At 39.7% G+C, this 288,358-nt stretch overlaps 1 protein-coding gene and 2 long non-coding RNA genes across 12 annotated transcripts; 1 reads left to right on the forward strand and 2 right to left on the reverse strand.

The window, feature by feature from the left end:
* Window positions 1-8,387: 8,387 nt before the first annotated feature.
* Window positions 8,388-14,950, reverse strand: LOC311092776. 4 transcript variants are annotated; one of them, XR_014608285.1, is made up of 8 exons: window positions 14,896-14,950; window positions 13,817-13,953; window positions 11,049-11,192; window positions 10,902-10,965; window positions 9,682-9,758; window positions 9,408-9,469; window positions 8,902-9,065; window positions 8,388-8,778 (listed from the first exon to the last, which is right to left on the reverse strand). It is a non-coding gene; the product is annotated as an uncharacterized lncRNA (long non-coding RNA). The 4 variants fall into 4 exon arrangements; XR_014608286.1 differs by having other exon boundaries at window positions 13,817-13,972; window positions 14,896-14,946; XR_014608287.1 differs by having other exon boundaries at window positions 13,817-13,994; window positions 14,896-14,944.
* Window positions 14,951-15,346: 396 nt separating this feature from the next.
* On the forward strand, window positions 15,347-234,856 carry LOC311091920 (SEC14-like protein 1). Of its 7 annotated transcripts, XM_084128084.1 has the most exons (18): window positions 15,347-15,676; window positions 16,825-16,914; window positions 68,652-68,801; window positions 68,967-69,098; window positions 80,836-80,964; window positions 81,240-81,486; window positions 81,739-81,848; window positions 167,818-168,007; window positions 206,686-206,774; window positions 207,705-207,775; window positions 208,195-208,366; window positions 208,579-208,713; window positions 209,387-209,521; window positions 209,733-209,984; window positions 210,309-210,487; window positions 220,918-220,944; window positions 230,787-230,824; window positions 232,125-234,856. In XM_084128084.1, exons 2-17 carry the CDS (start codon window positions 16,852-16,854, stop codon window positions 230,803-230,805), a joined length of 2,100 nt encoding a protein of 699 aa, XP_083984210.1. In that variant the 5' UTR covers window positions 15,347-15,676; window positions 16,825-16,851; the 3' UTR covers window positions 230,806-230,824; window positions 232,125-234,856. The 7 variants fall into 7 exon arrangements, with proteins under 7 accessions (XP_083984210.1, XP_083984206.1, XP_083984208.1 ...); XM_084128080.1 differs by lacking the exon at window positions 230,787-230,824; XM_084128081.1 differs by lacking the exon at window positions 230,787-230,824 and having other exon boundaries at window positions 15,395-15,480.
* Window positions 234,857-262,227: 27,371 nt separating this feature from the next.
* Window positions 262,228-262,968, reverse strand: LOC311092552. The gene is made up of 2 exons (XR_014608258.1): window positions 262,825-262,968; window positions 262,228-262,728 (listed from the first exon to the last, which is right to left on the reverse strand). It is a non-coding gene; the product is annotated as an uncharacterized lncRNA (long non-coding RNA).
* Between the last annotated feature and the right edge of the window lie 25,390 nt (window positions 262,969-288,358).

Genomic DNA, 288,358 nt, shown 5'->3' on the forward strand with positions numbered 1-288,358 from the left:
ATATCAGGTTATGCCCTTCGGGCTGTCCAACGCTCCAGCGGTCTTCCAAGGGTACATGAACGAAGTGTTCTGTGAGTACCTCAACCACTTTGTGATTGTCTACATTGACGATATCCTCATCTATTCATCTTCAATTGCTGAACACCATCGTCATGTCATTCAAGTACTAGAGAAACTGAGAGAACACAAGCTTTACCTGAAATTGGAGAAGTGTGAGTTCCATATCACCTCTGTTCAGTTCCTGGGTTACATCATAGATCAGCATGGTATCCAGATGGACCAGAGGAAGGTGGAAACAATCCAAGACTGGCCATTACCCACATCTGTCAAAGAACTTCAAAGATTCCTCGGTTTTGCAAATTTCTACAGAAGATTCATCAAGAACTACAGTCTCATCAGTGCTCCTCTCACATCTTCATTAAAGAATCGACCCAAGTCTCTGTCCTTGAATCCCACAGCTATCCAAGCCTTCCATTGCCTCAAAGAAGTCATCACGACAGCACCAATCCTCATCCATCCCAATCCTGAACTTCCTTTCATCGTTGAGGTCGATGCATCTTCCACTGGGGTTGGAGTGGTGCTGTCACAGCGGCAGGGTGAGCCTCCCAGACTCCATCCATGTGCCTTCTTTTCCAAAAAGCTGTCCCCGGCGGAGCAAAACTACGACATCGGCAACCGGGAACTGCTAGCCATAAAACTGGCTTTAGAAGAATGGAGACATTGGCTGGAGGGAGCAAATCACCAGTTTGAAGTAATTACAGATCATCGCAACTTGGAATATCTTCGTGAGGCAAGAAGATTGAATCCTCGCCAGGCCCGCTGGGCACTCTTCTTCACTCGATTCAACTTCGTTGTTACTTACCGTCCAGGAAGTAAGAATTGCAAGGCAGACGCTCTTTCCAGACTCCATCATTCATCTTCAGAGGACCTCAGTACTGAAACCATCCTCCCTCCAGCCTTAATCCTCAGTCCCATTCTCTGGGACATCGACCAGCAAATCTCTCAGGAAAATTCTCGCCATCCTGCTCCGCCGGGAGGTCCAGAAGGGCGTACTTTAGCACCTCAACATCTTCGTACTCCCCTTCTGGACTCTGCTCCAGGGTTATTATAGTTTTGCATTTTTCATTAGTTTTTATTTTTATTTCGTTTTGACTTTTTGTTTTCAAATTCAGTTTAGTTTTAATTAGTTTTTAAAGTGGGTTTGCTAGTTTAGTTTAGTTTTTATTTTTTGAAAATGCTTAGTTTTAGTTTAGTTTTTATTAGTTTTAGTGTTAGTTTTAGTCTTTTTTTGTAATTTGGGTTATTTGTCAGGGGCAAGATTCAAAAAGGTCAGAAAAAGTATTGTGTAATAATAACTCAACAAAAACATCATACATTTTTAGAAAAAAAATTCACACCCCATTGAAATTCCTTTACCTATTAGAAAATCCACACGCCGTACCAAAAATCTACACATCTTCTATACAGAATTCACACCCTATACAAATACCACAGCTGTACAATTTTCACACCCTGGCCTATACTAAATTTACCCTATACAGTCAATAGCCTACTCATCTGGATTGAAGCAGCAAACATTCAGTGTAAAAGTAAAAAAATGACATAACATTATTTAATATTTGAATCACAGCTTATATAGTGTTTTGACATCGACAACCACAACCAAAAAGTGCATTTTACCTCAAACTTGCGACTAGTTAACTTTCTAAAGAAGGCCCAATCGCTTCTCGGGTCGACATTAACACACTGACAAAATTATATTCAGAATTTAAAATATTTTTATACCACTTTTTAATGTGTGATTGTGTAAAGGTGTTCACGAGATAGAGATACCAACCTTTCGCGAACTTGCTTTCAACGTCGAACAACACTCGTTCTCATGGAGACGCGGTGTGCACGGAGGGGAGGGGCTGTGTGTGTGTGTGTGTGTGTGTGCGTGTGTGCGCGCGCGCATGTGAGAGACGCATGAGTGACAGAGAGACGGAGGGAGAGCAGGGAAAGGAAATGCAGCTGAACGAAAACGCTGCGTTAAAAAATGAAAGACCTTGACAAAGACGAAAACTAAGGACATTTAGTCTATAATTTTATTTTATTTTAGTTAGTTTTGCCAAACACACATTATAGTTTTAGTTAGTTATCGTTTTTTTGTAATGCCTCGTTTTTATTTTTATTTCAGTTAACGACAATGTTTTTTCCCATCTAGTTTTCGTTTTTTCGTTCGTTTTCGTTAACGATTATAACCTTGCTCTGCTCACACGGTTCCGGGCTCTGGACATCCAGGTAGCAAGCGTACCCTCTCGCTCCTCAGTCAGCGGTACTGGTGGCCGTCCATCTCCGAAGATGTCTCCAGGTTCGTCCGCGGCTGCTCAGTCTGCGCCATCACCAACACTCCCAGGAAACTACCTGAGGGTAAACTTGTGCCACTACCTATACCCAGACGCCCTTGGTCACACATCGGAGTGGACTTCATGACTGACCTTCCTAGATCCGGTGGATTTACCTGTGTGCTCGTCGTTGTGGATAGATTTTCCAAAGGCTGCAAGCTGATACCTTTACCTGGTATACCCACGGCTTTAGAAACAGCTGAAGCATTGTTTCATCATGTATTCAGAAATTTCGGCATTCCAGAAGACATCGTTTCGGACAGGGGACCCCAATTCATCTCCCGGGTGTGGCACGCCTTCTTCAAGCTCCTCGGGGTCACTGTCAGCCTCTCTTCAGGATATCATCCGCAGACCAATGGCCAGACTGAGCGGAAGATTCAGGAGATAGGAAGTTATCTGCGAACTTATTGCCACCAGTACCAAGACAGCTGGAACCGATACCTCCCCTGGGCGGAATACGCCCAGAATTCCCTCACTCAGCGTACCACCGGGCTCACCCACTTTCAGTGCTTCCTCGGATATCAGCCACCTCTCTTCCCTTGGTCGGGTGAGCCCTCGGAGGTTCCAGCTGTCGACTTTTGGTTCCATCAGAGCGAGGGGGTATGGGACTCAGCTCATGTGCATCTACAACAGGCAGTGCGGAGGCACAAGGATCAAGCAGATCGTCTACGAGCCGATACACCCCAATACCAACCTGGTCAGAAGATGTGGTTATCGACGAGGGACATTCGCCTCCGCCTGCCTTGCCGTAAGCTGAGTCCTCGATTCATTGGACCTTTCACCATCCAGAGACAGTTGAACGAAGTAACCTACAGACTCAACCTTCCACCTCAGTACAAGATCTCTCCTTCCTTCCATGTCTCTCTCCTCAAACCCTTCACTGACCCAGTCTCTTCTGTTCCCTCAGATTCCACCTCGGATGACGTGCCTCCTCCTCCCGTTCCTGTGGAAGAAGAGGCCATCTACAGAGTTCGATCCATCATGGACTCCCGACGGCGAGGTCCCCGTCTGGAGTATCTGGTGGACTGGGAGGACTACGGTCCAGAGGAGCGTTCCTGGGTGCTCCGTGATGATATCCTAGATCCAGCCTTACTCTCCCAGTTCCATTCTGACCATCCTGACCGCCCAGCTCCCAGGGGTCGTGGTCGACCTCGCCGCCGGCAACATCTCTCTTCTTCCCAGCCGTCAAGAGCCGCCTCGGGAGGGGGGGGGGTACTGTCAGGATTCCATCACCATCTCCTTCCACTCATTCCCTCACTCCGCCCACTCAGTCATTCACACGCTCATTGTCACCTGATTACTAATCACCGTCACCTGGACCTCATCATCAGTTCACCCATATATACCTGCTACGAACATTCAGTCATTGTCTGATCTCGTCTACACATGACACAGACTCTCTGCCATACTTTACCTGTATTCCTACCTTCGATCCCGATCTTCTCAGCCAGTCATCATTCCATCTTCTAAGGAACTCCTTCATCATCATCTACAAGAGAAAGAGAGAGAGAGACTTGGTTACACTTCAGTTAAGCTATCATCTGAAATTCAACTTACTGTTTACTCACCAGTTTCGCTGTACCGATCCATTCTGCAAATTAAAGCATTTAACTTACCATTCTGTCTGCTTCGTCTATGCCAAACCTGACACCCAGGGGGCCATTCTTCGTACATCAGTTATTACAGATCAAATGACACGGCCAAGATGATATCATCGGGCTAATCATGATCTGGCTAATTAGGTTCTTCGAACACACCTGGGGTCCATTCTTCGTACGTCGCTAACTCACTTAGCTGGATTTGATTGTTGGCGATTTGTTTGGTTCTTTGACGCTCATCCTGGACTTGCTGTCATAGCAACAGGTGCGTAAGCTTAAATGAGCAGGCTTATTTCATGTTAACTGGATTAGATTGCGGCTTTATAAGCGGAAGTGATATGGGAAGTCTGTAGTGGATATTAAAATCACCAACAATTAAGACTTTATCTGCAGCCAGTACTAACTCTGATAGAAAATCAACAAATTCTTTGATAAAGTCTGTATGGTGCCCTGGTGGCCTGTATACAGTAGCCAGCACAAATGTCAAACAGGATTGATCATTTACACTAGATTTAGTGTTACATTAAGCACTAACACTTCAAAAGAATTATATTTGAAACTAGACTTCTCTGTAATACTGAAGATATTACAGTAAATTACAGCAACACCTCTCCCTTTGCCTTTCAGACGAGGCTCATGTTTATTACAATCTTGGTTGGTGGACTCATTTAAAGTAATGTAATTGTCTGGTTTTAGCCAGGTTTCTGTCAAACACAGCACATCTAGGTTATGATCTGTAATCATATAATTAAAAATAAGTGCTTTTGAAGAAAGGGATTGAATATTCAGCAACCCAAGCTTTATCATTTGTTCATCTGTATTATATCTGTTTTTTATATGTTGAACATAAATTCAATTTTACCCTAAATATGGCTTTGGGAGTTTTTTGTATTTCCTACAAAAAAATTATTGTACAAAGTGGAAAATAAATATAATAAAATGAATGAACGAGGCATTTATATAGCGCTTTCATATGTACTACTGTACACCCAAAGTGCTTTACAATCATATCAGAGAATCTCTCCTCAACCACCACCAGTGTGCAGCATCCACTTGGATGATGCAACGGCAGCCACAGTACAACGGCGCCAGTGCGCTCACCACACACCAGCTACAGGTGGAGAGGAGAAAGAGTGATAGAGCCAATTCAGTGGATGGGGATTATGGGCCAATGGGTGGAATGTGGCCAGGCCACCGGGGTTACACCCCTACTCTTTCACGAGTTCACACTTACAAATAAGTCAGATAGAATAAATGCGTATTTGGCGTGCTGTCCGAGGAGAGGGCTCCGGGCTCGGTATTCGGCCCGAACCCAGAGTACTCCCCCCATATTCCTGGCTGTGAAAGAACAAGCCAAGAGTGAGGAGTCAGGGTGGTGGAGGGATGCTGAAAACTGTCAAAGAATGTTAGATGAGTTGACAGAGTGAATATATATATGCTTCCTCTCATGGGTAATTGTTTGATGACAAGTTGATTGGATTGATTATTTGAACATGCTCCTCCCGAACTTTGTTTATGAAACATAATTTTATGAGAAGTGCCATGGGACCCCCTGCTGGCCTCACTTACACCTCTTCCAGCAGCAACCTGGTTTTCTCGGGTGGTCTCCCATCCAGGTACTAACCAGGCTCAGCCCTGCTTAGCTTCAGTGGGCAACCAGTCTTGAGCTACAGGGTGATATGGCTGCTGGCCATATCTGAAATACATTTATTTTATGCTATGTATACTACCAATTTATGTACTAAATACCCTGCAATTGTACTGTTGGTATACTAAATTGGTATACTTAAAGTCTGCTAAATTGGAACAAGTAATTTTATGCTTAAAGCACTTTAGTTATCAGAAATAGTGCTGAGGTCCAACTAAAGATATACTTAGAGATATACTGAGAGAACTGATGAGCACGAGCAGCTGATACTGAGCATGCGTGTACTTCCGAACATACAGGCCGCAGTCGCTTTGGCCAGGTGGTATTTATAGCATAGGGGGTGGGACGCTTTACATTCTAGAGAGCATTTGATTGGACAGAAGATGTGATGAGAAGCTGAAGTCCGCAATCAATGATGTCATAAAAATCTGTGATCCATTTTAGCGGAGGTGAGTGTTGGAAAGTTTTCTTTCATCGACGCAAGACCAGGAGACGTTGGGATAAGCAGAAGTGATTTATTGGGATCTTCGCTGTGTGTTGTCTGTAGTGTTCTTCCAAGTCTGTAGTTTTCTTCCAAGTCTAACTAAGGGAACTTTACATGGTATTTTTATATACATTCCCAGGGGGAGGGATTACATAGAGGTGGAGACAAATCAAGACAAAGCATAGGCATGATTTGATTCAATCAAGTCAAAACCAGTTTGGCAGGTTATCCGGCTTGCTCAAGAGAGACAGAACTAATCAGCATAACACTATCATTCAAATGATCCAATCAGCCTGACGGTATCACCCATACCTTCACATGATCACAGAGACAAAAGCACAGCTGTACATTGAGCTTACTGGTCAGGAAATGCATAAGGACAAAGGGTGAGGGTGAGAGTCTCAGGAACTGACTCATTTAGAGAAACAGGACTGGCCGGAATCTCTTGATATAATCACCATAACCGCTGCTAAACTTTCTCAGTCTATATTGGAATCTAAATTAAAACCTCAAATGCTAAAATCAGTATTCTTCACCGTGATGTTATGTAAGGAAGCATATCTGAAATAGATTCTTAAAATTTGTAACCCTTCAGTGAGACTGTAAGTTTTGAATGCTTATATCTCCTAAATGCAAATTTTGTCATTGTTTTGGAACACACCAGCTTATTCATAACCTTAAGGCTAACATATTCATACTAAGAGCTAAAAAACTTTAGGGGCCTTTAAGTCTGTGCTCTGAAGTATTCAAGATTTTTAACAATTTATGTTTGAAAAGGCATTTTCAAGTCTATGCACAATAAATGGGATAGACAATTAACAGGTAAAACAGCTTTTTATTTCCACAAACTTTGAAAATAAGAAGTTGTTAAACTCAGCAAGACACTGGTACCTCAGGACTAGTTGGAGAGCTCTGACATTCAACAAAGAAGTGTTTCGTATTTTTGGGTCTGTACAGTTGCTTTTTTTAAAAATTTACCCACAAACAATAAAATCATATAAAATTTCTGTATGCGCATTTCACAACACATCAGCGTGTTGAAACTTTGCAAGCATGTTCATGACCCTAAATGAGAAAAAGTCACCAAATTTCAATGAAAACAACATAGGTTTAATTGTATTTCAGATAGATTGAAAAAAATAAACTATATCCATTTTTTTACCATATGTGGCTGACAAAATATTTTGTGCATTGAAATGTGGGGAAAAGCTGCTTTCATGACTCTAAATGAGAAAAAGTCACAAAATTTCAAAATTTCGAAAAAACAACAACAAAAACAAAACAAAAACATAGGTTAACTGATATTTAAAAAATCAAAACGGGTCAAACTGACCCGCAACAGTACATAAGGGCTAAGCAATATAAGCGGCAAGAAAAACAGAAAATAGAGTTTAAAAACAAAGCTATACGGAGCTACAAGTGGAGCGGGGTTACGTCCTGCGTCACATCTCTCATGCGGGTTCTCGTCAAGTATAGGTCTCTGCGGAACAACAAGAAGGCGTTTCCCAATTATTGGGCATTTTCAAACCGGTCTAGGCATTTTCCAACCATCCAATCAAAACCGTACGGAAGCCCTATCAGAAGCGGAAATGCGTTATTATTATTTCTCGTACGGAAGCCCTTTCAGAAACGTATATGCGTTATTATTTCTCGTTTTTTTTCTCGTCTTATGTCGATATCGCGACAACATGTATGTCAAAATAAAATATGTGTATAAAATACAGGCTACAGTACCTTCTTAAAAATAAAATTTTAAAAAAGTGTTACATTAAACTACGGAGAGATCTTTAATATGGAATTCTTTCATAAACCAAATTTCCCGTTCTTATGTTATAAGATACAGATCTTGTATAATAGCCTGTGAGTGTGTATTATATTTTATAATCTCTCCTACCTGCATGCAATTTTTCTCTAAATGTAAACCTTAAAAGCTAAAAGTATTAAAAATTACTTTATTACTCAACTATAATTACATTAGTTTTATTTTCGTTTTGTGTGTGTGTTAACAACACAACATAAATCAAGTTGTAACGGTGAATAACAAGGAAAATTAATAGCAATTTCCAATAAAGTTACCAAATCCTACAGTAAAGCAATGGTGAAAATGATTGTATTGGTCTTTCTCACCTGTATTTTTCAAAATATGATATTTATATGTAATGACTGATATTTAAGTGATATTTGTAGCTTAGATTAAATGATATATAATGTAAAACGTATTGACCTTTAAATTAAGGTAAAATGTGTTAACTTAGAATAATGACTCTGAAAACTTAAAACATTAGCATCACTTTATTGACCGTATAGATACTGTAACCAATATGATGAAAAACTATATTGATAAATGCAGCATTCTCTACTTAATGTAATAGTAAAAAAGAGAGAATCCAATAAAATAAAATAAGCAAGCAATAAATGTGGCAAGTTCAAACATGAGGAACACATTGCATGAAACATTAGATGCTTCCTTCAGCCTCATAGAAACAGTCGTCTCCGCAGTATCCTTGGAAGTCATCAGAGCCAAAGAACCCCAGCATCACACCTCTTTGCCCTCTTCCTCTGTAGCCTTCACCACAGTCTTTGTATGTAGTCTCACAATGGAGACATCTGGATAGACTGTATGGAACCCTGTACAGGTTTCTGAAATTTTCCAGTTCACGACACCTGAAAAAAAAAAAAAAAGTTGTCAGCTGACATCATCATTGTCTTAATATTCAACCATACATAACTGAGAAAAAACAGAGAGAGAGCTGTGATTAACTAAACAGTGACATTAATAAAACTTACTGTCCAACCACCGAAAGTGAGCCTCTCGGCGGAAACTATCCATGCTCACAATGCTGTTGAAGCACCTGCAGGTGAGGGCAAGGGAGCCAATTGCAACGTCACCATCTTGAAGTAACAACAAATACATGCCTCCTGTATGTTCAGGGGTTGGTCAACGGTTGCCACTATGAAGGGACAAATGAAGAACATCAGTAAATGACAGTCAACATTTACTATAAATAATAGAGCACCTCAAACAAAATAAATCATAGCAGTTTTGTGTGGCTTGTCAATCCGCCTTTTCTTTCTTTGCTGGATTTCCATGACCGATTTTGACAAATTTATGACATAAAAACACATTAATACAGTATATCAAGTTTCATTGCATGAAGATATGAAAACTAAAAGTCACACTAACTGTAAAGGCATTTTGCAATCCTTGTCATTATTTTTTAGAAAAGGACTAATAACAATAAAAAAGAAAGAAAGAAAGAAAGAAAGAAAGAAAGAAAGAAAGAGTCAAACACCTTGGTGGGAATTTCTCCAGCAAAAGGACAGACCACCATCTTCTTATACTTGGTATGTCTGACTATAGTTGGAAAAAGCACAAGTTTATCAAAACAATTCTTAAACTTACAGAATGTTTTTTAATGAGCTTGGAAAACACACCTGTGAAAAGTCAAATGTTCCCCCCAAGATGACATAGAGAGCATACAGCAACATGAATTATGTATTAATAACTGCACATGGGTTTAATTCTGACATGGCACCTGCAGAACCAATAGTAGCCATTGATCCTACCATTAGAATGAAGACTCCACAGCAGCAAGGTAGCGCTGTGGTTGAGGCTCTTGTCCTCTCCGCTGAATTGTGATGTGCTGAATAGACAACAAATTCATCCATTTTAATTTAAAAAAAAGTTTCCTCCTCTGTACATAATCATTTTACATTTTAACATTCATCCATTATGTTAGTCTATAGGATTGACTACACATGTGAGGTATTAATGCCTGCACTGATATAATGAAGAGTGTTGAACATTGACTAGTGAGCTGATCTCACTGCTAAAAAAGGTCAAATCATGTTTCTATTTAAATCTAGTGGTCTGCAGAGGTTTTTGTTAGGGTTATGTTTAGGGGTACATAATGGGTTATGAGATATAATATAAAACAGAAAAATTATAAATATTACATTAAAATTGATATTAAAAATAATAAACTTAACAAGCAATGCTTTTTCAGCTTTTCTGTGGAGCTTTTCTTGTTTTCTTACAGCGCACCTCACACTCAAACACCATTTCATATATAAAGGGAGTGTGTTCTGGACTTAATGAAAACGTTATTTATCCAAAATTATTATAGTTTTTAATAATTTTTTAATTAGATAAAATTTTCAGTTAGATTAATGTGCACAACACTTTCCTTAAAATGTATTTATAGTTATTTTTTGTACATATTAGTACCTATATACCCCCCGGTTTCACAAACAATTTTAAAGCCTAGTCCTAGACTAAAATGTAAGTCTGAGCTGTTCCAACTGAAATAAACTTGCACTGACTGATCTTAAAATATATCAGTGCCTTTGTTTTGTCTCTTTTTTTTCTAAGCATGTTTATGAAAATTATTTAAATGTCCTAATTGAACTATGGACTAATCCTGGTTTAGGCTAAACCCTGTCTGTGAAACCGGGCCATAATGTCCTGGGGACATAAATGGCACCTATTTGGTGGAATAGTCCATTAACATTTGTTTACAACTATTGTTTTCTAGTCTGACAAGCTAACTATTTTTTTTATATTAGAATACTCCGACAGGAAAAAAATAAGCAAACTACCACTATCAACACTAAAGTAACAAACTTATGCACCAAAAAGTTAGCGAATGTTTGCTAATGGTTAGCGATAGATTGTAAGTGGCAGACCTCTTGGAGCTTTTTCTGTCTAATCATGTTGCAAGCAAATTTACACAAACTAATTAAAACGTTAACTTAGACAAAATGAGAATTTACAAAAATCCACTTACATCCATATGCAGGACAGGTGATCTCTCTCCTCATTTCACCGCTTTCTCGCTTTATCGCTCATATCTGATGGGAAAAGCATATTCAAGTATTAGGAATCGCCCACTCAAGTTTTAGCAAACCAGGCACAGAGGTTGTAAAACACCTACCCAGTTGGAAAACGCCCCAAAATTGAGGAACGCCCTTTGTTGCTCTGCAGAGACCTCATTCTCGTTCTCGTCGACCAGGGTCAGCGCGCACCAGCGGGGACCAGTCAAAAATTCTATAGTTTTTCCAACCGTCTCTGGACTCGTCTGTTGAGTGGGAAGTTAACGTTACCATGTGTACATCTTTTTGCACGATGGAGGGTAAGTTTTTAATCATGTTAGATTGTTTTCCTGTTTAGTTAAGATTTCGACTGTTAGATAGAGTTAGATAGATTAGCTAGATAGAGTAATCTTGACCAACTTCAAATTACGTGGTGCAAACCTGTCCTCTTTTGGTGAAAATAGTTATAAGACTTTTCTAAACGTAATTATTACAGTATAATTTACTGCTAGCTAACTTGGTTTAAAATGCTAACGTTAGGTAATCTTGGCCAACTTCAAATTACGTCGTGGTGCAAACCTGTCCTCTTTTGGTGAAAATATTTATTGTAAGACTTTTGTAAAACTTTTTTTTTAAACTTTTTTTTAGCACTGCTTCACCTGTAGTCTTACAGAAGCCTCATCTGGTTTGCACCCCTGGTTTGTGTTAACGAAATATTAATGTTTTATAGATCTGCCTTGGATGCCTCCACATTCCGAAGTTGTCAAGAGAGATGGGGGATACATTTCCGTAATTGTAAAGTCGGAGGAGGATCTGACAACTCTGTTGGAAAACCATAAAAGAGCAACGCTCACGTCTTTCAACAAATGGTATTAAGTTACTATGAAACACAGTTAACTAACTATCCATGATGGAAATAAGTGCTTGCCCTTCCTCATGTTATCCTTGGACATGTGTATGTGTTTTTGTAATCCAAAAATGAATCAGTCATTCAACATAACTGACATTGCGTTACACCGTTATCTAGTTCCCCTCCCCCTTCCACATTCTTTGGTTTTGCAAAATATCTCTTTCTTAAGGTCTGTCAAGGTAAAGGATGATGAGACGGCGAGGCTAGTGTGGCAAGTGGAGGACTACTGTGAAGATACCCCACTGTGTGTAACCAAGAAGCTGTGAGGGTAGTGAGTCAGAGGATGATTTGAAGTGTGTTTTCACAAGAAGGGTCAAAGGGATGAGAGTCATTAACATAGTTTTTTATATTCTATTTTAGATATGACACATACAGTGTAAAAGGCGATGCCTCCAGAACTACAAAAGAAGAGGCTATGAAAAGGCTAAAAGAGGATTTGGCTCAGGGGAGTCCACCAACATCTTCCTTCATACATGTCCGGATTCCGCTGGTAGAAGCTCATTTGAATCACATTATCGACAAAGGGTGTTGCTTTGGGAGGCAAATTCATCCCAAAGTGCGGGATAAAATACATGAGATGGTGGGATTGGGTATTACATCTGTCGCATTTGTTAAAAGAGCCCTAAAACAGTATGTATTGAAGGACCTGTGTCCCAATGACCAGCAGAGACCTTTTGAGGAAGACCAGGCCTACGTTCCTTCAAACACTACCATACAGAGCCACATACACATAGCCTTAGTGGCAGAGAGCCTGGTGCACGATGAAGGGGCAGAGAGCCTGGAAGATGGAGTAGGCTGCCGGGTGCACGATGAAGGAGCAGTGAGCCTAAAAGACATTATGCCACAGCGGATCAAATCTGCACAACTTAAATTGAGAGAAGAACTAAAGATGTTTAGTGATGACACATATTTATGCAACGACCTGGAAACTCTCACAAGGTCAACAGAAGTACTGATCAATCTAAGAAAATCATTTGTAACCCAGTGCAGAAGAGAAAATGGACTCATGTTAAATAACCAAAAGGAAATAGTTATGGTTAGAAAGGACTCTGAAGTTCTTCGGGCTCTTCCAGCTAATAAACGAAGGGTAGCAAAAACCAAGAAAAGGAAATGGAACCAGGGTATGTTATTTTTCTGCTGGTTATATTTTGTTAAAATGTTAACATTAAGCCATTGGTCCAGTTGTCCATTGCTCCCATTGCTATCTGTAACAGGTAGGACTTAATTATATTTGCACACTTTAAGTCCTAACCCTAACCTCTTCTTCACATGTTGTAGGACTCGGTCCTCTTCCGGCTTCGAGCAACACAGAAGGCGCACCAGGTCTCCTGACAGACAGACAAGTCTCTCATGCTTCCCTCATGGGCAACAAAACAAGCTTATAGAATGCAAGAAGACGTGTGTGTGTGCGTGTGTGTATGCGCCAGGGTTATTATAGTTTTGCATTTTTCATTAGTTTTATTTTTATTTCGTTTTGACTTTTTGTTTTCAAATTCAGTTTAGTTTTAATTAGTTTTTAAAGTGGGTTTGCTAGTTTAGTTTAGTTTTTAGTTTTTGAAAATGCTTAGTTTTAGTTTAGTTTTTATTAGTTTTAGTTTTTTTTTTTGTAATTTGGGTTATTTGTTAGGGGCAAGATTCAAAAAGGTCAGAATAAGTATTGTGTAATAATAACTCAACAAAATCATCATACAATTTTTTTTTTTAATTCACACCCCCTTGAAATTCCGTTACCTCTTACAAAATCCAACCGCCGTACCAAAAATCTATACAGAATTCACACCCTATACAAATACCACAGCTGTACAATTTTCACACCCTATTTACTCTATACAGTCAATAGCATACTCATCTGGATTGAAGCAGCAAACATTCAGTGAAAAAGTAAAAAAATTACATAACATTATTTAATATAACGATTATAACCTTGGTATGCGCGTGTGTGCACAAGACAAAGTTGTATTCGCACACTGTAACCCTAACCTTTTCTTCACATGTTGTAGGACTCCATCTTCCCCTGGCTTCGAGCAACACAGAAGGCGCACCAGGTCTCCTGACAGACAGACAAGTCCCTCATGCTTCCCTCATGGGCAACACAAGCAACGCCTGGGTCAAGAAGCCTGGTGAATAGGACCTGTACTGAAGGATCAGCACAGCCACACTGCTTCACTATGTCTTGTGACATAGTGTGGGGGGGGGGGGGGGGGGGGGGTTAAGGGAAAATTTGACAAATGCTGTATATATTTCCCTATGTTGAAAACATTGCATTACAAAAAAAAAAAAAAAAACACTTAACACACCATGCACACCATGAAATATATTTTTTAATTGACTTGATAACGGGTTAAGGTTAACAACCCTTTTTTTTTTTTACTGTGTATTTGTATTTGATTTAACTATTTCACTACCTGCATGAATGGGCTGTCCTGACTTATTGATTAATTTATTAATTAAATGTTCTATTTATTGTGTATTGACATGATTAAAATCTTGCATTAAGGCCTGTTTCTATTTCATAATTCCACCTGTAATAGCAGTATTGAGTCTAATTAGTCGTTACTGCTTGAATCACCTAAAGAAGAAACATGAACTGGTTAACTGGAGTTTACTTTTCTTTTCTGCAATACAATAAGTAGGCCTAACTTTATCGAGGTAAAAGTTTCCCCGCTGTCACCAGACGTAGGTCTAGAGGTGGAGAGAAGAGTGACAAAATCACGGTAGGACTGTGCAAACAAAGTAGGCTATCTGTCTAGCATTGCCATGTCAGTGTATTGATTCATTGTCCCTTCATAGTTTGTAAGAGACATTTCAGGTTGGATGTATTTAATAAACTGAGCGAAGCCTATTCATCTGTTAATATGAAACGCGAAACTTGGCCATTGTAATTAAGGCTACAGCACATCTTGTACAACTTAAACCCTTGGTAGCTAGGTGACGATAAACAAACTGAAAGACCGCAATTCCTGATTTCGCTTTCGTTCACTAAACAAAGACTGGAAATTAAACATCACTTTTCCATCAAAAAACGTGCTGTAAAAAACATAACTTATTAGATTTAAGACCTAGGTTCGCTAGCTAGTTCTGTGCCTGCCTGTGTGCGCGCTGACCCTGGTCGACGAGAGAACCCGCATGAGAGATGTGACGCAGGACGTACCCCGCCCCCCGGGCGAGATGCCCCAAAATTTACCGCCTGTGAGTGTGCAGTGCAACAGTGAAAACGGGCCTTCCGGAAACACACGGAGAACATATACATCAACATATTTATCTGAATAAGTAGGCAATTACAGACACAGAAAATATATAGTACAAAGCAATTTTTGACACAAGTGGAATCTCATACACCCCTGTACATTTTTTTTTTTACCCCACAATCAGTCAAGGATTCCTCTTTTTACTCAAAAGTCAAATTTAAAATGTCCTCAATAATTGATATTTCTTTCAATGAATGTGGAAGGGTGAGCGCATAAATGTACATTTTAAAAGGTTTTCAGGGGTGAATATTGTTGTGGTGTCAGTCGCATGGTGGCGATGAAAACAACACCATACATAGCCTACTGTTCGGAAAAATACTGAGATAAAGAGGAGGCGCAGACTGTTCTTCTGTCCTCTGAAGTTTGTGATGGACAAGATTCGGCAGCAGCGGAGCTGTGAGTCCGGACCGCGTTTGATCGGAGTAGCAACGTTAGTCACTGTTCGGCATTGATTCAGAGAGAGAGATCATATCATGGAGATCCAGAACCAACCAATTCCAACATTTAGAACCTGAAGAACAACCTTTACAGTCTTAACTATACTGCTTTATCTGCTGCTACGAATCTGTTTGCAGTTATTCAGTTTGTTTTAGTAAGTACATTTACAAAACACACTTACTAAAATGCGCTACAGAATGTGTCTGAAATTAGAATTAGATAATGATAGAACAATGTTAATAACGTAATTTTGTCATTAGCGCTAAACTCGCTAATACTGTTTGCTAACAGTGTACGTCGGCCGTCTCCTATAATAACCGTTTATACATGTACATTCTTTGTTTTGGTAATAATAGATTCAATTATAGAGTCATTTGGATTAAAGGAGTATTATGTTTTAGTTTAATGTGAGGGTATTGGCGTGTTTGAGTTTAATGTGAGTCGTTAATGGTTGTGCTAACATGCTAATTACGTTAGCTGCAGAGATCAGACACGTCATTCGTAATACAAAACATTTAAATGCGAAGAAATAAGCAAACGTTACATTTATTCAGGGACACTATTTTACCCGATAAGCAAGTGTTTTGGATAGTTTGTTTATAGATGTTTCTCACCTCTGGGTTAGAGAAGGCACGTTTTAATTATGATTTAATGTAATTGTCATTTTGTTTTGTGTTGTGTATTAACTGTTATACACAGCACACCCATTAACATGCTGGTAAATACAGTTTAATCTAGTTTAATGTCAGTGCATATCACAGGAATGGGTTTTATTTATTACAGAATGATACGTGTTGGTAATGTATTCGGCAGGTAGGATTGCTGTTATAACATTTACCTTGGTTTGTTATTTAATGGGACAGACGTAAAAAATAAAACAGTTTAAAACTTGAACAGCATTTACTTGTAAATTAGTAAAGGACACGTTAGAGGATACTCACATTCTCTGTGTCTAAATACATTGGGAAACAACACCCCCCTAAAGATGTTTTCAACATTTTCTTATTCTGAATGTTTGTGTATTCAGGCTGCGGAATCAACATAAAATTGACTGCATGAACTGGACATGCCTGGAATTCCTACCCACATGCCTCTACACTATTCTTTACATATTGAAGTTTAAGACTTTTGTAATGTGTAGTCAGATTTGTTTATAGAAAGTGATGCGTGTCTGTCCACTTTGTGCTGATTTGCATGTGTGATGTAATATTACTAATTTTGAGAAATCTGCCAAAATCTGTTGGGTTCATTACATAAGATGGAATGTTTGACTGCTTTCCTGGCTTTGTCTTTTGTTTTTAGATTGTCAGCACCGCCGTAGTCTTCGCCATGGTGCAGAAGTATCAGTCCCCAGTGAGGGTGTACAAACATCCTTTTGAACTGGTCATGGCAGTAAGTGTAAAACACAGTCTTAACACTCAACAGTTAATTTTATTGTTGAAAAACTTTATTATCTAGTTTTATTGTGGCCACAACAATGATAATTATATATTTTATAGCTACCAAGCTACAGGCAAAACATCAATCTGTTTTCCTTGAATTTAAAGCTTCCCTAAAGCTGGATCACTAGCTGCGTTTACATGGACCCTAATAATCTGTTTGTAATCAGACTAGTAGCACAGTCTGAATAAAAAAAAAAAGTCACATGTAACCATGTCAATCGTAATGATTTGGCCAAATCCGATTGAAATCTCATTCGGATTGTAAGGGCTGGTTTAAACCTTTCTAATCCATTCGATAGTACTTGTAAACACTTGATTGGACTGAAAACTGAAATAGCTTAATGACGTATGACACACAGAACAAGCTGTTGTTGTTGAATACAGTGTAATAAATGTCGTTTCATTCTAAAATTCTCATTCCACTCATCGTCTGTGGAGTGCTGCAGGACAGTGTCTTCCCAGCAGTCCTCTGCTTTGGATTCTCATCCACAGATGCCTTGTTTTGAGTGAGGGAAGGGTGTTTTTACTGCTTGATAAATATAAGCAGCATGGCACAAAGCTTCATTTGCTTGTCGTCTCATAATCAGGACCCGAAGTAGATAAATATTAAGTCTGCTTTTTAAAACAAAGAAAAGAAGCGATGACAGGATGATGGTTAGTATGTGCCAACAGCAGGACAGTCTATATTCGTGCTTTCCCTTTATTTCAAAATCCGATTTGAAGCTTGTCTCATAAATGCGCACATCAACCCGATCACTTTATTTAGCCTTCATGTAAAGGCTATGTTCGGGTTCATCAATCAAAATTATTTTATTCCAATTGAAACAAAAAGTGTCCATATAAATGTAGTGTTGGAAAGTTTTCTTTCATCGAAGCAGAGACCAGGAGACAGTTGGGAACGGAAGTTATTCTTTATTGAGAACTCCGCTGTACGTTGCTGTAGTACTTCCAACATGATCTAACTCTAATACAGTATGCATTGTAGTTATATACATTCCAAGGGGGAGGGATTACGTAGAGGCGGAGATTCTGAACAAAGCATGCAAATTAAGTATACAGGTTAAGGTAACACCCTAGACTGAGGGTCTGGCCCATCCTCAATCAGCATAAGGCTCCAAGAGCCATTTGGGTCCGAAAGCCATTTGCAGAACAAAAGGTGAGATTCTCAGTGAATCATTCGTGTGCTAATCCCATCAGTCTGACAATAAGGAGAGAACAGAAATTGCAACTTTGCTGAGATCTTAACCTTAAAAGATTCTTTACCATGATGTTATGTACAGAAGCATATTTGAAATAGATTCTTAAATTTGTAACCCTTCAGTAGCTTCTGTCTTGTTTTGTCAGTCTATGCGCATGAATGTGAAGTGTGGAAGAAGAAGGTGCTCTGTTTTGCAGAGGTTACTATGCAGTTGGGTATCGTTTCGTTTTTTACCGATTCCGCTTATCGAATCCGGTTCTTAATGAGAGAAAAAAAAAAAGAGCAAATAGTTGTAAAAATTCTACCTTTTATTCTTGTCACATTTAGGCTATTACCAGTAAAACTGTGACAATGCATCTTAATTTACAAAAAAATATATAACACTTTAAGGAATTATCAATAAAAACAATTACAAAACTATTTAATTTTAACACAAAAAATAGAACATAACAAAATATGTAACAGACATGCAAAGTCAGCAATCTTTTGAAGAAAAATCAGCATGTCTGCTATGGGCAAGTATACGTGATCTGTCTTGGCTAATTGTATCCCCAGCAGTAGAAAAAACCTAGCCTAGAAATCTAGACGCACCCTAGCGGCAGCAAAATTTATTTTGCAGCCAGGGTAGTCTAGCAACTCTCCGTTGACTTTCGGAGCTGTAAAAACCAAAATTTGGTCAGGCCAATCACATCGTGTATAGAGTAGGCGGGGCGGGCTTAACATAATGACGGCAGAGTTGTGACGGTTCCCTGCTACTTGAAAACAAAGAATGGCTGCTGTTGCTGGAGAACAGTCTTTCGAATCGGCTTTGGCCGCGACTCTGGAGGACTTGGAGTTAAGTTTTTCTTTGAGAAAAGAGCAAAGAACGGCACTTAAGTCATTCTTAAAAAAGGAAGATGTGTTCGTAGTTTTGCCGGCCAGATTCAAAAGTTGAATCTATCAACTAACGTTAGCTCCGCTGTTGGGTAAACGCTCTGGTTGGTTGAAGCGCTGTCCTATTGCGTGCAGAGTGAATTTGAAAGACAGCCGTTTATCCCGCCCCTCGGATTGAGCCGTGTCTATGGTGAGTTGCCAGACCTAACATCTTGATGTAAGTCTGGCTTGCCAGGCTAGAAACTGGGTAGAGGAGGCCTGTACACAAAGGTATGAGTGGGCTAGGTCAGACAGGAAAGGATATGTGTCTCTCCTGTTCCACCACCAGAGTGCAGGGTCTTCAGAGGTCATTAGAGGCAGCATGTCCCTATACATCTCCAGTTCTTTGGAAGTTTTTTCCTGGATGGGCAAGGTGCTCTGAATTAGGTTCTCCTTAAGGTCATCATCTTCAGCAAAAAGCTCCTCCAAGGGAGTCATCTTGGTCTTCTTGCACTTTTGAATCTACAATGAACAAAAGAAAACAGGGTTTCCGCGGGGTACATTTTTTAGACGCTAATTTTTTTACCAGGCGCAACGAGATGAAAAAAATCTAAACTTTTCAGAATGCTGCAAACGCACCGCAGGTCATGTGACAGGAACCAACCAATCACCCCTTTCCATAACAACATTGAAAGCTCAGTCAACATGAAGGATGGGGGTGCACCCAAACACTACTAATAAATATAAGCTAATGTGTAAATGTCAGTAATTTATCTTTTTTGACTCATTCTTTTTATAAAACAAATATTTAAAGGCTGAAATATGAGGTTTATCTTTGTATAAAACGTTTTTTGTCAACTTTATTTGAACTTGTACATGTTAGTAGATAACATGTTGCAAGACACTCTTTTAAAATCTGGCCATCATTTCTAATGGTATTTTAATGTTTACGTAAACAAAAAGTGCATATTGATGCTAATCAATTTGTTATTTACTGTTTTTCGACATAAAACTTGTTGAATTGACTTCATTCTGTAGTATTAGTACTTTTTGAACAGGATTCTGTGAACAATAATTGTGTTTTATAGTATAATATGCAAAAGTACAATTTTCTATTAAAAAATATCTACCTCTCCCTCTCTCTCACACACACATCAGATAATCCTAGATAAATAGAAAGATAAATAGATACTCTAATGATACCGAGGTAACTATCTATCTAACTTGGATAATGCGTCGTGTAGGTCTTAGGGTGTATTCACACCAGGAAAGTCCGATAGTTCACTTGCTTTGGTCCGGACCAAATAGAATGTTGATTTTTTTTGTTTGGTACGGTTCGCTTTCACACTGCTCTTTTTGCAAGTGAACCAAAATGTGTAAACAAAACCACACGTGTGCTAAGGTCGTCCATTCATTGGACAGGAATTCTCAAGCAGGGAAAAGCAGGAAGTGCACAAACAGGCTCAGCATGGAGATATTTCGTAATGTAATATTTGTTATTTTACTGATTTGGTGTTATTCTCTACAAACGCAATATGAAGAAACTAATGGTAGTATAGATACAAGCCCGCCCGCACTGACAATTGATTGCTTGGGTCCTTACATGCGCTTCGTGAGGCACACTGGCACACACACGCAAGGTCTCTCGCTCCCTCTCTCTGCCGTGCGCGCGCTCTTGCTCGCTCGCTCTAGATTCCGGGAGATTTTCCGGGAGATTTCCGGCATCAGGGAGCCGCTATCGACATGCGGGAGACTCCCGGAACTTCCGGGAGACTTGGGATGTCTGTATAATAATTATTATGCCAAAATGTCCGTTTTGTTAAGTATCCTCATAAGAGCAGTCAAATAAAAAGGCGCAGTTTTCTGCAATTGGGTCGGTTCATGTTCACACCGTAAACGAACCGTACCAGAGTTCTTTTGGAACCGTACCGAGACCACCTCTTCAGCTGGGTCTCGGTTCGATCGTTTGGTCCGCACCCGAGTTCGATTGCCGTATTCACACCTGCCCAAAAGGTCCGCACCAAGGGGGGAAACGAACTAGAGTTCGATTCAATCGAACCGAACAAGGCAGGTGTGAATACACCCTTAAATTTCAATCTTTATGGTCTTAAAATGTCTTAAAAAGATCTTAAATTTGACTTACTGAAACCTGCAGAAACCCTGGAATTTTTTTTAAAAACTTTATCCATTTGCATAGTTTATCCCTGCAATTTTATACCGTGCTGTGCTCACCACCAGTAGAGTCTCCTCTTTATCCTGCTGGACTGTCTCCATGTCCCTCTCTCCATCGCCATGCTCTGTCAGCTGAAAGTGTAATAAGCAATTTGAAGAAACAAAGGACTAACATACATAGGACATGATGCAGGAAATTAGTATTTGATAACTTAAGGTCTAAATTAATTTCACACTACATTCATGTTCATAATGAATACCTGCTCGGTTTCCATAGGATGTGCTGCTGCCAGTACTTTGTCCTTTATTCGGTGCCAGACTGTCTCATTCTCCACTTTATGCTTAAAGGATCCAATGCAGTTGCTTCTTCAAGGAAGGCTCTGACATTGACACTCTATGAAATGTAGATATATAATTAGAATAACAAAACATAACACAATTCTTGTTATAAGTGATATTCATTTTAATTATTCTTTTACCTGATAACGCTGGGACAGATCAGACCAGACTGTTGTCTTAAGAGTGGACACAAACACTGTATCTCCTTCATGCACAGTGAAATGTTCTCTTAACGTTTGCAGTATGGGCTAGGATCTGGCTGCAGTTTGGACTCTTTTCAGTTGAGACACAGAGTGTGGATGTGTACATAACTCGCATGAGTTGGACAAAGTCCTCTGCTTTTCTTAAGTCCTCATCTGTTACTCTTGCAAGTCTGTTTAGGACAAAAAAAGTTCAGAAAATTATGAATTATTCTTCAATCAGCATTCCAAAAGCTGTCATATACCTGTCCCCCTCCATTGTTTTTCTTTAGCCGTAGATCCAAAGAGGCTGCCTGAATTGCTGGATACTGCTCAAGGAACCTTTCAAATATGAGGTAAAGAGAGTTCCAGTGAGTTCTGACATCGAGAAGGAGAGAGTGCTGGGGCAGATCTACAACAAAAACAGTTCTTATAACTCTATCTTACTAACACATACACAATAATATCTAATATTAATTAACTAAATTATGATGATGAGTAATGATTCTTACTCAGAATGTGTTGCTTCTCCTGGAGCACAGTTTTGGCCATGGTTGACCACTTCATCCACACAATCACGTCCCGAACCTTTGCTGTACATTTTGCCACTGAGGTAATTTTGTACACACTTTGGGCCCCAAGATTAAGTGTGTGTGCAAAACAGCCTATTTTAATGAGGTGAAGCTTTTGTACTGCCACATTCATGTTGGATGCATTATCCACTGTGATAGCTGCAACTCTGCTCCTTATCCCAAACTCATCTAAAATATCCCCAATTTCTTCTGATACCACTGCCCCTGTTTGTGCTTTGTACACAGCTTTTGTTTTAAGGACTTTCTGATTCATCTTTCCCTCAGTGATATAATGTGATGTAACCGTAATGTAATGGTTCTGGCAAATGCTTGTCCAGCAATCACTGGTAACTGCGATTCTGCTGACCTTTTCCAGATCTGATTTTATTTTTTATTTTTCTATGTTGTACGAGGCTGGTATCAAATGATTGGACAGAGTATCCCTGGAGGACGGGTTGTATTTGTGATTTAGGGCCTTTTTCATCTCCCTGCAGAGAAAATGTACACTTATAATTCTTCACTTACCTAATCATAGTTTACTGTAGAATATAATGTTCTGTTAGCTCTGTTTCTGATGTGCTTTGAGTCACAGGAGAATATCAAAGAAGGCTCAAATCCATTGATACTGCTGTGAAAAACTGAGAACCTAATCAAGAAAGTATTTTGCATACCTAAATGAAGGCGTCTCAACCATAGCAAAAGGATGTAACCCCTTCACCACAAATCTTGTTACCGCCCTGTGACATTCATCCAATTTCTCCTTGCTCATCTTCCCCTTCATGGCTAAATTGTCTTTTCAAATAAAGATTGTGTTGATTACATTACACCAGTAGGTGGCAGCAAGTGAGTGTTAAACGGACAGTATGGAATTTTTCGCCACTAGGGGTCGCTAACCATAACAAAGGCGTAGATTGATGACGCAACATTTGCTAAGAATTATGGATCTTGTCGTCAACGTCAAGCCGACCGATCTAATGATGTTTATGGATGAGTGAATACATCGATGTTTTTATCATGACTGTGATATAAAGCAGTTCGGGATTGCTAAGAGACAGCTATCAGCTCCACACGTGACGCGAGTCCCGCGGATATAAAAGGAATATGGACATTTCATTCTACCAAACTACACGCAAGTGCAGAATTACAACTCACAGGTCAGTTTATTAGACAAATTAAACTTGTGAGGTAACGCAGCGCTGTTTCACTTGGTCTAACATTACACTATCACACTAAACTGCATTTGAATGTGTTTAAATGTATGTGTTAGTTTGTCTGTATGAGACTAGAAGTAAGCTAGATCAACATTAGAATAACATACAGATCATATTCTGACATTTTATCATTGTTGAACTATATAACATTGATTAGTTTTATGTAAATGTGCTCACCTGTTTAATAAAGTACATGTAGGAGCGGTCGAAGTCTCGGACGTGGAGCTCTCGTTTATATACTGTCTATGGGAGCTCTCGGCATCTCGAAAACCCCGCGCTGATATTGATTCTCGTTTTAGTTCTCCTTTTTTATCCAAAGTCTGCTTGCCATGGTCCATAATGTTTGAACGAAACAACAACAGCGTGCAAATAGACATTGCGAACTACACATTTGTCCACGTCTGTCGCTTTGGTTACTATCAGACGGCTCTGGTTCATAGCTCTGGTTGCTATGGCAGCACGAGCGGAAACCAAGGGACAACGCGGATATGACGCCATTGACGGCGACAAAATGGAAATAAAGAAACGGGACAAATTTCTCCTGGTTTGAAAGTTGTTGGAAACAGTCGGGATAATGTAAGTACACACAAAAAATATATATATAACATAGATATAGTGATTTTTGCTATTTTTAAAGCAAAAAAGTTACATATTGTGCCTTTAAATGTATTTTTTTCATTGAATCATTCATTCAAAAGATTTGTTCAGAAATGGTGAATCATCCATTAACTAAGCAAGTATTTATAAAGACTCTGAATAAATACATTTTGAATGAATGATTCAATTGAATATATTTTTTAATAGACTCGAACATGTTATATGTTATTCTGTGTAGTTGCCTGATGTATTTAATCATGATCTCTATTTTAAACAAAACAAATCAACAAACAATTTTAAACAATGTGAGAGACTGCTATTGCTGCTAATAGCTGTATGGTGTTGTTGCTGCTGAGAGATTGCACGGAATCAAATGTGGTGCATTACTTCAAATTAACCCTGTGTTGAAGCAAATGTTTCATCATATTGGAGGTGCTTCCTCTCTTGCACGAAATTTCTTTGTTGCATATGATGCAATTTGCTGTATTGTCATCTTTTTTTGAAAAGCTTAACCAAACTTTCGAATGTTTGCTGCGCTCCGCCATGGTAAATGTAACGTACAGCGCATGTGCGGCAGCCAGGTCCCAGCAGATCAATACAACTGTAAAAAAAAAAAAAAAAAAAAGAAACGCTCATTGCCATTCACCGTGCGAGCATCACTGAAAAAGTCAGGAATCGATAAGCGGAATTGAAATGCGCGCGTCTTATCGAATCCCCGGTTTTTGGCATTTTGGAACCGTTTCTAAAATGGAACCGCTTCTCGATACCCAACCCTACTATGCAGTGCAATCACATTCTCCGAAAATTCGTGCTGTGCGAACTGAACCGGACTGGAGAACTAGATGTCTGTCATGTCATGATGTCTGTCATGTCATACAGTGCGAGAAAGGCGCTCTGCCAAGGGGTATATTTGTGGTTTTACTTTCGGTAAATTACAGCGAGGGAACATCTTTTCATTTAACAATTTTTTATTGAATTTCTATTAAACCATGTAGCATTTTCTACAGCACATATTGGACTAAATGTATACAAACATATTATGGCTGTGTTATACAGATATTAAAGGGATACTCCACCTCTGGAAAGATGAATGTGTATTTAAAATAGGTCATTTATGTAGAAGAAATGTGAAATTATTTTTGAATTTGGAGCTTTCTAGACTAAGAAAAGCCAGAAAATGTATTTTTGGCTTACAGTGAGGAAAATAAGTATTTGAACACCCTGCTATTTTGCAAGTTCTCCCACTTAGAAATCATGGAGGGGTCTGAAATTGTCATCGTAGGTGCATGTCCACTGTGAGAGACATAATCTAAAAAAAAAAATCCAGAAATCACAATGTATGATTTTTTAACTATTTATTTGTATGATACAGCTGCAAATAAGTATTTGAACACCTGAGAAAATCAATGTTAATATTTGGTACAGTAGCCTTTGTTTGCAATTACAGAGGTCAAACGTTTCCTGTAGTTTTTCACCAGGTTTGCACACACTGCAGGAGGGATTTTGGCCCACTCCTCCACACAGATCTTCTCTAGATCAGTCAGGTTTCTGGGCTGTCGCTAAGAAACACAGAGTTTGAGCTCCCTCCAAAGATTCTCTATTGGGTTTAGGTCTGGAGACTGGCTAGGCCACGCCAGAACCTTGATATGCTTCTTACAGAGCCACTCCTTGGTTATCCTGGCTGTGTGCTTCGGGTCATTGTCATGTTGGAAGACCCAGCCTCGACCCATCTTCAATGCTCTAACTGAGGGAAGGAGGTTGTTCCCCAAAATCTCGCAATACATGGCCCCGGTCATCCTCTCCTTAATACAGTGCAGTCGCCCTGTCCCATGTGCAGAAAAACACCCCCAAAGCATGATGCTACCACCCCCATGCTTCACAGTAGGGATGGTGTTCTTGGGATGGTACTCATCATTCTTCTTCCTCCAAACACGTTTAGTGGAATTATGACCAAAAAGTTCTATTTTGGTCTCATCTGACCACATGACTTTCTCCCATGACTCCTCTGGATCATCCAAATGGTCATTGGCAAACTTAAGACAGGCCTTGACATGTGCTGGTTTAAGCAGGGGAACCTTCCGTGCCATGCATGATTTCAAACCATGACGTCTTAGTGTATTACCAACAGTAACCTTGGAAACGGTGGTCTCAGCTCTTTTCAGGTCATTGACCAGCTCCTCCCGTGTAGTTCTGGGCTGATTTCTCACCTTTCTTAGGATCATTGAGACCCCACGAGGTGAGATCTTGCATGGAGCCCCAGTCCGAGGGAGATTGACAGTCATGTTTAGCTTCTTCCATTTTCTAATGATTGCTCCAACAGTGGACCTTTTTTCACCAAGCTGCTTGGCAATTTCCCCGTAGCCCTTTCCAGCCTTGTGGAGGTGTACAATTTTGTCTCTAGTGTCTTTGGACAGCTCTTTGGTCTTGGCCATGTTAGTAGTTGGATTCTTACTGATTGTATGGGGTGGACAGGTGTCTTTATGCAGCTAACAACCTCAAACAGGTGCATCTAATTTAGGATAATAAATGGAGTGGAGGTGGACATTTTAAAGGCAGACTAACAGGTCTTTGAGGGTCAGAATTCTAGCTGATAGACAGGTGTTCAAATACTTATTTGCAGCTGTATCATACAAATAAATAGTTAAATCATATATTGTGATTTCTGGATTTTTTTTTTTTAGATTATGACAATTTCAGACCCCTCCATGATTTCCAAGTGGGAGAACTTGCAAAATAGCAGGGTGTTCAAACATAGTTCGAATTACCCCCAAAGGGACAGAAATATCAGTTTTGGGGGGGTCAGATAATTTTTCTGATATTGTGAAAAAATATAATTACAGTTACAATACAAGTCAACTCCTATTTTCACTGTAGGAACATTTTAATGTAAAGCGATTTCAGACACCCCTATTGTGGACCGTACCATTTTTAACCACCGTGGCTAGAAGCAACGGAGATAGAGAATGACTTCAACTTCTCAAGCAAGTGTCAACGCTGAATGACAAAATGCTAGTTTCATAAAGTATCATTCTTTTCAACATTTAAAATAATCTAATTTAATACAGTTATAATTTTTCAATGTAAATTATTTAATTTTATTGGTAACAGCCTAGTGTCTAATTATTTTAATTGAATATATTTATCAAATTTAAGAATTTGAAATGAAAGATGGAGCATACATTTAATAAAATTAGGGGAAAATGCCCTTTATAAAGGTACAAAAAATTATTCTGAGTGTTTTCAAACAGTGATGTAATGAAACATTGACAATTTAAGCTTGAAGGGAGTAAAGCCTCTGTTTAGGCTATGTAGTACGGAGCCCGGGAAGTCACCTGTGGGAGAAAAAAAAACAATCCGTGGCGACGGTTTGGCAATCCGTCCGCTCAGTTTATAAACCGTACTCACGAATTCTCAAACTGTTCCCTCGGTTTAACAAATCGTGCCCACGGATTAATAAACCGTACCCACGAGTATCTAATCCGTGCTCTCAGATTTGTAAACCGTGCCTTCAGTTTTTGTAATCTGTACCCACAAATTCATAAACCGTGCCTTCAGTTTTTGTAATCTGTACCCACAAATTCATAAACCGTGCCCACGCTTTCGTAATCCGTTCCCACGGGTTTGTAAACTGTACTCACGGATTTGTGACTCGCCCTCATTTTAGAAGAACACGTTGTTAACGAATCTTATTGTATAGTGTTTTATTGAATATTAAGTGGAATACATCAAATTGACATACGTCTGCATGCTTAAAGTGATTGTCAATTGTAGCGGGTATGGGTGGAATATACGATTTAATATGAATGACGTGCATCAAAATCTTTTGTTTATTTGTGATATAATCTTAGCACTTTATTATTATTTTCTAACCTGTATTATGACTGATATTTGACGAATTGCTTTGTTCATTTTTTTGTAAGTTTTGGACAAAATATGTAGCCTAAAATGTAATAATATGAATAATTATAATAATAATAATAATAATAATTATTATTATTATTATTATTTGAGTTAATAACTATAAATGATTTCACTAGACAGTAATATGTTTATCATAAAATAATTTATGAATGCTTTATTTTTAAGCAAAAATTATGCAAAAAATGTAGGCCTATTTTATCCAAAACTGTAAAAGGTTAGGTTATAGCCTATAATAATAAAACATTGATAAATTATTTGATGACAAACATATTACTGTATTACTAAGTTAACTCGTTTATAGTTCATTTATAACTTAAAAAAAATATATAATAATAATAATAATAATTATTATTATTATTATTATTATTATTATTATTATTATTATTACATTTTAGGCTATATATTTAAAAGACGCTTTTGTCCAAAACTTACAAAAAGTAAATTAAAAAGTAAAGTAAGTAAAAAATTTTGTATGTCAGGTAAATGTATCATGCCAATTTCATAATCAGTTCAAAGATAATCAATGCAATAACATCAAATGCTCAGAGATAAAGAGTAAAAGATGTACCCGACTCAAGAAACACATGAGTCTTTCAGACACTCAGCATAATGGGCCGATCTCATTACAAATCGCCCTGTGCCTCTTGTTGCATTTCTTTATATAGATAGAAACTTCTTTCACATGGAAATTTGCTAACAATGGGAATTTGCATTTCCACATTTGTATGTGAAGTTTTAGCTCAAAATTCCCCAGAGATATATATTACAGCATGATAAAATTGCCGGTGTTGGCGGGTGAGCAAAAACCTATTGTTTTTGTGTGTCCCTTTAAATGCAAATGAACTGGTGCCTCTGGCCCACTTTCAAGAAGAGGGTGGAGCTTCAAGGGCTCACACTGTCAGGACAATCTCATCTCATTGAATGAAAATATCAGAACAGAAACTCTCAGTAGCGGTGTTCAGTTCGAACCATGAGTCAGAGTCGAACAATGATGCCTAAAGAGCCAGAGAATATATGCTGGAGATAGAACAGGTGTAGTTTAGTTTAATTACAGTTATAACTTTATTTGTTATACGAACACAACAGTTGGTACAGATCCATCCTCGAGTAACAACTTTTTAGCAAAGGCTGCTTTGTACTGACACTCGTTCACAAAGCAGTCTGGTGTACAATGATTTGCGCAAACATAAACGCATTTAGGTAGATTGGGGGGCACATTCCCTTCAAAAACAAAAGTAATCCACCGCGTCTTCAGCAGCTGAGATGTCAGGAGTAAATGATGAATGTTATGTTCATTCTTACATCCAACAACAAAACGCCTCAATTGCTTAGGAGACATTCTTGTCTACAGCTTCTCTGGCATCAAAACAATGGCGGACTGTGTACAGCTCACTCAGGGTGGGTCTATGCTAAAACGGCAGTGTCAGTCAACAGTCGTGGGAGGGCTTTTGCAAAAGGACGCCGCATTGCCCAGAATCTGAAAACGGCTTATTCTGAGACACTGCTAATGATTTATGGGGATTTAAAAAATAGCCCTGGGTGGATTATCATTATACGGTGGTTGTGTACACATACTGCCAACACACATTTATGTTCAAGCACCATGTAAAAGTGAATTTTGCATAATAGGTGCCCTTTAAGCTATGTGTTGCTTATTTTGTGTAACGCACTTTGAGAATCTGCTTTTAAAGGCGCTTTATAAAATAAAGATTATTATTATTATTATTATTATTATTATTATTATTATTATTATTATTATTAATTGAATTGAAACACATTTTTGTTTTGGAACAAAACCCAATTTGCTCTGTGTCAGTCTTCCCACCTGTGTATTTTTAGATCACAACTGTATTTTGAGCATGGCTTTCAGTTGGAATCCCAGCATCTTGTGGATCATGGTGTCCAGACACAGGCCCCTATCCTGTGTTTTTCATCATCCCACAATCCCAAGCATTACCTCCCTAAGCCTTCCTCACCCATCCATATGAGACTGCACTAATCTTCAGAGAGACCACACCATTGGCTCCAAAATTAATACCCTTAGTACAGCATGTGCACCAGGAAAAACCTGATCTGTGCCATTTTTTTTGTCAAATCCCCCAGTGCAGACAGAGCCCTACTAGCAGCAATGGCAATAGCAGCACAATTAAAGATTGTTTCCAAACCATACGAAGGTAGAGGATATACGAAGCTAGAGGACATACAATAAATTGTGAACCTTGGCAATCAAGTCAATAAAATGTTTTATGTTTTCTGTATAGTTGTAAAAGATTATTATTTTTTTCTGATCGCATTTGATACTGCTAGCAACACATAAATAATACATTGCACCTTTAATGTTAATGTTTTGTTATTATGTATGTATAGTATGTGTAGTTTGTTGGAAAGTTTTCTTTCATCGACGCAAAACCAGGAGACAGTTGGGATCACGTTCAAACAAAGTTATTCTTTATTGAGGACTTCGCGTTGACGTGGCTGCAGGAATCCAACATTATCTAACTAAGGGAACTTTACATAGTATCTTATAGGCATTTTAGGAGGAGGGACTTTTGAAGGTGGAGACAAATTCAAACAAAGCATGTAACAGAGTGCCTTGGAGTTTTTCTTTGGTTTAAAATCTACTCTACCCTTTCCAAAGAGCACCTCTACTAGGATAAGTGAATCCGGGAAGCGCTCCTGCTCTACATGTTTTAAAGCATGTAACAGGTTTAGGTAACCCCTAGACTGAGGGTCTGGCCAATCCTAATTCAATCAGCATAACCATTCAAACGCATATGTGCTAATCCAATCAGCCCAATGATTCAATGTCTGGGCTGTGGCTCTGAGTGAAACTGGGACTCCAGAGCCATTAAAGACAATAAGGAGAAAACAGGAATTGCAAGTTGCTGAGCAGAATCATTATCTCAACCTTAACATCACGATAAAGAATATTGTATTTAGCGTTTATGTATGGAAGCATATTTGAAATAATTTAAAATTTGTAACCCTTCAAGTTTTTATGCATATCAGAAAGGGCTGTCAGTCAACTATTTTTTAAAACTGTGATCAATTGTAAAATTGTTCAATGAACACATTAACCCTTTCAAACGTAAGTTTAAAATATTCAGTCTGTCCCCCCAGCGTGAGTTTTTCAAGGCGACCGTTATTTGGAACGTGTCACTTTATGGTTGCCATGGTGACGCGTCATTGCTTGTCACGTGACACACCGCAGCAACAACAGAGCTGAATGAATGAATTCTCTTGGTCTGCGTTACGTCACAAATCATGTGACCTGCGTAGCAACAAGCCGCCGCCATGTTTGAAGGGTAAAACAAACCGAAGGCAAAGCCCGAGGCAAATCAAAAAGGTATCTATTCACAGAAGTTTTGCTGTGGATTATGTCAGATATGGATACTAACGGACTACTTTGTATTAATGATGAATGATATCTGTGTATACGAATGTATGTCGGTGGTGAGAAGTAATAAAACACTCATGTAAAGCGCTTTGTGACTAGCTACATGTCTGTGAAAGGCGCTATATGAATAACGTTACAGATCTTCTTCTATTACAGAATGTCTTATCAGTAGACAGTCTCCTAGCGTCTGTAAAAAAAAATTATTGCATCACATTAAGTGTATTGTGACTGTCAAAACATTTTAGTAACTAAACTGAATTTTATTAGGTTTAGTGACAGCATGTTACAATGTTTACATGGTACAATTTCTGGTAAGCTAACGTTACGCTTTTTTATTATTTCAATTCAATTATTGGGATTTGATTTAATATTGACTCATTTGGATAAATATTAGGTAGGCTACGCAAGATAGGCATTAATTTTTCTCAAGAAAAAAACAACTCACCTAATGCTGTAAACATACAGAGAGCCCTATCAGCTGGCAGTATTATTTATATTTAGCAAAATACTCCCTATAGCTCTTTTTTCTAGCCAACTACGTGCTTTAGCCTATATTATGGTCATCAAATGGATTTCCTGAGGTAAATGTAATGTGACATAATTGTTCTCCAGCTGTTTTATTGACCCCTTTGTTTGATTGATTGGTCGATATTATGTATGAGGAATATACATTTCGGTAAGTTGTACTGTTTCTTTCAACATTGTTCATTCGTGTTTATTTACTGTTAGCTAGTAGAGAAGATCGGTTCACGTGCCGCTAGGGATCTGTCGCGTCACATTTACAAGCGCCAAAACGCTATTTATTGTCTGAATTTCGTAATAAAAGTGACAGAATCTGAGAGCTGAGATTTTTATGTATCATAAGTAACCTGCTCTGTCTAGTCTGTCGGTCTCCGTGTCCTCTTTGCTTCGCGATTTTTCTGTGCGTGAGAAAATGGATGTGTGGCGTGAGAGCGTGTGAAAAGTTGCGTGAGAGTTGGCAGCTCTGGACTGAGTCCTACACTTGCAGTCATGTTTAAATACCCATCAAGCATCGATTACATTAACTATGTTCATTCAAACGCATTGTGTTACACAGTGGCTGTAATGAACTCAGTCTGTCAGTGGCACAGCTTGTAACTTGCAGTGTCAGTGAGGGACACAGTTTTTTCTAAAGCCAAAAAAGGCTAACTGCAGAAATTGATCAGTTGCCTCGCTAGGAATCAAATAAAAGGAGAGGTCACTCATTTTTACGCTGTTGTTGGTGCAACCAACAGTTTTTCGGCATGATTTGCAACCAAAGGAAAAGAGTTAGGCGCTCGTTTGTCTTCCGCTTCGTGTGTTGCAGTTGGCGGGCGCTTGTTTGTTTTACCCTTCGCCGCGGTTGCTATGCGCGCGCAGTGCATTATGGGAGCACAAGTCCCGGATGTCCGACCTCAAGAATGATCTGCTTTTATGTCATTTTTCCTTTTTTATTCAAAATATTCACACATTTGTTAGATATGGCATGAAATATCTGATATTCCGATTGTCAAATATATGCAAGTGGAAGTGTTTTGTTGTTTAAACACCTTTATAACGATCGCGTTAGTTTAGCTGTATGCGCGATGGGCGCCGCCATTTTAGTTTGTGCCGTAGACGCAGAGAATCGGATCTGTTGGATTTACAACACGTGAATTCATCCACTTCTCCCGAAATACATTAAAGTAAGTGGCTTGTGAACTGGGAGAAGAATAGAGTAAACTTTAAAGTTACTTTCACAATGTGTAACTGAATAAAACGTGTGTAATTATAATGGAAAGGATTATTATTACCTCTTCCGTTGACATCAGTGTGTATTTTACAAACTCTAAATGTACTGTTTTTTTAGTACTTATATGTCTGAAATCTAAAATAAACATTATGTGGTTGACAACACTGAAAAGTTGTGATTTATGACAGCTCTGAGCGCCTGTCTCTGGCTCAGTGCCAGCCAACGCGGGAAAGCACATTTGAATTTAGCAGTTGATCACGTGATGCACTGACCGTTCTAATCACACCGGTGTGATCGTACGCTCCAGGGACCAGCCTAGACTGATCACACCGGTGTGATCGTACGTGTGAAAGGGTTAATTACATTTTAATGAAAAAAATTTAATAAACAGCCTGTGTAATAGTTAGTTTCATCAGCTATTATGCATTTATTTATGAATAATATTGAAACTAATTTCATCCCATATTGGTTCATCCCATTTCATTGTTTAATGAATATTTCAATGAATTCTTTCATAAATTCTTTCACAGTACCCATTTCAAATGCATGCATTTTTTATTTTTTAATGCTGTTTGCTTTTAAGAAGGAATGGAATGGACAAATGGTGTCATTTCATCCTGTTTGGTATTTTGTTTTGTTTTTTCTGTTGTGGAATGGTTTGTGTGAGATTGTCCTCAGATTGAGCCAGAGATGTCCAGCATGTGTTGAAGCCCATATAAGGCTGAAACAATGGTCATTATTGTTAACCTGATATAAACAGCCCTATTATTTACATTTTGTCATGGCTGTTCCAAAATGCTGATGTCAGTGAGAATGCTGTCTGATGTGTACACTCCATTCAGATTTCTCTTCCTGAATCCTCTCTCTGTCTCAGCAAAAACATAAACTTGTTTTTGTGGATGCCTATATGTGGAATTGTGGATGTTGATTAAGTTAAAGCTACAATATGTAATTTTTTTCACCGCTATGGGTTGCTAACCTCTTACAATAACAAAGGCGTAGGTTGATGACGCATAAGCGGAATTATGGAACTTGTTGTCATGCTGATGGATCTAATAATTTTTATGGATGAGTGAGTACATTGATGTTTTTAACATGACTGTGGTATGAAGCATGGCATGATTGCTAATGAGAGTCAGATATCAGCGCCACACGCAAGTCCCTAGTCCGCAAGAAAAAGGAATTTTCCTATAGAGCGATTCCTATAAAGGAATAAGGACATTTCATTCTTCTGAACTACCCGCAAGTCCAGAATTACTACTCACACAGGTCAGTTTATTTGACGAATTAAACTTGTGAGGTAATGCAGCGCTGTTTCACTTGGTCTACACTATCACACTAAGGGCCCTTTCACACCTATCTTGTTTGGTCCGGATTTTCTGACTTTTCAGTTTGGTCCAAATCAAAATTACAGGTGTGAAACCTCCCCCGGACCACGGTCTGGACCAAACAGACGAAATTTGGTCCGACGAAAAGAGGTAGTCTCGGTCCGGATCAAACTGAACAAAGGTTTGGTTCGTTTCTAGTGTGAAAGCATTTTCTGTATGGTTCGGACTTTCAGACTATTTACAGGAAGTTCCGGTTCCCGCGTAGCCTAAACAACTGAAGAAGAATATTTATGTGCAGATCTGTCAGTCCTGCCCACCGCGTTTCTTCCAGCTGATTGTTGACACACACACACACTCACACACACACACACTGCACACACACACATTTGTCCTGCCGGCGACGATAAAATGTTCGCACAACGAGGACGTTCATTTGGCGAATTTGAACTAGCCTGGAGTATAGTTGGTGCTGCAGGGAGTAATGCCATAATAATAAAAGTATAGTGGCAACGATATGCGTCTGTTCATTCATTCTTGTCAGAGTTTTTTTTTTTCATTTTTTTTTTTCATTCTTGTCAAAGTTACACGCCGAATTGACAACATGCTGACGTCAGACGCACGTCCGTTTACAAACCAATCAATGTCAAGATGCATAGATGATGACGACAGGACGCAAGTACGTCATGTAAAGTTCTTTAGTGCGCTCGCATAATTGCAATGTGAAACCAAACCAAAACTAACCAAATGTATACAATGTATCAAAACATGACCTTTGGTTTGGACCTTGGTGCGGACTTTCAGGTGTGAAAACGCCCTAAGCTGCATTTGAATGTGTTGAAAGTTATAATGTTATTCTATGTGTTAGTTTAAGCTGTTAGCTGTATGAGACTAGCTTACTGCTAGATCAACATTAGAATAACATGCTGATCGTATTCTAACATTTAATCATGTTGAGCTATTTAACACTGATTAGTTTTATGTACATTTGCTCACCTGTCTAATAAAGTACATGCAAGAGCAGCATCTCTGTCATGTCAAAGTGTCGGCAACTCGAAAATGCCACGCCGATATTGATCCTCGTTTTAGTTCTCCTTTTGTCCCAAAGTCTGCTTGCCATGGTCCATAATGTTTGAAAGAAACAACAACAGCGTGAGTGTTCCGCTAGATGTAACGCAGTTGTCCACATCTGTCGACCATGGTTACTTTGGCAGTACGAGCAGAAACCAGGGGTAACGCGGATATTACGTCATTGACAGGCGACAATGACCAGGGACGAACCATTATTTAAAATAGGAATTTCTCTGAAATTAAAAATCTTTTGGGATATTGTAAGTACACAACTGCAGGAAATATATCACACTGTGCAAGTGATTTTTGGATATTCTATTACAAAAATCTTACATATTGTACCTTTAACCAGGTTGTTTTGTTGTCGATGCATTTTAAAATGTGCATTTCTGCTCAAGTGTTCAGGTATTTTACAGTCTTCTGTACCATATTACTAGTTACTCTCTACAACTATGATTGAATGGTTTGAATGTTTTGTAAGCAGATGTTTAAGGGGCTTTGTGTTATGACCTATTCTTTCTGTGCTGTGTTCTGTGCTTTCTTGTTTAATCCCACAGACGCAAGCACAAGAGATTCACTTTTAATCTAATGCAATTGAAAACATTTTAACCCTTCTGTCTCTAGGGCTGGGCGATATGGCCAAAACAATTATCATGATAAATTTTTTCACATCAGTTGATATCAATAATTATCACGATAAAACTTTTCTTCTTTTTTTAAGTTTTAAGTAGGGATGTGCGTGACTATTCGACTAGTCGATTAAATGATACTGCAATGTCTTGCTTTACATTTTTTACGTATGTTCTATGTTTAAATTACCGTCATGTTAAAGGAAAAGTTCACTTAAAAATGTAAATTCTGTCATCATTTACTCACCCTCAAGTTGTTTCAAACCTGTATGAATTTCTTTCTTCTGCTGAACACAAAGGAAGATATAGGCCTCTCAAGACAGGCAAGAGTGACATATGGGGATATTACCCCCCCCACCCGTCAGGGGGTCAAGGGGGGAGGGGAGGGTTGGGTTGGGTTGGACGGGTCGCAGGAATGGGGGTGTTTCATTAAAGGTCCCGTATTATGCCCCTTTTCACAAGATGTAAAATAAGTCTCTGATGTCCCCAGAGTGTGTATGTGAAGTTTTAGCTCAAAATACCCAACAGATCATTTTTTACAGCATGTTTAAATTGTCATTTTTTGGGGCTTAGAAAAACGTGCTGTTTTAGTGTGTGCCCTTCAAATGCAAATAAGCTGCTGCTGCACGGCACAGGGGGCGGAGCGCTCAGTATCTCAGGACAATTTCATCTCACGGAATGATGATAATATCAGAAACTCTCAGTAACGGTGTTCATTTCGAGTCAGACAATGATGCCTACAGAGTCAGAGTGCTGTATAGAGATGGAACAGGTATAGTTTAGTAGTTTAATTACGATTATAACGTATTTGTCATCACCGTAAGACAGGGGTCGGCAAGTAACTTTGGCCGCGGGCCAATATTTTTTTTAGCCAGTAGATGGCAGGCCAGCTACACAGAGTAGGCCTATGGATACAAATGAAATACTCTTATATAGGCCTATAATCGCGGAATATGATGGGTCCGTCACGTCCGTGGATCATTCGTTCAATCGTTTTTTTTCAAATTAAAGCCAAAAATAAAAAGATGAAAAACGACTTGTTTTTCCATTATTTATTTCCTGAACTAAAATGAAAAAAACGAATAACAATGGGTTTTCTGATTTTCTGATTGTGCTCAGATCAAAAATAGAAAAAATTAATTACTGGATTAGACAAATTTTAATTTTGATTTTTAATTTTTAATTTAACACCTTAGGCATATATCAAGGAAATCATTTTAAACAGATCAAGTACTATTGTGGTAACAGATTACAGCCATTTTAATAAAGGTGTGAATAGCAATCATACCTCATTCACTTACAGTCCGACTTTTGAACTTTATTCCTTTTTTTTATTATTATTTATTCGGGACACACACATACACACCTAAGGTTTAAGGAGGTCTGCGCGGGACTGTTTTTTTCCGTCCCGCTCCCACAATCTATTCTAGCTATTCTAGTTCTATTCAGCAACCGCTTAAAATACACTCGGTGTTCACGCGCTTTATTTCCCGACCTGACGGGTCCGCAAAATTTAGATCTCTTTTCCATAATCTCACATTCAAATGTCTCTAACGGAAAGAATGAGATTAAGTAGCCTATAATAAATGATATACAAAAATTGTGTTTGTGTCAATATAAATATTAGGCTATTTTAACATTGTACTGTCAGCAGAGGAAAAAAAATGCCACAGAAAAAAAAAATGAAATATAAATAACCTAACATAAATTAAATAGGACAAAGCCTATCACTCAAATTTCTAAGCAACATAAATGAAAATCATATTGCCCTACTGACAAATGAAGTAGGCTATTTTCTGCCGAACTATTTAAAAAAAAAAGAATGTTGTTGACTGACAATAGTTTCAGTACCAAACAGCTCCTCAGAGCTAGGTGTACAGGTGGTCAGAATTAAGTGCGGATACGCTGTCAAAAGATGTCGGGAGTGGGCCTATTGTCAGTCAGACCGCCCGCTCCGTCCAAAGTAGCCTACACCAGAGTTCTGACCGCTACCGTCTTTTGATGCGCGAATGGACACAAAGTGGTCAAGCGTATAACTAGACGCGGCAGGCGCGAATTTGACGCGCTATTTGCGTCCGGTGTGAACGCACAGTTATACTTTAAAATGTAATCCCGCGCCGCATGATTCCCTATGGGTGTTTCACACAGTATGCAGCGGTGAAATCGTCACGCGACTACGGCTTTTCTCAAGTAGTGGAAGAGTTTTGTGCAGCATTTAGGACTTCCAAAATAATCCGGCGGGCCATAAAATATTGCTGGCCAGTTTTGGCCCGCGGGCCGCCAGTTGTCGTTCCCTGCCGTAAGAGCTGAGTAAACACACACAGTAAGTTATAAGAAGTGTGCAAGTACATAAATTAATTTCGGTAGAGTTGAGGGAGCATTTTCTTTAAAAACAAAATAATTCCACCTCGTCTTCAGCGGCTGCCTCAGATTTCGGGAGTAAATAGAGAGAGCTATGTGGATTAATACATCCAGCCACACAACACCTACAATGCTTGGGAGACATTCTCATCTATGGCTGTGAACTCGATCAGGGCGGGTCTATGTTGAAACGGCAGTGTCTGTCAACACTCGTGGGCGGGGCCTGTGCTTAGTGATGTCACTAAAACAGCATTCTGAAAACAGGTCGTTGGGAGACACTGCTGATGATTTATGGGGATTAATAAAAAAAGGAGTGAGTGGATTTTTATCACTATTGGCTGGTTGTGTACACACACTGCCAACACACATTTATGTCCAAACAGCATGCAAAAGTGAATTTTGCATAATAGGGGACCTTTAAAAATAATATTATTAGTGTTTTTGTTGTTTATAATTGCTCAAATACCTAATACAAAGTATTTATTCAATTTCCGCATGTTCGTGTGTGTGTGTGAGAGAGAGAGAGAGATTATGACTGGTGGTGTTTATTGTAAGTGTCTCTTCCTCGGTCTCCTCCTCTAATGGGCCTACCCTTTTCGCCACCTTCTCTGGGCCAGCATCCTCTAACCTGGCCTTTTAGAACGAAACTTTCAGAAGACTGTAGCAAAATCACGTGAACAATTCCAGGATATGCTTTTTTTTTCATTGGTTGTTGTGTTAAATCTTACCCAGATACAATAGTGCTATTTTCTGATTGGCTATTGTGTAGTCCCTTTCTTTTTTTTGATGGGCTGATAAGTGGCAGGGTCGACTAGGAATTCCAGGGGAGACGCGCTTTGTTTCCTGCCGGTTCCATAGTGAGAGTGGCGCGGCCAGAGAAATTTTGGGCGCTGCGGCATATTAAATATATAGTTTTTCCGTGTGAGAAATACAATGTGTGGCGGGAGTGCGTGACAAAAGCATACATGTAAGTGCACGTGCTGTAAAATAAAAGGACAACCCAGAAGCTTTCAACGCACAGTAAAATAATATATTTTACAATATTTACAGTATCACTGTTATTATTATTTTTTTTTAATGTTGTCACTCTATAAAACAATATTGCACAACAAGGTGGATTTTCAAATTATAAAGTCAAATTAAATAGGCTTATAACACACCCTGGACTATGGCATTTTAGGTCCTGCTAAGGCCTTGAGGAAAACAAGCTCCAAGACTCGGGAGGTCAACTATAATCATTTAATTTTCTTTATACAACTGTCACATGCCAAAATAGTGTTCGATTATTACACGTCTAAAGGAGTCAAGCGGGAATGACATTTTACTTGTAAATAACAATAAACAAAGACAATTTTAATGGTGAGTAAATAGTGACTTTTTTTTGTGTGGACAATTCTTTTAGTCAAGAACTAAACCTGTTAGCCAGCACCCCCCCACTTTTGAAAAATCCCCAGAAATGGCATACCCAAACTAAAACAGATAGAGTTCATGAACCCTTTGCACTAAAAGGACAAGTAAGATCTCATTTGAAAGCTGACACTTGGCAGTTTATTGTACATTTAGAATTAATTATTGTCATGATGAAAAAAAGTTATAAATAGCTTCAAAGTTGGGTAAAGTTATTAGAAATTAATTTTTTTGAAATATCTTCATGAAAATAAAATTGAAATTGGCATTGTATCAATAACAATCATTTTGATCTTCAAAGTACCAATTTATAGAGACCAAACGTGGTATAGGTGAGGTTACATTGACCATTGGTTCTATCGTAAAATACACAGTATGAAAAATACTAATAGTATTAAAAGACACTACACAAGACAGTAAATCATTCACACAATCTTCTGGGATGCATGTTTATTTATAGATCAGTTTGTCTATAAATGAATGCAGGAAAGTCTGTTTTAAGGTCTGTTTCTGTCTTTCTTATGCCCTCTGTCTTATCCCATGACCACATTTTTCAGAGCAATAAAACCATCTTAGGCTATCTGATGGTCGCCCTGGCCCTTTTCTGCTCTCTTGCCTCTTTTGGGGGGATATTTCATTCCTAAGAGTGGGCTTTAAAGCTTATTTATTAAATGTAAAAAATAGTTGTGTGTCTGATTGTCTCAGTCGTTACACTCTTCTGCCACTCAGTCCGTCTGAGGGAGTGTTCCGGTGGGAAAGCGACGTCAATTCATTCCCTCTATAGTGAGTGTGTTGTGTATATATGCGTGTGTGTATATGTATATATACACACACACACACACACACACACACACACAAATATATATACAGTGAGGAAAATAAGTATTTGAACACCCTGCTATTTTGCAAGTTCTCCCACTTGGAAATCATGGAGGGGTCTGAAATTGTCATCGTAGGTGCATGTCCACTGTGAGAGACATAATCTAAAAAAAAAAATCCAGAAATCACAATATATGATTTTTTAACTATTTATTTGTATGATACAGCTGCAAATAAGTATTTAAACACCTGTCTATCAGCTAGAATTCTGACCCTCAAAGACCTGTTAGTCTGCCTTTAAAATGTCCACCTCCACTCCATTTATTATCCTAAATTAGATGCACCTGTTTGAGGTCGTTAGCTGCATAAAGACACCTGTCCACCCCATACAATCAGTAAGAATCCAACTACTAACATGGCCAAGACCAAAGAGCTGTCCAAAGACACTAGAGACAAAATGGTACACCTCCACAAGGCTGGAAAGGGCTACGGGGAAATTGCCAAGCAGCTTGGTGAAAAAAGGTCCACTGTTGGAGCAATCATTAGAAAATGGAAGAAGCTAAACATGACTGTCAATCTCCCTCGGACTGGGGCTCCATGCAAGATCTCACCTCGTGGGGTCTCAATGATCCTAAGAAAGGTGAGAAATCAGCCCAGAACTACACGGGAGGAGCTGGTCAATGACCTGAAAAGAGCTGGGACCACCGTTTCCAAGGTTACTGTTGGTAATACACTAAGACGTCATGGTTTGAAATCATGCATGGCACGGAAGGTTCCCCTGCTTAAACCAGCACATGTCAAGGCCTGTCTTAAGTTGTGCCAAAAGTGCCAATGACCATTTGGATGATCCAGAGGAGTCATGGGAGAAAGTCATGTGGTCAGATGAGACCAAAATAGAACTTTTTGGTCATAATTCCACTAAACGTGTTTGGAGGAAGAAGAATGATGAGTACCATCCCAAGAACACCATCCCTACTGTGAAGCATGGGGGTGGTAGCATCATGCTTTGGGGGTGTTTTTCTGCACATGGGACAGGGCGACTGCACTGTATTAAGGAGAGGATGACCGGGGCCATGTATTGCAAGATTTTGGGGAACAACCTCCTTCCCTCAGTTAGAGCATTGAAGATGGGTCGAGGCTGGGTCTTCCAACATGACAATGACCCGAAGCACACAGCCAGGATAACCAAGGAGTGGCTCTGTAAGAAGCATATCAAGGTTCTGGCGTGGCCTAGCCAGTCTCCAGACCTAAACCCAATAGAGAATCTTTGGAGGGAGCTCAAACTCCGTGTTTCTCAGCGACAGCCCAGAAACCTGACTGATCTAGAGAAGATCTGTGTGGAGGAGTGGGCCAAAATCCCTCCTGCAGTGTGTGCAAACCTGGTGAAAAACTACAGGAAACGTTTGACCTCTGTAATTGCAAACAAAGGCTACTGTACCAAATATTAACATTGATTTTCTCAGGTGTTCAAATACTTATTTGCAGCTGTATCATACAAATAAATAGTTAAAAAATCATACATTGTGATTTCTGTTTTGTTTTTTTTTAGATTATGTCTCTCACAGTGGACATGCACCTACGATGACAATTTCAGACCCCTCCATGATTTCTAAGTGGGAGAACTTGCAAAATAGCAGGGTGTTCAAATACTTATTTTCCTCACTGTATATACACGGCTCTGAAAAAAAAAAAAGAGATCAGTGCAAAATTATCAGTTTCTCTGGTTTTACTATTTGTGTTTGGGTAAAATTAACATTTTTGTTTTATTCTATAAACTACTGACAACATTTCTCCCAAATTCCAAATAAAAACATTGTCATTTAGAGCATTTATTTGCAGAAAACGACAACTGGTCAAAACAACAAAAAAGGTGCAGTGTTGTCAGACCTCGAGTAATGGAAAGAAAATAAGTTCATATTCATTTTTAAACAACACAATACTAATGTTTTAACTTAGTTAGAGAATAACCCTGATTTTCAATCACAGCTTTCATGCGTCTTGGCATGCTCTCCACCAGTCTTTCACATTGATGTTGGGTGACTTTATGCCACTCCTGGTGCAAAAATTCAAGCCCATCCATCTTCCTCTTGATCACATTCCAGAGGTTTTCAATGGGGTTCAGGTCTGGAGATTGGGCTGGCCATGACAGGGTCTTGATCTGGTGGTCCTCCATCCACACCTTGATTGACCTGGCTGTGTGGCATGGAGCATTGTCCTACTGGAAAAACCAATCCTCAGAGTTGGGGAACATTGTCAGAGCAGAAGGAATTAAGTTTTCTTCCAGGACAACCTTGTTGTTCCAAGGACGCATGAATCAAGCCACGTACAAAGACAAATCTGCCTGATTCCAGTCTTGCTGAAGCACGCCCAGATCATCACCGATCCTCCACCAATTTTCACAGTGGGTGTGAGACTGTGGCTAGTAGGCCTCTCCAGGTCTCTGTCTAACCATTAGACGACCAGGTGTTGGACAAAGCTGAAAATTGGACTCATCAGAGAAGATGACCTCTACAGTCCAATCCTTATGCAAACCAGTGTTAATTTTGGCAGCCATTTTTGATTTAGTCTTAGTTTTCATCTTGAGACGAAAATACTTATTGGTCTTAGTCACATTTTAGTCATTTTTTCTTTCATAGTTTTAGTCTAGTTTTAGTTGACGAAAAGTCATTGCATTTTTTGTCAACTTTTAGTCAAACTGCAATTACCGACATTAATTTTGGTAGCTATTTATATGTAGTCTTTAGACAAAAAATGTCCTACATTTTTTATCTCTAAGCCAATTCAGTTAAGCTTATGAGAAATGTAAATTAAGGTAACAGGCTGTATTGACATTGCACTCTTTAGCAGTAGCACTTGTGCAATTCTACATACCTCTTTTCCTTAGTTCAGCAGTTCAGTGGTTTTTAGAGTGCCGTACCCCCTGGTACCCCCTCTCTTCCACTTAGACTGCAGTCACACTTTTTCCATTAAGGGACAATATTTTTTACATATTTTTTTTTTATTAAACAATGTTCAATAAATATGCAATGGTGGTAAAAACGAAGTGATACTTTTAAAATATTAAATTAAAGCCAGTAGTAAGTCAATGTCTTTATGAGTGAGTCATGGAGTCATTCATACATTAATTCAGTAAGAAAGCAAGCTGCTATTTTTATGAACGGGTCATTGAATCTCACGATTCGTTCAAGCCACAGATTCGTTCACGAATCACCGCTGTGTGCTGCAGTTCTGCTGTGGCTTTCGTTGCAAAATAGAGCAATAAGCCTACTGAAAATACTGTTTTAAATGTAGTACATAATGTTACCCTTCTGTTTGTTAAACTGTTGTATAAAATCAATGTCACATTTTAAATCGTGTGGATATTCAGGAAACATTGCATTCTTGCTCGTATAATATGATCAACATTAAAAACACTGCTGGATATCAGCCTGCAGTTTGATCGCAGATTTAGTAGCACAGATAGCACAAACGGCTCGTGGCAGAACACAGACCGGCTGAACAACACTTTAATTTAAATAGAAAATCTCAAATGAAGATCGCTAAACTCCAGCTTACTTTGTTTTCAGATCATCCGCGCTTCTTCAGCAGTGTAGAGAGCGCGCGCGCATGGTTGCCAGATACTATTGAAAAGACCGTGTAGAAAACGTGTTCTTTTAACAGAAAAGCTCTGACTGGGGGTTTAATTATTAAAATCTGGCAACCGTAAGCATGAACGCTCGTAAAAAACAGTCAATGTGTTGTCTCCTTTATTTGACACAAACAAGTGGTTTTGGTTAAGTTTAAAAAAAAATTAAACACATTTCAGTCTCGTCTTTTTTCGTCAACGATATTGCATGTGTTGATATAGTCACAGTTATCGTTTAGTGACGTGGGTGTCGTCTCTCATCGTCTCGTCTTAGTCAGGGGAAAAAAGGTCGTCAACGAACATTTTTCGTCATAGTTTTCGTTAACGAAATTAACACTGATGCAAACCTCAGCTTGGCTCTTCTTTGCTTCTCATTGATGAACGACTTCTTTGCACGACTTCAGCCCTGCCCCTAGGAGCCTGTTTCGAACCATCCTCGCCGTGCACTTCACCCCAGCTGCCATTTGCCATTCTTTTTGTAGGTCATTTGATGTCATCCTATGGTTGTTGAGTGACATTCGAGTGAGTTGGAGGTAGGGATGGGGCCGATCCGATCCAGTATCGGTATTTTCCCGATTCAACCTGCGGATATATCCAATATCCATGATGTCTGTGCTTTAACGTTGTCTGCTGAAATGACAACAAAAGTGATTCCCGCCGGCTAGTCTGCTAGCTGGCTGCAAACTGCGGAATGAATTTCCTGAATGGAGGCGCGGCTCAATGAGACACAGAGTTATGAGACACGCCCCCGAAAATCCATTCCGCAGTTTGCAGGATAGCACTGAGCAGCATTGTGGCTAGCCAACATGTCCACTGTGTGGAAATACTTCACACTGGAAACACCACAGAGCAAGACAGCAAAATGCAATGTTTGCAAAGCCGTAATTCAGAGAGGTGGAAGCTCCCTCGCATCGTACAACACAACGAACGCAATCAAACATTTAAAAAAGCACCATGTTGCTGTGCGTTCACACCAAGCGCGAATAGCGCGTCAAATTCGCGTCTACCGCGTCTAGTTGGACGCTGGAATATTTTGAATCCATTCACGCGTCCAGAGCGAAATTGACGCACGTAAAAAACAAAAGTTTGAAGCGAAATTGACGCGCGTCTGAGGCGAAATCCACTTGTCTGTTTGCAAGATGGCTGATGTTGATCGAGCATTCATTGAGAGAGTTACCGCATCGGAGCGAGGATCACCCTTCAGATAGTGTGTGTGTGTGTGTAAGATGTTTACACTTGCACTTTTCTTATGTTTCAAGAGTCAAGTATTTGACATTTTGGGAATGTAATACATATTGACATGACAATCAATTTGAAACCCTTACAGTTGCATATTTGTTTTCAGAATGGGAATTTTCGTGTTTAAAAGGATTTCCTGTTTTTCTGACTTCCTTTTCTGACCTTATACTTACCTCAAGTTGCCTTTTGGGACATACATGCGTACATACGTACATATTAGACATGCACCGATTGATCGGCTGGTGACCGGAATTGGCCGATTTTCACGTGATCGGCCATGACCGGCGACCGGCTGGTCAGTCTGACATATGCCGATTTTATGCCGGTCAAATGCACTCGGGCGCCACATGATTAACCTTTTGAGCGGTACGGTCTCATATATGGGATTTTTATTTCTGTGCCCCTGAGAGTACGGTGCCACATTTAGAATGTTCAGTGACGTCGCATAACTGCCAGATTCAAACTGTGCTTTCGCACGTTGGCTGGCGCTGAGCCAGAGTCGGATGCGTTCAGCGCTGTCATATATCACAACTAAGCAGTGTTTTCAACCTCATAATGTTTATTTTAGGTTTCAGATATTTAAATACACATAAGCACGAGTAAAACAATACATTTGGAGTTTGTAAAATACACACTGATGTCTGTGGAAGCAGCAATAACAATCTATTCAAATATAATTTGCTGACATGTGTTATTCATATCAGACAAACATAGTGGAAGTAACTATAAAGTTTACTCTATTCTTATCAGTTCACCGGCCACTTTCTTGCATTTATTTCGGGAGAAACTGATGAATTCACGTGCTGTAAATCCGACTGACAGGACAACATTGCAGCGCCCATCTCATGTTATAGATCAAGATTATTTATAAAAGTTTTTAAAACGACCAAACACACTCACTCACACGTATTTGAGAATCGGAATATCAGATAGGCTGGTTGATGACAGGGTAAGCAAGTTGTGAATATTTTGAATAAAAAAGGAAAAGCGAAATAAAAGCGGCACATCTGTCATACAGTATTATTGTGGCTGCGGTGTATCGCGTGACGCGTCGCCATGGAAACATTAAAGGGAACGTTCGCTTTGAAAAAACTCACTCTGGGGGTGGGGGGTGGGGGTGTCAGAATATTTTAAACTTGCGCTTGAAAGGGTTAAATAAATATTTGTGTGTGCTGTAAAGTGGTTAGAAAAAAATTTAATCGGAATCGGTATCGGCAGGTCAAACTCAATGAAAAATCGGAAATCGGAATCGGCCTAGAAAATTGTAATCGGTGCATCTCTAGTACATATATCATACTTGCCTGTTGAGAGGAGTTTATTTCAGCATCATATAAAATAAACAATAATGATAATAAATATAGCTGCGAGCAGCGATTGCGGGCCCAAGCCGGTGGCACCGCCACCCTGGTGCCTTTAGTTACACTAAAGCAGGGGTGGGCAAACTTTTTGGCTCAAGGGCCACACTGGGTTTTAAAATTTGACAGAGGGCCGGCCCAGTAGCAGATTATGAAACACGATGTCATGAAAGTGCGTATCTATACCACAAATTTTATTTCTCGTGCCATTTATACGGCAAAATTTTTTTTTTTTGCGTGCATATGCTGCGCACTGTAAACCCTTTGGTTAGGATTAGGGGTGCGGAGTGCGTGCCTATTACACGCCATTAAAGGGATAGTTCGCCCAAAAATGACAATTCTGTCATCATTTACTCACCCTCAAGTTGTTTCAAATCTGTATGAATTTCTTTTTTTCTGCTGAACACAAAAGATATTTTGAAAAATGTCGGTAACCAAACAGTTGATGGACCCCATTGACTTCCATAGTAGGAAAAAAAATACTATGGAAGTCAATGGAGTCCATCAACTGTTTGGTTTACCCGAGATTTTTCAAAATATCTTCTTTTGTGTTCAGCAGAAAAAAGAAATTCATACAGGTTTGAAAGAACTTGAGGGTGAGTAAATGATGACCGAATTTTCATTTTTGGGCGAACTATCCCTTTAAGTGCGTATCATATGCACGCGAAAACTGCGTTTCATAAGAACTACAAATACAATTCGTGGTATTCGCACTTTCATGAGATCGGGCTGGGCAAACACATTTACGTTGTGGCAACGTCTGCGCGAAATTCAACAACTGAGAGACGACATTCTGACAATACATTTTTTTATGCTAGATATCCCCCATTTAGCATGTTATGTTTTGAGGTTAATTTTTAATTAGTCAGATGTTCGATAATTATAGCCTATACTTTTAAAATATTGTTTATCCTTATTATTATTTAATGGGCCTAACCGTAAATTAGAAACAAAACACCTAAGTGTACACTTAGAAGAGTAAAAATGACAGAAGGTTAACGTTACGTTAATTCAACTTTATTAAAACTGCATGGCAATCAATTTGCACTTCCAAAAGTCATACATTTGTGGAAAAAAACGAAATAAACGAATATACAAATTTATTTTAAGTATAATAAAATAAAACATAAAAAGCAAATGCAGATCAGAACATTTAATGAACAAAACCGGGTTCTGTACATGGCAGACGTCAGGGGAGCGTAGTCGAAAGCCGGGCGATAAAGGTTTTGTAAACGGAATCAGTCAGGAGGATACATCCACAAATCCAGAGTAGCAAAACTAAATGGCAGAAAAATCAAAGGAAAAACTAAACATGTGTGCAAGCGGTTACCAAACATTTTTTTCTCTGTGAGTTTTCAAAAAAAGGAAAAAACATTAACGTGCACCAAGTCTATGCGCTTAAGTTGCTGTCTGTTTGGTTTCCATGGTGACGCGTCTAGCTTGTTACGTGACACACCGCAGCCACAACAGCGCTGAATGAATGATGATCTGCTTTTATGTCATTTTTCCTTTTTTACATTTGTTAGCTATGGCATGAAATATCTGATATTCCGATATATGCAAATCATATATGCAGTCAAATATATGCAACGCAATTTATATATAACGCAAAGTATTGCAAGAAAAAGGCAAAATTAATGCGATCTTAAGACAATTTTTTAAATACTCGACGGGCCGGATTAAACAGCCTAACGGGCCGTATGTGGCCCGCGGGCCGTAGTTTGCCCACCCCTGCACTAAAGCCACCGGGGTGGCGGTGTCACCGGCTTGGGCCCTCCATCGCTGCTCGCAGCTATATTTATATATATATATGTAAATATGCCAGTTGGTGGCGCTATAACTTTGAATAGTTACATCCATCTGATCGGCCTCTTACCACGAACACACTGCTGAAGTTTCATCAAGATCAGTTAACGTATGCAGAAGTTATATTACTTCGTGTTTCTCTTTTCTCGCCATTGTTTCCTCGCCACGGCCAAACCGTTCGAGATATCAAAAATCCGTCCGGAATTTATCATCCTCAATGTCTTGACTTCATGCTGACCGAGTTTGGAGGCGATTGGATGAATTCTCTAGGATGAGTACATCAAATTCCACAGCATGCGTTTTTCAAACAACCCATAATAGCCAACTTCCTGTTGGGCGGAGCTAATAACTTAGAGTGCGGAAGTTGTTCGGCCCGATGAGATCTATATGTGTACCGAGTTTCATATTAATTCATGCAAGCGTGTTTGATATATGGACCAAGTTTTTAGACCGTGTCCAAGGGGGCGCTGTTGAGCCCCCCTGCCACGCCCGGTACCAGCTTCAGCCCGGCTCTGATGACTGTGGGTTCTGACCTGTGTGGAAAGTTTCAAGAGTTTTTGAGCACGTTAAGGGCCCCAAAAGCCCCTGAAACCTTGAAGAACAAAGATTAAATGGAATAGACAAATCCCCCCCCCCCCACACACACACACAGACACACAGAGAGAGAGAGAAAATTCTCCAGAAAATCCACATTCAAACCAAAATATCTGACTTCCTGTGGGTCTGAGGTAATGACTGTAAATTAGAAAGGTGTCCTGCTTGATGAGAACAATACACCTACCAAGTTTTGTGATTCTAGGAAAAACTAAGCCCCCATTTTTGACTAAAGGTGGCGCTACTGAGCCATTCCACCACGCCCATTTCTGAAACTTTGCACATGTCTACTGTATAATAAATGTGATGTGTCTGTCGAGTTTCATTTTCATGCATTTTCAAGCATGTGAAGAGTTTCAAAAGCATCCGAAAAGAATATTAAAGTTTGATGCGTTGCCACGGCAACAGTATCTAAGATATCAATAATCCTTTCACAGGTCTACATCTGCCGTGTGTCTACATTATACACAAAGTTTTAAGCAAATCGGGTAAAAATAAGAAAGTGATTTCAAAGCATTTTGAAAGTGACACACTTCCTGTTGCCAGTTGGTGGCGCTATAACTTTGACTCACAAAGGTCATATCCATGTGATCGGCCTCTTACAACGAACACACTGCTGAAGTTTCAGCAAGATCAGATAATGTATGCAGAAGTTATAACACACTTCCTGTGTCCCATTATTCGCCATAAATTCGTTTCCTCGCCACGGCCAAACCGTTCGAGATATCAAAAATCTGTTCGCAAGAATTCATCCTCAATGTCTTGACTTCATTCACACCGAGTTTGGCGGCGATCGGATGAATTCCCTAGGAGGAGTATTTCACATTCCATTGTATGCGTTTTCCAAACAACGTATAATAACCGACTTCCTGTTGGGCTTTTGTAAAACTTAGAGCACGAAAGTTGTGCGGCCCGATGAGATCTATATGTGTACTGAGTTTCATATTATTACATGCAAGCGTGTTTGATATATGGACCAAGATTTCGGACCCCATTCCCCCCTGCCACGCCCGGGTACCAGCTTCAGTCCGGCCCTGATGGCCGCGGGTTCTGACCTGTGTGCAAAGTTTCAAGAGTTTTTGAGCATGTTAAGGGCCCCAAAAGTGGCAAAAAGGCACACAAAAAAAAAAGAAAAAAAAAAAAAAAATCATTACGAAAACAATAGGGCCTCCGCCCTTTCAGGGCTTGGGCCCTAATAATCCTTACGGAAACAATAGGGCCTTCGCCCTTTCAGGGCTTGGGCCCTAATAATTAATAATAACACTGAAATATCTCCTTGAAGGCAGATTATATCTGGGATCTAAAGTCTGTAACATTTCTTGAAACCCATCCTTCTCGACTGATTGAATTGGCAACATAGACCTTGCAATAAAACTTGTTACAGAGTTTGTAATCGTTTTCCACTTTTCGCTTTTTTTGTCATATGGTGTTTTCTTTGTGAATGTTTCTGCCAAGGTCTGTTGTGTCTGTTTTTTTTTGTTTTTTTTTCTGTTTGTAGCAGCAGTGCTGTTTTGTTCAGAACAAAGCCTTTCATACTCTTCAAACTGTTTTGTGCGTGGTACGGAGATGATGGAAGAGGCTGGTTGTGGCGCTCTTCTTTACGGAGATCTGCTTGCGACAAATTCTACAGATGGGCGACGTTTGTTGCTTGTCTTTTTTGTCAAAACCAAACCATCTCCAGGCTAAAAAAGCTGACCCACGTCTCGCTGTTAGCTCTTCTGGCACTGGTTCTGAGACGTCAGGGGCACTGAGGCATTATGGGCAGTTCCCCTTATTAATAAAAATGTTTTAGTTTGTACTAAAAAAAAAGTTTTTTCTAGAAGTTAAAAGAAGCCCTGTTCGGAGGTTATTCCGGTGGATCTCTTGGGAAAATGTATTCCATCTTTTGGACTCATCATTATACAACGCAATTTTCTAATGATGCAATCACGAAGCTCGCCACTTGAGGACGCCACAGACATTTAAGAAAAACTTTTTAACTTCAGACTTCAGTTTTCCACAAACAACGCATATTTTGCCTTTTCTAGCAGCTATTTTATTAATCGTACATCGGCTTTACTCTACGTTTTTGGATTGTTGCTTCAACCTAAGAAACGTCATAACACACAGGTAAGAACTCCATAGTTGTATTGCAAATTAGTAGCAGCTTACTCTTGTGCAATTGAGGAACGATCGTGATTTTGTACCAAAAAAAATCAAAATACAGTCAAACAAACCCCTACAGTATTAAAATCGCTACATATAATTGTTTAGAAGGTTATAGTGTGCGTTATTTGTTTTCTCTTTAACTTCCTTCAGCTCTTTTCATGTTTGGGGGGTCGGATTGTACAAATTATGAAATATTCGATATCCCAATTTTGCATATCGTCCAGACAACAATTTGGATATTATCGTCTAAATGATATATCGCCCACCTCTAGTCCGACATTGTTTTTCTTGTTTTTTCTTCTCTCATCTAAGTGGTTCCACCATGGATAAGTTGACTTAATGGTTATGTTTTATCTGGTTTAATTGTTTATTTTTGTGTTTATTATGTCCTACTTTGTTGTGCTTGTGCTGTAGCCAAAAGTTAATTAGCAAAGTTAATACACTTATAAGTCCAGTTAGACAAGGATAAAAGATTTGTACTAGCTGGGCAGATACGTGTTTGCGAAGGATGCATAACATCTCGGTTACGCATGTAACCCTTGTTCCCTGAAGGAGGGAACGGAGACGTTGTCGGCGTGTCGACTGATTGGGATCACGCTAGGGAGCCTGTCATCTTCGAGTATTGTAAAAACGAGATTTGCATCTCACACTCGGCCCCGCAGCGCGGGTATAAATACGAAAGCGGATGCACGCACCACTTGTTTTTCGCTGAGGAGCCGAGCGGAACCCGGTCAGCGGTGGTACAGCAATAGTGGCTAGGGGACTACGTCTCCGTTCCCTCCTTCAGGGAACGAGGGTTACATACGTAACCGAGATGTTCCCTTTCAGTCAGGCACGTTCTACGTAGTCAACGTGTCGACTGATTGGGATCCTACTAAGTCGCCACTATTGCTGCCACCTTCCAGTGCCTAGAAAAAAGCCACCTAATCCTTCCGCAGCTTTTTGGGGCAGAAAGGACAGGGCATTAGACCAAGAAGTCACTGCTGTTCCAAAAAACCCATTCAGTAGACTTGGATAACACTGGGAAAGCGTGCCCTATTGAAGGAAGGAGGGACGCTACAGAACCCACTACCAGCCCAAGAAGGGGGGGGGGAAGTGGAGAATACACATATGGACTGAGCGAATTGTTGGGCAGTATAACAAATGGAAAGTCACTGAGGTGGCTCCAGCCATAACGGGGGAGACCGAACCATCAGGAAATGGCAGGGCAAACACTGCTGAGGGACAGACACAGGCTTGAATTTTAGGGAGCTGTACCGTAGAAACACACATATGGATCCCCGTAGCGATACAACATATGGACCCAGCCTAGCACAAGTTCCACTAGCTTACAAGTGGTAGGCCTAGCATCGGACACTCCACCACGTCTAATGCCGAAGGGGTTTTGGAGGAACTCCCAGGTTTCTAATAAGAATTCAACTGGAGCAAGAATGGCGCACGTATCCGGTCCAAGGAGGGGAATGGCGCAGCGACACATCGAGCGTGCTTACTGTGTTAACTGGCTTCTATGTGAAGAGAGCACACGGGAAGCAATTGGTTCGACACGTAGGCTATAGAATCTAGCGAACACGTTAGCTCTACATACATCTGTCAGCAAGGCACCCTGGGCCAACGCCCAGGAAGCAGCTACACCTCTTGGGATTCAGTCCCCTGGGCTTTGCGTTCTGTCCAAATATATCCGCAAGGAACGGACGCGACAGAGGAAAGCCAGGGCGGGGTCTGCCTCCTCCAGGGGCAGCGCTTGCAGGTTCACCACCTGGTCCCGAAAGGGAGTGGTAGGAACCTTGGGCACATATCCAGGCCGGGGTCTCAGGATAACGTGAGTTAGCCGGCCCAAATTCCAGGCACGATTCGCTGACCGAAAATGCATGCAGGTCCCCTACCCTCTTGACGGAGGCCAATGCAAGCAGGAGAACTGTCTTTAATGACAGTTTTCAACTCAACTGACTGCAGAGGCTCAAAGGGAGGTCTCTGAAGTGCGGTCAGCACCAGAAATGAGTCCCAAGAGGGTATGGAGGGGATGCGAGGTGGATTCAATCTCCTCGCTCCTCTAAGGAACCTGACGACCAGGTCGTCCCTTCCCACGAATTTCCCATCCACTGCATCGTGATGTGCGGCAATAGAGGCAACATACACTTTGAGGGTGGAGGGAGACAGTCTTTGCTCCAACCCCTCTTGCAGGAAAGAAAGCACGGTCCCGATCGAGCATCTTCAGGGGTCTTTCCTGTGAGAAGAACACCAATCAATGAACAGGTTCCACCTCAATGCGTAAGCCTGCCTCGTAGAGGGGGCTCTCGCAGAAGCGATGGTGTCTACGACGATTGTGGTAGATCACCTAGAACCTCTGCATCCCGTCCAGGGACCAGACATGAAGTTTCCAGAGGTCTGGGTGTGGGTGCCATATGGTGCCCCGTCCCTGAGAGAGAAGGTCCTCCCTCAGATGAATGGGCCAGGGAAGGGCTGACGAAAGGAGCACAAGTTTGGGGAACCAGGTCCGTTTGACCCAATAAGGGGCAACTAGCAAGACCTGCTCCTCTTTCTCCCTGACCTTGCACAGTGTCTGTGCAAGAAGGTTCACTGGGGGAAATGCATATTTGCGAAAGCCCCGGGGCCAGCTGTGTACCATTGCATCCGTGCCGAGAGTGCCCTCGGTCAGGGAATAAAACAACTGGCAATGGAACGAGTCCGGAGAGGCAAATAGATCAATCTGTGTGGCTCCGAAGTCGTCCCAGATCAGCTGAACCACCTGGGGATGAAGTCTCCACTCTCCGGTGGCCACATGCTGTCGTGAGAGCTCGTCGGTGGCACGATTGAGTAGGCCGGGGATGTGAGTGGCACGAAGCGACCTCAGACGCTTCTGACTCCATAAAAGGAGGTGGCGGGCGAGTTATGACATGCGACGGGAGCGTAGACCACCTTGATGGTTGATGTACGTAACGGTCGCAGTGTTGTCCATACAGACCAGTACATGCTTACCGAGCAGCGGCGTTTTGAAGCGTCTCAAAGCAAGGTGTACTGCCAACAACTCGAGGCAATTGATATGCCAATGCAGATGGAGGTCTGTCCAGAACCCCGCTACTGCATGCCCGTTGTACATGGCGCCCCAGCCGGTGTTGGAGGCATCTGTGAAGACCACAGCGTGCCTGGACACTTGTTCTAGGGGCACTCCGGCCCGGAGAAACGAAGGGTCTAACCACGGGCTGAAGGATCCGTGGCAGGCTCGAGTGATTGTCACCCATAGCGTGCCGCTCTGCCATGCCCACCTCGGGACTCGGCCATGAAGCCAGTGCTGAAGTGGTCTCATATGAAGCAATCCGAGTGGTGGTAGTGCGGCTGCGGCTGCCATATGCCCCAGGAGCCTCCGAAAAAATTTCATTGGGACCATCGTCCTGCCCTTGAACGTGTTCAGGCAGTTCTGCACCGACTGGGCACGTTCCTCTGTGAGGCATGCCGTCTGTTTGACCGAGTCCAGCTCCATACTTAGAAAAGAGATCCTCTGCCCTGGGTTGAGTTTGCTCTTTTCCCAGTTGACCCGAAGACCCAACTGGTTGATATGTTGGAGCAACAAGTCCCTGTGTTCGCACAACTTTTCCTGAGACTGAGCTAGTATCAGCCAATCGTCGAGGTAGTTGAGGACATGAACACCTTGCTCTCTCATGGGAGCAATGGCCGCCTCTGCAATCTTCGTAAAGACGCGGGGCGACAGGGATAGCCTGAAGGGTAGGTTACTGATACGCTAGACCGTCGAACGCGAAACGCAGGAATGACCTGGCAGGATGGAGACATGAAAGTACGCGTCCTTCAGGTCGATCGCTGCAAACCAATCTCCGGGACGAATGTGTTCGAAAATGCATTTCTGCCTTAGCATCTTGAACGAAATCTTGTAAAGGGCCCGATTCAAGACACGCAGGTCCAAGATTGGTCTTAACCCACCACCTTTCTTGGGTACAATGACGTAGGGGCTGTAGAAGCCGTACCTCATTTCGGCTAGTTGAACCGGCTCTATTGCATCCTTCGCCAGTAGGACTGCAATTTCCGCATGCATGACAGGGGTTCTTTCAATCGACACCGAAGTGAAACAAATGTCTCTGAACATGGGCAGACGCCGGCTGAACTGAATCGTGTAGCCGAGTCTGATGGTGCAAAGAATCCAGCTGGACGGATTGGAAAGCACTTTCCAGGCTTCCAAAAACCGCTCAAGGGTATCCAGAGGCACCACAGACGGGGTGGGCCAGCGAAGTGGACAGCAGGGGCGGGCTCAGAGGGCCCGGGGGTGGTCCAGAGCGGGGTCTGAGTGCGCAATGCAGCACTGACCTGTTTCCACTGATCAGCTTTGGTATGGAAGAAGGCGTAATCGGGTCCTCGGACCGTACCCGTCTGTTGGCTGGCGACACAAGAGAGGATCGATGGTTGCAAGGCTTTACAGGGTAGCACACCTGTACCCCCCCCCCCATACCTGGGTGGCCTGTATCAGGGACGCTTAGTCTTGCTCTTGTCACCTGGTTTGGCAGTGTCTGATACAGGCTGGGCGGCCTGCGTGCGGCTAGCTCTCCGCTGAGGCCTAAGTGAAGGCTGCTGCGGTGGCCCAACGGGAGCTTGAGTGGCGGCAGGGGGGCGCCCTCGGCGACGTGCAGGTGGAGGAACTACCACTAGCGGTGGGGTGATGGCAGCAGCGGGCCGCTGGGGCAGGATGTGTCGGACCTCCTCCATCTGCTCCTGAGCAGCAGAGAACTCCACCACGTCGCTGAACAACCCAACCTGGGAAATTGGGGAGTCCAGGAACCGAACCTTGTCCGCATCCGCCATATCAACCAGGCTGAGCCAACTATGATGCTTTTGAACCACCAGGGTGGACATCGCTAGACCAATCGCGCAGGCCGCAACGCTTGTGCTCTGGAGAGCCAAGTCAGTTGCAGTGCAGAGCTCACTAATGAGCACACGATCTAGACTACCCTAGTTGCATATCCATGAGTGTTTTGGCGACCACATCCAGAAATGCATGGGCGGAATGACATCTTGAAAAAGACGTAAACGCATCCGTGGTTGCTCTTTCAGGAAATAAACGCTCTCACCAGTGCCGGAGCACACAGGGGAATAATTGCGGCAACACTGACTGGGATGGTGCAGCCTGTACCAGTGAAGCACTCACTCTATTCGCCCTCAACTGGCTGTCAGACAGAGATTTGCTTTGCTGTTAAAACAGCAGTTGAGAGCTTAGAAAGCTCGCAATCACCGCTGTCACGCCCTGTAAACACCAGCACCGGGAAAGACTTCCTGAAGAAGCACCGACACACTCACTCGTTGTAATACAACACACTCTTCAGATACATCGACATGAAGACCGATCGGCTCCGAAGCGAAAGACAAGTGGCGCGTACATCCGCTTCTGTATTTATACCTGCGCTGCGGAGCATGAGATGCAAATCTCGCAAGCCAATGTGCATTGGCTCATTTTTACAATACTCGAAGATGACAGGCTCCCTAGCGTGATCCCAATCAGTCGACACGTCGACTATGTCGAACATGCCTGATTGAAAGGGAACTCAAGCCACGTACAATATTATCCTGAAAGAAAAATTGCTTCCTTCTGCTCTGACAATGTTCCACAACTCGAAGGTTTGGGTAGTTTTGTGCAGGGCAATGCTCCAATCCACAAAGCCTGCCAATCAAGGTGTGGATGGAGAACCACCAGATCAAGACCCTGTCATGGCCACCACAATCTCCTGACCTAAACCCCACTGAAAACCTCTGTAATGTAAGCAAGAGGGTCACCGGCCAGTAAATAAAGCCAAGCTGCTTGAATTTTTTCACCAGGAGTGGCATAAAGTCGCCCAACAGCAATGTGACTGACTGATAGGGAGCATGGCAAGACATATGAAAGGTGTGAAAACATTAGTGTGTTGTTTAAAATGAATATAAACTTGTTTTCTTTGCATTATTTAAGGTCTGAAAACATGGCATCTTTTTTCGGTATTTTGACCCCCTGTCATTTTTGGCAAATTAAAAGAAAATTAAAAAATTCCTTTGAATAGCCCTCTGAAATACAGTGAGGAAAATAAGTATTTGAACACCCTGCTATTTTGCAAGTTCTCCCACTTGGAAATCATGGAGGGGTCTGAAATTGTCATCGTAGGTGCATGTCCACTGTGAGAGACATAATCTAAAAAAATAAAAAATCCAGAAATCACAATGTATGATTTTTTAACTATTTATTTGTATGATACAGCTGCAAATAAGTATTTGAACACCTGTCTATCAGCTAGAATTCTGACCCTCAAAGACCTGTTAGTCTGCCTTTAAAATGTCCACCTCCACTCCATTTATTATCCTAAATTAGATGCACCTGTTTGAGGTCGTTAGCTGCATAAAGACACCTGTCCACCCCATACAATCAGTAAGAATCCAACTACTAACATGGCCAAGACCAAAGAGCTGTCCAAAGACACTAGAGACAAAATTGTACACCTCCACAAGGCTGGAAAGGGCTACGGGGAAATTGCCAAGCAGCTTGGTGAAAAAAGGTCCACTGTTGGAGCAATCATTAGAAAATGGAAGAAGCTAAACATGACTGTCAATCTCCCTCGGACTGGGGCTCCATGCAAGATCTCACCTCGTGGGGTCTCAATGATCCTAAGAAAGGTGAGAAATCAGCCCAGAACTACACGGGAGGAGCTGGTCAATGACCTGAAAAGAGCTGGGACCACCGTTTCCAAGGTTACTGTTGATAATACACTAAGACATCATGGTTTGAAATCATGCATGGCACGGAAGGTTCCCCTGCTTAAACCATCACATGTCAAGGCCCGTCTTAAGTTTGCCAATGACCATTTGGATGATCCAGAGGAGTCATGGGAGAAAGTCATGTGGTCAGATGAGACCAAAATAGAACTTTTTGGTCATAATTCCACTAAACGTGTTTGGAGGAAGAAGAATGATGAGTACCATCCCAAGAACACCATCCCTACTGTGAAGCATGGGGGTGGTAGCATCATGCTTTGGGGGGGTTTTTCTGCACATGGGACAGGGCGACTGCACTGTATTAAGGAGAGGATGACCGGGGCCATGTATTGCGAGATTTTGGGGAACAACCTCCTTCCCTCAGTTAGAGCATTGAAGATGGGTCTAGGCTGGGTCTTCCAACATGACAATGACCCGAAGCACACAGCCAGGATAACCAAAGAGTGGCTCTGTAAGAAGCATATCAAGGTTCTGGCGTGGCCTAGCCAGTCTCCAGACCTAAACCCAATAGAGAATCTTTGGAGGGAGCTCAAACTCCGTGTTTCTCAGCGACAGCCCAGAAACCTGACTGATCTAGAGAAGATCTGTGTGGAGGAGTGGGCCAAAATCCCTCCTGCAGTGTGTGCAAACCTGGTGAAAAACTACAGGAAACGTTTGACCTCTAATTCCTCTGTAAGACCTCTGAAGAAGATCAAGCATATTTGAAGAAATCAGACAAATCATAAAGGCTATCACAATCATGTTTTTATTTTATCTGTCAGTTGCCTATACTGTAAAAGAAATTCTGTCGTTTTTACAAAAAGAATTTGCCAGCTGGGTTGCCAGAATAATTTTGTAAAAATTAGTCACTGTAAAAAAAAAATTCTGTAAGGGATTTACTGTAAGAAATAGACATTTTAAGTGCATTTATACAAAAAAATCCTGTTGTTTTTTACAAAAATAATTTGGCAGCTGTGGTTGCCAGAATAATTTTGTAAAAATTAGAGTCACTGTAAACAACTTTTATAATTAATTGTTGAATTCAACTTAAACTGATTTAAACTCTTTAATTTAAACTGAATTTAAACTGAATTAAACTGCTGAATTAAAAATAAACCCAATAAAACTTGCCTTTTGAATAATTTATTAATATTAAAGCAGCACAACATACACATTTGTAATATGTAGTGTACAGATTAATATCTTATTGGAACTGATAGAGGAGAGATGGAGGGAAAGAGATGGAAGGAAACAAAGATGAGAAAAAGAGTAAAAATGGAAAAATAGAGAAAGAGAGGGCAAGAAAGAGAATACTTTTTAAACAAATAAGCTCTGCAAACTGATGTACAGGAATCAATATCACAACAGTTGTATACAAACTCGCCTGGAAAAATAGGAGCTGAAACAAACCTTATTCAGAGAAAAGTCCAAACAAATTTCCATATTCAGAGTTTGACATCACGCCACTCATGATCTGAAAGTTCCTGAATTTAAGTAAGGACTTTTGGGTTCACTTTGAGACGTGAAGTTTGTGTCTTCTCCACTTTGGTGCCCTTCTCTGGGTTGATGGAGAAAAAAACACCTTGGGAAAGAAGAAAAACAGGCAACTGTATCAATTATTAAATAGCTTTATTAACAGAAACAATAACTTCACAATTTTCTTTATTCAAGCTATAAATAATCAAATATTTTAAGTATTAAAGGGTTAGTTCACCCAAAAATGAAAATTCTGTCATTGATTACTCACCCTCATGTTGTTCCAAACCTGTAAGACTTTTGTTCATCTTTTCATATTTTTCATATTTTAATGAAATCTGAGATTCCTGTTCCTACATTGTCCGCTACGCAACTGAAACTTTGCTTCAAAAAGTTGATAAAGAGATCGAAAAAACTAATCTGAATTGAGCGGTTTAGTCAAATTTTGCAGAGACACAATCGTTTATATGAGGAACAAAGTTAATTTAGTCTTTTATTCACATAAACATTCGTCAACTCACACCATCAGTTGTGGTAAACAGAAGCTCAGGCATGTTCGCTTGACATGCGAGAACCACACAGCCTGTTTGAGCTTTCTCAAGAACCAATGAGGTTTGTTCTCGTGCGTCAAGCAGGCTCGGTTGAGCTTGTTTGTGTTCGCTGACCAATGTTTATATGTGAATAAAAACCTAAATAAATCTGTTCATCAAATAAAGTGATGTGAAAATTAAATTTTGGTCTCTTCATGAACTTTTTGATGCGTCAAAGTGGTAGTTGCGTAGCTGTTAATGGAGGGACAGAAATCTCTCAGATTTTATTAAAAAGATCTTCAATTGCGTTTCAAAGATGAACGAACGTCTTTGGGTTTGGAACAACATTAGGTTAAGGAACCCTTGGGTGAACTAACCCTTTAAAGGTTAATTCTGGTATTTAGCACTTTGAGTCTCTTTTCTGGTTTGTTTTGGATGAACTAGAGTGGTGGACACAGAAATTTTGACGATGGGTCCTGTCTCGACTTTTTGACTCGTTTAGAATCGCCTTTGACTGCTTCAGAGTGGCTGGCTACGGGCATACACAAACATGTTCTTAAAACAACCCTTAATGTTCGTTCTCAAAACTGTGCAACTCACCGAGTGGTTAGTGATGTTAGTTGATGTTCCAAAACAAGCAGCGTAGCGAAATACAGTTTGTCTTGTTTTATTTGGCATTTTGTAAAATCCCATTGATTTCTTTTGGAGGACTCATTGCTCGTTGATATTACTGCGCTACCGGAAACGGAAAAGACGCTAGTTCCAAAAAAATAGTTCCACTATAGCAAATAATACGGATTGAAATCATACATTGCGCCGATATATATTTTTAATCATCAACGAACACCACTAACCACTCGGTGAGTTGCACAGTTTTGAAAACCAACGTTAAGGGTTGTTTTAAGGACATGTTTGTGCATGTCAACAAAAGCCTGCAGCTCAACCGAGCCTGCTTGACGCACGAGAACAAACCTCATTGGTTAACACAAGTGCTTGATAGTGGCGGGAAATATCGGCCCTACCCGGCCCGAGGGTACCAACGTTACACTTTAAAAAGTTGATTTAAGACACATCTATTTAAGGCTGTTTTTCTTTAATTAATTGTTGTATTGCCCTTGTTGTTTCTGTTTACTTTACTGTAGCGCTTTGGGTTTAAGAAAAGCGCATTACAAATAAAATGTATTATTATTATTATTATTATTATTATTATTTGAAATTTATTGGAGCATATTATATAAAAAATTACGATTTAAACTCCATTGACTTTAATGAAAATGCATTTTTTTTTCATACAAATTATATTAAATTTACTAGCATAAACTTTTACTTTCAGATGAAAAAAAAAAAGATAAACAGCCTGAATATCCTTTTCATGCAGCAATGGTTCATCAATAGGTGGCGGTAGAGTGAAATGTGGACTTTTTCGAACCCTCTTTCCTTTTCAAATGTAGACTAATTGGTCTATGAACTTTTGATCTTTAAATTACGTCTCTTTCATTGTTTTTATAAATATAAAAAAAGAATAAGAAATGTTAATTTTGACAGCTTTATCACATATCCAAAGTTTTATTTTCTTACTAAAAAAACTGACTCTAATGTATTAGTAGGGTTAAATGTAAAATGAATTGAAAGAGGATCAGACCACAACACCACAACAAACTTGTCAATCAGTAGTAGGCGGCATGTCCACTCATGATTGGAGAGGAGTGAGAGTGGGAGATCTCAATAAAGACTTTAGAAAGAGATGGCTGAGAGACATTACAAAAGAGAAAGTTGAGAGGAATATCACTGGGAAAAGAAGGGCTATGATCATGCAAGAGCTTTAATATTAGAAAAGCTTTCCAGTGCTGGAGAGACACAAGCAGGAAGGCCTGGAAACTGCTCCATACGTGAGTAACATTGGTTTTGAGTGTCAAGTCTGGAGCTGGTGTGCTGCTGGCGACTGGCAATGAGCTTTTGCTTGTATATGCTCTTGTGTACTGTATGTTAAAAAAAAAATTTGTGCTTCCTTGTTGTTCGTTATCTTCACTTTATTTTTCGCAAATATTTTTGCTTCGGTTCTATGATAAAGGGACACTCTTGCATTGCATTTTGAGGGCAGAGCAATGAAGGGAGGGGTGTGTTTGTTTGGTTTGATTTCAAATATCAACAGTGTTCACCCAACTTCACCTTGAACAATCACAAATCGAGCACAAACGAACGGAACCGGTTTGGAGCATTTTGGACAGCATAGGATGGAGACTGACTTAACTTCCAAATTATTAGTTATTTCTGAGGGGAAAAGGGTACAGATTTTGATTTAAAACTACATAGGCCGCTGTACGTGAGCTGTATCGTTCAGTTTCGTTCCGACAAACGGGGCACTACTTTTTCTTTTGCTCAATATGTTCAGCGTTAATGAAAGGTATCCAAGCAAAAAGTTCTCCACGCATTATCCTGCAGTTAATGAGAAAAGTGTAATTTATTGGCGCACTATATTGACTGCGTATAGAGACATAAAACTGTTGAGCTAGATTTTCAACCAATCAGCATCGAAAATGTAAGTAGGTCAGAGCCAAAATCAAGCCAATATCACTACGCACATGTAAACATGGAGGAGGACGTAAGCAGCGCACCTTCATCTGATAGCGGCGTTCAAGCTCGATTAACACCTGTAAAGTGTATTCTTCATGTCGGAAAGATGGTGGGAAAGGTCCGCAGCCCTTTACTGAAGTCCGATGGGAAAAATTCAAGCAATGTGCTAAGGAATGGCTCAAAACGTCGGACACTACGGAGCTAGCTAGCTATTGCTAATAAACATGTTGCCCTCCTGGACAAACCGGTCTCTGATGTCTCTGATGTCCCAACAAACTACGGGTTTCACCCGGCCTGCTATCGGCTATCAGCGTTTTTCAGAGCTGCCAACTCTCACACATTCACCGACACTTTTCACACGCGCTCACGCCACACATCCATTTTCTCACGCACAAAAAAATCGCGAAGCAAAGAGGACACGGACACCGACAGACTAGACAGAGCAGGTTACTTATGATATTAAAAACCTCAGCTCTCAGATTCTGTCACTTTTATTACGAAATTCAAACAATAAATACCGTTTTGGCGCTTGTAAATGTGACGCGACAGATCCCAGCGGCACGTGAACCGATCATCTCTACTAGCTAATAGTACACGAATGAACAGTGTTGAAAGATACAGCACAACTTGCTGAAATGTATATTCCTCGTACATAATATCGACCAATCAATCAAACAAAGGGGTCAATAAAACAGCTGGAGAACAATTATATCACATAGCATTTTACCTCAGGAAAGCCATTGATGACCATAATATAGGCTATAGCACGTTATTGGCTAAGTTAGAAAAAAAGAGCTATAGAGTATTTTGCTAAATGTGTACTATATTACATATCTATTATATTTTTACTTATTTTAAATAAAGTTATTATAATAAAAAAACGCATTATATTTATTTGAGTTATTTTTAACCTTAAATAATACTGCCAGCTGATAGGGCTCTTTGTATGTTTACAGCATTAGGTTAGTTGTTTTTTTCTTGAGAAAAATGAATGCCTATCTTGTGTAGCCTACCTAATATTTATCCAAACGAGTCAATATTAAATCAAATCACAATAATTGAATTGAATTGAAATAATAAAAAAGCGTAGCTTACCAGAAATTGTACCATGTGAACATTGTAACATGTTGTCACTAAACCTAATAAAATTCAGCTTAGTTACTAAAATGTTACACTTATTGTGATGCAAATTTTTTTTTATACCCCCCCCCCCCCCACACACACACACCTGTGTTCATTGTGACAATGTGAGATTAACTGAGGATAGTGTTTCATGTGAATCTGATAGTGAGGACAGTGATCTTGATATTTAGTGATGTGTATATGATAATAAAATTAATATAGGACATATATATTTAATATAAATAAATCAAAATTAAATCACAATAATAATGATGTTTACAATAATAATTCCTGTGAATATGTACATGTATAGTGCAGTTACTGCTCGTGTATGCGAATTGACAATTCACCATTAAATGTGTTATTTTGAAAAGTGTTTTTTTTAATATATTATATATTTTTTTAATTCTATTTGTTATTTAGATTTTACCTCAAATATTACCTTTGAATTGGAACATAATGCAAGCATACATGCAAGAGTGGCGTCTGTCAAGTCGAATTTAGTCTCAGCATCTCGAAAACGCCACGCCGATATTGATCCTTGTTTTAGTTCTCCTTTTGTCCCAAAGTCTGCTTGCCATGGTCCATAATGTTTGAATGAAACAACAACAGTGTGAGCGTGCCGCTAGACGTAATGCAGTTGTCCATGTCTGTCGCCATGGTTACTATGGCAGTACGAGCGGAAACCATGGATAACACGGATATTACGTCATTGACAGGCGACAATGACCAGGGACGAGCCATTAGTGTTGGGCGATATGCTCCATTTTCATATCGTCCTATCGTCAGCCTGTGAGATCAGCGATACACGATATTATTGTGAGAGGGGCGGGGCTTACTTTGATTTATTAACTTGCTTAATTACTCATTAATTTGCTTGTTTTATTACTTTGTTTTATATATGAGAAACTTTTTCTATTTTGCTAGCAGAGGTGGAGTATTTATTAATAGGCTAAATCAGGTTATTTCCCAGTATAGTGAGGTAAAAAAAGATCAACAAGAGTATTTCAACATGTCAGCGGGAAATGTACGGACACACATTATCCTCTCATGCCGTTACAGATGCAGCATTTTGACTGTACTTCTGCACGAGATGAGAACACGTTTTAATAACTTATTGGGTCAAGAAAGAGTCGGAGTTTGTGATATATGTCCTCCTACCAGTGCTCTCTCTGTCTGGATGCACTTCACATATGCGAACTTCAATAAGCCCAAAGCACGCGGGTTAATGTGTTTTAAATGCCGGGAGAAATCAGAGTAAGGGGCAAAAATCTAGCTTAGTCAATCGGTTTATACTTAAACTTATGTCTTCACTCCGATAAAGGAAAATGGGTTAATGCGTTTACATGACCAACATACATTGTCAGTTTATTCAGCATAATCGGGTTAAGAACGTGCATGTAAACGTGCTCATTCCCTGAAAGTGAAAGCAGAAACGGACTGAGCTTTCGGCATCTGTCGCTGCATTAACGCCGTATTCACTCACAGACAACGATGGATATAACGGTATAGCAACTATCTTAATTTACTGGCTTAATATTTCTCTTGTGGACCTACATTAATGACAGTGAAAAAATTAGAAGAATATTTCTTGTTAAACAAGTGTTTGAAGTTGCTTTTGATTTTCACAGATGGCAGAGTTGTGCTGCGTTCGTGAACTAAAGACTGTTATTAGGCCTATATCATTTTAGTAATATTATTATTATTATTATTATTATTATTATTATTAATATTTTGTAATTGTATTGTTTTTAGTGTTATTAGTTATTATATATATGTTTTGTTAATCTGCTATGGAAACAACATACTGACGAACAACGATGCCGTTTTTGTCGTTATGAATTTAGGCAAGGCAAATTAATTGTAGTTCCTAATATTAATTTAATAACAATACTAGCTTTATAATAATAATAATTTAATACATTAATGGTAAAACGAGCCAATTATCGTACTGATATCGTCAAAGCCATCTGCCATCAGCGATATCTCTGACTATCGTCGATACTGTCGTCTATCGGCACAACCCTACGAGCCATTATTAGGGCCTTATGCACACAGACTTTGCACACAGGTCAGAACCTGCGGCCATCAGGGCCGGGCTGAAGCTGGTACCCGGGCGTGGCAGGGGGGCTCGACAGCGCCCCCTTGAACGGGGTCTGAAAACTTGGTCCATATATCAAACACGCTTGCATGAATTAATATAAAACTCGGTACACATATAGATCTCATCAGGCTGAACAACTCCCGCACTCTAAGTTATTAGCTCCGCCCAACAGGAAGTCGGCTATTATGGGTTGTTTGAAAAACGCATGCTGTGGAATTTGATGTACTCCTCCTAGAGAATTCATCCAATCACCTCCAAACTCGGTCAGCATGAAATCAAGACATTGAGGATGCTAAATTGCGGACGAATTTTTGATATCTCGAACGGTTTGGCCGTGGCGAGGAAACGAATTTATGGCGAGAAAAGAGAAACACGAAGTGGTATAACTTCTGCACACATTAACTGATCTTGATGAAACTTCAGCAGTGTGTTGGTGGTAAGAGGCTGATCAGATGGATGTAACTATTGTGAGTCAAAGTTATAGCGCCACCAACTGGCAGAAGGAAGTGTGTCACTTTCAAAATGTTTTTGACAAAAGTGGGGGGGGTTAGTTTTACCAACAGTTACAAAAATCAGTACGTATATTGGTCTCATTGAGCCGGACAACTTTCTAATTTACAGTCATTAGCTCTGACCAACAGGAAGTCAGATATTTTGGTTTGAATGTGGATTTCTTTGCAAAATCAGCCTCTGAATTTTTACCCACTCCTCTTAAGTGGTTTATTTTATTCCCACCAAACTTTTTCAACATGATAAAAATACATTAAAGATGCTAAATTGTGAACGGATAATACATATCTCAAACGGTTTTGCTATGGCGAGGGATTAAAGTAATGTCAAAAATGGAAACACTTTTTTTTTCAATTTAATAATTGTTTAAGTTTAAAAACAGCCAGAATGTTTTTTTTAGTCCAAAAAATAAATAAATCATGTCATTCATAGTGCTATACTGCCCTCTTGTGTTCAAAATCAGGTAGGACTATTGTATCTATATAAAAATATACTAGGTATGTGACGGTGAGAATATTTTACCACCGGTTAATCAACGGGTTAATAACGTTAAAAGGTAAGACAAGTAATATTTTCTGTCTTTTTTATATTTATATATATATATATATATATATATATATATATATATATATATATATATATATATATAAATATAAATATAAATATAAATATAAATATAAATATAGCTGCGAGCAGCGATGAAGGGCCCAAGCCGGCGGCACCGCCACCCCGGTGCCTTTAGGTAACTAAAGGCACCGGGGTTGCGGTGCCACCGGCTTGGGCCCGTAATCGCTGCTCGCAGCTATATTTTAAAATTGGAATTTCTCTGAAATTAAAAATCTTTGGGAACTTTTGGGATATTGTAAGTACACAACTGCAGGAAATATATCACACTGTACAAGTGATTTTTGGAGATTTTATTACAAAAATTTTACATATTGTACCTTTAATGGCGTAAATCTAGCACAAACGAACTGCGCCAGTAACTATTTAGACCACATGGGGTGACGTAACTGTTTAAAATAAATATTTAAGAATCATTTATTTTAGTTACAGCTAGATTTTCTTTGAACCATCACAAATCTTGCACAAATGAACTGCACTGATTTGGAGCAATTTGGATGGCATAGGGTGGAGACTGCCCCGAATTAGCCATTTGTTTTTTTCTAAGAAGGGGGAATGCAATGTTCATTTGAATGGCACAAATCAAACACAAACAAATGGCTTCCGTTTTGGAATGTATTAGATGACATGGAGTGGAGAGTGAGGTTTTTCATTATATTTAAGAAAGGGGTCATAGTTACAGGGTTTTTTTAACAGCACAAACCAAGCAGCAGTTTGGATGGCCACAGTAATGACTGTGACGTTACTGCCCCAAAATATATTTGTTAATTTTAACAGCACAAATGAACGGCACTGTTTGATGTCAATGCTTTAGTTTAAACTAACGTTTTGCTTTATACTTTAAACTTAAAGGGATAGTTCACCCAAAAATGATTGTCATTCAATTCAGTCATCTTTTACTCACAACTGGAGCAGGGTGAGTAAATGATGACAACATTTTAATTTTTGCATGAACTATCCCTTTAAAACTGCTTCAAACTTTTAAAACTACTTCAAACCCTCAAGCTGCACGGGACAGCCTAGAGCTTTTCATAATTCATGTGCAGCAGAGAGGAATGATTTTTCCAAAAACTTCTCAGCAGTTCTGCTTACAAGAGTGTGAGTGTTTGTGTTGGCTTGAGACAAGGCCTCACACTTAGAAAATATATGGCTGATCTATGTCTTTAAATAAAACTGCTTCAAACTTCAATCTTTTTAAACTACTTAAAAATGTAGGCTCTCTCAAGTCTGACTTGATGAACTTTTTCATGTAGTTCTAAAGTTACAATTTGGAAAGAATGTGCAATTTCAAATTTAATCTCCATTTATTGTAAATATCATGCCATTGTGCACACTAGCGATACCACATATCTGATGAATATGTCTTTCTCCACAACATGTGGCCCTCAGTGACTCAGTCATACACATATACTGTATCTATTTTCTTCAATGCAGAAAATCTAGTGGGTTTTCATCAACTCTTCTTCTTGTCTCTTCCTCAGGCATATGAGAGGAGGTTTCCCACCTGTCATCTGATTCCCATGTTTGTGGACAGTGATGTGATCAATGAGGAAAACAGTGAGGATGGATCCATTCATAAGATTGAAAGAAGGTGTAAACTGGACGTGGATGCACCACGACTCCTAAAACGGGTAAAATGAAAACCCCGGGAAAAAAAAAAAGAAAAAAAATTCCTGGATCCTGGACTTTGCTTTGTCTGTAAAGGTTATGAACTCAGGTAATGAACTGATAAATCTCTCTCTCTCTCTCTCTCTCTCTCTCTCTCTCTCTCTCTCTCTCTCTCTCTCTCTCTGTAGATTGCAGGTGTGGACTATGTCTACTTCATTCAGAAGAACTCCCTGAACCACAGAGAAAGAACTCTTCATATTGAATCCCACAATGAAACCTTCTCCAGCAGAGTCATAATCCATGAACTTTGCTGTTACTCGGTGAGAAAAATCACCCTCACATCTCAGATGTGCTGTTAAGCATGCCATTAGCAACTTTAATTTGGTTGTATAATATAATTGGACACCCACACTTGGTACCTTGGTATCACTAAATTTATATGTATATATGTATATATACACTCACCTAAAGGATTATTAGGAACACCATACTAATACTGTGTTTGACCCCCTTTCGCCTTCAGAACTGCCTTAATTCTACGTGGCATTGATTCAACAAGGTGCTGAAAGCATTCTTTAGAAATGTTGGCCCATATTGATAGGATAGCATCTTGCAGTTGATGGAGATTTGTGGGATGCACATCCAGGGCACGAAGCTCCTGTTCCACCACATCCCAAAGATGCTCTATTGGGTTGAGATCTGGTGACTGTGGGGGCCATTTTAGTACAGTGAACTCATTGTCATGTTCAAGAAACCAATTTGAAATGATTCGAGCTTTGTGACATGGTACATTATCCTGCTGGAAGTAGCCATCAGAGGATGGGTACATGGTGGTCATAAAGGGATGGACATGGTCAGAAACAATGCTCAGGTAGGCCGTGGCATTTAAACGATGCCCAATTGGCACTAAGGGGCCTAAAGTGTGCCAAGAAAACATCCCCCACACCATTAACCCACCACTACCAGTCTGCACAGTGGTAACAAGGCATGATGGATCCATGTTCTCATTCTATTTACGCCAAATTCTGACTCTACCATCTGAATGTCTCAACAGAAATCGAGACTCATCAGACCAGGCAACATTTTTCCAGTCTTCAACTGTCCAATTTTGGTGAGCTCGTGCAAATTGTAGCCTCTTTTTCCTATTTGTAGTGGAGATGAGTGGTACCCGGTGAGGTCTTCTGCTGTTGTAGCCCATCCGCCTCAAGGTTGTGCGTGTTGTGGCTTCACAAATGCTTTGCTGCATACCTCGGTTGTAACGAGTGGTTATTTCAGTCAAAGTTGCTCTTCTATCAGCTTGAATCAGTCGGCCCATTCTCCTCTGACCTCTAGCATCAACAAGGCATTTTCGCCCACAGGACTGCCGCATACTGGATGTTTTTCCCTTTTCACACCATTCTTTGTAAACCCTAGAAATGGTTGTGCGTGAAAATCCCAGTAACTGAGCAGATTGTGAAATACTCAGACCGGCCCGTCTGGCACCAACAACCATGCCACGCTCAAAATTGCTTAAATCACCTTTCTTTCCCATTCTGACATTCAGTTTGGAGTTCAGGAGATTGTCTTGACCAGGACCACACCCCTAAATGCATTGAAGCAACTGCCATGTGATTGGTTGATTAGATAATTGCATTAATGAGAAATTGAACAGGTGTTCCTAATAATCCTTTAGGTGAGTGTGTGTATATATGTGTATATATGTGTGTGTATGTGTGTGTGTGTATATATATATATATATATATATATATATATATATATATATATATATATATATATATATATATATATATAATATACATACAGACACACACACACACACACACATACATATAACATAACATAGACTCAGCTCATCCAATATGAAATAAATAATAATAATAAAAATAATAAATAATTATAATATATATATAGGAAAGAAACGTACGCCGTTGAAATCTAATCATTTACGTGAGGAAATTAAGAAGATGAGGCACGCGGGAGGAGGAAAAATGCAGACTGTTGCTTGTTCTCACACGACAGCATCAAACTTCTGTCACGCTGACACGTTGACCCCAGGGGATCTTTTAAAAAAACTTTCAAATCTTTTACTCAAAGTCAACGAAAACCGAGCAGAACCAAGCCATTTTACAGCTGATCGCCATCAAAAAAGTTCAGGAGGTATTTCTTAGCGATGGCTGATTGAATGTATTTTAGTCTAGTGCCTGTATAGCCTATAAGATTAGTATTGACCGAGTTCAGAGGCTGTCATATGTGGATCAACTTACTTTGTTGTGTATTTTCAACAGTTTCAATATGAAAAATAACTTTTATATTGATTCAATGGATTAACTGCATTTTGGAGAAAAAAAAGTGTCATGAATTTATTGCATTTTTGGGAAAAAATAATCAGTTTTTATAATAAATCTTTGAAAATCAAAATCTGGATTTGAATTTTTTATGTTATTATAACCTAAAGATGCTATGTGAAAGTTTGAAACAGAAAATAGTGGTTTTCATCTTGCCACTTTCTTGGTAAAGAAAACACATTTTTACTCAAATTAATCAAAATGGATTCATCGCGTTTTAGTCCAGTCATTTTAAGCCAAAATGGGGGTCAACCTTGAACAAATTGCAACAGAAGGAAACTCAGCTGATTTTGTATCCTCAATATGTCCTGAGTAAGGAAAAAAAAGTCCCGAAGAATCCCATTAGGGGAAAGTTTATGAAAAAGACCCAAATATAGCCTATTCATACACCTATTCATTCTTTTTCTTACGTGAATAGGGTAAAAATTTTAACCTTTAGATATCACCATGAAAATTACTGAGTTGATTACTTGCATCAAGACAAACAAAAAATGTATTACAAGTTTTTTTAAATTGTTTGTTAACATGGACAAACGGTGCATAATCTAATTACGTATGTGCTAATTTGCATAAATACCACAACAGATCTAAACATTGGGTATAGAGCTCCGGACGTCGTGTGACCTATTCTGTTTACACCGCCATTTTGGCAGTAAAGAGGCCGTACGAGACGAGCGTGAACGGATGACGGCAGCATGAGTTTTAAGGCAACAGAGTTCACTGCGCACTTTAATTAAAAAGATATAGACCTGTACATAGCAAAACTTAATAGATTAAACATAACAGATCCCTGTAATGCCCCCGGGGTGCTTTTTATATGTATTAATAAAGGAAGTAACTTATAACGTTAGCTTTCCTGAACTGCAGTATCCTGATATAACGTTATATAACTAACGTTACTTCATTAACTTTCCCTCGTCCTATTCCGGAGACTCTTTAAAGGCCTACAAAAGCCTGGAGGGTACAAATGGATGCAGTCGAACTTTGTTATCAATATTCAATTTTGGAGTATACCAGCTTAAACCTGCTCTGTCGTCATTGGAAAGGCAAGTCAACTGTGTTGTTATCGACGTTAGCTGTCCTTGTTTGTTGGTAGCAAGGATAGCAATATCACTGTGAGAACAGTAGACTCAGTATGAAATCTTAATCCTTTAATCCCAATTTTTTCCCAGACATGAAAATATCAGAATGATGTGTCATTAGTTGCCCATTGAAATATATATTTTTTTTTAAATGTTTATGGACAGTGTGTGAAAATTTGTGTTTATGTCCAATCATAAACCGGTGTGATAATGTATCTGGTATATATATATATACATATATATATACATATATATATATATATATATATATATATATATATATATATATATATATATATATATATATATATACATATACATATATATATATATATATATATATATATATATACATATATATATATATATATATATATACATATACATATATATATATATATATATATATATATATATATATATATATATATATACACAGTGAGGAAAATAAGTATTTGAACACCCTGCTATTTTGCAAGCACTTAGAAATCATGGAAGGGTCTGAAATTGTCATCGTAGGTGCATGTCCACTGTGAGAGACATAATCAAAAAAAAAATATCCAGAAATCACAATGTATGATTTTTTTAACTATTTATTTGTATGATACAGCTGCAAATAAGTATTTGAACACCTGAGAAAATCAATGTTAATATTTGGTACAGTAGCCTTTGTTTGCAATTACAGAGGTCAAACGTTTCCTGTAGTTTTTCACCAGGTTTGCACACACTGCAGGAGGGATTTTGGCACACTCCTCCACACAGATCTTCTCTAGATCAGTCAGGTTTCTGGGCTGTTGCTGAGAAACACAGAGTTTGAGCTCCCTCCAAAGATTCTCTATTGGGTTTAGGTCTGGAGACTGGCTAGGCCACGCCAGAACCTTGATATGCTTCTTACAGAGCCACTCCTTGGTTATCCTGGCTGTGTGCTTCGGGTCATTGTCATGTTGGAAGACCCAGCCTCGACCCATCTTCAATGCTCTAACTGAGGGAAGGAGGTTGTTCCCCAAAATCTCGCAATACATGGCCCCGGTCATCCTCTCCTTAATACAGTGCAGTCGCCCTGTCCCATGTGCAGAAAAACACCCCCAAAGCATGATGCTACCACCCCCATGCTTCACAGTAGGGATGGTGTTCTTGGGATGGTACTCATCATTCTTCTTCCTCCAAACACGTTTAGTGGAATTATGACCAAAAAGTTCTATTTTGGTCTCATCTGACCACATGACTTTCTCCCATGACTCCTCTGGATCATCCAAATGGTCATTGGCAAACTTAAGATGGGCCTTGACATGTGCTGGTTTAAGCAGGGGAACCTTCCGTGCCATGCATGATTTCAAACCATGACGTCTTAGTGTATTACCAACAGTAACCTTGGAAACGGTGGTCCCAGCTCTTTTCAGGTCATTGACCAGCTCCTCCCGTGTAGTTCTGGGCTGATTTCTCACCTTTCTTAGGATCATTGAGACCCCACGAGGTGAGATCTTGCATGGAGCCCCAGTCCGAGGGAGATTGACAGTCATGTTTAGCTTCTTCCATTTTCTAATGATTGCTCCAACAGTGGACCTTTTTTCACCAAGCTGCTTGGCAATTTCCCCGTAGCCCTTTCCAGCCTTGTGGAGGTGTACCATTTTGTCTCTAGTGTCTTTGGACAGCTCTTTGGTCTTGGCCATGTTAGTAGTTGGATTCTTACTGATTGTATGGGGTGGACAGGTGTCTTTATGCAGCTAACGACCTCAGACAGGTGCATCTAATTTAGGATAATAAATTGGAGTGGAGGTGGACATTTTAAAGGCAGACTAACAGGTCTTTGAGGGTCAGAATTCTAGCTGATAGACAGGTGTTCAAATACTTATTTGCAGCTGTATCATACAAATAAATAGTTAAAAAATCATATATTGTGATTTCTGGATTTTTTTTTTAAGATTATGTCTCTCACAGTGGACATGCACCTACGATGACAATTTCAGACCCCTCCATGATTTCCAAGTGGGAGAACTTGCAAAATAGCAGGGTGTTCAAATACTTATTTTCCTCACTGTATATATATATATATATATATATATATATATATATATATATTAGAGATGTGACGGTGATAATATTCTCCCACCGTTAATTGACTTGTGACAACACCGGTATTACCGGTTTCATCGTGGGGGTGGGGGGTGTTAGAGTGATGCATTTTTTTTTTTTTTTTACATGGCGTCAATTCATCATTCGTATTGAGTTTGATTGACATGCGATCTGACCAATCAAATTCCACTATTTTTGTGCGATAAAGCAGTCAGAAGAGTTATTGATAAACTTCGGTGGATTTGAACTTGGCTTTAACTGAGGCAATCTGTCACGACACATTAAAGAGCCAAAAAACGGTAGGCCTATTTTATTTTTGTTTGACTGACCAAATTTGAAAGTTGAGACTTTGTTTCATATTAAATATTACTTGCTTGGTCCTGTCTTTCAGCGCGTTGTCCGTGTCCTCTATTTTTCACTGCTTGAGATTATGTTGAGAACAATAACGCCCTATTTGAGTGTATAGGGCGCGATTTCGGATTCAACCATAGTGTTTGAATGGTGGGTTCGTTATTATTCTTGAAAAACGCATGTTATTATTTCAGCACTTCGCGAATGGACAGCGACTCTTAAGTATCACGAACGCGTTCTCGCGCATTCATGTTAAGTGCATTTTTGGGAAACGCGCGTGGAATTGCGGTGTGTGACGAGCGTAACCTTGCACATAGAGAACGCTCTTAAGATCCAAGATACATCGTTATCGGGAAACCCGGCCCTGGTCTCCGCACTAGCCTAACTGAAAACTATGAAAGCCGTGTGGCCAACCGGTAAAAAAAAAAATAAAATAAAAAAAATACATTAAAGAAACCATTCCCTCTGATTTTGTTTCATTAATAAAGTTTGACTAATCGCAGCAGTCTCACATTCGTTTAGAGCTCGTGTGAATTGCACGTATAAAATGAAGTTAACGAACAACCTCGTTCAATCAGGAAACGCCACATGAATTTCACTGCGCTTTATGAAGAGTTTTTATTTTGCGTGAAGAAGCCGTTCGCCGGAGATGTGTTAAAAGATTCATTCATGCACACAAGAGAGTGTATTCATGATTATTAGGCTACCGGTATACTAATCCTCCTGGCGCCGGGTCTGAGTGAGTAATTTACTCTCTTACCTTTGTTCTTTGATTAACATTAATGACACTCCATCTGACACGCGTCCCATTTTCTCACAAATCTCTACATTCATTTATGATATTATTTAAATCATTTGCTCTTATGAGAACACTCGACAAAACGGACATTTTGGCATAATTTGTGTGTGTGTTATGTTTTGTTCAAAGGCCGAAAAGAGAACTCGATACTGACGCGCGTCTTTTCCGTGTGTGTGTGTAATACTAGGCAGGACTTACAGCGCGGTCTCTTGTTTTGTCGCGCTTGAATGGTTGAGCGTGATCATACAACGCTAGGCAACTGGTGACAGAAAATACGGATACTGCGTATTGCTTTAAAAAAAAAAAAATTTGCGGTGCTTTTTGCGGTGCTGCGGTGGGCAAGTGATGAAACCGGTGTTGCGACTGAACACCGTGTAACACCGGTAACACTGACTATCGCGCCAAGCCTAATATATATATATATATATATATATATATATATATATATATATATATATATATATATATATATGTATATGTATATGTATATATATATGTATATGTATATATATACACTGCTCAAAAAAATAAAGGGAACACTTTTTAATCAGAGAATAGCATCAAGTCAGTTAAACTCCTGGGATATTGATCTGGTCAGTTAAGTAACAGAGGGGGTTGGTAATCAGTTTCAGCTGCTTTAGTGTTAATGAAATTAACAGCAGGTGCACTAGATGGGCAACAGTGAGACAACCCCCAAAACAGGAATGGTTTTACAGGTGGAGGCCACTGACATTTTTTCCCTACTCATCTTTTCAGACTGTTTTTCACCAGTTTTGCATTTGGCTAGGGTCAGTGTCACTACTGGTAGCATGAGGCGATACCTGGACCCTACAGAGGTTGCGCAGGCAGTCCAGCTCCTTCAGGATGGCTCATCAATACGTGCCATTGCCAGAAGGTTTGCTGTGTCTCCCAGCACAGTCTCAAGAGCATGGAGGAGATTCCAGGAAGACAGATAGCTACTCTAGGAGAGCTGGACAGGGCCGTAGAAGGTCCTTAACCCATCAGCAGGACCGGTATCTGCTCCTTTGTGCGAGGAGGAACATGATGAGCACTGCCAGAACCCTACAAAATGACCTCCAGCAGGCCACTGGTGTGAATGTCTCTGACCAAACAATCAGAAACAGACTTCATGAGGGTGGCCTGAGGGCCCGACGTCTTCTAGTGGGCCCTGTGCTCACTGCCCAGCACCAGGGAGCTCGATTGGCATTTCCCATTGAACACCAGAATTGGCAGGTCCGCCACTGGTGCCCTGTGGTTTTCACAAATGAGAGCAGGTTCACCCTGAGCACGTGACAGACAGGAAAGGGTCTGGAGAAGCCGTGGAGAATGTTATGCTGCCTGTAACATCGTTCAGCATGACCGGTTTGGTGGTGGGTCAGTGAGGGTCTGGGGAGACATATCCATGGAGGGACGCACAGACCTCTGCAGGCTAGACAATGGCACCCTGACTGCCATTAGGTATTGGGATGAAATCCTTGGATCCATTGTCAGACCCTATGCTGGTGCAGTGGGTCCTGGGTTCCTCCTGGTGCACAACAATGCCCGGCCTCATGTGGCGAGAGCATGCAGGCAGTTCCTGGAGGATGAAGGAATGATACCATTGAAGGGCCACCACGCTCACCTGACCTACATCCAATAGAACACCTCTGGGACATTGTGTTTCGGTCCATCTGACATCACCTGGTTGCACCTCAGACTGTCCAGGAGCTCAGTGATGCGCTGGTCCAGATCTGGGAGGAAATACCCCAGGACACCATCCGTCGTCTCAGTAGGAGCATGTCCCGACGTTGTCAGGCATGCATACAAGCACGTGGGGGCCATACAAACTACTGAGAACCATTTTGAGTTGCTGCAATGAAATTTCAGCAAAATTGACAAGCCTGCTGCATCATTTTTTCACTTAGATTTCCGGGGTGTCTTTGAATTCAATCCTCTGTAGATTGATTATTTTCATTTCCATCAAACGATGTGGCATCCTTTCGTTCATAACACATTACCCAGTTCATATTAGTATAGTTATCCAGCATGATATTTTTCCCCATTGAGATCTGATGTGTTTTCAAAGTGTTCCTTTAATTTTTTTGAGCAGTGTATATATATATATATATATATATATATATATATATATATATATATATATATAAACTGATATTAGTTTACACATTATCCCACCGGTCACAATTGTGACTGAACATAAAACACATTTTTTCACACACTTTCCATAAGCATTTTAAATGCTTTCCTCCACCTGTTCTGGAATCCAGGCGCACAGCAGCTGTCCACCATGTTGAAATAGTAATTGTTTTGAATTATTATTCGACCCGACCGCTATCGATAATGCAAAAGCCGCTCTGGCGCTCTCCTGGTTGACTGCCAAAATGGCGGAGTTTAGATTGCATGACGTCAGCCTCCGGAGCTCTATAGCCAGGTGAAAATGTCTTGTTGAATCTTGTTGACATACAACAGTAAAAGACTTGATGTTAAGGTCTGAATGGAACCCATTTAGGCTACCCATGAACATTAATACATAGAGGCAGGAAGTAGTACTTTAGAAACCAGCCTTTATTAATTTTTAAGAGATGGGGTTTGGGGCTGGGGCTGTTGGACTGTTTCTGGGGGACGAGTCTGAGGGAAGAACAGGAGACAATGGTAAGGAGAATGCAGAAGACAAAAGGTAAGTAAAATAAAAAGTGAATCCCCAGAAACAGTCCCACGGACCCAGCCCCAAACCCCATCTCTGCAATAATAATTAATAAAGGCTGGTATGGTTTAAAGTACAGGGTGGGCCATTTATATGGATACACCGTAATAACATGGGAATGGTTGGTGATATTAAAGTCCTGTTTGTGGCACATTAGTATACAGTGAGGAAAATAAGTATTTGAACACCCTGCTATTTTGCAAGTTCTCCCACTTGGAAATCATGGAGGGGTCTGAAATTGTCATCGTAGGTGCATGTCCACTGTGAGAGACATAATCTAAAAAAAAAAATCCAGAAATCACAATGTATGATTTTTTAACTATTTATTTGTATGATACAGCTGCAAATAAGTATTTGAACACCTGTCTATCAGCTAGAATTCTGACCCTCAAAGACCTGTTAGTCTGCCTTTAAAATGTCCACCTCCACTCCATTTATTATCCTAAATTAGATGCACCTGTTTGAGGTCGTTAGCTGCATAAAGACACCTGTCCACCCCATACAATCAGTAAGAATCCAACTACTAACATGGCCAAGACCAAAGAGCTGTCCAAAGACACTAGAGACTAAATTGTACACCTCCACAAGGCTGGAAAGGGCTACGGGGAAATTGCCAAGCAGCTTGGTGAAAAAAGGTCCACTGTTGGAGCAATCATCAGAAAATGGAAGAAGCTAAACATGACTGTCAATCTCCCTCAGACTGGGGCTCCATGCAAGATCTCACCTCGTGGGGTCTCAATGATCCTAAGAAAGGTGAGAAATCAGCCCAGAACTACACGGGAGGAGCTGGTCAATGACCTGAAAAGAGCTGGGACCACCGTTTCCAAGGTTACTGTTGGTAATACACTAAGACGTCATGGTTTGAAATCATGCATGGCACGGAAGGTTCCCCTGCTTAAACCAGCACATGTCAAGGCCCGTCTTAAGTTTGCCAATGACCATTTGGATGATCCAGAGGAGTCATGGGAGAAAGTCATGTGGTCAGATGAGACCAAAATAGAACTTTTTGGTCATAATTCCACTAAACGTGTTTGGAGGAAGAAGAATGATGAGTACCATCCCAAGAACACCATCCCTACTGTGAAGCATGGGGATGGTAGCATCATGCTTTGGGGGTGTTTTTCTGCACATGGGACAGGGCGACTGCACTGTATTAAGGAGAGGATGACCGGGGCCATGTATTGCGAGATTTTGGGGAACAACCTCCTTCCCTCAGTTAGAGTATTGAAGATGGGTCGAGGCTGGGTCTTCCAACATGACAATGACCCGAAGCACACAGCCAGGATAACCAAGGAGTGGCTCTGTAAGAAGCATATCAAGGTTCTGGCGTGGCCTAGCCAGTCTCCAGACCTAAACCCAATAGAGAATCTTTGGAGGGAGCTCAAACTCCGTGTTTCTCAGCGACAGCCCAGAAACCTGACTGATCTAGAGAAGATCTGTGTGGAGGAGTGGGCCAAACTCCCTCCTGCAATGTGTGCAAACCTGGTGAAAAACTACAGGAAACGTTTGACCTCTGTAATTGCAAACAAAGGCTACTGTACCAAATATTAACACTGATTTTCTCAGGTGTTCAAATACTTATTTTCAGCTGTATCATACAAATAAATAGTTAAAAAATCATATATTGTGATTTCTGGATTTTTTTTTTTAGATTATGTCTCTCACAGTGGACATGCACCTACGATGACAATTTCAGACCCCTCCATGATTTCTAAGTGGGAGAACTTGCAAAATAGCAGGGTGTTCAAATACTTATTTTCCTCACTGTATGTGAGGGGGCAAACTCCTCAAGATGGGTGGTGTGTACTAATATATACTAATGTGCCACAAACAGGACTTTAATATCACCAACCATTCCCATGTTATTACGGTGTATCCATATAAATGGCCCACCCTGTACATCTTCCTGCCTCTATGTATTAATGTTCATGGGTAGCCTAAATGGGTTCCATTCAGACCTTAACATGAAGTCTTTTACTGTTATATGTCAACAAGATTCAACAAGACATTTTCACCTGGCTATACCCAGTGAGGTTGGGAATCGAAAATCAATTCCAACTCTGGAATTGGATACTTAAGGTCAGGAGTCAAATACTTTTAATAAAATTTCGTTCTTTTTTTATTTTTTATTATCCGCTTATTGATTCCTGTTTGCACATTTGAATGTGATTTCAAACCATTTTGAAGAGGCGTACTGTTTTCTTTCTGCACACATCCAAAGCGCACACAAAGAGACCCGCTTCTTATATAGAGTGTGATACTGAATTGAGTTCTCCTACTTGTCTTGCGCTTGAATGCACAAATACACACAAAATTGTCAAAATATCCTTGTAAACAGTTGTTTTTGTCTTAAGTGAAAACAAACAGTTGAGAAAGGAAAAAGCATGTGTAACAGTTTATTGGCTCCTTCATGAGGTCTTAAAGTGACAGCACACTAATAAATCTACTGTAGTCTATGTAATAAACATTAATCAAAGAACAAAAGAAAAGGAAAATCACTTGCTGATCTTGACTGAACAAGTAACTAACTTTAAGGTTCATTCTATATTTTATTTTTTATTTATTCTGCAAAAAAAAAAAAAAAAAAATCCCCTTTCTTTATTCTGCTGCCTGTATGAACAGGCCATAGTTTGTAGCATTTTTAAAATATTTCATTGTGTATTGTGGCAATTTAACAAAGTTGACATGTCTGTTGTCAAACGTTAGGTTCACCCGGAAAATGAAGAATGGACGTGTTTTGAACAATCTGCCAGTCTGGACATCAAATCTTTCTTTGGTTTTGAGAGTACAGTAGAGAAGATTGCCATGAAACAGTATGCCAGCAGTATCAAAAAGGTGTAAAGTCACGCCCACCACTGCCTTCTTCAAAAATACATACACATGTTGGTTTTATTTTTTAGTTAGTTTATCGATTTATGAGCATTTCACATGAAGACAACTTCAGAAGTTCTCACAAATCAGTTTTTGTCACATTAGTGAGGACATTTTCAAAAAGTGCATTGCAATATTATGTTTGTCGTAGGTTCATTCAAAGAAGAAAATGTAGCCTTCTATAAATAATAGTAGTTGCCTTTCTCAAATGTGAACGACATGTTCTTATCTCTCTATAGGGTAAAGAGATTATTGAATACTATCTGAGGGAGCTGGAGGAAGAAGGTGTTACCTATTTACCTCAGTGGAGCCCTTGCCTAACATCACCCACAAAGCCTATGGTATCAGTTGTTCACCCTGTGTTGCCTATCACTCCCACAATCACCATTGAAGCCCCTCCTGAGAGCATGAATGAGACTCAACTGTGTAAAGAGGGCAGCAGTCCTCCTGGCAGCCTAAACGACACCTTGGTAACCAGTCAGGATGGTTAGTATTTACACTGTTGCCACTCTGGGGACCTTTTGTACTTGATACTAGAACATTGTATTCTTGGCTTCTCTTTTGTACTTCGTCTCTAACAATTCACAAATAAAACACATCTATACAACAAAGGAAACAAGTTTCTGTTTATAAAAAAAAAAGTGAACACACTTTGCTTAACTCTTTCTTAACTTTTCATATTAGCAAAGTTTTTTTTAAGGTATAGTGGATGTAAATGGTTTCAATTTGTATTTTTAGATAAACTGGATGCAGACTACATCAAACGTTACCTGGGTGACCTCACACCCCTCCAGGAGAGCTGTCTTATTCGCCTACGCCACTGGTTACAGGAGACACACAAGGGCAAGGTGAAATATATACATATTCAAGTTTTCTGAATTTACAACTAGTAGTAGATTAAAGGGTATCTATAATGCAAAATTCACTTTTACATGGTGTTTGAACATAAATGTGTCGGCTGTGTGTGTACACAATAGGGGTTGAACGACACTTTTTTTTAAGTCGACATTTATGTGATAAGTCAAGTCGACGTCGATTAGTCACTGATGACTTCATTAATGAACAAATAATAAATAAGCCTGAACCTCGAGCTGAGATTGAACGCGGGTTGCCTTATGCACAGCAATGGCATATGACACAGCGCTCTCCACAAGGCTTTTGGGCAATTCCACACAAAAGTCATCCTTACCATGAAAAAATAAAGTTTTTACCAAAAGTTAATGTGCTGTATCAGATATTAAGAAAATTGCCTTGTTTTTTCTACCACATATGAGGTGAGCAACAATGCTAAAATAAAATTTTCAACCAAACACATTTCATGCTTTCAAAAGAGGGATCATAGACACCCCTTTTTAAACTTTATTTTAACATAAAGCATTTTGCAGAAAGATGGAGGTATGCCTGAGAAATAAATATACTCATTTTGTCATAACAGCACTGCCTGTTGAATTTAGAAGGGCTATAATTAAGAGGTCATGACGCTTCAGTGCTCTGTCACGTCCGTAAAGTTTTAAAGATTAAGTTTATATAATATAACAATTAGGGATGCACCGAAAGGAAAATTCTGGGCTGAAACCGAAAATTTTGTTCGGCTTGACCCAAGGATTCCAAAGATATAAGACACTTGAGTCTGTGACAAATGGTTAATGAGATTTAAGCAAAAATATGCAATTTTTTTGTTTTTTTGCGCTGTAGCGCCACCTATTGGCCAATCTGGGTCATATTCTCTGAACCTCTCCTCGATTTTTGTACTACCTTCTGGCCAAGTTTCAAGTCTCTAGCACTTAGGTTTGGGCTGCACGATGCGTTTTACGGCGGAATAATAATAATAATAAAATTAGCACAATTACAATAGGGTTTCAGCACTTCGTGCTTGAACCCCTAATTAAAGCTGCAAGCAGCATTTATCGGGGTTCAAGCAGTTAAGGCCTTTAAGGCATTTAAGCACAAAAGCATCAAAAGTTATTAAGATTTATTTAGCAAGCATGTAACCACTGACATAATAGATGGAAAACACCATTTACAGCCAATACAGGCAGTTTACCATGGGATATATATGGTTTTAAAGCTTTTTAACAGTTATAGCGCCACCTATGGTCCGATCTCCATAAAATTGTTTACTGTGACCTCAAATTGAACCCATACACATGTGTACTGAGTTTGGTGAAGATATCTTATTTACTTCTTGACTTATAGCCATTTTAGTAAAATAGGCTCCTCCTACAACAATTTACCACATTCTAGTATTATTTACTATGATTCTAGCATGATTTGCCATATTCTAGCATGATTTACCATGATATACTACATTCTAGTATGATTTACCATTGTTTACTGTGATTCTAGCATGGATTACCATAGTTTATCATGATTTATCATAGTTTACCATGATTTACCCTGTTCTAGCATAGTTTACCATGATTTACCATGTTCTAGCATGATTTACCATCATATACCACATTCTAACATGATTTACCATAGTTTATTATGATTTATCATGGCTTACCATGATTTACCCTGTTCTAGCATAGTTTACCATGATTTACCATGTTCTAGCATGATGTATCATGATATACCATGTTCTAGAATGATGTACCAGGATTGTAGTATGATTTACCTTGATACACCACATTCTAGTATTATTTATTATGATTTACCATGTTTTTAGTGTGATTTACCATGATTTACCACATTGCTAGCAATTATGTGTAGTATCAGTAAAAATGAAGTGATAAACTCTGACAAAATATGATTGTGCTACAATAGTAATTGTTATATAAGTGATTTTTAGCATCTAATGAATGCAAAAGCATATGTGAGTAGACTTCATTAATAAGTAGAACGGCCAGCAGAGGGCACTAGAAGACCACTTATTGGCTCACTTTCACTTTAAACCTCATGATTTTCACCAGTTTTCTGCACTAAAGCAAACCAGTTTTTCCATGTTAACTTAATAATGCATGCTTACACACACACACACACACACACACACAGACACAGACACACACACACACACACACACACACCACACACACAAAGACAAATGTTGTTGTTGTTTTTTCAATGCTATTGGGATATGTCATTATGAAAATATATTTGAATGGTCTATAAACATTTCACAAAGTCTTTGTAAGCTATTAATCAGATGATTCAGAATTTATTCAGAAACCTAAGACTACACACACACATTATGTTGTAGATACAGACATTTGAACTATATGATGTGATCAAACTGTCAATAATAATACTTTAACAGGTGGATTTTGACTAAATGTAATTGTAAATGTTAAAATAGTGATTTTATGAAGTCTAAATGTAAATTATAGAACAATATAACAAAATTACTATTTTAAACAGCAGGGGGAAGTAAAATACCACTTATTGGCTTAATATGCCATTATATTCATATCATTTTCACCTTTTTAACTGTTATAGAGGCAAATTTTGTCAGATCTGTCTGAAAATTTCCATGCATGTTCAGAGTGATATTTCACATGTTCTGACTTGTTTTTAAGAAGGTTTAAATATTCATTAAAGAGATATAGGCTTTCGGGGACACCTGGTAAAGGCCACATTTTGAAGTGAACCTATTATAGCTATCCAAATGAAGTAGTTCAACTTTTTCTGACAATTATTGTTCTAGTGAGTTCAGAGAATTGTATTGCACTAGTTTTTAACATTATGATATGAAAATTATATGATCAGAGATGGAAAAGCCCATTTATAGCCAATACAGGCAGTTTACCATAGGAAATATATAGTTTTAAAGCCTTTTAACAGTTATAGCGCCAACTATTGTCCGATCTCCATAAAATTTGGCATGCTTGTTGATGATGTTATTTCACATATGCCCATCAATTTTTGTGAAGTTCTGAGTTTTTATTTAGGCTTTATAGACGTTTGAGTGTATTTGGACACGCCTATTTTATAAATGATCCTCTTATAGCCAACCAAAAGCAAAATTTTAACTTTTTTTTGATAATTATTGATCTAGAGAGTCCAGAGAATTGTCCTAGACTGGTCTGGTTCCGATCGGGCGAAAAACCAGGGACTAGTTCGCAAAAGTAGGTTTTTAACATATTCGTGAATAATTAATAAACTGTTTGATTGACAGCAATGGTTCTAGAGGCAAAGTTGTTCAGCATGAGCAGGTCTATCAAATGATATGCATTTTGTGATGATAAGTGTAACACCACGTGATTACAGAGCCATAAAACTCGTTAGCGCCAACTAGTGGCCGATTTCTTTCAAAATTCTTACAGACCTCTAGGGCCATGAGTCGAACATGCCCACCGAGTTTTGTTCCGATCGGCCTCCGTTAACCTTGTCTAATAGGTGCTCAAACTTCATTGGCCGATGGCGGCCATGTTTTTTGAGATACACCAATGTCCTCATAGATATACATGACAGCTTGGACCAAGACACTGCATACCAATTTTCAAGTCAATCGGACTAACGGTCAGGTGGTTACAGCCTGATTTATGTTTTTTTCATGTTATAGCGCCACCATGTGGCCAATCGCCGCAATCTTTATACTATGACCTCAGATTGACCTCTTAAACAGGTGTACCGAGTTTGGTGAAGATACCTCATTTACTTCTGGAGTTATAGCCATTTTAGTAAAATAGGCACCGCCTTCTTCAAACATTTTGGCGCCCCTTAGTGACCGTCAATCGAAATTTCAACTTTTTTTCGATAATTATTGATATTCTGACTCCAGAGAACATTTCTGCACTGGTTTGGTTCCGATCGGACACAAAACCAGGGACTAGTTCGCAAAAGTAGGTTTTGGACATAATTCAAAATGGCGGAAAATTTGCATACCGGAAATGAAATCCTTGAGGCCTTTTTTGTTCGGCTTGACCCAAGGATTCCAATGATATAAGACACTTGAGTCTGTGACAAACGGTTAATGAGATTTAAGCAAAAATATTTTTTGTTTTTGTTTTTTGCACTGTAGCGCCACCTATGGGCCAATCGGGGTCATATTTTGATAACCTCTCCTCGATTTTTGTACTACCATCTGGCAAAGTTTCAAGTCTCTAGCACTTACGGTTTGGGCTGCACGATGCGTTTTACGGCAGAAGAAAAATAATAATAATAATTAAAGCTGCAAGCAGCATTTATCGGGGTTCAAGCATTTAAGGCCTTTAAGCACATAAGCATTTAAGACATTAAGATTTATTTAGAAAGCTTTTAACCACTGAAATAATAGATTGAAAAGTCCATTTACAGCCAATACAGGCAATTTACCATAGGAAATATATGGTTTTCAAACCTTTTTAACAGTTATAGCGCCACCTATGGTCCGATCAACATTTTGCCACGCCCATTTTCTTTATGACCCAATTATAGCCATACGAAAAATTCAAAAGTTCAACTTTTTTTCGATAATTATTGATCAGGAGAGTCCAGAGAATTGTCCTAGACTGGTCTGGTTCCGATCGGGCGAAAAACCAGGGACTAGTTCGCAAAAGTAGGTTTTTAACATATTCGCGAATAATTAATGAACGATTTGATTGACAGCAATGGTTCTTGAGGCAATGTTGTTCAGCATGAGCAGATCTATCAAATGATATGCATTTTTTGACAATAAGTGTAACACCACGTGATTACAGAGCCGTAAAACTCGTTAGCGCCAACTAGTGGCCGATTTCTTTCAAAATTCTTACAGACCTCTAGGGCTATGAGTTGAACATGCCCATCGAGTTTCGTTCCGATCGGCCTCCGTTAACCTTGTCTAATAGGTGCTCAAACTTCATTGGCCGATGGCGGCCATGTTTTTCGAGATACACCAATGTCCTCATAGACATACATGACACCTTGGGCCAAGACACTGCATACCAATTTTCAAGTCAATCGGACTAACGGTCAGGTGGTTAAAGCCTGTTTTATGTTTTTTTCATGTTATAGCGCCACCATGTGGCCAATCGCCGCGATTTTTTTACTGTGACCTCAGATTGACCTCTTACACATGTTTACCGAGTTTGGTGAAGATACCTCATTTACTTCTGGAGTTATAGCCATTTTAGTAAAATAGGCCCCTCCCACAACGTACGTTTTGGCGCCCCTTAGCGTCCGTGAATCGAAATTTCAACTTTTTTTCGATAATTATTGATATTCAGACTCCAGAGAACATTTCTGTACTGGTTTGGTTCCGATCGGGCGAAAAACCTAGGACTAGTTCGCAAAAGTAGGTTTTTGGCAAAATTCAAAATGGCGGAAAATCTATCATGGCGGAAATGAAATCGGAGATATACGTTTTGTTCGTCAGGCATCCAGCTTTCCAATGATATAAGACACTTGAGTCTACGACATACGGTCTAGGAGTTCTGAGCAGTTTCGCGCTTTTGGTCGCTGTAGCGCCACCTATGGGCCGATTTGGCTAAGTCCGTGTATCTGAGTAGCGAGCAATACTACTACCATTTGACCAAGTATCACGTCTCTAGGTCTTACGGTTTTGGCTGCACGATGCGTTTTAGGGAAGAATAATAATAATAATTAAAGCTGCAAGCAGCATTTATCGGGGTTCAAGCATTTAAGGCCTTTAAACACATAAGCATTTAAGACATTAAGATTTATTTAGAAAGCTTTGAACCACTGAAATAATAGATGGAAAAGTCCATTTACAGCCAATACAGGAAATTTACCATAGGAAATATATGGTTTTCAAAGCTTTTTAACAGTTATAGCGCCACCTATGGTCCGATCTCCATAAAAATTTCCATGCTTCTTTAGCATGTTATTTCACATATGCCCATCAATTTTTGTGAAGTTCTGAGTTTTCATTTAGGCTTTATAGACGTTTGAGTGTATCTTGCCACGCCCATTTTATAAATGACCCTACTACAGCCATCCAAATGCAAAAGTTCAACTTTTTTTTGATAGTTTTTGATCTAGAGCGTCCAGAGAATTGTCCTAGACTGGTCTGGTTCCGATCGGGCGAAAAACCTAGGACTAGTTCGCAAAAGTAGGTTTTTAACATATTCGTGAATAATTAATAAACTGTTTGATTGACAGCAATGGTTCTTGAGGCAAAGTTGTTCAGGATGAGGAGATCTATCAAATTATATGCATATTGTGTGGATATTTGTAACACCACGTGATTACAGAGCCGTAAAACTCGTTAGCGCCAACTAGTGGCCGATTTCTTTCAAAATTCTTACAGACCTCTAGGGCCTTGAGTCGAACATGCCCATCGAGCTTTGTTCCGTTCGGCCTCCGTTAACCTTGTCTAATAGGTGCTCAAATTTCATTGGCCAATGGCGGCCATGTTTTTTGAGATACGCCAATGTCCTCATACACATACATGGCACCTTGGACCAAGACACTGCATACCAATTTTCAAGTCAATCGGACTAATGGTCAGGTGGTTATAGCCTGTTTTATGTTTTTTTCATGTTATAGCGCCACCATGTGGACAATCGCCGCGGTTTTTTTATTGTGACCTCAGATTGACCTCTTACACATGTGTACCAAGTTTGGTGAAGATACCTCATTTACTTCTGGAGTTATAGCCATTTTAGTAAAATAGGCCCCTCCCACAACATACGTTTTGGCGGCCCTTAGCGTCCGTTAATCAAAATTTCCACTTTTTTTCGATAGTTTTTGATATTCAGACTCAAGAGAACATTTCTGCACTGGTTTGGTTCCGATCGGGCGAAAAACCTAGGACTAGTTCGCAAAAGTAGGTTTTTGACAAAATTCAAAATGGCGGAAAATCTATCATGGCGGAAATGAAATCGGAGATATACGTTTTGTTCGACAGACGTCCAGCTTTCCAATGATATAAGACACTTGAGTCTATGTCATACGGTCTAGTAGTTATGAGCAGTTTTGCGCTTTTGGTTGCTATAGCGCCACCTATGGGCCAATCAGGGTCATACTTTTATAGGTTCTCCCCAAATTGAGGACTACCATTTGGCCAAGTTTCAAGGTTCCAGCTCTTACGGTTTGGTCTGCACGATGCGTTTTAGGGGAAAATAATAATAATAATAATAATTAAAGCTGCAAGCAGCATTTATCGGGGTTCAAGCATTTAAGGCCTTTAAGCACATAAGCATTTAAGACATTAAGGTTTATTTAGAAAGCTTTTAACCACTGAAATAATAGATTGAAAAGTCCATTTACAGCCAATACAGGCAATTTACCATAGGAAATATGTGGTTTTAAAGCTTTTTAACAGTTATAGTGCCACCTTTGGTCCGATGTCCATAAAATTTGGCATGCTTGTTAATGATGTTATGTGACATATGCTCACCAATTTTTGTGAAGTTTTGAGTTTTCATTTAGGATTTATAGGCTTTTTAGTGTATTTTGCCACGCCAATTTTATAAATGACCCTATTACAGCCATCCAAATGCAAAAGTTCAACTTTTTTTTGATAATTATTGATCTAGAGAGTCCAGAGAATTGTTCTAGACTGGTTTGGTTCCGATTGGGCAAAAAACCTAGGACTAGTTCGCAAAAGTAATTTTTTAACATGTTTGCGAATATTAAATGAACGGTTTGATTGACAGCAATGGTTCTTGAGGCAAAGTTGTTCAGTATGAGGAGATCTATCAACTGATATGCATATTGTGTGGATGTATGCAACACCACGTGATTACAGAGCCGAAAAAACTCGTTAGCGCCAACTAGTGGCCGATTTCTTTCAAAATTCTTACAGACCTCTTGGGCCATGAGTCGAACATGCCCATCGAGTTTCGTTCCGATCAGCCTCCGTTAACCTTGTCTAATAGGTGCTCAAACTTCATTAGCCGATGGCGGCCATGTTTTTTGAGATACGTCAATGTCCTCATAGGCATACATGGCACCTTGGACCAAGACACTGCATACCAATTTTCAAGTCAATCGGACTAATGGTCAGGTGGTTATAGCCTGTTTTATGTTTTTTTCATGTTATAGCGCCACCATGTGGACAATCGCCGCGGTTTTTTTATTGTGACCTCAGATTGACCTCTTACACATGTGTACCAAGTTTGGTGAAGATACCTCATTTACTTCTGGAGTTATAGCCATTTTAGTAAAATAGGCCCCTCCCACAACATACGTTTTGGCGGCCCTTAGCGTCCGTTAATCAAAATTTCAACTTTTTTTCGATAGTTTTTGATATTCAGACTCAAGAGAACATTTCTGCACTGGTTTGGTTCCGATCGGGCGAAAAACCTAGGACTAGTTCGCAAAAGTAGGTTTTTGACAAAATTCAAAATGGCGGAAAATCTATCATGGCGGAAATGAAATCGGAGATATACGTTTTGTTCGACAGGCGTCCAGCTTTCCAATGATATAAGACACTTGAGTCTATGTCATACGGTCTAGTAGTTATGAGCAGTTTTGCGCTTTTGGTTGCTATAGCGCCACCTATGGGCCAATCAGGGTCATACTTTTATAGGTTCTCCCCAAATTGAGGACTACCATTTGGCCAAGTTTCAAGGTTCCAGCTCTTACGGTTTGGTCTGCACGATGCGTTTTAGGGGAAAATAATAATAATAATAATAATAATAATAATTAAAGCTGCAAGCAGCATTTATCGGGGTTCAAGCTATTAAGGCCTTTAAGGGTTTTTAAGCACAAAAACATCAAAAGTTATCAGGTTTTATTTAGCAAGCATGTAACCACTGACATAATAGATGGAAAAGACCATTTACAGCCAATACAGGCAATGTACCATAGGAAATATATGGTTTTAAAGCTTTTTAACAGTTATAGCGCCACCTATAGTCCGATCTCCATAAAATTTGGCATGCTTGTTAATGATGTTATGTCACATATGCTCACCAATTTTTGTGAAGTTCTGAGTTTTCATTTAGGATTTATAGGCTTTTTAGTGTATTTTGCTACGCCCATTTTATAAATGACCCTATTACAGCCATCCAAATGCAAAAGTTCAACTTTTTTTTGATAGTTTTTGATCTAGAGCGTCCAGAGAATTGTCCTAGACTGGTCTGGTTCCAATCGTGCGAAAAACCTAGGACTAGTTCGCAAAAGTAGGTTTTTAACATGTTTGCAAATATTTAATGAACGGTTTGATTGACAGCAATGGTCCTTGAGGCAAAGTTGTTCAGGATGAGGAGATCTATCAAATGATATGCATATTGTGTGGATATTTGTAACACCACGTGATTACAGAGCTGTAAAACTCGTTAGCGCCAACTAGTGGCCGATTTCTTTCAAAATTGTTACAGACCTCTATGGCCTTGAGTCGAACATGCCCATCGAGTTTCGTTCCGATCGGCCTCCGTTAACCTTGTCTAATAGGTGCTCAAACTTCATTGGCCGATGGCGGCCATCTTTTTCGAGATACGCCAATGTCCTCATACACATACATGGCACCTTGGACCAAGACACTGCATGCCAATTTTCAAGTCAATCGGACTAATGGTCAGGTGGTTATAGCCTGTTTTATGTTTTTTTCTTGTTATAGCGCCACCATGTGGCCAATTGCCGCGTTTTTTTTACTGTGACCTCAGATTGACCTCTTACACATGTGTACCAAGTTTGGTGAAGATACCTCATTTACTTCTGGAGTTATAGCCATTTTAGTAAAATAGGCCCCTCCCACAACGTACGTTTTGGCGCCCCTTACCGTCCGTGAGTCGAAATTTCAACTTTTTTTCGATAGTTTTTGATAATCAGACACTAGAGAACATTTCTGCACTGGTTTGGTTCCGATCGGGCGAAAAACCTAGGACTAGTTCGCAAAAGTATGTTTTTGACAAAATTCAAAATGGCGGAAAATCTATCATGGCGGAAATGAAATCGAAGATATACGTTTTGTTCGTCAGGCGTCCAGCTTTCCAATGATATAAGACACTTGAGTCTACGTCATACGGTCTACTAGTTATGAGCAGTTTCGCGCTTTTGGTTGCTATAGCGCCACCTATGGGCCAATCGGGGTCATACTTTGATAGGTTCTCCCCAAATTGAGGACTACCATTTGGCCAAGTTTCAAGGTTCCAGCTCTTACGGTTTGGTCTGCACGATGCGTTTTAGGGGAAAATAATAATAATAATAATAATTAAAGCTGCAAGCAGCATTTAGCGGGGTTCAAGCATTTAGGGTCTTTAAGCACATAAGGCAGTTTAGTGAGTTGTCTGAGTTTTCGTTTAGGATTTACAGGCTTTTGAGTGTTTTTTGCCATACACATTTTCTAAATGATCCTATTATGGCTACCCAATGGGTAAAGTTTAAGTTTTTTATATAATTATTGATCTAGAGAGTCCAGAGAATTGTACTGCACTGATATATTTCCGATCGGGTGAAAAACATAGGACTAGTTCGCAAAAGTAGGTTTTTAACATAATCGCAAGTATTTAATGAACAAATTAATTGACAGCAGTAGTTTTTGAGGCAAAGTTGTTCAGTATGAGGAGATCTATCAAATGACATGCATCACGTGATTACAAAGCCGTAAAACCTGTTAGCGTCAACTAGTGGCCGATTTCTTTCAAAATTCTTACAGACCTCTAGGGCCACGAGTCGAACATGCCCACCGAGTTTCGTTCCGATCGACCTTCGTTAACCTTGTCTAAGAGGTGCACAAACTTTATTGGCCTATGGCGGCATAGACATACATGGCACCTTGGACCAAAACATTGCATGCCAATTTTAAAGTCAATCGAACTAATGGTCAGGTGGTTATAGCCCTTTTCATGTTTTAGTGATGTTTGGCCTGATCTCCATTTTAAATAATTATTTTAAAGGTGCCGTAGAATGCATTGATATATTTTAAATTGTTCTATGATATCTCTGAAACAGAAATGTCTTCAACAGTCAAGTAGTGGATAAAATCACTAACGTTACTTTCTGCTTGCGGTAGGGGTTGTAATGGAAATATAACATTAGTTGGAACTGCCCCCTTCTTCAGTATCAAACGATGAGCGAAACCTGCTTGATATTGTCCCAGGTTAGAAAAACTGTCAGTGGTGAAATGGGCAGAGCAAACTAACAGCTTTGAATTAAAATGGTAAGGTATCCTGTTGTAAAAATCAACCATGCCTGTTGGCAGTTCTCTTTTGTGGGAAGGGAATGAAAAGTTCTGAAATCCGCAGCACAGCCTCGAACATAACATTTATATCCATGATCTGACATTTTCACTATTGTCCTTGCTTGCTTCTTCACAATACCTGCAGAACTTCTGATGATTCGGCTGTGCAGGTCCACGTTAACACTGCCTGGCCTAGAACATGGGCTGGTATATGCAAATTGGGGGGGTATAAATATGAATGATCCCGACTCCAACGTCACAGTCGGTGTTATGCTGTAATTCACTCATTTTTCAGCGGTCTTTTGCAAACAGGAGATTTACACATGAAGGAGGAAACAATGGTGTTTGAGGCTCACGGTATGTCAGTTCCTTGTCCAGAACTCTTACCATTCAACTATGCCAAGATAAATACAGTTTTCAATTGTATGGCACCTTTAAAATAGTTGATTAGTAATATAATGCTTACTTGTAGTCTGAAATGGCTTTAACAAAAGAAGAAAAATATTCTTAGATGTCTGTTCATTCTAATCATGTACAAATAAAGTAGCACAGTAAGATTACATTTATTTGAATGCATTAGTGGGTGTGTGATTGCGCTGTGTGTGCAGCTTATCAATATTAAAAGTGAAGGTGTAGTTGATATCTTTGTTGATAATATCTGTAGTAATCAGAAAAAAACAATTAAGAAATAAAGAATTAAAATTACAAATAATATTCTGTTAAGATATGAGTTACAATAACATGATTTGCAATAGTAATAATATCAATACTATATGCACAATACACAAAGATTAGACTCTCAGGTCTGTGTCTTTCAAAAACATTAGTATTGCAGCCAATGTGAGTCTGTGGGATTTATAAACAGACAAAATATGATTTGAAATGTTATTTTAATGATTTTATAAAGTTTAAACAATATTTCAAATGGAAACTAACTGGAAAATAATATTTTAGTAAGCAGAATGAAGCAATGAGTGGTCTTCTGGTGGTTAAAATGTAAATGAAAACAATAATACTTAAACAATAATACTTAATACAGTAACCATGCTTCAACACACACATGCAAACACATTTGGTTGTAGATGTAGATATTTTAAATTAAAGATAGGTAACAAAATGATAATTGCAAATCTCCTCCGTATAACACCATTTTCAGATTTCAAATTAATCACTGAGAGGCAGAATTGTTCAAACTGAGAGCTCAGTACAAATGAAGTGATAAACTGACAAAACATGATTGTGTTATAATAGGTGATTTTCATGCAAGCAATTTTATATAGTCTAATAAAAATGTATGCAAAAGCACAGGTAAAAATATTTTTATAAGTAGAATGTCCTGCAGAGGGCAGTAGAAGACCACTAATTGACTCACTTTCATTTGAAAGACTTTTTTATCCACCAGTAAAACAAAGCAGTTTCTCCATGTTCTTTCCATTAAGCATGCTTACACACACAGACACACACAGACACACACACACAAAGACAAATATGTTTTCAATGTTTTTGGGATGTTATTGTGAAAATATCTTTTAATGGTCTAACCATTTTCACATATTTCTTTGTGATCTGTATTATCAGTAATAATAATAATAAATAGCTTTAAGCATTTGCTTGTTGGCCAAAGCTGAAAGCTGATAAAAAGATTAATACTATGTCTAATACTGCTGCTCCCTCTAGTTGACAACAGTGGAATTACAGCCTCCATCTTACAATTTAAGTGAATGAATGGGAATTAGTTTTTTCACTTATATCTCGGGAACCAGATGGCGAAAAATTCTAAACCTCAGAGCATAGATAGTGCTTGAGGAGCCCTGTTGAATGAGACCATCACAGTGTTTTTGGGCGATTGGGGCCTGGAGCTATGACCATTCAAAGGCATGTCTTTTGGAGCAGTTTTCTCTGGAATGCCGAGGGCAAATTACACCACATTTGAATCGAAGCTAGCCAAGGATGGGCCCTTTCCAATGAGCCCTCACACAAGGTTCGGGGTGATCTGGTTCGGGAGTTAAGGCCGTTCAAAGTCGGGGGTCCCGCGGACTAGCGTTCCGTGGGGGGGGCGCGCTCCCGAGGCCCGCGACGCTACGTTTCGATCAAGAGCCCGGAGAGGTCCTTACCATCAAAATTTGAGCGCGCGGCAACTTTCCGTTTTCGAGTTATGAGTGAATTTGTACTGGGGGGGCGTGGCCTAAATGGCGGACAAGGTTTTACTTTCGTTTTCTAAATGTAAAACAATTGTCAATAGTAACACTCCAATAGATGCATTTTGACAAAATGTGATTGTAAATGTTAAAATAATGATTTTATAAAGTATAAATATGAATTATATAACAATATTAGGGAGTAGTATGATGAAATGACAGCAGGGGTCAGTACAATACCACTTATTGGCTTAATATGCCATGTTATATCATTTTTACCTTTTTAACTGTTATAGAGGCAAATTTTGTCCGATCTGTCTGAAATTTTTCATGCTTGTTAAGAGTAACATGTTCTGACTAGATCTGAAAGATATTTAAAAGATATAGGCTTTTGGGGACACTTGGTCAAGGCTACATATTAAAGTGACCCTATTATAGCCATCCAAATGAAGAAGTTATACTTTTTCTGATAATTATTGATCTAGAGAGTCCAGAGAATTGTACTGCACTAGATTTGAATATTATGATTTGAAAATTATAAGATCATAAATGGAAAACACCATTTACAGCCAATACAGGCAATTTACCATAGAATATATATTGTTTTAAAGCTTTTTAACAGTTATAGCGCCACCTATGGTCCAATCTCCATAAAAATTCCCATGCTTCTTTAGCATGTTATGTCACATGTGCTCATCAATTTTTGTAAAGTTCTGAGTTTTTATTTATGATTTATAAACGTTTGAGTGTATTTTGACACGCCCATTTTCTAAATGATCATGTTATAGCCAAACAAAAGCAAAATTTTCTTCTTTTTTTCGATAATTATTGATCTAGAGAGTCCAGAGAATTGCCCTAGACTGGTCTGGTTCCGATCGGGCGAAAAACCTATGACTAGTTCGCAAAAGTAGGTTTTTAACATGTTCACGAATATTTAATGAACGGTTTGATTGACAGCAATGGTTCTTGAGGCAAAGTTGTTCAGCATGAGTAGATCTATCAAATGATATGCATAATGTGACTATAAGTGTAACACCACGTGATTACAGAGCCATAAAACTCGTTAGCGCCAACTAGTGGCCGATTTCTTTCAAAATTCTTACAGACCTCTAGGGCCATGAGCCGAACATGCCCATCGAGTTTCGTTCCGATCAGCCTCCGTTAACCTTGTCTAATAGGTGCTCAAACTTCATTGGCCGATGGCGGCCATGTTTTTTGAGATACGTCAATGTCCTCATAGACATACATGGCACCTTGGACCAAGACACTGCATACCAATTTTCAAGTCAATCGGACAAACGGTCAGGTGGTTATAGCCCTTTCCATGTTTTTTTCAAGTTATAGCGCCACCTACTGTTCAATTGTCGCGATTTTTTCACTGTGACCTCAAATTTAACTATTACACATGTGTACCGAGTTTGGTGAAGATAACTCATTTATTTCTCGAGTTATAGCCGTTTTAGTAAAATAGGCTCCTCCCACAACGTACGTTTTGACGCCCCCTAACGTCCATGAATCGAAATTTCAACATTTTTTCGATAATTATTGATATTCAGACTCCAGAGAACATTTCTGCACTGGTTTGGTTCCAATCGGACGAAAAACCTAGGACTAGTTCGCAAAAGTAGGTTTTTGAGAAAATTCAAAATGGCGGAAAATTTTCCCAGGCGGAAATGAAATCGGAGATATACGTTTTGACCGTCTTGAGCCAAGGATTACAGTGATATAAGACACTTGATTCTATGACAAACCGTCTAGGAGTTATGGCTGATTTCATACTTTTGCTTGCTATAGCGCCACCTATTGACCAATCGGGGCCATACTTTGATAGGTTCTCCCCAAATTGAGGACTACCATTTGGCTGAGTTTCAAGTCTCCAGCATTTACGGTTTGGGCTGCACGATGCGTTTTAGGGGAAAATAATAATAATAATTAAAGCTGCAAGCAGCATTTATCGGGGTTCAAGCATTTAAGGCCTTTAAGCACATAAGCATTTAAGACATTAAGTTTTATTTAGAAAGCTTTTAACCACTGAAATAATAGATGGAAAAGTCCATTTACAGCCAATACAGGCAATTTACCATAGGAAATATATGGTTTTCAAACCTTTTTAACAGTTATAGCGCCACCTATGGTCCGATCAACATGAAATTTGGCATGCTTGTTTAGAATATTATGGCACATATGCTCACCAATTTTCGTGAAGTTCTGAGTTTTCGTTTAGGATTTATAAGCTTTTGAGTGCATTTTGCCACGCCCATTTTCTTTATGACCCAATTATAGCCATACGAAAAATTCAAAAGTTCAACTTTTTTTCGATAATTATTGATCAGGAGAGTCCAGAGAATTGTCCTAGACTGGTCTGTTTCCGATCGGGCGAAAAACCAGGGACTAGTTCGCAAAAGTAGGTTTTTAACATATTCGCGAATAATTAATGAACGATTTGATTGACAGCAATGGTTCTTGAGGCAATGTTGTTCAGCATGAGCAGATCTATCAAATGATATGCATTTTGTGACAATAAGTGTAACACCACGTGATTACAGAGCCGTAAAACTCGTTAGCGCCAACTAGTGGCCGATTTCTTTCAAAATTCTTACAGACCTCTAGGGCTATGAGTTGAACATGCCCATCGAGTTTCGTTCCGATCGGCCTCCGTTAACCTTGTCTAATAGGTGCTCAAACTTCATTGGCCGATGGCGGCCATGTTTTTTGAGATACACCAATGTCCTCATAGACATACATGACACCTTGGGCCAAGACACTGCATACCAATTTTCAAGTCAATCGGACTAACGGTCAGGTGGTTAAAGCCTGTTTTATGTTTTTTTCATGTTATAGCGCCACCATGTGGCCAATCGCCGCGATTTTTTTACTGTGACCTCAGATTGACCTCTTACACATGTGTACCGAGTTTAGTGAAGATACCTCATTTATTTCTGGAGTTATAGCCATTTTAGTAAAATAGGCCCCTCCCACAACGTACGTTTTGGCGCCCCTTAGCGTGCGTGAATCGAAATTTCAACTTTTTTTCGATAATTATTGATATTCAGACTCCAGAGAACATTTCTGTACTGGTTTGGTTCAGATCGGGCGAAAAACCTAGGACTAGTTCGCAAAAGTAGGTTTTTGGCAAAATTCAAAATGGCGGAAAATCTATCATGGCGGAAATGAAATCGGAGATATACGTTTTGTTCGTCAGGCATCCAGCTTTCCAATGATATAAGACACTTGAGTCTACGACATACGGTCTAGGAGTTCTGAGCAGTTTCGCGCTTTTGGTCGCTGTAGCGCCACCTATGGGCCGATTTGGCTAAGTCCGTGTATCTGAGTAGCGAGCAATACTACTACCATTTGACCAAGTATCACGTCTCTAGGCCTTACGGTTTTGGCTGCACGATGCGTTTTAGGGAAGAATAATAATAATAATAAAAATCAGGGCAATTACAATAGGGTTTCAGCACTTCGTGCTTGAACCCCTAAAAATCAGAGCAATTACAATAGGGTTTCAGCACTTCGTGCTTGAACCCCTAATTAAAGCTGCAAGCAGCATTTATCGGGGTTCAAGCATTTAAGGCCTTTAAACACATAAGCATTTAAGACATTAAGATTTATTTAGAAAGCTTTGAACCACTGAAATAATAGATGGAAAAGTCCATTTACAGCCAATACAGGAAATTTACCATAGGAAATATATGGTTTTCAAAGCTTTTTAACAGTTATAGCGCCACCTATGGTCCGATCTCCATAAAAATTTCCATGCTTCTTTAGCATGTTATTTCACATATGCCCATCAATTTTTCGGTTTGGTTCCGATCGGACACAAAACCAGGGACTAGTTCGCAAAAGTAGGTTTTGGACATAATTCAAAATGGCGGAAAATTTGCATACCGGAAATGAAATCCTTGAGGCCTTTTTTGTTCGGCTTGACCCAAGGATTCCAATGATATAAGACACTTGAGTCTGTGACAAACGGTTAATGAGATTTAAGCAAAAATATGATTTTTTTTTGTTTTTTGCACTGTAGCGCCACCTATGGGCCAATCGGGGTCATATTTTGATAACCTCTCCTCGATTTTTGTACTACCATCTGGCAAAGTTTCAAGTCTCTAGCACTTACGGTTTGGGCTGCACGATGCGTTTTACGGCAGAAGAAAAATAATAATAATAAAAATCAGTACAATTACAATAGGGTTTCAGCACTTCGTGCTTGAACCCCTAAAAATCAGTACAATTACAATAGGGTTTCAGCACTTCGTGCTTGAACCCCTAATTAAAGCTGCAAGCAGCATTTATCGGGGTTCAAGCAGTTAAGGCCTTTAAGGCCTTTAAGGCCTTTAAGCACAAAAGCATCAAAAGTTATTAAGTTTTATTTAGCAAGCCAAAAAACTCGTTAGCGCCAACTAGTGGCCGATTTCTTTCAAAACTCTTACAGAGCTCTAGGGCCATGAGTCGAACATGCCCATCGAGTTTCGTTCCGATCGGCCTCCGTTAACCTTGTCTAATAGGTGCTCAAATTTCATTGGTCGATGGCGGCCATGTTTTTCGAGATACGCCAATGTCCTCATAGACCTACATGGCACCTTGGACCAAGACACTGCATACCAATTTTCAAGTCAATCGGACTAACGGTCACGTGGTCATAGCCCTTTTCATGTTTTTTTCACATTATAGCGCCACCTAGTGATAAATCGTCGCGATTTTTTTACCGTGACCCCAGAATGAACTCATACACATGTGTACCAAGTTTGGTAAAGATATCTCATTTACTTCTTGAGTTATAGCCATTTTAGTAAAATAGGCTCCTCCCACAACATTAATTTATCAACCCCTAGCGACCAGGAATCGAAATTTCGATATTTTTTCGATAATTATTGGTAATCAGACTCCAGAGAACATTTCTGCACTGGTTTGGATCCGATTGGACAAAAAACCAGGGACTAGTTCGCAAAAGTAGGTTTTTGACTACATTCAAAATGGCGGACAATTTGCATATAGTTAATGAAATCGGAGATATACGTTTTGACCTTCAGGTTCCCAGCTTTCCAATGATATAAGACACTTGAGTCTACGACATATGGTCTAGGAGTTATGAGCAGTTTCGCGCTTTTGGTTGCTATAGCGCCACCTATGGGCCAATCGGGGTCATACTTTGATAGGTTCTCCCCAAATTGAGTACTACCATTTGGCCAAGTTTCAAGGTTCCAGCATTTACGGTTTGGGCTGCACGATGCGTTTTAGGGGAGAATAATAATAATAATAATAATAATAATTAAAGCTGCAAGCAGCATTTATCGGGGTTCAAGCAGTTAAGGCCTTTAAGGCCTTTAAGCACAAAAGCATCAAAAGTTATTAGTTTTATTTAGCAAGCATCTAACCACTGATATAATAGATGAAAAAGACTATTTACAGCCAATACAGGCAATGTACCATAGGAAATATATGGTTTTAAAGCTTTTTTAACAGTTATAGCGCCACCTATGGTCCGATCTCCATAAAATTGCTTACTGTGACCTCAAATTGAACCCATACACATGTGTACTGAGTTTGGTGAAGATATCTCATTTACTTCTTGACTTATAGCCATTTTAGTAAAATAGGCTCCTCCCACAACAATTTACCACATTCTAGTATTATTTACTATGATTCTAGCATGATTGTGCTACAATAGTAATTGTTATATAAGTGATTTTTTAGTGTCTTATTGTTATATAAGTGATTTTTAGTGTATAATGAATGCAAAAGCATATGTGAGTAGACTTCATTAATAAGTAGAATGGCCAGCAGAGGGCAGTAGAAGACCAGTTATTGGCTCACTTTCACTTTAAACTTCATGATTTTCACCATTTTTCTGTACTAAAGCAAACCAGTTTTTCCATTTTAACTCCATAATGCATGTTTACACACACACACACACACACACACACACACAAAGACAAATGTTGTTGTTTTTTCAATGCTATTGGGATATGTCATTATGAAAATATATTTCAATGGTCTATAAACATTTCACAAAGTCTTTGTAAGCTATTAATCAGATTATTCAGAATTTATTTAGAAACCTAAGACTACACACACACATTATGTTGTAGATACAGATATTTGAAATATATGATGTGATCAAACTGTCAATACTAATACTTTAACAGATGGATTTTGAGTAAATGTAATTGTAAATGTTAAAATAGGGATTTTATAAAGTCTAAATATAAATTATAGAACAATATGACAAAATGACTATTTTAAACAGCAGGGGGCAGTAAAATACCACTTATTGGCTTAATATGCCATTAATTCATATCATTTTCACCTTTTTAACTGTTACAGAGGCAAATTTTGTCCGATCTGTCTGAAATTTTTCATCCTTGTTCAGGGTGATATTTCACACGTTCTGACTTGTTTTTAAGAAGGTCTGAGCATTGATTAAAGAGATATAGGCTTTCGGGGACACTTGGTAAAGGCCACATTTTGAAGTGAACCTATTATAGCTATCCAAATGAAGAAGTTCAACTTTTTCTGACAACTATTGTTCTAGTGAGTCCAGAGAATGGTTATGCGATAGTTTTTAACATTATGATATGAAAATTATATGATCAGACATGGAAAAGACCATTTACAGCCAATACAGGCAGTTTGCCATAGGAAATATATGGTTTAAAAGCCTTTTAACTGTTATAGCGCCACCTTTGGTCCGATCTCCATAAAATGTTGCATGCTTGTTAATGATGTTATGTCACATATGCTCACCAACTTTTGTGAAGTTATGAGTTTTCATTTAGGATTTATAGGGTTTTTAGTGTATTTTGCCACGCCCATTTTATAAATGACCCTATTACAGCCATCCAAATGCAAAAGTTCAACTTTTTTTTGATAATTATTGATCTAGAGAGTCCAGAGAATTGTCCTAGACTGGTCTGGTTCCGATCGGGCAAAAAACCTAGGACTAGTTTGCAAAAGTAGGTTTTTAACATATTCATGAATAATTAATGAACAGTTTGATTGACAGCAATGGTTCTTGAGGCAAAGTTGTTCAGGATGAGGAGATCTATCAAATGATATGCATATTGTGTGGATATTTGTAACACCACGTGATTACAGAGCCGTAAAACTCGTTAGCGCCAACTAGTGGCCGATTTCTTTTAAAATTCTTACAGACCTCTAGGGCCATGAGCCGAACATGCCCATTGAGTTTCGTTTCGATCGGCCTCCGTTAACCTTGTCTAATAGGTGCTCAAACTTCATTGGCCGATGGCGGCCATGTTTTTTGAGATACGCCAATGTCCTCATACACATACATGGCACCTTGGACCAAGACACTGCATACCAATTTTCAAGTCAATCGGACTAACGGTCAGGTGGTTATAGCCTGATTTATGTTTTTTTCATGTTATAGCGCCACCATGAGGCCAATCGTCGCGATTTTTTTACTGTGACCCCAGATTGAACTCATACACATGTGTACCAAGTTTGGTGAAGATACCTCATTTACTTCGGGAGTTATAGCCATTTTAATAAAATAGGCCCCTCCCACAACGTACGTTTTGGCGCCCCTTAGCGACCGTGAATCGAAATTTCAACTTTTTTTCGATAATTATTGATATTCAGTCTCCAGAGAACATTTCTGCACTGGTTTGGTTCCAATCGGGTAAAAAACCAGGGACTAGTTCGCAAAAGTAGGTTTTTGACAAAATTCAAAATGGCGGAAAATCTATCATGGCGGAAATGAAATCGGAGATATACATTTTGTTCGTCAGGCGTCCAGCTTTCCAATGATATAAGACACTTGAGTCTACGACATACGGTCTAGGAGTTATGAGCAGTTTCGCGCTTTTGGTTGTTATAGCGCCACCTATGGGCCAATCGGGGTCATAATCTCTGAACCTTTCCTCGATTTTTGTACTACCATCTGGCAAAGTTTCAAAGTTCCAGCTCTTACGGTTTGGGCTGCACGATGCGTTTTACGGCAGAATAATAATAATAATAATAATTAAAGCTGCAAGCAGCATTTATCGGGGTTCAAGCATTTAAGGCCTTTAAGCACATCAGCATTTAAGACATTAAGATTTATTTAGAAAGCTTTTAACCACTGAAATAATAGATTGAAAAGTCCATTTACAGCCAATACAGGCAATTTACCATAGGAAATATGTGGTTTTAAAGCTTTTTAACAGTTATAGTGCCACCTTTGGTCCGATGTCCATAAAATTTGGCATGCTTGTTAATGATGTTATGTGACATATGCTCACCAATTTTTGTGAAGTTTTGAGTTTTCATTTAGGATTTATAGGCTTTTTAGTGTATTTTGCCACGCCCATTTTATAAATGACCCTATTACAGCCATCCAAATGCTAAAGTTCAACTTTTTTTTGATAATTATTGATCTAGAGAGTCCAGAGAATTGTCCTAGACTGGTTTGGTTCCGATTGGGCAAAAAACCTAGGACTAGTTCGCAAAAGTAGGTTTTTAACATGTTTGCGAATATTAAATGAACGGTTTGATTGACAGCAATGGTTCTTGAGGCAAAGTTGTTCAGTATGAGGAGATCTATCAACTGATATGCATATTGTGTGGATGTATGCAACACCACGTGATTACAGAGCCGAAAAAACTCGTTAGCGCCAACTAGTGGCCGATTTCTTTCAAAATTCTTACAGACCTCTTGGGCCATGAGTCGAACATGCCCATCGAGTTTCGTTCTGATCAGCCTCCGTTAACCTTGTCTAATAGGTGCTCAAACTTCATTGGCCGATGGCGGCCATGTTTTTTGAGATACGTCAATGTCCTCATAGGCATACATGGCACCTTGGACCAAGACACTGCATACCAATTTTCAAGTCAATCGGACAAACGGTCAGGTGGTTATAGCCCTTTTCATGTTTTTTTCAAGTTATAGCGCCACCTACTGTTCAATCGTCGCGATTTTTTTACTGTGACCTCAGATTGAACTATTACACATGTGTACCGAGTTTGGTGAAGATACCTCATTTATTTCTCGAGTTATAGCCGTTTTAGTAAAATAGGCTCCTCCCACAACGTACGTTTTGGCGCCCCCTAGCGACCGTGAATCGAAATTTCAACTTTTTTTCGATAATTATTGATATTCAGACTCCAGAGAACATTTCTGCACTGGTTTGGTTCCAATCGGACGAAAAACCTAGGACTAGTTCGCAAAAGTAGGTTTTTGAGAAAATTCAAAATGGCGGAAAATTTTCCCAGGCGGAAATGAAATCGGAGATAAACGTTTTGACCGTCTTGAGCCAAGGATTACAGTGATATAAGACACTTGATTCTATGACAAACCGTCTAGGAGTTATGGCTGATTTCATACTTTTGCTTGCTATAGCGCCACCTATTGACCAATCGGGGCCATACTTTGATAGGTTCTCCCCAAATTGAGGACTACCATTTGGCTGAGTTTCAAGTCTCCAGCATTTACGGTTTGGGCTGCACAATGCGTTTTAGGGGAAAATAATAATAATAAAAATCAGAGCAATTACAATAGGGTTTCAGCACTTCGTGCTTGAACCCCTAATTAAAGCTGCAAGCAGCATTTATCGGGGTTCAAGCAGTTAAGGCCTTTAAGGCATTTAAGCACAAAAGCATCAAAAGTTATTAAGATTTATTTAGCAAGCATGTAACCACGGACATAATAGATGGAAAAGACCATTTACAGCCAATACAGGCAGTTTACCATGGGATATATATGGTTTTAAAGCTTTTTAACAGTTATAGCGCCACCTATGGTCCGATCTCCATAAAAATGTTTACTGTGACCTCAAATTGAACCCATACACATGTGTACTGAGTTTGGTGAAGATATCTCATTTACTTCTTGAGTTATAGCCATTTTAGTAAAATAGGCTCCTCCCACAACAATTTACCACATTCTAGTATTATTTACTATGATTCTAGCATGATTTGCCATATTCTAGCATAATTTAGCATGATATACTACATTCTAGTATGATTTACCATTGTTTACTGTGATTCTAGCATGGTTTACCATAGTTTATCATGATTTATCATAGTTTACCATGATTTATCATAGTTTACCATGGTTTACCCTGTTCTAGCATAGTTTACCATGATTTACCATGTTCTAGCATGATTTACCATGATATACCACATTCTAGTATTATTTATTATGATTTACCATGTTTTTAGCGTGATTTACCATGATTTACCACATTGCTAGCAATTATGTGAAGTATCAGTACAAATGAAGTGATAAACTCTGACAAAATATGATTGTGCTACAATAGTAATTGTTATGTAAGTTATTTTTTAGTGTCTTATTGTTATATAAGTGATTTTTAGTGTCTAATGAATGCAAAAGCATATGTGAGTAGACTTCATTAATAAGTAGAATGACCAGCAGAGGGCAGTAGAAGACCACTTATTGGCTCACTTTCACTTTAAACTTCATGATTTTCACCATTTGTCTGCACTAAAGCAAACCAGTTTTTCCATTTTAACTCCATAATGCATGTTTACACACACACACACACACACACACACAAAGACAAATGTTGTTGTTTTTTCAATGCTATTGGAATGTGTCATTATGAAAATATATTTGAATGGTCTATAAACATTTCACAAAGTCTTTGTAAGCTATTAATCAGATTATTCAGAATTTATTCAGAAACCTAAGACTACACACACACATTATGTTGTAGATACAGATATTTGATATATATGATGTGATCAAACTGTCAATACTAATACTTTAACAGATGGATTTTGACTAAATGTAATTGTAAATGTTCAAATAGGGATTTTATAAAGTCTCAATATAAATTATAGAACAATATGACAAAATGACTATTTTAAACAGCAGGGGGCAGTAAAATACCACTTATTGGCTTAATATGCCATTATATTCATATCATTTTCACCTTTTTAACTGTTATAGAGGCAAATTTTGTCCGATCTGTCTGAAAATTTTCATGCATGTTCAGAGTGATATTTCACATGTTCTGACTTGTTTTTAAGAAGGTTTGAACATTCATTAAAGAGATATAGGCTTTCGGGGACACTTGGTAAAGGCCACATTTTGAAGTGAACCTATTATAGCTATCCAAATGAAGTAGTTCAACTTTTTCTGACAATTATTGTTCTAGTGAGTCCAGAGAATTGTATTGCACTAGTTTTTAACATTATGATATAAAAAAAAATTATATGATCAGAGACGGAAAAGTCCATTTACAGCCAATACAGGCAGTTTACCATAGGAAATATATGGTTTTAAAGCCTTTTAACAGTTATAGCGCCAACTATTGTCCGATCTCCATAAAATTTGGCATGCTTCTTAATGATGTTATGTCACATATGCTCACCAATTTTTGTGATGTTGTGTTTTTTCATTTAGGATTTATAGGCTTTTTAGTGTATTTTGCCACGCCCCTTTTCTTTATGACCCAATTATAGCCATACGAAAAATTCAAAAGTTAAACTTTTTTTTGATAATTATTGATCTAGAGAGTCCAGAGAATTGTCCTAGACTGGTCTGGTTCCGATCGGGCGAAAAACCTAGGACTAGTTCGCAAAAGTAGGTTTTTAACATGTTCGCGAATATTTAATGAACGGTTTGATTGACAGCAATGGTTCTTGAGGCAAAGTTTTTCAGCATGAGCAGATCTATCAAATGATATGCATTTTGTTACGATAAGTGTAACACCACGTGATTACCGAGCCGTAAAACTCGTTAGCGCCAACTAGTGGCCGATTTCTTTCAAAATTCTTACAGACCTTTAGGGCCATGAGCCGAACATGCCCATTGAGTTTCGTTCCGATCGGCCTCCGTTAACCTTGTCTAATAGGTGCTCAAACTTCGTTGGCCGATGGCGGCCATGTTTTTTGAGATACGCCAATGTCCTCATAGACATACATGGCACCTTGGACCAAGACACTGCATACCAATTTTCAAGTCAATCGGACTAACGGTCAGGTGGTTATAGCCTGTTTTATGTTTTTTTTCATTTTATAGCGCCACCATGAGGCCAATCGTCGCGATTTTTTTACTGTGACCCCAGAGTAAGCTCATACACATCTGTACCAAGTTTGGTGAAGATACCTCATTTACATCGGGAGTTATAGCCATTTTAGTAAAATAGGCTCCTCCTACAACGTACGTTTTGGCGCCCCTTAACGACCGTGAATCGAAATTTCCACTTTTTTTCGATAATTATTGATATTCAGTCTCCAGAGAACATTTCTGCACTAGTTTGGTTCCAATCGGGCAAAAAACCAGGGACTAGTTCGCAAAAGTAGATTTTTGACAAAATTCAAAATGGCGGAAAATCTATCATGGCGGAAATGAAATCGGAGATATACGTTTTGTTCGTCAGGCGTCCAGCTTTCCAATGATATAAGACACTTGAGTCTACGACATACGGTCTAGGAGTTATGAGCAGTTTCGCGCTTTTGGTTATTATAGCGCCACCTATGGGCCAATCGGGGTCATAATCTCTGAACCTTTCCTCGATTTTTGTACTACCATCTGTCAAAGTTTCAAAGTTCCAGCTCTTACGGTTTGGGCTGCACGATGCGTTTTACGGCGGAATAATAATAATAATAATAATAATTAAAGCTGCAAGCAGCATTTATCGGGGTTCAAGCATTTAAGGCCTTTAAGCACATAAGCATTTAAGACATTAAGATTTATTTAGAAAGCTTTTAACCACTGAAATAATAGATTGAAAAGTCCATTTACAGCCAATACAGGCAATTTACCATTGGAAATATGTGGTTTTAAAGCTTTTTAACAGTTATAGTGCCATCTTTGGTCCGATGTCCATAAAATTTGGCATGCTTGTTAATGATGTTATGTGACATATGCTCACCAATTTTTGTGAAGTTTTGAGTTTTCATTTAGGATTTATAGGCTTTTTAGTGTATTTTGCCACGCCCATTTTATAAATGACCCTATTACAGCCATCAAAATGCAAAAGTTCAACTTTTTTTTTGATAATTATTGATCTAGAGAGTCCAGAGAATTGTCCTAGACTGGTTTGGTTCCGATTGGGCAAAAAACCTAGGACTAGTTCGCAAAAGTAGGTTTTTAACATGTTTGCGAATATTAAATGAACGGTTTGATTGACAGCAATGGTTCTTGAGGCAAAGTTGTTCAGTATGAGGAGATCTATCAACTGATATGCATATTGTGTGGATGTATGCAACACCACGTGATTACAGAGCCGAAAAAACTCGTTAGCGCCAACTAGTGGCCGATTTCTTTCAAAATTCTTACAGACCTCTTGGGCCATGAGTCGAACATGCCCATCGAGTTTCGTTCCGATCAGCCTCCGTTAACCTTGTCTAATAGGTGCTCAAACTTCATTGGCCGATGGCGGCCATGTTTTTTGAGATACGTCAATGTCCTCATAGGCATACATGGCACCTTGGACCAAGACACTGCATACCAATTTTCAAGTCAATCGGACAAACGGTCAGGTGGTTATAGCCCTTTTCATGTTTTTTTCAAGTTATAGCACCACCTACTGTTCAATCGTCGCGATTTTTTTACTGTCACCTCAAATTGAACTATTACACATGTGTACCGAGTTTGGTGAAGATACCTCATTTATTTCTCGAGTTATAGCCGTTTTAGTAAAATAGGCTCCTCTCACAACGTACGTTTTGGCGCCCCCTAGCGACCGTGAATCGAAATTTCAACTTTTTTTCGATAATTATTGATATTCAGACTCCAGAGAACATTTCTGCACTGGTTTGGTTCCAATCGGACGAAAAACCTAGGACTAGTTCGCAAAAGTAGGTTTTTGAGAAAATTCAAAATGGCGGAAAATTTTCCCAGGCGGAAATGAAATCGGAGATATACGTTTTGACCGTCTTGAGCCAAGGATTACAGTGATATAAGACACTTGATTCTATGACAAACCGTCTAGGAGTTATGGCTGATTTCATACTTTTGCTTGCTATAGCGCCACCTATTGACCAATCGGGGTCATACTTTGATAGGTTCTCCCCAAATTGAGGACTACCATTTGGCTGAGTTTCAAGTCTCCAGCATTTACGGTTTGGGCTGCACGATGCGTTTTAGGGGAAAATAATAATAATAAAAATCAGAGCAATTACAATAGGGTTTCAGCACTTCGTGCTTGAACCCCTAATTAAAGCTGCAAGCAGCATTTATCGGGGTTCAAGCAGTTAAGGCCTTTAAGGCCTTTAAGCACAAAAGCATCAAAAGTTATTAGTTTTATTTAGCAAGCATCTAACCATTGACATAATAGATGAAAAAGACCATTTACAGCCAATACAGGCAATGTACCATAGGAAATATATGGTTTTAAAGCTTTTTTAACAGTTATAGCGCCACCTATGGTCTGATCTCCATAAAATTGCTTACTGTGACCTCAAATTGAACCCATACACATGTGTACTGAGTTTGGTGAAGATATCTCATTTACTTCTTGACTTATAGCCATTTTAGTAAAATAGGCTCCTCCCACAACAATTTACCACATTCTAGTATTATTTACTATGATTCTAGCATGATTGTGCTACAATAGTAATTGTTATATAAGTGATTTTTTAGTGTCTTATTGTTATATAAGTGATTTTTAGTGTATAATGAATGCAAAAGCATATGTGAGTAGACTTCATTAATAAGTAGAATGGCCAGCAGAGGGCAGTAGAAGACCAGTTATTGGCTCACTTTCACTTTAAACTTCATGATTTTCACCATTTTTCTGTACTAAAGCAAACCAGTTTTTCCATTTTAACTCCATAATGCATGTTTACACACACACACACACACACACACACACAAAGACAAATGTTGTTGTTTTTTCAATGCTATTGGGATATGTCATTATGAAAATATATTTCAATGGTCTATAAACATCGATAATTATTGATATTCAGACTCCAGAGAACATTTCTGTACTGGTTTGGTTCCGATTGGGCGAAAAACCTAGGACTAGTTCGCAAAAGTAGGTTTTTGGCAAAATTCAAAATGGCGGAAAATCTGTCATGGCGGAAATGAAATCGGAGATATACGTTTTGTTCGTCAGGCATCCAGCTTTCCAATGATATAAGACACTTGAGTCTACGACATACGGTCTAGGAGTTCTGAGCAGTGTCACGCTTTTGGTCGCTGTAGCGCCACCTATGGGCCGATTTGGCTAAGTCCGTGTATCTGAGTAGCGAGCAATACTACTACCATTTGACCAAGTATCACGTCTCTAGGCCTTACGGTTTTGGCTGCACGATGCGTTTTAGGGAAGAATAATAATAATAATTAAAGCTGCAAGCAGCATTTATCGGGGTTCAAGCATTTAAGGCCTTTAAGCACATAAGCATTTAAGACATTAAGATTTCTTTAGAAAGCTTTTAACCACTGAAATAATAGATGGAAAAGTCCATTTACAGCCAATACAGGCAAGCTTTTTAACAGTTATAGCGCCACCTATAGTCCGATCTCCATGATATTTTGCATGCTTGTTAATGATGTTGTGGCACATATGCTCACCAATTTTCGTGAAGTTCTGAGTTTTCGTTTAGGATTTATAGGCTTTTGAGTGCATTTTGCCACGCCCATTTTCTTTATGACCCAATTATACCCATGCGAAAAATGCAAAAGTTCAACTTTTTTTCGATAATTATTGATCTAGAGAGTCCAGAGAATTGTCCTAGACTGGTCTGGTTCTGATCGGGCAAAAAACCAGGGACTAGTTCGCAAAAGTAGGTTTTTAACATATTCATGAATATTTAATGAACAGTTTGATTGACAGTGATGGTTCTTGAGGCAAAGTTGTTCAGCATGAGCAGATCTATCAAATGATATGCATTTTGTGATGATAAGTGTAACACCACGTGATTACAGAGCCTTAAAACTCGTTAGCGCCAACTAGTGGCCGATTTCTTTCAAAATTCTTACAGACCTCTAGGGGCTTGAGCCGAACATGCCCATCGAGTTTCGCTCCGATCGGACTTCGTTAACGATGCTCAAACCTCATTGGCCAATGGCAGCCATGTTTTTCGAGATACGCCAATATCCTTTTAGACATACATGGCCCCTTGGGCCAAGACACTGCATACCAAATTTCAAGTCATTCGGAAAAACGGTCAGTTGTCTATATGTTTTTATTTGTTTTATAGCGCCACCATGTGGCCAATCGACGCAATTTTTTTACTGTGACCTCAGATTGACCTCTTACACATGTGTTCCAAGTTTGGTGAAGTTTACTTAATTACTTCTTGAGTTATAGCCATTTTAGTAAAATAGGCTCCTCCCACAACGTTAATTTTGCACCCCCTAGCGACCATTAATCGAAATTTCAACTTTTTTTCGATAATTATTGATCTTCAGACTCCAGAGAACAATTCCGCACTGGTTTGGTTCCGATCGGGCGAAAAACCAGGGACTAGTTCGCAAAAGTAGGTTTTTGACAAAATTCAAAATGGCGAAAAATCTATCATGGCGGAAATGAAATCGGAGATATACGTTTTTTTCTTCAGGAGCTCTGGATTTCAATGATATAAGACACTTGAAGCTACGCCTTACGGTCTGGGAGTTCTGAGCAGTTTTGCGCTTTTGATTGCTATAGCGCCACCTATGGGCCGATTGGGCTGAGTCCGTGTATCTGAGTAGCGAGCAATAGTACTACCATCTGGCAAAGTTTCAAGTCTCTAGGTCTTACGGTTTGGGCTGCACGATGCGTTTTATGGCGGAAAAATAATAATAATAAAAATCAGGACGATTACAATAGGGTTTCAGCACTTCGTGCTTGAACCCCTAAAAATCAGCACAATTACAATAGGGTTTCAGCACTTCGTGCTTGAACCCCTAATAATTAAAGCTGCAAGCAGCATTTATCGGGGTTCAAGCTATTAAGGCCTTTAAGGGTTTTTAAGCACAAAAGCATCAAAAGTTATCAAGTTTTATTTAGCAAGCATTTAACCACTGACATAATAGATGGAAAACACCATTTACAGCCAATATAGGCAATGTACCATAGGAAATATATGGTTTTAAAGCTTTTTAACAGTTATAGCGCCAACTATGGTCCGATCTCCATGAAATTTTGCATGCTTGTTAATGATGTTATGTCACATAAGTTCACCAATTTTTGTGAAGTTCTGGGTTTTTATTTAGGATTTATAAGCTTTTTAATGTATTTTGCCACGCCCATTTTATAAATGACCCTATTACAGCCATCCAAATGCAAAAGTTCAACTTTTTTTTGATAATTATTGATCTAGAGAGTCCAGAGAATTGTCCTAGACTGGTTTGGTTCCGATTGGGCGAAAAACCTAGGACTAGTTCGCAAAAGTAGGTTTTTAACATATTCGTAAATATTTAATGAACGGTTTGATTGACATTAGTGGTTCTAGAGGCAAAGTTGTTCAACATGAGCAGATCTATCAAATGATATGCATTTTGTGATGATATGTGTAACACCACGTGATTACAGAGCCATAAAACTCGTTAGCGCCAACTAGTGGCCGATTTCTTTCAAAATTCTTACAGACCTCTAGGGCCATGAGTCAAACATGCCCATCGAGTTTCATTCCGATCGGCCTCTGTTAGCCTTGTCTAATAGGTCCTCAAATTTATTGGCCAATGGCGGCCATGTTTTTTGAGATACACCAATGTCCTCATAGACATACATGGCACCTTGGGCCAAGACACTGCATACCAATTTTCAAGTCAATCGGACTAACGGTCAGGTGGTTATAGCCCTTTTCATGTTTTTTTCATGTTATAGCGCCACCTAGTGTTCAATCGTCGCGATTTTTTTACTGTGAACCCAGACTGAACCCATACACAAGTGTACCGAGTTTGGTTAATCTATCTCATTTACTTTTTGAGTTATAGCCATTTTAGTAAAATAGGCTCCTCCCACAATGTTCATTTTATGCCCTCTAGCGACCATGAACCGAAATTTCAACGTTTTTTTGATAATTATTTATCTTCAGACTCCAGAGAACATTTCTGCACTAGTTTGGTTCCGATCGGACAAAAAACCACGGTCTAGTTCGCAAAAGTAGGTTTTTGACAAAATTCAAAATGGAGATATACGTTTTGTTCGTCAGGCGTCCAGCTTTCCAATGATATAAGACACTTGAGTCTATGACATACAGTCTAGGAGTTATGAGCTGTTTCACGCTTTTGGTCACTATAGCGCCACCTATGGGCCAATCGGGGTCATAATCTCTGAACCTCTCCTCGATTTTTGTACTACCATCTGGCAAAGTTTCAATGCTCTAGCCCTTACGGTTTGGGCTGTACGATGCGTTTTACGGCAGAAGAATAATAATAATAATAATAATTAAAGCTGCAAGCAGCATTTATCGGGGTTCAAGCAGTTAAGGCCTTTAAGGCATTTAAGCACAAAAGCATCAAAAGTTATTAAGATTTATTTAGCAAGCATGTAACCACTGACATAATAGATGGAAAAGACCATTTACAGCCAATACAGGCAATTTGCCATGGGATATATATGGTTTTAAAGCTTTTTAACAGTTATAGCGCCACCTATGGTCCGATCTCCATAAAATTGTTTACTGTGACCTCAAATTGAACCCATACACATGTGTACTGAGTTTGGTGAAGATATCTCATTTACTTCTTGAGTTATAGCCATTTGAGTAAAATAGGCTCCTCCCACAACGATTTGCCACATTCTAGAATTATTTAATATGATTCTAGCATGATTTACTATCATATACCATGTTCCAGAATGATTTATTAGGATTCTAGCATGATTTACCTTGATACACCTCATTTCAGTATTATTTACTATGATTTACAATGTTTCTAGCATGATTAACCACATTACTAGCAATTATGTGAAGTGTCAGTGCAAATGAGGTGATGAACACTGACAAAATATTATTGTGTTATAATAGTTAGTTATATACGTGATTTTTAGTGTGTGTCCAAGTATGAATGCAAAAGCACATGTAAAATATTTCATTATTAAGTAGAATGGCCAGCAGAGGGCACTAGAAGACCACTTATTGGCTCACTTTCACTTTAAACCAGTTTTCTGCACTAAAGCAAACCAGTTTTTCCATGTTAACTCAATGCATGCTTACACACACACACACACACACACACACACACACACACACACACACACACACACACACAGCATAGTTAACCATGATTTACCATGATATACCACGTTCTAGTATTATTTACCAGGAGATAAACGACAATCTAGTATTATTTACTTTGATTTACCATGTTTCTAGCCTGATTTATCACATTACTAGCAATTATTTGAAGTGTCAGTGCAAATAAAGTGATTAACACTGACAAAATATGATTGTGTTATAATAGTTATTGCTATATAAGTGATTTTTTTAGTGTGTATTCAAGTATGAATGCAAGCACATGTTGAAATATTTCATTAATAAGTAGAATGGCCAGCAGAGGGCAGTAGAAGACCACTTATTGGCTCACTTTCACTTTAAACCAGTTTTCTGCACTAAAGCAAACCAGTTTATCCATGTTAACTCAATGCATGCTTACACACACACACACACACACACACACACACACACACACACACACACACACACACACACACACACACACACACACAGCATAGTTAACCATGATTTACCATGATTTACCACATTACTAGCAATTATTTGAAGTGTCAGTGCAAATAAAGTGATTAACACTGACAAAATATGATTGTGTTATAATAGTTATTGCTATATAAGTGATTTTTAGTGTGTATTCAAGTATAAATGCAAGCACATGTGGAAAAATTTAATTAATAAGTAGAATGGCCAGCAGAGGGCAGTAGAAGACCACTTATTGGCTCACTTTCACTTTAAACCTCATGATTTTGACCAGTTTTCTGCACTAAAGCAAACCAGTGTTTCCATGTTAACTCAATAATGCATACTTGCTACATATGCTACACACAATAATGCTACACACACACACACACACACACACACACACACACACACAAATGTTTCAGTGATATTGGTGTCACATTCACCTTCATCACATTCACCTTCTGTCTTCATCACATTCACCATCTGTCGTCATCACCTGCACCTGCTCCTCATCACCCTCCTCATCATCACTTGCTCATCATCATCATAACCGTCACCTGTTGTCCTTGTCTTGATCTGTGTATTTAAGTTCCCCTCTCATCTATTATCATTGTTGGTTATTGTTTGTGCACTAGCACTCTGTTATGTTTGTTTTCATGTTGGAAAAAAAAACCTTTGTTATATTTGTACACACACACACACACACACACACACACACACACACACACACACACACACACACACACCATCATTTATCATGATTTACCATGGCTGATACCAATACCAATATGAGAAAATGACTATTTTAAACAGCAGGGGGCAGTAAAATACCACTTATTGGCTTAACATGCCATTAATTCATATCATTTTCACCTTTTTAACTGTTATAGAGGCAAATTTTGTCCGATCTGTCTGAAAATTTTCATGCTTGTTCAGGGTGATATTTCACACGTTCTGACTTGTTTTTAAGAAGGTCTGAGCATTGATTAAAGAGATATAGGCTTTCGGGGACACTTGGTAAAGGCCAGATTTTGAAGTGAACCTATTATAGCTATCCAAATGAAGTAGTTCAACTTTTTCTGACAATTATTGATCTAGTGAGTCCAGAGAATTGTATTGCACTAGTTTTGAACATTATGATATGAAAATTATATGATCAGAGATGGAAAAGACCATTTACAGCCAATACAGGCAGTTTACCATAGGAAATATATGATTTTAAAGCTTTTTAACAGTTATAGCGCCACCTATCGTCCGATCTCCATAGAATTTTTCATGCTTGTTAATGATGTTATGTCACATATGCTGACCAATTTTTGTGAAGTTCTGAGTTTTTATTTAGGATTTATAGGCTTTTTAATGTATTTTGACACGCCCATTTTATAAATGACCCTATTACAGCCATCCAAATGCAAAAGTTCAACTTTTTTTTGATAATTATTGATCTAGAGAGTCCAGAGAATTGTCCTAGACTGGTCTGGTTCCGATCGGGCAAAAAACCTAGGACTAGTTCGCAAAAGTAGGTTTTTAACATATTAATGAATAATTAATGAACAGTTTGATTGACAGCAATGGTTCTTGAGGCAAAGTTGTTCAGGATGAGGAGATCTATCAAATGATATGCATATTGTGTGGATATTTGTAACACCACGTGATTACAGAGCCGTAAAACTCGTTAGCGCCAACTAGTGGCCGATTTCTTTCAAAATTCTTACAGACCTTTAGGGCCATGAGCCGAACATGCGCATTGAGTTTCGTTCCGATCGGCCTCCGTTAACCTTGTCTAATAGGTGCTCAAACTTCGTTGGCCGATGGCGGCCATGTTTTTTGAGATACGCCAATGTCCTCATACACATACATGGCACCTTGGACCAAGACACTGCATACCAATTTTCAAGTCAATCGGACTAACGGTCAGGTGGTTATAGCCTGTTTTATGTTTTTTTCATTTTATAGCGCCACCATGAGGCCAATCGTCGCGATTTTTTTACTGTGACCCCAGAGTAAGCTCATACACATGTGTACCAAGTTTGGTGAAGATACCTCATTTACATCGGGAGTTATAGCCATTTTAGTAAAATAGGCCCCTCCCACAACGTACGTTTTGGCGCCCCTTAGCGACCGTGAATCGAAATTTCCACTTTTTTTCGATAATTATTGATATTCAGTCTCCAGAGAACATTTCTGCACTAGTTTGGTTCCAATCGGGCAAAAAACCAGGGACTAGTTCGCAAAAGTAGATTTTTGACAAAATTCAAAATGGCGGAAAATCTGTCATGGCGGAAATGAAATCGGAGATATACATTTTGTTCGTCAGGCGTCCAGCTTTCCAATGATATAAGACACTTGAGTCTACGACATACGGTCTAGGAGTTATGAGCAGTTTCGCGCTTTTGGTTGTTATAGCGCCACCTATGGGCCAATCGGGGTCATAATCTCTGAACCTTTCCTCGATTTTTGTACTACCATCTGTCAAAGTTTCAAAGTTCCAGCTCTTACGGTTTGGGCTGCACGATGCGTTTTACGGCGGAATAATAATAATAATAATTAAAGCTGCAAGCAGCATTTATCGGGGTTCAAGCATTTAAGGCCTTTAAGCACATAAGCATTTAAGACATTACGTTTTATTTAACAAGCTTTTAACCACTGAAATTATAGATGGAAAAATCCATTTACAGCCAATATAGGCAATTTACCATAGGAAATATGTAGTTTTAAAACTTTTTGCCAGTTATAGCGCCACCTATGGTCCGATCTACATGAAATTTTGCATGCTTGTTTAGAATGTTATGGCACATATGCTCACCCATTTTCGTGAAGTTCTGAGTTTTCGTTTAGGATTTATAGGCTTCTGAGTGCATTTTGCCACGCCCATTTTCTTTATGACCCAATTATACCCATGCGAAAAATGCAAAAGTTCAACTTTTTTTCGATAATTATTGATCTAGAGAGTCCAGAGAATTGTCCTAGACTGGTCTGGTTCTGATCGGGCGAAAAACCAGGGACTAGTTCGCAAAAGTAGGTTTTTAACATATTCATGAATATTTAATGAACAGTTTGATTGACAGTGATGGTTCTTGAGGCAAAGTTGTTCAGCATGAGCAGATCTATCAGATGATATGCATTTTGTGATGATAAGTGTAACACCACGTGATTACAGAGCCTTAAAACTCGTTAGCGCCAACTAGTGGCCGATTTCTTTCAAAATTCTTACAGACCTCTAGGGGCTTGAGCCGAACATGCCCATCGAGTTTCGCTCCGATCGGACGTCGTTAACGGTGCTCAAACCTCATTGGCCAATGGCGGCCATGTTTTTTGAGATACGCCAATATCCTTTTAGACATACATGGCCCCTTGGGCCAAGACACTGCATACCAAATTTCAAGTCATTCGGAAAAACGGTCAGTTGTCTATATGTTTTTATTTGTTTTATAGCGCCACCATGTGGCCAATCGACGCAATTTTTTTACTGTGACCTCAGATTGACCTCTTACACATGTGTACCAAGTTTGGTGAAGTTTACTTAATTACTTCTTGAGTTATAGCCATTTTAGTAAAATAGGCTCCTCCCACAACGTTAATTTTGCACCCCCTAGCGACCATTAATCGAAATTTCAACTTTTTTTCGATAATTATTGATCTTCAGACTCCAGAGAACAATTCCGCACTGGTTTGGTTCCGATCGGGCGAAAAACCAGGGACTAGTTCGCAAAAGTAGGTTTTTGACAAAATTCAAAATGGCGAAAAATCTATCATGGCGGAAATGAAATCGGAGATATACGTTTTTTTCTTCAGAAGCTCTGGATTTCAATGATATAAGACACTTGAAGCTACGCCTTACGGTCTGGGAGTTCTGAGCAGTTTTGCGCTTTTGATTGCTATAGCGCCACCTATGGGCCGATTGGGCTGAGTCCGTGTATCTGAGTAGCGAGCAATAGTACTACCATCTGGCAAAGTTTCAAGTCTCTAGGTCTTACGGTTTGGGCTGCACGATGCGTTTTATGGCGGAAAAATAATAATAATAAAAATCAGGACGATTACAATAGGGTTTCAGCACTTCGTGCTTGAACCCCTAAAAATCAGTACAATTACAATAGGGTTTCAGCACTTCGTGCTTGAACCCCTAATAATAAAAATCAGTACAATTACAATAGGGTTTCAGCACTTCGTGCTTGAACCCCTAATAATAAAAATCAGTACAATTACAATAGGGTTTCAGCACTTCGTGCTTGAACCCCTAATAATTAAAGCTGCAAGCAGCATTTATCGGGGTTCAAGCAGTTAAGGCCTTTAAGGCCTTTAAGCACAAAAGCATCAAAAGTTATTAGTTTTATTTAGCAAGCATCTAACCACTGACATAATAGATGAAAAAGACCATTTACAGCCAATACAGGCAATGTACCATAGGAAATATATGGTTTTAAAGCTTTTTAACAGTTATAGCGCCACCTATCGTCCGATCTCCATAAAATTGTTTACTGTGACCTCAAATTGAACCCATACACATGTGTACTGAGTTTGGTGAAGATATCTCATTTACTTCTTGACTTATAGCCATTTTAGTAAAATAGGCTCCTCCCACAACAATTTACCACATTCTAGTATTATTTACTATGATTCTAGCATGATTGTGCTACAATAGTAATTGTTATATAAGTGACTTTTTAGTTTCTTATTGTTATATAAGTGATTTTTAGTGTCTAATGAATGTAAAAGCATATGTGAGTAGACTTCATTAATAAGTAGAATGGCCAGCAGAGAGCAGTAGAAGACCACATATTGGCACACTTTCACTTTAAACTTCTTGATTTTCACCATTTTTCTGCACTAAAACAATCCAGTTTTTCCATTTTAACTCCATAATGCATGTTTACACACACACACACACACACACACACACACAAAGACAAATGTTGTTGTTTTTTCAATGCTATTGGGATATGTCATTATGAAAATATATTTGAATGGTCTATAAACATTTTCACAAAGTCTTTGTAAGCTATTAATCAGATGATTCAGAATTTATTCAGAAACCTAAGACTACACACACACACATTATGTTGTAGATACAGACATTTGAACTGTATGATGTGATCAAACTACCAATACTAATACTTTAACAGATAGATTTTGACTAAATGTAATTGTAAATGTTAAAATAGTGATTTTATAAAGTCTAAATATAAATTATAGAACAATATGACAAAATGACTATTTTAAACAGCAGGGGGCAGTAAAATACCACTTATTGGCTTAATATGCCATTATATTCATATCATTTTCACCTTTTTAACTGTTATAGAGGCAAATTTTGTCCGATCTGTCTGAAAATTTTCATGCATGTTCAGAGTTATATTTCACATGTTCTGACTTGTTTTTAAGAAGGTTTGAACATTCATTAAAGAGATATAGGCTTTCGGGGACACTTGGTAAAGGCCACATTTTGAAGTGAACCTATTATAGCTATCCAAATGAAGTAGTTCAACTTTTTTTGACAATTATTGTTCTAGTGAGTCCAGAGAATTGTATTGCACTAGTTTTTAACATTATGATATGAAAATGATATGATCAGAGATGGAAAAGACCATTTATAGCCAATACAGGCAGTTTACCATAGGAAATAAATGGTTTTAAAGCCTTTTAACAGTTATAGCGCCAACTATTGTCCGATCACCATAAAATTTTGCATGCTTGTTAAGGATGGTATGTCACATATGTTCACCAATTTTTGTGAAGTTCTGAGTTTTTGTTTAGGATTTATAGGCTTTTGATTGCATTTTGCCACGCCCATTTTATAAATGACCCTATTAGAGACATCCAAATGCAAAAGTTCAACTTTTTTTTGATAATTATTGATCTAGAGAGTACAGAGAATTGTCCTAGACTGGTCTGGTTCCGATCGGGCAAAAAACCTAGGACTAGTTCGCAAAAGTAGGTTTTTAACATATTCGCGAATATTTAATGAATGGTTTGATTGACAGCAGTGGTTCTTGAGGCAAAGTTGTTCAATATGAGGAGATCTATCAAATGATATGCATTTTCTGACTAAATTTGTTACACCACGTGATTACAGAGCCTTAAAACTCGTTAGCGCCAACTAGTGGCCGATTTCTTTCAAAATTCTTACAGACATCTAGGGGCTTGAGCCGAACATGCCCACCGAGTTTCGTTCCGATCAGACTTCGTTAACCTTGTCTAATAGGTGCTCAACTTTATTGGCCAATGGCGGCCATGTTTTTTGAGATACACCAATGTCCTCATAGACATACATGGCACCTTGGACCAAGACACTGCATACCAATTTTCAAGTCAATCGGACTAACGGTCAGGTGGTTATAGCCTGTTTTATGTTTTTTTCATGTTATAGCGCCACCATGTGGCCAATCGCCGCGATTTTTTTACTGTGACCTCAGATTGACCTCTTACATATGTGTACCAAGTTTGGTGAAAATACCTCATTTACTTCTGGAGTTATAGCCATTTTAGTAAAATAGGCCCCTCCCACAATGTACGTTTTGGCGCCCCTTAACGTCCGTGAATCGAAATTTCAACTTTTTTTCGATAATTATTGATCTTCAGACTCTAGAGAACATTTCTGGTTTGGTTCCGATCGGGCGAAAAACCAGGGACTAGTTCGCAAAAGTAGGTTTTTGACAAAATTCAAAATGGCGGAAAATCTATCATGGCGGAAATGAAATCGGAGATATACGTTTTGTTCGTCAGGCGTCCAGCTTTCCAATGATATAAGACACTTGAGTCTACGACATACGGTCTAGGAGTTATGAGCAGTTTCGCGCTTTTGGTTGTTATAGCGCCACCTATGGGCCAATCGAGGTCATAATTTGATAACCTCTCCTCGATTTTTGTACTACCATCTGGCAAAGTTTCAAAGCTCTAGCCCTTACGGTTTGGGCTGCACGATGCGTTTTACGGCAGAATAATAATAATAATAATAATAATAAAAATTAAAGCTGCAAGCAGCATTTATCGGGGTTCAAGCAGTTAAGGCCTTTAAGGCATTTAAGCACAAAAGCATCAAAAGTTATTAAGATTTATTTAGCAAGCATGTAACCACTGACATAATAGATGGAAAAGACCATTTACAGCCAATACAGGCAATTTGCCATGGGATATATATGGTTTTAAAGCTTTTTAACAGTTATAGCGCCACCTATGGTCCGATCTCCATAAAATTGTTTACTGTGACCTCAAATTGAACCCATACACATGTGTACTGAGTTTGGTGAAGATATCTCATTTACTTCTTGAGTTATAGCCATTTGAGTAAAATAGGCTCCTCCCACAACGATTTGCCACATTCTAGAATTATTTAATATGATTCTAGCATGATTTACTATCATATACCATGTTCCAGAATGATTTATTAGGATTCTAGCATGATTTACCTTGATACACCTCATTTCAGTATTATTTACTATGATTTACAATGTTTCTAGCATGATTAACCACATTACTAGCAATTATGTGAAGTGTCAGTGCAAATGAGGTGATGAACACTGACAAAATATTATTGTGTTATAATAGTTAGTTATATACGTGATTTTTAGTGTGTGTCCAAGTATGAATGCAAAAGCACATGTAAAATATTTCATTATTAAGTAGAATGGCCAGCAGAGGGCACTAGAAGACCACTTATTGGCTCACTTTCACTTTAAACCAGTTTTCTGCACTAAAGCAAACCAGTTTTTCCATGTTAACTCAATGCATGCTTACACACACACACACACACACACACACACACACACACACACACACACACACACACACATACACACACAGCATAGTTAACCATGATTTACCATGATATACCACGTTCTAGTATTATTTACCAGGAGATAAACGACAATCTAGTATTATTTACTTTGATTTACCATGTTTCTAGCCTGATTTATCACATTACTAGCAATTATTTGAAGTGTCAGTGCAAATAAAGTGATTAACACTGACAAAATATGATTGTGTTATAATAGTTATTGCTATATAAGTGATTTTTTTAGTGTGTATTCAAGTATGAATGCAAGCACATGTTGAAATATTTCATTAATAAGTAGAATGGCCAGCAGAGGGCAGTAGAAGACCACTTATTGGCTCACTTTCACTTTAAACCAGTTTTCTGCACTAAAGCAAACCAGTTTATCCATGTTAACTCAATGCATGCTTACACACACACACACACACACACACACACACACACACACACACACACACAGCATAGTTAACCATGATTTTCCATGATTTACCACATTACTAGCAATTATTTGAAGTGTCAGTGCAAATAAAGTGATTAACACTGACAAAATATGATTGTGTTATAATAGTTATTGCTATATAAGTGATTTTTAGTGTGTATTCAAGTATAAATGCAAGCACATGTGGAAAATGGCCAGCAGAGGGCAGTAGAAGACCACTTATTGGCTCACTTTCACTTTAAACCTCATGATTTTGACCATTTTTCTGCACTAAAGCAAACCAGTTTTTCCATGTTAACTCAATAATGCATACTTGCTACATATGCTACACACAATAATGCTACACACACACACACACACACACACACACACACACACACACACACAAATGTTTCAGTGATATTGGTGTCACATTCACCTTCATCACATTCACCTTCTGTCTTCATCACATTCACCATCTGTCGTCATCACCTGCACCTGCTCCTCATCACCCTCCTCATCATCACCTGCTCCTCATCATCATAACCGTCACCTGTTGTCCTTGTCTTGATCTGTGTATTTAAGTTCCCCTCTCATCCATTATCATTGTCGGTTATTGTTTGTGCACTAGCACTCTGTTATGTTTGTTTTCATGTTGGAAAATAAAACCTTTGTTATATTTGTACCACACACACACACACACACACACACACACACACACACACACACACACCATCATTTATCATGATTTACCATGGCTGATACCAATACCAATATGAGAAAATGACTATTTTAAACAGCAGGGGGCAGTAAAATACCACTTATTGGCTTAACATGCCATTAATTCATATCATTTTCACCTTTTTAACTGTTATAGAGGCAAATTTTGTCCGATCTGTCTGAAAATTTTCATGCTTGTTCAGGGTGATATTTCACACGTTCTGACTTGTTTTTAAGAAGGTCTGAGCATTGATTAAAGAGATATAGGCTTTCGGGGACACTTGGTAAAGGCCAGATTTTGAAGTGAACCTATTATAGCTATCCAAATGAAGTAGTTCAACTTTTTCTGACAATTATTGATCTAGTGAGTCCAGAGAATTGTATTGCACTAGTTTTGAACATTATGATATGAAAATTATATGATCAGAGATAGAAAAGACCATTTACAGCCAATACAGGCAGTTTACCATAGGAAATATATGATTTTAAAGTTTTTTAACAGTTATAGCGCCACCTATCGTCCGATCTCCATAGAATTTTTCATGCTTGTTAATGATGTTATGTCACATATGCTGACCAATTTTTGTGAAGTTCTGAGTTTTTATTTAGGATTTATAGGCTTTTTAATGTATTTTGACACGCCCATTTTATAAATTACCCTATTACAGCCATCCAAATGCAAAAGTTCAACTTTTTTTTGATAATTATTGATCTAGAGAGTCCAGAGAATTGTCCTAGACTGGTCTGGTTCCGATCGGGCAAAAAACCTAGGACTAGTTCGCAAAAGTAGGTTTTTAACATATTAATGAATAATTAATGAACAGTTTGATTGACAGCAATGGTTCTTGAGGCAAAGTTGTTCAGGATGAGGAGATCTATCAAATGATATGCATATTGTGTGGATATTTGTAACACCACGTGATTACAGAGCCGTAAAACTCGTTAGCGCCAACTAGTGGCCGATTTCTTTCAAAATTCTTACAGACCTTTAGGGCCATGAGCCGAACATGCCCATTGAGTTTCGTTCCGATCGGCCTCCGTTAACCTTGTCTAATAGGTGCTCAAACTTCGTTGGCCGATGGCGGCCATGTTTTTTGAGATACGCCAATGTCCTCATACACATACATGGCACCTTGGACCAAGACACTGCATACCAATTTTCAAGTCAATCGGACTAACGGTCAGGTGGTTATAGCCTGTTTTATGTTTTATTCATTTTATAGCGCCACCATGAGGCCAATCGTCGCGATTTTTTTACTGTGACCCCAGAGTAAGCTCATACACATGTGTACCAAGTTTGGTGAAGATACCTCATTTACATCGGGAGTTATAGCCATTTTAGTAAAATAGGCCCCTCCCACAACGTACGTTTTGGCGCCCCTTAGCGACCGTGAATCGAAATTTCCACTTTTTTTCGATAATTATTGATATTCAGTCTCCAGAGAACATTTCTGCACTAGTTTGGTTCCAATCGGGCAAAAAACCAGGGACTAGTTCGCAAAAGTAGATTTTTGACAAAATTCAAAATGGCGGAAAATCTATCATGGCGGAAATGAAATCGGAGATATACGTTTTGTTCGTCAGGCGTCCAGCTTTCCAATGATATAAGACACTTGAGTCTACGACATACGGTCTAGGAGTTATGAGCAGTTTCGCGCTTTTGGTTGTTATAGCGCCACCTATGGGCCAATCGGGGTCATAATCTCTGAACCTTTCCTCGATTTTTGTACTACCATCTGTCAAAGTTTCAAAGTTCCAGCTCTTACGGTTTGGGCTGCACGATGCGTTTTACGGCGGAATAATAATAATAATAATAATTAAAGCTGCAAGCAGCATTTATCGGGGTTCAAGCAGTTAAGGCCTTTAAGGCATTTAAGCACAAAAGCATCAAAAGTTATTAAGATTTATTTAGCAAGCATGTAACCACGGACATAATAGATGGAAAAGACCATTTACAGCCAATACAGGCAGTTTACCATGGGATATATATGGTTTTAAAGCTTTTTAACAGTTATAGCGCCACCTATGGTCCGATCTCCATAAAAATGTTTACTGTGACCTCAAATTGAACCCATACACATGTGTACTGAGTTTGGTGAAGATATCTCATTTACTTCTTGAGTTATAGCCATTTTAGTAAAATAGGCTCCTCCCACAACAATTTACCACATTCTAGTATTATTTACTATGATTCTAGCATGATTTGCCATATTCTAGCATGATTTACCATGATATACTACATTCTAGTATGATTTACCATTGTTTACTGTGATTCTAGCATGGTTTACCATAGTTTATCATGATTTATCATAGTTTACCATGATTTATCATAGTTTACCATGGTTTACCCTGTTCTAGCATAGTTTACCATGATTTACCATGTTCTAGCATGATTTACCATGATATACCACATTCTAGTATTATTTATTATGATTTACCATGTTTTTAGCGTGATTTACCATGATTTACCACATTGCTAGCAATTATGTGAAGTATCAGTACAAATGAAGTGATAAACTCTGACAAAATATGATTGTGCTACAATAGTAATTGTTATACAAGTTATTTTTTAGTGTCTTATTGTTATATAAGTGATTTTTAGTGTCTAATGAATGCAAAAGCATATGTGAGTAGACTTCATTAATAAGTAGAATGACCAGCAGAGGGCAGTAGAAGACCACTTATTGGCTCACTTTCACTTTAAACTTCATGATTTTCACCATTTGTCTGCACTAAAGCAAACCAGTTTTTCCATTTTAACTCCATAATGCATGTTTACACACACACACACACACACACACACAAAGACAAATGTTGTTGTTTTTTCAATGCTATTGGAATGTGTCATTATGAAAATATATTTGAATGGTCTATAAACATTTCACAAAGTCTTTGTAAGCTATTAATCAGATTATTCAGAATTTATTCAGAAACCTAAGACTACACACACACATTATGTTGTAGATACAGATATTTGATATATATGATGTGATCAAACTGTCAATACTAATACTTTAACAGATGGATTTTGACTAAATGTAATTGTAAATGTTCAAATAGGGATTTTATAAAGTCTCAATATAAATTATAGAACAATATGACAAAATGACTATTTTAAACAGCAGGGGGCAGTAAAATACCACTTATTGGCTTAATATGCCATTATATTCATATCATTTTCACCTTTTTAACTGTTATAGAGGCAAATTTTGTCCGATCTGTCTGAAAATTTTCATGCATGTTCAGAGTGATATTTCACATGTTCTGACTTGTTTTTAAGAAGGTTTGAACATTCATTAAAGAGATATAGGCTTTCGGGGACACTTGGTAAAGGCCACATTTTGAAGTGAACCTATTATAGCTATCCAAATGAAGTAGTTCAACTTTTTCTGACAATTATTGTTCTAGTGAGTCCAGAGAATTGTATTGCACTAGTTTTTAACATTATGATATAAAAAAAAATTATATGATCAGAGATGGAAAAGTCCATTTACAGCCAATACAGGCAGTTTACCATAGGAAATATATGGTTTTAAAGCCTTTTAACAGTTATAGCGCCAACTATTGTCCGATCTCCATAAAATTTGGCATGCTTCTTAATGATGTTATGTCACATATGCTCACCAATTTTTGTGATGTTGTGTTTTTTCATTTAGGATTTATAGGCTTTTTAGTGTATTTTGCCACGCCCATTTTCTTTATGACCCAATTATAGCCATACGAAAAATTCAAAAGTTAAACTTTTTTTTGATAATTATTGATCTAGAGAGTCCAGAGAATTGTCCTAGACTGGTCTGGTTCCGATCGGGCGAAAAACCTAGGACTAGTTCGCAAAAGTAGGTTTTTAACATGTTCGCGAATATTTAATGAACGGTTTGATTGACAGCAATGGTTCTTGAGGCAAAGTTTTTCAGCATGAGCAGATCTATCAAATGATATGCATTTTGTTACGATAAGTGTAACACCACGTGATTACAGAGCCATAAAACTCGTTAGTGCCAACTAGTGGCTGATTTCTTTCAAAATTCTTACAGACCTCTAGGGCCATGAGTCGAACATGCCCACTGAGTTTCGTTCCGATCGGCCTCCGTTAACCTTGTCTAATAGGTGCTCAAACTTCATTGGCCGATGGCGGCCATGTTTTTTGAGATACACCAATGTCCTCATAGACATACATGACACCTTGGACCAAGACACTGCATACCAATTTTCAAGTCAATCGGACTAATGGTCAGGTGGTTATAGCCAGTTTTATGTTTTTTTCATGTTATAGCGTCACCATGTGGCCAATCGCCACGATTTTTTTACTGTGACCTCAGATTGACCTCTTAAATAATTGTACCGAGTTTGGTGAAGATACCTCATTTACTTCTGGAGTTATGGCCGTTTTAGTAAAATAGGCTCCTCCCACAACATACAATTTGGCGCCCCTTAGCGACCGTGAATCGAAATTTCAACTTTTTTTCGATAATTATTGATATTCAAACTCCAGAGAACATTTCTGCACTGGTTTGGTTCCGATCGGGCAAAAAACCTAGGACTAGTTCGCAAAAGTAGGTTTTTGACAAAATTCAAAATGGCGGAAAAATTTGCATACCGGAAATGAAATCGGAGATATATGTTTTGTTTGCCATGAGGTCTTGATTACATTGATATAAGACACTTGAGTCTACGACATACAGTCTAGGAGTTATGAGCAGTTTCGCGCTTTTGGTCGCTGTAGCGCCACCTATGGGCCGATTTGGCTAAGTCCGTGTATCTGAGTAGCGAGCAATACTACTACCATTTGACCAAGTATCACGTCTCTAGGCCTTACGGTTTTGGCTGCACGATGCGTTTTAGGGAAGAATAATAATAATAATTAAAGCTGCAAGCAGCATTTATCGGGGTTCAAGCATTTAAGGCCTTTAAGCACATAAGCATTTAAGACATTAAGATTTATTTAGAAAGCTTTTAACCACTGAAATAATAGATTGAAAAGTCCATTTACAGCCAATACAGGCAATTTACCATAGGAAATATGTGGTTTTAAAGCTTTTTAACAGTTATAGTGCCACCTTTGGTCCGATGTCCATAAAATTTGGCATGCTTGTTAATGATGTTATGTGACATATGCTCACCAATTTTTGTGAAGTTTTGAGTTTTCGTTTAGGATTTATAGGCTTTTTAGTGTATTTTGCCACGCCCATTTTATAAATGACCCTATTACAGCCATCCAAATGCAAAAGTTCAACTTTTTTTTGATAATTATTGATCTAGAGAGTCCAGAGAATTGTCCTAGACTGGTTTGGTTCCGATTGGGCAAAAAACCTAGGACTAGTTTGCAAAAGTAGGTTTTTAACATGTTTGCGAATATTAAATGAACGGTTTGATTGACAGCAATGGTTTTTGAGGCAAAGTTGTTCAGTATGAGGAGATCTATCAACTGATATGCATATTGTGTGGATGTATGCAACACCACGTGATTACAGAGCCGAAAAAACTCGTTAGCGCCAACTAGTGGCTGATTTCTTTCAAAATTCTTACAGACCTCTTGGGCCATGAATCGAACATGCCCATCGAGTTTCGTTCCGATCAGCCTCCGTTAACCTTGTCTAATAGGTGCTCAAACTTCATTGGCCGATGGCGGCCATGTTTTTTGAGATACATCAATGTCCTCATAGGCATACATGGCACCTTGGACCAAGACACTGCATACCAATTTTCAAGTCAATCGGACAAACGGTCAGGTGGTTATAGCCCTTTTCATGTTTTTTTCAAGTTATAGCGCCATCTAGTGTTCAATCGTTGCGATTTTTTTACTGTGACCTCATATTGAACTATTACACATGTGTACCGAGTTTGGTGAAGATACCTAATTTATTTCTCGAGTTATAGCCGTTTTAGTAAAATAGGCTCCTCCCACAACGTACGTTTTGGCGCCCCCTAGCGACCGTGAATCGAAATTTCAACTTTTTTTCGATAATTATTGATATTCAGACTCCAGAGAACATTTCTGCACTGGTTTGGTTCCAATCGGACGAAAAACCTAGGACTAGTTCGCAAAAGTAGGTTTTTGAGAAAATTCAAAATGGCGGAAAATTTTCCCAGGCGGAAATGAAATCGGAGATATACGTTTTGACCGTCTTGAGCCAAGGATTACAGTGATATAAGACACTTGATTCTATGACAATCCGTCTAGGAGTTATGGCTGATTTCATACTTTTGCTTGCTATAGCGCCACCTATTGACCAATCGGGGTCATACTTTGATAGGTTCTCCCCAAATTGAGGACTAGCATTTGGCTGAGTTTCAAGTCTCCAGCATTTACGGTTTGGGCTGCACGATGCGTTTTAGGGGAAAATAATAATAATAAAAATCAGAGCAATTACAATAGGGTTTCAGCACTTCGTGCTTGAACCCCTAATAATAATTAAAGCTGCAAGCAGCATTTAGCGGGGTTCAAGCATTTAGGGTCTTTAAGCACATAAGGCAGTTTAGTGAGTTGTCTGAGTTTTTGTTTAGGATTTACAGGCTTTTGAGTGTTTTTTGCCATAACCATTTTCTAAATGATCCTGTTATGGCTACCCAATGGGTAAAGTTTAAGTTTTTTTATATAATTATTGATCTAGAGCTTCCAGAAAATTGTACTGCACTGGTATATTTCCGATCGGGCTAAAAACCGATGGCGGCATAGACATACATGGCACCTTGGACCAAGACACTGCATGCCAATTTTTAAGTCAATCGAACTAATGGTCAGGTGGTTATAGCCCTTTTCCTGTTTTTGTGATTATATGGCCTGATCTCCATTTTAAATAATTATTTTAAAGGTGCTGTAGAATGCATTGATATATTTTAAATTGTTCTCTGATATCTCTGAAACAGAAATGTCTTCAACAGTCAAGTAGTGGATAAAATCACTAATGTTACTTTCTGCTTGCGGTAGGGGTTGTAATGGAAATATAACATTAGTTGGAACTGCCCCCTTCTTCAGTATCAAACGATGAGCGAAACCTGCTTGATATTGTCCCACTCCCAGGTTAGAAAAACTGTCTGTGGTAAAATGGGCAGAGCAAACTAACAGCTTTGAATTAAAATGGTGAGGTATCCTGTTGTAAACATCAACCATGCCTGTTGACAGTTTTGTGGGAAGGGAATGAAAAGTTCTCAAATCTGCAGCACAGCCTCGAACATAACATTTATATCCATGATCTGCCATTTTCACTATTGTCCTTGCTTGCTTCTTCACAATACCTGCAGATCTTCTGATGATTCAGCTGTGCAGGTCCACGTTAACACTGCCTGGCCTAGAACATGGGCTGGTATATGCAAATTTGGGGGGTATAAATATTAATGATCCTGACTCCAACGTCACAGTCAGTGTTATGCTGGGATTCACTCATTTTTCAGCGGTCTTTTGCAAACAGGAGATTTACACATGAAGGAGGAAACAATGGTGTTTGAGGCTCACGGTATGTCAGTTCCATGTCCAGAACTCTTATCATTCAACTATGCCAAGATAAATACAGTTTTCAATTGTATGGCACCTTTAAAATAGATGATTAGTAATATAATGCTTACTTGTAGTCTGAAATGGCTTTAACAAAAGAAGAAAAATAGTCTTAGATTTCTGTTCACTCTAATCATGTACAAATAAAGTAGCACATTAAGATTACATTTATTTGAATGCATTAGTGAGTGTGTGATTGTGCTGTGTGTGCAGCGTATCAATACTAAAAGTGAAGGTGTAGTTGATATCTTTGGTGATAATATCTGTAGTAATCATAAAAAAATCAATTAAGAAATAAAGAATTAAAATTACAAATAATATTCTATTAAGATATGAGTTACAATAACATGATTTGCAATAGTAATAATATCAATAATATATGCACAATACACACAGATTAGACTATCAGGTCTGTGTCTTACAAAAACATTAGTATTGCAGCCAATGTGAGTCTGTGGGATTTATAAACAGACAAAATATGATTTGAAATGTTATTTTAATGATTTTATTAAGTTTAAACAATATTTCAAATGGAAAAAAAATGAAAAATAATATTTTAGTGAGCAGAATGAACCAATGAGTGGTCTTCATCTGGTGGTTAAAATGTAAATGAAAACAATAATACTTAAACAATAATACTTAATACACTAACCATGCTTGAACACACACATGCACACACATTTTGTTGTAGATGTAGATATTTAAAATAAAAGATAGGTAACAAAATGATAATTGCAAATCTCCTCTGTATAACACCATTTTCAGATTGAGGGGCAGAATTGTTCAAACTGAGAGCTCAGTACAAATGAAGTGATAAACTTTGACAAAACATGATTGTGTTATAATAGGTGATTTTCATGCAAGTAATTATATACTTTATACAAAAATTAATGCAAAAGCACAGGTGAAAATATTTTATTAAGTAGAATGTCCTGCAGAGGGCAGTAGAAGACCACTAATTGACTCACTTTCATTTGAAAGACTTTTTTATCCACCAGTAAAACAAAGCAGTTTCTCCATGTTCTTTCCATTAAGCATGCTTACACACACAGACACACACAAACACAAACACATCCACACACACATCCACACACACACACACACACACACACACACACACACACACACAAAGATAAATATGTTTTCCATGTTTTTAGGATGTGATATTGTGAAAATATCTTTTAATGGTCTAACCATTTCACATATTTCTTTGTGATCTGTATTACCAGTCCGTAATAATAATAATAATAATTAAAGCTGCAAGCAGCATTTATCGGGGTTCAAGCATTTAAGGCCTTTAAGCACATAAGCATTTAAGACATTAAGATTTGTTTAGAAAGCTTTTAACCACTGAAATAATAGATGGAAAAGTCCATTTACAGCCAATACAGGCAAGCTTTTTAACAGTTATAGCGCCACCTATAGTCCGATCTCCATGATATTTTGCATGCTTGTTAATGATGTTGTGGCACATATGCTCACCAATTTTCGTGAAGTTCTGAGTTTTCGTTTAGGATTTATAGGCTTTTGAGTGCATTTTGCCACGCCCATTTTCTTTATGACCCAATTATACCCATGCGAAAAATGCAAAAGTTCAACTTTTTTTCGATAATTATTGATCTAGAGAGTCCAGAGAATTGTCCTAGACTGGTCTGGTTCTGATCGGGCGAAAAACCAGGGACTAGTTTGCAAAAGTAGGTTTTTAACATATTCATGAATATTTAATGAACAGTTTGATTGACAGTGATGGTTCTTGAGGCAAAATTGTTCAGCATGAGCAGATCTATCAAATGATATGCATTTTGTGATGATAAGTGTAACACCACGTGATTACAGAGCCTTAAAACTCGTTAGCGCCAACTAGTGGCCGATTTCTTTCAAAATTCTTACAGACCTCTAGGGGCTTGAGCCGAACATGCCCATCGAGTTTCGCTCCGATCGGACTTCGTTAACGATGCTCAAACCTCATTGGCCAATGGCAGCCATGTTTTTCGAGATACGCCAATATCCTTTTAGACATACATGGCCCCTTGGGCCAAGACACTGCATACCAAATTTCAAGTCATTCGGAAAAACGGTCAGTTGTCTATATGTTTTTATTTGTTTTATAGCGCCACCATGTGGCCAATCGACGCAATTTTTTTACTGTGACCTCAGATTGACCTCTTACACATGTGTTCCAAGTTTGGTGAAGTTTACTTAATTACTTCTTGAGTTATAGCCATTTTAGTAAAATAGGCTCCTCCCACAACGTTAATTTTGCACCCCCTAGCGACCATTAATCGAAATTTCAACTTTTTTTCGATAATTATTGATCTTCAGACTCCAGAGAACAATTCCGCACTGGTTTGGTTCCGATCGGGCGAAAAACCAGGGACTAGTTCGCAAAAGTAGGTTTTTGACAAAATTCAAAATGGCGAAAAATCTATCATGGCGGAAATGAAATCGGAGATATACGTTTTTTTCTTCAGGAGCTCTGGATTTCAATGATATAAGACACTTGAAGCTACGCCTTACGGTCTGGGAGTTCTGAGCAGTTTTGCGCTTTTGATTGCTATAGCGCCACCTATGGGCCGATTGGGCTGAGTCCGTGTATCTGAGTAGCGAGCAATAGTACTACCATCTGGCAAAGTTTCAAGTCTCTAGGTATTACGGTTTGGGCTGCACGATGCGTTTTATGGCGGAAAAATAATAATAATAAAAATCAGGACGATTACAATAGGGTTTCAGCACTTCGTGCTTGAACCCCTAATAATATTTAATTGTCTATAGGCATTTCTTTATCTAATAATATAAAACTTCATAATAATCATAATAAAAAAATTAAAAATAAAATATATACAAATATCATAATAAAATAAAAAACATCATAATAAAAAAGATTGCTTTTTAAAGCATTTGTTTGTTTCCCAATACTGAAAGCGAATAAAAAGATCATGTGTAATCCTGCTGCTCCCTCCAGTGGACAACAGTGGTGTGTTTCTAGTGGTGCAACAGTTGAAGTGATTGATTGAATTAATGAATGAATGAATGGGAATTTGGTTTATCACTTATATCTCCGGAACCAAAAGGCGAAAAATTCTGAAACTCAGAGCATAGATAGTGCTTGAGGAGTCTTGTTGAATGAGACCATCGCGGTGTTTTTGGGCGATTGGGACCGGGAGTTCTGATCGTTCAAAGGCATATATTTCAGGGCTTTTATCTCTGGAAGGCCCGAGGCCCGCGACGATACGTTTCGATCAAGAGAGGTCCTTACCATCAAAATTTGAGCGTGCAGCGTCTTTCCGTTTTCGAGTTATGAGTGAATTTGTACTGGGGGGGCGTGGGCTAAATGGCGGCCTCCGTTTTTACTTTCGTTTCAGGATTCCATTCCTTAATTTGACAGAATTGTCAATAGTAATACTTCAATAGATGAGTTTTGACAAAATGTGATTGTAAATGTTAAAATAATGATTTTATAAAGTCTAAATATGAATTATATAACAATATTAGGGAGTAGTATGATGAAATGACAGCAGGGGGCAGTACAATACCACTTATTGACTTAATATGCCATGTTATATCATTTTTACCTTTTTAACTGTTATAGAGGCAAATTTTGTCCGATCTGTCTGAAATTCTTCATGCTTCTTAAGAGCAGAACTTCTTAAGTTCTGACTTGTTTTTATTAAAGAGATATAGGCTTTCGGGGACACTTGGTAAAGGCCACATTTTGAAGTGAACCTATTATAGCTAACCAAATGAAGTAGTTCAACTTTTTCTGACAATTATTGATCTAGTGAGTACAGAGAATTGTATTGCACTAGTTTTGAACATTATGATATGAAAATTATATGATCAGAGATTTACAGACCATTTTACAGATCAGACCATTTACAGCCAATACAGGCAGTTTACCATAGGAAACATATGGTTTTAAAGCCTTTTAACTGTTATAGCGCCACATTTGGTCCGATCTCCAAATTTTTTTGCATGCTTGTTAATGATGATATGTCACATATGCTCACCAATTTTTGTGAAGTTCTGAGTTTTCATTTAGGATTTATAGGCTTTTGAGTGTATTTTGCAACGCCCATTTTATAAATGACCCTATTACAGCCACTCAAATGCAAAAGTTCAACTTTTTTTTGATAATTATTGATCTAGAGAGTCCAGAGAATTGTCCTAGACTGGTTTGGTTCCGATTGGGCAAAAAACCTAGGACTAGTTCGCAAAAGTAGGTTTTTAACATGTTTGCGAATATTAAATGAACGGTTTGATTGACAGCAATGGTTCTTGAGGCAAAGTTGTTCAGTATGAGGAGATCTATCAACTGATATGCATATTGTGTGGATGTATGCAACACCACGTGATTACAGAGCCAAAAAATCTCGTTAGCGCCAACTAGTGGCTGATTTCTTTCAAAATTCTTACAGACCTCTTGGGCCATGAGTCGAACATGCCCATCGAGTTTCGTTCCGATCAGCCTCCGTTAACCTTGTCTAATAGGTGCTCAAACTTCATTGGCCGATGGCAGCCATGTTTTTTGAGATACGTCAATGTCCTCATAGGCATACATGGCACCTTGGACCAAGACACTGCATACCAATTTTCAAGTCAATCGGACAAACAGTCAGGTGGTTATAGCCCTTTTCATGTTTTTTTCAAGTTATAGCGCCACCTACTGTTCAATCGTTGCGATTTTTTTACTGTGACCTCAAATTGAACTGTTACACATGTGTACCGAGTTTGGTGAAGATACCTCATTTATTTCTCGAGTTATAGCCGTTTTAGTAAAATAGGCTCCTCCCACAACGTACGTTTTGGCGCCCCCTAGCGACCGTGAATCGAAATTTCAACTTTTTTTCGATAATTATTGATATTCAGACTCCAGAGAACATTTCTGCACTGGTTTGGTTCCAATCGGACGAAAAACCTAGGACTAGTTCGCAAAAGTAGGTTTTTGAGAAAATTCAAAATGGCGGAAAATTTTCCCAGGCGGAAATGAAATCGGAGATATACATTTTGACCGTCTTGAGCCAAGGATTACAGTGATATAAGACATTTGATTCTATGACAAACCGTCTAGGAATTATGGCTGATTTCATACTTTTGCTTGCTATAGCGCCACCTATTGACCAATCGGGGTCATACTTTGATAGGTTCTCCCCAAATTGAGGACTACCATTTGGCTGAGTTTCAAGTCTCCAGCATTTACGGTTTGGGCTGCACGATGCGTTTTAGGGGAAAATAATAATAATAATTAAAGCTGCAAGCAGCATTTATCGGGGTTCAAGCATTTAAGGCCTTTAAGCACATAAGCATTTAAGACATTAAGATTTATTTAGAAAGCTTTTAACCACTGAAATAATAGATTGAAAAGTCCATTTACAGCCAATACAGGCAATTTACCATAGGAAATATGTGGTTTTAAAGCTTTTTAACAGTTATAGTGCCACCTTTGGTCCGATGTCCATAAAATTTGGCATGCTTGTTAATGATGTTATGTGACATATGCTCACCAATTTTTGTGAAGTTTTGAGTTTTCATTTAGGATTTATAGGCTTTTTAGTGAATTTTGCCACGCCCATTTTATAAATGACCCTATTACAGCCATCCAAATGCAAAAGTTCAACTTTTTTTTGATAATTATTGATCTAGAGAGTTCAGAGAATTGTCCTAGACTGGTTTGGTTCCGATCGGGCGGAAAACCAGGGACTAGTTCGCAAAAGTAGGTTTTGAACATGTTTGCGAATATTAAATGAACGGTTTGATTGACAGCAATGGTTCTTGAGGCAAAGTTGTTCAGTATGAGGAGATCTATCAACTGATATGCATATTGTGTGGATGTATGCAACACCACGTGATTACAGAGCCGAAAAAACTCGTTAGCGCCAACTAGTGGCCGATTTCTTTCAAAATTCTTACAGACCTCTTGGGCCATGAGTCGAACATGCCCATCGAGTTTCGTTCCGATCAGCCTCCGTTAATCTTGTCTAATAGGTGCTCAAACTTCATTGGCCGATGGCGGCCATGTTTTTTGAGATATGTCAATGTCCTCATAGGCATACATGGCACCTTGGACCAAGACACTGGATACCAATTTTCAAGTCAATCGGACAAACGGTCAGGTGGTTATAGCCCTTTTCATGTTTTTTTCAAGTTATAGCGCCACCTACTGTTCAATCGTCGCGATTTTTTTACTGTGACCTCAAATTGAACTATTATACATGTGTACCGAGTTTGGTGAAGATACCTCATTTATTTCTCGAGTTATAGCCGTTTTAGTAAAATAAGCTCCTCCCACAACGTACGTTTTGGCGCCCCCTAGCGACCGTGAATCGAAATTTCAACTTTTTTTCGATAATTATTGATATTCAGACTCCAGAGAACATTTCTGCACTGGTTTGGTTCCAATCGGACGAAAAACCTAGGACTAGTTCGCAAAAGTAGGTTTTTGAGAAAATTCAAAATGGCGGAAAATTTTCCCAGGCGGAAATGAAATCGGAGATATACGTTTTGACCGTCTTGAGCCAAGGATTACAGTGATATAAGACACTTGATTCTATGACAAACCGTCTAGGAGTTATGGCTGATTTCATACTTTTGCTTGCTATAGCGCCACCTATTGACCAATCGGGGTCATACTTTGATAGGTTCTCCCCAAATTGAGGACTACCATTTGGCTGAGTTTCAAGTCTCCAGCATTTACGGTTTGGGCTGCACGATGCGTTTTAGGGGAAAATAATAATAATAAAAATCAGAGCAATTACAATAGGGTTTCAGCACTTCGTGCTTGAACCCCTAAAAATCAGAGCAATTACAATAGGGTTTCAGCACTTCGTGCTTGAACCCCTAATAATAAAAATCAGCACAATTACAATAGGGTTTCAGCACTTCGTGCTTGAACCCCTAATCAGTACAATTACAATAGGGTTTCAGCACTTCGTGCTTGAACCCCTAATAATAAAAATCAGTACAATTACAATAGGGTTTCAGCACTTCGTGCTTGAACCCCTAATAAAAATCAGCACAATTACAATAGGGTTTCAGCACTTCGTGCTTGAACCCCTAATTAAAGCTGCAAGCAGCATTTATCGGGGTTCAAGCTATTAAGGCCTTTAAGGGTTTTTAAGCACAAAAGCATCAAAAGTTATCAAGTTTTATTTAGCAAGCATTGAACCACTGACATAATAGATGGAAAACACCATTTACAGCCAATATAGGCAATGTACCATAGGAAATATATGGTTTTAAAGCTTTTTAACAGTTATAGCGCCAACTATGGTCCGATCTCCATGAAATTTTGCATGCTTGTTAATGATGTTATGTCACATAAGTTCACCAATTTTTGTGAAGTTCTGGGTTTTTATTTAGGATTTATAGGCTTTTTAATGTATTTTGCCACGCCCATTTTATAAATTACCCTATTACAGCCATCCAAATGCAAAAGTTCAACTTTTTTTTGATAATTATTGATCTAGAGAGTCCAGAGAATTGTCCTAGACTGGTTTGGTTCCGATTGGGCGAAAAACCTAGGACTAGTTCGCAAAAGTAGGTTTTTAACATATTTGTAAAAATTTAATGAACGGTTTGATTGACATTAGTGGTTCTAGAGGCAAAGTTGTTCAACATGAGCAGATCTATCAAATGATATGCATTTTGTGATGATATGTGTAACACCACGTGATTACAGAGCCATAAAACTTGTTAGCGCCAACTAGTGGCCGATTTCTTTCAAAATTCTTACAGACCTCTAGGGCCATGAGTCGAACATGCCCATCGAGTTTCGTTCCGATCGGCCTCCGTTAACCTTGTCTAATAAGTGCTCAAACTTCATTGGCCGATGGCGGCCATGTTTTTTGAGATACACCAATGTCCTCATAGACATACATGACACCTTGGACCAAGACACTGCATACCAATTTTCAAGTCAATCGGACTAACGGTCAGGTGGTTATAGCCTGTTTTATGTTTTTTTCATGCTATAGCGCCACCATGAGGCCAATCACCGCGATTTTTTTGTTGTGACCTCAGATTGACCTCTTACACATGTGTACCGAGTTTGGTGAAGATACCTCATTTACTTCTGGAGTTATAGCCGTTTTAGTAAAATAGGCTCCTCCCACAACATACATTTTGGCGCCCCTTAGCGACCGTGAATCGAAATTTCAACTTTTTTTTGATAATTATTGATATTCAGACTCCTGTGAACATTTCTGCACTGGTTTGGTTCCGATCGGGCAAAAAACCTAGGACTAGTTCGCAAAAGTAGGTTTTGGACATAATCCAAAATGGCGGAAAAATTTGCATACCGGAAATGAAATCGGAGATATTGAGCCAAGGATTACAATGATATAAGACACTTGAGTCTGTGACAAATGGTTCTTGAGATATGAGCAAAATAGTGATTTTTTTTTTGTTTTTTGCGCTATAGCGCCACCTATAGGCCAATCGGGCTCATACTTTGATAACCTCTCCTCGATTTTTGTACTACCTTGTGGCCAAGTTTCAAGTCTCTAGCACTTACGGTTTGGGCTGCACGATGCGTTTTAGCGGAGAAGAATAATAATAATAATAATTAAAGCTGCAAGCAGCATTTATCGGGGTTCAAGCATTTAAGGCCTTTAAGCACATAAGCATTTAAGACATTAAGTTTTATTTAGAAAGCTTTTAACCACTGAAATAATAGATGGAAAAGTCCATTTACAGCCAATACAGGCAATTTACCATAGGAAATATATGGTTTTCAAACCTTTTTAACAGTTATAGCGCCACCTATGGTCCGATCAACATGAAATTTGGCATGCTTGTTTAGAATATTATGGCACATATGCTCACCAATTTTCGTGAAGTTCTGAGTTTTCGTTTAGGATTTATAAGCTTTTGAGTGCATTTTGCCACGCCCATTTTCTTTATGACCCAATTATAGCCATACGAAAAATTCAAAAGTTCAACTTTTTTTCGATAATTATTGATCAGGAGAGTCCAGAGAATTGTCCTAGACTGGTCTGGTTCCGATCGGGCGAAAAACCAGGGACTAGTTCGCAAAAGTAGGTTTTTAACATATTCGCGAATAATTAATGAACGATTTGATTGACAGCAATGGTTCTTGAGGCAATGTTGTTCAGCATGAGCAGATCTATCAAATGATATGCATTTTGTGACAATAAGTGTAACACCACGTGATTACAGAGCCGTAAAACTCGTTAGCGCCAACTAGTGGCCGATTTCTTTCAAAATTCTTACAGACCTCTAGGGCTATGAGTTGAACATGCCCATCGAGTTTCGTTCCGATCGGCCTCCGTTAACCTTGTCTAATAGGTGCTCAAACTTCATTGGCCGATGGCGGCCATGTTTTTCGAGATACACCAATGTCCTCATAGACATACATGACACCTTGGGCCAAGACACTGCATACCAATTTTCAAGTCAATCGGACTAACGGTCAGGTGGTTAAAGCCTGTTTTATGTTTTTTTCATGTTATAGCGCCACCATGTGGCCAATCGCCGCGATTTTTTTACTGTGACCTCAGATTGACCTCTTACACATGTTTACCGAGTTTGGTGAAGATACCTCATTTACTTCTGGAGTTATAGCCATTTTAGTAAAATAGGCCCCTCCCACAACGTACGTTTTGGCGCCCCTTAGCGTCCGTGAATCGAAATTTCAACTTTTTTTCGATAATTATTGATATTCAGACTCCAGAGAACATTTCTGTACTGGTTTGGTTCCGATCGGGCGAAAAACCTAGGACTAGTTCGCAAAAGTAGGTTTTTGGCAAAATTCAAAATGGCGGAAAATCTATCATGGCGGAAATGAAATCGGAGATATACGTTTTGTTCGTCAGGCATCCAGCTTTCCAATGATATAAGACACTTGAGTCTACGACATACGGTCTAGGAGTTCTGAGCAGTTTCGCGCTTTTGGTCGCTGTAGCGCCACCTATGGGCCGATTTGGCTAAGTCCGTGTATCTGAGTAGCGAGCAATACTACTACCATTTGACCAAGTATCACGTCTCTAGGTCTTACGGTTTTGGCTGCACGATGCGTTTTAGGGAAGAATAATAATAATAATTAAAGCTGCAAGCAGCATTTATCGGGGTTCAAGCAGTTAAGGCCTTTAAGGCATTTAAGCACAAAAGCATCAAAAGTCATTAAGATTTATTTAGCAAGCATGTAACCACTGACATAATAGATGGAAAAGACCATTTACAGCCAATACAGGCAAATTGCCATGGGATATATATGGTTTTAAAGCTTTTTAACAGTTATAGCGCCACCTATGGTCCGATCTCCATAAAATTGTTTATTGTGACCTCAAATTGAACCCATACACATGTGTACTGATTTTGGTGAAGATATCTCATTTACTTCTTGAGTTATAGCCATTTGAGTAAAATAGGCTCCTCCCACAACGATTTGCCACATTCAAGAATTATTTAATATGATTCTAGCATGATTTACTATCATATACCATGTTCCAGAATGATTTATTAGGATTCTAGCATGATTTACCTTGATACACCTCATTTCAGTATTATTTACTATGATTTACAATGTTTCTAGCATGATTAACCACATTACTAGCAATTATGTGAAGTGTCAGTGCAAATGAGGTGATGAACACTGACAAAATATTATTGTGTTATAATAGTTAGTTATATACGTGATTTTTAGTGTGTGTCCAAGTATGAATGCAAAAGCACATGTAAAATATTTCATTATTAAGTAGAATGGCCAGCAGAGGGCACTAGAAGACCACTTATTGGCTCACTTTCACTTTAAACCAGTTTTCTGCACTAAAGCAAACCAGTTTTTCCATGTTAATTCAATGCATGCTTACACACACACACACACACACACACACACACACACACACACACACACTTACCATAGTTTATCATGATTTACCATGGCTGATACCAATACCAATATGACAAAATGACTATTTTAAACAGCAGGGGGCAGTAAAATACCACTTATTGGCTTAACATGCCATTAATTCATATCATTTTCACCTTTTTAACTGTTATAGAGGCAAATTTTGTCAGATCTGTCTGAAAATTTTCATGCATGTTCAGAGAGATATTTCACATGTTCTGACTTGTTTTTAAGAAGGTTTGAACATTCATTAAAGAGATATAGGCTTTTGGGGACACTTGGTAATGGCCACATATTGAAGTGACACTATTATAGCCATCCAAATGAAGAAGTCATACTTTTTCTGATAATTATTGATCTAGAGAGTCCAGAGAATTGCACTGCACTGGTTTTGAACATTATTATATGAACATTATGATTATAGATGGAAAAGACCATTCACAGGCAATACAGGCAATTTACCATAGGAAATATATGGTTTTAAAGCTTTTTAACAGTTATAGTGCCACCTTTGGTCCGATCTCCATAAAAATTTCCATGCTTCTTTAGCATGGTACGACACATATGCTGACCAATTATCGTGATGTTCTGAGTTTTTGTTTAGAATTTATAGGCTTTTGATTGCATTTTGCCACGTCCATTTTCTTTATGACACAATTATACCCATGCGAAAAATGCAAAAGTTCAACTTTTTTTGATAATTATTGATCTAGAGAGTCCAGAGAATTGTCCTAGACTCGTTTGGTTCCGATCGGGCAAAAAACCAGGGACTAGTTCGCAAAAGTAGGTTTTTAACATATTCGTGAATAATTAATAAACTGTTTGATTGACAGCAATGGTTCTAGAGGCAAAGTTGTTCAGCATAAGCAGATCTATCAAATGATATGCATTTTGTGATGATAAGTGTAACACCACGTGATTACAGAGCCATAAAACTCATTAGCGCCAACTAGTGGCCGATTTCTTTCAAAATTCTTACAGACCTCTAGGGCCATGAGCCGAACATGCCCATTGAGTTTCGTTCCGATCGGCCTCCGTTAACCTTGTCTAATAGGTGCTCAAACTTCATTGGCCGATGGCGGCCATGTTTTTTGAGATACGCCAATGTCCTCATACACATACATGGCACCTTGGACCAAGACACTGCATACCAATTTTCAAGTCAATCGGACTAACGGTCAGGTGGTTATAGCCTGTTTTATGTTTTTTTCATTTTATAGCGCCACCATGAGGCCAATCGTCGCGATTTTTTTACTGTGACCCCAGATTGAACTCATACACATGTGTACCAAGTTTGGTGAAGATACCTCATTTACATCGGGAGTTATAGCCATTTTAGTAAAATAGGCCCCTCCCACAACGTACGTTTTGGCGCCCCTTAGCGACCGTGAATCGAAATTTCCACTTTTTTTCGATAATTATTGATATTCAGACTCCAGAGAACATTTCTGCACTGGTTTGGTTCCAATCGGGCAAAAAACCAGGGACTAGTTCGCAAAAGTAGGTTTTTGACAAAATTCAAAATGGCGGAAAATCTATCATGGCGGAAATGAAATCGGAGATATACGTTTTGTTCGTCAGGCATCCAGCTTTCCAATGATATAAGACACTTGAGTCTACGACATAAGGTCTAGGAGTTATGAACAGTTTCGCGCTTTTGGTTGCTATAGCGCCACCTATGGGCCAATCGGAGTCATACTCTCTGAACCTCTCCTCGATTTTTGTACTACCATTTGACAAAGTTTCAAGTCTCCAGCTCTTACGGTTTAGGCTGCACGATGCGTTTTACGGCAGAAGAAAAATAATAAAAATCAGCACAATTACAATAGGGTTTCAGCACTTCGTGCTTGAACCCCTAATTAAAGCTGCAAGCAGCATTTATCGGGGTTCAAGCAGTTAAGGCCTTTAAGGCATTTAAGCACAAAAGCATCAAAAGTTATTAAGATTTATTTAGCAAGCATGTAACCACTGACATAATAGATGGAAAAGACCATTTACAGCCAATACAGGCAATTTGCCATGGGATATATATGGTTTTAAAGCTTTTTAACAGTTATAGCGCCACCTATGGTCCGATCTCCATAAAATTGTTTACTGTGACCTCAAATTGAACCCATACACATGTGTACTGAGTTTGGTGAAGATATCTCATTTACTTCTTGAGTTATAGCCATTTGAGTAAAATAGGCTCCTCCCACAACGATTTGCCACATTCTAGAATTATTTAATATGATTCTAGCATGATTTACTATCATATACCATGTTCCAGAATGATTTATTAGGATTCTAGCATGATTTACCTTGATACACCTCATTTCAGTATTATTTACTATGATTTACAATGTTTCTAGCATGATTAACCACATTACTAGCAATTATGTGAAGTGTCAGTGCAAATGAGGTGATGAACACTGACAAAATATTATTGTGTTATAATAGTTAGTTATATACGTGATTTTTAGTGTGTGTCCAAGTATGAATGCAAAAGCACATGTAAAATATTTCATTATTAAGTAGAATGGCCAGCAGAGGGCACTAGAAGACCACTTATTGGCTCACTTTCACTTTAAACCAGTTTTCTGCACTAAAGCAAACCAGTTTTTCCATGTTAACTCAATGCATGCTTACACACACACACACACACACACACACACACACACACACACACACACACACACACACACACATACACACACAGCATAGTTAACCATGATTTACCATGATATACCACGTTCTAGTATTATTTACCAGGAGATAAACGACAATCTAGTATTATTTACTTTGATTTACCATGTTTCTAGCCTGATTTATCACATTACTAGCAATTATTTGAAGTGTCAGTGCAAATAAAGTGATTAACACTGACAAAATATGATTGTGTTATAATAGTTATTGCTATATAAGTGATTTTTTTAGTGTGTATTCAAGTATGAATGCAAGCACATGTTGAAATATTTCATTAATAAGTAGAATGGCCAGCAGAGGGCAGTAGAAGACCACTTATTGGCTCACTTTCACTTTAAACCAGTTTTCTGCACTAAAGCAAACCAGTTTATCCATGTTAACTCAATGCATGCTTACACACACACACACACACACACACACACACACACACACAGCATAGTTAACCATGATTTACCATGATTTACCACATTACTAGCAATTATTTGAAGTGTCAGTGCAAATAAAGTGATTAACACTGACAAAATATGATTGTGTTATAATAGTTATTGCTATATAAGTGATTTTTAGTGTGTATTCAAGTATAAATGCAAGCACATGTGGAAAAATTTAATTAATAAGTAGAATGGCCAGCAGAGGGCAGTAGAAGACCACTTATTGGCTCACTTTCACTTTAAACCTCATGATTTTGACCAGTTTTCTGCACTAAAGCAAACCAGTGTTTCCATGTTAACTCAATAATGCATACTTGCTACATATGCTACACACAATAATGCTACACACACACACACACACACACACACACACACACACACACAAATGTTTCAGTGATATTGGTGTCACATTCACCTTCATCACATTCACCTTCTGTCTTCATCACATTCACCATCTGTCGTCATCACCTGCACCTGCTCCTCATCACCCTCCTCATCATCACCTGCTCCTCATCATCATAACCGTCACCTGTTGTCCTTGTCTTGATCTGTGTATTTAAGTTCCCCTCTCATCTATTATCATTGTCGGTTATTGTTTGTGCACTAGCACTCTGTTATGTTTGTTTTCATGTTGGAAAATAAAACCTTTGTTATATTTGTACCACACACACACACACACACACACACCATCATTTATCATGATTTACCATGGCTGATACCAATACCAATATGAGAAAATGACTATTTTAAACAGCAGGGGGCAGTAAAATACCACTTATTGGCTTAACATGCCATTAATTCATATCATTTTCACCTTTTTAACTGTTATAGAGGCAAATTTTGTCCGATCTGTCTGAAAATTTTCATGCTTGTTCAGGGTGATATTTCACACGTTCTGACTTGTTTTTAAGAAGGTCTGAGCATTGATTAAAGAGATATAGGCTTTCGGGGACACTTGGTAAAGGCCAGATTTTGAAGTGAACCTATTATAGCTATCCAAATGAAGTAGTTCAACTTTTTCTGACAATTATTGATCTAGTGAGTCCAGAGAATTGTATTGCACTAGTTTTGAACATTATGATATGAAAATTATATGATCAGAGATGGAAAAGACCATTTACAGCCAATACAGGCAGTTTACCATAGGAAATATATGATTTTAAAGCTTTTTAACAGTTATAGCGCCACCTATCGTCCGATCTCCATAGAATTTTTCATGCTTGTTAATGATGTTATGTCACATATGCTGACCAATTTTTGTGAAGTTCTGAGTTTTTATTTAGGATTTATAGGCTTTTTAATGTATTTTGACACGCCCATTTTATAAATGACCCTATTACAGCCATCCAAATGCAAAAGTTCAACTTTTTTTTGATAATTATTGATCTAGAGAGTCCAGAGAATTGTCCTAGACTCGTTTGGTTCCGATCGGGCAAAAAACCAGGGACTAGTTCGCAAAAGTAGGTTTTTAACATATTCGTGAATAATTAATAAACTGTTTGATTGACAGCAATGGTTCTAGAGGCAAAGTTGTTCAGCATAAGCAGATCTATCAAATGATATGCATTTTGTGATGATAAGTGTAACACCACGTGATTACAGAGCCATAAAACTCATTAGCGCCAACTAGTGGCCGATTTCTTTCAAAATTCTTACAGACCTCTAGGGCCATGAGCCGAACATGCCCATTGAGTTTCGTTCCGATCGGCCTCCGTTAACCTTGTCTAATAGGTGCTCAAACTTCATTGGCCGATGGCAGCCATGTTTTTTGAGATACGCCAATGTCCTCATACTCATACATGGCACCTTGGACCAAGACACTGCATACCAATTTTCAAGTCAATCGGACTAACGGTCAGGTGGTTATAGCCTGTTTTATGTTTTTTTCATTTTATAGCGCCACCATGAGGCCAATCGTCGCGATTTTTTTACTGTGACCCCAGATTGAACTCATAGACATGTGTACCAAGTTTGGTGAAGATACCTCATTTACATCGGGAGTTATAGCCATTTTAGTAAAATAGGCCCCTCCCACAACGTACGTTTTGGCGCCCCTTAGCGACCGTGAATCGAAATTTCCACTTTTTTTCGATAATTATTGATATTCAGACTCCAGAGAACATTTCTGCACTGGTTTGGTTCCAATCGGGCAAAAAACCAGGGACTAGTTCGCAAAAGTAGGTTTTTGACAAAATTCAAAATGGCGGAAAATCTATCATGGCGGAAATGAAATCGGAGATATACGTTTTGTTCGTCAGGCATCCAGCTTTCCAATGATATAAGACACTTGAGTCTACGACATACGGTCTAGGAGTTATGAACAGTTTCGCGCTTTTGGTTGCTATAGCGCCACCTATGGGCCAATCGGGGTCATAATCTCTGAACCTTTCCTCGATTTTTGTACTACCATCTGTCAAAGTTTCAAAGTTCCAGCTCTTACGGTTTGGGCTGCACGATGCGTTTTACGGCGGAATAATAATAATAATAATAATAAAAATCAGCACAATTACAATAGGGTTTCAGCACTTCGTGCTTGAACCCCTAATTAAAGCTGCAAGCAGCATTTATCGGGGTTCAAGCAGTTAAGGCCTTTAAGGCCTTTAAGCAAACAAGCATCAAAAGACATTACGTTTTATTTAGCAAGCATTTAACAACTGCCATCATAGATGAAAAAGTCAATTTACAGCCAATACATGCAGTTTGCCATAGGAAATATATGGTTTTAAAGCGTTTTTACAGTTATAGCACCTTTTTGCCTGAGTCTTCTTACAGTCTTGCCTGATCTCCACCACTTTTATTAGTAGTACTCAAAGTGTGCCTATATATATGTGGCAAATTTGTTGTAAATATGTAATTCTGATAAGGAGTTTAGACAATTATATTCAGTGGCGTAACGAGCCAACACCGGGCACTTAAGTAGGATTATCAAGGCGGGCCCCTTGATGACGCAATTGATGACATTGATGACGCAATGTCCGCGAGTAGGCTACCATCAATAGGGCAGGATATGATCATACACAGCATATAAGAGATGAGATGACTAACAAAATCAGGAGGAGCCTACGCTCACCAAAAAAAAAAAAAAAAAAAAACACTGGTGACAGCGCACCATAACACATTGTTAGGCCTAGGTCCAAATACATAAAAAAGATGCTCTCTTACATTATAGCGGGATTTTCCGGGCTTTCCTATGTGCAACTGCAAAGTTGTCGATTAGATCAGGATTGTGCACACGGGCATTCTCAATTGACCCTTCGCAGGGAGTTTGATTGACAGGTGATCTGACTAATCATAATCCGCCATTTTGTCCCACAAAGCAGTCAGAAGAGTTAGTAGATTAACTTTGGAGGATTTAAATTTGAAAAACAAAGTGTACTGACGTCTTAGCACTTTAAAACAACATTCCTTTTATGTTCATTCATGTTTATTTTAATGCTATAAATTAACTAGAAGGAAGAGATGATCGGTTCACGAGCAGCTTTAACTGAGCCTTGAGTCTACAGCGATCTGTCAGACACATTAAAGAGTCACAAAACGGTATTTATTGTTTAAATGTCTCTAAAAAATGACTACATTTGAAAGGTGAGACTTTTGGCGCTTTTCCATTACCAGTACCAGCTCAACTCAACTTGACTCGACTCGACTCGGCTCGCTTTTCGCTCCGTTTTCCATTGCAGATAGTACCTCCACAATAGTACCTGGTCGTCATAGCGACGCTGCAGGAAACTGCCGTGACTTAATCTTCTACGCGAGATACATCCGCTGCCACACACAATGGACAATGAAGGAAATCGAGTGTATGCTGTTTCTGGATGTTTTTGTTTTTGCTGTTTTTTATTCAGGATACTCCGTCTGGCGCGTGCAATGATGACGCAGTGAATAGTGACGATTCTCTCTGACCAATCAGCAGTCTGCCGTGTTTTCACGTCATATTTTAGTATCGCCTCAGCTTGCCCCAGCTCACTTAGAACCTCGCCGGAGGTGGTACGAAAAAAAGTACCTGGAAGCAGGTACAGGTACAACTTTTACACAGTGGAAAACCAAACAAAGCTGAGTCAAGTCGAGCCGAGCCGAGCCGAGCTGGCTGTAGTGGAAAAGCGCCATTTGTTTCATATCAAAAGTACTTGTCTGTCAGCGCACAGTCTCCTCTCTGATCCGCAATGTATTTTTCACTGCGTGAGAACTTGGTGTGGTGTGAGAGTGGCGTCGCTTGTCAGACAGTAACTAAAGTGGGCGGGTCTTTGCGAATGGTCATTGACAGTATGGACGGGGATTCGCCAGTCCCAATTCAAAACAAATTTCATGACAATCCATCATTGTTTGTTTCAAACATGTGAGAGCATCAAAATGATCCATGGGTGAAATTGATTGGATTTAATTCATTTTTTTGTCAGTTCCTATCATAATTTTAACATTTTGGCGTTATTGTTTAGCTATTTACCTATGTTTTCAAATTTCCTGTGTTTTTTTGTTGTTGTCTCGATCGGACTAACGGCTTTGAAGATAAACACAATTTTTTAAAGCTCTAAATGACACTTACAAAAACCATAAGGCGAAACCTGGCATGTTTGGTATTGTTGGACTCTGCAAGGATTCAGGAGTCTTAGGAGGTCACTCCTGTGAAAAAACACTGGCTTGAAACTTCTAAGGCTCCTTCAAGGCATTGTGCCAATGACGTATACTGAGTTTTTTGAGATACACCAATGTTCTCATAGACTATCATGGCACCCTGGAAAAAGACACTGCGTGCCAATTTTCAGTAGACTAACAGTTGGGTGCGCTTATAGCTATTTTCATGATTTTTTTCACTGTTATAGCGCCACCAAGTGGCCAATTGTCACGGTTTTTTTCATGTCAACTATAATATATCTCTCTATAAAATATCTCTTTCCGCTCACAAGTTATAACCATTTTATAGTGCCACCAAGTGGCCAATTGTCATGATTTTTTTTCACGTGACCTCAGAATGAGCTCATGAACATGTGTCCCAAGTTTTGCGAAAATATCTCTTTCCGTTCACAAGTTATAACCGTTTTATAGTGCCACCAAGTGGCCAATTGTTGCGATTTTTTTTCAAGTGATCTCAGGTTGAGCTCAGGAAGATGTATCCCAAGTTTAGCAAAAAAAATCTCTTTACGTTCACAATTTATAACCGTTTTAGTAAAAGTGGCCCTGGTGCCATCAAATATTTTGGTTCCCCTTATCGACCGTTAATTGAAATTTTGAATTTTTTGGATGATTATTGATTGTCAGACTCCAGAGAATACTCTTGCAGTGGTTTGGTTCTGATCGGGCCAAAAACATAGGAGAAGTTTGCAAAAATAGGTTTTTAAAAAAATGCAATTTACTTGAAATTGGCGCCCGAAGGACGAGCAAATCGGAGATAGGCATTTTGTCCGCCTCGAGCCAAGGATTCCAACGATATAAGACACTTGACCCTGGGACAAACGGCCTAAGAGTTATGAGCGATTTTGAACTTTTGGTTGCTGTAGCGCCACCTATGGGCCAATCGGGGTCATACTCTGATAGGTTGTCCCCAAATTGAGGCCTACCATCTGGCCAGGTTTCAAGTCTCTAGGCCTTACGGTTTGTCCTGCACGATGCGTTTTACGAATCCTTACAATTACAATAGGGTTTCAGCATTTCATGCTTGAACCCCTAATAAGAATGAAGGCTTTTTGCAAGTTATAGCGCCACCTATGGTCCGATCTCCATGAAACTCTGCATGCTTCCTCACCGTGTTCTGACACATATGCTCATCAATTTTGGTGAAGTTCTGAGTTTTCCTTTGGGATTTATAGGCTTTTGAGTGTATTTTGCCACGCCCCTTTTCTAAATGACCCTGTTACAGCCACCCAAATGCCAAAGTTCAACTTTTTTTTGATAATTATTGATCTAGAGAGTCCAGAGAATTGTCCTAGACTGGTTTGGTTCCGATCGGGCGAAAAACCAGGGACTAGTTCGCAAAAGTAGGTTTTGGACAAAATTCGACATAGCAGAAATGTTTCCCTGCCTACATCCAAATCGGAGATAGCCATTTTGTCCGCCTCGAGCCAAGGATTCCAACGATATAAGACACTTGATCCTGGGACAAACGGTCTAAGAGTTATGAGCGATTTTGAACTTTTGGTTGCTGTAGCGCCACCTATGGGCCAATCGGGGTCATACTCTGATAGGTTGTCCCCACATTGAGGCCTACCATCTGGCCAGGTTTCAAGTCTCTAGGCCTTACGGTTTGTCCTGCACGATGCGTTTTACGAATCCTTACAATTACAATAGGGTTTCAGCATTTCATGCTTGAACCCCTAATAAGAATGAAGGCTTTTTGCCAGTTATAGCGCCACCTATGGTCCGATCTCCATGAAACTCTGCATGCTTCCTCACCGTGTTCTGACACATATGCTCATCAATTTTGGTCAAGTTCTGAGTTTTCCTTTGGGATTTATAGGCTTTTGAGTGTATTTTGCCACGCCCCTTTTCTAAATGACCCTGTTACAGCCACCCAAATGCCAAAGTTCAACTTTTTTTTGATAATTATTGATCTAGAGAGTCCAGAGAATTGTCCTAGACTGGTTTGGTTCCGATCGGGCGAAAAACCAGGGACTAGTTCGCAAAAGTAGGTTTTGGACAAAATTCGACATAGCAGAAATGTTTCCCTGCCTACATCCAAATCGGAGATAGCCATTTTGTCCGCCTCGAGCCAAGGATTCCAACGATATAAGACACTTGATCCTGGGACAAACGGTCTAAGAGTTATGAGCGATTTTGAACTTTTGGTTGCTGTAGCGCCACCTATTGGCCAATCGGGGTCATACTCTGATAGGTTGTCCCCACATTGAGGCCTACCATCTGGCCAGGTTTCAAGTCTCTAGGCCTTACGGTTTGTCCTGCACGATGCGTTTTACGAATCCTTACAATTACAATAGGGTTTCAGCATTTCATGCTTGAACCCCTAATAAAAATCAGGGCAATTACAATAGGGTTTCAGCACTTCGTGCTTGAACCCCTAAAAATCAGCACAATTACAATAGGGTTTCAGCACTTCGTGCTTGAACCCCTAAAAATCAGGACAATTGACCCTTCGCAGGGAGCTTGATTGACAGGCGATCTAACCAATCATAATCCGCCATTTTGTCCGACAAAGCAGTCAGGAGAGATAGCAGATTAACATGGGAGAATTTGAACTTGAAAAACGGAATGTACTGACGCCTTTCCGCGGTTAAAACAACATTCCTTCTTATGTTCATTCATGTTTATTTGATGCTATATATTAACTAGAAGGAAGAGATGATCGGTTCACGAGCAGCTTTAACTGATGCTCTACAGCGATCTGTCAGACACATTTAAGAGCCACAAAACGGTATGTATCGTTTAAATTTCTTTTAAAAAATGACCACATTTGAAAGGTGAGACTTTGTTTATTATGTCTAATATCAAAAGTAACCGAAAAGTAACCTGGTCCGTCCTGTCTGTCAGCGTGTTGTCAGTCTCCTCTCTGCTCCGCGATGTATTTTTCACTGCGTGAGAACATGGTGTGGCGTGAGAGCAGCGTAGCTTGTCGGGCATAGCGACAGTAACTAAGGGGGGCGGGTCTCTGCGAAGGGTCAATTACAATAGGGTTTCAGCACTTCGTGCTTGAACCCCTAATAAGAAGAGACGTTTTGGACAGTTATAGCGCCACCTATTGTCCGATCTTCACGAAACTTGGCATGCTTCTTCACCATGCTATGGCACATCTGCTCATCGATTTTTGTGAAGTTTGGGGTTTTCCCTTAGGTTGTGTAGGCTTTTGAGTGTTTTTTTGTCCCGCCCCTTTCCTAAATGACCCTGTTACAGCCAGGCCAATGCAAAAGTTCAACTTTTTTTCGATAATTATTGATCTAGAGACTCCAGAGAACTGTGCTAGACTGGTCTGGTTCCGATTGGGCCAAAAACCTAGGACTAGTTCGCAAAAGTAGGTTTTTGACAAAATTGCCCATAACACATTTTTTGAATTTGGATTCAATGATCAATTTAGTAAATGTGGTCATTATAGCGCCACCTATGGGCCAATCGAGGTCATATTTTGATAACCTCTCCTCGATTTTTGTACTACCTTGTGGCAAAGTTTCAAGGTTCCAGCTCTTACGGTTTGGGCTGCACGATGCGTTTTACGGCAGAAGAAAAATAATAATAAAAATCAGGACAATTACAATAGGGTTTCAGCACTTCGTGCTTGAACCCCTAATTAAAGCTGCAAGCAGCATTTATCGGGGTTCAAGCAGTTAAGGCCTTTAAGACATTTAAGCACAAAAGCATAAAAAGTTATTAAGATTTATTTAGCAAGCATGTAACCCAGCCGTGGCGCTACCATTGGGCCCGGGTGGGCCTGGGCCCACCCATTTTAGGTCCGGGCCCACCCATTTTCTACTATGGTTTTGTACATTCCTTCATTCGGATCTATTTGCGATCCATTCCATTCTAAACAAACAACGCAGTTTAGCCTTCATTCGTCCTTGTTACATTATTCATTAAGATAATAATAAATGCACGCATAATTATCAGTGAACTTGATAAATGTTGCAGATATGTTTTACTATGCATGAACAAACAAATGCCTTGTGTGCAAAATTCAGAATAATATTAATGTGCAGCAATTTGTACAAATAGAGAGTCTGTAGGCCTATATGTGTTGTAGCCATCAAGCTCATTTAGTTTCATATTTGTTAAAATATTATAATGTTATTTTTTCATCTAAGTTGATTATGAAAAGTGAACCGCACGAGTAAGATAGGATACGCAATATCGAGAGACATGGAGCGGGTCAGACATGATTTTGACCACTTAATTAAGTTAGAAAGGCCTTTTTTAAGTGAATTTCGTTTTGTATAAATTGTATCTTAATTTTAATATTTTTTTTATCAACCAATTGCCTGGATAAATATAGGAGACAATATAATCATAGAGGCGCCCGCGCGGTCACTTGCATTGCTCGTAAACACAGGAGCGCATCTAATCCTAACTTAACGAAACTCAGCATATGCCTCACAGACATGAAATATATCTTAAAGCTTGAAATGTCTTTTTAACAATTTAAAACGAAAAGAAAAAGGCTAGGCCTACTCTCTGATTATGCAATCCATGATGTGCATTTCTCTCTATAGGCGCGTTCACGGAGATGACGATCGACAACTTCATCTTTACAGCTGTTGCTGCTGTTAATAAACTAAAAATAATAGGCCTATAATTTTATTAAACAATACATTCAATTAAATTGTAATTTTATTAAAAAAAGCAACAAAAAATTCCTAAGTTTTTTTTTTTTTTTTTTTAACCTGTATTACGCATTAAATTCAGGTAGGCTATGAGTCGCTGTCCTACGTGCCGCAGAAAAGCGCTGAAACGGAGATGAAGGGGAACCCCCTTTTTTTTTTTTTTTTTTGGCTTATTTTAACTGGCCCATCCAGTTTTCTGGAGGCCCACCTACAATCAAAATCCTGGCGCCGCTAGTGATGTAACCACTGACATAATAGATGGAAAAGACCATTTACAGCCAATACAGGCAGTTTACCATGGGAAATATATGGTTTTAAAGCTTTTTAACAGTTATAGTGATCACTAGTCATCACTATAGTGATCAACAGATCACTCAGATCACTAGGATCATATCAGCTAGAAATACCAAGGGTTCACTCAAAGCATGGCGAGTCCGCTTTTAGCTATTATGCCAGCCGCAGCTGGAACCAGCTTCCAGAGGAGATCAGACGTGCTCCTACAATAGTCACTTTCAAATCCAGACTCAAAACACTTCTGTTTAGCTATGCATTTAATGAATGAGCACTGTGCCAATGTTCGTCCGACTGTTTGTACTGTACTGTACTGTATTTTATTTTTTATTTTTCTAAACTGTTTTAATTATTCTTATTTCTTTTTATTATTTTAATTTCTTCTATGTAAAGCACTTTGAATTGCCATTGTGTATGAAATGTGCTATATAAATAAACTTGCCTTGCCTTGCCTAGAAGACCACTTATTGGCTCACTTTCACTTTAAACTTCATGATTTTCACCAGTTTTCTGCACTAAAGCAAACCAGTTTTTCTATGTTAAGTCAATAATGCATGCTTACACACACACACACACACAATTTTTTTAATGTTTTGGGATATGTTATTGAGAAAATATATTTATTGGTCTATAGGAATTCCTTTGTGATCTAATAATATAAAAAAGAAAAGAAAAAAAAAGAAAAAAAGATTGCTTTTTAAAACATTTGTTTGTTTTCCAATACTGAAAACTAATGAAAAGGTCATGCGTAATCCTGCTGCTCCCTCTAGTGGACAGTGGTATTACAGCTTCCATTTTACAGTTGAAGTGATTGAATGAATTAATGAATGGGAATTTGGTTTTTCACTTATATCTCGGGAACCAGAAGGCGAAAAATTCTGAAACTCAGAGCATAGATAGTGCTTGAGGAGCCCTGTTGAATGAGACCATCAAGGTGTTTTTGGGCGATTGGGGCCAGGAGTTAGGACTGTTCAAATGCAAATATTTTGGGGCTTTTATCTCTGGAATGCCCTGGGCAAATTACACCACATTTGAATCGAAGCTAGCCAAGGACGGGCCCTTTCCAACGAGCTCTCACACAAGGTTTGGGGTGGTCTGGGTCGGGTCGCGGACGCGGGGGGCGCGCTCCCGAGGCCCGCGACGACACGTTTCGATCAAGAGCCCGGAGAGGTCCTTACCATCAAAATTTGAGCATGCAACGACTTTCCGTTTTCGAGTTATGAATGAATTTGTATACGGGGGCATGGCTTAAATGCTGTTTTACTTTCGTTTCATTTCATTCATTTATTTTCATCCATTTCCATATGTCAGTGTGACATAATTGTCAAGTAATACTCCAATAGATGAGTTTTGACAAAATGTGATTATAAATGTTAAAATAATGATTTTATAAAGTCTAAATATGAATTATATAACAATATTAGGGAGTAGTATGATGAAATGACAGCAGGGGGCAGTAAAATACCACTTATTGGCTTAATATGACATGTTATATCATTTTGACCTTTTTAACTGTTATAGAGGCAAATTTTGTCCGATCTGTGTGAAATTTTTCATGCTTATTAAGAGTAATATTATGTTCTGACTTGTTTTTAATAATATCTGAAGGCTTTCGGGGACATTGGTCAAGGCTACATTTTGATGTGACCCTATTATAGCCATCCAAATGAATAAGTTCAACTTTTTCTTATAATTATTGATCTAGAGAGTCCAGAGAATTGTACTGCACTGGTTTAGATGGAAAAGACCATTCACAGGCAATACAGGCAATTTGCCATAGGAAATATATGGTTTTAAAGCGTTTTAACAGTTATAGCGCCACCTTTGGTCCGATCTCCATAAAATTTCCCATGCTTCTTTAGCATGTTATGACACATATGCTCATCGATTTTTGTGAAGTTCTGAGTTTTCGTTTAGGATTTATAGGCTTTTGAGTGCATTTTGCCATGCCCAATTTCTTTATGACCCTATTATAGCCATGCGAAAAATGCAAAAGTTAAACTTTTTTTTGATAATTATTTATCTAGACAGTCCAGAGAATTGTCCTAGATTGATTTGATTCCGATCGGGCGAAAAACCTAGGACTAGTTCGCAAAAGTAGGTTTTTAACATAATTACGAATATTTAACGAACGGTTTGATTGACTGCAATGGTTCTTGAGGCAAAGTTGTTCAGCATGAGCAGGTCTATTAAATGATATGCATATTGTGTGGATGAGTGTTACACCACGTGATTACAGAGCCATAAAACTCGTTAGCGCCAACTAGTGGCCGATTTCTTTCAAAATTCTTACAGACCTCTAGTGCCATGAGTCAAACATGCCCAGCAAGTTTCGTTCCGATCGGTCTCCGTTAACCTTGTCTAATAGGTGCTCAAATTCATTGGCCAATGGCGGCCATGTTTTTCGAGATACACCAATGTCCTCATAGACATACATGGCACCTTGGACCAAGACACTGCATACCAATTTTCAAGTCAATCGGACTAACAGTCAGGTGGTTATAGCCTGTTTTATGTTTTTTTCATGTTTTAGCGCCACCATGTGGCCAATCGACGCATTTTTTTTATTGTGACCTCAGATTGACCTCCTACATATTTGAACCAAGTTTGGTGAAGTTTACTAAATTACTTCTTGAGTTATAGCCATTTTAGTAAAATAGGCTCCTCCCACAGCGTTAATTTTGTACCCCCTAGCGACCGTGAATGGAAATTTCCACTTTTTTTCGATAATTATTAATTTTCAGACTCCAAAGAACATTTTTGCACTGGTTTGGTTCCGATCGGGCGAAAAACCACAGACTAGTTCGCAAAAGTAGGTTTTTGACAAAATTAAAAATGGCGGAAAAATTTGCATACCGGAAATGAAATCGGAGATATACGTTTTGTCCGTCTTGACCCAAGGATTACAGTGATATAAGACACTTGAGTCTACGACAAAGCGTCTAGGAGTTATTAGCGATTTCATACTTTTGCTTACTATAGCGCCACCTATTGGCCAATCGGGGTCATAATTTGATAACCTCTCCTCGATTTTTGTACTACCATCTGGCAAAGTTTCAAGTCTCCAGCACTTACGGTTTGGGCTGCACGATGCGTTTTACGGCGGAAGAATAATAATAAAAATCAGGACAGTTACAATAGGGTTTCAGCACTTCGTGCTTGAACCCCTAAAAATCAGTACAATTACAATAGGGTTTCAGCACTTCGTGCTTGAACCCCTAATAATAAAAATCAGTACAATTACAATAGGGTTTCAGCACTTCGTGCTTGAACCCCTAAAAATCAGAGCAATTACAATAGGGTTTCAGCACTTCGTGCTTGAACCCCTAATAATAATTAAAGCTGCAAGCAGCATTTATCGGGGTTCAAGCTATTAAGGCCTTTGAGGGTTTTTAAGCACAATAGCATCAAAAGACATTACGTTTTATTTAGCAAGCATTTAACAACTGCCATCATAGATGAAAAAGTCAATTTACAGCCAATACAGGCAGTTTACCATAGGAAATATATGGTTTTAAAACGTTTTTACAGTTATAGCACCTATAGAGTCTTCTTACAGTCTTGCCTGATCTCCACCACTTTTATTAGTAGTACTCAATGTGTGCCCATAGATATGTGTCAAATTTGTTGTAAATATGTAATTTTGATAAGGAGTTTAGACAATTATATTCAGTGGCGTAACGAGCCAACACCGGGCCCTTAAGTAGGATTATCAAGGCGGGCCCCTTGATGACGCAATTGATGACATTGATGACGCAATGTCCGCGAGTATGCTACCATGAATAGGGCAGGATATGATCATACACAGCATATAAGAGATGAGATGACTAACAAAATCAGGAGGAGCCTACGCTCACCAAAAAAACAAAAAACAAAAAAAAAAAAAAACACTGGTGACAGTGCACCATAACACATTGTTAGGCCTAGGTCCAAATACATAAAAAAGATGCTCTCTTACATTATAGCGGGATTTTCCGGGCTTTCCTATGTGCAACTGCAAAGTTGTCAATTAGATCAGGATTGTGTGCACGGGCATTCTCAATTGACCCTTCGCAGGGAGTTTGATTGAGAGGCGATCTGACTAATCATAATCTGCCATTTTGTCCCACAAAGCAGTCAGGAGAGTTAGTAGATTAACATTGGAGGATTTAAATTTGGAAAACAAAGTATGCTGACGTCTTAGCACTTTAAAACAACATTCCTTTTATGTTCATTCATGTTTATTTTAATGCTATAAATTAACTAGAAGGAAGAGATGATCGGTTCACGAGCAGCTTTAACTGAGCCTCGAGTCTACAGCGATCTGTCAGACACATAAAGAGTCACAAAACGGTATTTATTGTTTAAATGTCTCTAAAAAAATGACTACAATTGGAAGGTGAGACTTTTGGCGCTTTTCCATTACCAGTACCAGCTCGACTCGACTCGGCTCGGCTCGCTTTTCGCTCCGTTTTCCATTCCACAATAGTACCTGGTCGTCATAGCGACGCCGCAGGAAACTGCCGTGACTTAATCTTCTACGCGAGATACATCCGCTGCCACACACACAGGACAATGGAGGAAATCGAGTGTATGCTGTTTTTGGATGTTTTTGTTTTTGTTGTTTTTTATTCAGGATACTCCGTCTGGCGCGTGCAATGATGACGCAGTGAATAGTGACGATTCTCTCTGACCAATCAGCAGTCTGCCGTGTTTTCACGTCACATTTTAGTATCGCCTCAGCTCGCTTAGAACCTCGCAGGAGGTGGTACGAAAAAAAGTACCTGGAAGCAGGTACAGGTACAACTTTTACACAGTGGAAAACCAAACAAAGCTGAGTCGAGTCGGGTCGAGTCGAGCCGAGCCGAGCCGGTACTGTGTAGTGGAAAAGCGCCATTTGTTTCATATCAAAAGTACTTGTCTGTCAGCGCGCTGTCTCAGCTTGTCTGTCTCCTCTCTGATCCGCAATGTATTTTTCACTGCGTGAGAACTTGGTGTGGTGTGAGAGTGGCGTCGCTTGTCAGACATAGCAACAGTAACTAAAGTGGGCGGGTCTTTGCGAATGGTCATTGACAGTATGGACGGGGATTCGCCGGTCCCAATTCAAAACAAATTTCATCATAATCCATCATTGTTCGTTTCAAACATGTGAGAGCATCAAAATGATCCATGGGTGAAATTGATTGGATTTAATTCATTTTTTTGTCAGTTCCTATCATAATTTTAACATTTTGGCATTATTGTTTAGCTATTTACCTATGTTTTCAAATTTCCTTTGTTTTTTTGTTGTTGTCTCGATCGGACTAACGGCTTTGAAGATAAACACAATTTTTTAAAGCTGTAAATGACACTTACAAAAACCATAAGGCGAAACCTGGCATGTTTGGTATTGTTGGACTCGGCAAGGATTCAGGAGTCTTAGGAGGTCACTCCTGTGAAAAAACACTGGCTTGAAACTTCTAAGGCTCCTTCAAGGCATTGTGCCAATGACGTATACTGAGTTTTTTGAGATACACCAATGTTCTCATAGACTATCATGGCACCCTGGACAAAGACACTGAGTGCCAATTTTCAGTAGACTAACAGTTGGGTGCGCTTATAGCTATTTTCATGATTTTTTTCACTGTTATAGCGCCACCAAGTGGCCAATTGTCACGATTTTTTTCATGTCAACTCAGATTGAGCTTATGAACATGTGTCCCAAGTTTAGCGAAAATATCTCTTTCCGCTCACAAGTTATAACCATTTTATAGTGCCAACAAGTGGCCAATTGTCATGATTTTTTTTTCACGTGACCTCAGAATGAGCTCATGAACATGTGTCCCAAGTTTTGCGAAAATATCTCTTTCCGTTCACAAGTTATAACTGTTTATAACTTTATAGTGCCAACAAGTGGCCAATTGTTGCGATTTTTTTCAAGTGATCTCAGATTGAGCTCAGGAAGATGTATCCCAAGTTTAGCAAAAAAATCTCTTTCCGTTCACAATTTATAACCGTTTTAGTAAAAGTGGCCCTGGTGCCATCAAATATTTTGGTTCCCCTTATCGACCGTTAATTGAAATTTTGAATTTTTTGGATGATTATTGATTGTCAGACTTGCAGTGGTTTGGTTCTGATCGGGCCAAAAACCTAGAAGTTCGCAAAAACAGAAGGGCGAGCAAATCGGAGATAGCCATTTTGCCCGCCTTGAGCCAAGGATTCCAACGATATAAGACACTTGATCCTGGGACAAACGGTCTAAGAGTTATTAGCGATTTTGAACTTTTGGTTGCTGTAGCGCCACCTATGGGCCAATCGGGGTCATACTCTGATAGGTTGTCCCCAAATTGAGGCCTACCATCTGGCCAGGTTTCAAGTCTCTAGGCCTTACGGTTTGTCCTGCACGATGCGTTTTACGAATCCTTACAATTACAATAGGGTTTCAGCATTTCATGCTTGAACCCCTAATAAGAATGAAGGCTTTTTGCCAGTTATAGCGCCACCTATGGTCCGATCTCCATGAAACTCTGCATGCTTCCTCACCATGTTCTGACACATATGCTCATCAATTTTGGTGAAGTTCTGAGTTTTCCTTTGGGATTTATAGGCTTTTGAGTGTATTTTGCCACGCCCCTTTTCTAAATGACCCTGTTACAGCCACCCAAATGCCAAAGTTCAACTTTTTTTGGATGATTATTGATCTAGAGAGTCCAGAGAATTGTCCTAGACTGGTTTGGTTCCGATCGGGCGAAAAACCAGGGACTAGTTCGCAAAAGTAGGTTTTGGACAAAATTCGACATAGCAGAAAATTTTCCCTGCCTACATCCAAATCGGAGATAGCCATTTTGCCCGCCTTGAGCCAAGGATTCCAACGATATAAGACACTTGATCCTGGGACAAACGGTCTAAGAGTTATGAGCGATTTTGAACTTTTGGTTGCTGTAGCGCCACCTATTGGCCAATCGGGGTCATACTCTGATAGGTTGTCCCCAAATTGAGGCCTACCATCTGGCCAGGTTTCAAGTCTCTAGGCCTTACGGTTTGTCCTGCACGATGCGTTTTACGAATCCTTACAATTACAATAGGGTTTCAGCATTTCATGCTTGAACCCCTAATAAGAATGAAGGCTTTTTGCCAGTTATAGCGCCACCTATGGTCCGATCTCCATGAAACTCTGCATGCTTCCTCACCATGTTCTGACACATATGCTCATCAATTTTGGTGAAGTTCTGAGTTTTCCTTTGGGATTTATAGGCTTTTGAGTGTATTTTGCCACGCCCCTTTTCTAAATGACCCTGTTACAGCCACCCAAATGCCAAAGTTCAACTTTTTTTGGATGATTATTGATCTAGAGAGTCCAGAGAATTGTCCTAGACTGGTTTGGTTCCGATCGGGCAAAAAACCAGGGACTAGTTCGCAAAAGTAGGTTTTGGACAAAATTCGACATAGCAGAAAATTTTCCCTGCCTACATCCAAATCGGAGATAGCCATTTTGCCCGCCTTGAGCCAAGGATTCCAACGATATAAGACACTTGATCCTGGGACAAACGGTCTAAGAGTTATGAGCGATTTTGAACTTTTGGTTGCTGTAGCGCCACCTATGGGCCAATCGGGGTCATACTCTGATAGGTTGTCCCCAAATTGAGGCCTACCATCTGGCCAGGTTTCAAGTCTCTAGGCCTTACGGTTTGTCCTGCACGATGCGTTTTACGAATCCTTACAATTACAATAGGGTTTCAGCACTTCGTGCTTGAACCCCTAATAAAAATCAGTACAATTACAATAGGTGTTCAGCACTTCGTGCTTGAACCCCTAATCAGTACAATTACAATAGGGTTTCAGCACTTCGTGCTTGAACCCCTAATCAGCACAATTACAATAGGGTTTCAGCACTTCGTGCTTGAACCCCTAAAAATCAGGACAATTACAATAGGGTTTCAGCACTTCGTGCTTGAACCCCTAAAAATCAGGACAATTACAATAGGGTTTCAGCACTTCGTGCTTGAACCCCTAATAATAATTAAAGCTGCAAGCAGCATTTATCGGGGTTCAAGCAATTAAGGCCTTAAAGCACAAAAGCATCAAAAGCTATTAAGTTTTATTTAGCATTGACATAATAGATGGAAAAGACCATTTACAGCCAATACAGGCAATGTACCATAGGAAATATATGGTTTTAAAGCTTTTTAACAGTTATAGCGCCAACTATGGTCCGATCTCCATGAAATTTTGCATGCTTGTTAATGATGTTATGTCACATAAGTTCACCAATTTTTGTGAAGTTCTGGGTTTTTATTTAGGATTTATAGGCTTTTTAATGTATTTTGCCACGCCCATTTTATAAATGACCCTATTACAGCCATCCAAATGCAAAAGTGCAACTTTTTTTTTGATAATTATTGATCTAGAGAGTCCAGAGAATTGTCCTAGACTGGTTTGGTTCCGATCGGGCGAAAAACCAGGGACTAGTTCGCAAAAGTAGGTTTTAAACATATTCACAAATATTTAATGAACAGTTTGATTGACAGCAATAGTTCTTGAGGCAAAGTTGTTCAGCATGAGCAGATCTATCAAATGATATGCATTTTGTGACAATAAGTGTAACACCACGTGATTACAGAGCCATAAAACTCGTTAGCGCCAACTAGTGGCCGATTTCTTTCAAAATTCTTACAGACCTCTAGGGCCATGAGTCGAACATGCCCAATTTAGGCAATTTAGTCCAAAACCTACTTTTGCGAACTAGTCCTAGGTTTTTGGCCCAATCGGAACCAGACCAGTCTAGCACAGTTCTCTGGAGTCTCTAGATCAATAATTATCGAAAAAAAGTGGAACTTTTGCATTGGCCTGGCTGTAACAGGGTCATTTAGTAAGGGGGCGGGACAAAAACACTCCAAAGCCTATACAACCTAAGGGAAAACCCCAATCTTCACAAAAATCGATGAGCATATGTGTCATAGCATGGCGAAGAAGCATGCCGAGTTTCATGCAGATCGGACCATAGGTGGCGCTATAACTGTCCAAAACGTCTCTTCTTATTAGGGGTTCAAGCACGAAGTGCTGAAACCCTATTGTAATTGTGCTGGTTTTTATTATTATTATTCTTCTGCCGTAAAACGCATCGTGCAGCCCAAACCGTAAGTGTTGACTTGAAACTTTGCCAGATGGTAGTACAAAAATCGAGGAGAGGTTATCAAATTATGACCCAGATTGGCCCATAGGTGGCGCTATAATGACCAAATTTACTAAATTGCTCATAACTTTATGTGAAGGGGATAACGAAAGGATATGGTCGACTGTGTAGCTCGTTGGAAAATCTGGAAAGGAGGCTATACTTTTCTGGACAAAGTGCTTAATTTGGAGAAATCTTGGTCCCAATCTTTACCCAAGTTACCCAATTTACCCAATCTTCACCCAAGTGAGACATGGGTAAATCGAATAATTGAGAGTTGGGCAAATGATCCGAACTTGCCGTCTACATAAAGATTGGAAATAGACTCAATGCCCTTCGAGGACCAAGTTCCGAAGGTAGAGTCTGAGAGAGAAGGTGTGAAATTATAATTATTCTTTATGGGAGAATGCACCGACGTTGTCTGCAACTTAAAATGTCTTCTAAATTGAGACCAAATTCTAATAGAGTGATAGACTACTGGGTTAGCGCAGAATTGGCTTCGAGGGGGAGGAGATGGGGAACAAAGTATGGAGCCTAGATCAAATGAGCTAGAGGCAAACTCCATTTGCGTCCAGGCCTCGTGCCCATCGGGACCCCTTCTTCCCAACCAGTGTAACATTGTCTTTATATTACATGCCCAATAATAGTAAATCAAATTAGGTAGAGCTAGGCCAGCTAGCTTTTTAGGTCTTTGGAGGGTGCTGCTTTTGATTCTGGATGTTTTACCATTCCAGATAAAAGATGATATACTACTCTCCAATGAGCTAAAGAATGATTTTTTTAATGAGGATGGGGATATTTTGAAAGGGGTAAAGCAATTTTCATAACATGATTATTTTGATAAGATTAATTCGGCCTGCTAGGGACAGCGGGAGATTCATCCATCTAGCCATGTCTTTTTTAAATTTTTCAAACAAGATGTTAAAATTCTTAGTGAAGAGGGACAAAAAAGCAGGAGTAATCTCTACCCCAAGATATTTAAAGCCCTTGTTGACAATTCTAAATGGGAAATGTGATGCAGGGATTGAGGTGGCTGCCTGATTAAGAGGAAAGATCTTGCTTTTTTTTTCGAAATTGATTTTATAGCCGGAGAGGTTTCCGAATTGAGTCAGGATGTTGAGAATGGAGGGAACAGAACTTAGTGGGTCTATGACATATAAAAGAATGTCGTCTGCATATAGGGATAATTTGTGTGTGAGGCCCGAACGCTCTATGCCCTGAAAATCCACAGATTGTCTAAGAGCAATGGCCAGCAGCTCAATGGCAATGGCGAAAAGCAGTGGAGACAGACTGCAGCCTTGACGTGTGCCTCTGCCAAGAGAGAAATACTCTGATTGCTGTCCATTAGTAATTACTGTGGCTGTAGGATGAGAGTAGAGGAGTTATCCAGGAGATGAAGGAATCTCCAAATCTGAATTTTTTTAAGGTTGCAAACAAATATTGCCATTCAACTTGGTCGAACGCTTTTTCAGCGTCTAGAGATATAACCATTTCGGGGAGCGGGATGGAGGGGAATAAACAATATTGAAAAGTCTTCTAAAATTTGAAGTAGAGTGCCTATTTAGGATGAAGCCTGTTTGGTCTGCTGCGATAATTTGTGGAATAACGGTCTCCAATCTAGCTGCCAGAACCTTGGATAAAATTTTATAATCCACATTCAGCAGAGAGATTGGGCGGTAGGAGGAGCACCGAAGTGGATTTTTTCCCCTTTTTGGTAGAAGCGTTATTGCGGCTTGTCATAGAGTTGGACTGTATTTTCTTCAATCCAACTCAGAAGAAAACTGCAACTTTACCATCACTGATTGGGCAACAATCTTCGACTTCCTCACTCCTTGGTTGCCTGCGTGGCCTTTCTGACACAGGGCCGGCAGGTCACAATCTGCATGTGGTCTGCCATGTGCTCATGGAGAGAGAAAACCTTCAACCAGAACAGAGTCAAACAAACCACTCAGAGTCAAACAAACCACTCAAGTTCATCATATTTTCTTCATCCAACGGAGAAGAAAATGATTGCAACTTCCACGTTTGACACTCACCGAACCATCAACATCCTTTTCCAAGAACTTCAAGAATTGTTTCCACTGCAAACAACCATGCAAGTATACATTTAATGAGGTGCTCTGAAAATGATAAGCTGATGGTTCTTTTCATAGTTAAATGGATCTTTTCCATAGTTCCATTTCCTGTTTCCGGTTCCATTCTGTCACTCACCATTTTACCTATGCATGTATTTGTGTTTTAGATTAGTTATGTTTATGATTTAGTTAATAAAACTTGTGCACGTATTTGGTTCTGATTCTCTGCTTGCAACAAAGTTTATTTTACGATCTTGATCTTATTACATGCTCTAAGCGCTGTACATGCTAAGAAATAATTATTTTTCGGTGGCCATGAAAGATACACTTTTCTTAGAATAAATGAATAATCAAAAGAGTTTGTTTGACGAACTGATTAATTGATTGTAACATAAATTTAGCTACATCAAGTTAATCTAATTAACTGACCCAAATATTAATAATTAATCATAACAAGTTATGAGTTATTATTAATATTTCCCCTTTGAGCTAACTCGTTACAAAAGGGACAGTTCACCCAAAAATTAAAATTCTGTCATTACTCACCCTCATGTCGTTCCAAACCCGTAAGACCTTTGTTCATCTTCGGAACACAAATATATATTTTTGATGAAATCCGATGGCTCGGGGGGGGGGGGGGCTTCATTGATAGCTATTTAATTAACACCTTGAAGGCCCAGAAAGGTAGGAAAGACATCATTAAACCACAGTGGTTCAACCTTAATTTTATAAAGCGACGAGAATACTTTTTGTGCGCAAAAAACTAGCGATTAATATAATTTTTATATTATCGACTTGTATAATTTTCTTCTCTTTACGTGAATACTCGCCAGGACATGCATTTTAACATATGATTTTGACTATTCAAACCTAATAATCTGCGAAAAAGGACTGAAGTCGCAATCGCATGCTATCTGAAAGGCATATGCGTGCGCTTCAGGTCTGAGCCCGGCAGCACGAGCACGTCTTGTGGTTTATTTTCTCATGTATGCATGTTTCTTTGTTACTTCCTCTGTCACGCGCTGCGCATATATGTTTTACTGTTCTGCTTCCGTTGTTTAGTGAATGTAAACAGTGGAAACAGAGCTCTGCACACACGTCCTGACTCCTGCTGTCACACAGCAACGCAAATTAAGAAATAATGCTCTTATTATTTTGAGTGCTGTCATCCTTAAAGTACCGCTGTAGGCTCCGCCCTCTTCTGGAAAGAGGGGTGGGGAGAAGCAGCTCATTTGCATTTAAAGATACATGCACAAAAACAGCATGTTTTTCCTTCCACTCTGTGGGGTGTTTTGAGCTGAAACTTCAGACACATTCTGGGGACACTGAAAACGTATATTACATCTTGTAAAAAAATAAAAAAATCCAGGAAATTTGTCAACATCTTATTTGGTATAAATTATTAGGACCATCAGTTTGTCCCATTCATTTAGTTAATTGTGTAAACAAAAGTGCATTTAATCTTTTTCCCTGCCCTGCACGTAATGTCTGTTATAGGGACATACATTCCGAAGCATATCAACATGTATTCCAACAGTGAAATGATCAGTTTTAACATCTGGTCACCTTTGGGGTGTTTTCACACTTGTAGTTCGGTTCTTTTGCTTCTCTTGCCCCACACTAAAAAGAAAATAGTAAAGTCACACTCTAAATTAACACGATGTCGATATTTCATGCTTTGAATACCACGATCAATACCGATATATTGCAACAATCCCTACACCCAACCTAAAGATAAAAAATGAAAAAAACTGGTTTTAAGATGCATGTTTTGCGATGGAGCAACACTGAACATCCAAAACAATGCAGTGTGCTGGGCTAAATTCTTGTTTGGTGCGCACCAAGGTTCAGATGGCAGCGTTCACAGATATTCAAATGAACTGTACTAACAGAGAAATTGCACTAGAGTTAATTTTAATCGAACCAGACCTGCCAAGTGTGAACACACCCTTAGTCAGTGGCAGTCTACAAACCCACCTGTCTAGCTTAGTTGTTGGTCCTCCTTTCTTCTCAGATCCCAAAAGATGAGCATATTCTACGGTTCCTGCGTGCACGGGACTTCAACATAGATAAGGCACGGGAGATCCTTTGTCAGAGTCTGACGTGGAGGAAGCAGCATCAGGTGGACTACCTGCTGGACACATGGAGCTCTCCTCAGGTGTTGCACGATTTTTACACCGGCGGCTGGCACCACCACGACAAAGGTGAGTGAGCACTGTAATGCCCTGTCAGCTAAATGTATTTGTCATTAATGCATAGCCAATACATACCGGCTTAATGATGGGAACCATTTATTCATGACAGTTCATAAAATGTCAGAACTTTCGCACTTTCATGCGAAAGAGACTCAGAATCAGAATCAGAAAGAGCTTTATTGCCAAGTGTGCTTGCACACACAAGGAATTTTTCTTGGTACTGAAGCTTCCAGTGCACATATACAAATACAAATACAAGAAGAAACATAGTAATACAAATTCTAGGAATAAAAATATAAATATAAAAATATGAAAAAAGTATAAGGTCACAGTTGGGTTTAGTCAGAACAAACATTTATAGATTATGAACATATTTACAGTATTTTGAATAGTATGAATACATAAAAATATCACCAAATATTGCACTAAACAATGGGAGTATTGCACTTTCAGGCATATGCCTTGGGAGGTATGTTAACTGTTCAGAATGGAAATGGCCTGTGGGAAGAAACTGTTCCTGTGCCTAGATGTTCTTGTGGCCAGTGATCTGAGTCGCTGTCTTGACGGTAACAGTTCAAACAGGTGGTGTCCAGGGTGAGTGGAGTCTGTGATGATTTTGCCTGCTCTCTTCCTCACTCTGGAAGAGTACAGGTCCTGGAGGGTTGGCAGGGGGGCACCAATAATCCTCTCCGCAGTCCGGACTGTCCGTTGTAGTCTCCTGATGTCTGATTTGGTAGCTGAACCAAATTCCTGAATTTGGCTGTTCCTCCTGAACTGTTCCTCCTGAAGTCCACTATCATTTCCACTGTTCTGAGCGTGTTCAGCTCAAGGTTGTTATAACTGCACCAGACAGCCAGCTGTTCAACCTCCAGTTTGTAAGCAGACTCATCACTGTTTTGGATGAGACCGATGACAGTGGTGCCGTCAGCAAATTTCAGGAGCTTGACAGAGGGGTCTTTAGAAGTGCAGTTATTAGTGTACAGGGAGAAGAGCAGTGGGGAGAGAACGCACCCTTGGGGGGCGCCAGTGCTGATTGTGAGAGTCCTGGATGTGAGTTTCCCCAGTCTCACTAGCTGCTGCTGGTCCATCAGGAAGCTGGAGATCCACTGACAGATTGAGGATGGCATGGAGAGCTGGGTCAGTTTGGCTGTGAGAAGATCAGGCATGATGGTATTGAAGGCCTAACTGAAGTCCACAAATAAGATCCTTGCTTAAGTCCCAGGTCTGTCAAGATGTTGCAGGATATAATGCAGTCCCATGTTGACTGCATCATCCACAGACCTGTTTGCTCTGTAAGCAAACTGAAAGGGATCCAGCAGGGGTCCAGTGATGTCCTTCAGGTGGGCCAACACCAGTCTTTCTAACAACTTCATGACCACAGACGTGAGAGCAACAGGTCTGTAGTCATTAAGTCCAGTGATTTTGGACCAGTGCGTTTGAAGCAGCAGGGAACTTCACGCTGCTCCAATGATGTGTTGAAGATCTGCGTGAAGACTGGGGCCAGTTGGTCAGCGCAGGCTTTTAAACAAGCAGATGAGATGCCGTCTGGGCCTGAAGCTTTCCCAGTCTTCTGTTTTTTGAAGACTCGGCTCACGTCCTCCATATAGACCTTAAGCTCAGGTTGGATGGCAGGAGGGGGGAGGAGAGGGGTGCAGGAGGTGATGGTAAATGTACGAAGTGCAGATCAGAGCGGGTGTGAGACTTTTCAAACCTGCAGTAGAATGAATTTAAATCATCAGCAAGTTGTTGATTCTCCACAGACCGGGGGGATGGTGACTTGTAGTTGATGTTCCTCAGGCCTTTCCAGACGGGTCGTTGGCTGAAAACGGTTTTTTCAGCTTTTCAGAGTAGCTTCTTTTAGCAACTCTGATCTCCTTTGTCAGTCTGTTTCTGGCCTGGTTATACAAGATTTTATCCCCACTTCTGTAAGCATCCTCTTTGGCATGACGAAGCTGTTTGAGTTTCCCAGTAAATCATGGTTTATCATTAGTGAATGATAAGAATGTCCTGGTAGGAATGCATGTATCCTCACAGAAACTGATATATGATGTTACAGTATATGTGAGCTCATCCAGATTGTTGGTAGCAGCTTCAAAAACTGGCCAATCAGTGGAATGGAAGCAGGCCTTGTAGATCCTGCTCTGCTTCATTAGTCCATCTTTTTACAGTCCTTATTACAGGTTTAGCTGATTTCAGTTTCTGCCTGTAGGTCGGTATAAGATGAACCAAACAGTGATCAGAGAGCCCCAAAGCTGCCCGTGGGATGGAGTGATACGCATTCTTTATTGTGGTGTAACAGTGGTCCAGTATATTACTGTCTCTGGTGGGACATGTAATGTGCTGTCTGTATTTTGGCAGTTCATGGGAGAGATTTGCTTTGTTAAAATCCCCAAGAATGATTAAAAGAGAGAGCCTGGGTACTTTTGTTCCATTTCAGCTATTTGTTCAGCCAGCTGTTGTAGCGCCGCGCTCACACACACGTCTGGAGGGATGTACACATTCACAAGAATGAAATCCAACTGTTCATTCAAATCAAATCTGTTATCTGGCATTCAGTGACGAGTAATAGTAGTAATAATAATAATAATAATAATAATAATAATATATACCAAAATATATTATAAATAATACACTATTGTTCAAAAGTTTGGGGTCAGTAAGATTTTTTTTTTTTTTCAAAGCGGTCTATTCTGCTCGTCAAGGCTACATTTATTTATCAAAAATGCAAATGCAGTAATATTGTGAAGTATTATTATAATTTAAAAGTAGCTGTTTTCTATTTAAATATATTTAAAAATTTATTTTTTCCTGTGATGGCAAAGCTCCAGTCTTCAGTGTCGCAAGATCCAAGGTCAGAAATCATTCTAATATGCTGATTTGCTGTTCAAGAAATATTTCTGATTATTATTATTATTATTATTATTATTATTATTAGCTGATAATGTTTGTGTTGCATACTGTGGAATGTGTAGTGTTTTTATTAGTTTATTTATTTTTATGAACAAATATTAAAATAGAAATATGAAATGAGAAATAGAAATGTGAATTATTTAAAAATATTTCTAGAAATGTTTATTAAAATTATGAATAGGGATGCACCGATACCACTTTTTCAATATCTCACGGGCGTCGGCGACTCGTCGGTGATTCTCTCAGATCGCGTCTTTGCTCATTCACACTGCGTGATTGTCACTCGCGTGAACGAGCACCGATTTGCCTGTGATTTCGGGCATTTGTCGGCGATTTCTCAAAACCTGTCGGCGAGCCAAAATCGGGGCTAAAATCGTGCAGTCTGAACTCGGCATAAGACGACACCATTCTCTCTACACAGACTTTAGACGCGAACCTGTGAGAAACGCTGATGCCGTTCACATGTGCATTAAGAATTGGTTCTATAATTATGTGCGTTTGAATATATGTGCGCAGGTTTTTAATTCCCTACAAACCAAGCCTAAACAAAGTACTGGTCTTTCCTTATAAACTTTGATACAGAATTTTATTTTATTTTGTCACTTCAGGGTAGGTACGTGAAACGAATTTTCCCGACAACGCTTTATCTGTAGAGTGGTAAAGGGATCCTCCATAGGGAGAGACTAGTTGGCACTTCAGCACTGTGTTGTCATCGGGTCCAGGCGAAGGTCCTTCGTCAGATCTGGATACGGCCTGGATCCGGCAGGCTGCGGAAAACCTCAGGATAAACAAAGACACTAAAATTAGCGTAGATGCCATTCTTCTTATGATGTAACGAGTACATCGGGATTTATGGGAAGTGTTCCCGGTTCCGGCTGACCTAATCTATGCAGCCTAACATTGAATTATAGAAGTCTATAATGTATTATGTGAATGCTAGGTCAAAGAGATGTCTTTAATCTAGCTTTGAACTGACAGAGTGTGTCTGCTTCCCGAACAATGGTAGGAAGACTGTTCCAAAGTTTTGGTGCTAAATAGGAAAAGGATCTACCGCCAGCAGTCGATTTTGATATTCTAGGTATTATTAACTGTCCGGAATTTTGAGATCGCAATAGACGTGAAGGACTGTAATGCGTTAAGAGCTCGCTCAAGTACTGCGGAGCTAAACCATTTAGTGCTTTGTAAGTAATCAGCAATATTTTAAAATTTATGCAACGTTTAATAGGCAGCCAGTGCAGTGTTGCCAGAACCAGGCTAATATGGTCATACTTCCTGGTTCTGGTAAGAACTCGAGCTGCTGCGTTTTGGACTAGCTGTAGTTTGTTTATTAAGCGTATAGGGCAACCACCCATAATAGCATTACAATAATCTAGCCTTGATGTCATGAACGCATGAACAAATTTTTCCGCATTTGTCAATGAGAGCATATGGCGTAATTTAGATATATTTTTAAGATGGAAAAATGCGGTTTTACAGATACTAGACACATGACTTTCAAATGAAAGATTGGTATCAAAGAGCACACCCAGACGACGAAGACTTAACAGAGCAGCCATCAAGTGTTAGACAGTATTCTAGGTTATTACGTGTGGAAATTTTTTGTCCAATAAGAATCTCTGTTTTTTCAGAATTTAGAAGTAGGAAATTACTAGTCATCCAATTTTTATATCAGCTATGCATTCCGTTAATTTTGTGAATTGGTAAGTTTCGTTAGGTTTTGAAGAAATATACAGCTGAGTATCGTCAGCATAATAGTGGAAGTTAATTCCATGTTTCCTAATGATATCTCCTAATGGTAGCATGTACAGAGTGAACCGCAACGGTCCTAGTACTGAGCCTTGTGGTACGCCATACTGAACTTGTGATCGATAAGACATCTCTTCATTTACTGCTACAAACTGATAACGGTCAGATAAGTATGATTTAAACCATGCTAGTGCAATTCCACTAATGCCAACATAGTTTTCTAGTCTATTTAAATGAAGGTTGTGGTCAATGGTGTCAAATGCAGCACTAAGATCAAGTAACACTAATAGAGAGATACAACCACGATCGGATGATAAGAGCAAATCATTTGTGACTCTAACGAGAGCCGTCTCGGTACTATGGTACGGTCTAAATCCGGACTGAAAATCCTCACAGATATCATTTCTTTCAAGAAAGGAACACAGTTGTGAGGATACTGTTTTTTCTAATATCTTTGATCAACCTGTAATTGACTAATTCTGTAGGATCAAGTTGCGTTTTTTTAACAAGCGGTTTAATCATAGCCAGCTTAAAGGTTTTTGGTACGTATTCCAAAGAGACAAAAATGAATTAATGATATTAAGAAGAGGATCTATGACCTCTGGAAGTATCTCTTTCAGTAGCTTAGTCGGTATAGGGTCTAACATACATGTTGTCGATTTAGATGAATTAACGAGTTTGCAAAATTCTTCCTCTCCTATAGCAATAAATGAATCAAATTTTTCCTCAGGGAGACTTAAATGCACTGCCTGATGCGATACTGTAGTAGATGGTTGCATAGTTATAATTTTGTCCCTGATATTATCAATCTTATAAGTGAAGAAGTTCATAAAGTCATTACTGCTGTGTTGCTTGGAAACTTCTGGGCTTGAAGCTTTCTTTTTAGTTAGTTTAGCCACTGTTTCAAATAAATACCTAGGATTATGTTTATTTTCTTCTAATAGGTTTGAAAAATAAGCAGATCTAGCAGCTTTTAAAGCCTCTCTGTAAGTAATCGAGCTCTCTTTCCATGAAATCCGAAATACCTCTAGTTTTGTTTTCTTCCAGTTGCGCTCCATTTTTTTGGCTGCTCTCTTAATGGCCTGAGTATGCTCGTTGTACCACGGCATTGGACTATTTTCTTTAATCTTCTTTAAGCGCAAGGGAGCAACTGTGTCTAAAGTGCTGGAAAAGAGAGAGTTAAAAGTTTCTGTTGCAATATAAAGTTCTTCTAAGCTATCCGGGATGCTGAGATGATGAAACTGATTAGGAATATTATTGATAAAGCAATCTTTAGTGGCAGAAGTGATAGGTCTAACATATTTATAACACGGAGTCGGCTTTGCAGCCTTGGCTAAATGTAATTTACATGAGACTAGATAATGATCTGAGATGTCATCGCTCTGCTGCAGAATTTCAACGGCATCAACATCTATTCCATGTGATAATATTAGATCTAGAGTATAATTACGACAATGAGTAGGTCCTGACACGTGTTGTCTAACTCCAATTGAGTTTACAATGTCTTTAAATGCCAATCCCAATGCATCTTTATCATTATCTATGTGTATATTAAAATCACCAACAATTAGTACTTGATCTGCAGTCAATATTAATTCTGATAGAAAGTCCGCAAATTCTTTGATAAAATCTTTATGGTGCCCTGGTGGCCTGTATACAGTAGCCAGCACAAATCTCAAACGTGATTTATCGTTTACACTATATATTTTTACATTAAGCACCAACACTTCAAAAGAAGTATATTTAAAACTAGATTTCTTAGTGGTTTTGAAAATATTACTATATCATTAACAATGAGTGCTTTTGGAGTAAACGATCGAATATTCAGCAACCCAAGCTTTAGCATTTGCTCATCTGTATTATGTTTTTTATTTGTTGAACATCAATTAAATTTTTAACCTTAGATGGGTTTGGACGTTTTTTGGATTTCCAAATTCGGGGAACAGACACAGTCTCTATATGATGATATCTAGGTGAAAGAGGCTCTATGTGATGGGATTTATCTGACCTTGGTGACGCGAGGCCGCTAGCAGACAGTCGGTTAAGCCAGTCTGTCTGCTTCCTGACCTGGTGCCCAATTTGTAATTTTTTTTATCTCTAAGACTATGAGCCAAATTACTAGAGAGAAGAGCAGCACCATCCCAGGAGGGATGAATACCATCTCTTTTCAACAGGTCAGGTCTGCCCAAAAAACTTTTCCAATTGTCTATGAATTCTATATTATTACGCGGACACCACCTAGACAGCCAGCCATTGAGTGAACACAATCTACTAACTATCTCTTCACTCCTGCGAACAGGAAGGGGGCCAGAGCAAATTACAGTGCCGTACTTGCAAGTTCACACACCTCTTTAATATTAATTTTGGTGATCTCCGACTGGGGGAGTCGAACATCATTAGTGGCGACGTGAATAATGATCTTAGAGAAATTACGATTAGCATTAGCCAGCACTTTTAAATTTGCTTTGATGTCAGGCGCTCTGGCTCCCGGCAAACGTGACTATGGTGGCTGGTGTCTCTATTTTCACGTTCCGTGTAATAGAATTGCCAGTTACTAGGGCACAATCAACAGAATTCTCAGTGGGTGTTTCACTGAGCGGGGCAAATCGATTTGTTATGGTAATTGGAATGGAAGAGTGTTTTTTTGATCCGCGACTATAGCGATCCCTCACTGTCACCCATTTGCCTTGCTGCGCAGGCACTAACTCAGCCGGAACCGCATCATGTAGAGAGTTCACTACGCTAGGCGCATCCAAAATAGTATCTAAAGCTCTAGCACTCTTACTATCCTCAATTAAAGTTTGGATGCGTGTCTCTAGTTCTGAAATCTTTTCCATCAGCCTAACTGTCTCCTTGCATTTATCACATATAAATCCTATATTGCCGACAAAGAAGGCTATGCTAAACATGTGACATGAAGTGCAGGTGACAATAACAGGACAAGACATTACTCACCGTGTTTGTTGACTGATTCTTGTTGTATGAACTTAAATTCATTTAGTCATTCCTGCTAGATAAAGTTTTGTCAGGTTGACTACATTTAATTTTTGCCCTGCCTAAAATCGCCAACATTATAATTTTAGCTAATTTGACTCTACAGTTATTTCCAATGATAGAAGCTACTAGTGTTCAATTTAATTAAACCCACCTTTCACAGAGTAATATTGAATATTATTTATGCAGGTCTGTGAAAGAGGTTTAATGCATGTATAGTGTATACTGAGTGCCCACAGCCCTAAACTAAACACAGTCGCCACTCTTCTGCATAATGGTAACCACAAAATTCAAAAACATTACAGAAAGTCCTCTAAGTTTCTAACATAACTGAATATTAAACACTAACATTAACTAACAACATCTTTCCATTTACAGAAAAACACATAAAATAACACTTTAATCCCTAAATTTACCCTCCTAATGCAGTCCCTTGCAAAGCATGCTGGGAACTACAGATCCACTGCCCAGTTAGTTGTCAACAAAAATGATTCATGTAGTTTTCACACAAATTAAGTAAGTAAACTTCAGTTTTAAATATATTAGGTTGATTGAACACAATTCAATTAAGTTGTGACAAAATATTAAACAATTGTGTTACTTTTGCTTATTTTAATTAATTAAATTTAACGAGAGGCAAAAATTCATTTTTTGAGTGTAGGACCAGACAGGTTGCAGTTTTTTACCAAACTGGAGAAAATTTTAAGCCAACAGCAGGATGGGGATTTAATAATATTAGGAGGAAATTGGAACTGCACTTTAGATTTCACAAAAGACAGGAATGGAGAAGAACCTCATGCACTGTCAGCTGCAGTTTTAGCCAATGTAATAATAATAATTAAAAAATAATCAGATGTATGGAGGGAACACAATCTTATCAGCACAACAATATACATGGGTAACATTTAGTAATGGTAGGATTTCTGGGGCACGATTGGACAGGTTCTACACATCACACACTATGAGAAATAGAGTTAAACATACAGCTATCACTGCTATATCCTTTTCTGATCACAAAATCATTACAATAGAGTGTTCATTGGTGAAAAGAGTTACTACTGGCATTTTAACATTAAACTTCTGGATAAGTACTTCTGTGAGAACTTTGGAGTTTTTTGGGAAACCTGTAAAACTGAAAAATGTTTATATGAAAGTATAATTCAGTGGTGGGAAATCAGCAAGGTTCATATAAAAGGGTTCTGTCAGCAATATGCAACCCATTCTTCTTTGGTTTTAAAAAAGACATTAGAGTTGCTAGAAAAGGAGATCATTGACATTAAGAAGACCATGTCTGTTAATGATACTGCAGATTTACAAGAACTGTGGACAGAAAAGAAAATTCAGTTGAGCCTCATTCTAAATGAAAAAGTTAAAGGAGCCCTTGTAAGGAGATGTTTTTTTAACAACAAGGGACATGGATGGTCCTACATCTTTTTTTTTTTTTTAATTTGGAGAGAAAAGCTGGACAGTAAAAGCAGATGTACAGTTTAAAAGAAAATAATGGAAAAGAAACCTCTGATCCAGTCACAATGCGTAGAATCGCTGTGTTTTTTTATTCTGATTTATTTACTGCTGAAACCTCGAATGAGCAGTGCACAAATGAACTGCTTCAGGACTTTCCCGTTTTAACTCCAGAGCACAAACAATTGTTAGAGACTGAGCTCACCTTTGAGGAGGTTACCGCTGCAGTCATGGGGCTCTCTTCAGGATGGGCACCTGGCTTGGATGGATTACCTGTAGAGTTTTATAAGAACTTTTGGACTGTTTTAGGACATGACTACTTTGAGGTTTTGCAAAACTGCATTACAGAAGGAATCCTTCCCACAAGCTGTCGGCGGGCTGTTTTAACACTACTCCCAAAAAAGGGTGATTTAATGCTATTAAAGAACTGGAGGCCTGTAGCAATTTTATGCTTTTAAAGCTTTTATTGTTTCAAAGCAGCTTTACAGTGATAATAGGAAATTAAAGTAACAGAGATTGTTTTGGCTTTACAGCAGTTCTAGAATAAAGTTATTGTCTAGCTAAAGTTAGTTTTGATTGATTCACTTCCGTTGCAGAGATCATTAGTTATTAATTTTAGTTAGTGCAAAGATGGATTTTGTTGAATTTTATTTTACTGTTAACAGCCCTACAGTAGTGCCTTATTAAAGGTGCATTGTGCAAGTCTCTGAGTTTTTGCAGAACTATGCCCCCTCTGGCGACAAGCGAAACTGCAACCAGAGGTGTGCACGCTCATGGACCACACGCACACGCACGCTTGCACGAGCACGAGCTGTTCATAACCAAAGGAGCATCAGCCGCACAAATCTTTTGTTTACAGTCATAATGTCTTCAGAGGTAATAAAGTTATAAACCTGCAAGTCATTTTAAATATGTGAAAGGAAAGGCATTTGAGTAAATTACACACTTATGTGTGAGGGGAAAACAGGGGTAGTAGAAAACTTCGGTTTTTGTTTCCATCTATTTCCATGTTGAACTGTTGTAACGTTATGTGTTTACTGTATCCACTTATGATTGTATTATTATGGAAACACGCTCATGAACAATATAAGTTATTACTTTGTTATTACTTTGTAAAAGCTCAAAATAATAATCATACCATACACAGTTGGTCAACAAAGTACACTCAAATGTCTCAAGGTAATATTCATAGATTATTACATCATTTGTTGTCATAGATTTGCCGTATCAGACATTAGAGACTGGGCTATATCTTACCGTTTTATCAAGAAAAAAGCCAACTGAGGATCCCGTTTGAGCCCTAGAGCAGACCGGAGATTCCAACGAACAGTATTTATATCTTTTTTAGCTTTTTTACCTTTTGTACACAGCCACGTCCAAGTGATCTGAGGGCGCGGGCGCTTCCTAGTGTGTGCAGACCGGAGATCTCTCCATTTGTTGAAAGCCTTCCCGATGTTGACTCTCGTCTTATTCCGACGCCTGTGGCACTAGACAAAAGTTTTCTTTTCTTTGTCTTACGTGGAGTTTGCATTGGGGTTTGGAATGAACTACAAGCCGGTCTCTTTGAATCCATCTTCTACTTTTGTCGAAAGTTGACTAAAGTTTTGTCGCTCGAGTTGTCTTCGCTGATACGGAGAATGGCGGCGAATACACAAACCTGCCAGACATAGCCAGGTGAGCGTGAACGCGCATGACGTCACGCCCAGTCTCAAATTCCGTCCCGAATCCCTCTTATTTATTTTACTGTACAGGATTATAGAGGCAATCGCAGTGATCAGAGTAGGGCTCATTCAGCCCATCAGGCAATTGTTTAAGCATGTATGGGTTAGAAAAATGGGTATTTTTAACATGAAATGTTGCGCAATGCACCTTTAACTGAATTGATCAGTTAAAATTAAGAACTTGTAGGCTACATGATGATGCATATAGACTACTATTTAATACGTTTAAAAAAAATGCCCCAGGAAATCAATTTATAGCGGAAATATCATCTCTTTATGGAAAAGTTTGTTTCTGTTGCTGTCAACATTGTTTTTGGAAGATACATTAAAAATGCAGTTAGCTTCTGTGTACGGATCTACAATGCATGGCATAAAATATGGTTAATAGTGGATAATTTGACGCGCTTCCGTGTCAAAGTGTCTGTTATCAGCGGATTCTGTTCATGTGTGCCCAGACATTTTAGAAATCACGACCAGCTGGTGTTTTACGGCCATGTCTGGAATAAAGAGTAGGCCTATGTATGGTAAACCTATATACATACAGTTAGGGTGATATTAAAGGACATAAACCGTGATATAAGATTTTGGCAATATTTCCCATATCCAAGTCATTTATTCCCAGGTCACGTCCACAAACCTCTTGCATATTGTTTGGTCACACCACAAGGTGTCACTGTGGCCTCAAAGCTTCAGCACTGCCACTCTGAGCTTGATTGCTATGTCTGAGGTAAAACACACCCCCCTCATTAGCATACAGAGCAATAAATGTATAAATAAATAAATAAATGATAAAAAAAAAATGTGGAAAAAATAATAATTATACATAAAATAAGGAAAAAGTATAAGTAGTCTTTTTTTTTTTCTTTTTTTTTTACATTCGCATATTTATTTATGTATTTATTTATTAAGTCAGGTTTGGCATTTCATACTTAACACATTCATTCATTCATTCATTAATTCATTAATTCATTCATTCATTCATTCATTCATTCATTCATTCATTCATTCATTCATTTATTCATTTTAATTTCTGCAGGTTTGGTCCTCCATACTTTGCATTCCGTTAATTTTGTGAATTGGTAAGTTTCGTCAGGGCGTGAAGAAATATAGAGCTGAGTATCATCAGCATAACAGTGTAAACTAATTCCATTCTTGGAATGCAATTATTTTACCCTATTCAGCCGCACACTGCAGACCCATAGGTGTAATTTTTTGTAATAGTTGCAGCGTACAACATGCTAAGTCAGGAAATAGTCAGAAATCGGAAGGTCTTCCTAAGATGTGCCCCATGGTCCATTCAAAGTGCCTTCAGTTTGATCTATCCTGGACAAAGATTTGCGGAAACACCAGACTACACTTTTAATCTACTGGAAATAATGATTTCAGAAGAATGCAGAATAAATCAAGGTTAACATTTATTTTTGCCAGGCAGAATTAAGCATCAAATAAAAATAATTAAAAAGAATACATAATACACAACTGATCAGCATATAATAGAGACATCATTCAAAATGAAATCTCAAAAATAGTTTCAAAGAGTCAGCCTACCTGGCAATAGAAAAACACAGCAACAGTGTGGGAAGTTCTGTTTACAGATACTTCCTTGAGTCAAGGCCGTAACCAGGGTTTGAAAATTAGTGAGGTCCGGCGTTTGGTGTTAAGAATTGTACTAATAGTGCTATAATAACACCCACAAATGCAACTCATTATATACATATAGCCTAAACTTTAAAATAGACAGACATTCTTTTGTCATTATTTTGTCTTTTAGACATCTCATTTGTCTCCTTCTGATCTCTATCCTCTTCCTCTCTGTTGCTCTCTTCTTTGGCTTTTTTTTTTTTTTTTAAAGGAGACATATCATGCTTTTAAATTGTTCCTTTTTACATATAAATCATACATTTGTAGTCTATAAAAAGCGGAACTGCAATGCTTGGGTCTGAATTCCTCATTATTATAGCTCCACAGGCCCCTTTTCTACCCCTTTTCTGATGTGCGTCTGAGAGCAACTCGTTTTGGTGCGGTCTCTTTAAATACAATTGAGACACTTCATACCCCGCCCACACTCGGTTCAACTCCACCCCGTTCGGCCATTTTTGTAGTTTGATAGCAGAGATACGATTATCTAGCGGCACAGAAACTTTTTATTCACACGTTATTAACAAAATGTCAACAACGGAAGACTTGTCCAGCCAGCCTTACATGTTTGAGCCAGAGTCGGAGCAGGAGCGAGATGAAAATGAAGACGACGAACCTGTAGAACAACGTCTTCATATGGATGTATCGCAATGGTGTGTACTGTATTTACACATGAAACTTTGGTCTTCCGACCTTTTACCACCATGTCGATTTATTTTGATTAATATGTGCGAGGGAGAGAGAGCAAGACAGCGTCTAGTTTGGAGACGGTGATGTCTTGTTTACACTGTCGCCTGGCTCTGAAGAGAGAGAGTGAGCGCGCGCGCGACCGGGTCTCTCTCTCTGCTCGTTCTTTCAGTTAAACATGCGTCCTGTAACAAGCGTGGCAGTTCATCTACATTAAACGGTGTAATGAAGTGTGTGGGTTACTACATCCAACAACCGAACATTTTAACTTACCCTCTCGTAACTTCTGCATCCTTTAGCTTGGACTACAAAATTGCAGCGAGAAATAAAAATGGCGGATTGCTCGAAGTGTTGGGCCGGAAGTCAATGTCCTTATTTGGTAGTTCCGCTGCAAATACTGTGACGTAATAGTTCAAAAAACGTCATAGATAACAGAAAAATCAGAACAGGTTGAAAAATATGACCAAAACAGAATATAAAGATATCAACGAAGCACCTGAAGAGAATAATTTCATATTTTCTGTACTTCTACTTTGTCTGTGCTCTAATGCAGTGGTTCTCTACTGGTTAGGCCATTGGACCCACATTTTCCCATTGACATTAAGCTGCGACCCTTTTTAAAAAAATTTTTTTTAGGAATTTGACCTATATGGCCCATTCTACAGAATTGGTGCAAACTGCTGTCCCACAAAAACACATTTAAAAAGCATTTAAGTATTAAAATCTTAGATGTTTACTAAGATCTTTCTATTATCTACCGAATCCCACAATAATATTTAAAGGCACACTGTGTAGAAATTGTGTTTTTGTCAAACAGCGACCCCTAGAGTCGCTGTGGAATACTTGCACTGTCGTAAATACCCCGATTCCTTTTACACCTGGTCACATAAATGTGTTTTTGCGAAACGGATTTAAATCCGATCTTCAATTCCCGCGCTATATGCAGATTTAATGGAGTGCACGTCACCGAAAGCAACAGATATGAACTGCATTTTATTGATCATGAGCTAAAATTTAAAAATCAAAGACCGCAATATAAGAGAGCAGTAACAGCCCTGGTAAGATCATTTAATTTCTTTACTTTTAATGATGATGATTATGTGTTAAGCGTCTGCGACTTACTTTCACTTTGATTTGCGATAGTTTGCACGTTGTCTTGATGAATATGCTCAGTTGCTCATCTGCGGTGATGCGTGTTCCAGTAGCGTCGTCATATATGTCTATAACATATAGCCTATAACACGCTCTCACACGTTTTTTTTATTATTTTTTTTAGCATTTTTGGGAGGAGTACAATTTACATATGTGGTTTCAACAACCAGATGAATTTACACTTGTCCAGTTTCGTCTGGAATGTGGCACAGACCTCCTCCTGAAGTGGTTTGAGCGATCGGATTCAAATCCGTCTCGAATGCGTTTCGGAGGGCATTTACACCTGGTCTTTTCACGATCGGATAGCTATCCGATCTGAGAAAACGCATGAAGTGGCCAGGTGTAAACAGCCCCCATGACAAAAACATACGCACGAAAGCCGAAAACAAACGCTGGTTGGCCTCTCACGTCCAAATTTGAGGAAGTGGTGGGGGAAGTGACGTATGCCGTAAAGCAGTCGAATTTTGTAGTTCTTTTTGTGCTCGGGTTACTACCCGAACCCCGAAGTTACGTAGTGCCAGTAAAAGCGATACACACCCCGTCAGGCTATGGCAGACGTGTCATTCAACCTATTGTAAGTCGATGTACCATCACAAGGGTCTTGGAAATATATTATGAAGGTTGAAAAGCTACATGGTGTTCCTTTAAAATATCAGTAAGCTTAATATACAGTGAGGAAAATAAGTATTTGAACACCCTGCTATTTTGCAAGTTCTCCCACTTGGAAATCATGGAGGGGTCTGAAATTGTCATCGTAGGTGCATGTCCACTGTGAGAGACATAATCTAAAAAAAAAAAATCCAGAAATCACAATATATGATTTTTTAAATATTTATTTGTATGATACAGCTGCAAATAAGTATTTGAACACCTGTCTATCAGCTAGAATTCTGACCCTCAAAGACCTGTTAGTCTGCCTTTAAAATGTCCACCTCCACTCCATTTATTATCCTAAATTAGATGCACCTGTTTGAGGTTGTTAGCTGCATAAAGACACCTGTCCACCCCATACAATCAGTAAGAATCCAACTACTAACATGGCCAAGACCAAAGAGCTGTCCAAAGACACTAGAGACAAAATTGTACACCTCCACAAGGCTGGAAAGGGCTACGGGGAAATTGCCAAGCAGCTTGGTGAAAAAAGGTCCACTGTTGGAGCAATCATTAGAAAATGGAAGAAGCTAAACATGACTGTCAATCTCCCTCGGACTGGGGCTCCATGCAAGATCTCACCTCGTGGGGTCTCAATGATCCTAAGAAAGGTGAGAAATCAGCCCAGAACTACACGGGAGGAGCTGGTCAATGACCTGAAAAGAGCTGGGACCACCGTTTTCAAGGTTACTGTTGGTAATACACTAAGACGTCATGGTTTGAAATCATGCATGGCACGGAAGGTTCCCCTGCTTAAACCAGCACATGTCAAGGCCCGTCTTAAGTTTGCCAATGACCATTTGGATGATCCAGAGGAGTCATGGGAGAAAGTCATAACTTTTTGGTCATAATTCCACTAAACGTGTTTGGAGGAAGAAGAATGATGAGTACCATCCCAAGAACACCATCCCTACTGTGAAGCATGGGGGTGGTAGCATCATGCTTTGGGGGTGTTTTTCTGCACATGGGACAGGGCGACTGCACTGTATTAAGGAGAGGATGACCGGGGCCATGTATTGCGAGATTTTGGGGAACAACCTCCTTCCCTCAGTTAGAGCGTTGAAGATGGGTCGAGGCTGGGTCTTCCAACATGACAATGACCCGAAGCACACAGCCAGGATAACCAAGGAGTGGCTCTGTAAGAAGCATATCAAGGTTCTGGTGTGGCCTAGCCAGTCTCCAGACCTAAACCCAATAGAGAATCTTTGGAGAGAGCTCAAACTCCGTGTTTCTCAGCGACAGCCCAGAAACCTGACTGATCTAGAGAAGATCTGTGTGGAGGAGTGGGCCAAAATCCCTCCTGCAGTGTGTGCAAACCTGGTGAAAAACTACAGGAAACGTTTGACCTCTGTAATTGCAAACAAAGGCTACTGTACCAAATATTAACATTGATTTTCTCAGGTGTTCAAATACTTATTTGCAGCTGTATCATACAAATAAATAGTTAAAAAATCATATATTGTGATTTCTGGATTTTTTTTTTTTAGATTATGTCTCTCACAGTGGACATGCACCTACGATGACAATTTCAGACCCCTCCATGATTTCCAAGTGGGAGAACTTGCAAAATAGCAGGGTGTTCAAATACTTATTTTCCTCACTGTATATAAAATCATCATTTATTGGGTACTTTCAATTGGGAGGTGGCTGTTCCAAACAGTCATGACCGAAACATGTCATCATTGTTTTGGTTGTGACAAAAGGGAACACATAATCATTTATTTGGGGGAAATAAACAAATTTTTTGTAGACTTATGCAAATCATTAGTATCTTGGTATGTTTTAGTAGGGTTTTTTAAAATTCTGTAAAGTGATGTGGACGCTACCAATACATTACTGTCACTACCGAAAATGTGCCGTCACAACCAAACCATGCATGTTTTGTCTAAAAATAAGGTATTGAATTATCAACTAAGATGTTATTATAGTGACTGTAATGAATCCTTAACTTTGAAATCAGCATGATTAACTTAATGCCTTTTACAAAGAAAGATTGGATTCAAAATACAACAAATCTTGTAAATTACACTTGAAATATTGTCAAAATTGTAATTATTGATTTACCTGTGAAATTTTTTTTTTTTTTTTTTATTGTAGAGGTAGATGTAAACAAAATATGTTAAATTATTAAATTATTTGGTAGTGACAAATTTGGGGAGAGGAAAAATATTCCAAAACTTTCTGAAAATACAATATGATAATTAACTGCACAATTACTAGAAATGTGTAGCCTACCTTGGATATTATACAATTTGCATACATACAAAATTTGTGAAAAAAATTAAATAAAAATCAAGACGTTTCCAACTCTGTCTTTTTTAACCAATTCTGTAGAATGGCCCATATAGCCTAAATACTGTATATAAGAATATGACACATACTGATGATGATGATGAATAAAGAGTAGCCTATAAGTTAAGACTATTAAATAGCAGTTCCAAAATAGTTTTTGTTAATATAAAATAAGTGGTATGTGAGACCACAGTCATTTAGAAATATAGTTACAAAAATAACGTTAGAATAATGACACTGACATAAAACTTCACATAATCTCATCTGGCCGTGGATACTAAATGAGGACAAAGCGTTTTTCTCAGGCACTGATAGAAGAGTCAACCGCGTTCACACACGTCTTTTAAAATAAAAGTCTAGCGTCAGAAAAACAGAATTACGCTTGTTGTTTCTTTGACTGCACACTTGCACAGTTGATAAAACCCACTCAAAACGACCCACCAGTTGAGAAACACTGCTTTAATGAATATTTTTATGATGACTTTGTGAAAGGTTAACTAAACAGCATGAGCCGTCTTCCTGCTGGCCAGTATTTTGGATATTTCATTCTGTAACATACAGATCTGTATTATGCTATTGTTTTTGATAGTGTTGTACATTTCTTACAGATAATCACGTTGGTTGAGTTTGTCTTGCCGAATGTGGTATCTTCCTGTCAGGAATTACAGTTTGTCTATAAGCTGCTTCTTTTTTAAAATGAATGCCGGCAGTAGGCTACAATGTTGCCAGATATTGCTACAAAGAACAAGAAGAAAAAAATAATAACAATCCGAAATAAGTTAAAAGCTTGTGTTTTGGAAATAAGATTAATATATCACTAACCCTAACATGCAACTTCCCACTTTATTAACTTTCTAAAGTGTCACAATAAATGGGAACGAGTCCAAAAAGACGTATAATTGGTGGATCTGGCAACACGGAGGCTGCAATCGCGCTCTCACTTACAACAAGCTCGTTCAAGCCCTGTTCACTGTTCTAGCTTCTCGCAGTGACATGAATTGCAAACACTCATATGAAGTTGTTTAAACGGCTAGTTAATCATTCAGAGGGCTTGAAATTTTATTTTTGAATATAAAAAAATTACCGAGGTCCGGACCTCGGTGACCTCATAGCTGGCTAAGGCCATGCCTTGAGTGGTTTGCCAATTCCCTTTAAATACCCAAGTGGAACAAAAGAACAATAAACATCTAGCACCCAAATATTTATTCAGCTTTTGCTGGACCCTTTCTAGTGCCCGAAGTGGTCACGCCTGAGTTTGGGGGATAAACACAAATGGTTAATCTATGATCTTTATGGGGGCATCTCCCACACCAGGAGAACAGGCATTTTCTTTTTTCTGACTGTTCTGCTGCTGAGGGAATGAAACTTCTTTACCACTCGCACCAAAAGTATTTATTTTGACCTCTCATAAAACAGCTGGAGACAGTAGGTTTGTGTGTTTTTCATGACTGAATGGGACCTGGAGGGGAGAAGATAGTGTGCAGAGTCAGGAACTCAGCATGGGGGGAAGAGATGAGATTGGAGAAGTTGTGTTGTGCTCTCTGTCCCATAGATCTCTTAAGATTAGTGAGTTTAATTGTTTTATTGCAGGTTCAAATTCTTGAATTCAGTCTTAGTAAAAGTCCATCCTTACACTAATAATGATGATAAGAGCAAATAATTTGTGACTCTAATGAGAGCTGTCTCAGTACTACGGTACGGTCTAAATCCCAACTGGAAATCCTCGCAGATACCATTTCTTTCTAAAAAAGGAACATAGTTGTGAGGATACTGCCTTTACTAGTATCTTTGACAGAAAAGGTAGATTTGAGATCAGCATGTAATTGACTAATTCTGTAGGATTATAATATTATTATTAAAAACGTGCTTTTTTTCAATAAAATTTCAACAGTAGTAATTATTAGGTCCATAGACAACTAAAAACAAACATATATTCAGCAAACAATAAATAAGTTGCAATATGGAATTTCACGAGTTCACACTTACAAATAAGTCAGATAGAATAAAAGCGTATTTGGCGTGCTGTCCGAGGAGAGGGCTCCGGGCTCGGTATTCGGCCCGAACCCAGAGTACTCCCCCCGTATTCCTGGCTGTAAAAGAATGAGCCAAAAGTGAGGAGTCAGGGTGGTGGAGGGATGCTGAAAAACTGTCAAGGAATGTTAGGTGAGTTGACAGAGTGAGTGAATATATATATATATATATATATATATATATATATATATATATATATATATATATATATATATATATACATACATACAGTGGGTACGGAAAGTATTCAGACCCCCTTAAATTTTTCACTCTGTTATATTGCAGCCATTTCCTAAAATCATTTAAGTTTTTTTTTTTTTTCATTATTGTACACACAGCACCCCATATTGACAGAAAAACACAGAATTGTTGACATTTTTGCACATTTATTAAAAAAGAAAAACTGAAATATCAGAATAATGACATATCGTGTTAAATATCGTGTTGTCTAACTCCAGTTGAGTTCAGAATGTCTTTAAATGCCAATCCCAGTGCTTCTTTTTCATTATCTACATGTATATTAAAATCACCAACAATTAGGACTTTATCTGCAGCCAGTACTAACTCTGATAGAAAATCAGCAAATTCTTTGATAAAGTCTGTATGGTGCCCTGGTGGCCTGTATACAGTAGCCAGCACAAATCTCAAATGTGATTTATTATTTACACTAGATAGTGTTACAGTAAGCACTAACACTTCAAAATAATTATATTTTGAATATAATTATTAACGTTAATAATAAGCTACATGCCTCGTTTTACTTTCTTTGCCATTAACTTCCGACTGAACTACAAACTTTCCACTGACGTCTGTGAAAAAGGGATGCGCTCGACCAGCTCTTTAATCCACTGCGCGGTTTTTCTCTTATCAGCTCACGCAGCACAGCTATGTAGGTGTTACTATATTTTGTTTAATATTCCACTAATAAGATATATTTACTTCATTGACAGCCTTCTTTTTTATCCCCATTATACTCTCTGTTGTCAGTGTTTCTTTGTCCGGACACACACTGTACACACGCTGCCTTGTATCGGTTGTTGGCATCGGAGCATTTTTACGAGTACGAGTAGGCTACATGAGCTCAGTATCGGGCCGTATCGGTGCATCCCTAATTATGAATGTAATTTACTGTTGTCTTAAAATGTTTATTGCACATTTTGCACATTTACAATGCAAGACAGACAGCAGCATACCTATAAGGCACACCACATTTATGACATCCAAAAAAGCATGATTTGAAATGAAATAGACTCATGACTAAGATGTAAATGAGAACATAATTAAAATGGTTAATATTTTGACATAGAGAAACATAGGTTTTACTTTTAGATAATTAGACAACATTTTATTTGATGGGACAGTAGGGGACCTAGATAATGGGTAAGGGGATGCTGGCCCAAAAAAGGTTGAGAACCACTGCTCTACATGAACATAGTAAAATAATCTCCATCACCGACTACTGATGGCAGGGTAGTTTTCATGGCAAAAGAAAAAGCAAACACCTACAGAAAAATGACATATATGTTGAACAAGAACTGTTTCAGGAATGGCAATAAATGAATTACAAACAAAAAGCCATTTTTTTAATCTCCTCACTATCTTTGTTCTTGTTCTCCTCAGTCCCATTCAGCTGATAGGGCCATTAATGGAGGGATCTTTGTCTTCCCAGGTGTGAAACACATCAATATTCATGATGATTCATGCATACAGCTTTCTGACACAAAACATGTCTTTAAATTTTTAAAATCAATATATTGTTTTATGTGAATAAGTGGGCCGGATGATTTTCACATCGTTTTGAAGCAAAAGTTTTAGGCTACGTGATACAATTTTCAAAAGCCTTTTGAACAAATATATTCAGGTATGGGTTTTATGGCCTTATTTCAGTGACTAAATTTTTTTCCACTTACCACGCATAAACGTAATTTTCTCAAAACTACAAACTTTTATTTACATGCTGCTCATATTATTGTAGCAGAGTTTGTGCTGAATACAGTGTAATCATAGCCTAGAAATCTAGACGCACCCTAGCGGCAGCAAAATGTATTTTGCAGCCAGGGCAGTCTAGCAACTCTCCATTGACTTTCGGAGCTGCAAAAACCTAAATTGGGTCAGGCCAATCACGTCGTGTATAGAGTAGGCGGGGCGGGCTTAACATATGACGACAGAGTTGCGACGGTTACCTGCTACTTGAAAACGTACTCTGTTACTAACGTAACCTCGGTTCTCTCTAGAAGAGGGAACGAGTACTGCGTAATAGCTTACGCTATGGGGAAACACTCTTTTCCTCGAGATACTGAAGCCAAAAAATTATCCTTAATTTTTGTATTAATGTAATACGCGTTGCGGCAGCACGCAGACATGGGTGAGACAGCTCGCGCGCCCATTGGCTGCTCTGCGGCAACTGCAGCAGCCTATCGAGAGTGGCCCCTCGTGACGACTGATCCAATGAGGGCGCTTCGCGCCCACTACGTCACGTCCCACCGAAACGGGTGGGGCCTTGGGCTATAAATATAGTATTCGGGAGGCTGGTTAGCTGGTTTTTCATAGTGCTCTATAAAGAGCAGGTTATATCAAGTGTTCCATACTGCCAGGGTGAACTCAGCCTGGGCTGATATAATATCAGGGGGACTTACACACTGCCCACAGAAAATATAGTCGCTCAGTGAACGACGCTGTAACAGTTTCAGTATTCTGAGCCGGTAGTGACGGGCAGATAATACTGGTTTATTAGACCGAGAGCAGCTTGGCCTGCAGAGCGGGAACTTCTAGGTTGTAGAACCTTATAAATGTAGACGGGGTATCTTGTAAAGCAATCCCACTAGACCAAGCCCATGACGAGGCCATGCCTCTCGTGGAGTGCGCTTTGACACCTAACGGGCATTGTAAGCCCTTTGATGTATAAGCCAGCGCTATAGCATCAACTATCCACCTGGATAGGCTCTGTTTCGACGCGGCCAGTCCCTTAGAACGTCCGCTGAACAAAACAAAGAGCTGCTCCGTCTGTCTAAAGACAGCTGAGCGAGACACATAAGCTCTTAATGCCCTGACTGGGCAAAGGAAGCTTGCGTCCCCCTCCTCGTCAGAGACCGGTAGGGCTGACAGGGAAATGATCTGCGCCCTAAACGGGGTGTTGAGGGATTTAGGAACGTAATGTAGAGACCTCGTAATATGGTCCTGTGTTCTATGAGCTCTGAGTGTGATTGAGCTAGAACCAGCCAATCGTCCAGATAATTCAACACTCGCATGCCCCGCATTTTCAGGGGTGCGAGCGCTGCGTCCATGCACATCGTGAATACACGGGGTGCCAGGGACAGGCCAAACGGCAGGACTGAGTACTGATATGCCTGGCCCTCGAAGGCGAATCTCAAAAATCGCCTGTGACGTGACGCTATTTGTATTTGGAAATAATCGTCCTTTAGATCTATTGACATGAACCAGTCCCCTTGGCGAATTTGCGAGAGGATTTTCCTGGTTGTGAGCATTCTGAAACGTCGTTTCATGAGCACTCTGTTCAATTGTCTTAGATCCAGAATGGGTCTGAGACCCCCGTCTTTTTTGGGTACCAGAAAATATCTGCTGTATATGCCCCCTTCGCTCTGAGCTTGTGATAACGGCTCTATAGCCCCCTTGCTCAATAGTTTCGCTATTTCGGTTCGAAGTAGGTGTGCTACCTCGTCTTTCACCGTGGTTTCGGTTCGCGCAGTGTAACGACGCGGGCGTCGAACGAACTGTAGCGAATAGCCTCTTTTTATAATGTTCAGCACCCACTCTGACACCCCGGGAAGCTTTGCCCATGCATTCGCGTGAGTAGCTAGGGGTAAGATGATATTTGGGCTCTGGTCGCGATCTGGTGGCGAGCACAGAGCGCCGTTGTGCTGTAACATGAGCCGCATACAGCCGCAGTGCTGTAACATGAACGCCGTGCTTGCGGCTATGAGACCGGTGGCGCGCTGATGACAGCGGGCAGCCTGCCCGCGCTCTGTTCTCCTATAGCGGTGAGCTGAGAGAGAGCGAGCAGGGAAACCTTCGTGGGGCTTATGATGTGTGTGAGCGAATAGGGGCGTGGGACAGCTGGCCCGCTCATAACGCTGACAACACCGTCTGCTTTGGCAGAATGTATGCGCGCTGGTTTCGTTTTTACAGAAACCGCGGAACATACTGAGTGTAGTGTTTGTGGGCACTGGTTTGTGGGCACGTTCACTACATTTAGTGCACAATCGACGTGAGTCGATTTTATTTGTGCGGGCCGTGTGTGACGGGCTGTGCTTGTGTGTAGGAATGGGCACTGGGCAGTGGGCATTTTCACTACACTCAACACCATCGGCCGTGGCCGGAATACCAGAAAATACACTCTTTATGGGATTTATCTGGGTCGCCGTAAAAACGGCGTTTGTGTGCAGGCAAGCGGGCTGCTTCACCGACTTGTTTACTGCAAAATACACTGGAACAGTCACAATTACTGGAACTGAGCGAGCGGGGATTTTCGGCGGATTTCCCTGGCGCCTCTGACGGCGCTGTGGAGCGGCTGCAGCGGGCTGGGGTTGCGGCTGAGAGCTGCGAGCAGACGGCTTTTTAGGGCGACCTGCTACGGAGCTGGAGCGATTGGGCAGAAAATGCTTCATGGCCTGCGATGTTTTTTGCACTTCTGCGAATCTGTCTGCGAAGTCTTTGACAGACGATCCGAATAGGCCGGCGGGAGAGACGGGGGCGTCGAGGAACGCGGAGCGCTCCGAGTCTGACATCTCAGAGAGCGTGAGCCAGAGGTGTCTCTCAGCCACGGTGAGAGAGGCCATGCTCCGCCCTATGGCCTGTGCAGCGGATTTGGTGGCGCGAAGGGCAAGGTCCGTTGCGCTCCTCAAATCTGGCAGGCTAACAGCTTCCGGGCCCTCCTCGTCCATTTTGCGGAGAAGGTTGGCCTGGAATATCTGCAAGATGGCCATGGAGTGAAGTGCAGAGACCGCCTGTCCGGCGGCGGTGTAAGCGCGACCGTGCAGGGATGACGTCGTGCGGCAAGCTTTAGAGGGTAGCGCCATCTTAGCGCGCCGTCCAGCGGAGGGCGGGCAAAGATGGGCGGCTACAGCTTCCTCCACGGGGGGAAGAGAGTGGTACCCCTTGTCCTTAGCACCGTCAACCACGGAGAATGCTGCGGACACGGGGGCACGCACTCTGGCTGAAAAGGGGGCGCCCCAGGACTTAGCGACTTCCTCGTGAAGCTCAGGCAGGAAAGGCGCTGATCTAGAGGTCGAAGAAACACGGTCCCCTTGGAGAAAACAGCCGTCGAGACGGTTGTGTGCAGGCTGCTGGGGCGTCGTCCACTCGAGGCCGAGGCTCTGAACGGCCTGCTCGAGCAGACGCATGAGCTCTGCCTCAATGTTGGCCCTTTTCCCCGATGGCCGGTGAGAGGAGGGTGCGAGATCTGCAGAGGCTTTCTCAAACGGCGCGGCTTCTTCCTCTCGGGATCCAGCGATGCGTGAGCTTTGCTGAAGAGATGAAAAATCAGCTAACCAGCCTCCCGAATGCTATATTTATAGACCAAGGCCCCACCCGTTTCGGCGGGACGTGACGTAGTGGGCGCGAAGCGCCCTCATTGGATCAGTCGTCACGAGGGGCCTCTCTCGATAGGCTGCTGCAGTTGCCGCAGAGCAGCCAATGGACGCGCGAGCTGTCTCGCCCATGTCTGCGTGCTGCCGCAACGCATTTTACATTAATACAAAAATTAAGGATAATTTTTTGGCTTCAGTATCTCGAGGAAAAGAGTGTTTCCCCATAGCGTAAGCTATTACGCAGTATGAGAGAACCTCTCGTAAGAGAACAAAGAATGACGGCTGCTGCTGACGAACATCTTTCGAACCGGCTTTGTCCGCGACTCTGGAGGACTTGGAGTTAAGTTTTTCTTTGAGAAAAGAGCATAGAACAGCACTTAAGTCATTCTTTAAAAAAAGGAAGATGTGATCGTAGTTTTGCCGGCCAGATATGGCAAAAGTTGAATCTATCAACTAGCTCCGCTGTTGGGAAAACGCTCTGGTTGGTTGAAGCGCTATCCTATTGCATGCAGAGGGAATTTGAAAGACAGCCATTTATCCCGCCCCTCGGATTGAGCCGCGTCTATGGTGAGTTGCCAGACCCAACATCTTGATGTAGGTCTGGCTTGCCAGGCTAGTGTAATCAGACTTAAGCCATGAAAATGTTATAAATAACAGAAATAAGCACAAATGTCAGAGCCTGTCAAAACACCTCCAGGGCCCAGAAACCCTCTCAGACCCCAGATGGTTAGCAACAGTAATGTGCAAAAACCTTTTTTATAAAGGGAAGATTTAAATATTCTACTCTTATTAAATGTACCATTGTTCTTCTTTAGTGTCATACCGAACTGACAGACAGCTCCAGTGATTATAAAAGGAGTGCTCTTTACTTTGCTTTCTGTGTAATTCTGTGACTTCCTACTTTTTTTCCGGAGTGTAAATGGCTGTCAATAAGTACTCCTCTGGCACAGGAATTGTTGGCAGCATCAGTTATTACATACTTGCCTGCCAGAGTATCAGAACTGCTCATTCTTGTAGTCCCCTGTGGTTAAAAGACACCACACTGTGATCATGTGCGTTAGTCAAAGTACAGGGCCATCTGCTGTCTGTGTGTGTTCATGCACCAATCACAAATCTTTAGTATACACATGGCACTCAAACAGAATAAATTTTTTGCCGCCGCCATTGCGGTTGTGCCGGCAAATGCATTTCTGCTCTTGACCACTAAGTGGATCTATAATAGCCATACATTTTCACAAGTTATGGGGTGGACATATCGCAGCTCGTTTTCGTAAGTATCAGTCAACCACGCCAATGGAGTACAATAAAAAAAATACTATCAATAAGATTTCAAAAAAATCACCCGTGTGATTATTTTTATTTTATTTTATTTTTTTACTAGATTTGGGTAAATTTTGTTATCAAAAGCATATGTAAGCATTTGTTTAGAACAAATTCAAAGAGAGGAATAAATGTCAAAATTGTGTTCTGTGCTTACTTTTTTCCATGGACGGTGCTTTATAATACTAATACACCGTATTTCATTAAATTTATTTATATATATTATTTTCTACTTGCAATAAAACATAAATTAAATAGGCTGCACATTTATTAGTAGGCATTGTCAATATCGTGTAGAGATCAACCGATATTGATTTTTATAACTGATACCAATACCAATTATTTGCATGTTTATGTGCCCGATAACCGATATACAGAACCGATATTTATTTGTTTTATTTCTGTTTTTGACAATTATAACAGCACTGAACTGAACAAACTGTTTAACGTTTTTTTAAATACTGTAATTTCACTCTTCACGATGACTCGCTTAATTTAGTCCTCATTTATAAGTCGCTAAATGCGTCGGACAAAGGTGTCTGCTAAATGACAATGTAAATGAAGTAAATGTATCTTATTAGTGGAATATTAAACAAAATATAGTAACGCCTATATAGCTGTGGTGCGCGAGCTAAGAGAAAATAAGAGAAAAACGTGCAGTGGATTGAACGCGCGGTGGCACAGACTTGCGAGCTGATCGAGCGCATCCCTTTTTCACAGACGTCAGTGGAAACTTTGTAGTTCAGTCAGATGTCAATGGCAAAGAAAGTAAAACGAGGCATGTAGCTTATTATTAACGTTAACTAACGAGAGAGAGAGCGTACTTGTTGAATGCTCTTGATTGCTGATCGTTCACTCAGCACGTGTTATTTGGATTAAAACTAAATCGTATATGCAAGTAAAACATGAACTGTTGCCTGATTTATGTATAACAAGTGGTTCCCTACATTACAGGATGTTTGCAGGTCAAGAAGTTCCATGAACGCAAACATCCAAAGTGCGCCCCGAAAACCAGCGTCTCAGACAGCGCGCGAATACCTAATTAAATTGTCTTTCATGTCTTGCGCTTGTACGGACGAATTCACACAAAATTATGTAAAAACGCCTGGCTTGGCGAGTGTGACGATCCAAGGGGCTGTGGTACTTTATTTTGTCCAGCAGGTGTCTCTGGGTAACACTTTTGTGTCTTCATGTTAAGTGCTGTGACCCAGGTGTGGAGAATTGACGGTGATTAACCATGCTGCTTATAAGATGCTGGCTTTCTCACCCTCGGGAGTCAAAAGCTTGGGGTTTGGTCGCTGCGGTTCTCGCTGTTCGGTTGTCATGCTGGCTTTCTCACCCTCTCCAGTCTAAGGCTTGATGTAGTTGTTTTTTGCATCTTTATATTTTACTTTTTGTTTGATGTAGTTATGTCTGTTTTCTTGATTAAATACTTGTTGTTTCAAATTTGCTTGCGTGTTTGGCCTCCCCATTCATGTTGCTACTCCTTGAGCCAAGGGGTCGTAACAGCGAGTATCCTAGTAAACAAAGTCAGTTATATCTCAAGTGAACGTAGACAGTATATTCAAATGGGGTCCGTGCGTTCGGTCTTAAAGGGGCAGCAGTCTAATAAACCTGCTGCTGTGTTTTAATGTTAATCAAACAAAGACATGACAAATCAATTACTCACTCCTCTTGACTAAATAAGCTACCTTTTGTAACTTTACAAAAAGATCCATCTATATTTAATTTTTACTGCCTATGCAGTGTTTTTTCACATTTGATTACTTTATTTAAATTTCTGTACAGTTAGATCTACCTGAAAAACTCTGTTTGTATTTGTAGCCTTTCTTTCTTCTATTGTATTTATTGGTTTCTCTGCCAATACATTTAAAAATTACAAATGCAGTGAAAATACAGGTATCGGTATCAGCGAGTACCAAAAAATGTAAGTATCGAGATCGGACTCGTTCTGGAAAAAGTGGTATTGGTGCATCCCAATTAAAAATCACATTCACATAACCAAATATAATTAAATACGATTTTTTAAAAATCACATTCACATAACCAAATGTAATCAAAAGCCAATGTAAGCATTTGCTGTATAGAACGAATTCAAACAGAACAGTAAATGTCAAAATTGTTTTTACTCTTTTCATGAAATGTGCTTTATAATGCAGTTACTAATACCCTGTAAAATAAATCTTAATATGTATTATTTTCTCCTTGTAATAAAACAAATCAAAAATAAACTATAGAAATTATAGTTATATAGATATTAAAATTATATAGGCTACACATTTGCATGGGAGTATTAGGAGTGATTAAACAATAGCCTTGTGGGCAGTGCTACTACTATTTAAGTTAAAACACTCATCATTAGGCAGGCTATCCAACACTCTCCGTATGAAAGAGCGGCGATTTACAGTTTTGCGACTGTGAAGCGACTAACTGTCCCTCCAAACCCCTCAAATTAAGCACATTTAATGCCCTGCCGTTACTGTAATATTTCACTGTAACAGGAGTCAAATAGCTAGAACATTAAGCATTTATAGGATAAATAATTAGCTGAGATTAAATGTTATAATGCTGTATTATTATTATTAGGGGCCAAGCACCGAAGGTAGGCACCTATTGTAATCATTGGTGTTCTTCTTATTCTTCTGTTTCTTCTTCTTCCGCTATGGAAGTCTATGGCAGCCCATAGAACAGCTTGCGGGAAAGATATGAAATTTGGCAAACAGATAGAGGACAGTCTGAACTGTCACCATAGCAAATTTAGAGTCTCTAACTCAATCCCTCTAGCACTACCAACTGTCCTAAGTTGCACTCACTTTTATGCTAATAACTTTTGAACCGTTAGGGCTAGAAACAATTATTTTTTCATCTGATTTCTTGGCTCATGGCAATTTGATTCTTATATCGACCCTATAAAACATAATTTTCAGTCATGAACATTTTCAGAAAAACCTACTTTTTCGAACTCCTCCTAGACCGTTGCTCCAATTTTCACAAAAATGTAACCTGATCATCTTCAAACTGTACAGACAAAAAGATATGGAATTCAAGTCGATTTGTCAAACCGTTCTCGAATAATGCATGAACAAATTCATAGAATTCCCCGACAAGTGAAGTCACCTTTATTTATATAGAGCTTTTTACAATACAGATTGTTTTAAATCAGCTTTAAAGTGATATCAGGAAAATAATGCAACAAAAAGGGTGTTTCTGCTCTAAAGCAGAAAAGAAAATAGTGTCATAGTCCAGCTTAAGTTCAGTGATGGTTCAAAGTGAGAAAGTGAGGCTATATGTCCGCAACGCTTTAGTGTATTCTGACCAAACTTGGTGTGTGTAATGACAACCGTGAACTGAGGCTACCTGCACAGTTTCAGCATAGTGCCACCTAGTAGTCAGGAGATATGAAAAATCGGAAAATGCAATATTTTACGAACATATTGTTGTATCGTTATGAAACTCGGTATGTGTCTTCAGGACCATGCCCTGATGGTACTCAAACAGTTTTGGGGCAGTCAAGTCAGCTTCATTTATATAGCGCTTTTAACAATATAGATCACATGTGTCAAACTCAAGGCCCGCGGGCCGAGAGCATATGGGTGTCTTAAAATTAGGGATGCAACAAAATTTAGGCTGCCGAAAATAATAAAGATATTATTCGGCCGAAAGATACTAAAAAGCCGCCGTGATGGTTTGACTCTGGCTCAGCGTGTTTTATGACTTTGCGTGCGAGTCCGCTTCCGAAGATGCATAAGATGCGTTCCGCTGTGTGTGCGTGCTGTGCTCTCCGCTCCGTGTTCACAGCGCGTTCTGCTCAATGTTCCGCAAGCAACCTCCGTGTGTGTGTTTGTGTTGCGAGCTCTGCTCACGCTCACCGGAAAGGCAAAGTCCGCTAAAAAAAACGTGCCGACATGAAATTTCTCTGGACTTGTTTCTTTTTGCAATAGCACTACTGTGCTGTAACATGGTGTGTATAGCCGTGCTGGGCAACACTGGTAAAATTACACGAATCACGATCCTCTCGTTCACTGGTCCTCTCCCTGCTCTGCTCATGCTCTGATAAAAATAGCTTTGTAGGACTTTATTTTGACAATTGGTCAAAAAATAAATCTGTTAAATCTGATTCTGATGCATAGAACTGATTGATATTTTATATTATTTTAATATAATAATATATTTATTTAAATATATTAAATATTACATAATATTTAATATATGTACCAGTATTATCCTTTTCACCATTTGTATCACTCCGCTTGTCTGTGTTTGCGCCACTTGCATCATTAAGCCAGTAGGTGGCGACAAGTGACTGTCTTTATGAGTGAACAATTGAACTTTAAACTGATTAGTGCCAAAAACATTGATTAACTCAGGAAAGAAACAAGTTGCTGAAACCAATCTTTAATGCTAATATAAATTGCTCATTTGCCTCTGGACACAAAAAGATTGCACTGGTTTTTGATTGAAATGTAACATCTATGCAAAATAATCCTTGAAAGATTTCTCATTTAAAGGTATTGTAGGTAGGATTTTTATAAAAAACTTCTTTTCCAAATTTGTTTAAACTTTATTTATATATCAAAACATAATTAAAATGTAAGTACTCTGAAAAAGAAAGTATAAAAATCGAGTGTCTGTAGACCTCTCACGACTGTTTTAAAGACAGCTCATTATTTCCATTCTGAACTGGAAGACGCATTATTTACCTGAGACGAGCGGAGAGGAAGGAGCGCAGTGCATGTAGTGACATCATGTCAGAATCACATGTAATAAAAAAAATCTAACTTTATCATTATGAAGATAAACAAATAAGATGTATTTTAGTACTCACTATCAAGCTAGCATATTGATATTGGTAAAGTTTAAAATATATATTTTTTGATTCGCTAACGAGCTAGTTATCTATAAGGCAAAGCTAAAAACAGGTTGCATGATACACGTTTTTCCATTACCATCATTTACACTGTGATGAAGATGAATTCTGTGTAAGATTCATAACATATATGGTGTTCTGCATGTAAGAGTTTCCATGATGAAAGCATTGTTGACTCTGATGAGGACTACACTCCAGAAACAAGTACCGCATCGTCAGCTCGAGGACAGGTCCGGGGTCGAGGGCGAAGCAGAGGAGGTCGTGCAAGAGGCCGTGCAACTAGGGTCCGAGGATATTGACACGCGTTTTATTCAAAGACTTTTTGTTCATTACCTTTTCTAGTACTGTCTTCCTTTTTTGCCTTGTTTGCCTTCGCTAACTGCATATATGCCGGTAATGTGAATTTTTGATTGCTCTTTCTCTGCCATTGTTTTGCTATTCCTAGGTTCCGTGCCTCTTGAATTCCTCAAATCAAACGGGTGCGCGCACATATGGGCAGATCCTGTGTGGCAAAAGGGTGGTTGCCATGGTTGCGAGAGAGTGACAGTCGCCTAAGCCAATCCTTTGTTTCGTCCCGAATGGAAATAATGAGCTGTGTTTAATACAGATTAAACGGTCTAGAGTCACTCGATTTTTATACTCTTTTTATCAGAGTACTGTTAAAAAATAAAAAAGTTTTTTATAACAATCCTACCTACACTACCTTTAAGGCCATTTCTGTTTGGAATATGTGATTGTGTATTGTCAACAATAAGCAGAAACATTCTGCATTTCCATTTTGTAGTGTGGATCATTCATTGCAATATTTATCCTCATTCTCATTTTTAAGAATCTGTTATCTTGACAAATAATTTATGCTACTGCCCACTGACATGCTTTTAAAGCTTGTTATCCAACATTTTTGGCCTTTAAACACCTTAAAATGCACATATGTAGGTCAGAGAAATCCAAATTTTATCGGGGGAGCATGTCCCCGAACCCCCCTAACTACCTCACATTTGAATACGCATGACTGTGTGGTAATGTGGGCTGGTGTGGCTACAGTGCCAAGGCTGAATTTGAGCCAGTTTGCCCCTGCATATATACAATATACATTATTCTCTGTATCAAATCATTATTACCCAGCCCCTGATGTTTCGGGCTCATCCCCTGATGTTTTTAAAACCTAGAAACACCCCTGCAAATGCATATACAATATTTGTAACTTAAGTAAGTAATAATCAAATAAAGCGACAATATATTAACATTTTAAAAGTCTTACAGTTACAACCGGCCCTTTGAGGGCAGCCATAATGCTGAAGTGGCCCTCAGTGAAAATGAGTTTGACACCCCTGATATAGATTGTTTCAAAGCAGCTTTACAGTTATAATAGGAGATTAAAGTAACCGAGATTGTTTTGGCTTTACAGCAGCTCTAGAATAAAGTTATTGTCCAGCTAAAGTTAGGTTTTGATTGATTCACTTCCGTTGCAAAGATCATTAGTTATTAACTTAAGGGCCGCTTACACTACACCATTTTAACTGAAAACAGAAAACTTTTAATGTGTTCTAGCCGCTCAATTGCACGATACAGTTTTTGGTGGCTCGAGAACGCAAACTTTGAAATATATTTCAAGGTGCAAGTTTTACATTTTTTTGAAAAATGTTATCTCCATGTAAACTTAAAAAACAGTTGCGATATCCAACCATCTCCATTGACGTTGTAATGCGTGAAGCTGCCTCCTTGTCATTTCTGACTTATAACAAAACAATGTCTAAAAGCTGCTATGTGACAAGGGTGTACATCAAACAAGCTATACAACCCAGAACTAAGTTTTAAGTTTTTCAGAACTAATCGTCTGTATCCACTTTTGTGTCCTTAAACGTTTTTTTGGTTTTTGGGGTCGGCTGCTTATAAAAACTTAGTTCTGGGTTTTTAAGCTTGTTTGCTGTACACCCTGTCACATAGCAGCTTTTAGACATTGTTTTGTTTTTTGTATAAGTCAGAAATGACAAGTAGGCAGCTTCACGCAATACAAAGTCGATGGATCGATCGATGGATGAACCTTTCAGTCAGGTATGTGACTTAAAGGGGTGGTAAAACGCCTTTTTTCGAAGGCTTGATTGTGTTTGTGGGGTGCACTGTAACGTGTTCATGCTTCGTTTTTAAAAATTCGCATTATTTTTCACATATTTAACCATTATTCTACACTGCTCTGTCCCTCCCTGTAAAAACGGTCGGATGATTTCCGCGTTCTATGAAGCCCCCGCCCTTCAAAATACGCAATGGGCTCAGATTGGTTAGCTGGCCCAGTGTGTTGTGATTCGCTAACCGCCTAAGTGCACGTTGTTCGGACACGTCACGCCCCCTTATCTTTACCGGTAGTACTAGTTTGTGCTTCAGTAAAGAACGGCGTCAATATTGCCATACCAGTTTGAGCCCGAATCAGACCCAGGGAATGTTAGTGGAGAAGATCGAGCAGAACCTGTTCAAGAACGGCTGTTAAAGGACGTTTCAGAAAGGTATGTTTTTTGAAGATCGCTATATGACACTGTTACTTTTGTATATTTAGAACGATTGTAGCTAAATATCTGTCGCCTGAACTATTAATCCAATACGAACACTAAACATTGGCTTTACAACAGTAGCCAAATCAAACACAAAACCATGTTTAGCATGCCTGTAGATAAACAATACATAAAAGCTATAATCAAAGAATAATTTACACTGATCACATAAACGACAACACAACAACCACGAACATTCCAAGTTCGCTGCGCTGGTGATATTAAACGGAAGTTGTGTTTGTCGGATAAGTATGAATTAACGTTAGCATTTAACAAACTGGTTTGTGGAGCCAAACAGCGTTGTCCTTCGTTTACTTCCTTGCTACAACGTACAATTAACAATACGAACTATTACAGGAAAACACAACGACGAAAAATAAATCATACTTACAGGTTGTGGCCCGTAAACAGTTTCTGTTTTTAAAGGGATAGTTCACTTTGAAATTAAATTTTGGTATGTTTTAGCTTACCTGAAGGGCATCCAAGATGTAGGTGTCTTTTTTTTATATATATACTAGATTTCGCCTTGGCTACGGCAGTTCATTGGAACGAATGTCTTTAATGCGACTTCTAGTCTATATATATCTATGCACCAGTCTGAGCACACGTCACACACCAGGATGCGCACGCGCCTTCAGATTACTTCGACGTGGTTGTGTTATAAGAGGTAAAAACGATATAAATGCTGTTCGTTTTCTCACACAACCCGCTCGTTTCGTGTCTTATGCCATCAATGTGTACTTACGATGGGGAATTGTTTAATTTGGACGATGGGGAATTGTTTTAATTTGGACTTGTGAATGCTCTTTGAGACAGTATCCATATACCTGCATTATAGGACTGACAGACAAGAACGGTTTGACCTAAAAATATCAAAATTGAAACTACTGCGGAAAAAAAGACACCTACATCTTGGATGCCCTTCAGGTAACTTAAGCTAAAACATACCAAAATTTAATTTCAAAGTGAACTATCCCTTTAAAGTTGGAACTGCTCCATCTTTCAGGACTAGCCGTTGTGCGAATCCTTCATCGGAGGAGAGGTTTATGTAAATATTGGGCTTAGTGATGTCAGCAAGCCCGCAGGAATGTCGTGTAGTCCCTACTGGCCGTTTTTTGTAGTTCTTAGAAATTGATTTCTTTAAAAGCAAATATATCTCCCTTTGCTTTAAACTTTGAAAGTTGTAACTTTGCAGATGTTGTTTATGCTCAAACAGCAACATTACACACTAACTAAATTTAGAAAAGTGAAATCGTGTTTTACCACCCCTTTAAAGGGAACTACAAGAAATAATGTGAGGACAAAATATATATTGCTCATGTCTGTGTGACAAGTATTCACTGAGTTTTGTTTGTTTAGAGACGTGCTCCAGAAAAAAAGTACACCCTGCTTGTTTTCTTTATTTTACAAAAGCACAATGTTTTGTTTTAGTTGTAAGTGGACACATACAAAAGTAGACCTTTTTCATTTTCAGATGATGTATTTCTTTTGTCTGTATGACCATAAATTGAGTATTTTAAGTCTAATTTGCTACTATGTGAAGAAAATCCAGCGAAACGTGGTGGCGCGTTTGTTGACCCCTAAGGGTTAATTAAGTTGGCTTGAGAGAGCCAACTTACTGATATTGTACTTAAACTTAATATTATTATTATTCTTCTGTTAAAAACTGTTGACTCAAACTCCTCCTAGAGCTTTAACTCTACATACTCCAAACTCGGCTCAGACCTTCAAACTGATCTGAAGTTAGTTGCTATATCTTTTCAGACTGATCGGACTTACGGTTTTCCTAAAAATGCCGATCAAAACTCTGAAAAACTCCCATTGACTTACATTGGGGAGTTCTAAAAAATTCAAATCCAGATTCAAACTCACCAACCGACGAAAATTCAAATCTAAATACCTTGAAGACTAAACCAAACTGCCGTTCTATATACTATATTAGCCAATGAGACTCATTTAAACTAATAAACTCTAAACTCATACACTTATAAACTAATTAACTTATAAACTCATGAATTCATAGACTTATGAACTCTTTAACTCATAAATTAATAAACTCTGAACTCTTAAACTCATTTAAACTTATAAACTCTAAACTCATTAAAACTTATAAACTCTAAACTCAAAAACTCTTAACACTTATAAACTCATCAATTTACACACTTATAAACTCTAAACTCATAAACTCTGAGTGTGTGTGTGTGTGTGTGTTGTCTCTGTATCAGAACATCGTATAGAGATGAGGTTTGGCTTTTTTGACTCATGCTAGCAAACAGCACTTCCAACATGTTACACATGCTAGCAGTGAATAGCTACATGCTAATAGCAATTAGTTAAATGCTAAATCATGCCAAGATCATGTTAAGAACTCTATAAAAACTCCATAGTAACCATCTGTGACAACTACCAACCACCTAGCAACACCATAGCAACCGCCCAGAACACCTTAGCAACTGCCTAGCAACCGCCCAGAATACCTTAGCAACTGCCTAGCAACATCATAGCAACCACCCAGAACACCCTAGCAACCGCCTAGCAACCACCCAGAATACCCTAGCAAACGCCTAGCAACACCATAGCAACCACCCAGAACACCCTAGCAACCGCCTAGCAACCACCCAGAATACCGTAGCAACCACCTAGCAACACCATAGCAACCACCCAGAACACCCTAGCAACCACCCAGAACACCTTAGCAACAGCATAGCAACCACTCAGAACACCCTAGCAACCACCCAGAATACCTTAGCAACCGCCTAGCAACACCATAGCAACCACCCTGAATACCCTAGCAACCGCCTAGCAACCGCCAAGAATAGCCTAGCAACCGCCTAGCAACACCATAGCAACCACACAGAACACCCTAGCAACCGCCTAGCAACCACCCAAAACACCCTAGCAACCGCCTAGCAACCACCGAGAATACCCTAGCAACAGCATAGCAACCACCCAGAACACCCTAGCAACCGCCTAGCAACCACCCAGAATACCGTAGCAACCACCTAGCAACACCATAGCAACCACCCAGAACACCCTAGCAACCACCCAGAACACCTTAGCAACAGCATAGCAACCACTCAGAACACCCTAGCAACCACCTAGCAAGCGCCTAGCAACCACCCAGAATACCTTAGCAACCGCCTAGCAACACCATAGCAACCACCCTGAATACCCTAGCAACCGCCTAGCAACCGCCAAGAATACCCTACCAACCGCCTAGCAACACCATAGCAACCACACAGAACACCCTAGCAACCGCCTAGCAACCACCCAAAACACCCTAGCAACCGCCTAGCAACCACCGAGAATACCCTAGCAACCGCCTAGCAACAGCATAGCAACCACCCAGAACACCCTAGCAACCGCCTAGCAACACCCTAGCAACCACCCAGAATACCCTAGCAACCGCCTAGCAACACCATAGCAACCACCAAAACACCCTAGCAACAGCATAGCAACCACCCAGAACACCCTAGCAACCGCCTAGCAACACCATAGCAACCACTAAAACACCCTAGCAACCGCCTAGCAACACCATATCAACCACCCAGAACACCCTAGCAACAGCATAGCAACCACTCAGAACACCCTAGCAACCACCTAGCAACCGCCTAGCAACACCATAGCAACCACCCTGAATACCCTAGCAACCGCCTAGCAACCGCCAAGAATACCCTACCAACCGCCTAGCAACACCATAGCAACCACACAGAACACCCTAGCAACCGCCTAGCAACCACCCAAAACACCCTAGCAACCGCCTAGCAACCACCGAGAATACCCTAGCAACCGCCTAGCAACAGCATAGCAACCACCCAGAACACCCTAGCAACCGCCTAGCAACACCCTAGCAACCACCCAGAATACCCTAGCAACTGCCTAGCAACACCATAGCAACCACCAAAACACCCTAGCAACAGCATAGCAACCACCCAGAACACCCTAGCAACCGCCTAGCAACACCATAGCAACCACCCAAAATACCTTAGCAACCGCCTAGCAACATCATAGCAACTACCCAGAATACCCTAGCAACCGCCTAGCAACCACCCAAAATACCCTAGCAACCACCAATAATACCCTAGCAACCACCTAGCAATATCATAGCAACCACCCAAAAGACCCTAGAAGCCACCTAGCAACGCCCTAGACCCCACCCAGAACACCTTAGCAACTGCCTAGCAACACCATAGCAACCACCCAGAACACCCTAGCAACCGCCTAGCAACCACCCAGAATACCCTAGCAACACCATAGCAACCACCCAGAACACCCTAGCAACCCACTAGAAAACCCCCAACAACTTTTTAACTGTAAACTACTTTAAACTTCAAACTGATTTAAACTTTAAAATAATTTAAACTTTAGACTAATTTAAACTTTAAACTAATTTAAACTTTAAACTAACCCTAACTTCAAACTACTTTAAACTCCAAACTACTTTATACTTCTTCAAACTCTCTGGTCCGGCTTTCTCAAGCCAACTTAAAGTTTGTCTCGACGAACTTTTTAATCTAGTTGCTCATTGTTGCAGTTGGTCTGATGCTTCCAGCCATGATGGTCTGATATATAGCAAAGATATAATAACAAATATAGCTGCAAGCAGCAATTAAGGCGGCAAGCACAAAGGAGGCACGATTTAATTACCAGTAATTATTTTATTTTTTTATCTTCATTCACAAGTGAAAATGTCACAATTGCAGCCTTACTGAGCAATGTTTCAAACCTTCCCTTTTGTGCCACCTGCTGGTGATTTGGTGAACGAGTGTCACACGTAACTGGGTTGTATTTAATAGTCATTTTGGTTAATTAACTACTATATATAATTTCATGTTCAGCAATAAATTAACATCCAGTAATGCACACAGTGAAACACTGCAATTAAATCGACTAACAGAAATAACTTTTTCTCAAATGGTCTGTTTACAAGATAGCTCCACTAACAGAGAATGTGTTTACCTGTGAGAAGTGCAAGACAGAACTTGTTTGCACTTGTTTATACATTTTTACAGTTACATTTTTCAGCAGAACATGTCATGGTGTTGTGGTTTGGCACTATATGATGGTGATGTAGTAGGGTGTATTGTATTTCCACATTCTTAAACACTTGTGTTTCTTTCTATAGATGGCCGGCCTCTGTACATCCTACGCCTAGGACATATGGACACTAAAGGACTGGTTCGAGCACTTGGAGAAGAATCCCTCCTTAGACATGTTAGAGATTCAATAACCAACATTTTTCTTTACTACATTCAAAAGCATAATATTGTATTTTTAACTCCACTACATTTCATAAAAACATGTAGTTCCTCATTGTTTTGAACTGAAGAAATCTTTACCTGCCCTGAGATGACATAGCGCTGTCCGATTGGTAAATTAGCTGATTCTTCAAATAACCTGTTAAATTGGTTTGCAAATCCTACTGAACGATTCATTTGAGAATTGGGCTGTTCCGTTTGCATTTGTTCTCAAGTCAACAACTCACTGATTCAAATTATCCGGTCAGAGCAAATCTCTAGTTAACAATTCAGTGAATTCACAAATCTTTCCCGCTGCTGTAGCAGTTTCAAATTATATTAAACTAGTATGTTTGCATAGCGTTCTTCTTAAAATTTTAACACGTTTTGCCCTATGTGACGTCTGTTTTTATATTGTGTTTATATTTGTCAACACATTTTGTTTTTCCTCATTTTTATATACTGTTATATTTTGTTATTCTTACTTACACGCATGAGTTATTAGTAATTATTAGTATTAATTATCAGTGTATGACAAGTTTTGGTATTAAAATAAAGTTTTCTTACTTTCAGATCAGTACTGAACTGTATCCTATTTAAGCTCTATCTGTGTGTCAAGAACATTATATCCCCACCTCAACCTCAGCAGTAGAATGGAGTATATAAAATTGCAAAATAAATAAATATATATCAATCAGTACTTTTTAATTTTAATACTCAAGCACATTCAAAATCAAGTACTTTTGTGCTTTTACTTAAGTAAAATTAAAAAGGAGTTCTTAATGCTGGAGTAATATTTCATTAGGGTATCTGTACTTTTACTCATGTACTTGATTTGTGTACTTCGTCCACCGCTAATTCAATTCATATGGATCTAAACAAAATAACAACATATGTGAATGTTTAGGTGCTGTCTATCAATGAAGAGGGTCTGCGACGCTGCGAGGAGAACACTAAAGTCTTTGGTCGGCCAATTAGGTACTGACAGTACTGACACATTTGCCCTCTGTAACCATAAAGTTACTATTAAAATAGTTGACATTTTTACTATGCGGCTAAGGTCCTTACAGCCTACATTACAAAACAAATTAACCAAAACCCACAAATACACTGACCAAGCAAACAAATGACAAACAATTGTATAAAAATTATTAACAATTTCTATGCATTTCCTACCAAATTACCATTTATTATCTATTAAAAGCACTTTATCCTGCTCTCTCTCTCTGCATGCGCACACACACTGTACAGACAGACAAACACTTGCTGACTGAAACATAAATGTACAAAAATTTGTTGTCAGCAGTGCCCTGCAATTGTCTCTTTAGTTCACAACTGAGAAGCTAAGTGACATTTTTCAGTGGTGAGGTGGTAATTCACATTTTCTCATTCTGTAGTTGCTGGACATGTTTGGTTGATCTTGAGGGGCTCAATATGAGGCATCTGTGGCGCCCTGGAGTCAAAGCTCTGCTGAGGATTATTGAGGTAGTGGAGGCCAATTACCCTGAGACTCTAGGCCGTCTGCTCATCCTCAGAGCTCCCAGAGTTTTTCCTGTCTTGTGGACGCTGGTGAGGGACACCACTGTTTGCCCGGCCCCCCCCCCCCCCCCCCCCCCCCCCCCCATATACACAGTCCTAATATGAAAATAATTGCTTGAAGTAATAGCCTCTCATTTAGAAAGTAAATGAGTCACCTGGTTATTCGTAGCATGAGTTAACCAAAAAGGAAGCATATTATGTATCTATTAACTGTGCTTTCCTCCTCCCATCTGTGTTTACAGGTGAGCCCTTTCATTGATGAGAATACACGAAAGAAGTTTCTGATCTATGCGGGAAATGACTACCAGGGCCCTGGTGGTCTTGTAGACTACATTGATAAAGAGATCATCCCTGACTTCCTTGGAGGAGAGTGTATGGTATGTAGTTTGTTTTCCTTATGCTTTATGAGTGAATGGTACCTATTCAGTCCTGTTTGCTCACACTAAGGGTGTCTTCACACTTGTAGTTCGGTTCACTTGGTTTGTTTGGTCTGGACGGAAAAAAAAACCTTTAGTCCTGGTCCGCTTAGCGTTCACATTAGCATTTTTCACACCGAACCTAAAGGGATAGGTACATGTTCACAACCTGATTGGCCGGCTTTTATTACGTATTTTTCGTGATGGAACTTACTGAACATCCAGAACAATGCTGTGTGCTGGTCAAAATATGATGATATTTTGACCAGCTGAGAACTCGTGAAGAGATGTGTAAGAACAAATGTGTAAAGGACTCAAAAAAGCAGCAGGAGTCCCTCCATCACACACACAAATGACGATCTGCTGTGTACTGAACTGTGATGGGCATCATCGTGACTATGACGAGAGAAAAAAGGTATGCTTGAGCATTCTGTCCTTTTTAGGGTCAAATTAACCGCACTAACAAAGCAATCACACCAGAGTTTCTTTTAATCAAACCAAACATGCCAAGTGTTAACACACCCTAAGATCTGTATGCATGCATTCAAACTGAGATATTATCTGTGTTGACTTACTTTAGTATGGTTTTAGTAGCTTATTGAACTAAAATAGTGACACTGTGAAATATGTGCAGTGTGAAGTGCCAGAGGGTGGCATGGTGCCCAAGTCCCTGTACAGAACTGCAGAGGAACTGGAGAATGATGAAATCAGGCTGTGGACAGAGACTATTTACCAGAGTGCCAGCATCTTTAAAGGAGCGCCACATGAGGTGAGGCTCTATTAGAAACTATTTGATTTGGGTTGTGTTTGGTGCACTTGCAAAATATGATCACCTCATCTAAGATTTTTTACAAAACTGGATTTCAGTCTGATAAAACACAACATTGGTCACATTTTGAATGAGTGCCACCTACTGAACAGTATTAAAGCTACACATTTAGTTAAAGAGCACAATTTCCTTTTTATATCTCTTCCTTAAGATATTGATTGAGATCATCGATGCCTCCTCAGTCATCACTTGGGACTTTGATGTATGTAAAGGTGATGTGATCTTCAATATCTACCACTCTAAACGAGCTCCACAGCCGCCAAGGAAAGATCCGCTGGCTACCCATGGCATTACCTCTCCTGCAGGCAACAATGTGCAGCTTATCGATAAATCCTGGCTGCTGGGACAGGACTACAGCATGGTGGAGTCACCACTTACCTGCAAAGAGGGAGAAAGTGTGCAGGTATGTCACATACAATCAGCATCCAGTTTGATGTTGATTCCATCAGTTTCCATAGTAAAGAAGTTTATAGTGGTCATACCATACTTTGTTTCTGTTCCTTTAAGACTTCTATGTAAATTCTATGTCAAGCATAATTACATTTCTCATAATATATTCTCAAAAAATTATATGACCTTTAAAAATGTTAAATAATTTAAAACAATTTCATTGTTAAAAGTTCTGTCTAAGGTGGTGGATGATTGTTATTAAAGATAGTTGTCTTGTCATCTTGTTTTTTCTTCCCTTGTTTCAATCTTTCTGCCAACATGTGTACACACCCTTTAGGGTTCACATGTGACTCGATGGCCAGGTTTCTATATTTTGCAATGGAAGTTCCACTCTATGCCAGCATGTGCCACCACAAACCTACCTAGGGTGGACGATGTTCTGGCTACTCTGCAGGTGTCCTCTCACAAGTGTAAAGTCATGTACTACACTGAGGTTCTAGGCTCAGAAGATTTCAGGTAAACTTTCTGAAGAGCTTTGAATTGTGTGATATCTGTTGTAATTAGGGATGCACCTATATGAAAATGTTGGCAGATACGATAATTATTTATATTTGGAAAGGCTGATAACCGATATGTTGGCCGATAAATTTAAATCCAAATTTGTATATAATTGTTTAGAGCCTGATTATAAAAACCTTGTCCCAAGCACTTGAACATAAATCAGACATATACAGTACAGTAGCCTAGTTTGAACCAGTGTCAGTTTAAAAATTAATTGTACACTCCTATAGCGTATAAACTTTCTTTATCAAAAAAAAAACAAAAAAAACACTTACAAATACAGTGCTATGCATAAGTTTAGACACCCATGCTAAAGTTGACTAAAAAGAGGAATAAAAAATCATCCTTTGGAAATTGAACCTAATGCCTTAATTTAAAAAAATTAGGAAAAATCCAACCTTTAAGGACACCAATTTTCTTTGTGAATGAATAATGTATCGTAAATAAATAAATGTTCTTCCTTAAAATACAAGGTGCATAAGTCTGGACACCCCTATGTTAAATTCCCATAGAGGCAGGCAGATTTTTATTTTTAAAGTCCAGTTACTTCATGGATCCAGGATACTATGCATCCCGATAAAGTTCCCTTGGCCTTTGGAATTAATATAGCCCCACATCATCACATAGCCTTCACCATACCTAGAGATTGGCATGGAATACTTTCCATAAGATCATCTCTCAATGCAAATCAAACCAGCTATTAGGCTAACTGAAATAAAACCTGTAGATAAAACATCTAGGTTATGACTGTAACCTCTGTTCCCTGAGAACAGGGAACGAGACTCTGCATCGATGACGCTATAGGGGAACGCCCTCCACGTGAACCGGTGTCTGAAAAGATATCAAATCATGGCAATCAAATTTGACCGGCGACAGCCTATGACGTCACTACTAGTGCAACCCGGAAGTATAAAAGGGGTGCCTAGAGAACATGTCATCCACTTTCGTCTGAAGGGACTGTTCAGCAGGCATCCCCGAGCCAAAGCATGACTAACGATGCAGTGTCTCATTCCCTGTTCTCAGGGAACAGAGGTTACAGTCGTAACCTAGATGTTCCATTTCGAAAGGGAACTCGCACTGCGTCGATGACGCTAATGGGGAACAAAGTACAATCTGAGGGGAGTGCATGCCAATTATGGCTCATGACAAAACATCAGAACTGGCAGTTTCAAACATTATTCCCAACTGTCACTGCCCAAGCTATAAGCCTTTAAAGTCCCACTCCGATCATATTTTGAGCTATTTTTAAACATTCTCAGTGGTCTTTAAATGATGATTATGCCGTTTTTAGCCAAAATCACAAAACCTGTGCCGTTTTCTGGGACTTTGCTTCAGCAGAGCGGCAGTAGCTCATTAGCAATTCGCCTCTGCGTTGTGGGGGGAGCCGTTGGCACGGAGACGACCCTCCCCGTCGTTCACACCGCCGCCGACTTGAGCTTCCGAGAAAACGGAGGAGAAGCTGATCATCGCCGTTGCAGGGTTTCCTATCATTATCGGATTAATTGCAGTTTAACCATCAGAGTGAAAGTTTATCATTTGCATGTGTTTTTAAGTCCTGCCAGTTTAACAGGGCGCGCTTGACAGGGCATATAAGAACGCAGAGAGATAGCAGAGAGAGAGAGAGAGAGAGCCTCGGCCGCGCGCGCGCACTCACTATTAATAATAATAAATAATAATGTGACCAAAACGGTTATACAAATGCTGTCATTATAAAAGGTTTCTAGTGTCAATGTATTGCTTGTTTATTTTGTTTACTTTTCATGGTGTGACACTTCTCTTCTCCCATGATCGAACATAGAATGCTGCTACGTCAGAGCGGCCAAAGCGTCAACAAGCTTCCTCGTACTTTTTGACAAGCGTCCTTGACAGGGCGGCCAGAGCTTCTTTGCCGCTCAAGTCGGCGGCGGTGTGAACGTACAGTTAGCATTGCAACCCGCTACCGCACATAGGTGTTGATCCGCCATCGTCTTCTCTACTCCTCAGAACCTGAGCCGCGCGGGCGGGGGCGGAGGGGAGTATGAGCTTGTGGCACCGCCCAGTGGAGTTACTACGTCACAACTCCAGTCTATTTTAGCTGGCATTTTAGCGTCTGCTACTGATTCACAGCCATTTGAATGCAGAAATACTCAGAAATACAACTTTGAACTTATTTTTCTCAAGATATGTCCTCTAACATCAGAAAAATGCCACAAGAACATGTTAACACCTAGAAAAACATGATTTTCATCGGAGTGGGTCTTTAAGAGGCCTCTGAACAACGGAAGGCCGCTCAAAGGCTTGGAACCAACAGCTTCCAAAGAAGGGGTTCCTTTAAGGGAATATGGCCAGGGGGTCCGAAAGGAGTCCCGTCCAGTCACTTTCTGAGGGGTACATGCCACCAGGGAGGCTGACCTGATAAAATCTACTGACCTAGTCTTGCCAACAACCTGTCTGTTTTCCCAAACAGAGTCTCTCACAAAACCAATAGTGAAACCGGAACATAGAGACGCATCCTGGAGAGTAGAACTCAGCATAGCGCTTTATAACCCTTGCAAACGAGGGGAGTAACTCTACTCAATCCTGGATCTACACAGTGCTTTAAAACATTGTGGAGGCTGGGCACTCTAAAGGGACCCTAGATAAGGGGAGCGCCTCCAGCTCTAGGGCTGATCTAGGAGGGAGGCCTCGTGAGAGTCCTTCAACCTTCTAACCAGACTTTGGGTAGCTAGGAAAATAATATATATATTTGACCAGGCTCTGGGCTAGAATCAGGGAGGCTCAAAGGGAGCCTACAACTTGATCTTATTTATTGCTAAAACCCCACAAGATAGTGGAACCAAATTCAAGGAGGCCTGTGAAGACCTACTACTTGATAGCGGTACTTGTTAGCAGAACTAGCCTCAGATATCATAGGTGTACTCATAGAAATACTATGGGCCCGGTTTTTCCTACTTTACATTGCCAATGGACAGTGTACTCAGCTAGAGTGCTATCGACCCTTTAAACAAGGGAAGTACAATCTTATGCTACCTGACTATTGAGGAGGCCTATAGAAAGGCCTACAATTTCAATTATCAAAAGTGTCAGCCCATGGCATGCTTAGGCTCTAAGGGAGTGTACTCAAACTCGTCCCAATGGGGAGGGAGTACTAAAAAGAGCCCCAGTGGTGCAGGGTGAATAGACAAGAGCTGTGGGTAGCCAAAAAAACACGAAGCCCAAGGGAAATGGAGGCCTCAACTGTGAGGCCAATGACATTTTCACCTTCTGACAACGCCCAGAATATATCTGCATGGGAGGCTTAGGAATAGCCTGCTACCTATGCTATTTATTCTACCCTTAACATCCATTAGCATAATCGCCTAATGCAGAGGTGGGCCTAGGCTATACGACTCTTGTAGAAAGAGGAGGCCAGTACCAGGAAAAGAAATAAGCTGTAGATTATCTAAATCTAAAGAGCCTACGCTCAGATACTGAGGGGCTCATGACGAAAAAGCTTCTAGCAGATAGTCTCCAACAAACTCCTCGTACACATGCCTAAGCCAGATATTAAGGCAGCCCGCGTGGGGATGGCACTTGCATATCATATCTATGTCTGAATTTCAAAGCTACAGTCTCAACAACCCTCAGAAGTGAGAGGAGACCTGCTTTACAAATACAAGGTGGCCCTGATGAGCTTATACAAAGCGGTGGCCTCAGGAGACAACCCCAAATGGGAGGAAGCCATCTCACGCTGAACTAAACCTGTTTGAAGCTCACATGCACGGTGTTCTCACTAGAGATTTCTCTATGAGATGAAGCCAACCTGTACATTTCACTGGGTGACCAAGATTGGCACCACCTACTACATACAGCTAACGACTCTATCACAAGAGGAGGCCTATGATAAGGTATGCAAGCCTACCTATAAAAACGGGAACTTCAGGGCCCTAAATTCCTATTTTAATACCTATCAAACATACCCCTTAATACTTTCTAAACAGATAACCGAGGTCTAAAGTTTAACAACCTTATAATAAAGACCAACCAAGATCATCCTGCTGCTCGTAGAGCGGCGGCCTAAATGATATTCTTAAAATGAAGGCCTTCCACCCAAAAGCTAGAAAGGGCGCGCTCACTTCCAAGCCCGGCTCCAGACCTTCAGAAGCATTCCATTTAATGGGAAAATATCATCATCGGTCCAGGCCTCAGGCCTGATGTAAGAAACGCCTGGGGTAAAGAAAATAGGGGGGAAAGGAAGAAGAGAGGAGAAGGATGGTTGTTATTCACCCTCAGAGGAAGGGGATCCTTCACTGACGCTGGGAGCGCCTGTGCTGGATCACCTCCCTCAGATCCCTCTTTCTTCCTTGAGTCGCGCCTTCTCTGCGACCTACTCCTTGTAGGAGGAGAAGCGCGAGAGGCGACGCTGAACCTCTGGCCCTCTCTCTGATCATCGAACTGGGATGGGCAAGGCCCCCCTGGCTGTCTGGGCGTGGATTCGGACCACAGCGGAATGCGTGATTTAAATGCAGCCGAGCGCACCTTCGCCTCTCTGAACTTTTCCACCACCATCTCAACGGAGGCGCCGAAAAGTTCATATGGCGAAACCGGGGAGCTTTTAGTGCAACCGGAGCTTTTAGTGCCGATGCCTGTCCAGCAGAGAGTTTGCGAATGTCTCGTCGATTGGGGGCATCGACACATAACCATGTTCACGCATCCCCTCGACATCAGCGTAGTTTGCTCGCTGCTGACGATGCATGCGTGCAGAATATGGGTTCTTCCATGCCGCATTGATCTCAGTATGCAGATCAGGAAGGAATGGAAAGCTCACGGGAGCTGGGGAGTTATGTCCAGAAAGGAACCGCTCATCCAGCCTGCTGCGAACGGCTCCTTTCACGCGCTCCCTCGGCAGCTGAAGCCTCGCTGAAGTGCGCTCCATAACACCCAACAGCTCATCATACGCTGGGCAGGGAGGCTGTGAGGGTTCAGGTTGTACCTCTTCTTCACCCTCATGAAGCACTTGCTGCTGGATCAGAGGATGTAAGAGATAACACATCCTCGTCCAGCAGCTCACCCTCGCGAGCTTCTTACGGGCGTGAGAGAGAAACACCTCTCTCAAACTGAGCGAGCTCCATCTGGGAATCCCATGATCCGAGTCTCCGCAGTGCCTCAGCACGAGTGGGACCCGAACCACTGGGCCCAGATGCCTGTCCCTCTTCCCTCGAGAAGGGGGCCAGACAAGAGCAGAGTTTTCTAAGAGGAAAACTCTCACATTCTGCACAATCAGGTCTCTCGAGCTGATCGTGCGTGCTCTTCGCCCAAACAATAAACGCACAAGTTGTGTGTGTCATCTGGTGTCAGAAACCTGAGACACGGATCCACACACTTCTTGAAACGCTTGGCACTTGCCAATTGTTCTTACCTTTTTCAGGTGATTGCAAATCAGACAAAACAGTCCCTGAAGACGAAAAGAGGATGACATGTTCTCTAGGCGCCCCTTTTATACTTCTGGGTCGCACTAGTAGTGACATCATAGGCTGTCGCCGATCAAATTCGATTGCCATGATTGGATAGCTTTTCAGACACCAGTTCATGTGGAGGGCGTTCCCTAATAGCGTCATCAACGCAGTGCAAGTTCCCTTTCGAAAGGGAGCCATGGTTAATTTGTGGTTACAAAGGTTTTTTGGTTTTATTTGTAGTAAAACCATGGTTAATTTTTGTAAGGGAATTAATTAAATCAATTAAATCAACTCAAACGAATTAATCAGATATTTATTCAACATAAACAAAAGATTACAACTTATATCTGCACAAAATGACACAAATGCACAAGTGAACTTGAACCAAGTTACGTGCTAGTCAGAAAGTGTAACTCCTGTTGTGAATGCGCTCTTCCTGTAACAATGCGCTGAAACGCAACTACTAAACCAAAAGATTTTAACAGAGTTATGTGCGTTGAAAATCATAGAAGACTGTTACCATCAGTTAGTTTTAATTTGTAGGAGAAAACAGGATGTGGCTTTTTCTTGTAGTATAGTGCATCGGTGACTCATCTGTGTTTCATAATCATTCATCATGAGACTGCATGTCCTTATCCTATGAGAAGACGCCTCGCTTAATTATTCACAACATCACGCGTTGATTTCCTATGACAGATGCTTCAAACAGTGAGATTGCATGCAGTAAGTGAGAGATGCATTAATGGATCAAAAATGAGTGTTTGTTTTTGCTTTGTAAGAGTTTCTGCGTCGCATAAGTTCTCTTCAAAAGATCCTGAGTCTTTGACACAAACGTGATTCATCCACACTGTGAGTGTAACCGGTCTTAACAGTCCTTTAACATATCAAACGGCTTATAAAAACAGCAAAATAAGCCTCAAAATGTCTTAAAGATGCAACAGCATGTTCATATATATTTTCGATGGAGAGAACAAATGCAAACAGGTGTGCATTGATTTGTGCATTAAATTATAGCTGTCACAGGATATGTATGTATTTGTGTAATTTACGGTGAGCTTACAAAACAATGTTTATATTGTGTTGCTTGTAATGGTAATTTGCAGCGTGCATTTGTGGGAAGCTTTGCTTTTAATGAGAGCTAAATAAAACTGTCTGAATCAGAAGCCGTTGCTGTGTTGTCGTTCTCCTATGGGATCAATATCCCTTCTAAAGTTTTGCGGCCACGGATCAAAAAATAATAAGCGTGAAACAAAAATTGAAAAACACATGTAAAAATGTATTGCACAAACTGAAAAAAATAATGCAAAATGATCAGAATAGCAAACAACGTGGTCACGGATCAAAATATAATAAGAGTGAATCAAAAAATAACAAGCATGAATAAAAACTTTAAACACATTAAAAATTATTTTGCACAAAACTTAAACTTATGTTCATGCTTTCTTAAAAATTATGTTTTCCTTTGGTTTTATTACCCTGTACTTTGCCCTCTTACATTTTCTGCTCATGTTTTACTCTTTTGTACGCTTGTACTGTTTTTCTCTTCGCTGCTCTTTCCATGTTCTTTTTCTTTTCCAAAAGTTGCAGTTCGAGTTTCATGTAAATTAGGGCGAGCTTAAGCGTCACCATTGGTCCACTAGTTCAACTAGATTGACAGCTCCTCCTCTAGTCAATCAATCGAAGAGGGGAGTTGACGTCGCACCAATGCGGCTCATGTTAACTAATGCTCACTCATACAGGGGAAGACAATTTAATTTAAACTTTACAAGTACTTTTAAGCAGTAAAGCTATCTGAACTCTGGACATATACAAATAATTAAATTCCTAATTTTTAAGATGCATGAGAATTTTAATGTGCACACTGGTAATTGGTGTTACTTGGCTCATGATGCAAAGGCTGCTGTAAGTGAAACACCCTGCAGTGTTGAAACGCTACATTTCTTCACAAAAATTAAGTTAAAAATGGCAATTGTACCCTGAAGACTTTAGGACTTTGACCTGTCACCGTTACGCACAGCCTACCTTTTTTTTTTTTTTTAGTTCCATTACAGACAAGGTATACAGTGCAAAAAGTACGAGACAAATACAAGGCATTTGTGGTACAGTTCAGAGTATGTAAAACAAAGAATAACAACAACGACTAAAATTTAAACTGAACATGTAAGTTAACCTATGTAACAAAAAAAAACAAAAAACGCACAACCTACCTGCCGATCCGTTTCCGTTAAATGCGTCATCCTCAAATATTTTCTTAACTGTTGTTGTTAAACAATCATATAGGTAACCTTGTAAATTAATTCTAAGACTAAATGTACCATTTCTGCATTGACTATGCCAGATTACACAAAAGATTAATGAAAATTATAGTGTTACAGAGGAGATAATTACAGAAACCAGGTGGATTTGATATTCAGTGATTTATTACATACTTATTGTGTTTATTTACAAAGGTACATAATTGCATATTACTTTAGGATTATTGTAATTTTGAGTACAGCAACATGAAAATTATTTAAAAGATCAGGGATAGGTAACGTCGTTTCTAGAGTGTCACTGTCCTGAGGAGTATAGTGTCAACTCCAATAAAAACCTTACCTGTCTGTAGTATTAATAATCCTAAAGATGATGATTAGCTTGTTCAGGTATGTTTGATTAGGGCTGGAGGAGCTAAACTCTGCACCCAGGGCCGACAATTAGGCCTGTCGCGATAATTAAATAACCGTCTGATCGCGATTATTTGATCTGACCGCGATTGTTTCAGACAACCGCGATTATTGCGCTCTTTTATAGGCCTACGGCACAAGGGGGAGTCATGGACCAAAATAAATAGACAAGCACTAATTACGTTTTCCAGCAATATATTCAAAGTCATCTGAAGCCATTCCATAGCTTAATGTGAGGGACAGTAGTATATTTACATTGTTAAATTAAAGTTCACAAACTCGTCTGCAGCTGTCAATCATTCCGTTCAGCATTCAAACAGCGCGCGTCGTCCGGTTACGACAGGATACACGGTAAAACTTTCTCCAATGTGACATTGACGTTATAATGCTTGATCTGTAGATAAAGGGCTGTGGATTTGCATAAAATGACTTTATTTTGCTGGAGTTTTTTGCTGTTTCTAAATGACTCGCTCGCTACCGTGTGCAGCACAAGGACTATGAATTGGCATCAGACGCACAATAACTGGAGTTTAAAACTGTGAAGAAACAAATGATCAATAAACTGTTGGACTGATATACACTAGGATTTGTGCCCTCGACATTTCTTCGCTTTGTGCCGTGAACTTTTAAATGCGCACTTGTGCAGCGCTGCGCACTGTGACTCCATGTTGCATTAAGCACATCATTCTGCACCCGCGATGCGCATACGCGCTTTGTTCCGCTCTGTTTTGAAGCGTATCATATTATCATGGTTTGTGCACATTTGTTTTTATTAACATGTTTAGATTTAATTAAATTACTGTGCAGATTTTTTCAAAAATTACTTTTTGCTGCTGATTTATACACTCACTAAGTTTAATAAACAAATTGTCATAGCTGAAAAAAAAAAGTAGGAAAAAATCCAAATCCAGGCACTCAGTGGATACAAAAAGTAATACAAATTGTCATAGCTATTGAATATATTTATTTAATATTTAAAGGTGTTAACTGTAATCTTACACTGCAAAATGATAACTTACAAAGGATTAAATTCATCACAATTATTTAATGAATGAAGCACAAAGCCCTAAAACAGAAAATTAATCGGCATAATCGCCAAAGCCCTAACACAGACAATTAACCGCATAACCGCAATTATTTTTTAGACAATTAATCGTCAGCCAAATTTCATAATCGTGACAGGCCTACCGACAATGCCCATCCTTGTTATAGATTAAATATGGAAGTAAACGGTGCCAGGTCCAGAAGTAAGGGCATTAAAGGTGAATATGATGGATCGTCAGATAGGCACAACTGTGACAGGTCATCGTTAGGATGACTAATTTAATGACAACAGATCGCCAGGTAGACGTGTACCGGTGACAGGTCGAGTTGCAGGCACACATACAGTTTAATGGTATCCTGCCACAGAAAGATTTTTGCCAGTTGAGTTGAGTTATCTTCACCTGTACGAGTGAAAACCAGTAGCATAAGTCGCTTTGGTGTGACGTCAACTTCCCTCTTCGATTGATTGTCTAAAGGAGGAGCTGTCAATCTAGAACTAGTGGACCAATGGTGATGCTTAAACCCACCCTAATTTACATTAAACTCGAACTGCAACATTTGGAAAAGCAAGCGCAGAACATGGAAAGAAGAGCGAAGAGAAAAAAGCACAAGCATACAAAAAAATTAAATATGAGCAGAAAATTCAAGAGAGCACAAAGTAGAGAGTAATTAAACCAAGGAAAACATCATTTTAAAGAAAACATGAATGTAGACTGTATTATAAACCTGCACATGTAGCACTTAACTGTATTTTCTTTTTCAAAATAATTCTAATCATATTTCAAGCTATTCAAAACCATAATAGCGAACAGTGCGCATCTGAAGTGTCTCAGCTGAAGTAAATAATCCATTATTTATCGGTCAAATTTTCAAGTTTTCAAACGATAACATTAAAAATGAACATATATCAGCCGAAACCGACATGGTGGCCGATATAGCATATTGTGCATCCCTAGTCCCTAATCATTTCATAACTGCCTAGTCATTGCCATTTTTAAATTTTATTTGAATTAAAATAACACTAATGTTACCTTTTTATAGATCTGGTCATAATTGGTCATAATTTATTTAAACAGGCTGTTACTTTTTTGTTATGTCTATCTATTTTACCAGTATTATTGCCATATTAAGATAAAATGTTTGCCATATTAAGGTAAAAAATAGAGCGAAAAAGTAATGAGCAGTGTCCAAGCCTGCTGCTTCTTTTTTTTTTCTCTCTCCCTTCTGCACACAACCACCTTCCTTTCTGTTTCTCCCTGTAAAGAACGGCTTGCTGTGATGTGCAGAGTTTGTAAGTGAACTTGTTTGCCGTTAGCTTAGCGACTGTGCTGTGCTAACGGATTGTGATTGTTAGCATTATCATGATGCTAACAAAGCTCTGTTAATTCTGTCTGCTCAAACACGCTTGGCTTGAGTTTCACCCTCTATCTCCATTCAGTGTACGTGCATGCTGCTGTAACACAGCCGACGAGAGGTTATAATAAGCCTAAATGAAGATTTTATGTGAAACTTCAGCATGTTCTTGGCTATTTAGTTCAGTATTTAGTTATCTGCATTGTCCATTATTATGGTAAAAAATCATTGTATGTCACTGATTCTTGAGATAAGGGACAAAACATGTCCTACACACAACATGAAAAAATAATAATAGTCTAAATAAAAGTAATTAAGTTACATCTGAAGGAAATCTATATACTCAGGGCATTCATTGCTTATATTTTAAAATATTTTTGTTTAGTATTATTTTAAAGGCATGCTCCATACTTGGAAGATGCATGCAATGTTACACATTGTGTTACATGTCACAATGTATAACTGCCAAACAAAGTGTTTAAACATGCAACAAATAAAAAAATATACGCTTAAATTGAAGGGCAGAGATATGTAAGATATCAAACAATACAAAAAGTAAAGCTTGAATTAAATTGTGAATTAGTTGTAAATTAAATCTTATTAAGGCAGCTAAAACTGAGGGGGAAAATACTTCACTGTACAACACATGGTTGAGATGGGAAAAATATTAAATCTTGTCAACTCCCGTCAGGCTTTATGTCTGAAGAGTTGACTTGTAAACTGATAGAGCTGACAAGAGCTCACAACAACTATTTATAAAGTGATATAATATACAGTACTGGTGAAAAGTTTGGAAACATTATTTCTAATGTTTTTGAAAGTAGTCTCTCATGCTCACCAAACCTGCAATAATTTGATAAAAAATATTGTGACATTATTATTATTATTATTATTATTATTATTATTATTGTTTCCAACATAATAACTGAGTATTAAATCTGCATATTAGAATGATTTACCTCTGTACAGATAAAACTTTGCCAATTTATCTGTACAGAGTCACCACGTGGCTACGCGGACGCGATAAATAATTCTGTATTATACATTTTTAAGGCCAGACAAGTAGTTTGTTGAGGGTTGATTTGTAAAGAAGGACTACACGCCTGCGCACATATATATTCAAACGCGCATACCTATGGACTGATGTGCGCATGTGCATGACGTCGGTGTTTGCGCAGAGGTTTGTGCAGAGGTTGCGTAGGTTTGCGCTGAGATAACTGATAATCGTTTGCACCTTGGAACCTATTTCCGGGAGTGCGTTCTCGAGCCACCGGGCACTGTTTTGTGCGAATGGGCGGCCGGAGCGCGTTGATGGTTTTCTGTTAGAATGGTGTCGTGTTAGCGGCCCCTAAGTTAACAACTAATGATCTTCTCAACGGAAGTGCATCGATCAATCAAAACTAACTTTAGCTGGACAATAACTTTATCCTAGAGCTGCTATAAAGCCAAAACCAATTATCACTGTAAAGCTGCTTTGAAACAATTCATATTGTTAAAAGCGCTATATAAATGAAGGTGACTTGACTTGATTTCTATAGGATCATGTGACACCTAAAGGAGTAGTTCACTTTAAAATGAAAATTACCCCATGATTTACTCACCGATATTACTCAGTTATAGTAATAAAGACCCTGAGCCTTCTGAGCTTTATAATGGCACTAGATTGCAACCATTGCAACCATCAGATTAAAGCTCAAAAAAGTGCATTCATCCATTAGAACTCCACACGGCTCCGGGGGTTAATAAAGGCCTTCTGAAGCAAAACAATGTGTTTGTGTAAGAAAAATATTCATATTTAACACGTTACAAAGTAAAATTCTAGCTTCCGGCCAAACAGCCATAAGCAGTCTTCTTGCGTATAAAGTGCAACTTATGACGTTGGAACTAGCGTAGTCCATCATAGCGTAGCGTAAATATCAGCAGTACGTCGCAATACTCGCAGAAGTTGCGCTTTACACTTAAGTCGAATCTGTATGTTCACTTGGCCGGAAGCTAGTTATTTTACTTTAGAAAGTTTTAAATATTAATATTTTTCTTACACAAACTCATCATTTTGCTACAGAAGCCCTTTATTAACCCCCCTGGAGCCGTGTGGAGTTCGTTTATGATGGATGGATGCACTTTTTTGAGCTTCAATCTGATGGTTGCAATCCATCAGATTGATATAATTATATCATAAATTATTATGATATCGCCATTATAATGCTCGGAAGCGTCATGGTGTTTATTAATATAACTCCGATTGTAAGAAGAAAGTCATATACACCTAGGATGGCTTGGGGGTGAGTAAATCATGGGGTAATTTTCATTTTAAAGTGAACTACTCCTTTAAGACTGAAGTAATGGCTGATGAAAATTCAGCTTTGCATCACAGAAATGAATTATATTTTTAAGTATATTAAAAAAGATAACCATTATTTTAATTTGTATTAGTATTTTACAATATTACTGTTTCTGTATTTTTGATCAAATAAATCCAGGTTTGATGAGCATAAGAGACTTCTTTTCAAATTGCAGTTTCCAAACATTTGACTGGTACTGTATATATTTAGCATATGGGGAATTATTCTCATGTTTTTTTCATGATTTTATTTACATATATATTTGGACTGTTTTACATGCCTTATATACATAATATCTTTACATCTACTACAGACATGCGAACAAACACACACCTGTTTGTAAGGACATTTATTGATATAATCCAATCCCTAGCTCATTGCCCTAACCTTAACCATCACAACTAAGTGCCTAACCCTTACCCCAACCTAAAAAACAGCCCTTTAAAGTCAACATGAAATCTTAATTGATTATTCTTTTTTTTAATGGAATATTGCAGTTTTTATTATAAATTATTTATTCATGCTCATCATTTTTTTTTACAACCTGTCACTCACATGAGATCACAGCAAACCGTGATGTACTGTAATGAATTTCCTCAAAGAGAGCAAACATGTCCGATGCCAGTTTAGTCACTGCCACTGCTTAGGCCATGCAGGTCAGGCACAAATAACATTTACATAATTGATGCGGTTTAAATGCTACATATAATTTGGATTCACATTGAGAACATTTTGCCACTACAGGGTGGCACATAATAATGCTTACCATTACAGTAAACCTAACATCAGCTTCTTGTATTTAACCAGTAAGCTGCTGGAGACCCAACATGAGACATACTGTACTGCTAAAAAGTGAAAAGCAAACCACTTCTTAATTTGGGTCTTGTCAATGAGTTGTACTTAAATCTGTTGTAACCTCAGTTGGAATTTCATCAACACTATCAGTATTTGTCAACTCAGCTGGTTTTCAACACTGTCAGATGAAGGTTAATTTGATAGTTTATTCTGAAATAATTCTGCAATTTATTGTGCAAAAATATTAAAACTATTCAACTAGGTGTGTTCGATATCACGATTAAAATGCCTCCACAATCTGCTTTTTGAAGAAATATCGTAGTATCGTGCTACAGTGCATTCTATCAGTTGCAGTTCTGGTGCCTCCGTCTCAACAATGCGACGTGCATTCACAATCACATGTAAAGGCAGAGGTAGAGTTACACTCACAGCACGGGACACTGCAAAAGTTCATTATTTGCATGTGCTTTAAAGCCTTGCCGGTTAAACCAATATTATCTGTCTGCAGTCCCGGAGGCTGCATTTTCAGGACCCCACTTCTAGGACCGCATTTCTAGGACCCTATTTTTTTGTGACAGCGCCACCTACCGACTCGGAGAACCGCAGTCTCAGGAACGCATTTCCAGGACCCTAGTTTTGGAGGACCGAAAAAAGTGCCATCAAGGCAGTATTTCCACCCAGTTTTAACTACATTAGAGTTTTACAGTTTTTTTAAAGTTTTATTACACACAAATACTACTCAAGTAAAATAAACAAGGAATCATGTTATAGTCTTTTCAGTCAGATCGACCACATTTTCAAGTACAGAGGGAAGACAAGGATGACTCTGGGGGTAGATTTAAGATTGTGTTTATTTTATGAAATAATATATAACAACTGAACTTCAACACACACAAAAACAAATTTGTTCATGACATGAACCACATAGACAGAACTTCATGGACAGCATCATCACTGACTCCTAAGAGAGAGAAAGAGAAGTGAATTAAATAAGGAACATTTAGTTGAAAATGTTCTAGTCTCTAATTTTAAATTTCATATTTAAAAGATCTTAGTTACCACACTTAGTGCACACACATATACGATACAAAAATAATGATATCAATCTTCATAACAATTAATGTTCATAATAGCCTACTATTATTGCATACTGTTCAAAGATTTGAAAAAAAAAAAAATGATTTTGATGTTGTGGGAACAAAGGTTCTAGAAACACTCATGTCAATAAAGCCCATCTGAACTGAGAAAAAAAAAAATAGAGAGAGATGCAAGAAATCTGAATAGAAATAACATATTATACATATGATATGTGTTTCTTGAAAAACATTAAGTAAATTTCATATAAATAAATAGACATAAATTAGGCCTAAGCCTAGTACTTAACCAATTTATTTATTTATCTTTTGTCATACTATTGCCTACCCTGAGCTGTGTCCTTGAAAGCACTTCATATACAGTACACAGTAAATGACACAATCTAACACGTGGTATTTTAACAGTCAGTTATTATGATGGCCTCTCTGTTATGTCTGACTATTACAATGTCATATGTCTCAACCAACTTTATAAAACCATGTCAATGAAGAGACTAGCCTACTCATAACATGTAGGCCTATTGTGGGTAACGTTAAACAGACTGACTGAGAGCACGTGACAGTGAAAACATTACAATTATTTTAACTGAATTAAAATGGAAAAACAATGAGTAATTAACAAGCTTTGAGAACGAACATGCTACAGTTTATTGTGCTGTCAACACTGGCTTAGCATGCAACAGTTCCGTTAAATGAATGTGCAAACAATTCATTTTACAGCATTAGAGGCTAATATATGATGGCTATGCATTCAAGACTATTTATTTACCAAATCCCCATCACGTTGGCTACGTTAACTTTCCAATGAAATGCATCACAATTGTTTTTAAAGTTTAACAAATAAAAATGTATTCGCATTTGATACTCACACTCTGATTGTCATCCATCTTCGCTGGTCCTCTAATTCGGTAGGTGGCGTTGTCACTAAAAACCTAGGGTCCTAGAAATGTGGTCCTAAAAGTGGGGTCCTGAAAATGCAGCCTCCGATTTTGCAGGCAGATGCTACTCGGTTAAACATTTCATTCACGTGCTGATAGGCTGTTGTTACATTCGCTTTTCTGAGCGCATATGCCATACACCCAAAGCTCACAGGCTCTAAAAGCCGGTCAAACAGCGCCTGGTTACTCGAAGTTATCTTTCGAGTCTTATTGCGCTAATACTTTCAAATACACACAAGGTTTAAATAAACACAGTTGGTTATGTCTAAAGTGAAAGCAAACATTTGAGAGAAAATCGAATGCGTGTCATATGCGTGTATGTTAGATGTGTTCACACCGCAATCTTGAGCTTTGCGTCAGCGTTAACTACATTGTCACTACAGCTGCAGACGCGTGAGAGTATTCACACTGGAAGCGTTTGTACAGCGTCACAGCAGCGGCTCCAATGCTACATATAAGTGAGCATTTCTTTACAAAGACAGCTATAAATTTGTTTTTAGAAGTTGGTCATTTATAAAATTGATTAGTCTTAAAAGTTTAAGATGGGGAAGTGTAGACCTACAACATTCGTATGTAAATGGTAAACAACAAAAACAACCAAGCAAACAGCTCCGATCTTGTCTTTTCAGATCATAGTTTCGATATGTTTACAAGACAGCAAACTCAGTGAAAAAAAAAAAAAAAAAAACACACTCGGGTTTGATTTTGGTAGTGCTAACCTATGTGCCTGTCTGTGTATTACATAAACTAAAAGAAAATTTATATATAATCTTTTCTGGCTAGTTTACTTACATTTTTTATAATACACCATACTTTCACCCAAACTGAATAATTAAAAACAAGTTTAAATGAGTAAATCTTCTATAAATATGTATATCAATAAATGAGTCTTCATTTTCTTCATTGTTTTTTGTTGTTTTTTTTTGTTGTTGTTGCCTACTCCAGTTCTTTTAAAAACTCACTAGACATGCTTATTCTGTGCATTTTGAGCACATTTTTGTGAAATCATTTATTTTGTCCATCAAAGTGTGCTTTCACTTTAATTGAGCGTGAGCAGCTGTGAAGTGGGGGTTTCGGCTGCGCTCCTGATTTTGCAACGCTCCTGCTTTACGCTAAAGTGCTGCTCCTGCTCCAGGTGTAAATGCACTAATTGGTTAACATGCACACCGGAAAAAATATACGCTGCTCATGCTTGCAGTGTGAAACAGCCGTTAAAGTGACCGTAGCCTACTACAGCGGTAAAACTCCACTCAGTGATCATGCTGGCACTAGACAAGCTTTGTTTCCAAATGCCACAAGCAAAGATATATCCTGTTAATTGTATAAACTTTTGTAAACCCAGCCAGTATAATCACAATGAACACATCCAAACTGAAATATTTAACATTTATATAAACAACTGCAAAGCATCTAATTTGTAAATAAAGTCATTTACACACTAAATTCAGCATAAACTCTGCATATTTTTAAACTCTCAAGACAGACCCGAACCTCACAGCGATTTGCCGACCGTGTTTTTCGCTTGATATTTGCATAGAGAACTGCCCAACCTTTTGACGCTCTGGGCCGATCTCAGCGCTTTTTCCGGTCCGCTGTCATTCCCACAATGCATTGCGCGAGCGTGAATCTCGACTTCCATAGGAATGAATTGAAAACGCTCACTCTGCTCCGCTCACTCCACGCCAGTGGACACTCACCGTAATAGTAAACATGCTGCCGCTTGTCCTTAAAGGGATAGTTCGCCCAAAATGAAAATTCTGGCCAACATTATGAAGCTGCAGACTCGGAGCCTGCATCTACAGTCCCGCACCCAGAGTCCCGCATTCTCAGACCCCTCGTTTTTCGAGACAGCGCCTCCTGCTGTTCGGAAGATCGTATAACACCCTTATCCAAATGCCATTGAAAACATTAGGATGCAATATTACGGTCTCTTTTTATTTAAAGTTATCCAAATAAATATTTGCGTTCCCTGCTTAATGCATGTGCCAATTGTGTCATTGTGTTTTCAAACTAACTAATTACCCAGTATTTATTTTTTTAACGTGGGTGTAATTGAAAGAAAATTACTGATGTAAGGGATACAAATACAGATTGAACTATCTTCTGAAAAATATTATGTGATATTATATTGCTACAATGTTTTAGTTTGTTTTTGTACAATGTTTCAAATTCCATTTTTTCTTTCAGTTCAACCTATAATGGTCTAATTAACATTATACCATGCTAACATTACAAAACCTGTTTTTTGATATTTTGAATGTGAAGCAAAGCTCAAATAATAGACAAAACACCAATAATAAACAATTCTGTACTTTATCTAACAATCACCTTGATCACCGTCATCTTGCTGTAAACAGGAGAAAGCAAAGAAAAAAGGAAGAAAGAATTGTGTTAGTGACTTTACTTTTCATCTTCAATTGCATTAAAAAAAACTACTCATTTATAAGTCGCTTTGGATAAAAGCGTCTGCTAAATGAATAAATGTAAAATGTAATGTAAATGCATAAGGTAAAATAATTACTTTCTGGTATAGGCAAATGTTGCTTATTCTCTCATTCTTTTTGCAATCACCCTGTCAAATTCCTCAACTTCACTAAAATAAAAGATGTCAAAATTGACGTTGTCAAAAATATTGTGTGATAATAAATAATATTTGTATTGTTTTATTATTATAAATGGCTGGCAACAACTTCATATCACAGTTAAATTAATATTGATCAATTTTAATACTTACGTTTTATAAGAACTAATTTAAGTAGTCAACATAAATTATATAAAGTAAAATAATTACCGGCATTAATTAATTCAATTTATAGTTTTAGGAGAAAAGGTCCGATAATTAAAAAAAGGTAAAAAGGTAAATCTGATTAAATAATTAATGATGACATTCTTTGATATTAACACACTTAATGTATTTAATTGGTCTACTTTAATGTCAACTAAATTTAATCAAATTTTTACAATGGCTTGTCTACAAAAAGTCCAAGGTTAAAGGCTAACGTTAGCTATCAAAATATTTTCGGGGGGAAAAAGGCGAAAAAACATACATTAACGGCTCAAATTTTGTTACAAACTATCTTCACAAATATTAACTATTCATATGTTGGTGTATCGATGAGCTATAAAGTAGTTTGATTAAAAAAGAAATCATTGAATAAAATTGACGATACTCACGTTTCGGCTTAAGTTCTTCAAATGTTTATCCGATCCAATTTGATAGGAGGCGCTGTCTCGAAAAACGAGGGGTCTGAGAATGCGGGACTCTGGGTGCGGGACTGTAGATGCAGCAGGCTCCGAGTCTACAGCTTCATACTACTCCCTTATTTACTCACTCTAATGTTGTTTCAACCCTGTATTCATTTCTTTCTTGTGCTGAACACAAAAGAAGACATTTTAAAGAACGTGTCTATCCAAACAGTTGCTGGTCCCCATTGACTTCCATAGTAGTAAAAAATATACTATGGAAGTCAATGAGGACCAGCAACTGTTTGGTTACCCACATTCTTCAAAATATTTTTTATTTTCAACTGAGGAAAGAAACTTATTCGGGTTTAAAACAACTTGAGAGAATAAATTATGACAATTAGTCATAAAAGACAATCCCTTAATGTTAATACAACAAAGAGAAAATCACTCACTGCTCTTGACTGAGAACTTTAATAGTAGCGTTTATAAGAATCAGTTTATAATTTATACAGTGAAGTCTATATACGCGCTTTATTTTTATATTTGTTCATTTAATTTTTTTTTCTTGAATGCTACTGTTAAAAACACCTACTGTTGCTGAAAAAATAAAACAGTTTATTTCATTTGTATATTATGTTGTGTGTATATATAATGTGTATCTTTGTTCTTATTTTTTAATAACAAAGAAAATAATGACAAAGGTTTTTATCTTTGCCAAAGTGGCCTAAATGTCTGCCATTCTTTATTATTTTATATTTTGTTACATTGTAAGTCTTTGTTTTTAAGATGGGGACATTAGTGTGGCTGTCACTTGCAAAATAGATTTTCCTGAAAAAAATCATGATGATATTTTTGATATGTCTTATTTACCTAAGAACATTGGTTATATAAGCTAAATATTAAAAAGGAGGGAAGAGAATTAAGGAATTTATTAACTGGATTGTTCATAATAGTGAATACTGAACACCATTATTGTATAATTGATGGATAAAATTAAAATAGCATGCTTTTTAGTGCATCTGACTGAGTTGTTGTCTGACGGACACGAATTAAGTTGTGAAGTGAATAAATGCACATTTTTAGAAAAACATTTTCATAAAAACCTGTTCCATTACATGGTCCATTTTCGGAGACTTTTGTTTTGTCCCTTATCGCAAGAATCGGTGACTTGATTTTTATAGAACGTCAGGCCCTGTTCACACCAAGTCATATACCTTTACATGGCACTGTATAATGTAAAACTGGCAGCAAATAATCAGAGAAAAGATGTGATATAGCAAAGAATTTTATTATACTTGCCTTATATCATGTCTGCTGCATATGAATATTAATAGTAGTATTAACTTGGACTACTTATTACCAAAATACCTTGGTATTCCTGTATTACAGTACTATTAAGTCACACAATTTTTATTATTCCCATAGTTCCGTTCCAGAAGACTGACAACATTTCAGTTGTTGTGGTGGGTTGTATTTTGCACTGAAGCATGTGAATGACGGGAGTGCATTTTGATTTAATTTAGGCATGCAAATTTATTTATTTGTTGTTTCAGAAAATTAAGATTTACATTGTCTAGATAGTTTTTGCGCAAGTTTGTTTGCAAACTTTTGTGTCAATTATTGCAACAAGCCTTTAAGGGTTAGTTCACACAAAAATTATAATTCTGTCATCATTTACTCATGTTGTTCCAAACCTGTAAGACTTTTGTTCATCTTCCGAACACAAATGCAGATCAGATTTGATTTAGATCTGTTCCTCCATTAACATTCTACGCAACTAACACTTTGACGCTTTATAAAGAGATTGTAAAACTAATCCATATGAATTGAGTGGTTTAGTCCAAATTTTCTGAAAATACACAATCGCATTATATGATGAAAAGACAGAATTTTGGCTTTAATTCACATATAAACATTTATCAACACACATATCAGTAATAGGAAACATCTGTTACTGTTGTAACCCTCGTTCCCTGATGGAGGGAATGGAGACGTTGTGTCAAATTACCAACACTAAGGATCGCTCTTGGGAGACCCAGACACCTCTGACGTTTTGAGAATTTTTTTTATGTAAAATAACGATAAATTACTGGCAGCACAGACTCCAGAAATCTACTGTAATTCGAGAGTATTCATACTGTGAAACTGCATTACAGCGTATTACTGTAAAAACTAAATACTATTTTTCTGTTTTTTTCAATTTACAGTAAAATACTGGCAGCAGAGGTGCCAGCAATATACTGTAATTCTATGGTATTAATACTGTGAAATTAATTTACAGCCGTTTACTGTAAAAATAAAAATGCATGCAATACATTCTAATATTAGCCAGTCGTCAAGGCAGTTGAGGAAGTGAATGCTTGCTTCCCTCAAGAGGGCAAAGGCAGCGTCTGCGACTTTGGTAAAAATGCAAGTAGACAGGGACAACCCGAAGGGGAGGACCTTGTACTGATATGCCTGCCCTTTGAAGGCGAAACGTAGAAACGCTCTGTGCCGAGGAAGGATTGAGACATGATATTAATTTTATACTCTGCCTGTAAGAGTATACTCTTTTGTTTGACTACTTTCCTAACTGCATGTCCTGCTTAAGCTCTGGGTGTTTGACTGGACATGAACAGATAAAACCGATTAAAAATTTGATTAATCAAATGAACATTTCCTTTGAAACCTTTTTTTAAATTTATTTTTTATTTACAGAATTTTATTTACAGTCTTCAGGCTTATTAATTTCTCACATTCTACTTTACTCTGTTCTAATCTCAGGGGCTCAATGACCAGCCTGGAATCTAGCCACAGTGGTTTCTCTCAGCTCAGCGCCGCCACCACATCCTCCAGCCAATCACAGTCCAGCTCCATGATCTCCAGGTAGAATGGAAAGATGTTTAGGCTATATAATGTTATATAAGTGCAGGACTCGATTCTCAATCAACCCCATTACTACTCTTCCTCTGTCATCTATCCCAACACTGTATCACATATGTCAAGGATCTAAAGCATGCTTCCACAACTAAAAAGAGTATAAAAGATATCCGTCTCAAAGGATTCTGGTGACTGTAGTTGTTTTTAAAGGGCTTGAATCTGCTTTGCCATAGCTCTCAGCTGGGCTGCAGGTCAGTTTATAGTCTGATTGTGCTTTGTTTGTGTCCAAAAGAGGTCACTCATTATCATGCATTTCTACATTTCCCATGGACCACATGCTGAACTAAGCAATACATGTTCTCAAATTGGAAAGAGCCTGAAATTAAGTAACTGAATGTCTGCATATGCTCCCCACACACATCTCAAATACTGCACATACCTACATAAATGCACTTAGTTCTGCCATATCACTTGGAGCTCACCCTCTTGGTGAATTGTTTTTAGGTCAGTGGGTGAGCTGCTGCAATAACTTAGAACAATTTGTACTATTTGAATTTGTATTTATCGTAAAATGTTTTTGGATACTGTATTAAGTCTTCTTAGGTGCTACAAGCTTGTTTCCTCATTGTTAGTGTGTGGCTAGACTTGCAGTTTGAACACAGCAAAATGTTTAGTGAAATAGTCACAGTACTGCTTTTGTGCATTACTACTAGTGTTGGCTTCAATTCTGACTTGGTGAAATTACCTTGATATCGAACCTCAGACTCGCTGCTGATCAGTTCCTATGCAGTCAGCCAATCAGTGTTTGGAATGGTCATTCATATTAATAGGTAAAAAAAATTTTTTGAATGACAGCTTTCTTAGAAGAGAGGCAGTGTACATTTTGTAGTGGACAAAATGTAGTGGATAAAAACATTTTATCATTGCTTCAACAGAATGTCTTGTTACATACAAGGGTCTTGAATCCAAGTTTTTTTTATGGTTTATTACAGAAGGTGAAGGAAATGCGTTGTTTTCTTTTTGTTTGTATTTTGCCTCTTTAGCTTGATAGTTTCTGTTAGTAAAGACAAGGAGTGAAGCATGCTCTGTAAAGGCTTAAATAACTTGCTTATTTGTTCAGGTTAAAATATAAATAAGAATTTTAAACAAAATGTAACCGTATTTTAGCCGAGAGCATGTCCATTAATCCAGGTGACTTTTTAACAGATTGGACACCATGAACAACAAACTGATTTCTCCTGCTTACTTTCCTGAGAGAATATGTGTGCATTGTGAGGTTTACCTGAGGACAGTGGATGTACACGCTCACATTTAACTTGCCCTAATTGCTTGAATGATGCCATAGCCCAATAGTCTGAAGAATACTCCCTGTCCTCCATTTCTCAGACTTATCAGTTCTGGTCTCATGGACAGAACACTTTAGGGAAAAATAGATTGTTACTCTGAACAACAGCTAGTTTTTACATGTCGCTCCTAGAATATTGATCATAATATAGTATATTTACAATTACAATGCATTAGTGTTGTGGAAATCTTCTCTAAAAATAACACATAGTAAGAGTAAGAACAAGGAGGAACAAGTAATAGTTTTTGTTTGATGGTTAAAAAATGATATTGTCAACAACAACAAAAAGTTATTTTCCAACTGTTGACTTCCACTGAGCTACCACCCCTTGAAACGTCTAAACACCCCATGAAGCACATATTCTGAACCATGTGTAATAAAGTCCCTTTATTTGTCTACAAGCTGCCAGTCAGGTAGGAGTTTCAGGGCTTACTGTTCAGAATTTAATGGTGTTTAACCATGCACAGGTTAGTACACTTGTTTTATGCTTTAGTATTTAGGGAAAAAAGTGAGAGATTCTATTTACAGTACAGTTTTTAAAATTGATGCTTTAATAATACAAAAATTGACATAAGACCCTTGTATCAAGTGTAACTATGTAATACTTTACTGTGAAGAGAGTTCTATGTGATTTGTATGAACGTGTGGTTGTTTTTCCCCTCCTTCACTTACCTGTTTCAGCAGTATGTCAGTGCTAATTTGTATGCCATTTTAAATTGTGTGTCTGACTGTTAGCTAGATGAGACCCCTAATATTGTGATATGCAAGCATCTGCACAGTAAATGTATAAGGGCCACTGGTGTCCAAAAAAAAAATCTTGCACACACACACACCCACACACCCACACCTCAACACACACTTGCTGTCTTCCTTATCCACCTGCCTTCAACTAAACGTGTGTTTGTGAGAAGTAAATTCACACCCACCCAACGTTCCGCAAACAAACATTGACATTCTCATTGTGTAAATTGAGCTTTGAATATTTAGAAAAATAATCAACCAGCTGAACTAAATGAATGTGAGTCTCAGCTTTTCTATGTAGTGATAATGCTTAGCTTAAAAACACCAACATGCATTGTTTGAATATCTCTTTATGGGGTCTCATCTGTGTTTGAGGGCTATTAACTATTTGTTTCTGTCTGTTTTCTCCCTCTGTGTGTATTCTCCTTTATTGTAAAATGTTACATATCTGTTTTTTCTCTGACAAATTCTGTATTTGAACAAATTTGATTAATATAGAAATATAGCGCCTTTACATTTTTTGAAGTTATTAAACTTGAATTAAAGAGATGCTTATGCTGGTCCTCCTTTGTGTGTGTGTGTGTGTGTGTGTGTGTGTGTGTGTGTGTGTGTGTGTGTGTGTGTGTGTGTGTGTGTGTGTGTGTGTGTGTGTGTGTGTGTGTGTGTGTGTGTGTGTGTGTGTGTGTGTGTGTGTGTGTGTCTGTGTGTGTGTGTGTGATTTGTGTCTATTGACTGGTTTGAGTTTAGGGATAAGGTTATAATTAAGTTAAGGATGGGTTTAGGGTAGGGGTTTGGGTTAGGCAATGTATGAATGTACAAGAGTTTGTGTGCAGTGTGTGAGAATACATACATTAACCAATAAAGTGGTAAGGAATGACAAAAATGTTTACCTGGGAGGTCACAATTCATCCAGATCCTAACTAAAAGTACTGAATAACTGTTTCAATTCAAACAAGGAAATCAACATTTTAATCTAAATGAGTTCAGGAACAATCACAGGCATAAGCAAAATCACTTTGCAACTTTAGCAGAAAGCACAACAAAAAAATTCAACCTCAATTAAGAAATATACTTGAAAACAGGTGTACTTGATATACTTGAAAACAGGTTCCAGGTGTCTTAAATAGTACCTTTTCTTTGGAGACAGACTTCTGTTATTACATAATGAAGTATCTTTCAGAATATAGTTTCTAATCTGTAAATAACGGAAAAGGTCCTGCTTTAAGGAGAGACACCCTAGATCAGGGGTGCCCAATCCTGCTCCTGCCGATCGACTGTCCTGCACAGTTCAGGTGGAGGGTGGGGGGACGGGATGAGGAGGAGGGAGGGACGGGATGAGGAGGAGGGAGGGTCGAGCTAGCCTCCGTTTTGTTTGACAATACTTTGAACGTCAACAAGAAGTGACGTCACCCAACATCGCTTAGAGCACCTTTAAATTGAAGGATCTGTTCTGATTGTGTTGGAAAGCACAAAAAGCACCTGTGACAGTGGGCACCCCTCCCTAGTCCCTCTGTGTAAAGAGAAGCTTGCTGATCTGGAACTATTTGTAAGAACAAAAGCTTTGGGTTCTTCATAACACCCTAACACATCTGATAAAAGAATCGCCTAAATTAAATTCCTCCAAAACAAAAAATAAATATGACCACTCCACTAATTATTCTCTAATATAACTGAAGTTCTAGAATCTCTCCAAACATGGGTTACATCCATCTGCATGATTTTATGATTAGTCTAAACCATTATTAGGTATGATATCAGGTGCTTTAGGGAGTTGTGGCCAGGTTTATCTTGGATAGTCCACCTTCATGATTCAGTATGAGAGACTTGCGGTCCATATAAGCTGCATGCTCTGCATACCCAAGCCATTTGTGGACTTGCTAATTAACATTAACACTATAAATTACTGTAAATTCCCTTGTTTGAGGTGTACCATAAAGCTTACACGATAAAATGTTGGCAATTATACGTATGTAACTCTCTGTCATTTATTTATGTGCCAAACGACGGTAATTTTCTTCAAATCTGCCACTCACTGATAGTTCCGGGTATGCGGATCCACAGCAGCTTTGCCGCGTACACTCTGTTGTTATGCATCGTCATCACTGTCCAGCGTTCTCATTGGTTTGCTGGCATATGGGGAATTTAATGCGCAGGGTAAGCTGTCCACGAATCGCTCGCCCAAGAAGAAAAATGTGCTGCTGCTGCCAGATCCCGATCACAAAAATCACATTGTATTTGATATAAAACTAAATAGACTCAATCAAGTGGAAAAAAAAGTGATTACTGAAATATTTTCTTCTTTTTTTTGCATATTTTGTCCCTTTCGCACGTCGCGCCCAAGGGGGTAAAACAGCACCCGGAAAGCGTACCTTGCCTGGGGGCCGCCATTGGTTAGCAAGCCATCACCTGCTGTTTAGCAATACCATTGACTCCCAATCATTTTGGCGTCACTTTGACAGCGAATAACTTTACATCTGAGGCGTTTAAAGACTCTATTTATCCATTGTTTATTTCTAAAGAAACACGACAATGTATAAAAGGTTCCATTACCTTGTATCTTACGTTGTGGCCCGGTAGAAGCAGTTTTTGTAAAAATAGGCTAACGATTGCGTCATAACCACGCGACTCTCTGTCGCACGGTAGAGAAATTACCGTAGAGACTGGAGGAGAAGCTCGCAGGCAATCGGGGGGACGTGGAGGCATAAAGTCAAGGGAGAAGTCCATAGAGAGTCATAAAGTTGCTCCTGCTCCTAGCTCATGGACAGCTCCTACTCATGCTCTCCGTCTCTGCAAGATTCGGAAGGGAATACTGTGTTGGGAATACTGTGTTTCAGAATTTTCTGGGAATACTGTGTTGTATTCCTATACAGGTAAATGTAGGCTACTTTCAATTAAGGGTCAAATATATTATGTTGAACTTTAGCTGTGTTGTTATGTCATAATGAGTAAGCATCTAAGCAGCTTACGCGAACGCGAAACCCATCCAACGTATCTACACCAGGTGCATTTTTGACACAAGCGCACCCAGCATATATATATATATATATATATATATATATATATATATATATATATACAGTGAGGAAAATAAGTATTTGAACACCCTGCTATTTTGCAAGTTCTCCCACTTGGAAATCATGGAGGGGTCTGAAATTGTCATCGTAGGTGCATGTCCACTGTGAGAGACATAATCTAAAAAACAAATATCCAGAAATCACAATATATGATTTTTTAACTATTTATTTGTATGATACAGCTGCAAATAAGTATTTGAACACCTGTCTATCAGCTAGAATTCTGACCCTCAAAGACCTGTTAGTCTGCCTTTAAAATGTCCACCTCCACTCCATTTATTATCCTAAATTAGATGCACCTGTTTGAGGTCGTTAGCTGCATAAAGACACCTGTCCACCCCATACAATCAGTAAGAATCCAACTACTAACATGGCCAAGACCAAAGAGCTGTCCAAAGACACTAGAGACAAAATTGTACACCTCCACAAGGCTGGAAAGGGCTACGGGGGAATTGCCAAGCAGCTTGGTGAAAAAAGGTCCACTGTTGGAGCAATCATTAGAAAATGGAAGAAGCTAAACATGACTGTCAATCTCCCTCGGACTGGGGCTCCATGCAAGATCTCACCTCGTGGGGTCTCAATGATCCTAAGAAAGGTGAGAAATCAGCCCAGAACTACACGGGAGGAGCTGGTCAATGACCTGAAAAGAGCTGGGACCACCGTTTCCAAGGTTACTGTTGGTAATACACTAAGACGTCATGGTTTGAAATCATGCATGGCACGGAAGGTTCCCCTGCTTAAACCAGCACATGTCAAGGCCCGTCTTAAGTTTGCCAATGACCATTTGGATGATCCAGAGGAGTCATGGGAGAAAGTCATGTGGTCAGATGAGACCAAAATAGAACTTTTTGGTCATAATTCCACTAAACGTGTTTGGAGGAAGAAGAATGATGAGTACCATCCCAAGAACACCATCCCTACTGTGAAGCATGGGGGTGGTAGCATCATGCTTTGGGGGTGTTTTTCTGCACATGGGACAGGGCGACTGCACTGTATTAAGGAGAGGATGACCGGGGCCATGTATTGCGAGATTTTGGGGAACAACCTCCTTCCCTCAGTTAGAGCATTGAAGATGGGTCGAGGCTGGGTCTTCCAACATGACAATGACCCGAAGCACACAGCCAGGATAACCAAGGAGTGGCTCTGTAAGAAGCATATCAAGGTTCTGGCGTGGCCTAGCCAGTCTCCAGACCTCTGTAATTGCAAACAAAGGCTACTGTACCAAATATTAACATTGATTTTCTCAGGTGTTCAAATACTTATTTGCAGCTGTATCATACAAATAAATAGTTAAAAAATCATACATTGTGATTTCTGGATTTTTTTTTTTTAGATTATGTCTCTCACAGTGGACATGCACCTACGATGACAATTTCAGACCCCTCCATGATTTCTAAGTGGGAGAACTTGCAAAATAGCAGGGTGTTCAAATACCTATTTTCCTCACTGTGTATATATATATATATATATATATATATATATATATATATATATATATATATATATATATTGTTGTGGAAAATTTGCAATTGTCCTGTTACAAGTATTCATTTTTTGTGTGTAGAACACTTCTGTATTGTAATCAACCACACTGGTTTATAATGAAAAACACAGCAATAGTTATTGTAACTTGTTTATTAGGAAAATGGTTTATAAAGAAAAACACTACAATTGTTATTGTAACTTGTTTATTAAGAAAGTGGTTTATAAAGAAAAGAACTGCAATAGTTATTGTAACTTGTTTATTAAGAAAATGGTTTATAAAGAAAAACACCACACTTAATATTTTAAGCATTTATTAAGCATGCTGATAGAATAGAGGAAGAAACGTGTATTAGAAAGAGCTTTACTGGAGAAAGAAGAAAAATGCTAGCATTACCATTGGATTGTGTTGCAGTTGAGGCGCAGGATACAACAAAGAAGAAAAGTCAGAAGGAGGACAAAGAAGCGAAAGGCTTTATATAGACAGGTCCGAAAGGAATTCCCAGAACTCATGACACCTCAAGACTTTGGATTGGATAAATTGTCTGTAAAAGACTAATAAATAATGAGGGGATTTCCAAAGATGAAGGCCTCAAGAATTCAGATGGTCTATAAAAAGCTGAAAGGAGAAGATGAAGGCAGATGCTGATTCTCTGGTGTTGGATGCCATGCCATTAAAGCAGGGGTGGGCAAACTACGGCCCGCAGGCCACATACATGTATGTATGTACACATACAGCCGTTAGGCTGTTTAATCCGGCCCGTCGAGTATTTAAAAAAATGTCTTATGATCGCTTTCATTTAGCCTTTTTCTTGCAATACTTTGCGATATATATATATATATATATATATATATATATATATATATATATATTGCGTTGCATATATTTGACAATCGGAATATCAGATATTTCATGCCATAGCTAACAAATGTAAAAAAGGAAAAATGACATAAAAGCAGATTATCATTCATTCAGCGCTGTTGTGGCTGCGGTGTGTCATGTAACAAGCAATGACGCGTCACCATGGAAACCAAACAGACAGCGTCTGATTGATTATCTCGCATAGACTTGTTGCACGTTAATGTTTTTTCCTTTTTTGGAAACTCACAGAGAAAAAAAATGTTTGGTAACCGCTTGCACACCTGTTTAGTTTTTCCTTTGATTTGTCTGCTATTTAGTTTCTTCCTCTGGATTTGTGAATGTATCCTGACTGATTCCGTTTACTGACCTTTATCGCCCGGCTTTCGACTACGCTCCCCTGTCTGCCATGTAAAGAACCCGGTTTTGTTCATTAAATGGTCTGATCTGCCTTTGCTTTTTGTTTTATTTTATTATTCTTAAAATAAATTAGTATATTCGTTTATTTCGGGGTTTTTTTTTTTTTTCACAAATGTATGACTTTTGGAAGTGCAAATTGATTGCCATATGCAGTTTTAATAAAGTTGAATTAACGTAAGTTAACCTTCTGTCATTTTTACTCTTCTAAGTGTACACTTGCAGGTGTTTTGTTTCTAATTTACTGTTAGGCCCATTAAATAATAATAAGGATAAAAAATATTTAAAAAGCATAGGCTATAATTATCTAACATCTGACTAATTAAAAATTAACCTCAAAACATAACATGCTAAATGGGGGATATTTAGCATAAAAAAATGTATTGTCAGAATCAATGTCGTTTTTTTTTCAGCCCGAAGGAGCGACGTGGGGCCACCCTCCCGTGGACCCACCACCTGCAGGAGGGACCGTAAGGGGCCGGTGCTAAGTGGATCGGGCGGCAGTCGAAGGCGGGGGCCTAGACAACCCGATCCCTGGACGCAGAATCTAGCTCTAGGGACATGGAACGTCACCTCTCTGGCGGGGAAGGAGCCTGAGGCTGTGCGGGAGGTTGAGAGGTTCCGACTAGAGATAGTCGGGATCACCTCTACGCACGGCTTGGGCTCTGGAACCACACTCCTCGAGAGAGGATGGACTCTTCACCACTCTGGAGTTGCCCATGGTGAGAGGCGGCGGGCTGGTGTGGGTTTGCTTATAGCCCCCCAGCTCAGCCGCCATGTGTTGGAGTTCACCCCGGTGAACGAGAGGGTCGCTTCCCTGCGCCTTCGGGTCGGGGATAGGTCTCTCACTGTCGTTTGTGCCTACGGGCCGAACGGCAGTGCAGAGTACCCGGCCTTCTTGGAGTCTCTGGGAGGGGTGCTGGAAAGTGCTCCGACTGGGGACTCCGTCGTTCTACTGGGGGACTTCAACGCCCACGTGGGCAGCGACAGTGACACCTGGAGGGGCGTGATTGGGAGGAACGGCCCCCCTGATCTGAACCCGAGTGGTGTTCTGTTATTGGACTTCTGTGCTAGTTACAGCTTGTCCATAACGAACACCATGTTCAAGCATAAGGGTGTCCATCAGTGCACATGGCACCAGGACACCCTAGGCCGGAGGTCGATGATCGACTTTGTGGTCGTTTCATCCGACCTCCGGCCGTATGTCTTGGACACTCGGGTGAAGAGAGGGGCGGAGCTGTCAACTGATCACCACCTGGTGGTGAGTTGGATCCGATGGCGGGGGAGGAAGCTGGACAGACTCGGCAGACCCAAACGTACTGTGAGGGTCTGTTGGGAACGTTTGGCCGAATCTCCTGTCAGAGAGATCTTCAACTCCCACCTCCGGCAGAGCTTCGACCAGATCCCGAGGGAGTCTGGAGATATTGAGTCCGAGTGGACCATGTTCTCCACCTCCATTGTCAACGCGGCCACTCGGAGCTGTGGCCGTAAGGTCTCCGGTGCCTGTCGAGGCGGCAATCCCCGAACCCGGTGGTGGACACCGGAAGTAAGGGATGCCGTCAAGCTGAAGAAGGAGTCCTATCGGGCCTGGTTGGCTTGTGGGATTCCTGAGGCAGCTGATGGGTACCGACGGGCCAAGCGGACTGCAGCCCGGATGGTTGTGGAGGCAAAAACTCGGGCCTGGGAGGAGTTCGGTGAGGCCATGGAGAAGGACTATCGGTCGGCCTCGAAGAGATTCTGGCAAACCGTCCGGCGCCTCAGGAGGGGGAAGCAGTGCCCTACCAACGCTGTTTACAGTGGAGGTGGGCAGCTGTTGACCTCGACTGGGGATGTCATCGGACGGTGGAAGGAATACTTCGAGGATCTCCTCAATCCCGCCGTCACGTCTTCCATTGAGGAAGCAGAGGCTGAGGGCTCGGAGGCGGACTCGTCCATCACCCAAGCTGAAGTCACCGAGGTAGTCAAGAAACTCCTCGGTGGCAAGGCACCGGGGGTGGATGAGATCCGCCCTGAGTACCTCAAGTCTCTGGATGTTGTGGGGCTGTCTTGGCTGACACACCTCTGCAGCATCGCGTGGCGGTCGGGGACAGTGCCTTTGGACTGGCAGACCGGGGTGGTGGTCCCTCTTTTCAAGAAGGGGGATCGGAGGGTGTGCTCCAACTATAGGGGGATCACACTTCTCAGCCTCCCTGGGAAAGTCTATGCCAGGGTACTGGAGAGGAGAATCCGGCCGATAGTAGAACCTCGGATTCAGGAGGAACAGTGTGGTTTTCGTCCCGGTCGTGGAACACTGGACCAGCTCTATACCCTCTACAGGGTGCTGGAGGGCTCATGGGAGTTTGCCCAACCAATCCACATGTGCTTTGTGGATTTGGAGAAGGCATTCGACTGTGTCCCTCGCGGCATCTTGTGGAGGGTGCTCTGGGAGTATGGGGTCCGGGGCCCTTTGCTAAGGGCTATCCGGTCCCCTTTGCTAAGGGCTATCCGGTCCCTGTACGACCGGAGCAGGAGCTTGGTTCGTATTGCCAGCAGTAAGTCAGACTTGTTCCCGGTGCGTGTTGAACTCCGGCAGGGCTGCCCTTTGTCGCCGGTTCTGTTCATAATTTTTATGGACAGAATTTCTAGGCGCAGCCAGGGGCCGGAGGGGGTCAGGTTTGGGGACCACACGATTTCATCTCTGCTCTTTGCGGATGATGTTGTCGTGTTGGCCTCATCAAACCAGGACCTCCAGCATGCACTGGGACGGTTTGCAACCGAGTGTGAAGCGGCTGGGATGAGAATCAGCACCTCCAAATCCGAGGCCATGGTTCTCAGTCGGAAAAGGGTGGTTTGCCCGCTTCAGGTTGGTGGAGAGCTCCTGCCTCAAGTGGAGGAGTTCAAGTATCTTGGGGTCTTGTTCACGAGTGAGGGAAGGATGGAACGGGAGATTGACAGGCGGATCGGTGCAGCTTCTGCAGTAATGCGGTCCCTGTACCGGTCTGTCGTGGTGAAGAAGGCGGCTCAGCTCTCGATTTACTGGTCAATCTACGTTCCTACTCTCACCTATGGTCATGAGCTGTGGGTCATGACCGAAAGGACAAGATCCCGGATACAAGCGGCCGAAATGAGCTTTCTCCGTAGGGTGGCTGGGCGATCCCTTAGAGATAGGGTGAGAAGCTTGGTCACTCGGGAGGAGCTCAGAGTAGAGCCGCTGCTCCTCCACATCGAGAGGTGTCAGTTGAGGTGGCTCGGGCATCTTTTCCGGATGCCTCCTGGACGCCTTCCCGGGAAGGCGTTCCGGGCATGTCCCACCGGGAGGAGACCCCGGGGAAGACCTAGGACACGCTGGAGAGACTATGTCTCCCGGCTGGCCTGGGAACGCCTTGGTGTCCCCCCGGAAGAGCTGGAGGAAGTGTCTAGGGAGAGGGAAGTCTGGGCATCCCTGCTTAGACTGCTGCCCCCGCGACCCGGCTCCGGATAAGCGGTAGAAGATGGATGGATGGATGGCAATGTCGTCTCTCAGTTGTTGAATTTCGCGCAGACGTTGCCACAACGTAAATGTGTTTGCTCAGCCCGATCTCATGAAAGTGCGAATACCAAGAATTGTATTTGTAGTGCTTATGATATGCAGTTTTCGTGTGCATATGATACGCACTTTATGGCGTGTAATAGGCACGCACTCCGCACCCCTAATCCTAACCAAGGGGTTTACAGTGCGTAGCATATGCACGCAAAAAACATTTTTGGCGTATAAATGGCACGAGAAATTAAATTCGTGGTATAGATACGCACTTTCATGAGATCGTGTTTCATAATCTGCTACTGGGCCGGCCCTCTGTCAAATTTTAAAACCCAGTGTGGCCCCAATTGAGCCAAAAAGTTTACATGACACACCGCAGCCACAACAGCGCTGAATGAATGATAATCTGCTTTTATGTCATTTTTTTTCTTTTTTACATTTGTTAGCTATGGCATGAAATATCTGATATTCCGATTGTCAAATATTGCAAGAAATATTACAATAAAGTGTTAGCAAATATTAAGCAGACAGTCTACGAATACTCTAATGACAGTTAGTTGACATGTAGTTGCAAAAGTTACTCATAGTTAGTAGAATGTTTAAAGTGGACTATCAAAATAAAGTGATCGATGCAAACAGAATTCAAATGTGCAGTAAAGCAGCTCTAAAAAGGCAATATTATTGTTCATTGACAGCTTTCGCGACCAGAGATAAAATACCTTTCTCCACGCCCCTACCTTTCTCGACTCCCCAACCTTTCATCACACCCATTACTCCAACCTGCAGATATCCACACTTGGATAATTCAGCTGAAGTCTGGTTTGTGTCAGACAACGGAGAGAGGACCCAAACACAAGAGGTACAGATTAACGGAATTTATTCAGTCACAAAAGAACTGGCAAATTAAGGGCTTGATCGTGGGTGGAGAACTGGAGAAGAAACCAGGAAAACCAGACTGGAAACACGGGAATAGTCCTCAGTCATGGACAGGGATCTAGCTCTTGCAGCAAACAGGTAGTGGCGAGCGAACAGTCCCAGTCGATGCCCACAGCACCACGGATAGCGTCCAGATGGTCAACACGCCGGCAGCAGTAGTGAACAGAAAGCACGCGAGACGGATATGACAAGACAGACTCGACTTGGATATTGACTCAAAAGAAACAGCATTGCTTAGATGAGAAATAACTCCATGAATATGAAAGCAGCAAGCAATAATCTGGCAAAGAAACCAAAATCAGCGAGCGCGCTGATTGCGATTGTAAACAGTTGGACAGGGTGCAGGAATGAAGCAGGGGAGGGAGGGAAAGAGGAGGAAAACAAACCTAACTCATGACAGTTTGTATTGATTCAGTTTGGATCAATAACTGTAAAGTTAATCAATTATGAAATTAGTTAAATTTAACTATAAAGCAGATAACTCGGTTTCTCCACACTCCCTTTCAATTACTTCTTCGTTTTTAACTTTGATGTTTACTGTGCATCTATGTATAAGGTTTGCAACTCCATAACCTATTGCTTATCTAACATTCTCAAACCAGCATTAAAAGGGTATTCTGGGTTGAGCGAGTGGCCCTGAGCAAGCAGAGCAAAATATTCAGAAAGGCTCTCTCCGCCCCGGATGAAAATATTTCCACGCTCTGCTCACATGCTCTGTTATTAAAGCTGCATTTACACTGCACAGATGCACAGATCAGATCTTTTGATCCGATTTTTTTTGTCCCGCCTGTTTACATTCACTTTAGACACGAATGGTATCCGATATCTGTGTTTACATTAATCCCTGCCCAGAATTATTCTGTTGGTGATCGCTTTACTATGTGACATGGTTTATCCTCAGGTTTTGAATGATCATACTAAATTTGACTGAGCGCAAAATTTTACAGTACAGATATAGACCAGAAAATAGCTGTAATTTTAGTTTATTTTATCGACAGATAAAATATCGATGGATCTTTAGATCATGAATTATGAAGTGAAATAAAGCACGGTAAGATTTCATTTAGCCTATTTTAATGAATTCTAATGAATCAATGAGCGAGATTGTGAGCGTGAATTACAGCTTGCGTTTGTATGTAGTGAATAATAGAATAATGTTGAAACTTGTTAGTTTATTTACAAAAACAACACAGTAGCGAAGCTGTTTTATTTATAAAATTCACAGGTCAGAGGTTGAAAACCAGTTTCTAGCATGCTCTTGAATATCTCTGTGTTGTAAGAAAAAATTATGTGGATGTCGAAGATCTCAAAAATCAAGTTTATTACAGCATAGCAGTGGCAAGGTACACAAAGCACCTTGGGTTCACCAGCGTCAGAATGAACCCAGAACATCCAAATCTTAAACCTTTTATCCTGTTAGTTTATCCCTCTTAATGTAAATGTAGTTGCTCTTGTTGCAACAGCTGTGGTCTGTATGTTAATGAAGTTGACACCCCATTGTCTGAGATGGTTCTCTGTGTCCCACACCCGTTCCCATTCTACAATTGACCATTTGTTCAGGATGTGATCAACCCAAATGGTGAAGAAACAATATAACTTGACTTTCTTTCATCTCTATGATAATTAAGCCATTTTGGGGATGAGCTCATTCTAAAATATATTTTGGAGTGGAATCTGGGTCGAGATAGACTACAATTTCTTACAGTCCCCTCTCTGATGCTCTTGGCCCAAAAGAAGCATCACATCCACTCCCTTCTCACAGATTACACCTCCCTTCCCTATCGGGCAGGTGCCCAGTGGCGGTGAAGCCCTGCCTTAGGTTGTCCCCCTCTGGCCACCGGAGAATCTTACCCGTCTTTGGGGCGACACCTCATGCACACTGGTTACAGCTCCGTCCAATTGGGCAGAATTATCAAAGAGACTCTTCTAAAATTTGGCAATATGATATACAAACATTTACTTGGGTGTGGGTGAGAAGACATTCAAGAACCATCACAGCCAGTAGGAGTGTCCTAAAGCGATCATTAAGTTATCTGCAATTCAACGTTGAAACAGAACACATAACATACTGTAATGCATTGGCAAATAATAAGAAAGATGACTCCGTGATGACTCCAACTTCCAACCAGATGGAACTGGATAAATATTCTGAATGTTCTGATCAAATCTGACTTCTGACCTGTAATGCTGCCTGGATCAATAATCATACACTGTTCGCTTGTTGGCTCGTTGTTGTATTATTTTCATGTTTTCATCGCTGTGAAGCTGCTTTGATGCAATCTGTATTGTAAAAAGCGCTATATAAATAAAGGTGACTTGACTTGACATGCACATACAGCCGTTTTAAAGGTTACATTCCAAATTAAACCAGAATAGGCCATATCTAAGTCTCCATCATGCATTTGTTTTGCAAAAATCTTGTCTTTCTTCAAGGCCTTGTTGGGCTCTCAAATTGTGTCTATCTTTCCTTTGCCTCAGTGGTATTAGCAATATTGTTTAGTTTTGATAGCTCAAACAATCAACAATCAATAGACAATATAATGTGTGTGTGTGTGTGGTTTTTGTGTGTTGTCGTGTTTTGTGTCCATTTTCTCAGTGTGGACATCATTTATATCTCCTCAGTAAAAAAAGAAAAAACCTGTGAGTTTCACATACAGGCACGTCTGCTTCATAATACGACATTAAAAAGCTTTCTTTGTGGGCAAAGGTGTTGCCCTCACCTTGTGGTGGCTTGGAATTCAAAGGGGAATCGAATATATGTGTTTAGGTCAGATGTCGGATATAAAACAACATGGCTCAAATTGGATGCGGAAAAAAAAAAATCAGATCTCATGTGGATTTTTGTGTTTACATGTGTGCAAAGGCTGCACAGATCCAAACTTTTGACCATAACTGATTTTTTGGCCCACCTGTTTGTCTTCCCTTTAGACAGGACTGGTATCTGATATCTGTGTTTACATTAATTCCGCCCAAAGAGATTGTCGGTGATCGCTTTACTATCCATGTGGTATTCATGTCGGGTGGCCATGATTATTTGCCAGCATGGACAAGATAACAGCTGCCATGGATGTTTTGGCAGCGCAAAATCTGACCGAACGGAAATTAGAACCTGTGTTTCGGGAATTTGTTTACCAAATTTTTTTTTACCGAAAAATTACCAACATTTTTCGTTTGTTATTTTATACATGGCTTGTTAGATCTAGAATTCTGAAGTGAAATAGTTTTTTTTTTGATGAATTTGAATGAATTAATGAGAGAGAGAGAGAGAATTTTTTACAAATTTTATAACACCTTTATTAAATACAAAAATTCTAAAAAACCATTTCAAAATCATTATTGTTATAATCATATAATCATTAAAAATTGTTTCCCTGTCAATACAAAAAGGGCATTTATCTTGCACATTTGGGTTCAAGATTGAAATAAAAGCAATAATAATAAAAATAATGCCATGTAATACTCGCCACTGCAGATCTCCAACTTTTTTAGTCAATGGTGGCTTGTAAATTAAATCCGAAGAAGGCTTAAAACCATCCTCAACACTTAAATGGTTTCTCCATGGCGTATCCACACATTGTAATTTGTCTTTATTTATCACTCTTGCACACACTTTATATAAACTCTTGCCCCCCATTGAATCAAAGACAGTATCTCCTAAAATCGTTGAGGTGGCTGAAGAATTCTCCATTTCTTGGGTATAACCATGCTTGGAAAGCGATCCATTTCATTTGGGACAGTTCGTAATGATAAAAAAAAGTCCAGTCTTCTTTACTCCGTGTCTCTCTAAATTTTTTCAACAGAAGATAAATTGTCCTTGTTGATTTTAGTTTCTGTGCAAACACAATAGTATTGTCCAGAGTCTTACCAGTCACTTCCACTAGGCTCTTCATTTTCGCAATTTTAGCATTTGTCAAAACCTGTTTTAACCAAGGTGTTGTATCGTCACATATATCCAAACGCTAATCAGAGGTTCTTCTAAAAACCACTGCAAAGACTTGTAGGGCAAGGATCTTCTGATTTGTACCACACACAAAGCTTTTCTCACACTTTCATAAAAGGGAGAAATAAACCCAAAATCAAATTTATTGCAATCCGTCCAAAAAAGATTTTTTTCCAAAACCCCACCCACCAACCTTACCTAAAAGGCAAGAAGTTAATCCAGTGCACAATACATTTGATTTATATAAGAATTTCTGAACAAATTGTAGCCTAAATGTTGCTTTTCTACTCTTGAGGTCTACAATACCTTGACCACCTTCTTCCTTTGGAAGATACAAAACAAGCCCTAGGTACCCAGTGCAATTTATCCCAGAAAAAGTTTGTCATTCTGTCTTGTATTTTTTCAAGAATCCCGACAGGAGGCTCTAAAACAGATAATCTGTGCCATAACGAGGCTACCAGATTGTTAATAATCAGAGCCCTTCCCCTAAAAGACATTTTAGGAAATATCCATTTCCACCTTTCTTCCTTCAACATTTTCACACATATTCTCCCAACTTTTCTTATTGGTTGATTTATCGCCTAGGAAGATTCCAAGGTATTTTAAACCACACTGTGACCAGTTCATTCCGCCTGGCAAAAACATGTTTTCCTCCTTCCATTCTCCAACTAAGTATGCTGCACTTTTGGCCCAATTCACTTTTGCAGAAGAAAATGTTCCATAACTATTAACAGTATCAATTAGCTTATTAATATCATTCTGCCCACTAATCAAAACCATTATATCATCAGCATATGCTGACAGTTTTATTGGTGGAAAAGATTTTCACATTTAAAACCATCTAACTCTACTCTGATTTTATTTAAAATTGGTTCTAAAGCTATTGAATACAGAATGGCTGATAGAGCACAACCTTGTCTTATACCTCTTTGAATTTTAAAAGGACTACATAAGCCACCATTGACTTTCAATATACTTTCAATGTCACAATAGAGCACTTTAATCATAGCACTAAACTCAGGTGGGAGTATGCCATAAAAACTGATGCTCCACCCGGTCAAAAACCCTTTCTTGGTCCAGAAAAATCAGACCAACCTTTTGATCAAAGAGTCTAGAGACTTCCAAAACATCTCTAATTAACGATATGTTGTCCACTATCGATCTGTTGGGTACACAATAAGATTATATGGATTACCTATATGGATTATTATAAGTCCATATTAGGCAAAACACCATCTTACCTAAGTACTTTAATAACCATATCAGTGCCTGTATTTAACCTGCGTTCGAGTAAATTTATCTCTCTAGACCCTACAAAAGCCCGCACTTCTTTTGGCCGTTTTTCTTTTACATTTTCAGCTGCCAATGATTGGAACACTTTACAAAAGTCTCTCAAATTAGAATCCATTGTTTCGATCTCTACTTTTAAAGTTTTACTCTCAAATTTACTGATGGACCACTGTACATGCTGATGCTCTTTGCGTACAAAGTCTTATGTATCGTTGCATAAATTCAACTAAATGGCTGTCATAGCATCTATTTGCACATTATCAATATACCCATGTTGGACTATATTATTATCCTACTGCCATTTCTCTTGCACTGCCATTTTATATTTTTAAACTATCAAGTTTTTTCATTTTTATTTCTATACAATGTCTAGTACTTTTTAACTGAATCTGAATGTCTTATATTCATGACTGTGTATTTGAATGTTGGTATGTTATGTGTAACTTCATGTCGCCTTGTACCCTGCGCCTTATCTTGGCCAGGTCGCGGTTGCAAATGAGAACTTGTTCTCAACCGATTAACCTGGTTAAATAAAGGTAAAATAAATTAAAAAAAATAAATTACCTGCCCCAATACCTCCCTCAGTCTGTTGGCCAAAGTTTTCGACAGGATCTTGTAGTCGGTGCATAACAAAGACACTGGTCTCCAGTTCTTGACCTCTTTGAGGTCACCTTTCTTTGGAAGCAGAGTTAAAACTGCTCTCCTGCAACTTATTGGCAGTCGCCCTTCAGACAGACTGCTACTTAACACTGCAAACAAGACTTCTCCCAGGAAGTGCCAGTATGCCTTATAAAATTCCACAGGCAGCCCATCTAAACCTGGTGCTTTGCCATTTTTCATGCTTTGCAGTGCCTTAAAAAGTTAATCTGTTGTCAAAAGATGCACCAGACCAGCACATGACTCCTCAGTCATCTGTGGAAGATCTGAAAGGAAGCGATTTGTTGACTGGTCTGCTCCACATTCACGGGCATACAGCTCTTTGTAGAAGCTAACAGCCCTTTTCCGAATGTCAGAGTCCCTAGTCAGATCTTTCCCATTCACATGGGATTCAATGGTTAAACATTGAATACTCTTTTTTTCTTTTTTCTTTTTTTTGGCCATTTTTCTTTTCCAGATTAAAGAAGAATCGGGACGGGGCATCCATTTCAGAAATACTTTGATATCTGAACCTAACTAACGCCCCTTGAGCTCTAGTGTCCAACAGATCAGTAGTGATGAGTCGTTCATGAACGATCCGTTCATTGCGTTTGTCACGTGATAAATGAACGAAAGACTCGGAAGGTAAAGTAATTATTTATGTTCCCTGTAAATTATTTTTGACTGCATTATAATGATTTCTTAATTCAGAATATGATCAAGATTGCGTAGGTGAATGTGTTCGGGGAATTTGCCTGTTAAAAGTATAATATTTAAAGCCCCTTAAATGAACGAAATGACTCGAAAAAAGATTCGTTCATTTTGATGAACGAGATCGAACATGAGAGCCAGTAAAATGATCCGAACTTCCCATCACTACAGATCAGCTAGTGCAACTTTTTATCCTTAAGAGTCTGAATTTGCCCTGGATCCCCATGAGCTCCACACAGGCCCTGGAGCACCACAATATCCAACTCTAAAATACTAATATTTTTAAGAGTGTCCCCAGTGACATTAGAAGTATACTGATTACATAGTTTTTGTATATTTAACTTTCCAATATACCACTATTGCTGTATTGAAGTGAAATTAGGCTTTTGATTTCTCCATCCCATCCAATCCAATAAAACATTGTCCAAAAGCAGCATCCTCAAGTAAAGCATTGTTAAAATGCCAATATGCACTCTTTTGTTTAACAGATTCAATGAACACACAAGCTTCCACCATTGAATGGTCAAAAAAACCAACAGGACAAATAGAACCAGACTTAAAACTACGGTGACCGGGAGGGGACATGTTCGGTTCACTTATTTTTGTCGTGGCCACAACATATAAACTCGTGGGAACGTGATATTAAGTCGTGGGAACGTCATAATATCTTGTGGGAACGTCATATTAAGTCGTGGCCACGAGATCATTTTGTTGAGGTAACGACATCATTATGTCGTGGCCACGCGATGCAAAGTCGTAGCCTCGAGATCATATGTTGAGGGAACGATATATTTTTCTCGTGGCCACGACTTCATATTTTGAGAGAACGACATCTATTTGTCGTGGCCACAGCGGCCAATACTGTAACCGTACCATAGCATAGACTGGGCTACAGCAGAGATGGAGATGACAGAAGAAATAACATTTTACTTTAAATTAGGAATGTCATATAAAGATATAGTGCGGTCTTTGGCATTAAGACATGGGTACGTTGTAAGTGAAAGACACATGAAGCGCATTCTTAGACTTTTTTGTCGCACGCATATTTAGGGACCGTCTCAAAATTACATGCGACATTGGCATAAACGTTTCTAACTTCAATAGCATTTGAAGACAATGACTTGCAGTCATAAAACCAACTGTACATTGTTCACCCAGGTCTCATGTATGATGCACACCTTTAATATTTTTGATATTTATGTCAATAAACTGCTAAATCATATGCAAATATTGCAATGTAGGCCTATTTCACTACTGTATGGGATCATATACAGAATATGACAATATTTAAAGGAGTAGTTCACTTTAAAATGAAAATTCTGTCATCATATACTCACCCTCATGTTGTTTCAAACCTGTATGAATTTCCTTCTTCTGCTGAACACAAAGGAAGATATTTAGAAGAATATCAGTAACCAGGCAGTTTTTGGGTCCCATTGACTTCCATAGTAGGAAAAAAATATACTATGGAAGTCAATGGGACCCAAAAACTGTCTGGTTACTGACATTCTTCTAAATATCTTCCTTTGTGTTCAGCAGAAGAAAGAAATTCATACAGGTTTGAAACAACATGAGGGTGAGTATATGATGACAGAATTTTCATTTTAAAGTGAACTTCTTTAAAGCTCAATTGCATTTGAAGACAATGACTTACAGTCATAAAACCAACTGTACATTGTTCATATAGGTCTCATGTATGATGCACACCTTTAATATTTTTGATATTTATGACAGTAAACTGCTAAATCATATGCAAATAATGCTATGTATTTCACTACTGTGTGGGATCATATACAAAATATGACAATATTTAAAGCTCAATAGCATTTGAAGACAGTGACTTACAGTGATAAAACCAACTGTACATTGTTCATCTAGGTGTCAGGTATGTGACAGGAGTGAAATACTTAGCAATATTTGCATGATTTAGCAGTTTATTGTCATAAATATAAAAAATCTAAAAGGTGTGCATCATACATGAGACCTGGGTAGAGAGAGTATAGAGGGATACCATATGTCACTTTTGAGTGATTTATGGCCCTCTAAGCCACGCCCCCTTTTTGACTGTGGGAATATTCCCATGCTAGCTCCTCCCACTTATGGGCTGTACGTACACCGTGGGAAAATCGGACTTACGCCACACCTCCTTATGGGTTGAACATCTGAAGCGTGGGAAAATTTCCCACGCTCAGTAGTTCTAAACAGTGTATATTAAAACTTTTTAAAGAAATGCACAATAAAGACAGAGGGGTGATCAGTGTTTTTATTTATTAAAGAAGACATATGTACATTTAAAAAACATTTAAAACATTAAAACATCAATGAAATAAGTTAAAATTGCATTATCTCTAAAAAGAGTTATTAAAAAATGAGTTAGTGTTATTTCAAGATGTTAAAACATTAAACCAACTTTTTTCATTTACAAAAGATCATTTTTTTAAAAGTTGACTTGTAAGCATTTAACTTTCACATAGTATTTTGTAAAACTTTTACATAAAACACAAACTAGTTTAAAAAGCCTTGCGTTTTTACATACCCAATTGTTAAAGACTCGGAGTTTAAAGAAATACAAGTGTTTCCTCGTGCTGGAGCAGAGTGGAGAGCGTCCACTCACTCCAGAGGTCTGACAGGAGTGACATTTTCTGAAGGTTACAGAGAGACACACACAAACCCCGCCCCTACCCCCGCCCACAACAGATGTCAGCGTGGGAAATCCCCACAGCTCCTATCCACTCCCAAATAGAAAACGCGTCTGGTCAGTTCGATGACCGAACTTAAATGACCAAAGAAAAACGGTGCAACGGGTCAAAGAGACCACACCTACTAACACACCCCTCTCAAAGCTGAGAGGCCAATTTCGATTTAAGGACATCCCTAAAATGACGTCACTGACGGGGAATTCCCCCTCGCTCCCGCAACGTCACAGTCACATGAGATGTTTAAAAAGGAGCGCAAACATGACAAGAGATACTTGTGATTTTTACAAATCAGATAAGGAAATGTAGTGTATTAATTGTACATGTATTAATGTAGTAATACACTAATGTATTTAGTGTAATAAACAGTTTTTGTAAAGCAAAGAGTTGTATTAATGTTTTTTAAAGTCCCCGTGAACCGGAAGTTGCAAAACGACTTTTCTCCACTGTTGTGACGTATTTCCAAGTGAAAGGGAATATTGAACAGAGGGTAGGGTTTTACTCTAACGCTCCTCCTGTCCATCTCTGCTCATAGCAGACGGTTTAAGGAGTGGTTAAGCCGTCAAACTGACGTCAAACTGAAACGCCATTTCCAGACCGGAAGTCGCTTTTCAGACTTTGATTAAAGATTACCATGGCCAACAATTCTTCCTGTGTATTAACTTGCACGGATTAATTGTTCACCACAAGACTAGTAATATGCGCTAACAAAGTAAATAGGATCAATTTTGATTTCATGTCGACTCTAAAAATAGCTTTCATCAATTTCTTGTAAAGAAAACCAAAAGTTTACAGTATCACCCAAAGCTCACAATGCCATTCAGAGTTCACAAGAGATCATTTCTCGTTATCTAGGCATAACACAGCATGGTACAAAGTGATGCTCTCTCTCTATGATGTCGTAAAAGTTAAGACGTTCATCCGTATGTGTGTGTGTGTGTGTGTGTGTGGACAGATGCTTGAAAATATTAGGCTAGAAATATCTAATAGTGAATTAATAACTAAATTAGCCTAAATAAAAAATTTAAAAATTTAAAACGTTGTTTTGATAAGTCTTTTTTACCAAGATTTAAATCTGTAGCTATAGGCTAGCGCTGCGCATGTGTATTCTCATGCGTTGCGGAGTTTTAGGTGGGCGGAGACTCTATTTCTCATTCATGTGCTTTGCGGGACAGCGTAAGAGATATTGTTAGCTAAAAACGAAACAAAAGTTTGTTAAAAAGTTTTGCTTATAATCTATTCGTTTGATGTATTTTTTAACTGTTGTTGTTTGATATGTTTAATGCTCACGTTTGAAACATTGTTTAAAAAACATAATTTACCATTTTTCTGGTATCTTTAAAAGTCGTTCGTTAAAGACATTCTATAACTTTAAATGATTTAACGTTGACTTTTTTGTTTTTAAGTTTTTAAATAAATAAAAATCTGTATGTGAAGGAAAACATTCTAACTTGTTTTACATTATTATGATAACTTTTTATACTAGCCTATACACCTTTGTATTTTAAAGGTGTGTATCATTTTAAAAAGTTATTAAAGTTGTATGTGAGAGTGTTACATGTCTGTGAAAAAACTGTTTTGCCTACGGCTTAGTTTTGAACAGATTCATTATTTTTTTACTCCAAAACGCATTCTCAAACAATGATCATATTTCTCCATTGGGTTAGGTGGATTATCCTATCGAAGAGTGAATAAATCAGTAAGTTAGTGAATATTTGTTAACTTCACTAAAAGTCCAAAACTAACTAAAACATGAGTTTTTATTTTTTTAAACAACTATTATTTTTATAAATGTTATTTAGTGTAGCCTAATTATAAATAAATCTAGTGATAGGTGGGCGGAGACTCGGCTTCACACACTGATCTAGCCTATACTCATACATGTTTCTACCGTCGATGAGTGATGTATCATACGGAACTTAAAGGCAGGGTAGGTAGGATTTTTCAAAAAAAAAAACATTCCAAATTTGTTTAAACTGTCTTTATATACCAATACATAATTAAAATGTAAGTACTCTGAAAAAGAAAATATAAAAATCGAGTGACTGTAGACCTTTTAATCTGCAATAAACACAGCTCATTATTTCCATTCACTCCACCCCCTCCCTTCTGAGCTCCTTCCAAAGTGACGCCCCCAAAACACATGAACGCGCGACGCCAAACGCTCAGGCTCAGCTGGAAGACGCATTTATTACCTGAGACGAGTGGAGAGGAAGGAGCGCAGTGTGCATGCAGTGACATCATGTCAGAATCACATGTAATAAAATACCTAACTTTATCACTATGAATATAAACAAATAAGATTTCTTTTAGTACTCACTATCAAGCTAGCATATCGATAATGGTAAAGTTTCATTCGGTAACGAGCTATATTTATAAGGCAAAACTAAAAACAGGTTGCATTGATACACGTTTTTCCATTACCATCAGTTACACTGTGATGAAGGTGAATTTCGTGTAAGATTCATAACATATACGGTGTTTTGCATGTAAGAGTTTCCATGATGAAAACATTGTTGACTCTAATGAAGACTAACGTACACTCCGAGTCCGGAGACAAGTACCGCATCGTCGGTTCGAGGACAGGTCCGGGGTTGAGGGCGAAGCAGAGGAGGTCGTGCAAGAGTGCGGGCAGGGTCCGAGGAAGTAGTTTTTGCCTTGTTTGCCTTAGCTGACTGCATATGCAGGTGCTTTGAGCTGAATATTTCCGGGAACGGTGACATGTGATGAGTGCACGCAGGGCAGCGCACGCAGTGGTGCTCGGGCACGAGACATGAAGGCATCTGATTGGTTCTTTACATTCGCACCGAATGGCAGTGATTGGTCAGAGTTTTTACTGTCCTACAGCTGCTACAGAGGTCAGATTTTTTTCATTCCTTTTTCTGAACACATAATGTATTGACTACTCTCAGGATGGAAGGACCATTTCACCCAGTATAAAAAAAAATGTTTCTGAACAGGATTACCTACCCTACCTTTAATCCACAGCTTGTCTGGTTTTTATTGAAAAAAAAAACTATATATATATATATATATATATATATATATATATATATATATATATATATATATATATTACCATGCAGCAAAAAATAAAAAAAAAAAAAAAAAAACCTTTAACATAGTATTATAATCGGTCAAAATGTTTACTTTCGTTTAACGGTTAAATGGTCAATATGAGCATTAATAAAAATAATGGACATGTAAAAATAAGTTATTTTATTTAAGAATGTTGATAGACAAACTAATGAACAAGAACAATATTATCTTTCACACAGGATGTTGTCACACGATGGGGCACTAAGCAGAAGATGGTAGAGAGGGTGCTGGAGCAACTCCCAGCCATAAGACGTGTCCTGGTTGAAGACAAAAAACATAGCCACCTCAACCCAACCTGGCAGGATGTTGCTGTGTTGGAGTCTATCAACGCAGCAATGAAACCACTGGCTGACTTCACAGACATCCACTCAGGGGAAAAATCCGTCACGGTGTCCTCGGTTAAGCCTGTGTTGGAACTGATTAAAGACGACCTTCTCTCTCCAGGCCCTGATGACACTGCACTGACAGCCAGTATTAAACAAAACATGTGCAGGGTACTGACTGAAAAATACAGCTCACCTGCAATCAATGTCCTACTTAGAAAGGCCACCATCTTGGATCCAAGGTATCGTGGCAGCATGGAGGAGGCAGGTGCATTGGATGATGTCAAACATCAGCTTGTGCAAGAGCTACTGGACTTAGGACCAGAAGAAAGTGGAGAAGGTACAAGTGGTGAGAGCTGCAGCAAAGCCACTGGAGGAAACGAGGATGAACCTACTGCTGCCACACTCACCAAGAAGAAGAGGCTGAGTGACCTTCTTCAAAACAGAAGAGCTCGTAATCTCAGTCAGGCCCAGGCTGCATTTCCAAAAAGAGTGCAGGCTGATGCAGAGCTGACTAAGTTCCTCCAAGAGGATGCAATTGATGCATCTTGTGATCCCTTGGTGTGGTGGCATGACAATCAAAGAAGATATCCTTTGATGGCCAAGTTGGCCCAAAAATACATGTGCATTTGTGCTACAAGCACCAGCTCTGAGAGAATGTTTAGCACAGCTGGCAACATTGCTACTCCTGAGAGATCCTGCCTTAAGCCACACAAAGTCAACATGTTGGTATTTCTTGCACGGAATCTGCCATAAAATCTCTATCTCTTTCTCTCATCATTGGTGTACATAGACTGCAATTCACTTTTTTTGCTGGAGAAATTATTTTTCAAAAGTTTTTTGCATATGGCTTGAGGCTTTTTTGTTTGTTTGTTTACAAAGGTCCTAACAGGCAGTTTTGCCTGTTATGGAATGCATGTTGAGCCTATTGTTTAATATTTTTTGAAGTGCAATTTTGTTTACATCCATTTTATTGATTGTTTTTGGTATTTATTCAAGTGCATTTTTTGTTAACAGAGACTGAGAGTCCATTGCTTTTATTGTTTTTGGTTGTTTGGTTCATTGTTATTGTGGATATTTAAAATGTTTTCCATTTTCAGTGTTAAATAGTCTTTGGAAATAAACGTTTATTGAATTTTGAAAGGTGTATGTGCATTATTATGCCATTATCATTATTCTAGATGAAAATGGTCTCAGATCGACAATATTATCGTTTATCGCGATAATTTCTTGGACAATTTATCGTCCAGCAAAATTTGTTATCGTGACAGGCCTAACTACAGCTAGTTCAAAACGCAGCAGCTCGAGTTCTTACCAGAACCAGGAAGTATGACCATATTAGCCCAGTTCTGTCAACACTGCATTGGCTGCCTATTAAACATTGCATAAATTTTAAAATATTGCTGATTACTTACAAAGCACTAAATGGTTTAGCTCTGCAGTACTTAGAGCTCTTAACGCATTGTAGTCCTTCACACTTATTGCGATCTCAAAATTCTGGCCAGTTAATAATACCTAGAATATCAAAATCGACTGCTGGCGGTAGATCCTTTTCCTATTTAGTACCAAAACTTTGGAACAGTCTTCCTACCATTGTCCGGGAAGCAGACACACTCTGTCAGTTCAAAGCTAGATTAAAGACACATCTCTTTGACCTAGCATTCACATAATACATTATAGACTTCTATAATTCAATGTTAGACTGCATAGATTAGGTCAGCTGGAACCGGGAACACTTCCCATAAATCCTGATGTACTCGTTACATCATAAGAAGAATGGCATCTACGCTAATTTTAGTGTCTTTGTTTATCCCGAGGTTTTCCCGCAGCCTGCCATATCCAGATCTGACGAAGGACCTTCGCCTGGACCCGATGTCAGCGCAGTGCTTAAGTGCCAACTAGTCTCTCCCTATGGAGGATCCCTTTACCACTCTACAGATAAAGCGTTGTTGGGAAAATTCGTTTCGCGTACCTACCCCGAAGTGACAAAATAAAATAAAATTCTGTATCAAAATTTATAAGGAAAGACCAGTACTTTGTTTAGGCTTGGTTTGTAGGGAATTACAAACCTGCGCACATATATTCAAACGCACATAACTATAGAACCAATTCTTAATGCGCATGTGAACGCCATCAGCGTTTATCACAGGTTTGCGTTTAACCTGTTAAGCTGCAACCCCACTTTTGAAAAATCCCAAGAAATGACATACCCAAACTGAAACAGATACAGTTCATGAACCCTTTGTACTAAAAGCACAAGTATGATCTCATTTGAAAGCTGACACCTGGCAGTTTATTGTAAATGTAGAATTAATTATTGTCATAATGACAAAAAATTTTATAAATAGCTTCAAAGTTTTGTAAAGTTATTAGAAATTATTTTTTATGAAACATCCTCATGAAAAAAAAATTGAAGTTGGCACTGGAGCAATCTAGAAATGCACTACAGCTAATGCCACATGTCTAAACATTTTATGTTTAAAATCTTAAGATAATAAGTCCAAAACTCTGTATTTAGTGAAATGTTTTTCAAGACCATGTCATGTGACTTTATTTTGATTTGACGCTAAAATGCTACTGATGTTTATTGTCATCTTCTAACCATCTATCCAGTATATTGTCTTTATTGTTTTGTGGTGCAAACGAGCCCCATTCAGTCTCAGTCTCCCCCTGCACACATTCACACCTCTCCAGCCCGGTTATGGCTCTAAATATGCATTTCTTTTGTCTGCATTATAGTTACTAACGACTGGCTATTCACAGGCTATTCATATGGTTTCAGTCACTAATTTCTTTTCTTAAAGTTCACCCTTACATTTTAAACTGTATCAAATGCATTTCTTGAATAAAGAAACATTTCAGTAAGCATTCAAAAAATAATAAAAATATAACTTCTAGGTGGCAGGTGCACCTAGGGCTAGCTAGCATGTTAGCTTAGCACACCATCAATACACGACAATTTATGAGATTAAAACCATGTTTGTGCTTATAAACTTACTTTATAAAGCAAATCGAGTATTTTAAATATTTTTTTGCGATCTAATTTGGCTTCAGATAAAAAATCAGACAGAAAATATACTATTGGATAGTGTTCTGCACAACGATTCTATATAGATTAGCATTACATTATAAATATAATCTATTATTATGGAAATACCTGGCATGGATTGAAAAACACAGGTAACTCAAATATCATAGCAAACATGTTTATTGTCTTCAAAACTGCATGTTACAGCCATAGTTATAGCGCGATCTCTTGTTAGCTTTGTGTGTGTTCGAGGCTTCCTGGAATGTCACATGATCATGGCTCTTCTTCATGTTCTATATATGGACTAATACTGTGCACAGGGCGGCGAGGGCGCCCTCAGGCTATTGGTATGAATTGAAAACACAGTATCAGAGTTATGCAAACGCTCATAATGATTACATCGACGCATTTGGGTATAAATTCAATAAATATTATTCCTGTCTATAGAAATCTGATGTAAACCTATGAGAATATATCAATATTTCTCCAAATCTGCACATTTTTGAGCTAAAGCCCTGAGGCACGTTGTTTTGTGTATCGCTGTCATGACGACGGCACGGGAGTTTTTTTATGAATGAAAGCGGCTGACGCGCATAATTCATATCAAAGGTATCGACTAATTTTTTCATTTCATAACTCCTGACACAAATTAAGAAATAACTGTCGCTATAAGTTTCTCAGAATACAATAGTGGTCAAATTCTGAAACTTGAGTCTTATATCTTTTTAATGATGTATAGTTTGTCAAGGTATAACATTAAATCTGATAGTAACTTTGAACTATATATAAATAAAACCGCTTCAGTGCGTCCGCGCTCTGGCAACGGTTAACAGGTTTTAAAGTCTGTGTAGAGAGAATGGTGTCGTCTTAGCGGCCCCTAATTTAATAACAAATGATCGTTGCGACGGAAGCGAATCAATCAAAACTAACTTTAGCTGGAAAATAACTTTATTAAAGAACCGCTATAAAGCCAAAACAATCTCTGTTACCTTAAATTATACGTTTATCTCTGTAAAGCTGCTTTGAAACAATCTACATTTGTTAAAAGCGCTATATAAATGAAGATGACTTGACTTGACTTGACATAATATCAATGTTTTTAAGTCTTTTTGATTAAGTCATAGTTAATTTTGATTAAGTCATAGAGCTGCATCCGTTTTTTAGCGTCCCTCATCCCATTAACATTTAGGGAGGCGATTTTAAAAGTGCTCATTATGAGGGAAGAGAGCAGCAATATAAGCAAACAACAAAATATTGCATTATTCTTGTGACTCATTCTGCATTGTCTGGGTGCGTGCTTTTTGCACAATTTTCTTTAATCTATACACCTCTGGATTCGACAAACACTCATCACCCTTTTGTTTCATTAGACTTTTTGCTGAGTCAATAAACAGAGAGAGATCCGGAAAAAAATCTATCACCTCAACATTTCTCATTCCTTTTATACTCTGTAAGAAATTCTTCATCTGTTCTAAACCGTAGCCACTGCGATCTTGGCTCCCATTATCTTCCACAGAACCCTCTTGCTCACTTCCTGAATCAGATACATCAAGACATTTGCTTATTTTTCTCATCCTGCATCTTTTTCTTAGATTTATCAGCTGCTTCACAAGAATTTGATTTTCTTTTTACTGCTGGCACTTTAAAAATGTTCTCCTCTTCATTAGAGATTTCATTCTCTATCTCATCACTTCTCAGGTTTCCCTTTTTACACCCCTTACAATGTCCTCTTTCTCCACATGTACTACATTCGTTTCTGTCCTTTCATCAGCTTGCCTTTCCTTTTCCACATTTCACATCTAAATTTTGACTTTGAGGTCCATTCTTATCTGCTGCGTTTACTAAACGGGGCAAGCACGTGCTAAATGCCCTTCTTTCCCCACATCCAAAACACTTAACGTTTTCCGTTGTAGCAAAAAAAAGCCATCAACTTTGAACTTGAAAGCAACATTTATTTCCTCAATATCCGCTCTCAATATCATGTAAACAAACCGACGGAAAGAAACCACATGTTTTAACAGGGGGAGACTTGCAACCCATCGGATTTTTTTTTTATTGCTGACACGAACTGTCCGTATCTAGACAGTTCACATTGCAATACTTCATCACTAATGAACGGGGGTACATTAGATAACAAGACTTTCCTTGCTGGATTAACAAGTGGAAAAATCTTAACGAAACGATCATTGAGAACTATACCACTTTCTACAATGTCATTAACTTTTTCAATTTTGTCCAAGAACAAAACAACCGCTCCGTTCATCCTAGAGGCTGATCGGATACTATCGTGACCCACTATCTCTCCAACCGCTAGAACAGCCTCCTCGACCGAGTACTCGGCGGCATGGGCTGAATGTCCCGGTTGAGCTGCGCAAAACTGGCCTTCTCCGCCATCGTCGTAGCAGCAGCTAAAAGCTGTCCGACACGACCCACTAAACCAAAAGTCCTACTTTCAGTGCTTTGTCACAGTACACAGAGAAAGATTATGTAAAATCCGTGAGAGAAAAACACATTTGAAACTGACAGACCTTCAGATGATAGGAAAAACCGCAACCACTCTCCGAGTCAGTCACACTCCACTCACTCGACAAAAGCTCACGCTCACGCATGCGCAGAGAGAGAGAGAGAGAGAGAGAGAGAGAAGCCTAATAGTGAAGCTTGTTGGTTTAATTACAGTGAAGTTATCACCTTTTGCTGAAAAATATAATAGCTTTCAGTAGTGAAGCTGTTTTATTTATAAAACTCCTGGGCAGAGGTTGAAATCCAGCTCTTGTCACTTCTGTGTGCATGCAATTTCTTTATTTTATAAATGTAACTGAGCAATGTCAAAAGGTCACACTTAATTCCTGACTATGCCACCGGGGACTATTGCCCATGGAACAAATTTTAACCCCTTGTAGAAACACAAGTTCAACAGCCAGTAATGAGAGAACAGAGACAGACTTATTTTTTTTAATTAATTACCAATCCATAATAAATCCAAATACATTGAACAATCCGATTTCAATTTAATTTTAAAATCTCAATGAACAAAATCTAGGCCATATGCCAAACACTAAAAAGTTACAACCCACCCCTTAAAATGAATGCAGGATAAACCAAGCCTGTGGTAAGGAAAAGAAGTAAAGGGCCTCTTTACCGCAGACCCACAAGCGTAAACAAACCACACATGCACTGATATCTAAATCACAAACAAATAGTTTTAGCGTGGTGAAGTCACTCTACGCCTTCATCTTGATATCCATGCAATGAAGAAAGGGAGAAGACCCAGGTGACCCCAAAGGACAGACACTGCACACAGTGTCAAGGAATCAAAAACTCCCCTTTAAATGATCACAAAAAAAAAAAAAAAAAATCAGCAGTTGGCATAACTTTAACTTTTAAAACATACACTTAACCCATGGGCGTCGGAAGAAAAAAAAAAGTGGGTGGGTCCTCCCCCAGAAAAATTTACTGGAGTAACTGTTAAATACCATTTCATGTATTCTGGTGCCTTTTAATGAAAACAAGTAAAAAAACTCCACTTCACGTCGGGCGGTTCTTTGCCTCCACATCGTGCATTAAATGCACGTGGAATATCCCGCTAATATCATGGTCATTTGCCAGCAATGACAACTTAAAGCTGTTATTGATGTTTGCAACGCAATATTTGACTGGAAGGGTACAACGGGCAGTTACTTTCATTTGCGGCTCGTTGAGAAATATAATGTAGCTATTCAGCGGAAATGGAGTTTAATTTATTAGGGAATTCCTCAAGTGGAATGGATTTTGAATAACGGCGCTATGAAAAGACAAATGCGCTGAATCAGAGAGAGAGACGGTAAAAGTAAGTGGGTCCAATATCATTGGTCTTAAAAAGTGGGTGGGTCTTGTCCCACCCATATACAATGGTTCCGACGCCCATGACTTAACCTGATTACAAAATACACAATTTCAATACAAAACCAACAAAATTAATAGAAAAATAAACTAAATAAAAAAATATACAATAAGCAAAACAGGAGGGCCTAGACATCAGAGGTCCATACTGAACCTCCACATAGAAACATAATGAAGCAGACTCTTGTCACTTTGCATGTTGACATCAACACATCACAGGCGTTGTAAGCATTTAAAATACCCAGTCATCCCGTAATCCAAAGGCGGAATGTAAACAATTCGGTGTGCTACTCTGCTATAAGGCAGAAATTAGTCATGTTAACCGCTCACGCACACACTCTTACACCAAGGAATTACGTCCCTACTCGATAACGGTGTCTCAATTCAGGGGCTGTATCCTTCAAAGGCATATTTTTAGTGTTTCTATTATATACTGTTCGTATTTTTTTTAAATAACAATATCTAACATCATTTGTAAAAACATTTTTCATAAAAAGTAGAATATTTGCTTCTGAGATGAAGTGAAGTTGAATAAAAATCTAAAGTACTTTGAATTTATATTTAAATACAGAGTAAATGTATTCCACCACAGATTGTTTGGAAAATGAAACGTCTAGGGTTACGTCTGTGACCCTTGTTCCCTGAGAAGGGAATGAGACACTGCGTCGATAATGACACTTTGGGTAAACGAGTACCCACTATGCCACAACAAGCCCTGCCTGTCCCAGTGTGAAGCTGCGCACAGGCACACTAAGTGCCTGGTGTAGACGGGATGTCCAGACTATAAAATCTAATAAAAGTGTGAGGGGTGGCCCATCCAGGTGCATCACACACTTCTTGGATCGAGGCCCCTGAAAAGATGGCTCTAGAGGATGCCATGCCTCTGGTTGAATGAGTCCTCACTGCACCTGATAGGCCATAGAGATAGCCTGAACGATCCAGTTGCTGATGGTCTGTTTGGATGCGGGAAGCCCCTTCTTGGGCGACCCGAAACACACCAGCAACTGGTCTGACTTCCGCCATGAAGAAGACCTCTGAACATAAATCTTGAGAGCTCTGATAGGGCAGAGCAAATGAAGTATTTCTTCATCTGCCGTCACGTGAGGTGGAGGATGAAAAGCCTGCAGAACCGTAGGCCGTGCCACATTAGATGGCACCTTAGGCACATAGCCCGGCCTGGGATGCAAGATAGCCTTAATATTGCCTGGAGCAAACTCCAGGCACCCATGAGATACAGAAAGGGCCTGAAGAGCTCCTACTCTCCTCAGAGAAGTAATGGCTAATAAAAAAGCTACCTTGAGGGAAATGTTCTTGGCCTCAGCCGACTCCAGAGGTTCGAAGGGGGCCTCGATAACCACTGCCAGGTCCCATGTGGGAACTCTGGCACGAGCCGCAGGTCTCATCCTCCAAGCCCCATGGAGGAAACATACGACCAGCTGATGTCTTCCCAGGGGCCCATCACCCATAGGAACGTGGAAAGCCGCAATGGCAGCCCACGTACACCTGTGGACGGGTTAAGACTAGCCGAGAAGCGATCTTAGAGGAACTCCAGCACTGAAACCACTGGGCAGTTAAGAGGGTCCACCTCACGCTCTCTATACCAAATGGCGAAAACATTCTATTTCAGGCTGTAAAGTTTCCTCATAGAGGGAGCTCTAGAGCTAAGTATGCTAGGAGCTAGGAGCGATATTATGTCAGAGAACCATACTCGGGCCGGCCACAACAGGACAACTAGTAGTAGACTGACTCCGTCGCGGCGAACCTGCTCCAGAATTCCCGGGAGCAGAGCAATCTGGGGAAATGCGTACAGACGCAGCCTCGGCCACGTCTGCACCATGGCATTCAACCCCAAGGGCTGGATGTGTGAGGGAGAACCACAGTGGACAGTGTGACATCTTTCGAGACGTGAACAGATCCACGTCCACTGGGCCGAACCTCTCGTATATTGACTTCACCACCTAGGGGTGTCTCCATTCCCCGGGCCTCAGCCCCTGCCTCGACAGGATGTCTGCTCCCAGAATCTGGTCCCCTGGGATGAATGTTGCTCTGAGAGACAACAGTCTCCCCTTGGACCACAGGAGGATCTGATGCGCCAGTCTGCATAGAGGGCGGGATCTCAGACTCCCCTGATGATTTATATAGGCCACCACTGACATATTGTCTGACCTCACAAGGATGTGGTTACCTTTGAGGTCTGGCAGAAAACTCCTCAGAGCTCGGAATACCGCGAGCATTTCCAGGCAATTTATGTGCCAGGAGGAATGTTGGTCCTGCCATTGACCTCTCGTAAAGCGGCCGTCCATGACCACGCCCCAGCCCGTGAGGGAGGCGTCTGTCGAAGCGGCTTTCCGGCGACATGACGCCCCCCTGCACGGGACCTTGGGACAGAAACCAAGCTTTTTTCCATATAGATAGGGAACGAAGGCATCTAGAATAGAATAGAATAGGTCTTTATTGTCATTGTCACAGGTACAACGAAATTTAAAGTGCTCTCCAGTCAGTGCATCATTCATTGAGTCTATAAAAATATAATTTACGTGCTAGTGCTAGTTATAGGAACATATAACAGCATTAGCAGCATACATAAACGCACACAGTCATCCACACCCAGACGTAGGATAAAACAGTATGAACACACAATCATTGCATAAAAACAGTGTGAACATACATCTACAGACATGCATACTTTGTCATTGCATTGAGGTATTTCACATCAGCTTCCATATTGCACATTATTTTTTTGCAGCATTGAGGGTGGTTATTGTAGTAGGATAAAAACTGTGTTTGAGTCTATTTGTCCTTGCGTTAATTGATCTGTACCGTCTGCCTGAAGGCAACAGTTGGAACTGTGTAGTTCTTCCAGTGTGGGCGGCCGACAATCTTTTGGGCGGTGTTGATGACCCTCTGGAGCGCTTTCCTCTGAGCCGCCGTGCAGCTGGTGTACCATACGCACATGCAGTATGTTAGTATGCTCTCTCAATGGAGGCACAGTAAAAGGACACCAGCAGTCTTTGTGTGATGTTATTCCTCCAGAGTATTCTCAGGAAGTACAGTCTCTTCTGGGCCTTTTTCAACAGCTCAGAAGTGTTCACGCTCCAGGATAGGCTCTCCTCAATGTGGACTACCAGGAAGCGGAAGTCTGCCACCCTCTCCTGGACGCTTCTGTTTCACGCTCCAGGATAGGCTCTCCTCAATGTGGACTCCCAGGAAGCGGAAGTCTGCCATCCTCTCCTGCTGCCATCCTCTCCTGCCACCATCTACGCGTAACCCTGATCATGCAGAATGGGTTCTCCCTCTGGGAAAACCCCTTGGTTTTTAACCACCACTGCAGGACCCTCATGTGCAGCAGGCCGGATGGAATCACGTTGGATGCTGCTGCCATGAATCCTAACACTCTCTGAAAATGTTTTACATTGATGGCTTGGCCTTGCTTTATCCTGGTCACCGTGGCCAGGATGGACACCCGAACTGCCAGCTTTTGTGACTGGGCCATAATAAGCCAGTTGTCGATATAGTTCAGCACCCTGATACCCTGAAGCCTCAGCGGCGGTAGAGCTGCATCCATGCATTTGGTAAATGTGCAAGGCTGAACGGAAGAACCCGATATTGGAACGCTTCGCCCCCGAAAGCAAACCTCAGGAACTTCCTGTGAGATGGAAGAATGGATATGTGGAAGTATGCATCCTTCAGATCTATCGTGACAAACCAATCCTCGGATTTGATTTGACTCACGATGATGGGAATAGTGAGCATCTTGAACCTGAACCTCCTCAGAGATCGATTCATGTGCCTGAGATCTATTATTGGAACCCCCCATCCTTCTTGGGAACTATGAAGTAGTGGCTGTAAAACCCGGACTCCCTGTCTGGCGGAGTTTACTTCGTTCCAATATCCGACCCTGCTCTGGGTCAAATGCAGTCCAAACCACCCCACTGAATTTCGGTGGGCAGAAACCAAACTGCAGACTGTACCCTTTCTGTATGGTGTGCAGGACCCAGGGAGAAATATTCGTTAGATATTTCCATGCCTCGAAATAATCTACCAAGGGAACCAGCCTCTCGAGGCTGGCTTGGGTATCGTTCGAGATCCATTCTCGACCCCATGAAGCGGCTCTCCGACAGGGTTCAATCGAAAATGATTCTCGGTGTGCGGACGCGAGCGCTGCCTGGCCGAAAGCCTGTGGGGCAGACGTGCGTTCGCTGCAAACCAATGCGTCCTGAGGCGCACTCGACCGTGGGAAGCCGACATCAATTTCCTGTGTGCTCCGCGGAGGCGGCGACCTCGATCGCTCCATCGCGGGTGGGGCAACCCAAAGAGGTCCTACAGTCGCTAGGACCTCTTTCCCGAAGCCTTCTTAGCCTGCAGGACGGCCCTCAGGTCTCCCTGCTTCTGAGAAGGCTTCGGTTGAGAGTGCCTTCTATGCCCCCAAGCTCCTTGATGGGCTCTAGACACAACACTCTCTTTTTGTGTCTGCCTGTAGGCTGAGGAGCTGGTGGATGGCTGCGGCTGCCCATTGGGGGCAGCTTCTTAGATTTCGAGTGGTGAGGGAGATATTGCTTGAAGGCTGCCGACTGTTTTCTTCGCCTCCTGAAACCTGTTGACGAACGTGTTAACGGGATTCAATCGAAAATGATTCTCGGTGTGCGGACGCGAGCGCTGCCTGGCCGTTAACACGTCCGTTAACACGTTCGTCAACAGGTTTCAGGAGGCGAAGAAAACAGTCGGCAGCCTTCAAGCAATATCTCCCTCACCACTCGAAATCTAAGAAGCTGCCCCCAATGGGCAGCCGCAGCCATCCACCAGCTCCTCAGCCTACAGGCAGACACAAAAAGAGAGTGTTGTGTCTAGAGCCCATCAAGGCCAGAAGGTGAAATCGGGGGATCAAGGAGGAAAGTCCTGTCTTTCTCTTTGATGCCCAATAGATTGAGTCAGAGGTGTCTCTCCGTGATCACCTTCGCCGCCATGGAATGGCCGATAGCGTAGGCCGCTTCCTTGGTTACACGGAAAGACAAGTCAGCAGCCTTACGCAATTCGGCAATATCATCAGGTGTCGGACCCTCGGCCTCATAAATATCTTTAAGAAGGTCGGCCTGGTAAGCCTGTAACACTACCATCGTGTGCAGACTGGCACCAGCCTGACACGCAGCCATATAAGCCCAGCCCACCAAAGTAGATGTATAACTAGGGTTAGGTGGGCAGCACAGGGGTCTTTAGGGATGACGCAGCGTCGGGTGAAAGATAACTGGCCAAAGGCTCTTCCACACGAGGCATCATCCCGTAGCTATCTCTTGCCCCCACGATGTTACTATAGTCAAGAACTGGGGGTTGGACAGGCGAGAGATATGTGGCTTGTTCCACAATTTACACAACTCGTTGTGGCGATGAGGTTGCTCTCTGTGCTGCAGGAAGCGCTCGTCCAACTTGCTTTTTGCTTGCACTTCCTGCCTTTCACGTGGCCAACTGATACTCAAACGGGCCACAGCACGAGAGACAACCTCAAACAGCTCCTCATTTGCGGGGACATGGAGTGGCGAGTCATCTCCAAAAATCCCCGCCTTCGATGCTGAGCATATCCACTTCCACAGCTCAAACATCGGGTTCTCCGCTCGTGAGGAAGAAGCTGCGGGGCGGGCTTCCTCATGAAGCCCACCCCGCGGCTTTCATTTTTCATTGCGGGAGAACATCGGAACTGGCAGAGGATTCCCGAGAAAGTGCCTCAGCAATCTCAGGATCCCCTGTCAGATCCATTTGCGAACCCCATGATGTGCGCCGCCTCAGCGGACGCAGGACCCGCACCACAGGGAGAGCGAGGCCCAAGGGGGAACGCAGCACTTGGATCGGTAGCTTTTCACAATCCTCACAAGCAGCACTCTCGAGAGTTGCCTGAGCATGCTGTGCTCCCAAACAATGCACACACAATTGGTGTGTGTGTCCGCCCGTGATCTAACGAGGGCAGGGATGCACACACCGCTTGTATCACCATATTTTCGCTGATATATATATAGTGCTTAAACAGTGGCCAGACAACACTAAATAAGACATACACGACAGAGAGCGCTTGCTGAAGAACAGAAAGCTAACGCTGTTGTGTGCCGGCGTCCCTTTGTAGCTTCCGTGTATGCCGTCACACGTTACGTCAAGACAACACCAATCACGATTGGCTTAGTTTCATTCATGCTTCAGAGGCGCTACGATGAGGAGCATTCCCTAAAGGCATTCCCTCGAAAGGGAACTAACAAAATGTATTGTCACAATATTATTGTTCAATGGGACAGTCTGTTCTTGTCTCCTAGCAACAGCTGCCGTTGATGAGCATTTGTACTGGACTTTTTAAAGTTATATTCAACTGCCTAAAAACAAAACAGGGTTGAAAACCTATCTAAAAATGTTCACCTTAGTCCATTTATGTACATAATAAAGAAAAGAATTATTGCATGTTGGTAAGTCAACATTTGAACCTTTATTGTATTTTCTCATTTGTAACAGATAGATTATTCAAGTAAACTGAAACCCAATACTTACATTAAGGCTACGTTTACACGACAATGATGTGTTTTTTCTTTGTACTGATGACAACGTTATCAAAATGATTTCCTAGGGTTGGGTACCGAATCCCGGTACCGATATGGAACCGGTCGGTACCTAATGGCTCGTTTCCACTGAGCAGTATGGTACGGTACAGTTCGGGTCTGTTAACCATGATCTGGCTAGCGTTTCCACTGCCAACAGTACCCTTACTTGATAGGCGTGGTGTTTCGATCGACGTCATTTTCGCACGAAGAAGAACATAGTAAACTACAATGGATGACATACAGCAGATCTTGTTCTTGCTCCTCGACATGTTTGACACAAGAAGACAAGCGCCGACATTAGGCTTTTCTCAATATCAAGTACGCAAAGTTTGTACTTGCCATGTGCAACTCCTACATGCAAATGGTACAGCGCGTTCTTAAAAGCGTCACTCAGCTCGCTCTGCTACTCTGGTTATCTCTGTTACTCTGTATGTACATTTTAATCAACAATAAAACGAAATATGTTATAAAACACCACTCTGCCTCTTTTAGTTTTCATTTAAATAAATTAAACATTATAGGGACACAAATGTGGTTCATGCGCAACACATACTGATTATTCACTGCACGTTATACGTTATTCTATTTATAACAAAACGAAATTTAAAACACAACCCTAACGTTACCTCTTTTCGTTTAAATAAAAAAAAATTACACATATTCCAGGCAATATATGCATTTGTACAAATGTTGCAATAAACATCAGTGATAATCTTGTAATAAAAAAAATGACAAGAAACCATATTTCTTTTTGTAAAATTTCAGTTTTATCAATAATAGCCAATATAAAAGTTTAAGTAAAAGGTACAAGAAGCTATACAATAAGAAATAAAGCAAACAATTCAGTCAAATATCCAAATGCAGCGCTCTAGTCTAACATTACAACAGTAAAGTTAAATACAAATAGCCTATAATATGAAACTAAACTTAGCCCTCAGCCAAAACGATTGACAGGGAACGAATTATATATTCACGAGACCAAAGATCGCCCGTTAGGTCTACACAAGACAAATTATATCTCATGTTTAACCACTACCGTCGGAGTCAGCGGCGAACGTCAGAAGAACTAGCCAAGGAAAGGCTCATCCAGCCGGGAAACATGAGCGCCGAGCGCCCGCTGATCGCATGGATCTCACAACCGGGAAAAAAAAATCATCTTTATAAATAAACCACAGATTTGAGCTTTAAACAACTACATTCTCGCCTGAAAAACTCTTAAAATGACATTTCGTGACACAGTAACAGTAGTATTATATTAAACTGTATATTAAAAAATGGCGCTTCTTATGTTGTCATTCCCCTTGTAGTACGCGCAAGTGACGATTCTCTGTCAACCAATCAACGTCCTGCAGTGAGTCTAGCTCCACCTTTTAGTACCGTACCACTGTGCTAGGTACCCCAATGGAAGGGTACCTAAAAAGTGGTACGGTACGGTTCGGCATTTTGGTACCATTCACAACTTTTGATAGTGGAAACGCAAATAAATGCGTACCGTACCGTACCGTACCGCTCAGTGGAAACGAGCCATAAGTAACCGGTATGTAATCGGACCGAATCAAAATGCAGATTTCAGTGACTCATTTCGGTGCCACATAAATGCCTCAGCTGTCGGTTGAAATATTTGCCCTCTGGTTCTCTGAAACAGACGCAAGCATCATCACCGCATGTGATCGCAAGTTAACCCTTTGACACGTACGATCGTTCACACCAGTGTGATTAGTATGGCGCGCACCCCGTGACTAAATTAAACATCAGACCGACCGATCGAATGTTAACCCGAACGTCTATCCAAACGTCTTGTACTTTGAGCGTCTTACTGAATGGGTGACCCACGTGACGACCTGATGTGACGTCAACGTCTTGAAAATAGCTATTTTTTAACCATGCAAGTATCCAAGCTGATGTGTAAAGGCTATAAATGGACATTATGTCACAGAGTCATCAGTCTTCACTCTCCTTCACCGCCTGCCTCTCACAGTCCCATGACCCGACCAGCGACCTACACCGGTGAGGCGGAGGGTTGCAGCGGGTTTCTCCTACAGTGTTCCCTCTACTTTGCGATGCAAGCGCACACCTTTCCTACTGATCGTACCAAGATCGCCTATTTGATCTCCCTCCTCTCTGGTCGCGCCCTCCAATGGGCCCAGTCCATCTGGGAAGCGAATGGCACCCTCACTCGCTCATGGGAGGCTTTCGCCACCCACTTCAAGGAGGTTTTCGGCCTCAACACCTCCGCTCTCTCCGCTGCGCACCCTCTGCCTCCCGCACCATCTATGACCCTGATCATCTTCAGCCTACTACCATCTGTCATCCGTGACCTGTCTGTTCCTCCTGAGTCCTCCCGTCTTCAGTACAGCAAGTATCCCAGAAATACCATCTTTACATCTCTCTCAGAACAGCCATTTCTCTGCAAGCTTGTGCTCATCCATCTCCTGTCTTCTGTTTGCAAATAAATATCAACTGACCCTTTTATCCCGTTGTCTCTCTCTTCTGTCTGTAACAATATTAGCTCAAAGGAGAAATATTAATAATAACCCATACTTACCAATTATGATTAATTCTTAATATTTGGGTCAGTTAATTGGATTAACTTTGAGGTAAGCTAAATTAATATTACAATCAATTAATCAGTTCCAACGAACTCTTTTGATTATGCATTTATTCTAAGAAAAGTGTATCTTTCATGGCCACCGAAAAATAATTATTTCTTAGCATGTACAGCACTTAGAGCATGTAACAAGATCAAGATTGTAAAAGGGACTTTGTTGCAAGCAGAGAATCAGAAACCAAATCCCTATTGTGCACAAGTTTTATTAACTAACTCACAAACATAACTAAAACTAAACAAACATACATACATTCATACATGCATACATACATGCATAGGTAAAAGGGTGAGTGATGTGGAACCGGAAGCAGGAAATAGAACTATGGAAAAGATCTATTTAACTATGAAAAGAACCATCAGCTTATCATTTTCAGAGCATGTCATTAAATTGATACTTGCATGGTCTGTTTGCGTGGACAATTCTTGAAGTGGTTGAAAATTGAGTTTGTTGATGAGTCCGTGAGTATCAAAAGTCATGGTGCAAGTTGCCATCGTTTTCTTCTCTGCTTGATGGAGAAGATAATGATGAACTTGCATGGTGGTTTCGACGCTGTTGTGGTTGAGAGAGAGGGTCCTCTCTTTCTCCTGAATAAGCACATGTGAGTCATTGTGCTGTTGTGAGTCGGAGCTTGCAGCCCGGGGGCCTGCTGAGGCCACGCTGGACAGCACGGCATCCTGAAGTGCCGAGAAGGCCAAGAGTTGATCGTTGCCCTTCGGTAATGGTAAGGTTGCAGTTTTCCCTTTGGGAGCGGTGCTCAGGCCTGCTGGGTTTAATGCAGCAAAGTCTGTATTAAAGATTGTTTCTGTCTTCCCATTGTCTCTCTCTTGCGCATGTGGCCACATTTCTTTGGATCGTAAACTCTTATCGGTCTCAGTGTGTCCTGTAACAAGACACCGCGTCCTGTCAGTGTGTTAGCTTCATTTGGGATGTTAGTTTTTGGGGGAAGTTTCACAGGCCTTGGTTGGGAGAGTGAGTTTGCTGGATTATTCATTAAATAAATGAATAATTTGTGTGTGTCTGATTGGTCCAGACGCTACATGTCCGTGACACATTAAAGGCTATATATATATTATACACCTAAAACAACACTAAAATATTAACTGCATCCTGCTGTACTGTAGCTGTCACATTCACCGTCTGTCTTCGTCTTCACTACAGTTCCCAGAATCCTCCTTGTCTCCTCACCTGAACTCACTCCCTTCATTTACCACCTGTTCGTCATCATCATCTGCATCACCTGTCTTGTGTTCATCTGTCTGTGTATTTAAGTTCCTGGTTTTCACTCATCATGGTCGGTTATTGTTTGTGCACCAGCACACTGTTCAGTTTGTTTGCCTGTTGAGAATTAAACCTTTGCTGTTTTTGTACTTTAGACTACGCATCCTTCATTCATCATCTTCATCATCTACCCATGAGCGTGACAGAATAACCGACCTAACCAAACATGGAGCAAGGGAGTTTGTCTCTGGAAGAATATGTTGAAATATACCTTGACTACTTCCAAGATGTGAGTAAAGATCCACATATTCTGAAGATGACGTTTTGGAGTGGATTGAGTAATCCACTAGATCAGATGCTCTTGTGGGGCGATTTTCATCTCCCCTTCACGGAGTTCATCGACCGCACTCTTTGGGTGTGTGGTTCCTCCTTCACAGTGGAAGTTAATCCAGAACCAGCTATCTCCGCTGAGCCACCCCTCTTCATCCATAGCATCGATCCAGCCGTGCCTGCACATCACGCCAGTCCAATCGAACTGGCACTTCACGTCAGTCCAGCCGAGCCTGCACTTCACGCCAGTCCAGCCGAGCCCGCACTTCACGTCAAATCTGCGGAGACCAAAGCAGTATGCGCCGTGCCCGCCGCCGAGCTAGAGACTGAGAACATCACGCCTGCAGAGAGGTTCTTCTCGCTGGTTCCGCCTGGCTTGGATCTCCCTTCGCCGCTGGTTCCACCCAGCTCAGAGCCCTCTTCACAGCTGGTTCCGTCCAGCTCAAAGCCCTCTTCACAGCTGGTTCCGTCCAGCTCAAAGCCCTCTTCACAGCTGGTTCCGTCCAGCTCAAAGCCCTCTTCACAGCTGGTCCCTTCCAGCTCAGAGCCCTCCTTGGCGCTGGTCCCATCCAGCTCAGAGCCCTCTTCACAGCTGGTTCCGTCCAGCTCAAAGCCCTCTTCACAGCTGGTCCCTTCCAGCTCAGAGCCCTCCTTGCCGCTGGTCCCATCCAGCTCAGAGCCCTCTTCACAGCTGGTCCCTTCCAGCTCAGAGCCCTCCTTGCCGCTGGTCCCATCCAGCTCAGAGCCCTCAGAGCCGCTGGTTCCGCCCAGCTCAGAGCCCTCTTCGCCGCTGGTCCCGTCCAGCACAGAGCCTTCTTCGCCGCTGGTCCCGTCCAGCACAGAGCCTTCTTCGCCGCTGGTCCCGTCCAGCACAGAGCCTTCTTCGCCGCTGGTCCCGTCCAGCACAGAGCCTTCTTCGCCGCTGGTCCCGTCCAGCACAGAGCCTTCACCGCTGGTCCCGTCCAGCACAGAGCCTTCTTCGCCGCTGGTCCCGTCCAGCACAGAGCCCTCCTTGCCGCTGGTCCCGTCCAGCACAGAGCCTTCTTCGCCGCTGGTCCCGTCCAGCACAGAGCCTTCTTCGCCGCTGGTCCCGTCCAGCACAGAGCCTTCTTCGCCGCTGGTCCCGTCCAGCACAGAGCCTTCTTCGCCGCTGGTCCCGTCCAGCACAGAGCCTTCACCGCTGGTCCCGTCCAGCACAGAGCCCTCATCGCTGGATCTGCCCAGCTGCCCAGCACCGAGCCCTCATCGCTGCCCAGCACCGAGCCCTCATCGCTGCCCAGCACCGAGCCCTCATCGCTGCCCTGCACCGAGCCCTCATCGCTGCCCTGCACCGAGCCCTCATCGCTGCCCAGCACCGAGTCATCTCTGGTACCCGGGACTTTCCCCAAGTATTTTTTTGGGGGGGCCATAGGGCTCCGTCCTGGCCACTCGAGGGGCCACGGTCACCCGAAGGGTCCACACCGCCGTGGCCACCCGAAGGGTCCGCACCGCCTTGGCCACCCGAAGGGTCCGCACCGCCATGGTCCCCTGATCAGCCTGCTTCACCTTGGTCCCCTGCTCAGCCTGCACCACCAAGGTCCCCTGTTCTGTCTGCACCGTCCTGATCATCTCCTCTGTCTGTCCTGCCACCATCCTGGAGTCCGTACTTCTGAACCGTTTCCTCCTTCCCGTCACGGACTCCAGGATGCCCACCCCCCCTCCCGTATGCTGCCTTCGGCGCGGGACGCGCCTTATGGGAGGGGGGAGTAATGTCACATTCACCGTCTGTCTTCGTCTTCACTACAGTTCCCAGAATCCTCCTTGTCTCCTCACCTGAACTCACTCCCTTCATTTACCACCTGTTCGTCATCATCATCTGCATCACCTGTCTTGTGTTCATCTGTCTGTGTATTTAAGTTCCTGGTTTTCACTCATCATGGTCGGTTATTGTTTGTGCACCAGCACACTGTTCAGTTTGTTTGCCTGTTGAGAATTAAACCTTTGCTGTTTTTGTACTTTAGACTACGCATCCTTCATTCATCATCTTCATCATCTACCCATGAGCGTGACAGTAGCCTACTTGAATAAGCCTTTTACAGTTTTTCTGAATTGTTAAAACACTAAACTCCATTCTCTGAACCAAATTATCAATAGCCTAAACCAATTTGTCGAATAAATCACAATTTTGTGAGGCAAAACTTCACACACAACGATTAAAAATTATTCACACTGATTTCTAATGATGTGATCAGACCAACTGTATAATATGAGCCAGTTCAGAGTGTACAGGTGACACAGGTGCACTGATGATATGAACAATATATGGAAACAATCTGAGAGGAAGAAGAGTATGTGTAAGAGGAGGAAGAGGATGAGGATGAGAAAGAGCAAGGTGTGGACAGTGTTTTCAAGGCTGAATGTGTCAGACTAGAAGGTTTTTTCCCTTTGTCTGGCAGGAGACAACATTGTCTGTGATGTGGACAAAGTCCTCAGGCCAGAGCCAGCAGGAAGACATGACGTGATGTCCTTGATTTTGCAGTTACACAACTTACAGTATTGCTTTTCATTTAGAGTTTTATTTGAACTTTTTGGCTTTTGCAGTTGAACTGCAGTATTTTTACAGTATGCAAGTAATAATAATAATAATAACCTTTATTTTCTATAGCGCCTTTAACTGTACATCTCAAAGCGCTTTACAGAAACAAATAAAACAACAAAAATACACCATATAAAATAATCCACAATATAAAATTTAAATTAAGCTTTTTAAACCGGACTCGAAGTGAACTCCACAGCTCAAACTCACAGGCAATCAATCGTGGAATTTTTCTGAGCAGAAGAAATATGTCCGAGTGAAATGTTTTGCAGATTACACAAGTCTACAAGGTCTTTGTGAAAATGAAAATGTTACAAATTAGCTTTAAGAAAAAGAAAAAAAAATCATTGTAGATAAAAAACCATATAAAATAAATGAAATAAGATGTTAAAATTATTAAGTATAAGTATTTTAATCTAATACACCACGAAATACTGCCTTACATAGATAAATAAAACATATAAAATAGTGAATAATAGTTCATATGATATGAAATAAGAATACAATTAAAGGCACACTGTGAAACTTTTCAACCTTCATAATATATTTCCAAGACCCTTGTGATGGTACATCGACTTACAATAGGTTGAATGACACGTCTGCCATAGCCTGACGGGGTCTGTATCGCTTTCACTGGCACTATGTAACTTCGGGGTTCGGGTAGTAACCCAAGTACAAAAAGAACTACAAAATTCGACTGCTTTACGGCATACGTCACTTCCCCCACCACTTCGTCAAATTTGGACGTGAGAGGCCAACCAGCGTTTGTTTTCGGCTTTCGTGCGTATGTTTTTGTCATGGGGCTGTTTACACCTGGCCACTTCATGCGTTTTCTCAGATGGGATAGCTATCTGATCGTGAAAAGACCAGGTGTAAATGCCCTCCGAAACGCATTCAAGACGGATTTGAATCCGATCGCTCAAACCACTTCAGGAGGAGGTCTGTGCCGCATTCCAGACGAAACTGGACAAGTGTAAATGCATCTGGTTGTTGAAACCACATGTAAATTGTACTCCTCTCAAAAATGCTAAAAATAAAAACGTGTGAGAGCGTGTTATAGGCTATATGTTATAGACAGATATGACGCTCCTGGAACACACATCACCGCAGATGAGCAACTGAGCATAGTCATAAAGAGAACGTGCAAACTATCGCAAATCAAAGTGAAAGTAAGTCGCAGACGCTTAACACACAATCATCATCATTAAAAGTAATGAAATGAAATGATCTTACCAGGGCTGTTACTGCTCTCTCTTATTGCGGTCTTTGATTTTGAAATTTTAGCTGATGATCAATAAAATGCTGTTCATATCTGTTGCTTTCGGTGACGTGCACTCCATTAAATCTGCATACAGCGCGGGAATTGAAGATCGGATTTAAATCCGTTTCGCAAAAACACATTTATGTGACCAGGTGTAAATGGAATTGTTTTGATAAATCAGATAGCTATCCGATCTGAGAAAACGCATGAAGTGGCCAGTAAATAAATCTCTTATTTGTAAACTTGTTTGCATTCTATGTTGTATGTTGTTGCGCTTGCTTGTAGTATGTTTTTTTATATGCTGTTCATTCATTTATTGCTGATAATTAGACCAGTCCAATAATTTCCACATATGTCTAGCTAGCTTTCGATTATCAGAGCTGTTAACAGACTTGCTAAAAAAACACTCGTTTCTCTTACGTGTTTTTTGCGTTATGTTTTATAGCTTGCCTCACGAACTAGTTTGCCAGCTGAACTCAGGTGTTGTGAGGTGTATTTATCACGTAGTCTTGAGGAATATCAGACGACGCTGTTGACGTTGATTCTTGCGATTATCATGAGAACAGTTTTTAATATCTCACATAATTATCAGGACATAAATAAGCCTAACGTAGAGGTTGTAAATAGTGTAAACAAGTACAATTTGCAAACTATTATGATAAATTGCAATAATCATGTCTTCGGAGTCTATCTGTGCCTATTCCATGCCCGATGCAGGTACCGGTGTACAGGGTGGGAGGTGGGGGGGTGGAGGGGTATTTACGACAGTGCAAGTATTCCATAGCGACTCTAGGGGTCGCTGTTTGACAAAAACACAATTCCTTCACAGTGTGCCTTTAAAATATAGAGCTCATGACAAATAAAAGTTCCAGATGGACAAACATTAAATGCAAAAACCAGTGTGAATAACAATATCTTAAAATAAACTAGAAAATGGATACACAGATATGGCCTATTTATGAATGAAATTCATGCATTTATTTGTCATTTAAACTGATGCAAACAGGGAAAGAGTAGAAAAGACTTATTATCCTGTCGCCCCCTCTAGTGGACAGCATGAAGTAGTATGGTCTTCATTGTCAAAGTAAGTCTGACCAGTTAGAAAAGATATAAGTGAGTCAGACCAGTCTGAAGGTCTGAGCTGAGTTTGGTGAAGCATTAAAGTTCTAGGCGGAGTCAATTTCTCATAATAATAATAAATAATAATAATAATGTTTAAATATATGCTGGCTTTCTTAAGTCAACATACTAAAGAAAACTCAGAGAAACATCGACCAATTCAGTATGTAATAAAATTGTATTAGTTTTATAATAAAACATAACATTTTAAAGGTATGCCGTGCTCTTCAACTGACATGATTTAATTAATCCCAAACCTGCTAATTTTGTCAGTATTAATGTACGTTCACTGATTCTAGCTTCTCTCTTTTCTGTCTCTTTCTTTTCATGTGAATTGAGTAGGCTACACATGCTTACATTAATAATATAAATTTTATTTCTATTCAATTTTCAAAATGATAGCCTACATATGTCACACACGTCTACCTGCCTTTTGATGTAAATAAAAGACGAGAGTGGTAGCCTAAATGTTACGGACATACCCAGCAAGCAATTTTGCGTCTAATAGACGTCTAATAGCCGTCAAAACACAGCCCAGACGTCTAGGCTAAAACGAGGCTAATTTTGGGCTGTCAGTGAAAATCTAATAGACGTCTGTAAAGGCAATTTTCAAAAGTTAATAACAACCAGCATCAGAGGTGTAAGAAACATTCAAGAGGCAAAACTGTAATAAAGAGAAAAGTTTATTCTTTGAGGATTCTTTTCACAAAAACCGCAGCTACCCGGTTTTGAAATAGAATACCTGTAGACTCAATAAAGCATAGACATTTTATACAGTTTCTTGGCAAAAAAACTCCTCCTTCCAGGTTTCTTGTAAATTTCCAGAAAGATACCCCCTATCTTCAGCTAGTTCGGACTGGTTTCTACCCCCTGGTGCAGGTCACCCTGTTCTTTGTCCCTGAGACACCCAAAGACCTTCATCTAGGACCTAAATTGCCTCCCGCTTCCCTAAGGAGAGGGCCTGGTGCTTCTTTTATTAGTTAAATAACCCTGTATTCTTCTAACCAAACTCTTTCTCGTGCTCAGGTATTTCACTATCTTCCTGCCCATCCGTCTTATTGGCCTGCTCTTTCCTGTCCCCCCTCAGCTGCTGGAAAACCTCACAGAAACATATGATTAAACAGTTTAAAAACAAATGATTATAAGAAATACTGAATTTTCCCGTAACAATTCCTCCTCTTTATCATTCTCTGATAAACGTATTAAAAGAAAATTCACCCTTGTCTTCTAATTTCTTGATCAAAATCATTACATTTCAAGAACAGAATTGATTCAAGTCTTCACATCACAGTTATACTCTTCATGTCTGACTATATACCTGATCATTTTACTTGAACCTTCATTAAAATTTAGAATGAAAAAGCTTAGGCTGTTTTTGTAAGGACAGGCCCTTAATTTTATAGCAAGCAAGTAAAGGTTTATTCTGAAACCGGGCTAGATGAATAAGCACTGTTATTGCATCCCCAATGCTATAGACCGGACCCTCAGTCACCTCAGTATAAACAAGAAATAGTATAGATCACATTAGTATGGAAAAAACATATCAATTCATAAAACACTGGTTGATTTGACTCTTAAAAAGATGCAAAGAAATAGTATACATAAAAATCCCTCATTTCAAACCCTTCCACTTTTACGCCACCTCGTAACACGGATGACCGCTGCTTTTAACCTTCTGAACATATCATCATTCTTACAATGGAAAAAGGAAATAAAAACAAGAAATAATAATAATTTAAAAAAACACAGTAAATAGAACAGTCAATCAATGATATCAAAACCTAAACAATCAAAGTTTAGAAAAACCCTTTCATGGTCCCAGAAAGGCAAAAAAGAAAGAAAACACATTTAACTCATGTCTGCATATTCAACTTAATGTTATCAATATTTTCTCAGTCCCACTTATCTCTGTTGTTTCTCAAAAGCCAAAATATCATATTACTCATCTCTCAATCCCTAAATCGCACAGGCTCAGTTAACAGCTTTTAGCTGACATTGAATTAGAGAGACTCTTAGGCATTTAGGACTGGCACACTGTACTCTCATAAACTTCTAAAATCAAACTTTATCTACCACTTAAACTTTTAACTCTAGCCCAGCAGTAAGGCATCTTTGCCAGAATTTACATCTATTTTCAAATAAACATAATTTTAAATATTTGTCTTTTGCCCACATCAGGGAATTTAGACATTACATTACAAATTTCCTCTCAGATCTTGTCTCTGTCGCACTGGCTGTTTCAGCCACAGCACACACCAGATTCAGACAAGCAAACTGTTTCAGCCCATCACAAACTTATCTTTGAAAGGCAAAACATCAGCTCCTCGTTCTTTCATGGTCAACACTATTCCTCCACGTTCAAAACACTAACAAACTGTTTGTTTAATCAGATGCCTTTCTACACATTTTACATTTAGCAACTGTTAATCCAGTAATACTGCTTCTGCTTATTTTATCTTAAAGAAAGAATAATAATTATTCTAATTCTTAATAACATTTCGCATTTCATCTTAATTTTAGTTGTCAGGTTCACAATTACCATACTTTAACACCTGACTTCAGTGTTTTCTCTTGCAGTTTATCAATCTTAATTTTAGTATTCACACTAAATTTTGAGGCTGCCCTCTCTGCTTGTGATACATTTTATTACAAGTTGTGTTTAGATTTGTCTCTATATCATCTAAACCCTTTTAAAGTGTTCCATCAAAACACAATCATCCCTTTCGTTACTTTTATGTATTTGCAACTCATATTTCGTCATTTTCTGTACTTTTACATCAACCTGCATTCATCAATTCACTAGCTCTTTCCTTCAAAAGGATTCTCTTATTTGCACGTTCTTTTCACTTTCTGTAGCACTGCGTTCACATTCTTAGTTCTTTCTCAGACGAAACTTTAATATCGTCATTTAAATACTTTTCTACTTTCAAAAACCCACATTAATACACGTCACTTTCACGTTATCACTTTCTTTTCTGAGTGTCCATTTACAATTACAGGCTAAATGGCCCCGCTGACCATAATTAAAACACTCTCTTTGCCTATAGTTTGATCATTGAGCTTCCAAACGGCTCCAACTTACTGCACACCCTTGAAGCAGTGTGTCCCCATCAGGAATGTAAACAGAGCCACTGATAAGCAGTTCTCTGTATTCTTTTACAGTCCACCAGTGTGGATTCAATCACATAGCCAAATCATATTCTTCATCATTATTACTGGCGGCACATTAATTTCCATAAGTTGTAAAGAAAATCATTCAACATATTCTAAAGGTTTTCACTAAACATTTTCTTTGTTAACTTCAACCACCTTGTTTGGCAGATACACAGAAGTTCCCACATTCATTAAAGCTGGATAACAGCACCCTGACCAGTCCTTTTTTTGGCAAACTGTGATATGCTCTATCACCACAAACCCACACTGCGGCTGGTGAGCTTTCGCTCGGCTTGTTGAATGGGCACTTAAAGTTAATTTCTTTGTCGTTGATGTTTGCTGCAGTCTGACCACCCAGTTTTCAATTGTCTCGGTCTGACCTTTGCTTGTCCCCTCGTCTCTCATTCAGGCCAGCTCCTCTCCAGAGGCCCGTTCGATCTCGGGTGGCCCTGGCAGCACGAGAGGTTTCGCCGTTGTTGTTGTTTGTCGTTGGGGTTCCTCCTCCTGTTGCTCTCCTGATATGGGTGGAACTCTCCTGCAGTGATTGGCATTCACCCACGTGGCTCGTTCTCGATCTTCATCGCCGTATGCGTGATCTTTCTCATTCTCATGTACATTAATACAGTGCGGAGTGCTTTCACCCACGAGAGCCCTGTTTCTTCACAGCATTTTGCCAATTTGTTCTTTACCGTTTGGTTTTCACGCTCAACAGCGCCCCCGCTGGCAGCGTGATAGGCACAGTGTGTTCTCATATCAATTCCTAAGAACTTGCCCACCCGTTTGATTGCCTCATTCACAAAATGTCGTCCGTTATCACTGCTGATCTTCTTTGGGACGCCCCAACGGGGTACAATCTCGGTCAGCAGTGCCTTTGCAACTGCTGCCGCATCTTGTTTTGAGGTGGGAAACGCCTCAACCCATTTTGAAAACATATCCACCATAACCAAACAATATTTCTTATTTCCGCATGGGGTTAGTTCAATGAAATCAATCATTAAATATTCAAATGGCCCGTCTGGGGCTGGCTGACTTGCCAGTGGTGTTTTAATGCCCCGTGCAACGTTATATGTGGTGCAAATCACACATCTTTTGCAAAAATTCTCAGCATATATTGTGAACCCTTTGGTAAACCACAATTCCCTCATTTGCATAATCATCCCCCCCTTGGAGGCGTGGTCTAACCCATGCATCAATTTAGCATAATGTGGGAAAAAATGGCTGGGCAGACATGGCTTTCCATCAACAGATGTCCATACACCATCAACAAGGCTGCAGCCTGCCGTCTTCCATTTGTTTTTCTCAGCTCCTGTGGAAAAAGACTGCATGCTCTGTAAACAAGGAGAAATGTCATTGTTAAGGTTATTGTCAACTTGTGCGCAAGTGGTGCCACTGCTATCAGCTTCAGTCTGCTTTGTTGCCGCTGCCTTCGCAGCCATATCAGCTCTGGCGTTGCCTGTTGATACGAAACTTTTATCATTAGTATGCGCTGCGCATTTACAAATTGCAATCTTGTCTGGCAGCATAATGGCCTCCAAAAGGTCAGATACTAACGTAGCATTCAGTATTGGTCGTCCGTTTGACTTTAAAAATTTCCTGTGCTTCCATAGAGCACCAAAGTCATGCGTGACCCCAAAAGCATAACGCGAGTCTGTGTAAATCGTTACACACTTGTCAGTCATCAGTTTACATGCTTCAGTCAAAGCGACTAATTCAGCTGCCTGTGCAGAGTAGTGACATGGTAATTTGCCAGATTTTACAGTTTCAAATTCAGTCGTCACGGCGTAGCCCACGTTATTTTGTCCTGTTTGTGGATCTTTCGACGCAGATCCATCCACAAACAGGATGTTGTCACAATTATCAAGCGGAACGTCCATCAAATCTGGACGTGGTGTGCATACCTGCTCTAACACTGACAGACAACAGTGATGTTCTTCACCATCCTGCTCTGTGGGTAAAAGGGTCGCTGCGTTCAACTTTGTACACCTTTTGACAGTTATATTTGGCATATCTAACAGAATCGTATGATATCTCAACCAACGAGCTGTAGACAAATGTGATGTTCTCTGCTCCTGCAAAATCATGGACACCGAATTTTTGACTTCTAAAGTCAGATCCGCATAGCCTACAAACTCTCTTGAGGCCATGACAGCCAATTCAGCCGCTGCCACTGCCCTTAGACAATGTGGCAGTCCTGCGGCTACAGGGTCGAGTTTTGTTGAAAAATAGGCTACAGGTCTTTTTCGGTTACCGTGTGTTTGCAGGAGGACAGAAGTCATATAACCGTTCTTTTCATCGACCATCTGCGTGAACGGACGGTCCACAACCGGAAGGCCCAACGAAGGAGCCATGCACAACTGTACTTTCATGTTATCAAATGCGGCTTCAGCTTCACTTGTCCAAACAAGTTTGTCACATGACCTCAGCCCTTTCCCTGTTGTAAGGGCTCGTAAAGGCTGTTCTAAAATGGCATAATTGGGAACGAATGTACGACAGTAAGCACACATCCCCAAAAATGACAACAACTGCTTTTTTTGTTACAGGCTTTGGCACTTCTTTTATGCCCTGCACCCTCTTTTGTGACAATGTTTTGCTGTTTTGTTTGATAACATGGCCCAGGAAGGTCACTTCCTGTTTCACAAACTGCAGCTTTGAAAGGCTGACCCTGTGCCCCCCCCCCCCCCTTTCAAGATGCTTGAGGAGAGTCACAGTGTCAGCCCTGCAAACAGACTCATTCACTGAACAGATCAAAAGGTCATCAACATAAGAGAGGAGTGTGGTTAATTGGGGTTCTAACTGGTGAACCATCACAAGGCCTAATTACACCCTCTTTCAATAGAGCATCAAACTCTGGTTCTATGCCCTCTATTGCTTCACGTTTCAGTGGATATTGTGCCTTACATGGTCTGAAATCAGATTTTGGTGTGATTACAACTGGCTCACATCCTTTTATCAGCCCTACATCATATTTGTTTGTTTTTTTGCCCACAAGTTTGGTGATATTTGTGCCAAAGAAATCTCAATTTCTGAAGCAGAAATATCTCCCTCCCCCTGTTTTGTCACATTTTTCCCAATAGCAGTCACAGTTGGATTTAAATGCCCCCACACCTTTGCTCTCTGCTGTGTGTGTGAATCAACTTTCACCCAGTCTGTGGCTGATAAACATTCTTTCACAAAAAGGCCCACATCTCTCCACTGCTGGCTTATGGCCTTCGAGACAGATAAGTGACACACAGTGTTCTCTGTTATAAGATAACAACTTTTCTGACTCTCATTCAACACAGACAACACACACACATTTTCTTTCCAGCAAATCTGGTCAAATTTCACACTTTCATTCTTCACAGAATTAAACCACATCTTTTCAAAATCTGAACCTCGCTCTGTTACGACATGTGATGTACAATGCATTTTGTCATTTGTCATAAACTCTGTATTGACTGGGTCTGTACGATCTTTTGCCAATTTCAAAATCTTTTCTGCCCAATCAATATCTGTTACCTGCCAGACACAAGCCCATCTCGGCTCAAATTTAGAACAAGTAATTTGTGGTGCCTCCTCAATGCTAATTCCATAAGAATCAGCACAGAGGGACAAATTTAATTTACACATTAAATCACGAGCTATCAGAGGTGCGGGACAGCCGGGAGACCACACAAACTCATGTTTGAAAAACCGTCCGCCCTCTGTCTCGCACTCTAACGGCCCTGTTAACCGGTCAGAAATCAAATGGCCAGAGGCCGAAGTTCTCTCAAACACTTTCCCGGTTAAATTAGGAACACATGGTAAATCGCATGGTCGCAATGTGGACAGGCTCGCACCAGAATCGACTAAAAAGTCAATAACTACCCCTTTAACTCGTAAGGATAAATAGGCATTTCAGAAAACCCTGTGCTTTTGTATAGTTTCACACGCTCATCACACACAGCACTGCTCAAATCATCAGTCATAGTTTTGCTTAAAACTTTCATCAGACACACAAAAAGATTTGCAAGCAGTTTTTTCATTGCAGGTAGCAGAAAGAAAATCAGTGTATGTGTTTGTGTGTGCGTCGTGTTAGTAAAAATATTTTCACTTCCCTTTGCTGTAGCCAGAGATTGGCTTCCCAAAGCCGGAAACCCCCTCCGTCCCGCTCTCCAGCCCCCTCGGTTCAATCCGACTTCATGGTGGGACACGCGCTGCTCCAGTGTCCGTCCTTCTTGCACACTCTGCATTTTGTACAGTCTCGGAGCGAGTGGGCATTTGTGGCACAAACATAACAGCTCCATTTTCCTCCAGCAGCTCTTCCTTTCTGTCCGTTTCGACCTGTAGGGTTTGAACGGGAAGATGCAGGTTTGTTGGGTTGTTTAGGTTGTCGTTGTTGCATAACCACCATTGTGAGGGGTTTTTTCTTCTCCTTTCTGTCCTCTTCAGCGTGAGTAGCGTGCCTCAGCGTTGCACTCAAACGCCCGTGTAACAGTGCCTGAAACTGCGCTGTTAGTCTTTGTGCCACTCGCTCAGCGGCCTCTGCCCCCACTCGCGCTGCTCTTGCATCTGCCTCTGCCTGCGCTGCTCTTTGGGCTGCCTCTGCCAGTTCAATTTGTGCTCGTGCTTCTGCAAGTCGTGCTTCTTGGGCTGTTCTCGGGGCTGGTTGAGAGCGGTCCAGATCAAGATCCAGCCTGAGAGCCCAAGTCTCAGCTACGGGATAGTGATTTGTGTTGTAGGCCGTTGCCGTCTCGGTCACATGTGGAAAAACACATACATTCGGTTCATTAGTAGCATTCTGTTCCAGTGGAACTGTTTTCACACATACAACATCCTTCACATTTTTCTCACTATCACCCAGTAACTGTTTTTGTATCTGCTTTCGCTCTCGTCTGTCAGCCTCTTCCACCCAACACATTATAGTCGGTTCACAGTTCTTACACACATGTTTAACACACACACATCCATTCTGTTTTCCCTCGTTCTTTTCTACTGACTCTTTTACGACATTAAGTCTTATCCTACTCAAGGTTCCCGCCTCGGGGAAATCGTGATATTTGATCAGTTTCTGTATGTCAACCATACATTTACTACCATAATTATTTCTCATTTGACTGAAAATTGGTGTATAAAAATGATCTAATTTACTGTTAGATGACCCCATTTTTGGCTGAATTTCCCTTCTGGATTTTACTCTTTCGACACGTGTCTTAGTATCTGTCAAACGTCTTCAACAGACCCGATTTTATTTCACCCAAAACCGGTCGGGTTTCAGCAAATATGCCGTGCTTTTGTAATTATGTTTTACTCAAAATCTTCTCATGAGCACCTTCCAGCGCTCGATTGATTCTGATTCACCTAATTAATCCGGCGTGGCTCTTCCGT

The sequence above is a fragment of the Abramis brama genome (assembly GCF_963993115.1).
Source record: "Abramis brama genome assembly, chromosome: 11".
Classification (NCBI taxonomy): Eukaryota; Metazoa; Chordata; class Actinopteri; order Cypriniformes; family Leuciscidae; genus Abramis; species Abramis brama.

Excerpts from the sequence above, each read along its gene's own strand:
- LOC311091920 (XM_084128080.1), top strand. The coding sequence starts at position 16,852 with ATGGTGCAGAAGTATCAGTCCCCAGTGAGGGTGTACAAACATCCTTTT. Across the intron at positions 206,775-207,704 it reads AAGAATCCCTCCTTAGACAT|GTGCTGTCTATCAATGAAGA; the intron begins GTTAGAGATTCA and ends GTGAATGTTTAG. Across the intron at positions 209,985-210,308 it reads AAGAGGGAGAAAGTGTGCAG|GGTTCACATGTGACTCGATG; the intron begins GTATGTCACATA and ends CACACCCTTTAG.